Source organism: Eucyclogobius newberryi, unplaced genomic scaffold (genome assembly GCF_026437365.1).
Source record: "Eucyclogobius newberryi isolate DKJ021-1_F unplaced genomic scaffold, fEucNew1.0.hap1 SCAF_29, whole genome shotgun sequence".
Taxonomy (NCBI): Eukaryota; Metazoa; Chordata; class Actinopteri; order Gobiiformes; family Gobiidae; genus Eucyclogobius; species Eucyclogobius newberryi.
In genome coordinates this window covers 45901-315861 of record NW_027315934.1, presented here as the reverse complement: position 1 = coordinate 315861, position 269961 = coordinate 45901, and the positions used below count along the sequence as shown (strand labels likewise).

The 269961-nt window shown below is 49.0% G+C and overlaps 104 non-coding genes across 104 annotated transcripts; 61 read left to right on the top strand and 43 right to left on the bottom strand.

Annotated features, from left to right (window-relative positions):
• Positions 1–2207: 2207 nt before the first annotated feature.
• Positions 2208–2298, top strand: trnar-ucu (transfer RNA arginine (anticodon UCU)). The gene is given in 2 exon segments: positions 2208–2244; positions 2263–2298. It is a non-coding gene; the product is annotated as a tRNA-Arg (tRNA).
• Positions 2299–2717: 419 nt separating this feature from the next.
• Positions 2718–2791, top strand: trnan-guu (transfer RNA asparagine (anticodon GUU)). The gene has a single exon. It is a non-coding gene; the product is annotated as a tRNA-Asn (tRNA).
• A 40320-nt stretch (positions 2792–43111) lies between these two features.
• On the top strand, positions 43112–43185 carry trnat-agu (transfer RNA threonine (anticodon AGU)). The gene has a single exon. It is a non-coding gene; the product is annotated as a tRNA-Thr (tRNA).
• Positions 43186–44423: 1238 nt separating this feature from the next.
• trnar-ucu (transfer RNA arginine (anticodon UCU)) lies at positions 44424–44514 on the top strand. The gene is given in 2 exon segments: positions 44424–44460; positions 44479–44514. It is a non-coding gene; the product is annotated as a tRNA-Arg (tRNA).
• A 578-nt stretch (positions 44515–45092) lies between these two features.
• trnat-agu (transfer RNA threonine (anticodon AGU)) lies at positions 45093–45166 on the top strand. The gene has a single exon. It is a non-coding gene; the product is annotated as a tRNA-Thr (tRNA).
• A 1238-nt stretch (positions 45167–46404) lies between these two features.
• Positions 46405–46495, top strand: trnar-ucu (transfer RNA arginine (anticodon UCU)). The gene is given in 2 exon segments: positions 46405–46441; positions 46460–46495. It is a non-coding gene; the product is annotated as a tRNA-Arg (tRNA).
• A 418-nt stretch (positions 46496–46913) lies between these two features.
• trnan-guu (transfer RNA asparagine (anticodon GUU)) lies at positions 46914–46987 on the top strand. Its single transcript has one exon. It is a non-coding gene; the product is annotated as a tRNA-Asn (tRNA).
• An 86-nt stretch (positions 46988–47073) lies between these two features.
• On the top strand, positions 47074–47147 carry trnat-agu (transfer RNA threonine (anticodon AGU)). Its single transcript has one exon. It is a non-coding gene; the product is annotated as a tRNA-Thr (tRNA).
• Positions 47148–48385: 1238 nt separating this feature from the next.
• On the top strand, positions 48386–48476 carry trnar-ucu (transfer RNA arginine (anticodon UCU)). Its single transcript is given in 2 exon segments — positions 48386–48422; positions 48441–48476. It is a non-coding gene; the product is annotated as a tRNA-Arg (tRNA).
• Positions 48477–49054: 578 nt separating this feature from the next.
• Positions 49055–49128, top strand: trnat-agu (transfer RNA threonine (anticodon AGU)). Its single transcript has one exon. It is a non-coding gene; the product is annotated as a tRNA-Thr (tRNA).
• Positions 49129–50374: 1246 nt separating this feature from the next.
• Positions 50375–50465, top strand: trnar-ucu (transfer RNA arginine (anticodon UCU)). Its single transcript is given in 2 exon segments — positions 50375–50411; positions 50430–50465. It is a non-coding gene; the product is annotated as a tRNA-Arg (tRNA).
• Positions 50466–50883: 418 nt separating this feature from the next.
• trnan-guu (transfer RNA asparagine (anticodon GUU)) lies at positions 50884–50957 on the top strand. Its single transcript has one exon. It is a non-coding gene; the product is annotated as a tRNA-Asn (tRNA).
• An 86-nt stretch (positions 50958–51043) lies between these two features.
• Positions 51044–51117, top strand: trnat-agu (transfer RNA threonine (anticodon AGU)). Its single transcript has one exon. It is a non-coding gene; the product is annotated as a tRNA-Thr (tRNA).
• A 1250-nt stretch (positions 51118–52367) lies between these two features.
• Positions 52368–52458, top strand: trnar-ucu (transfer RNA arginine (anticodon UCU)). Its single transcript is given in 2 exon segments — positions 52368–52404; positions 52423–52458. It is a non-coding gene; the product is annotated as a tRNA-Arg (tRNA).
• Positions 52459–52876: 418 nt separating this feature from the next.
• trnan-guu (transfer RNA asparagine (anticodon GUU)) lies at positions 52877–52950 on the top strand. The gene has a single exon. It is a non-coding gene; the product is annotated as a tRNA-Asn (tRNA).
• An 86-nt stretch (positions 52951–53036) lies between these two features.
• trnat-agu (transfer RNA threonine (anticodon AGU)) lies at positions 53037–53110 on the top strand. The gene has a single exon. It is a non-coding gene; the product is annotated as a tRNA-Thr (tRNA).
• Positions 53111–54364: 1254 nt separating this feature from the next.
• On the top strand, positions 54365–54455 carry trnar-ucu (transfer RNA arginine (anticodon UCU)). Its single transcript is given in 2 exon segments — positions 54365–54401; positions 54420–54455. It is a non-coding gene; the product is annotated as a tRNA-Arg (tRNA).
• A 417-nt stretch (positions 54456–54872) lies between these two features.
• trnan-guu (transfer RNA asparagine (anticodon GUU)) lies at positions 54873–54946 on the top strand. The gene has a single exon. It is a non-coding gene; the product is annotated as a tRNA-Asn (tRNA).
• An 86-nt stretch (positions 54947–55032) lies between these two features.
• On the top strand, positions 55033–55106 carry trnat-agu (transfer RNA threonine (anticodon AGU)). Its single transcript has one exon. It is a non-coding gene; the product is annotated as a tRNA-Thr (tRNA).
• A 1237-nt stretch (positions 55107–56343) lies between these two features.
• Positions 56344–56434, top strand: trnar-ucu (transfer RNA arginine (anticodon UCU)). The gene is given in 2 exon segments: positions 56344–56380; positions 56399–56434. It is a non-coding gene; the product is annotated as a tRNA-Arg (tRNA).
• Positions 56435–56851: 417 nt separating this feature from the next.
• trnan-guu (transfer RNA asparagine (anticodon GUU)) lies at positions 56852–56925 on the top strand. Its single transcript has one exon. It is a non-coding gene; the product is annotated as a tRNA-Asn (tRNA).
• Positions 56926–57011: 86 nt separating this feature from the next.
• Positions 57012–57085, top strand: trnat-agu (transfer RNA threonine (anticodon AGU)). The gene has a single exon. It is a non-coding gene; the product is annotated as a tRNA-Thr (tRNA).
• Positions 57086–58323: 1238 nt separating this feature from the next.
• trnar-ucu (transfer RNA arginine (anticodon UCU)) lies at positions 58324–58414 on the top strand. The gene is given in 2 exon segments: positions 58324–58360; positions 58379–58414. It is a non-coding gene; the product is annotated as a tRNA-Arg (tRNA).
• A 417-nt stretch (positions 58415–58831) lies between these two features.
• On the top strand, positions 58832–58905 carry trnan-guu (transfer RNA asparagine (anticodon GUU)). The gene has a single exon. It is a non-coding gene; the product is annotated as a tRNA-Asn (tRNA).
• Positions 58906–58991: 86 nt separating this feature from the next.
• trnat-agu (transfer RNA threonine (anticodon AGU)) lies at positions 58992–59065 on the top strand. The gene has a single exon. It is a non-coding gene; the product is annotated as a tRNA-Thr (tRNA).
• Positions 59066–60303: 1238 nt separating this feature from the next.
• On the top strand, positions 60304–60394 carry trnar-ucu (transfer RNA arginine (anticodon UCU)). Its single transcript is given in 2 exon segments — positions 60304–60340; positions 60359–60394. It is a non-coding gene; the product is annotated as a tRNA-Arg (tRNA).
• Positions 60395–60811: 417 nt separating this feature from the next.
• trnan-guu (transfer RNA asparagine (anticodon GUU)) lies at positions 60812–60885 on the top strand. Its single transcript has one exon. It is a non-coding gene; the product is annotated as a tRNA-Asn (tRNA).
• Positions 60886–60971: 86 nt separating this feature from the next.
• trnat-agu (transfer RNA threonine (anticodon AGU)) lies at positions 60972–61045 on the top strand. Its single transcript has one exon. It is a non-coding gene; the product is annotated as a tRNA-Thr (tRNA).
• Positions 61046–62282: 1237 nt separating this feature from the next.
• Positions 62283–62373, top strand: trnar-ucu (transfer RNA arginine (anticodon UCU)). Its single transcript is given in 2 exon segments — positions 62283–62319; positions 62338–62373. It is a non-coding gene; the product is annotated as a tRNA-Arg (tRNA).
• Positions 62374–62789: 416 nt separating this feature from the next.
• Positions 62790–62863, top strand: trnan-guu (transfer RNA asparagine (anticodon GUU)). Its single transcript has one exon. It is a non-coding gene; the product is annotated as a tRNA-Asn (tRNA).
• An 86-nt stretch (positions 62864–62949) lies between these two features.
• On the top strand, positions 62950–63023 carry trnat-agu (transfer RNA threonine (anticodon AGU)). The gene has a single exon. It is a non-coding gene; the product is annotated as a tRNA-Thr (tRNA).
• A 1254-nt stretch (positions 63024–64277) lies between these two features.
• On the top strand, positions 64278–64368 carry trnar-ucu (transfer RNA arginine (anticodon UCU)). Its single transcript is given in 2 exon segments — positions 64278–64314; positions 64333–64368. It is a non-coding gene; the product is annotated as a tRNA-Arg (tRNA).
• Positions 64369–64785: 417 nt separating this feature from the next.
• On the top strand, positions 64786–64859 carry trnan-guu (transfer RNA asparagine (anticodon GUU)). Its single transcript has one exon. It is a non-coding gene; the product is annotated as a tRNA-Asn (tRNA).
• Positions 64860–64945: 86 nt separating this feature from the next.
• Positions 64946–65019, top strand: trnat-agu (transfer RNA threonine (anticodon AGU)). The gene has a single exon. It is a non-coding gene; the product is annotated as a tRNA-Thr (tRNA).
• Positions 65020–66256: 1237 nt separating this feature from the next.
• trnar-ucu (transfer RNA arginine (anticodon UCU)) lies at positions 66257–66347 on the top strand. The gene is given in 2 exon segments: positions 66257–66293; positions 66312–66347. It is a non-coding gene; the product is annotated as a tRNA-Arg (tRNA).
• Positions 66348–66763: 416 nt separating this feature from the next.
• On the top strand, positions 66764–66837 carry trnan-guu (transfer RNA asparagine (anticodon GUU)). The gene has a single exon. It is a non-coding gene; the product is annotated as a tRNA-Asn (tRNA).
• An 86-nt stretch (positions 66838–66923) lies between these two features.
• On the top strand, positions 66924–66997 carry trnat-agu (transfer RNA threonine (anticodon AGU)). The gene has a single exon. It is a non-coding gene; the product is annotated as a tRNA-Thr (tRNA).
• A 1258-nt stretch (positions 66998–68255) lies between these two features.
• Positions 68256–68346, top strand: trnar-ucu (transfer RNA arginine (anticodon UCU)). Its single transcript is given in 2 exon segments — positions 68256–68292; positions 68311–68346. It is a non-coding gene; the product is annotated as a tRNA-Arg (tRNA).
• Positions 68347–68765: 419 nt separating this feature from the next.
• On the top strand, positions 68766–68839 carry trnan-guu (transfer RNA asparagine (anticodon GUU)). Its single transcript has one exon. It is a non-coding gene; the product is annotated as a tRNA-Asn (tRNA).
• Positions 68840–68924: 85 nt separating this feature from the next.
• On the top strand, positions 68925–68998 carry trnat-agu (transfer RNA threonine (anticodon AGU)). The gene has a single exon. It is a non-coding gene; the product is annotated as a tRNA-Thr (tRNA).
• A 1246-nt stretch (positions 68999–70244) lies between these two features.
• Positions 70245–70335, top strand: trnar-ucu (transfer RNA arginine (anticodon UCU)). The gene is given in 2 exon segments: positions 70245–70281; positions 70300–70335. It is a non-coding gene; the product is annotated as a tRNA-Arg (tRNA).
• Positions 70336–70753: 418 nt separating this feature from the next.
• On the top strand, positions 70754–70827 carry trnan-guu (transfer RNA asparagine (anticodon GUU)). Its single transcript has one exon. It is a non-coding gene; the product is annotated as a tRNA-Asn (tRNA).
• Positions 70828–70912: 85 nt separating this feature from the next.
• Positions 70913–70986, top strand: trnat-agu (transfer RNA threonine (anticodon AGU)). The gene has a single exon. It is a non-coding gene; the product is annotated as a tRNA-Thr (tRNA).
• A 7291-nt stretch (positions 70987–78277) lies between these two features.
• On the top strand, positions 78278–78350 carry trnav-uac (transfer RNA valine (anticodon UAC)). The gene has a single exon. It is a non-coding gene; the product is annotated as a tRNA-Val (tRNA).
• Positions 78351–81563: 3213 nt separating this feature from the next.
• trnaf-gaa (transfer RNA phenylalanine (anticodon GAA)) lies at positions 81564–81636 on the bottom strand. The gene has a single exon. It is a non-coding gene; the product is annotated as a tRNA-Phe (tRNA).
• Positions 81637–83775: 2139 nt separating this feature from the next.
• trnaf-gaa (transfer RNA phenylalanine (anticodon GAA)) lies at positions 83776–83848 on the bottom strand. Its single transcript has one exon. It is a non-coding gene; the product is annotated as a tRNA-Phe (tRNA).
• A 2140-nt stretch (positions 83849–85988) lies between these two features.
• On the bottom strand, positions 85989–86061 carry trnaf-gaa (transfer RNA phenylalanine (anticodon GAA)). Its single transcript has one exon. It is a non-coding gene; the product is annotated as a tRNA-Phe (tRNA).
• A 2146-nt stretch (positions 86062–88207) lies between these two features.
• On the bottom strand, positions 88208–88280 carry trnaf-gaa (transfer RNA phenylalanine (anticodon GAA)). Its single transcript has one exon. It is a non-coding gene; the product is annotated as a tRNA-Phe (tRNA).
• Positions 88281–89482: 1202 nt separating this feature from the next.
• On the bottom strand, positions 89483–89554 carry trnaq-cug (transfer RNA glutamine (anticodon CUG)). The gene has a single exon. It is a non-coding gene; the product is annotated as a tRNA-Gln (tRNA).
• A 2502-nt stretch (positions 89555–92056) lies between these two features.
• On the bottom strand, positions 92057–92130 carry trnan-guu (transfer RNA asparagine (anticodon GUU)). Its single transcript has one exon. It is a non-coding gene; the product is annotated as a tRNA-Asn (tRNA).
• A 1616-nt stretch (positions 92131–93746) lies between these two features.
• Positions 93747–93818, bottom strand: trnaq-cug (transfer RNA glutamine (anticodon CUG)). The gene has a single exon. It is a non-coding gene; the product is annotated as a tRNA-Gln (tRNA).
• Positions 93819–98017: 4199 nt separating this feature from the next.
• Positions 98018–98089, bottom strand: trnaq-cug (transfer RNA glutamine (anticodon CUG)). The gene has a single exon. It is a non-coding gene; the product is annotated as a tRNA-Gln (tRNA).
• A 385-nt stretch (positions 98090–98474) lies between these two features.
• On the bottom strand, positions 98475–98548 carry trnan-guu (transfer RNA asparagine (anticodon GUU)). Its single transcript has one exon. It is a non-coding gene; the product is annotated as a tRNA-Asn (tRNA).
• Positions 98549–100170: 1622 nt separating this feature from the next.
• On the bottom strand, positions 100171–100242 carry trnaq-cug (transfer RNA glutamine (anticodon CUG)). Its single transcript has one exon. It is a non-coding gene; the product is annotated as a tRNA-Gln (tRNA).
• A 2075-nt stretch (positions 100243–102317) lies between these two features.
• On the bottom strand, positions 102318–102389 carry trnaq-cug (transfer RNA glutamine (anticodon CUG)). The gene has a single exon. It is a non-coding gene; the product is annotated as a tRNA-Gln (tRNA).
• A 2076-nt stretch (positions 102390–104465) lies between these two features.
• trnaq-cug (transfer RNA glutamine (anticodon CUG)) lies at positions 104466–104537 on the bottom strand. The gene has a single exon. It is a non-coding gene; the product is annotated as a tRNA-Gln (tRNA).
• A 383-nt stretch (positions 104538–104920) lies between these two features.
• Positions 104921–104994, bottom strand: trnak-cuu (transfer RNA lysine (anticodon CUU)). The gene has a single exon. It is a non-coding gene; the product is annotated as a tRNA-Lys (tRNA).
• Positions 104995–106611: 1617 nt separating this feature from the next.
• Positions 106612–106683, bottom strand: trnaq-cug (transfer RNA glutamine (anticodon CUG)). Its single transcript has one exon. It is a non-coding gene; the product is annotated as a tRNA-Gln (tRNA).
• Positions 106684–107068: 385 nt separating this feature from the next.
• trnay-gua (transfer RNA tyrosine (anticodon GUA)) lies at positions 107069–107142 on the bottom strand. Its single transcript has one exon. It is a non-coding gene; the product is annotated as a tRNA-Tyr (tRNA).
• A 3769-nt stretch (positions 107143–110911) lies between these two features.
• trnaq-cug (transfer RNA glutamine (anticodon CUG)) lies at positions 110912–110983 on the bottom strand. The gene has a single exon. It is a non-coding gene; the product is annotated as a tRNA-Gln (tRNA).
• A 2956-nt stretch (positions 110984–113939) lies between these two features.
• Positions 113940–114012, bottom strand: trnaf-gaa (transfer RNA phenylalanine (anticodon GAA)). The gene has a single exon. It is a non-coding gene; the product is annotated as a tRNA-Phe (tRNA).
• Positions 114013–118560: 4548 nt separating this feature from the next.
• On the top strand, positions 118561–118632 carry trnaa-agc (transfer RNA alanine (anticodon AGC)). Its single transcript has one exon. It is a non-coding gene; the product is annotated as a tRNA-Ala (tRNA).
• A 399-nt stretch (positions 118633–119031) lies between these two features.
• Positions 119032–119113, top strand: trnas-uga (transfer RNA serine (anticodon UGA)). Its single transcript has one exon. It is a non-coding gene; the product is annotated as a tRNA-Ser (tRNA).
• A 400-nt stretch (positions 119114–119513) lies between these two features.
• trnam-cau (transfer RNA methionine (anticodon CAU)) lies at positions 119514–119585 on the top strand. Its single transcript has one exon. It is a non-coding gene; the product is annotated as a tRNA-Met (tRNA).
• A 1576-nt stretch (positions 119586–121161) lies between these two features.
• On the top strand, positions 121162–121233 carry trnae-cuc (transfer RNA glutamic acid (anticodon CUC)). The gene has a single exon. It is a non-coding gene; the product is annotated as a tRNA-Glu (tRNA).
• A 741-nt stretch (positions 121234–121974) lies between these two features.
• On the top strand, positions 121975–122044 carry trnaa-agc (transfer RNA alanine (anticodon AGC)). Its single transcript has one exon. It is a non-coding gene; the product is annotated as a tRNA-Ala (tRNA).
• A 392-nt stretch (positions 122045–122436) lies between these two features.
• trnas-uga (transfer RNA serine (anticodon UGA)) lies at positions 122437–122518 on the top strand. Its single transcript has one exon. It is a non-coding gene; the product is annotated as a tRNA-Ser (tRNA).
• A 400-nt stretch (positions 122519–122918) lies between these two features.
• Positions 122919–122990, top strand: trnak-cuu (transfer RNA lysine (anticodon CUU)). Its single transcript has one exon. It is a non-coding gene; the product is annotated as a tRNA-Lys (tRNA).
• Positions 122991–125278: 2288 nt separating this feature from the next.
• Positions 125279–125350, top strand: trnaa-agc (transfer RNA alanine (anticodon AGC)). Its single transcript has one exon. It is a non-coding gene; the product is annotated as a tRNA-Ala (tRNA).
• A 399-nt stretch (positions 125351–125749) lies between these two features.
• On the top strand, positions 125750–125831 carry trnas-uga (transfer RNA serine (anticodon UGA)). Its single transcript has one exon. It is a non-coding gene; the product is annotated as a tRNA-Ser (tRNA).
• Positions 125832–126228: 397 nt separating this feature from the next.
• On the top strand, positions 126229–126300 carry trnam-cau (transfer RNA methionine (anticodon CAU)). The gene has a single exon. It is a non-coding gene; the product is annotated as a tRNA-Met (tRNA).
• A 1678-nt stretch (positions 126301–127978) lies between these two features.
• On the top strand, positions 127979–128050 carry trnae-cuc (transfer RNA glutamic acid (anticodon CUC)). Its single transcript has one exon. It is a non-coding gene; the product is annotated as a tRNA-Glu (tRNA).
• A 14786-nt stretch (positions 128051–142836) lies between these two features.
• trnar-ucg (transfer RNA arginine (anticodon UCG)) lies at positions 142837–142927 on the bottom strand. Its single transcript is given in 2 exon segments — positions 142837–142872; positions 142891–142927. It is a non-coding gene; the product is annotated as a tRNA-Arg (tRNA).
• A 1237-nt stretch (positions 142928–144164) lies between these two features.
• trnat-agu (transfer RNA threonine (anticodon AGU)) lies at positions 144165–144238 on the bottom strand. The gene has a single exon. It is a non-coding gene; the product is annotated as a tRNA-Thr (tRNA).
• Positions 144239–146144: 1906 nt separating this feature from the next.
• Positions 146145–146218, bottom strand: trnat-agu (transfer RNA threonine (anticodon AGU)). Its single transcript has one exon. It is a non-coding gene; the product is annotated as a tRNA-Thr (tRNA).
• Positions 146219–146794: 576 nt separating this feature from the next.
• On the bottom strand, positions 146795–146885 carry trnar-ucu (transfer RNA arginine (anticodon UCU)). The gene is given in 2 exon segments: positions 146795–146830; positions 146849–146885. It is a non-coding gene; the product is annotated as a tRNA-Arg (tRNA).
• A 1478-nt stretch (positions 146886–148363) lies between these two features.
• trnal-caa (transfer RNA leucine (anticodon CAA)) lies at positions 148364–148473 on the bottom strand. Its single transcript has 2 exons — positions 148436–148473; positions 148364–148402 (listed from the first exon to the last, which is right to left on the bottom strand). It is a non-coding gene; the product is annotated as a tRNA-Leu (tRNA).
• Positions 148474–163499: 15026 nt separating this feature from the next.
• Positions 163500–163609, bottom strand: trnal-uaa (transfer RNA leucine (anticodon UAA)). The gene is made up of 2 exons: positions 163572–163609; positions 163500–163545 (listed from the first exon to the last, which is right to left on the bottom strand). It is a non-coding gene; the product is annotated as a tRNA-Leu (tRNA).
• Positions 163610–165731: 2122 nt separating this feature from the next.
• trnal-caa (transfer RNA leucine (anticodon CAA)) lies at positions 165732–165814 on the top strand. The gene has a single exon. It is a non-coding gene; the product is annotated as a tRNA-Leu (tRNA).
• Positions 165815–167813: 1999 nt separating this feature from the next.
• On the bottom strand, positions 167814–167885 carry trnaq-cug (transfer RNA glutamine (anticodon CUG)). Its single transcript has one exon. It is a non-coding gene; the product is annotated as a tRNA-Gln (tRNA).
• Positions 167886–168270: 385 nt separating this feature from the next.
• trnan-guu (transfer RNA asparagine (anticodon GUU)) lies at positions 168271–168344 on the bottom strand. Its single transcript has one exon. It is a non-coding gene; the product is annotated as a tRNA-Asn (tRNA).
• A 2591-nt stretch (positions 168345–170935) lies between these two features.
• trnaf-gaa (transfer RNA phenylalanine (anticodon GAA)) lies at positions 170936–171008 on the bottom strand. The gene has a single exon. It is a non-coding gene; the product is annotated as a tRNA-Phe (tRNA).
• A 2428-nt stretch (positions 171009–173436) lies between these two features.
• trnae-cuc (transfer RNA glutamic acid (anticodon CUC)) lies at positions 173437–173508 on the top strand. The gene has a single exon. It is a non-coding gene; the product is annotated as a tRNA-Glu (tRNA).
• A 3117-nt stretch (positions 173509–176625) lies between these two features.
• Positions 176626–176698, bottom strand: trnak-cuu (transfer RNA lysine (anticodon CUU)). The gene has a single exon. It is a non-coding gene; the product is annotated as a tRNA-Lys (tRNA).
• A 331-nt stretch (positions 176699–177029) lies between these two features.
• Positions 177030–177147, bottom strand: trnal-caa (transfer RNA leucine (anticodon CAA)). Its single transcript has 2 exons — positions 177110–177147; positions 177030–177083 (listed from the first exon to the last, which is right to left on the bottom strand). It is a non-coding gene; the product is annotated as a tRNA-Leu (tRNA).
• A 2980-nt stretch (positions 177148–180127) lies between these two features.
• trnal-caa (transfer RNA leucine (anticodon CAA)) lies at positions 180128–180210 on the top strand. Its single transcript has one exon. It is a non-coding gene; the product is annotated as a tRNA-Leu (tRNA).
• A 6264-nt stretch (positions 180211–186474) lies between these two features.
• Positions 186475–186546, top strand: trnae-cuc (transfer RNA glutamic acid (anticodon CUC)). The gene has a single exon. It is a non-coding gene; the product is annotated as a tRNA-Glu (tRNA).
• A 740-nt stretch (positions 186547–187286) lies between these two features.
• trnaa-agc (transfer RNA alanine (anticodon AGC)) lies at positions 187287–187358 on the top strand. The gene has a single exon. It is a non-coding gene; the product is annotated as a tRNA-Ala (tRNA).
• Positions 187359–192851: 5493 nt separating this feature from the next.
• Positions 192852–192925, bottom strand: trnat-agu (transfer RNA threonine (anticodon AGU)). Its single transcript has one exon. It is a non-coding gene; the product is annotated as a tRNA-Thr (tRNA).
• A 9699-nt stretch (positions 192926–202624) lies between these two features.
• Positions 202625–202715, top strand: trnar-ucu (transfer RNA arginine (anticodon UCU)). Its single transcript is given in 2 exon segments — positions 202625–202661; positions 202680–202715. It is a non-coding gene; the product is annotated as a tRNA-Arg (tRNA).
• A 28802-nt stretch (positions 202716–231517) lies between these two features.
• On the bottom strand, positions 231518–231589 carry trnaq-cug (transfer RNA glutamine (anticodon CUG)). The gene has a single exon. It is a non-coding gene; the product is annotated as a tRNA-Gln (tRNA).
• Positions 231590–232851: 1262 nt separating this feature from the next.
• Positions 232852–232924, bottom strand: trnac-gca (transfer RNA cysteine (anticodon GCA)). Its single transcript has one exon. It is a non-coding gene; the product is annotated as a tRNA-Cys (tRNA).
• Positions 232925–235068: 2144 nt separating this feature from the next.
• Positions 235069–235141, bottom strand: trnac-gca (transfer RNA cysteine (anticodon GCA)). Its single transcript has one exon. It is a non-coding gene; the product is annotated as a tRNA-Cys (tRNA).
• A 2531-nt stretch (positions 235142–237672) lies between these two features.
• On the bottom strand, positions 237673–237745 carry trnac-gca (transfer RNA cysteine (anticodon GCA)). Its single transcript has one exon. It is a non-coding gene; the product is annotated as a tRNA-Cys (tRNA).
• A 2531-nt stretch (positions 237746–240276) lies between these two features.
• Positions 240277–240349, bottom strand: trnaf-gaa (transfer RNA phenylalanine (anticodon GAA)). The gene has a single exon. It is a non-coding gene; the product is annotated as a tRNA-Phe (tRNA).
• Positions 240350–242494: 2145 nt separating this feature from the next.
• On the bottom strand, positions 242495–242567 carry trnaf-gaa (transfer RNA phenylalanine (anticodon GAA)). Its single transcript has one exon. It is a non-coding gene; the product is annotated as a tRNA-Phe (tRNA).
• Positions 242568–244591: 2024 nt separating this feature from the next.
• Positions 244592–244664, bottom strand: trnaf-gaa (transfer RNA phenylalanine (anticodon GAA)). The gene has a single exon. It is a non-coding gene; the product is annotated as a tRNA-Phe (tRNA).
• A 2023-nt stretch (positions 244665–246687) lies between these two features.
• On the bottom strand, positions 246688–246760 carry trnaf-gaa (transfer RNA phenylalanine (anticodon GAA)). The gene has a single exon. It is a non-coding gene; the product is annotated as a tRNA-Phe (tRNA).
• A 2145-nt stretch (positions 246761–248905) lies between these two features.
• On the bottom strand, positions 248906–248978 carry trnaf-gaa (transfer RNA phenylalanine (anticodon GAA)). The gene has a single exon. It is a non-coding gene; the product is annotated as a tRNA-Phe (tRNA).
• A 2024-nt stretch (positions 248979–251002) lies between these two features.
• On the bottom strand, positions 251003–251075 carry trnaf-gaa (transfer RNA phenylalanine (anticodon GAA)). Its single transcript has one exon. It is a non-coding gene; the product is annotated as a tRNA-Phe (tRNA).
• A 2024-nt stretch (positions 251076–253099) lies between these two features.
• trnaf-gaa (transfer RNA phenylalanine (anticodon GAA)) lies at positions 253100–253172 on the bottom strand. The gene has a single exon. It is a non-coding gene; the product is annotated as a tRNA-Phe (tRNA).
• A 2022-nt stretch (positions 253173–255194) lies between these two features.
• trnaf-gaa (transfer RNA phenylalanine (anticodon GAA)) lies at positions 255195–255267 on the bottom strand. Its single transcript has one exon. It is a non-coding gene; the product is annotated as a tRNA-Phe (tRNA).
• A 2145-nt stretch (positions 255268–257412) lies between these two features.
• Positions 257413–257485, bottom strand: trnaf-gaa (transfer RNA phenylalanine (anticodon GAA)). Its single transcript has one exon. It is a non-coding gene; the product is annotated as a tRNA-Phe (tRNA).
• Positions 257486–259629: 2144 nt separating this feature from the next.
• On the bottom strand, positions 259630–259702 carry trnaf-gaa (transfer RNA phenylalanine (anticodon GAA)). The gene has a single exon. It is a non-coding gene; the product is annotated as a tRNA-Phe (tRNA).
• Between the last annotated feature and the right edge of the window lie 10259 nt (positions 259703–269961).

Sequence of the window (269961 nt, the reverse complement as noted above, 5' to 3'; positions counted from 1 at the left end):
TTCAGTGTGCGGTTCTTTTGTGGCGTGATTTGGGTAGAACTCAGCTGTTCCTCCTCCCTTAGCTTCTCACTTTCCCTCTTTTTGATATAGATTAGCACAGACACGTTTGATTATCAAAGGCAAAACCCTGGTTTAACATTATCTGCATGAAATCTGTTGTTAAATCTGATATAACATCACCTGTGATTTACCTGTGCGCATTTCTGCTCCGGTGCCCTTTTTGATTGCCCATTTGATAAATAAACTACACGAAAGAGTTATTGACTATTGTTTGTTTGATTAGACTATGCGTAAGTCCCTGAATCGTGAAACCCACCAGAGTCGCTAATGGTGAGAGAACATATTAGTTTTTTACAATGGAAAATCTGCTCGCTTTACCATCTGATGAAAGACACTGCTGAACGAGGTTCAATTGCCAAGTGTGCTTGAAAAAGTAAGCAAATACATTGGCATTATGTCAAATAACATTATCTTGCGATTTTTCCTCAATATCCAGATTAACTGCAGTATATTGAGTGCGCAATAAATTGGCGAGAGTCGATTGATTGAAAGACTTCCAGTTTTTTTATAGCTACATTGGTACAGGGGATTTAGCTCAAAGGTAGAAAGATTGATGCCCTCCCTCTCCATTAAACACAGTTGATTGGACAGGGGCTGAACTTTCGAATGTTGCTGGCTCGCTTTAAAAAAAAAGATATTGCGGCTTGTCGAGTCGCAAATATTTTATTTAGCGGGCTGTTTGTCTCTGTGGCGCAATTGGCCAGCGCGCTCGGCTGTTAACCAGGAGGTTGGTGGTTCGAGCCCACCCAGGGACCATTGGAAGAGGTATAGCAGGCAAAATCTACGAGGTAATATTGGTCACTGAATATCTAGCTGAAACAGGTTAGAGTAGCATTTAAGAGGCGCTTAGATGGTCAAAGTGCCTGTCTAGTAAACAGGAGATCCTGGGTTCAAATCTCAGCAGTGCCTTCATGATAGCCTTTCAAGCAAATCATTTGTTTACATGTACAGAAAAACGTATCACCCGAAAGAGCTCTTTTACATTTTTTAATTAGAGATTGAAAAGTATCCCTGAATAAACAGAGTAAATGCACTCTTTTCACTCCTTGTTTCTCAGTTTGATGGTAAGGATTGATTGATTGATGTAGACCGTTTTTGGATGACTGTTTTGCTTTTGTGAAAAAGGGGAATCAGACAAAAGTTGCAAAGGCATTCAAAGGCTGTGAGTTCGAGACCCACCAGAGTCACTGTTGTAACCCCTGTTATCTACATTGGTAAATAGGAAAGCCTGCTTGTGTTATTAACTGATGAAAGGAACTGCTAAACTTGGTTCAATTACCACAGAATCCCAGTGTGCTATAGGCTGGCCACTGCTTGGTAGGAGTTTCCCGTACGTGAGTGACTGTTCCTTCCTTCCTTCACGTCCCGCTCAACCTCGTCTTCTTCTAAAGAGTTTGGCGCTGTCCTCAGAAGCTTTGGTCTTACTCAGCACCTGAGTGGTCCCACCAAGGGCAAAGGGCACACTCTGGACCTGCTAATGACAAAGCGGGTTAATATTTCAAATTACAGTGTGGTAAATGTTACTTTGATGGTTTCTGTATTTCTCCAGGTGCAATGAGTTTGCAGTCTTCTTTGCAAGACTCAGTTCAGAACATTAAAAATACCATTATTTGCAGATAACAAGCACGCAGCCAGCTAGACAACTGGAGTTAACCCATTTTGCATTTGTGGCTGACAAAACTTTCCAAGAGATCACCACAAGTCTGAGTTCCACTACATGCTGCCTTTATGCATTGCCTACTAGATTTTTAAAGTCTATGGTGAGCAGTCTGTTGGCTCCAATCAATCAAAAAGTCAACATGTTGCTTGGATCTGGAATTTTCCCAAGATCCTTAAAACTGCAGTCATTAAACCTCTCTTAAAGAAGAGCAGTCTTGATACCACAGTGCTAAATAATTACCGGCCCATCTCAAACCTACTACTACTCAGTTGTCCATTCAAGCATGCAAATTATTTACAACGACAGAAAATGCGCTGCTGTTACAAATTGGAATAAGATGGAAAAGTATCCCTGCACACACAGATTAACTGCACTCTTTTCACTTTTTGATTCTCAGTTTGTTGGCAAGGAATGACTGATGTGGGCCCATTTTGGATGAAAACCGTGTTTTGTGTTTGTGGAAATGAGCATCATGGAAGGATGTATGGGCTCTGTGGCGCAATGGATAGTGCATTGGACTTCTAGACATAATTTGCAAGGGCATTCAAAGGTTGTGGGTTCGAGTCCCACCAGAGTCGCTAATGGTGAGAGAACATACTAGTTTTTTTACAATGGAAAATCTGCTCGCTTTACTATCTGATGAAAGGCACTGCTGAACGAGGTTCAATTGCCAAGTGTGCTTGAAAAAGTAGGCAAATACATCGGCATTATGTCAAATAACATTATCTTGCAATTTTTCCTCAATATCCAGATTAACTGCAGTATATTGAGTGCGCAATAAATTGGCGAGAGTCGATTGATTGAAAGACTTCCAGTTTTTTTAATAGCTACATTGGTACAGGGGATTTAGCTCAAAGGTAGAAAGACTGATGCACTTGCTCTCCATTAAACACAGTTGATTGGACAGGGGCTGAACTTTCGAATGTTGCTGGCTCGCTTTAAAAAAAAAGATATTGCGGCTTGTCGAGTCACAAATATTTTATTGAGCGGGCTGTTTGTCTCTGTGGCGCAATTGGCCAGCGCGCTCGGCTGTTAACCGGGAGGTTGGTGGTTCGAGCCCACCCAGGGACGATTGGAAGAGGTATAGCAGGCAAAATCTATGAGGTAATATTGGTCACTGAATATCTAGCTGAAACAGGTTAGAGTAGCTTGTAAGAGGAGCTGTGGCTTAGATGGTCAAAGTGCCTTCATGATAGCCTTTCAAGCAAATCAGTTGTTTACATGTACAGAAAAACTTATCACCCGAAAGAGCTCTTTTACATTTTTTAATTAGAGATTGAAAAGTATCCCTGAATAAACAGAGTAAATGCACTCTTTTCACTCCTTGTTTCTCAGTTTGATGGTAAGGATTGATTGATTGATGTAGACCGTTTTTGGATGACTGTTTTGCTTTTGTGAAAAAGGGGAATCAGACAAAAGTTGCAAAGGCATTCAAAGGCTGTGAGTTCGAGACCCACCAGAGTCACTGTTGTAACCCCTGTTATCTACATTGGTAAATAGGAAAGCCTGCTTGTGTTATTAACTGATGAAAGGAACTGCTAAACTTGGTTCAATTACCACAGAATCCCAGTGTGCTATAGGCTGGCCACTGCTTGGTAGGAGTTTCCCGTACGTGAGTGACTGTTCCTTCCTTCCTTCACGTCCCGCTCAACCTCGTCTTCTTCTAAAGAGTTTGGCGCTGTCCTCAGAAGCTTTGGTCTTACTCAGCACCTGAGTGGCCCCACCAAGGGCAAAGGGCACACTCTGGACCTGCTAATGACAAAGCGGGTTAATATTTCAAATTACAGTGTGGTAAATGTTACTTTGATGGTTTCTGTATTTCTCCAGGTGCAATGAGTTTGCAGTCTTCTTTGCAAGACTCAGTTCAGAACATTAAAAATACCATTATTTGAAGATAACAAGCACGCAGCCAGCTAGACAACTGGAGTTAACCCATTTTGCATTTGTGGCTGACAAAACTTTCCAAGAGATCACCACAAGTCTGAGTTCCACTACATGCTGCCTTTATGCATTGCCTACTAAATTTTTAAAGTCTATGGTGAGCAGTCTGTTGGCTCCAATCAATCAAAAAGTCAACATGTTGCTTGGATCTGGAATTTTCCCAAGATCCTTAAAACTGCAGTCATTAAGCCTGTCTTAAAGAAGAGCAGTCTTGATGCCACAGTGCTAAATAATTACCGGCCCATCTCAAACCTACTACTACTCAGTTGTCCATTCAAGTGTGCAAATTATTTACAACGACAGAAAATGCGCTGCTGTTATGAATTGGAATAAGATGGAAAAGTATCCCTGCACACACAGATTAACTGCAGTCTTTTCACTTTTTGATTCTCAGTTTGTTGGCAAGGAATGACTGATGTGGACCCATTTTGGATGAAAACCGTGTTTTGCGTTTGTGGAAATGAGCATCATCGAAGGATGTATGGGCTCTGTGGCGCAATGGATAGTGCATTGGACTTCTAGGCATAATTTGCAAGGGCATTCAAAGGTTGTGAGTTTGAGTCCCACCAGAGTCGCTAATGGTGAGAGAACATACTAGTTTTTTTACAATGGAAAATCTGCTCGCTTTACTATCTGATGAAAGGCACTGCTGAACGAGGTTCAATTGCCAAGTGTGCTTGAAAAAGTAAGCAAATACATTGGCATTATGTCAAATAACATTATCTTGTAATTTTTCCTCAATATCCAGATTAACTGCAGTATATTGAGTGCGCAATAAATTGGCGAGAGTCGATTGATTGAAAGACTTCCAGTTTTTTTAATAGCTACATTGGTACAGGGGATTTAGCTCAAAGGTAGAAAGAATGATGCCCTCGCTCTCCATTAAACACAGTTGATTGGACAGGGGCTGATTTTTCGAATGTTGCTGGCTCGCTTTAAAAAAAAAGATATTGCGGCTTGTCGAGTCGCAAATATTTTATTGAGCGGGCTGTTTGTCTCTGTGGCGCAATTGGCCAGCGCGCTCGGCTGATAACCCTTTAGGCGCCAGAGATTATGGATGAAATAAATGTATAAATAAAAAACTTCCTGAGATACAGAGAACTGAAGCCGGGGCACAGCTCTGGGTCGGCAGTGCCCCTGGAGGCCCGTAGAAGCTCCACACTCCAGTTGATTCTTGGATAAAAGTGCACCCAGCCGGTCTCGAACTCGCGTGAGGCGGAGCAGGGTTCACCCACCCCGCACACGGCCAGACTTTGCCCGGCCAGGGAGCACCTTCTGCGGGTCGGAGGCTCCGGGTCGGAGCCCCTGGAGCCTGGAGCCCTCACTGGGCCCCGAACTCGGCTGCCGCAGGCAGTGCAGTGCCTCATGGATAAAGGTGCACCCAGCCGGTCTCGAACTCGCGTGAGGCGGAGCAGGGTTCACCCACCCCGCACACGGCCAGACTTTGCCCGGCCAGGGAGCACCTTCTGCGGGTCGGAGGCTCCGGGTCGGAGCCCCTGGAGCCTGGAGCCCTCACTGGGCCCCGAACTCGGCTGCCGAAGGCAGTGCAGTGCCTCATGGATAAAGGTGCACCCAGCCGGTCTCGAACTCGCGTGAGGTGGAGCAGGGTTCACCCACCCCGCACACGGCCAGACTTTGCCCGGCCAGGGAGCACCTTCTGCGGGTCGGAGGCTCCGGGTCGGAGCCCCTGGAGCCTGGAGCCCTCACTGGGCCCCGAACTCGGCTGCCGGAGGCAATGCAGTGCCTCATGGATAAAGGTGCACCCAGCCGGTCTCGAACTCGCGTGAGGCGGAGCAGGGTTCACCCACCCCGCACACGGCCAGACTTTGCCCGGCCAGGGAGCACCTTCTGCGGGTCGGAGGCTCCGGGTCGGAGCCCCTGGAGCCTGGAGCCCTCACTGGGCCCTGAACTCGGCTGCCGGAGGCAGTGCAGTGCCTCATGGATAAAGGTGCACCCAGCCGGTCTCGAACTCGCGTGAGGCGGAGCAGGGTTCACCCACCCCGCACACGGCCAGACTTTGCCCGGCCAGGGAGCACCTTCTGCGGGTCGGAGGCTCCGGGTCGGAGCCCCTGGAGCCTGGAGCCCTTACTGGGCCCCAAACTCGGCTGCCGGAGGCAGTGCAGTGCCTCATGGATAAAGGTGCACCCAGCCGGTCTCGAACTCGCGTGAGGCGGAGCAGGGTTCACCCACCCCGCACACGGCCAGACTTTGCCCGGGGAAGGGCCACTCTGGCTGGGCATGGCCTCCACTGAGCACCCCCTGGAGCCCCCGGAGCACCTCCAGAGCCACCCCCCACTCTCCCCAGATTCTGCCCGGGGAAGGGCCACTCTGGCTGGGCATGGCCTCCACTGAGCACCCCCTGGAGCCCCCGGAGCACCTCCAGAGCCACCCCCCACTCTCCCCAGATTCTGCCCGGGGAAGGGCCACTCTGGCTGGGCATGGCCTCCACTGAGCACCCCCTGGAGCCCCCGGAGCACCTCCAGAGCCACCCCCCACTCTCCCCAGACTCTGCCCGGGGAAGGGCCACTCTGGCTGGGCATGGCCTCCGCCGAGCACCCCCTGGAACCCCTGGAGCCCCTCCAGAGCCACCCCCCACTCCTCCAGACTCACCCCGGGGAAGGGCCACTCTGGCTGGGCATGGCCCCCACTGAGCACCCCCTGGAACCCCTGGAGCCCCCGGAGCACCTCCAGAGCCACCCCCCACTCTCCCCAGATTCTGCCCGGGGAATGGCCACTCTGGCTGGGCATGGCCTCCGCCGAGCACCCCCTGGAACCCCTGGAGCCCCTCCAGAGCCACCCCGCATTCCCCCAAACTCAGTCTGGGGACGGGCCACTCTGGCTGGGCATGGCCTCCGCCGAGCACCCCCTGGAACCCCTGGACCCCCTCCAGAGCCACCCCGCATTCCCCCAAACTCAGTCTGGGGACGGGCCACTCGGGCTGGGCATGGCCTCCGCCGAGCACCCCCTGGAACCCCTGGAGCCCCTCCAGAGCCACCCCGCATTCCCCCAAACTCAGTCTGGGGACGGGCCACTCTGGCTGGGCATGGCCTCCACTGAACACCCCCTGGAACCCCTGGAGCCCCCGGAGCACCTCCAGAGCCACCCCCCACTCTCCCCAGATTCTGCCCGGGGAAGGGCCACTCTGGCTGGGCATGGCCTCCGCCGAGCACCCCCTGGAACCCCTGGAGCCCCTCCAGAGCCACCCCGCATTCCCCCAAACTCAGTCTGGGGACGGGCTACTCGGGCTGGGCATGGCCTCCGCCGAGCACCCCCTGGAACCCCTGGAGCCCCTCCAGAGCCACCCCGCATTCCCCCAAACTCAGTCTGGGGACGGGCCACTCTGGCTGGGCATGGCCCCCACTGAGCACCCCCTGGAACCCCTGGAGCCCCCGGAGCACCTCCAGAGCCACCCCCCACTCTCCCCAGATTCTGCCCGGGGAAGGGCCACTCTGGCTGGGCATGGCCTACGCCGAGCACCCCCTGGAACCCCTGGAGCCCCTCCAGAGCCACCCCGCATTCCCCCAAACTCAGTCTGGGGACGGGCCACTCTGGCTGGGCATGGCCTCCGCCGAGCACCCCCTGGAACCCCTGGAGCCCCTCCAGAGCCACCCCGCATTCCCCCAAACTCAGTCTGGGGACGGGCCACTCGGGCTGGGCATGGCCTCCGCCGAGCACCCCCTGGAACCCCTGGAGCCCCTCCAGAGCCACCCCGCATTCCCCCAAACTCAGTCTGGGGACGGGCCACTCTGGCTGGGCATGGCCTCCACTGAACACCCCCTGGAACCCCTGGAGCCCCCGGAGCACCTCCAGAGCCACCCCCCATTCTCCCCAGATTCTGCCCGGGGAAGGGCCACTCTGGCTGGGCATGGCCTCCGCCGAGCACCCCCTGGTACCCCTGGAGCCCCTCCAGAGCCACCCCGCATTCCCCCAAACTCAGTCTGGGGACGGGCCACTCTGGCTGGGCATGGCCCCCACTGAGCACCCCCTGGAACCCCTGGAGCCCCCGGAGCACCTCCAGAGCCACCCCCCACTCTCCCCAGATTCTGCCCGGGGAAGGGCCACTCTGGCTGGGCATGGCCTCCGCCGAGCACCCCCTGGAACCCCTGGAGCCCCTCCAGAGCCACCCCGCATTCCCCCAAACTCAGTCTGGGGACGGGCCACTCGGGCTGGGCATGGCCTCCGCCGAGCACCCCCTGGAACCCCTGGAGCCCCTCCAGAGCCACCCCGCATTCCCCCAAACTCAGTCTGGGGACGGGCCACTCTGGCTGGGCATGGCCCCCACTGAGCACCCCTGGAACCCCTGGAGCCCCCGGAGCACCTCCAGAGCCACCCCCCACTCTCCCCAGATTCTGCCCGGGGAAGGGCCACTCTGGCTGGGCATGGCCTCCGCCGAGCACCCCCTGGAACCCCTGGAGCCCCTCCAGAGCCACCCCGCATTCCCCCAAACTCAGTCTGGGGACGGGCCACTCTGGCTGGGCATGGCCTCCGCCGAGCACCCCCTGGAACCCCTGGAGCCCCTCCAGAGCCATCCCGCATTCCCCCAAACTCAGTCTGGGGACGGGCCACTCGGGCTGGGCATGGCCTCCGCCGAGCACCCCCTGGAACCCCTGGAGCCCCTCCAGAGCCACCCCGCATTCCCCCAAACTCAGTCTGTGGACGGGCCACTCTGGCTGGGCATGGCCTCCACTGAACACCCCCTGGAACCCCTGGAGCCCCCGGAGCACCTCCAGAGCCACCCCCCACTCTCCCCAGATTCTGCCCGGGGAAGGGCCACTCTGGCTGGGCATGGCCTCCGCCGAGCACCCCCTGGAACCCCTGGAGCCCCTCCAGAGCCACCCCGCATTCCCCCAAACTCAGTCTGGGGACGGGCCACTCTGGCTGGGCATGGCCCCCACTGAGCACCCCCTGGAACCCCTGGAGCCCCCGGAGCACCTCCAGAGCCACCCCCCACTCTCCCCAGATTCTGCCCGGGGAAGGGCCACTCTGGCTGGGCATGGCCTCCGCCGAGCACCCCCTTGAACCCCTGGAGCCCCTCCAGAGCCACCCCGCATTCCCCCAAACTCAGTCTGGGGACGGGCCACTCTGGCTGGGCATGGCCTCCGCCGAGCACCCCCTGGAACCCCTGGAGCCCTTCCAGAGCCACCCCGCATTCCCCCAAACTCAGTCTGGGGACGGGCCACTCGGGCTGGGCATGGCCTCCGCCGAGCACCCCCTGGAACCCCTGGAGCCCCTCCAGAGCCACCCCGCATTCCCCCAAACTCAGTCTGGGGACGGGCCACTCTGGCTGGGCATGGCCTCCACTGAACACCCCCTGGAACCCCTGGAGCCCCCGGAGCACCTCCAGAGCCACCCCCCACTCTCCCCAGATTCTGCCCGGGGAAGGGCCACTCTGGCTGGGCATGGCCTCCGCCGAGCACCCCCTGGAACCCCTGGAGCCCCTCCAGAGCCACCCCGCATTCCCCCAAACTCAGTCTGGGGACGGGCCACTCTGGCTGGGCATGGCCCCCACTGAGCACCCCCTGGAACCCCTGGAGCCCCCGGAGCACCTCCAGAGCCACCCCCCACTCTCCCCAGATTCTGCCCGGGGAAGGGCCACTCTGGCTGGGCATGGCCTCCGCCGAGCACCCCCTGGAACCCCTGGAGCCCCTCCAGAGCCACCCCGCATTCCCCCAAACTCAGTCTGGGGACGGGCCACTCTGGCTGGGCATGGCCCCCACTGAGCACCCCCTGGAACCCCTGGAGCCCCCGGAGAACCTCCAGAGCCACCCCCCACTCTCCCCAGATTCTGCCCGGGGAAGGGCCACTCTGGCTGGGCATGGCCTCCGCCGAGCACCCCCTGGAACCCCTGGAGCCCCTCCAGAGCCACCCCGCATTCCCCCAAACTCAGTCTGGGGACGGGCCACTCGGGCTGGGCATGGCCTCCGCCGAGCACCCCCTGGAACCCCTGGAGCCCCTCCAGAGCCACCCCGCATTCCCCCAAACTCAGTCTGGGGACGGGCCACTCTTCCCCGGGTTGCAGGCTCTGGGACTCCGGGGATGACCACCGGGGACCAGGCCCTCCCTTCGAACCCGGGGACCCACACTTAAGCACCCCCACACGGGCTACACACCCTTGGTTCAGCCCCCTGGAGGTCCGTGCCCTTGGTACTATACCATGGAAGTCCGTGCCCTTGGTACTCTGACTGGAGTACCAAGGGAACGGCCCAGCACTCACCACAGAGGCTCGCGCCGGCCCCGGCCCACCTTTCGTCCCCGGGTACCCACACTTAAGCACCCCCACACGAGCTACACACCCTTGGTGCAGCCCCCTGGAAGTACGTGCCCTTGGTACTCTGAGCCACTTTAAAAGATAAAAAGCACCAGGACCCCAAGGCCCTGGCTCCCCTGTCCCCTACACCACACTTGGAGGCAGGGCCCTTGCCCTCCACTGGCTGCCCCCGCGCCCAATGTACTCCATAACCGAAGAAGAGAGGGGGGACCCGGAGGCCGGCCTACTAGGGTAACAGGTTTAATTTAGAGCCGGGGCTCTGGACCACAAATGCCTACAACCCCGCAGTGCGCAGGAGCCTTCGAAGCTGGATGAAACCAGAACGGGGCCCTACGATGGCGGTGACCAGCCACAGTTGATAGCAAAGTGAGCCCTGGACAGGCGCTGCATTTGACAAACTCAGAGACAAGGAAGGGACCGGAGTCGGACCAAATATATCATCTGGCGCTGTGTCCAGCGTGAGGGTGAGCCAGCGCAAATCAGGACCACAAATGCCTACAACCCCGCAGTGCGCAGGAGCCTTCGAAGCTGGATGAAACCAGAACGGGGCCCTACGATGGCGGTGACCAGCCACAGTTGATAGCAAAGTGAGCCCTGGACAGGCGCTGCATTTGACAAACTCAGAGACGAGGAAGGGACCGGAGTCGGACCAAAAGTATGCGCCGGCCCTGCCCCCCGCCCCGCGCAGAGCCATCGGACACGTTGAGGCTGAAGGGGACTGGCGCAGAGCCCTTGGGCCCAGGGGCAAAGCGCAGCCATCATCCTTCAAGCCGCGCCTCCTGCTGCGCGGGGGTGAGTGACAATGGGCCCGGATTGTGGTTCCGTCGGACGCGTTGAGGCTGAAGGAGACTGGCGCAGAGCCCCTGTAACAGGGGCTAAGCGCAGCCATCATCCTCCAAGCCGCGCGTCCTTCAGTGCGGGGGTGAGTGACAGTGGGCCTGGACTGTTGTTCCACCGGACGCGTTGAGGCTGAAGGGGACTGGTGCAGAGCCCCTGTGCCAGGGGCTAAGCGCAGCCATCATCCTCCAAGCCGCGCGTCCTTCTGTGCAGGGGTGAGTGACAGTGGACCCGGACTGTGTTCCCACCGGACGCGTTGAGGCTGAAGGGGACTGGCTCAGAGCCCCTGGCACAGGGGCTAAGCACAGCCATCATCCTTCAAGCCGCGCGTCCTTCAGTGCGGGGGTGAGTGACAGAGGGCCTGGACTGTTGTTCCACCGGACGCGTTGAGGCTGAAGGGGACTGGTGCAGAGCCCCTGTGCCAGGGGCTAAGCGCAGCCATCATCCTCCAAGCCGCGCGTCCTTCTGCGCAGGGGTGAGTGACAATGGACCCGGACTGTGTTCCCACCGGACGCGTTGAGGCTGAAGGGGACTGGCTCAGAGCCCCTGGCACAGGGGCTAAGCACAGCCATCATCCTTCAAGCCGCGCGTCCTTCAGTGCGGGGGTGAGTGACGGTCCCATCTCCGGAGACAAGGGGCCAGGCGCGGCGGAAGCCAGTCAGACTGACGCCCCGCGCCTGGTGGGACCTCTGTCTCGGCCTCGCTTCCAACGTGTCCGGCATGAGGTTAGCCGGAGCAAACCACAGCCGCAAAATGTAAACAAACCCGCAGTGCGCAGGAGCCTTCGAAGCTGGATAAAACCAGAACGGGGCCCTACTATGGCGGGTCATGTGTGCCCGTCGACCAAGCTCCTTGTCTGGTATACATAGAACCATGATTTGTACTATTTTCATGGTACACGCGAGTTCGAGACCGGCTGGGTGCACTTTTATCCATGAGGCACTGCACTGCCTCCGGCAGCCGAGTTCGGGGCCCGGTGAGGGCTCCAGGCTCCAGGGGCTCCGACCCGGAGCCTCCGACCCGTAGAAGGTGCTCCCTGGCCGGGCAAAGTCTGGCCGTGTGCGGGGTGGATGGCCCTGGGTCTGGGCGAAGCTAAGATCACGGAGCGGGTCACCTCCGCGTACAGCCCGTGGTCAGCGTGACACTGTGCTCTGCCCCGAGCAATCAGAGCAAACAGCAAGCTTCTGGAAGTGCCCGCGAGTCTGGTAAAATCAAGCCGAAAATAGACCCTCTCATGCCGGGTCTGAGCGGCGCTTAGAGCGCGGAGGAGCGCGGAGCGTGGGGCTCCATTCAGAGGCTCCGTGATCCGCCTTACAACCAGCTCTCACCTCCGCGTACAGCCCGTGGTCAGCGTGACACTGTGCTCTGCCCCGAGCAATCAGAGCAAACAGCAAGCTTCTGGAAGTGCCCGGGAGTCTGGTAAAATCAAGCCGAAAATAGACCCTCTCATGCCCGGTCTGAGCGGCGCTTAGAGCGCGGAGGAGCGCGGAGCGTGGGGCTCCATTCAGAGGCTCCGTGATCCGCCTTACAACCAGCTCTCACCTCCACGTACAGCCCGTGGTCAGCGTGACACTGTGCTCTGCCCCGAGCAATCAGAGCAAACAGCAAGCTTCTGGAAGTGCCCGCGAGTCTGGTAAAATCAAGCCGAAAATAGACCCTCTCATGCCCGGTCTGAGCGGCGCTTAGAGCGCGGAGGAGCGCGGAGCGCGGGGCTCCATTCAGAGGCTCTGTGATCCGACGCTCACCTCCGCACCTCCGAACCATGACTTGAGATTACGGCTGTGAAGGAGCCTTGGAAGCTGGATAAAACCAGAACGGGGCCCATCGATCGCGGTTCTCGTGTGCCCGTCAAACGAGCTCCTTGCCCGGTAGCCGCACAACCAGGAAATGTACCTGTTTCGATTGCGAAAACGTCATTCTCAAAAACCGCCCGCCCGTCCCTCCCAGCATTACCATTTTGCACATCCCGCGTGAGAGCAGCGTAGGAATTTCTCGGGAGCAGCGTGATTTAGCCCTGGACTCTTGAGCTGAACGCTTATTTCCACGAGCCCAAAAAACGACTAAGTCCAACGGTATATAGTGTACTATTGCCGAAAAACGACAGAGTCTTTAGGTATAGTGTACTATTTCGGTTTTTACTCTAAGTCCCTCAGGGGCATATGGTGCTATGCTATGATGGTCAGATCACCTCCAGGCCCCAGGGGAGTGCTTTTCTGGGGGTAAACAGTGCACTGATGATGGGGGATTATTTCATTTTGCTCATTTTGGTGTTTTTTCACATTTTAACCCATTTTCACCCCTTTTGCTCACAACTTCATACTACGGCCCGGAAAAACGACAGAGTCGCTCGGGTATAGTGTACTATTGCCGAAAAATGACAGAGTCTTTTCAGGTATAGTGTACTATTTCGGTTTTTACTCTAAGTCCCTCAGGGGCATATGGTGCTATACTATGATGGTCAGATCACCTCCAGGCCCCAGGGGAGTGCTTTTCTGGGGGCAAACAGTGCACTGATGATGGGGGATTATTTCATTTTGCTCATTTTGGTGTTTTTTCACATTTTAACCCATTTTCACCCCTTTTGCTCACAACTTCATACTACGGCCCGGAAAAACGACAGAGTCGCTCGGGTATAGTGTACTATTGCCGAAAAATGACAGAGTCTTTTCAGGTATAGTGTACTATTTCGGTTTTTACTCTAAGTCCCTCAGGGGCATATGGTGCTATACTATGATGGTCAGATCACCTCCAGGCCCCAGGGGAGTGCTTTTCTGGGGGCAAACAGTGCACTGATGATGGGGGATTATTTCATTTTGCTCATTTTGGTGTTTCTTTCACATTTTAACCCATTTTCACCCCTTTTGCTCACATCTTCAAACTCGGGCCCTGATTACAAGTTCTGACCAAATGATGACAAACACTGTATTTATTATGTATTTTTTTCATTTTTTTATTTTTCCAACTTATACATCCATCATTGGTGCCAGGCAGGTTGTGGAGAAAGCAGTGAAGAAAGGAGAGAGCCATCACAGAAAAGATGTCCATCCAGGGTCAAGGTACCCTGCACTTTTACATATCCAAATGACAGCATTTAAAGTTTTTTAGCGTATGGTATCTCTCGTTGCATGGAACCGCACAGAGGCCAACGCCACACTGACGGCACCTGTACTTTGTTTGCCGCCTGCCTTTGGTACGAGAGCGGTCAGAGCACACGGCGCAGTCTGGACGTCCCTCTGCTTGACAAAGCCAATGACGCTCTGTGAGTCTCTGTGGCATTTCACCCTCCGGTCTTGAGCGCCTCTCTTGTTTTTTGGAGTGATCAGCCAGTAATGCATCAATAATGTTCTGAATGTAAACCTTTAAAGGTTTGTGTGGGCCTGGAGTGGATTTGGTGTATATGATGTGTGAGTTGACAATACTTATGCTTATAATGGCATTGAATATGCGATGATACCATTTCCGGGACCTGTGTGGAAAGAGGTATGTCTTCATCCTCTGGTCAGCAGTGTCCACTCCACCCATGTTGGCGTTGTACTGGTCGACACATACAGGTCTTTTGATGTCACGGAAGCCAGTGTCATCTGTCTTGGATCGGATCCTCCTCTGAACACAATCATTTCCATGGACTGTGGACAACATGGTGAGACGTTTAGTATCGTGCCAAGCACAAGCCAGGAGTTTTCCCTTTCTGCAAAAAACTGGGTCATCTCCTTTTTTCAGCTGTAAGACACTTTTACCAAGGCATTTTGGCATCCCCAACCTGGTAATCCTTACCGTCCCACACAGTCCAGTTTCCAAATCTGCTAATTCATTTGCAATTACAGGCGAGGTATAGTAACTGTCCATGTAAATCTCGTGTCCTTTGCCCGTAAAGGGAGAAACCAACTCACGGACAACTGCGTGTGTTGCACTGATGTTGCTTGCATTATTTTTGTACTGTCCAGTGTGCATTGACCAGCGCAAAACATACCCTGAACAGCTTTCACTCAGGGCATACACTCTATAGCCATATTTGTCAGGTTTATTCGGAGAGTAACATTTTAGTGAAGATCTCCCCTTGAAAGCTCTTGTCATTTCATCTAAAGAAAGCTCCTTGATTGGACTGTAAACTGCTGCAAATTTGGGAATAATCAAATCTATTATTGGGCGGACTTTGAACAGTTTATCGTGCCCGGGCTCGCCTGTTCTCACATAATCATTATTGTTGACAAAATGAAAGAACGAAAGAATGATTTCAAATCTGTTTCTTGACATTACATTTCCAAATCCAGGCGTTTGTGTAAGCCAAAATGTTCCCCAGTAATCCTCGATTTCAGGTTTCTCAACAAGGCCCATGGAGAGATGCAAAGCGAAGAAAGCTTTGATTTCGGTGACTGATACATGATACCACTCAAGAAATCTTGAATGTGGCTTCAGAATCATAGGTGCCATACACTGATGTGCATATCTATTTGTCTCATCAGTAATGAAAGTCCAAAACTGATCGGTCAGAAAGAGTGACAGAATATCAAATGGATTAGCATCCGTCAGATCCATCTCTCCTGTGTAGCCAACTGGGTCTTCAAAAGGTTTGATCCATGCCTCAAATACCTCGACCTCTCTCAGCATGTCCCAGCTCTCATCCACCGGGCAAGTTTTACTGCAGCCACTGGTTCCACTGGTTCCTCGCCTCCGTCTGTCCTTTGCACCTGTCCGTTGTTTCGAAGTCCCTTCATCTCCACTTGGAAATCCATCGTCACTCTCGGGGAGATAATTTCCTTCAGAGTCAGAATCTGCTGTAAATTGCATGCCACGTGTACTTCCTCCGGCCATTTTTTTCCTTACCGGATCTGCCCTAGATCATACCTGGCTAATAAGAGGAAGTTGCACCGAACCGACCAATGACTGAAGTGATTCATTTTCTACTATTATTTCATAAATTTCCTTGTACGGTAAAGTCGCATTTCTGCGACTTTGGCGCTTAAAGGGTTAGAATACAGAGTTTTTGGTTTCAATACCTTATCATCTGCTGCCATCTTCTGTATTTTTTGTAAATAAAGGTGGACAAAAATAAATAAATATTTGACAAACGCCAAGCCTAGCCCCAAGCCCCAAGGACTGATAACCCTTTAGGCGCCAGAGATTATGGATGAAATAAATGTATAAATAAAAAACTTCCTGAGATACAGAGAACTGAAGCCGGGGCACAGCTCTGGGTCGGCAGTGCCCCTGGAGGCCCGTAGAAGCTCCACACTCCAGTTGATTCTTGGATAAAAGTGCACCCAGCCGGTCTCGAACTCGCGTGAGGCGGAGCAGGGTTCACCCACCCCGCACACGGCCAGACTTTGCCCGGCCAGGGAGCACCTTCTGCGGGTCGGAGGCTCCGGGTCGGAGCCCCTGGAGCCTGGAGCCCTCACTGGGCCCCGAACTCGGCTACCGGAGGCAGTGCAGTGCCTCATGGATAAAGGTGCACCCAGCCGGTCTCGAACTCGCGTGAGGCGGAGCAGGGTTCACCCACCCCGCACACGGCCAGACTTTGCCCGGCCAGGGAGCACCTTCTGCGGGTCGGAGGCTCCGGGTCGGAGCCCCTGGAGCCTGGAGCCCTCACTGGGCCCCGAACTCGGCTGCCGGAGGCAGTGCAGTGCCTCATGGATAAAGGTGCACCCAGCCGGTCTCGAACTCGCGTGAGGCGGAGCAGGGTTCACCCACCCCGCACACGGCCAGACTTTGCCCGGCCAGGGAGCACCTTCTGCGGGTCGGAGGCTCCGGGTCGGAGCCCCTGGAGCCTGGAGCCCTTACTGGGCCCCGAACTCGGCTGCCGGAGGCAGTGCAGTGCCTCATGGATAAAGGTGCACCCAGCCGGTCTCGAACTCGCGTGAGGCGGAGCAGGGTTCACCCACCCCGCACACGGCCAGACTTTGCCCGGGGAAGGGCCACTCTGGCTGGGCATGGCCTCCACTGAGCACCCCCTGGAGCCCCCGGAGCACCTCCAGAGCCACCCCCCACTCTCCCCAGATTCTGCCCGGGGAAGGGCCACTCTGGCTGGGCATGGCCTCCACTGAGCACCCCCTGGAGCCCCCGGAGCACCTCCAGAGCCACCCCCCACTCTCCCCAGATTCTGCCCGGGGAAGGGCCACTCTGGCTGGGCATGGCCTCCACTGAGCACCCCCTGGAGCCCCCGGAGCACCTCCAGAGCCACCCCCCACTCTCCCCAGATTCTGCCCGGGGAAGGGCCACTCTGGCTGGGCATGGCCTCCACTGAGCACCCCCTGGAGCCCCCGGAGCACCTCCAGAGCCACCCCCCACTCTCCCCAGACTCTGCCCGGGGAAGGGCCACTCTGGCTGGGCATGGCCTCCGCCGAGCACCCCCTGGAACCCCTGGAGCCCCTCCAGAGCCACCCCCCACTCCTCCAGACTCACCCCGGGGAAGGGCCACTCTGGCTGGGCATGGCCCCCACTGAGCACCCCCTGGAACCCCTGGAGCCCCCGGAGCACCTCCAGAGCCACCCCCCACTCTCCCCAGATTCTGCCCGGGGAAGGGACACTCTGGCTGGGCATGGCCTCCGCCGAGCACCCCCTGGAACCCCTGGAGCCCCTCCAGAGCCACCCCCCACTCCTCCAGACTCACCCCGAGGAAGGGCCACTCTGGCTGGGCATGGCCCCCACTGAGCACCCCCTGGAACCCCTGGAGCCCCCGGAGCACCTCCAGAGCCACCCCCCACTCTCCCCAGATTCTGCCCGGGGAAGGGCGACTCTGGCTGGGCATGGCCTCCGCCGAGCACCCCCTGGAACCCCTGGAGCCCCTCCAGAGCCACCCCCCACTCTCCCCAGATTCTGCCCGGGGAAGGGCCACTCTGGCTGGGCATGGCCTCCGCCGAGCACCCCCTGGAACCCCTGGAGCCCCTCCAGAGCCATCCCGCATTCCCCCAAACTCAGTCTGGGGACGGGCCACTCGGGCTGGGCATGGCCTCCGCCGAGCACCCCCTGGAACCCCTGGAGCCCCTCCAGAGCCACCCCGCATTCCCCCAAACTCAGTCTGGGGACGGGCCACTCTGGCTGGGCATGGCCTCCACTGAACACCCCCTGGAACCCCTGGAGCCCCCGGAGCACCTCCAGAGCCACCCCCCACTCTCCCCAGATTCTGCCCGGGGAAGGGCCATTCTGGCTGGGCATGGCCTCCGCCGAGCACCCCCTGGAACCCCTGGAGCCCCTCCAGAGCCACCCCGCATTCCCCCAAACTCAGTCTGGGGACGGGCCACTCTGGCTGGGCATGGCCCCCACTGAGCACCCCCTGGAACCCCTGGAGCCCCCGGAGCACCTCCAGAGCCACCCCCCACTCTCCCCAGATTCTGCCCGGGGAAGGGCCACTCTGGCTGGGCATGGCCTCCGCCGAGCACCCCCTGGAACCCCTGGAGCCCCTCCAGAGCCACCCCGCATTCCCCCAAACTCAGTCTGGGGACGGGCCACTCTGGCTGGGCATGGCCTCCGCCGAGCACCCCCTGGAACCCCTGGAGCCCCTCCAGAGCCACCCCGCATTCCCCCAAACTCAGTCTGGGGACGGGCCACTCGGGCTGGGCATGGCCTCCGCCGAGCACCCCCTGGAACCCCTGGAGCCCCTCCAGAGCCACCCCGCATTCCCCCAAACTCAGTCTGGGGACGGGCCACTCTGGCTGGGCATGGCCTCCACTGAACACCCCCTGGAACCCCTGGAGCCCCCGGAGCACCTCCAGAGCCACCCCCCACTCTCCCCAGATTCTGCCCGGGGAAGGGCCACTCTGGCTGGGCATGGCCTCCGCCGAGCACCCCCTGGAACCCCTGGAGCCCCTCCAGAGCCACCCCGCATTCCCCCAAACTCAGTCTGGGGACGGGCCACTCTGGCTGGGCATGGCCCCCACTGAGCACCCCCTGGAACCCCTGGAGCCCCCGGAGCACCTCCAGAGCCACCCCCCACTCTCCCCAGATTCTGCCCGGGGAAGGGCCACTCTGGCTGGGCATGGCCTCCGCCGAGCACCCCCTTGAACCCCTGGAGCCCCTCCAGAGCCACCCTGCATTCCCCCAAACTCAGTCTGGGGACGGGCCACTCTGGCTGGGCATGGCCTCCGCCGAGCACCCCCTGGAACCCCTGGAGCCCCTCCAGAGCCACCCCGCATTCCCCCAAACTCAGTCTGGGGACGGGCCACTCGGGCTGGGCATGGCCTCCGCCGAGCACCCCCTGGAACCCCTGGAGCCCCTCCAGAGCCACCCCGCATTCCCCCAAACTCAGTCTGGGGACGGGCCACTCTGGCTGGGCATGGCCTCCACTGAACACCCCCTGGAACCCCTGGAGCCCCCGGAGCACCTCCAGAGCCACCCCCCACTCTCCCCAGATTCTGCCCGGGGAAGGGCCACTCTGGCTGGGCATGGCCTCCGCCGAGCACCCCCTGGAACCCCTGGAGCCCCTCCAGAGCCACCCCGCATTCCCCCAAACTCAGTCTGGGGACGGGCCACTCTGGCTGGGCATGGCCCCCACTGAGCACCCCCTGGAACCCCTGGAGCCCCCGGAGCACCTCCAGAGCCACCCCCCACTCTCCCCAGACTCTGCCCGGGGAAGGGCCACTCTGGCTGGGCATGGCCTCCGCTGAGCACCCCCTGGAACCCCTGGAGCCCCTCCAGAGCCACCCCCCACTCCTCCAGACTCACCCCGGGGAAGGGCCACTCTGGCTGGGCATGGCCCCCACTGAGCACCCCCTGGAACCCCTGGAGCCCCCGGAGCACCTCCAGAGCCACCCCCCACTCTCCCCAGATTCTGCCCGGGGAAGGGCCACTCTGGCTGGGCATGGCCTCCGCCGAGCACCCCCTGGAACCCCTGGAGCCCCTCCAGAGCCACCCCCCACTCCTCCAGACTCACCCCGGGGAAGGGCCACTCTGGCTGGGCATGGCCCCCACTGAGCACCCCCTGGAACCCCTGGAGCCCCCGGAGCACCTCCAGAGCCACCCCGCACTCTCCCCAGATTCTGCCCGGGGAAGGGCCACTCTGGCTGGTCATGGCCTCCGCCGAGCACCCCCTGGAACCCCTGGAGCCCCTCCAGAGCCACCCCCCACTCTCCCCAGATTCTGCCCGGGGAAGGGCCACTCTGGCTGGGCATGGCCTCCGCCGAGCACCCCCTGGAACCCCTGGAGCCCCTCCAGAGCCATCCCGCATTCCCCCAAACTCAGTCTGGGGACGGGCCACTCGGGCTGGGCATGGCCTCCGCCGAGCACCCCCTGGAACCCCTGGAGCCCCTCCAGAGCCACCCCGCATTCCCCCAAACTCAGTCTGGGGACGGGCCACTCTGGCTGGGCATGGCCCCCACTGAGCACCCCCTGGAACCCCTGGAGCCCCCGGAGCACCTCCAGAGCCACCCCCCACTCTCCCCAGATTCTGCCCGGGGAAGGGCCACTCTGGCTGGGCATGGCCTCCGCCGAGCACCCCCTGGAACCCCTGGAGCCCCTCCAGAGCCACCCCGCATTCCCCCAAACTCAGTCTGGGGACGGGCCACTCTGGCTGGGCATGGCCTCCGCCGAGCACCCCCTGGAACCCCTGGAGCCCCTCCAGAGCCACCCCGCATTCCCCCAAACTCAGTCTGGGGACGGGCCACTCGGGCTGGGCATGGCCTCCGCCGAGCACCCCCTGGAACCCCTGGAGCCCCTCCAGAGCCACCCCGCATTCCCCCAAACTCAGTCTGGGGACGGGCCACTCTGGCTGGGCATGGCCCCCACTGAGCACCCCCTGGAACCCCTGGAGCCCCCGGAGCACCTCCAGAGCCACCCCCCACTCTCCCCAGATTCTGCCCGGGGAAGGGCCACTCTGGCTGGGCATGGCCTCCGCCGAGCACCCCCTGGAACCCCTGGAGCCCCTCCAGAGCCACCCCGCATTCCCCCAAACTCAGTCTGGGGACGGGCCACTCTGGCTGGGCATGGCCTCCGCCGAGCACCCCCTGGAACCCCTGGAGCCCCTCCAGAGCCACCCCGCATTCCCCCAAACTCAGTCTGGGGACGGGCCACTCGGGCTGGGCATGGCCTCCGCCGAGCACCCCCTGGAACCCCTGGAGCCCCTCCAGAGCCACCCCGCATTCCCCCAAACTCAGTCTGGGGACGGGCCACTCTGGCTGGGCATGGCCTCCACTGAACACCCCCTGGAACCCCTGGAGCCCCCGGAGCACCTCCAGAGCCACCCCCCACTCTCCCCAGATTCTGCCCGGGGAAGGGCCACTCTGGCTGGGCATGGCCTCCGCCGAGCACCCCCTGGAACCCCTGGAGCCCCTCCAGAGCCACCCCGCATTCCCCCAAACTCAGTCTGGGGACGGGCCACTCTGGCTGGGCATGGCCCCCACTGAGCACCCCCTGGAACCCCTGGAGCCCCCGGAGCACCTCCAGAGCCACCCCCCACTCTCCCCAGATTCTGCCCGGGGAAGGGCCACTCTGGCTGGGCATGGCCTCCGCCGAGCACCCCCTGGAACCCCTGGAGCCCCTCCAGAGCCACCCCGCATTCCCCCAAACTCAGTCTGGGGACGGGCCACTCTGGCTGGGCATGGCCTCCGCCGAGCACCCCCTGGAACCCCTGGAGCCCCTCCAGAGCCACCCCGCATTCCCCCAAACTCAGTCTGGGGACGGGCCACTCGGGCTGGGCATGGCCTCCGCCGAGCACCCCCTGGAACCCCTGGAGCCCCTCCAGAGCCACCCCGCATTCCCCCAAACTCAGTCTGGGGACGGGCCACTCTGGCTGGGCATGGCCTCCACTGAACACCCCCTGGAACCCCTGGAGCCCCCGGAGCACCTCCAGAGCCACCCCCCACTCTCCCCAGATTCTGCCCGGGGAAGGGCCACTCTGGCTGGGCATGGCCTCCGCCGAGCACCCCCTGGAACCCCTGGAGCCCCTCCAGAGCCACCCCGCATTCCCCCAAACTCAGTCTGGGGACGGGCCACTCTGGCTGGGCATGGCCCCCACTGAGCACCCCCTGGAACCCCTGGAGCCCCCGGAGCACCTCCAGAGCCACCCCCCACTCTCCCCAGATTCTGCCCGGGGAAGGGCCACTCTGGCTGGGCATGGCCTCCGCCGAGCACCCCCTGGAACCCCTGGAGCCCCTCCAGAGCCACCCCGCATTCCCCCAAACTCAGTCTGGGGACGGGCCACTCGGGCTGGGCATGGCCTCCGCCGAGCACCCCCTGGAACCCCTGGAGCCCCTCCAGAGCCACCCCGCATTCCCCCAAACTCAGTCTGGGGACCGGCCACTCTGGCTGGGCATGGCTTCCACTGAACACCCCCTGGAACCCCTGGAGCCCCCGGAGCACCTCCAGAGCCACCCCCCACTCTCCCCAGATTCTGCCCGGGGAAGGGCCACTCTGGCTGGGCATGGCCTCCGCCGAGCACCCCCTGGAACCCCTGGAGCCCCTCCAGAGCCACCCCGCATTCCCCCAAACTCAGTCTGGGGACGGGCCACTCTGGCTGGGAATGGCCCCCACTGAGCACCCCTGGAACCCCTGGAGCCCCCGGAGCACCTCCAGAGCCACCCCCCACTCTCCCCAGATTCTGCCCGGGGAAGGGCCACTCTGGCTGGGCATGGCCTCCGCCGAGCACCCCCTGGAACCCCTGGAGCCCCTCCAGAGCCACCCCGCATTCCCCCAAACTCAGTCTGGGGACGGGCCACTCTGGCTGGGCATGGCCTCCGCCGAGCACCCCCTGGAACCCCTGGAGCCCCTCCAGAGCCACCCCGCATTCCCCCAAACTCAGTCTGGGGACGGGCCACTCGGGCTGGGCATGGCCTCCGCCGAGCACCCCCTGGAACCCCTGGAGCCCCTCCAGAGCCACCCCGCATTCCCCCAAACTCAGTCTGGGGACGGGCCACTCTGGCTGGGCATGGCCTCCACTGAACACCCCCTGGAACCCCTGGAGCCCCCGGAGCACCTCCAGAGCCACCCCCCACTCTCCCCAGATTCTGCCCGGGGAAGGGCCACTCTGGCTGGGCATGGCCTCCGCCGAGCACCCCCTTGAACCCCTGGAGCCCCTCCAGAGCCACCCCGCATTCCCCCAAACTCAGTCTGGGGACGGGCCACTCTGGCTGGGCATGGCCTCCGCCGAGCACCCCCTGGAACCCCTGGAGCCCCTCCAGAGCCACCCCGCATTCCCCCAAACTCAGTCTGGGGACGGGCCACTCGGGCTGGGCATGGCCTCCGCCGAGCACCCCCTGGAACCCCTGGAGCCCCTCCAGAGCCACCCCGCATTCCCCCAAACTCAGTCTGGGGACGGGCCACTCTGGCTGGGCATGGCCTCCACTGAACACCCCCTGGAACCCCTGGAGCCCCCGGAGCACCTCCAGAGCCACCCCCCACTCTCCCCAGATTCTGCCCGGGGAAGGGCCACTCTGGCTGGGCATGGCCTCCGCCGAGCACCCCCTGGAACCCCTGGAGCCCCTCCAGAGCCACCCCGCATTCCCCCAAACTCAGTCTGGGGACGGGCCACTCTGGCTAGGCATGGCCCCCACTGAGCACCCCCTGGAACCCCTGGAGCCCCCGGAGCACCTCCAGAGCCACCCCCCACTTTCCCCAGATTCTGCCCGGGGAAGGGCCACTCTGGCTGGGCATGGCCTCCGCCGAGCACCCCCTGGAACCCCTGGAGCCCCTCCAGAGCCACCCCGCATTCCCCCAAACTCAGTCTGGGGACGGGCCACTCTGGCTGGGCATGGCCCCCACTGAGCACCCCCTGGAACCCCTGGAGCCCCCGGAGCACCTCCAGAGCCACCCCCACTCTCCCCAGATTCTGCCCGGGGAAGGGCCACTCTGGCTGGGCATGGCCTCCGCCGAGCACCCCCTGGAACCCCTGGAGCCCCTCCAGAGCCACCCCGCATTCCCCCAAACTCAGTCTGGGGACGGGCCACTCGGGCTGGGCATGGCCTCCGCCGAGCACCCCCTGGAACCCCTGGAGCCCCTCCAGAGCCACCCCGCATTCCCCCAAACTCAGTCTGGGGACGGGCCACTCTTCCCCGGGTTGCAGGCTCTGGGACTCCGGGGATGACCACCGGGGACCAGGCCCTCCCTTCGAACCCGGGGACCCACACTTAAGCACCCCCACACGGGCTACACACCCTTGGTTCAGCCCCCTGGAGGTCCGTGCCCTTGGTAATATACCATGGAAGTCCGTGCCCTTGGTACTCTGACTGGAGTACCAAGGGAACGGCCCAGCACTCACCACAGAGGCTCGCGCCGGCCCCGGCCCACCTTTCGTCCCCGGGTACCCACACTTAAGCACCCCCACACGAGCTACACACCCTTGGTGCAGCCCCCTGGAAGTCCGTGCCCTTGGTACTCTGAGCCACTTTAAAAGATAAAAAGCACCAGGACCCCAAGGCCCTGGCTCCCCTGTCCCCTACACCACACTTGGAGGCAGGGCCCTTGCCCTCCACTGGCTGCCCCCGCGCCCAATGTACTCCATAACCGAAGAAGAGAGGGGGGACCCGGAGGCCGGCCTACTAGGGTAACAGGTTTAATTTAGAGCCGGGGCTCTGGACCACAAATGCCTACAACCCCGCAGTGCGCAGGAGCCTTCGAAGCTGGATGAAACCAGAACGGGGCCCTACGATGGCGGTGACCAGCCACAGTTGATAGCAAAGTGAGCCCTGGACAGGCGCTGCATTTGACAAACTCAGAGACAAGGAAGGGACCGGAGTCGGACCAAATATATCATCTGGCGCTGTGTCCAGCGTGAGGGTGAGCCAGCGCAAATCAGGACCACAAATGCCTACAACCCCGCAGTGCGCAGGAGCCTTCGAAGCTGGATGAAACCAGAACGGGGCCCTACGATGGCGGTGACCAGCCACAGTTGATAGCAAAGTGAGCCCTGGACAGGCGCTGCATTTGACAAACTCAGAGACGAGGAAGGGACCGGAGTCGGACCAAAAGTATGCGCCGGCCCTGCCCCCCGCCCCGCGCAGAGCCATCGGACACGTTGAGGCTGAAGGGGACTGGCGCAGAGCCCTTGGGCCCAGGGGCAAAGCGCAGCCATCATCCTTCAAGCCGCGCCTCCTGCTGCGCGGGGGTGAGTGACAATGGGCCCGGATTGTGGTTCCGTCGGACGCGTTGAGGCTGAAGGAGACTGGCGCAGAGCCCCTGTAACAGGGGCTAAGCGCAGCCATCATCCTCCAAGCCGCGCGTCCTTCAGTGCGGGGGTGAGTGACAGTGGGCCTGGACTGTTGTTCCACCGGACGCGTTGAGGCTGAAGGGGACTGGTGCAGAGCCCCTGTGCCAGGGGCTAAGCGCAGCCATCATCCTCCAAGCCGCGCGTCCTTCTGCGCAGGGGTGAGTGACAGTGGACCCGGACTGTGTTCCCACCGGACGCGTTGAGGCTGAAGGGGACTGGCTCAGAGCCCCTGGCACAGGGGCTAAGCACAGCCATCATCCTTCAAGCCGCGCGTCCTTCAGTGCGGGGGTGAGTGACAGAGGGCCTGGACTGTTGTTCCACCGGACGCGTTGAGGCTGAAGGGGACTGGTGCAGAGCCCCTGTGCCAGGGGCTAAGCGCAGCCATCATCCTCCAAGCCGCGCGTCCTTCTGCGCAGGGGTGAGTGACAATGGACCCGGACTGTGTTCCCACCGGACGCGTTGAGGCTGAAGGGGACTGGCTCAGAGCCCCTGGCACAGGGGCTAAGCACAGCCATCATCCTTCAAGCCGCGCGTCCTTCAGTGCGGGGGTGAGTGACGGTCCCATCTCCGGAGACAAGGGGCCAGGCGCGGGGGAAGCCAGTCAGACTGACGCCCCGCGCCTGGTGGGACCTCTGTCTCGGCCTCGCTTCCAACGTGTCCGGCGTGAGGTTAGCCGGAGCAAACCACAGCCGCAAAATGTAAACAAACCCGCAGTGCGCAGGAGCCTTCGAAGCTGGATAAAACCAGAACGGGGCCCTACTATGGCGGGTCATGTGTGCCCGTCGACCAAGCTCCTTGTCTGGTATACATAGAACCATGATTTGTACTATTTTCATGGTACACGCGAGTTCGAGACCGGCTGGGTGCACTTTTATCCATGAGGCACTGCACTGCCTCCGGCAGCCGAGTTCGGGGCCCGGTGAGGGCTCCAGGCTCCAGGGGCTCCGACCCGGAGCCTCCGACCCGCAGAAGGTGCTCCCTGGCCGGGCAAAGTCTGGCCGTGTGCGGGGTGGATGGCCCTGGGTCTGGGCGAAGCTAAGATCACGGAGCGGGTCACCTCCGCGTACAGCCCGTGGTCAGCGTGACACTGTGCTCTGCCCCGAGCAATCAGAGCAAACAGCAAGCTTCTGGAAGTGCCCGCGAGTCTGGTAAAATCAAGCCGAAAATAGACCCTCTCATGCCGGGTCTGAGCGGCGCTTAGAGCGCGGAGGAGCGCGGAGCGTGGGGCTCCATTCAGAGGCTCCGTGATCCGCCTTACAACCAGCTCTCACCTCCACGTACAGCCCGTGGTCAGCGTGACACTGTGCTCTGCCCCGAGCAATCAGAGCAAACAGCAAGCTTCTGGAAGTGCCCGGGAGTCTGGTAAAATCAAGCCGAAAATAGACCCTCTCATGCCCGGTCTGAGCGGCGCTTAGAGCGCGGAGGAGCGCGGAGCGTGGGGCTCCATTCAGAGGCTCCGTGATCCGCCTTACAACCAGCTCTCACCTCCACGTACAGCCCGTGGTCAGCGTGACACTGTGCTGTGCCCCGAGCAATCAGAGCAAACAGCAAGCTTCTGGAAGTGCCCGGGAGTCTGGTAAAATCAAGCCGAAAATAGACCCTCTCATGCCCGGTCTGAGCGGCGCTTAGAGCGCGGAGGAGCGCGGAGGGCGGGGCTCCATTCAGAGGCTCCGTGATCCGCCTTACAACCAGCTCTCACCTCCACGTACAGCCCGTGGTCAGCGTGACACTGTGCTCTGCCCCGAGCAATCAGAGCAAACAGGAAGCTTCTGGAAGTGCCCGGGAGTCTGGTAAAATCAAGCCGAAAATAGACCCTCTCATGCCCGGTCTGAGCGGCGCTTAGAGCGCGGAGGAGCGCGGAGGGCGGGGCTCCATTCAGAGGCTCCGTGATCCGCCTTACAACCAGCTCTCACCTCCACGTACAGCCCGTGGTCAGCGTGACACTGTGCTCTGCCCCGAGCAATCAGAGCAAACAGCAAGCTTCTGGAAGTGCCCGGGAGTCTGGTAAAATCAAGCCGAAAATAGACCCTCTCATGCCGGGTCTGAGCGGCGCTTAGAGCGCGGAGGAGCGCGGAGGAGCGCGGAGCGTGGGGCTCCATTCAGAGGCTCCGTGATCCGCCTTACAACCAGCTCTCACCTCCACGTACAGCCCGTGGTCAGCGTGACACTGTGCTCTGCCCCGAGCAATCAGAGCAAACAGCAAGCTTCTGGAAGTGCCCGGGAGTCTGGTAAAATCAAGCCGAAAATAGACCCTCTCATGCCGGGTCTGAGCGGCGCTTAGAGCGCGGAGGAGCGCGGAGGGCGGGGCTCCATTCAGAGGCTCCGTGATCCGACGCTCACCTCCGCACCTCCGAACCATGACTTGAGATTACGGCTGTGAAGGAGCCTTGGAAGCTGGATAAAACCAGAACGGGGCCCATCGATCGCGGTTCTCGTGTGTCCGTCAAACGAGCTCCTCCCCCGGTAGCCGCACAACCAGGAAATGTACCTGTTTCGATTGCGAAAAACGTCATTCTCAAAAACCGCCCGCCCGTCCCTCCCAGCATTACCATTTTGCACATCCCGCGTGAGAGCAGCGTAGGAATTTCTCGGGAGCAGCGTGATTTAGCCCGGGACTCTTGAGCTGAACGCTTATTTCCACGAGCCCAAAAAACGACTAAGTCCAACGGTATATAGTGTACTATTGCCGAAAAACGACAGAGTCTTTAGGTATAGTGTACTATTTCGGTTTTTACTCTAAGTCCCTCAGGGGCATATGGTGCTATACTATGATGGTCAGATCACCTCCAGGCCCCAGGGGAGTGCTTTTCTGGGGGTAAACAGTGCACTGATGATGGGGGATTATTTCATTTTGCTCATTTTGGTGTTTTTTCACATTTTAACCCATTTTCACCCCTTTTGCTCACAACTTCATACTACGGCCCGGAAAAACGACAGAGTCGCTCGGGTATAGTGTACTATTGCCGAAAAATGACAGAGTCTTTTCAGGTATAGTGTACTATTTCGGTTTTTACTCTAAGTCCCTCAGGGGCATATGGTGCTATACTATGATGGTCAGATCACCTCCAGGCCCCAGGGGAGTGCTTTTCTGGGGGCAAACAGTGCACTGATGATGGGGGATTATTTCATTTTGCTCATTTTGGTGTTTTTTCACATTTTAACCCATTTTCACCCCTTTTGCTCACAACTTCATACTACGGCCCGGAAAAACGACAGAGTCCCTCGGGTATAGTGTACTATTGCAGAAAAACGACAGAGTCTTTTCAGGCATAGTGTACTATTTCGGTTTTTACTCTAAGTCCCTCAGGGGCATATGGTGCTATACTCTGATGGTCAGATCACCTCCAGGCCCCAGGGGAGTGCTTTTCTGGGGGCAAACAGTGCACTGATGATGGGGGATTATTTCATTTTGCTCATTTTGGTGTTTTTTCACATTTTAACCCATTTTCACCCCTTTTGCTCACAACTTCATACTACGGCCCGGAAAAACGACAGAGTCGCTCGGGTATAGTGTACTATTGCCGAAAAATGACAGAGTCTTTCAGGTATAGTGTACTATTTCGGTTTTTACTCTAAGTCCCTCAGGGGCATATGGTGCTATACTATGATGGTCAGATCACCTCCAGGCCCCAGGGGAGTGCTTTTCTGGGGGCAAACAGTGCACTGATGATGGGGGATTATTTCATTTTGCTCATTTTGGTGTTTTTTCACATTTTAACCCATTTTCACCCCTTTTGCTCACAACTTCATACTACGGCTTGGAAAAACGACAGAGTCGCTCGGGTATAGTGTACTATTGCCGAAAAATGACAGAGTCTTTTCAGGTATAGTGTACTATTTCGGTTTTTACTCTAAGTCCCTCAGGGGCATATGGTGCTATACTATGATGGTCAGATCACCTCCAGGCCCCAGGGGAGTGCTTTTCTGGGGGCAAACAGTGCACTGATGATGGGGGATTATTTCATTTTGCTCATTTTGGTGTTTTTTCACATTTTAACCCATTTTCACCCCTTTTGCTCACAACTTCATACTACGGCCCGGAAAAACGACAGAGTCGCTCGTGTATAGTGTACTATTGCCGAAAAATGACAGAGTCTTTTCAGGTATAGTGTACTATTTCGGTTTTTACTCTAAGTCCCTCAGGGGCATATGGTGCTATACTATGATGGTCAGATCACCTCCAGGCCCCAGGGGAGTGCTTTTCTGGGGGCAAACAGTGCACTGATGATGGGGGATTATTTCATTTTGCTCATTTTGGTGTTTTTTCACATTTTAACCCATTTTCACCCCTTTTGCTCACAACTTCATACTACGGCCCGGAAAAACGACAGAGTCGCTCGGGTATAGTGTACTATTGCCGAAAAATGACAGAGTCCCTCGGGTATAGTGTACTATTGCCGAAAAACGACAGAGTCCCTCGGGTATAGTGTACTATTGCCGAAAAACGACAGAGTCCCTCGGGTATAGTGTACTATTGGCTGGAAGCTCGGTTTTTTTTCTAAGTCCAGCAGGGGTATATGGTACTATATTCTGGTGGTCAGATCACCTCCAGGCCACAGGGGAGTGCTTTTCTGGGGGCAAACAGTGCACTGATGATGGGGGATTATTTCATTTTGCTCATTTTGGTGTTTCTTTCACATTTTAACCCATTTTCACCCCTTTTGCTCACATCTTCAAACTCGGGCCCTGATTACAAGTTCTGACCAAATGATGACAAACACGGTATTTATTATGTATTTTTTTTCATTTTTTTTATTTTTCCAACTTATACATCCATCATTGGTGCCAGGCAGGTTGTGGAGAAAGCAGTGAAGAAAGGAGAGAGCCATCACAGAAAAGATGTCCATCCAGGGTCAAGGTACCCTGCACTTTTACATATCCAAATGACAGCATTTAAAGTTTTTTAGCGTATGGTATCTCTCGTTGCATGGAACCGCACAGAGGCCAACGCCACACTGACGGCACCTGTACTTTGTTTGCCGCCTGCCTTTGGTACGAGAGCGGTCAGAGCACACGGCGCAGTCTGGACGTCCCTCTGCTTGACAAAGCCAATGACGCTCTGTGAGTCTCTGTGGCATTTCACCCTCCGGTCTTGAGCGCCTCTCTTGTTTTTTGGAGTGATCAGCCAGTAATGCATCAATAATGTTCTGAATGTAAACCTTTAAAGGTTTGTGTGGGCCTGGAGTGGATTTGGTGTATATGATGTGTGAGTTGACAATACTTATGCTTATAATGGCATTGAATATGCGATGATACCATTTCCGGGACCTGTGTGGAAAGAGGTATGTCTTCATCCTCTGGTCAGCAGTGTCCACTCCACCCATGTTGGCGTTGTACTGGTCGACACATACAGGTCTTTTGATGTCACGGAAGCCAGTGTCATCTGTCTTGGATCGGATCCTCCTCTGAACACAATCATTTCCATGGACTGTGGACAACATGGTGAGACGTTTAGTATCGTGCCAAGCACAAGCCAGGAGTTTTCCCTTTCTGCAAAAAACTGGGTCATCTCCTTTTTTCAGCTGTAAGACACTTTTACCAAGGCATTTTGGCATCCCCAACCTGGTAATCCTTACCGTCCCACACAGTCCAGTTTCCAAATCTGCTAATTCATTTGCAATTACAGGCGAGGTATAGTAACTGTCCATGTAAATCTCGTGTCCTTTGCCCGTAAAGGGAGAAACCAACTCACGGACAACTGCGTGTGTTGCACTGATGTTGCTTGCATTATTTTTGTACTGTCCAGTGTGCATTGACCAGCGCAAAACATACCCTGAACAGCTTTCACTCAGGGCATACACTCTATAGCCATATTTGTCAGGTTTATTCGGAGAGTAACATTTTAGTGAAGATCTCCCCTTGAAAGCTCTTGTCATTTCATCTAAAGAAAGCTCCTTGATTGGACTGTAAACTGCTGCAAATTTGGGAATAATCAAATCTATTATTGGGCGGACTTTGAACAGTTTATCGTGCCCGGGCTCGCCTGTTCTCACATAATCATTATTGTTGACAAAATGAAAGAACGAAAGAATGATTTCAAATCTGTTTCTTGACATTACATTTCCAAATCCAGGCGTTTGTGTAAGCCAAAATGTTCCCCAGTAATCCTCGATTTCAGGTTTCTCAACAAGGCCCATGGAGAGATGCAAAGCGAAGAAAGCTTTCATTTCGGTGACTGATACATCATACCACTCAAGAAATCTTGAATGTGGCTTCAGAATCATAGGTGCCATACACTGATGTGCATATCTATTTGTCTCATCAGTAATGAAAGTCCAAAACTGATCGGTCAGAAAGAGTGACAGAATATCAAATGGATTAGCATCCGTCAGATCCATCTCTCCTGTGTAGCCAACTGGGTCTTCAAAAGGTTTGATCCATGCCTCAAATACCTCGACCTCTCTCAGCATGTCCCAGCTCTCATCCACCGGGCAAGTTTTACTGCAGCCACTGGTTCCACTGGTTCCTCGCCTCCGTCTGTCCTTTGCACCTGTCCGTTGTTTCGAAGTCCCTTCATCTCCACTTGGAAATCCATCGTCACTCTCGGGGAGATAATTTCCTTCAGAGTCAGAATCTGCTGTAAATTGCATGCCACGTGTACTTCCTCCAGCCATTTTTTTCCTTACCGGATCTGCCCTGGATCATACCTGGCTAATAAAGGGAAGTTGCACCGAACCGACCAATGACTGAAGTGATTCATTTTCTACTATTATTTCATTAATTTCCTTGTACGGTAAAGTTGCATTTCTGCGACTTTGGCGCTTAAAGGGTTAGAATACAGAGTTTTTGGTTTCAATACCTTATCATCTGCTGCCATCTTCTGTATTTTTTGTAAATAAAGGTGGACAAAAATAAATAAATATTTGACAAACGCCAAGCCTAGCCCCAAGCCCCAAGGACTGATAACCCTTTAGGCGCCAGAGATTATGGATGAAATAAATGTATAAATAAAAAACTTCCTGAGATACAGAGAACTGAAGCCGGGGCACAGCTCTGGGTCGGCAGTGCCCCTGGAGGCCCGTAGAAGCTCCACACTCCAGTTGATTCTTGGATAAAAGTGCACCCAGCCGGTCTCGAACTCGCGTGAGGCGGAGCAGGGTTCACCCACCCCGCACACGGCCAGACTTTGCCCGGCCAGGGAGCACCTTCTGCGGGTCGGAGGCTCCGGGTCGGAGCCCCTGGAGCCTGGAGCCCTCACTGGGCCCCGAACTCGGCTGCCGGAGGCAGTGCAGTGCCTCATGGATAAAGGTGCACCCAGCCGGTCTCGAACTCGCGTGAGGCGGAGCAGGGTTCACCCACCCCGCACACGGCCAGACTTTGCCCGGCCAGGGAGCACCTTCTGCGGGTCGGAGGCTCCGGGTCGGAGCCCCTGGAGCCTGGAGCCCTCACTGGGCCCCGAACTCGGCTGCCGGAGGCAGTGCAGTGCCTCATGGATAAAGGTGCACCCAGCCGGTCTCGAACTCGCGTGAGGCGGAGCAGGGTTCACCCACCCCGCACACGGCCAGACTTTGCCCGGCCAGGGAGCACCTTCTGCGGGTCGGAGGCTCCGGGTCGGAGCCCCTGGAGCCTGGAGCCCTTACTGGGCCCCGAACTCGGCTGCCGGAGGCAGTGCAGTGCCTCATGGATAAAGGTGCACCCAGCCGGTCTCGAACTCGCGTGAGGCGGAGCAGGGTTCACCCACCCCGCACACGGCCAGACTTTGCCCGGGGAAGGGCCACTCTGGCTGGGCATGGCCTCCACTGAGCACCCCCTGGAGCCCCCGGAGCACCTCCAGAGCCACCCCCCACTCTCCCCAGATTCTGCCCGGGGAAGGGCCACTCTGGCTGGGCATGGCCTCCACTGAGCACCCCCTGGAGCCCCCGGAGCACCTCCAGAGCCACCCCCCACTCTCCCCAGATTCTGCCCGGGGAAGGGCCACTCTGGCTGGGCATGGCCTCCACTGAGCACCCCCTGGAGCCCCCGGAGCACCTCCAGAGCCACCCCCCACTCTCCCCAGATTCTGCCCGGGGAAGGGCCACTCTGGCTGGGCATGGCCTCCACTGAGCACCCCCTGGAGCCCCCGGAGCACCTCCAGAGCCACCCCCCACTCTCCCCAGACTCTGCCCGGGGAAGGGCCACTCTGGCTGGGCATGGCCTCCGCCGAGCACCCTCTGGAACCCCTGGAGCCCCTCCAGAGCCACCCCCCACTCCTCCAGACTCACCCCGGGGAAGGGCCACTCTGGCTGGGCATGGCCCCCACTGAGCACCCCCTGGAACCCCTGGAGCCCCCGGAGCACCTCCAGAGCCACCCCCCACTCTCCCCAGATTCTGCCCGGGGAAGGGCCACTCTGGCTGGGCATGGCCTCCGCCGAGCACCCCCTGGAACCCCTGGAGCCCCTCCAGAGCCACCCCCCACTCCTCCAGACTCACCCCGGGGAAGGGCCACTCTGGCTGGGCATGGCCCCCACTGAGCACCCCCTGGAACCCCTGGAGCCCCCGGAGACCCTCCAGAGCCACCCCCCACTCTCCCCAGATTCTGCCCGGGGAAGGGCCACTCTGGCTGGGCATGGCCTCCGCCGAGCACCCCCTGGAACCCCTGGAGCCCCTCCAGAGCCACCCCCCACTCTCCCCAGATTCTGCCCGGGGAAGGGCCACTCTGGCTGGGCATGGCCTCCGCCGAGCACCCCCTGGAACCCCTGGAGCCCCTCCAGAGCCATCCCGCATTCCCCCAAACTCAGTCTGGGGACGGGCCACTCGGGCTGGGCATGGCCTCCGCCGAGCACCCCCTGGAACCCCTGGAGCCCCTCCAGAGCCACCCCGCATTCCCCCAAACTCAGTCTGGGGACGGGCCACTCTGGCTAGGCATGGCCTCCACTGAACACCCCCTGGAACCCCTGGAGCCCCCGGAGCACCTCCAGAGCCACCCCCCACTCTCCCCAGATTCTGCCCGGGGAAGGGCCATTCTGGCTGGGCATGGCCTCCGCCGAGCACCCCCTGGAACCCCTGGAGCCCCTCCAGAGCCACCCCGCATTCCCCCAAACTCAGTCTGGGGACGGGCCACTCTGGCTGGGCATGGCCCCCACTGAGCACCCCCTGGAACCCCTGGAGCCCCCGGAGCACCTCCAGAGCCACCCCCCACTCTCCCCAGATTCTGCCCGGGGAAGGGCCACTCTGGCTGGGCATGGCCTCCGCCGAGCACCCCCTGGATACCCTGGAGCCCCTGCAGAGCCACCCCGCATTCCCCCAAACTCAGTCTGGGGACGGGCCACTCGGGCTGGGCATGGCCTCCGCCGAGCACCCCCTGGAACCCCTGGAGCCCCTCCAGAGCCACCCCGCATTCCCCCAAACTCAGTCTGGGGACGGGCCACTCGGGCTGGGCATGGCCTCCGCCGAGCACCCCCTGGAACCCCTGGAGCCCCTCCAGAGCCACCCCGCATTCCCCCAAACTCAGTCTGGGGACGGGCCACTCTGGCTGGGCATGGCCTCCACTGAACACCCCCTGGAACCCCTGGAGCCCCCGGAGCACCTCCAGAGCCACCCCCCACTCTCCCCAGATTCTGCCCGGGGAAGGGCCACTCTGGCTGGGCATGGCCTCCGCCGAGCACCCCCTGGAACCCCTGGAGCCCCTCCAGAGCCACCCCGCATTCCCCCAAACTCAGTCTGGGGACGGGCCACTCTGGCTGGGCATGGCCCCCACTGAGCACCCCCTGGAACCCCTGGAGCCCCCGGAGCACCTCCAGAGCCACCCCCCACTCTCCCCAGATTCTGCCCGGGGAAGGGCCACTCTGGCTGGGCATGGCCACCGCCGAGCACCCCCTGGAACCCCTGGAGCCCCTCCAGAGCCACCCCGCATTCCCCCAAACTCAGTCTGGGGACGGGCCACTCTGGCTGGGCATGGCCTCCGCCGAGCACCCCCTGGAACCCCTGGAGCCCCTCCAGAGCCACCCCGCATTCCCCCAAACTCAGTCTGGGGACGGGCCACTCGGGCTGGGCATGGCCTCCGCCGAGCACCCCCTGGAACCCCTGGAGCCCCTCCAGAGCCACCCCGCATTCCCCCAAACTCAGTCTGGGGACGGGCCACTCTGGCTGGGCATGGCCTCCACTGAACACCCCCTGGAACCCCTGGAGCCCCCGGAGCACCTCCAGAGCCACCCCCCACTCTCCCCAGATTCTGCCCGGGGAAGGGCCACTCTGGCTGGGCATGGCCTCCGCCGAGCACCCCCTGGAACCCCTGGAGCCCCTCCAGAGCCACCCCGCATTCCCCCAAACTCAGTCTGGGGACGGGCCACTCTGGCTGGGCATGGCCCCCACTGAGCACCCCCTGGAACCCCTGGAGCCCCCGGAGCACCTCCAGAGCAACCCCCCACTCTCCCCAGATTCTGCCCGGGGAAGGGCCACTCTGGCTGGGCATGGCCTCCGCCGAGCACCCCCTGGAACCCCTGGAGCCCCTCCAGAGCCACCCCGCATTCCCCCAAACTCAGTCTGGGGACGGGCCACTCTGGCTGGGCATGGCCTCCGCCGAGCACCCCCTGGAACCCCTGGAGCCCCTCCAGAGCCACCCCGCATTCCCCCAAACTCAGTCTGGGGACGGGCCACTCGGGCTGGGCATGGCCTCCGCCGAGCACCCCCTGGAACCCCTGGAGCCCCTCCAGAGGCACCCCGCATTCCCCCAAACTCAGTCTGGGGACGGGCCACTCTGGCTGGGCATGGCCTCCACTGAACACCCCCTGGAACCCCTGGAGCCCCCGGAGCACCTCCAGAGCCACCCCCCACTCTCCCCAGATTCTGCCCGGGGAAGGGCCACTCTGGCTGGGCATGGCCTCCGCCGAGCACCCCCTGGAACCCCTGGAGCCCCTCCAGAGCCACCCCGCATTCCCCCAAACTCAGTCTGGGGACGGGCCACTCTGGCTGGGCATGGCCCCCACTGAGCACCCCCTGGAACCCCTGGAGCCCCCGGAGCACCTCCAGAGCCACCCCCCACTCTCCCCAGATTCTGCTCGGGGAAGGGCCACTCTGGCTGGGCATGGCCTCCGCCGAGCACCCCCTGGAACCCCTGGAGCCCCTCCAGAGCCACCCCGCATTCCCCCAAACTCAGTCTGGGGACGGGCCACTCTGGCTGGGCATGGCCTCCGCCGAGCACCCCCTGGAACCCCTGGAGCCCCCGGAGCACCTCCAGAGCCACCCCCCACTCTCCCCAGATTCTGCCCGGGGAAGGGCCACTCTGGCTGGGCATGGCCTCCGCCGAGCACCCCCTGGAACCCCTAGAGCCCCTCCAGAGCCACCCCGCATTCCCCCAAACTCAGTCTGGGGACGGGCCACTCGGGCTGGGCATGGCCTCCGCCGAGCACCCCCTGGAACCCCTGGAGCCCCTCCAGAGCCACCCCGCATTCCCCCAAACTCAGTCTGGGGACGGGCCACTCTTCCCCGGGTTGCAGGCTCTGGGACTCCGGGGATGACCACCGGGGACCAGGCCCTCCCTTCGAACCCGGGGACCCACACTTAAGCACCCCCACACGGGCTACACACCCTTGGTTCAGCCCCCTGGAGGTCCGTGCCCTTGGTACTATACCATGGAAGTCCGTGCCCTTGGTACTCTGACTGGAGTACCAATGGAACGGCCCAGCACTCACCACAGAGGCTCACGCCGGCCCCGGCCCACCTTTCGTCCCCGGGTACCCACACTTAAGCACCCCCACACGAGCTACACACCCTTGGTGCAGCCCCCTGGAAGTCCGTGCCCTTGGTACTCTGAGCCACTTTAAAAGATAAAAAGCACCAGGACCCCAAGGCCCTGGCTCCCCTGTACCCTACACCACACTTGGAGGCAGGGCCCTTGCCCTCCACTGGCTGCCCCCGCGCCCAATGTACTCCATAACCGAAGAAGAGAGGGGGGACCCGGAGGCCGGCCTTCTAGGGTAACAGGTTTAATTTAGAGCCGGGGCTCCGGACCACAAATGCCTACAACCCCGCAGTGCGCAGGAGCCTTCGAAGCTGGATGAAACCAGAACGGGGCCCTACGATGGCGGTGACCAGCCACAGTTGATAGCAAAGTGAGCCCTGGACAGGCGCTGCATTTGACAAACTCAGAGACGAGGAAGGGACCGGAGTCGGACCAAATATATCATCTGGCGCTGTGTCCAGCGTGAGGGTGAGCCAGCGCAAATCAGGACCACAAATGCCTACAACCCCGCAGTGCGCAGGAGCCTTCGAAGCTGGATGAAACCAGAACGGGGCCCTACGATGGCGGTGACCAGCCACAGTTGATAGCAAAGTGAGCCCTGGACAGGCGCTGCATTTGACAAACTCAGAGACGAGGAAGGGACCGGAGTCGGACCAAATATATCATCTGGCGCTGTGTCCAGCGTGAGGGTGAGCCAGCGCAAATCAGGACCACAAATGCCTACAACCCCGCAGTGCGCAGGAGCCTTCGAAGCTGGATGAAACCAGAACGGGGCCCTACGATGGCGGTGACCAGCCACAGTTGATAGCAAAGTGAGCCCTGGACAGGCGCTGCATTTGACAAACTCAGAGACGAGGAAGGGACCGGAGTCGGACCAAATATATCATCTGGCGCTGTGTCCAGCGTGAGGGTGAGCCAGCGCAAATCAGGACCACAAATGCCTACAACCCCGCAGTGCGCAGGAGCCTTCGAAGCTGGATGAAACCAGAACGGGGCCCTACGATGGCGGTGACCAGCCACAGTTGATAGCAAAGTGAGCCCTGGACAGGCGCTGCATTTGACAAACTCAGAAACGAGGAAGGGACCGGAGTCGGACCAAATATATCATCTGGCGCTGTGTCCAGCGTGAGGGTGAGCCAGCGCAAATCAGGACCACAAATGCCTACAACCCCGCAGTGCGCAGGAGCCTTCGAAGCTGGATGAAACCAGAACGGGGCCCTACGATGGCGGTGACCAGCCACAGTTGATAGCAAAGTGAGCCCTGGACAGGCGCTGCATTTGACAAACTCAGAGACGAGGAAGGGACCGGAGTCGGACCAAAAGTATGCGCCGGCCCTGCCCCCCGCCCCGCGCAGAGCCATCGGACACGTTGAGGCTGAAGGGGACTGGCGCAGAGCCCTTGGGCCCAGGGGCAAAGCGCAGCCATCATCCTTCAAGCCGCGCCTCCTGCTGTGCGGGGGTGAGTGACAATGGGCCCGGATTGTGGTTCCGTCGGACGCGTTGAGGCTGAAGGAGACTGGCGCAGAGCCCCTGTAACAGGGGCTAAGCGCAGCCATCATCCTCCAAGCCGCGCGTCCTTCAGTGCGGGGGTGAGTGACAGTGGGCCTGGACTGTTGTTCCACCAGACGCGTTGAGGCTGAAGGGGACTGGTGCAGAGCCCCTGTGCCAGGGGCTAAGCGCAGCCATCATCCTCCAAGCCGCGCGTCCTTCTGCGCAGGGGTGAGTGACAGAGGGCCTGGACTGTTGTTCCACCGGACGCGTTGAGGCTGAAGGGGACTGGTGCAGAGCCCCTGTGCCAGGGGCTAAGCGCAGCCATCATCCTCCAAGCCGCGCGTCCTTCTGCGCAGGGGTGAGTGACAATGGACCCGGACTGTGTTCCCACCGGACGCGTTGAGGCTGAAGGGGACTGGCTCAGAGCCCCTGGCACAGGGGCTAAGCACAGCCATCATCCTTCAAGCCGCGCGTCCTTCAGTGCGGGGGTGAGTGACGGTCCCATCTCCGGAGACAAGGGGCCAGGCGCGGGGGAAGCCAGTCAGACTGACGCCCCGCGCCTGGTGGGACCTCTGTCTCGGCCTCGCTTCCAACGTGTCCGGCGTGAGGTTAGCCGGAGCAAACCACAGCCGCAAAATGTAAACAAACCCGCAGTGCGCAGGAGCCTTCGAAGCTGGATAAAACCAGAACGGGGCCCTACTATGGCGGGTCATGTGTGCCCGTCGACCAAGCTCCTTGTCTGGTATACATAGAACCATGATTTGTACCATTTTCATGGTTGATTCATGCTCACGCGAGTTCGAGACCGGCTGGGTGCACTTTTATCCATGAGGCACTGCACTGCCTCCGGCAGCCGAGTTCGGGGCCCGGTGAGGGCTCCAGGCTCCAGGGGCTCCGACCCGGAGCCTCCGACCCGCAGAAGGTGCTCCCTGGCCGGGCAAAGTCTGGCCGTGTGCGGGGTGGATGGCCCTGGGTCTGGGCGAAGCTAAGATCACGGAGCGGGTCACCTCCGCGTACAGCCCGTGGTCAGCGTGACACTGTGCTCTGCCCCGAGCAATCAGAGCAAACAGCAAGCTTCTGGAAGTGCCCGCGAGTCTGGTAAAATCAAGCCGAAAATAGACCCTCTCATGCCGGGTCTGAGCGGCGCTTAGAGCGCGGAGGAGCGCGGAGCGTGGGGCTCCATTCAGAGGCTCCGTGATCCGCCTTACAACCAGCTCTCACCTCCACGTATAGCCCGTGGTCAGCGTGACACCGTGCTCTGCCCCGAGCAATCAGAGCAAACAGCAAGCTTCTGGAAGTGCCCGGGAGTCTGGTAAAATCAAGCCGAAAATAGACCCTCTCATGCCCGGTCTGAGCGGCGCTTAGAGCGCGGAGGAGCGCGGAGCGTGGGGCTCCATTCAGAGGCTCCGTGATCCGCCTTACAACCAGCTCTCACCTCCATGTACAGCCCGTGGTCAGCGTGACACTGTGCTCTGCCCCGAGCAATCAGAGCAAACAGCAAGCTTGTGGAAGTGCCCGGGAGTCTGGTAAAATCAAGCCGAAAATAGACCCTCTCATGCCCGGTCTGAGCGGCGCTTAGAGCGCGGAGGAGCGCGGAGGGCGGGGCTCCATTCAGAGGCTCCGTGATCCGACGCTCACCTCCGCACCTCCGAACCATGACTTGAGATTACGGCTGTGAAGGAGCCTTGGAAGCTGGATAAAACCAGAACGGGGCCCATCGATCGCGGTTCTCGTGTGTCCGTCAAACGAGCTCCTCCGCCAGTAGCCGCACAACCAGGAAATGTACCTGTTTCGATTGCGAAAAACGTCATTCTCAAAAACCGCCCGCCCGTCCCTCCCAGCATTACTATTTTGCACATCCCGCGTGAGAGCAGCGTAGGAATTTCTCGGGAGCAGCGTGATTTAGCCCGGGACTCTTGAGCTGAACGCTTATTTCCACGAGCCCAAAAAACGACTAAGTCCAACGGTATATAGTGTACTATTGCCGAAAAACGACAGAGTCTTTAGGTATAGTGTACTATTTCGGTTTTTACTCTAAGTCCCTCAGGGGCATATGGTGCTATACTATGATGGTCAGATCACCTCCAGGCCCCAGGGGAGTGCTTTTCTGGGGGCAAACAGTGCACTGATGATGGGGGATTATTTCATTTTGCTCATTTTGGTGTTTTTTCACATTTTAACCCATTTTCACCCCTTTTGCTCACAACTTCATACTACGGCCCGGAAAAACGACAGAGTCGCTCGGGTATAGTGTACTATTGCCGAAAAATGACAGAGTCTTTTCAGGTATAGTGTACTATTTCGGTTTTTACTCTAAGTCCCTCAGGGGCATATGGTGCTATACTATGATGGTCAGATCACCTCCAGGCCCCAGGGGAGTGCTTTTCTGGGGGCAAACAGTGCACTGATGATGGGGGATTATTTCATTTTGCTCATTTTGGTGTTTTTTTCACATTTTAACCCATTTTCACCCCTTTTGCTCACAACGTCATACTACGGCCCGGAAAAACGACAGAGTCGCTCGGGTATAGTGTACTATTGCCGAAAAATGACAGAGTCCCTCGGGTATAGTGTACTATTGCCGAAAAACGACAGAGTCCCTCGGGTATAGTGTACTATTGCCGAAAAACGACAGAGTCCCTCGGGTATAGTGTACTATTGCCGAAAAACGACAGAGTCCCTCGGGTATAGTGTACTATTGGCTGGAAGCTCGGTTTTTTTCTAAGTCCAGCAGGGGTATATGGTACTATATTCTGGTGGTCAGATCACCTCCAGGCCCCAGGGGAGTGCTTTTCTGGGGGCAAACAGTGCACTGATGATGGGGGATTATTTCATTTTGCTCATTTTGGTGTTTTTTCACATTTTAACCCATTTTCACCCCTTTTGCTCACATCTTCAAACTCGGGCCCTGATTACAAGTTCTGACCAAATGATGACAAACACGGTATTTATTATGTATTTTTTTCATTTTTTTTATTTTTCCAACTTATACATCCATCATTGGTGCCAGGCAGGTTGTGGAGAAAGCAGTGAAGAAAGGAGAGAGCCATCACAGAAAAGATGTCCATCCAGGGTCAAGGTACCCTGCACTTTTACATATCCAAATGACAGCATTTAAAGTTTTTTAGCGTATGGTATCTCTCGTTGCATGGAACCGCACAGAGGCCAACGCCACACTGACGGCACCTGTACTTTGTTTGCCGCCTGCCTTTGGTACGAGAGCGGTCAGAGCACACGGCGCAGTCTGGACGTCCCTCTGCTTGACAAAGCCAATGACGCTCTGTGAGTCTCTGTGGCATTTCACCCTCCGGTCTTGAGCGCCTCTCTTGTTTTTTGGAGTGATCAGCCAGTAATGCATCAATAATGTTCTGAATGTAAACCTTTAAAGGTTTGTGTGGGCCTGGAGTGGATTTGGTGTATATGATGTGTGAGTTGACAATACTTATGCTTATAATGGCATTGAATATGCGATGATACCATTTCCGGGACCTGTGTGGAAAGAGGTATGTCTTCATCCTCTGGTCAGCAGTGTCCACTCCACCCATGTAGGCGTTGTACTGGTCGACACATACAGGTCTTTTGATGTCACGGAAGCCAGTGTCATCTGTCTTGGACCGGATCCTCCTCTGAACACAATCATTTCCATGGACTGTGGACAACATGGTGAGACGTTTAGTATCGTGCCAAGCACAAGCCAGGAGTTTTCCCTTTCTGCAAAAAACTGGGTCATCTCCTTTTTTCAGCTGTAAGACACTTTTACCAAGGCATTTTGGCATCCCCAACCTGGTAATCCTTACCGTCCCACACAGTCCAGTTTCCAAATCTGCTAATTCATTTGCAATTACAGGCGAGGTATAGTAACTGTCCATGTAAATCTCGTGTCCTTTGCCCGTAAAGGGAGAAACCAACTCACGGACAAGTGCGTGTGTTGCACTGATGTTGCTTGCATTATTTTTGTACTGTCCAGTGTGCATTGACCAGCGCAAAACATACCCTGAACAGCTTTCACTCAGGGCATACACTCTATAGCCATATTTGTCAGGTTTATTCGGAGAGTAACATTTTAGTGAAGATCTCCCCTTGAAAGCTATTGTCATTTCATCTAAAGAAAGCTCCTTGATTGGACTGTAAACTGCTGCAAATTTGGGAATAATCAAATCTATTATTGGGCGCACTTTGAACAGTTTATCGTGCCCGGGAAAGAACGAAAGAATGATTTCAAATCTGTTTCTTGACATTACATTTCCAAATCCAGGCGTTTGTGTAAGCCAAAATGTTCCCCAGTAATCCTCGATTTCAGGTTTCTCAACAAGGCCCATGGAGAGATGCAAAGCAAAGAAAGCTTTCATTTCGGTGACTGATACATCATACCACTCAAGAAATCTTGAATGTGGCTTCAGAATCATAGGTGCCATACACTGATGTGCATATCTATTTGTCTCATCAGTAATGAAAGTCCAAAACTGATCGGTCAGAAAGAGTGACAGAATATCAAATGGATTAGCATCCGTCAGATCCATCTCTCCTGTGTAGCCAACTGGGTCTTCAAAAGGTTTGATCCATGCCTCAAATACCTCGACCTCTCTCAGCATGTCCCAGCTCTCATCCACCTGGCAAGTTTTACTGCAGCCACTGGTTCCACTGGTTCCACGCCTCCGTCTGTCCTTTGCACCTGTCCGTTGTTTCGAAGTCCCTTCATCTCCACTTGGAAATCCATCGTCACTCTCGGGGAGATAATTTCCTTCAGAGTCAGAATCTGCTGTAAATTGCATGCCACGTGTACTTCCTCCAGCCATTTTTTTCCTTACCGGATCTGCCCTAGATCATACCTGGCTAATAAGAGGAAGTTGCACCGAACCGACCAATGACTGAAGTGATTCATTTTCTACTATTATTTCATAAATTTCCTTGTACGGTAAAGTCGCATTTCTGCGACTTTGGCGCTTAAAGGGTTAACCGGGAGGTTGGTGGTTCGAGCCCACCCAGGGACGATTGGAAGAGGTATAGCAGGCAAAATCTATGAGGTAACATTGGTCACTGAATATCTAGCTGAAACAGGTTAGAGGCGCTGTGGCTTAGATGGTCAAAGTGCCTGTCTAGTAAACAGGAGATCCTGGGATCAAATCCCAGCAGTGCCTTCATGATAGCCTTTCAAGCAAATCAGTTGTTTACATGTACAGAAAAACTTATCACCCGAAAGAGCTCTTTTACATTTTTTAATTAGAGATTGAAAAGTATCCCTGAATAAACAGAGTAAATGCACTCTTTTCACTCCTTGTTTCTCAGTTTGATGGTAAGGATTGATTGATTGATGTAGACCGTTTTTGGATGACTGTTTTGCTTTTGTGAAAAAGGGGAATCAGACAAAAGTTGCAAAGGCATTCAAAGGCTGTGAGTTCGAGACCCACCAGAGTCACTGTTGTAACCCCTGTTATCTACATTGGTAAATAGGAAAGCCTGCTTGTGTTATTAACTGATGAAAGGAACTGCTAAATTTGGTTCAATTACCACAGAATCCCAGTGTGCTATAGGCTGGCCACTGCTTGGTAGGAGTTTCCCGTACGTGAGTGACTGTTCCTTCCTTCCTTCACGTCCCGCTCAACCTCGTCTTCTTCTAAAGAGTTTGGCGCTGTCCTCAGAAGCTTTGGTCTTACTCAGCACCTGAGTGGCCCCACCAAGGGCAAAGGGCACACTCTGGACCTGCTAATGACAAAGCGGGTTAATATTTCAAATTACAGTGTGGTAAATGTTACTTTGATGGTTTCTGTATTTCTCCAGGTGCAATGAGTTTGCAGTCTTCTTTGCAAGACTCAGTTCAGAACATTAAAAATACCATTATTTGCAGATAACAAGCACGCAGCCAGCTAGACAACTGGAGTTAACCCATTTTGCATTTGTGGCTGACAAAACTTTCCAAGAGATCACCACAAGTCTGAGTTCCACTACATGCTGCCTTTATGCATTGCCTACTAGATTTTTAAAGTCTATGGTGAGCAGTCTGTTGGCTCCAATCAATCAAAAAGTCAACATGTTGCTTGGATCTGGAATTTTCCCAAGATCCTTAAAACTGCAGTCATTAAGCCTGTCTTAAAGAAGAGCAGTCTTGATGCCACAGTGCTAAATAATTACCGGCCCATCTCAAACCTACTACTACTCAGTTGTCCATTCAAGCATGCAAATCATTTACAACGACAGAAAATGCGCTGCTGTTACAAATTGGAATAAGATGGAAAAGTATCCCTGCACACACAGATTAACTGCACTCTTTTCACTTTTTGATTCTCAGTTTGTTGGCAAGGAATGACTGATGTGGACCCATTTTGGATGAAAACCGTGTTTTGTGTTTGTGGAAATGAGCATCATGGAAGGATGTATGGGCTCTGTGGCGCAATGGATAGCGCATTGGACTTCTAGGCATAATTTGCAAGGGCGTTCAAAGGTTGTGGGTTCGAGTCCCACCAGAGTCGCTAATGGTGAGAGAACATACTAGTTTTTTTACAATGGAAAATCTGCTCGCTTTACTATCTGATGAAAGGCACTGCTGAACGAGGTTCAATTGCCAAGTGTGCTTGAAAAAGTAAGCAAATACATCGGCATTATGTCAAATAACATTATCTTGCAATTTTTCCTCAATATCCAGATTAACTGCAGGATATTGAGTGCGCAATAAATTGGCGAGAGTCGATTGATTGAAAGACTTCCAGTTTTTTATAGCTACATTGGTACAGGGGATTTAGCTCAAAGGTAGAAAGATTGATGCCCTCGCTCTCCATTAAACACAGTTGATTGGACAGGGGCTGAACTTTCGAATGTTGCTGGCTCGCTTTAAAAAAAAAAGATATTGCGGCTTGTCGACTCGCAAATATTTTATTGAGTGGGCTGTTTGTCTCTGTGGCGCAATTGGCCAGCGCGCTCGGCTGTTAACCGGGAGGTTGGTGGTTCGGGCCCACCCAGGGACGATTGGAAGAGGTACAGCAGGCAAAATCTATGAGGTAATATTGGTCACTGAATATCTAGCTGAAACAGGTTGGAGTAGCATTTGAGAGGCGCTGTGGCTTAGATGGTCAAAGTGCCTGTCTAGTAAACAGGAGATCCTGGGTTCAAATCCCAGCAGTGCCTTCATGATAGCCTTTCAAGCAAATCAGTTGTTTACATGTACAGAAAAACTTATCACCCGAAAGAGCTCTTTTACATTTTTTAATTAGAGATTGAAAAGTATCCCTGAATAAACAGAGTAAATGCACTCTTTTCACTCCTTGTTTCTCAGTTTGATGGTAAGGATTGATTGATTGATGTAGACCGTTTTTGGATGACTGTTTTGCTTTTGTGAAAAAGGGGAATCAGACAAAAGTTGCAAAGGCATTCAAAGGCTGTGAGTTCGAGACCCACCAGAGTCACTGTTGTAACCCCTGTTATCTACATTGGTAAATAGGAAAGCCTGCTTGTGTTATTAACTGATGAAAGGAACTGCTAAATTTGGTTCAATTACCACAGAATCCCAGTGTGCTATAGGCTGGCCACTGCTTGGTAGGAGTTTCCCGTACGTGAGTGACTGTTCCTTCCTTCCTTCACGTCCCGCTCAACCTCGTCTTCTTCTAAAGAGTTTGGCGCTGTCCTCAGAAGCTTTGGTCTTACTCAGCACCTGAGTGGCCCCACCAAGGGCAAAGGGCACACTCTGGACCTGCTAATGACAAAGCGGGTTAATATTTCAAATTACAGTGTGGTAAATGTTACTTTGATGGTTTCTGTATTTCTCCAGGTGCAATGAGTTTGCAGTCTTCTTTGCAAGACTCAGTTCAGAACATTAAAAATACCATTATTTGCAGATAACAAGCACGCAGCCAGCTAGACAACTGGAGTTAACCCATTTTGCATTTGTGGCTGACAAAACTTTCCAAGAGATCACCACAAGTCTGAGTTCCACTACATGCTGCCTTTATGCATTGCCTACTAGATTTTTAAAGTCTATGGTGAGCAGTCTGTTGGCTCCAATCAATCAAAAAGTCAACATGTTGCTTGGATCTGGAATTTTCCCAAGATCCTTAAAACTGCAGTCATTAAGCCTGTCTTAAAGAAGAGCAGTCTTGATGCCACAGTGCTAAATAATTACCGGCCCATCTCAAACCTACTACTACTCAGTTGTCCATTCAAGCATGCAAATCATTTACAACGACAGAAAATGCGCTGCTGTTACAAATTGGAATAAGATGGAAAAGTATCCCTGCACACACAGATTAACTGCACTCTTTTCACTTTTTGATTCTCAGTTTGTTGGCAAGGAATGACTGATGTGGACCCATTTTGGATGAAAACCGTGTTTTGTGTTTGTGGAAATGAGCATCATGGAAGGATGTATGGGCTCTGTGGCGCAATGGATAGTGCATTGGACTTCTAGGCGTAATTTGCAAGGGCATTCAAAGGTTGTGGGTTCGAGTCCCACCAGAGTCGCTAATGGTGAGAGAACATACTAGTTTTTTTACAATGGAAAATCTGCTCGCTTTACTATCTGATGAAAGGCACTGCTCAACGAGGTTCAATTGCCAAGTGTGCTTGAAAAAGTAAGCAAATACATCGGCATTATGTCAAATAACATTATCTTGCAATTTTTCCTCAATATCCAGATTAACTGCAGGATATTGAGTGCGCAATAAATTGGCGAGAGTCGATTGATTGAAAGACTTCCAGTTTTTTATAGCTACATTGGTACAGGGGATTTAGCTCAAAGGTAGAAAGATTGATGCCCTCGCTCTCCATTAAACACAGTTGATTGGACAGGGGCTGAACTTTCGAATGTTGCTGGCTCGCTTTAAAAAAAAAAGATATTGCGGCTTGTCGACTCGCAAATATTTTATTGAGTGGGCTGTTTGTCTCTGTGGCGCAATTGGCCAGCGCGCTCGGCTGTTAACCGGGAGGTTGGTGGTTCGAGCCCACCCAGGGACGATTGGAAGAGGTACAGCAGGCAAAATCTATGAGGTAATATTGGTCACTGAATATCTAGCTGAAACAGGTTGGAGTAGCATTTGAGAGGCGCTGTGGCTTAGATGGTCAAAGTGCCTGTCTAGTAAACAGGAGATCCTGGGTTCAAATCCCAGCAGTGTCTTCACGATAGCCTTTCAAGCAAATCAGTTGTTTACATGTACAGAAAAACCTATCACCCGAAAGAGCTCTTTTACATTTTTTAATTAGAGATTGAAAAGTATCCCTGAATAAACAGAGTAAATGCACTCTTTTCACTCCTTGTTTCTCAGTTTGATGGTAAGGATTGATTGATTGATGTAGACCGTTTTTGGATGACTGTTTTGCTTTTGTGAAAAAGGGGAATCAGACAAAAGTTGCAAAGGCATTCAAAGGCTGTGAGTTCGAGACCCACCAGAGTCACTGTTGTAACCCCTGTTATCTACATTGGTAAATAGGAAAGCCTGCTTGTGTTATTAACTGATGAAAGGAACTGCTAAATTTGGTTCAATTACCACAGAATCCCAGTGTGCTATAGGCTGACCACTGCTTGGTAGGAGTTTCCCGTACGTGAGTGACTGTTCCTTCCTTCCTTCACGTCCCGCTCAACCTCGTCTTCTTCTAAAGAGTTTGGCGCTGTCCTCAGAAGCTTTGGTCTTACTCAGCACCTGAGTGGCCCCACCAAGGGCAAAGGGCACACTCTGGACCTGCTAATGACAAAGCGGGGTAATATTTCAAATTACAGTGTGGTAAATGTTACTTTGATGGTTTCTGTATTTCTCCAGGTGCAATGAGTTTGCAGTCTTCTTTGCAAGACTCAGTTCAGAACATTAAAAATACCATTATTTGCAGATAACAAGCACGCAGCCAGCTAGACAACTGGAGTTAACCCATTTTGCATTTGTGGCTGACAAAACTTTCCAAGAGATCACCACAAGTCTGAGTTCCACTACATGCTGCCTTTATGCATTGCCTACTAGATTTTTAAAGTCTATGGTGAGCAGTCTGTTGGCTCCAATCAATCAAAAAGTCAACATGTTGCTTGGATCTGGAATTTTCCCAAGATCCTTAAAACTGCAGTCATTAAGCCTGTCTTAAAGAAGAGCAGTCTTGATGCCACAGTGCTAAATAATTACCGGCCCATCTCAAACCTACTACTACTCAGTTGTCCATTCAAGCATGCAAATCATTTACAACGACAGAAAATGCGCTGCTGTTACAAATTGGAATAAGATGGAAAAGTATCCCTGCACACACAGATTAACTGCACTCTTTTCACTTTTTGATTCTCAGTTTGTTGGCAAGGAATGACTGATGTGGACCCATTTTGGATGAAAACCGTGTTTTGCGTTTGTGGAAATGAGCATCATGGAAGGATGTATGGGCTCTGTGGCGCAATGGATAGTGCATTGGACTTCTAGGCGTAATTTGCAAGGGCATTCAAAGGTTGTGGGTTCGAGTCCCACCAGAGTCGCTAATGGTGAGAGAACATACTAGTTTTTTTACAATGGAAAATCTGCTCGCTTTACTATCTGATGAAAGGCACTGCTGAACGAGGTTCAATTGCCAAGTGTGCTTGAAAAAGTAAGCAAATACATCGGCATTATGTCAAATAACATTATCTTGCAATTTTTCCTCAATATCCAGATTAACTGCAGGATATTGAGTGCGCAATAAATTGGCGAGAGTCGATTGATTGAAAGACTTCCAGTTTTTTTATAGCTACATTGGTACAGGGGATTTAGCTCAAAGGTAGAAAGATTGATGCCCTCGCTCTCCATTAAACACAGTTGATTGGACAGGGGCTGAACTTTCGAATGTTGCTGGCTCTCTTTAAAAAAAAAGATATTGCGGCTTGTCGACTCGCAAATATTTTATTGAGCGGGCTGTTTGTCTCTGTGGCGCAATTGGCCAGCGCGCTCGGCTGTTAACCGGGAGGTTGATGGTTCGAGCCCACCCAGGGACGATTGGAAGAGGTATAGCAGGCAAAATCTATGAGGTAATATTGGTCACTGAATATGTAGCTGAAACAGGTTGGAGCAGCTTTTGAGAGGCGCTGTGGCTTAGATGGTCAAAGTGCCTGTCTAGTAAACAGGAGATCCTGGGTTCAAATCCCAGCAGTGCCTTCACGATAGCCTTTCAAGCAAATCAGTTGTTTACATGTACAGAAAAACTTATCACCCGAAAGAGCTCTTTTACATTTTTTAATTAGAGATTGAAAAGTATCCCTGAATAAACAGAGTAAATGCACTCTTTTCACTCCTTGTTTCTCAGTTTGATGGTAAGGATTGATTGATTGATTGATGTAGACCGTTTTTGGATGACTGTTTTGCTTTTGTGAAAAAGGGGAATCAGACAAAAGTTGCAAAGGCATTCAAAGGCTGTGAGTTCGAGACCCACCAGAGTCACTGTTGTAACCCCTGTTATCTACATTGGTAAATAGGAAAGCCTGCTTGTGTTATTAACTGATGAAAGGAACTGCTAAATTTGGTTCAATTACCACAGAATCCCAGTGTGCTATAGGCTGGCCACTGCTTGGTAGGAGTTTCCCGTACGTGAGTGACTGTTCCTTCCTTCCTTCACGTCCCGCTCAACCTCGTCTTCTTCTAAAGAGTTTGGCGCTGTCCTCAGAAGCTTTGGTCTTACTCAGCACCTGAGTGGCCCCACCAAGGGCAAAGGGCACACTCTGGACCTGCTAATGACAAAGCGGGTTAATATTTCAAATTACAGTGTGGTAAATGTTACTTTGTCTGATGGTTTCTGTATTTCTCCAGGTGCAATGAGTTTGCAGTCTTCTTTGCAAGACTCAGTTCAGAACATTAAAAATACCATTATTTGCAGATAACAAGCACGCAGCCAGCTAGACAACTGGAGTTAACCCATTTTGCATTTGTGGCTGACAAAACTTTCCAAGAGATCACCACAAGTCTGAGTTCCACTACATGCTGCCTTTATGCATTGCCTACTAGATTTTTAAAGTATATGGTGAGCAGTCTGTTGGCTCCAATCAATCAAAAAGTCAACATGTTGCTTGGATCTGGAATTTTCCCAAGATCCTTAAAACTGCAGTCATTAAGCCTGTCTTAAAGAAGAGCAGTCTTGATGCCACAGTGCTAAATAATTACCGACCCATCTCAAACCTACTACTAATCAGTTGTCCATTCAAGCATGCAAATCATTTACAACGACAGAAAATGTGCTGCTGTTACAAATTGGAATAAGATGGAAAAGTATCCCTGCACACACAGATTAACTGCACTCTTTTCACTTTTTGATTCTCAGTTTGTTGGCAAGGAATGACTGATGTGGACCCATTTTGGATGAAAACCGTGTTTTGCGTTTGTGGAAATGAGCATCATGGAAGGATGTATGGGCTCTGTGCCGCAATGGATAGCGCATTGGACTTCTAGGCATAATTTGCAAGGGCATTCAAAGGTTGTGGGTTCGAGTCCCACCAGAGTCGCTAATGGTGAGAGAACATACTAGTTTTTTTACAATGGAAAATCTGCCCGCTTTACTATCTGATGAAAGGCACTGCTGAACGAGGTTCAATTGCCAAGTGTGCTTGAAAAAGTAAGCAAATACATTGGCATTATGTCAAATAACATTATCTTGCAATTTTTCCTCAATATCCAGATTAACTGCAGGATATTGAGTGCGCAATAAATTGGCGAGAGTCGATTGATTGAAAGACTTCCAGTTTTTTTATAGCTACATTGGTACAGGGGATTTAGCTCAAAGGTAGAAAGATTGATGCCCTCGCTCTCCATTAAACACAGTTGATTGGACAGGGGCTGAACTTTCGAATGTTGCTGGCTCTCTTTAAAAAAAAAGATATTGCGGCTTGTCGACTCGCAAATATTTTATTGAGCGGGCTGTTTGTCTCTGTGGCGCAATTGGCCAGCGCGCTCGGCTGTTAACCGGGAGGTTGGTGGTTCGAGCCCACCCAGGGACGATTGGAAGAGGTATAGCAGGCAAAATCTATGAGGTAATATTGGTCACTGAATATGTAGCTGAAACAGGTTGGAGCAGCTTTTAAGAGGCGCTGTGGCTCAGATGGTCAAAGTGCCTGTCTAGTAAACAGGAGATCCTGGGTTCAAATCCCAGCAGTGCCTTCATGATAGCGTTTCAAGCAAATCAGTTGTTTACATGTACAGAAAAACTTATCACCCGAAAGAGCTCTTTTACATTTTTTAATTAGAGATTGAAAAGTATCCCTGAATAAACAGAGTAAATGCACTCTTTTCACTCCTTGTTTCTCAGTTTGATGGTAAGGATTGATTGATTGATTGATTGATTGATGTAGACCGTTTTTGGATGACTGTTTTGCTTTTGTGAAAAAGGGGAATCAGACAAAAGTTGCAAAGGCATTCAAAGGCTGTGAGTTCGAGACCCACCAGAGTCACTGTTGTAACCCCTGTTATCTACATTGGTAAATAGGAAAGCCTGCTTGTGTTATTAACTGATGAAAGGAACTGCTAAATTTGGTTCAATTACCACAGAATCCCAGTGTGCTATAGGCTGGCCACTGCTTGGTAGGAGTTTCCCGTACGTGAGTGACTGTTCCTTCCTTCCTTCACGTCCCGCTCAACCTCGTCTTCTTCTAAAGAGTTTGGCGCTGTCCTCAGAAGCTTTGGTCTTACTCAGCACCTGAGTGGCCCCACCAAGGGCAAAGGGCACACTCTGGACCTGCTAATGACAAAGCGGGTTAATATTTCAAATTACAGTGTGGTAAATGTTACTTTGATGGTTTCTGTATTTCTCCAGGTGCAATGAGTTTGCAGTCTTCTTTGCAAGACTCAGTTCAGAACATTAAAAATACCATTATTTGCAGATAACAAGCACGCAGCCAGCTAGACAACTGGAGTTAACCCATTTTGCATTTGTGGCTGACAAAACTTTCCAAGAGATCACCACAAGTCTGAGTTCCACTACATGCTGCCTTTATGCATTGCCTACTAGATTTTTAAAGTCTATGGTGAGCAGTCTGTTGGCTCCAATCAATCAAAAAGTCAACATGTTGCTTGGATCTGGAATTTTCCCAAGATCCTTAAAACTGCAGTCATTAAGCCTGTCTTAAAGAAGAGCAGTCTTGATGCCACAGTGCTAAATAATTACCGGCCCATCTCAAACCTACTACTACTCAGTTGTCCATTCAAGCATGCAAATCATTTACAACGACAGAAAATGCGCTGCTGTTACAAATTGGAATAAGATGGAAAAGTATCCCTGCACACACAGATTAACTGCACTCTTTTCACTTTTTGATTCTCAGTTTGTTGGCAAGGAATGACTGATGTGGACCCATTTTGGATGAAAACCGTGTTTTGCGTTTGTGGAAATGAGCATCATGGAAGGATGTATGGGCTCTGTGCCGCAATGGATAGCGCATTGGACTTCTAGGCATAATTTGCAAGGGCATTCAAAGGTTGTGGGTTCGAGTCCCACCAGAGTCGCTAATGGTGAGAGAACATACTAGTTTTTTTACAATGGAAAATCTGCCCGCTTTACTATCTGATGAAAGGCACTGCTGAACGAGGTTCAATTGCCAAGTGTGCTTGAAAAAGTAAGCAAATACATTGGCATTATGTCAAATAACATTATCTTGCAATTTTTCCTCAATATCCAGATTAACTGCAGGATATTGAGTGCGCAATAAATTGGCGAGAGTCGATTGATTGAAAGACTTCCAGTTTTTTTATAGCTACATTGGTACAGGGGATTTAGCTCAAAGGTAGAAAGATTGATGCCCTCGCTCTCCATTAAACACAGTTGATTGGACAGGGGCTGAACTTTCGAATGTTGCTGGCTCTCTTTAAAAAAAAAGATATTGCGGCTTGTCGACTCGCAAATATTTTATTGAGCGGGCTGTTTGTCTCTGTGGCGCAATTGGCCAGCGCGCTCGGCTGTTAACCGGGAGGTTGGTGGTTCGAGCCCACCCAGGGACGATTGGAAGAGGTATAGCAGGCAAAATCTATGAGGTAATATTGGTCACTGAATATGTAGCTGAAACAGTTTGGAGCAGCTTTTAAGAGGCGCTGTGGCTCAGATGGTCAAAGTGCCTGTCTAGTAAACAGGAGATCCTGGGTTCAAATCCCAGCAGTGCCTTCATGATAGCGTTTCAAGCAAATCAGTTGTTTACATGTACAGAAAAACTTATCACCCGAAAGAGCTCTTTTACATTTTTTAATTAGAGATTGAAAAGTATCCCTGAATAAACAGAGTAAATGCACTCTTTTCACTCCTTGTTTCTCAGTTTGATGGTAAGGATTGATTGATTGATTGATTGATTGATGTAGACCGTTTTTGGATGACTGTTTTGCTTTTGTGAAAAAGGGGAATCAGACAAAAGTTGCAAAGGCATTCAAAGGCTGTGAGTTCGAGACCCACCAGAGTCACTGTTGTAACCCCTGTTATCTACATTGGTAAATAGGAAAGCCTGCTTGTGTTATTAACTGATGAAAGGAACTGCTAAATTTGGTTCAATTACCACAGAATCCCAGTGTGCTATAGGCTGGCCACTGCTTGGTAGGAGTTTCCCGTACGTGAGTGACTGTTCCTTCCTTCCTTCACGTCCCGCTCAACCTCGTCTTCTTCTAAAGAGTTTGGCGCTGTCCTCAGAAGCTTTGGTCTTACTCAGCACCTGAGTGGCCCCACCAAGGGCAAAGGGCACACTCTGGACCTGCTAATGACAAAGCGGGTTAATATTTCAAATTACAGTGTGGTAAATGTTACTTTGTCTGATGGTTTCTGTATTTCTCCAGGTGCAATGAGTTTGCAGTCTTCTTTGCAAGACTCAGTTCAGAACATTAAAAATACCATTATTTGCAGATAACAAGCACGCAGCCAGCTAGACAACTGGAGTTAACCCATTTTGCATTTGTGGCTGACAAAACTTTCCAAGAGATCACCACAAGTCTGAGTTCCACTACATGCTGCCTTTATGCATTGCCTACTAGATTTTTAAAGTCTATGGTGAGCAGTCTGTTGGCTCCAATCAATCAAAAAGTCAACATGTTGCTTGGATCTGGAATTTTCCCAAGATCCTTAAAACTGCAGTCATTAAGCCTGTCTTAAAGAAGAGCAGTCTTGATGCCACAGTGCTAAATAATTACCGGCCCATCTCAAACCTACTACTACTCAGTTGTCCATTCAAGCATGCAAATCATTTACAACGACAGAAAATGCGCTGCTGTTACAAATTGGAATAAGATGGAAAAGTATCCCTGCACACACAGATTAACTGCACTCTTTTCACTTTTTGATTCTCAGTTTGTTGGCAAGGAATGACTGATGTGGACCCATTTTGGATGAAAACCGTGTTTTGCGTTTGTGGAAATGAGCATCATGGAAGGATGTATGGGCTCTGTGGCGCAATGGATAGCGCATTGGACTTCTAGGCATAATTTGTAAGGGCATTCAAAGGTTGTGGGTTCGAGTCCCACCAGAGTCGCTAATGGTGAGAGAACATACTAGTTTTTTTACAATGGAAAATCTGCTCGCTTTACTATCTGATGAAAGGCACTGCTGAACGAGGTTCAATTGCCAAGTGTGCTTGAAAAAGTAAGCAAATACATCGGCATTATGTCAAATAACATTATCTTGCTTTTTTTCCTCAATATCCAGATTAACTGCAGGATATTGAGTGCGCAATAAATTGGCGAGAGTCGATTGATTGAAAGACTTCCAGTTTTTTATAGCTACATTGGTACAGGGGATTTAGCTCAAAGGTAGAAAGATTGATGCCCTCGCTCTCCATTAAACACAGTTGATTGGACAGGGGCTGAACTTTCGAATGTTGCTGGTTCGCTTTAAAAAAAAAGATATTGCGGCTTGTCGAGTCGCAAATATTTTATTGAGAGGGCTGTTTGTCTCTGTGGCGCAATTGGCCAGCGCGCTCGGCTGTTAACCGGGAGGTTGGTGGTTCGAGCCCACCCAGGGACGATTGGAAGACGTATAGCAGGCAAAATCTATGAGGTGATATTGGTCACTGAATATCTAGCTGAAACAGGTTAGAGTAGCATTTAAGAGGCGCTGTGGCTTAGATGGTCAAAGTGCCTGTCTAGTAAACAGGAGATCCTGGGTTCAAATCCCAGCAGTGCCTTCATGATAGCCTTTCAAGCAAATCAGTTGTTTACAAGTACAGAAAAACTTATCACCCGAAAGAGCTCTTTTACATTTTTTAATTAGAGATTGAAAAGTATCCCTGAATAAACAGAGTGAATGCACTCTTTTCACTCCTTGTTTCTCAGTTTGATGGTAAGGATTGATTGATTGATGTAGACCGTTTTTGGATGACTGTTTTGCTTTGTGAAAAAGGGGAATCAGACAAAAGTTGCAAAGGCATTCAAAGGCTGTGAGTTCGAGACCCACCAGAGTCACTGTTGTAACCCCTGTTATCTACATTGGTAAATAGGAAAGCCTGCTTGTGTTATTAACTGATGAAAGGAACTGCTAAACTTGGTTCAATTACCACAGAATCCCAGTGTGCTATAGGCTGGCCACTGCTTGGTAGGAGTTTCCCGTACGTGAGTGACTGTTCCTTCCTTCCTTCACGTCCCGCTCAACCTCGTCTTCTTCTAAAGAGTTTGGCGCTGTCCTCAGAAGCTTTGGTCTTACTCAGCACCTGAGTGGCCCCACCAAGGGGAAAGGGCACACTCTGGACCTGCTAATGACAAAGCGGGTTAATATTTCAAATTACAGTGTGGTAAATGTTACTTTGATGGTTTCTGTATTTCTCCAGGTGCAATGAGTTTGCAGTCTTCTTTGCAAGACTCAGTTCAGAACATTAAAAATACCATTATTTGCAGATAACAAGCACGCAGCCAGCTAGACAACTGGAGTTAACCCATTTTGCATTTGTGGCTGACAAAACTTTCCAAGAGATCACCACAAGTCTGAGTTCCACTACATGCTGCCTTTATGCATTGCCTACTAGATTTTTAAAGTCTATGGTGAGCAGTCTGTTGGCTCCAATCAATCAAAAAGTCAACATGTTGCTTGGATCTGGAATTTTCCCAAGATCCTTAAAACTGCAGTCATTAAGCCTGTCTTAAAGAAGAGCAGTCTTGATGCCACAGTGCTAAATAATTACCGACCCATCTCAAACCTACTACTACTCAGTTGTCCATTCAAGCATGCAAATCATTTACAACGACAGAAAATGCGCTGCTGTTACAAATTGGAATAAGATGGAAAAGTATCCCTGCACACACAGATTAACTGCACTCTTTTCACTTTTTGATTCTCAGTTTGTTGGCAAGGAATGACTGATGTGGACCCATTTTGGATGAAAACCGTGTTTTGCGTTTGTGGAAATGAGCATCATGGAAGGATGTATGGGCTCTGTGGCGCAATGGATAGCGCATTGGACTTCTAGGCATAATTTGCAAGGGCATTCAAAGGTTGTGGGTTCGAGTCCCACCAGAGTCGCTAATGGTGAGAGAACATACTAGTTTTTTTACAATGGAAAATCTGCCCGCTTTACTATCTGATGAAAGGCACTGCTGAACGAGGTTCAATTGCCAAGTGTGCTTGAAAAAGTAAGCAAATACATCGGCATTATGTCAAATAACATTATCTTGCAATTTTTCCTCAATATCCAGATTAACTGCAGGATATTGAGTGCGCAATAAATTGGCGAGAGTCGATTGATTGAAAGACTTCCAGTTTTTTTATAGCTACATTGGTACAGGGGATTTAGCTCAAAGGTAGAAGATTGATGCCCTCGCTCTCCATTAAACACAGTTGATTGGACAGGGGCTGAACTTTCGAATGTTGCTGGCTCTCTTTAAAAAAAAAGATATTGCGGCTTGTCGACTCGCAAATATTTTATTGAGCGGGCTGTTTGTCTCTGTGGCGCAATTGGCCAGCGCGCTCGGCTGTTAACCGGGAGGTTGGTGGTTCGAGCCCACCCAGGGACGATTGGAAGAGGTATAGCAGGCATAATCTATGAGGTAATATTGGTCACTGAATATGTAGCTGAAACAGGTTGGAGCAGCTTTTAAGAGGCGCTGTGGCTTAGATGGTCAAAGTGCCTGTCTAGTAAACAGCAGATCCTGGGTTCAAATCCCAGCAGTGCCTTCATGATAGCCTTTCAAGCAAATCAGTTGTTTACATGTACAGAAAAACTTATCACCCGAAAGAGCTCTTTTACATTTTTTAATTAGAGATTGAAAAGTATCCCTGAATAAACAGAGTAAATGCACTCTTTTCACTCCTTGTTTCTCAGTTTGATGGTAAGGATTGATTGATTGATGTAGACCGTTTTTGGATGACTGTTTTGCTTTTGTGAAAAAGGGGAATCAGACAAAAGTTGCAAAGGCATTCAAAGGCTGTGAGTTCGAGACCCACCAGAGTCACTGTTTTAACCCCTGTTATCTACATTGGTAAATAGGAAAGCCTGCTTGTGTTATTAACTGATGAAAGGAACTGCTAAATTTGGTTCAATTACCACAGAATCCCAGTGTGCTATAGGCTGGCCACTGCTTGGTAGGAGTTTCCCGTACGTGAGTGACTGTTCCTTCCTTCCTTCACGTCCCGCTCAACCTCGTCTTCTTCTAAAGAGTTTGGCGCTGTCCTCAGAAGCTTTGGTCTTACTCAGCACCTGAGTGGCCCCACCAAGGGCAAAGGGCACACTCTGGACCTGCTAATGACAAAGCGGGTTAATATTTCAAATTACAGTGTGGTAAATGTTACTTTGATGGTTTCTGTATTTCTCCAGGTGCAATGAGTTTGCAGTCTTCTTTGCAAGACTCAGTTCAGAACATTAAAAATACCATTATTTGCAGATAACAAGCACGCAGCCAGCTAGACAACTGGAGTTAACCCATTTTGCATTTGTGGCTGACAAAACTTTCCAAGAGATCACCACAAGTCTGAGTTCCACTACATGCTGCCTTTATGCATTGCCTACTAGATTTTTAAAGTCTATGGTGAGCAGTCTGTTGGCTCCAATCAATCAAAAAGTCAACATGTTGCTTGGATCTGGAATTTTCCCAAGATCCTTAAAACTGCAGTCATTAAGCCTGTCTTAAAGAAGAGCAGTCTTGATGCCACAGTGCTAAATAATTACCGGCCCATCTCAAACCTACTACTACTCAGTTGTCCATTCAAGCATGCAAATCATTTACAACGACAGAAAATGCGCTGCTGTTACAAATTGGAATAAGATGGAAAAGTATCCCTGCACACACAGATTAACTGCACTCTTTTCACTTTTTGATTCTCAGTTTGTTGGCAAGGAATGACTGATGTGGACCCATTTTGGATGAAAACCGTGTTTTGCGTTTGTGGAAATGAGCATCATGGAAGGATGTATGGGCTCTGTGGCGCAATGGATAGCGCATTGGACTTCTAGGCATAATTTGTAAGGGCATTCAAAGGTTGTGGGTTCGAGTCCCACCAGAGTCGCTAATGGTGAGAGAACATACTAGTTTTTTTACAATGGAAAATCTGCTCGCTTTACTATCTGATGAAAGGCACTGCTGAACGAGGTTCAATTGCCAAGTGTGCTTGAAAAAGTAAGCAAATACATCGGCATTATGTCAAATAACATTATCTTGCATTTTTTCCTCAATATCCAGATTAACTGCAGGATATTGAGTGCGCAATAAATTGGCGAGAGTCGATTGATTGAAAGACTTCCAGTTTTTTATAGCTACATTGGTACAGGGCATTTAGCTCAAAGGTAGAAAGATTGATGCCCTCGCTCTCCATTAAACACAGTTGATTGGACAGGGGCTGAACTTTCGAATGTTGCTGGTTCGCTTTAAAAAAAAAGATATTGCGGCTTGTCGAGTCGCAAATATTTTATTGAGTGGGCTGTTTGTCTCTGTGGCGCAATTGGCCAGCGCGCTCGGCTGTTAACCGGGAGGTTGGTGGTTCGAGCCCACCCAGGGACGATTGGAAGAGGTATAGCAGGCATAATCTATGAGGTAATATTGGTCACTGAATATGTAGCTGAAACAGGTTGGAGCAGCTTTTAAGAGGCGCTGTGGCTTAGATGGTCAAAGTGCCTGTCTAGTAAACAGCAGATCCTGGGTTCAAATCCCAGCAGTGCCTTCATGATAGCCTTTCAAGCAAATCAGTTGTTTACATGTACAGAAAAACTTATCACCCGAAAGAGCTCTTTTACATTTTTTAATTAGAGATTGAAAAGTATCCCTGAATAAACAGAGTAAATGCACTCTTTTCACTCCTTGTTTCTCAGTTTGATGGTAAGGATTGATTGATTGATGTAGACCGTTTTTGGATGACTGTTTTGCTTTTGTGAAAAAGGGGAATCAGACAAAAGTTGCAAAGGCATTCAAAGGCTGTGAGTTCGAGACCCACCAGAGTCACTGTTTTAACCCCTGTTATCTACATTGGTAAATAGGAAAGCCTGCTTGTGTTATTAACTGATGAAAGGAACTGCTAAATTTGGTTCAATTACCACAGAATCCCAGTGTGCTATAGGCTGGCCACTGCTTGGTAGGAGTTTCCCGTACGTGAGTGACTGTTCCTTCCTTCCTTCACGTCCCGCTCAACCTCGTCTTCTTCTAAAGAGTTTGGCGCTGTCCTCAGAAGCTTTGGTCTTACTCAGCACCTGAGTGGCCCCACCAAGGGCAAAGGGCACACTCTGGACCTGCTAATGACAAAGCGGGTTAATATTTCAAATTACAGTGTGGTAAATGTTACTTTGATGGTTTCTGTATTTCTCCAGGTGCAATGAGTTTGCAGTCTTCTTTGCAAGACTCAGTTCAGAACATTAAAAATACCATTATTTGCAGATAACAAGCACGCAGCCAGCTAGACAACTGGAGTTAACCCATTTTGCATTTGTGGCTGACAAAACTTTCCAAGAGATCACCACAAGTCTGAGTTCCACTACATGCTGCCTTTATGCATTGCCTACTAGATTTTTAAAGTCTATGGTGAGCAGTCTGTTGGCTCCAATCAATCAAAAAGTCAACATGTTGCTTGGATCTGGAATTTTCCCAAGATCCTTAAAACTGCAGTCATTAAGCCTGTCTTAAAGAAGAGCAGTCTTGATGCCACAGTGCTAAATAATTACCGGCCCATCTCAAACCTACTACTACTCAGTTGTCCATTCAAGCATGCAAATCATTTACAACGACAGAAAATGCGCTGCTGTTACAAATTGGAATAAGATGGAAAAGTATCCCTGCACACACAGATTAACTGCACTCTTTTCACTTTTTGATTCTCAGTTTGTTGGCAAGGAATGACTGATGTGGACCCATTTTGGATGAAAACCGTGTTTTGCGTTTGTGGAAATGAGCATCATGGAAGGATGTATGGGCTCTGTGGCGCAATGGATAGCGCATTGGACTTCTAGGCATAATTTGTAAGGGCATTCAAAGGTTGTGGGTTCGAGTCCCACCAGAGTCGCTAATGGTGAGAGAACATACTAGTTTTTTTACAATGGAAAATCTGCTCGCTTTACTATCTGATGAAAGGCACTGCTGAACGAGGTTCAATTGCCAAGTGTGCTTGAAAAAGTAAGCAAATACATCGGCATTATGTCAAATAACATTATCTTGCATTTTTTCCTCAATATCCAGATTAACTGCAGGATATTGAGTGCGCAATAAATTGGCGAGAGTCGATTGATTGAAAGACTTCCAGTTTTTTATAGCTACATTGGTACAGGGCATTTAGCTCAAAGGTAGAAAGATTGATGCCCTCGCTCTCCATTAAACACAGTTGATTGGACAGGGGCTGAACTTTCGAATGTTGCTGGTTCGCTTTAAAAAAAAAGATATTGCGGCTTGTCGAGTCGCAAATATTTTATTGAGTGGGCTGTTTGTCTCTGTGGCGCAATTGGCCAGCGCGCTCGGCTGTTAACCGGGAGGTTGGTGGTTCGAGCCCACCCAGGGACGATTGGAAGACGTATAGCAGGCAAAATCTATGAGGTGATATTGGTCACTGAATATCTAGCTGAAACAGGTTAGAGTAGCATTTAAGAGGCGCTGTGGCTTAGATGGTCAAAGTGCCTGTCTAGTAAACAGGAGATCCTGGGTTCAAATCCCAGCAGTGCCTTCATGATAGCCTTTCAAGCAAATCAGTTGTTTACATGTACAGAAAAACTTATCACCCGAAAGAGCTCTTTTACATTTTTTAATTAGAGATTGAAAAGTATCCCTGAATAAACAGAGTGAATGCACTCTTTTCACTCCTTGTTTCTCAGTTTGATGGTAAGGATTGATTGATTGATGTAGACCGTTTTTGGATGACTGTTTTGCTTTGTGAAAAAGGGGAATCAGACAAAAGTTGCAAAGGCATTCAAAGGCTGTGAGTTCGAGACCCACCAGAGTCACTGTTGTAACCCCTGTTATCTACATTGGTAAATAGGAAAGCCTGCTTGTGTTATTAACTGATGAAAGGAACTGCTAAACTTGGTTCAATTACCACAGAATCCCAGTGTGCTATAGGCTGGCCACTGCTTGGTAGGAGTTTCCCGTACGTGAGTGACTGTTCCTTCCTTCCTTCACGTCCCGCTCAACCTCGTCTTCTTCTAAAGAGTTTGGCGCTGTCCTCAGAAGCTTTGGTCTTACTCAGCACCTGAGTGGCCCCACCAAGGGGAAAGGGCACACTCTGGACCTGCTAATGACAAAGCGGGTTAATATTTCAAATTACAGTGTGGTAAATGTTACTTTGATGGTTTCTGTATTTCTCCAGGTGCAATGAGTTTGCAGTCTTCTTTGCAAGACTCAGTTCAGAACATTAAAAATACCATTATTTGCAGATAACAAGCACGCAGCCAGCTAGACAACTGGAGTTAACCCATTTTGCATTTGTGGCTGACAAAACTTTCCAAGAGATCACCACAAGTCTGAGTTCCACTACATGCTGCCTTTATGCATTGCCTACTAGATTTTTAAAGTCTATGGTGAGCAGTCTGTTGGCTCCAATCAATCAAAAAGTCAACATGTTGCTTGGATCTGGAATTTTCCCAAGATCCTTAAAACTGCAGTCATTAAGCCTGTCTTAAAGAAGAGCAGTCTTGATGCCACAGTGCTAAATAATTACCGACCCATCTCAAACCTACTACTACTCAGTTGTCCATTCAAGCATGCAAATCATTTACAACGACAGAAAATGCGCTGCTGTTACAAATTGGAATAAGATGGAAAAGTATCCCTGCACACACAGATTAACTGCACTCTTTTCACTTTTTGATTCTCAGTTTGTTGGCAAGGAATGACTGATGTGGACCCATTTTGGATGAAAACCGTGTTTTGCGTTTGTGGAAATGAGCATCATGGAAGGATGTATGGGCTCTGTGGCGCAATGGATAGCGCATTGGACTTCTAGGCATAATTTGTAAGGGCATTCAAAGGTTGTGGGTTCGAGTCCCACCAGAGTCGCTAATGGTGAGAGAACATACTAGTTTTTTTACAATGGAAAATCTGCCCGCTTTACTATCTGATGAAAGGCACTGCTGAACGAGGTTCAATTGCCAAGTGTGCTTGAAAAAGTAAGCAAATACATCGGCATTATTTCAAATAACATTATCTTGCAATTTTTCCTCAATATCCAGATTAACTGCAGGATATTGAGTGCGCAATAAATTGGCGAGAGTCGATTGATTGAAAGACTTCCAGTTTTTTATAGCTACATTGGTACAGGGGATTTAGCTCAAAGGTAGAAGATTGATGCCCTCGCTCTCCATTAAACACAGTTGATTGGACAGGGGCTGAACTTTCGAATGTTGCTGGCTCTCTTTAAAAAAAAAGATATTGCGGCTTGTCGACTCGCAAATATTTTATTGAGCGGGCTGTTTGTCTCTGTGGCGCAATTGGCCAGCGCGCTCGGCTGTTAACCGGGAGGTTGGTGGTTCGAGCCCACCCAGGGACGATTGGAAGAGGTATAGCAGGCAAAATCTATGAGTTAATATTGGTCACTGAATATGTAGCTGAAACAGGTTGGAGCAGCTTTTAAGAGGCGCTGTGGCTTAGATGATCAAAGTGCCTGTCTAGTAAACAGGAGATCCTGGGTTCAAATCCCAGCAGTGCCTTCATGATAGCCTTTCAAGCAAATCAGTTGTTTACATGTACAGAAAAACTTATCACCCGAAAGAGCTCTTTTACATTTTTTAATTAGAGATTGAAAAGTATCCCTGAATAAACAGAGTAAATGCACTCTTTTCACTCCTTGTTTCTCAGTTTGATGGTAAGGATTGATTGATTGATTGATTGATTGATTGATGTAGACCGTTTTTGGATGACTGTTTTGCTTTTGTGAAAAAGGGGAATCAGACAAAAGTTGCAAAGGCATTCAAAGGCTGTGAGTTCGAGACCCACCAGAGTCACTGTTTTAACCCCTGTTATCTACATTGGTAAATAGGAAAGCCTGCTTGTGTTATTAACTGATGAAAGGAACTGCTAAATTTGGTTCAATTACCACAGAATCCCAGTGTGCTATAGGCTGGCCACTGCTTGGTAGGAGTTTCCCGTACGTGAGTGACTGTTCCTTCCTTCCTTCACGTCCCGCTCAACCTCGTCTTCTTCTAAAGAGTTTGGCGCTGTCCTCAGAAGCTTTGGTCTTACTCAGCACCTGAGTGGCCCCACCAAGGGCAAAGGGCACACTCTGGACCTGCTAATGACAAAGCGGGTTAATATTTCAAATTACAGTGTGGTAAATGTTACTTTGATGGTTTCTGTATTTCTCCAGGTGCAATGAGTTTGCAGTCTTCTTTGCAAGACTCAGTTCAGAACATTAAAAATACCATTATTTGCAGATAACAAGCACGCAGCCAGCTAGACAACTGGAGTTAACCCATTTTGCATTTGTGGCTGACAAAACTTTCCAAGAGATCACCACAAGTCTGAGTTCCACTACATGCTGCCTTTATGCATTGCCTACTAGATTTTTAAAGTCTATGGTGAGCAGTCTGTTGGCTCCAATCAATCAAAAAGTCAACATGTTGCTTGGATCTGGAATTTTCCCAAGATCCTTAAAACTGCAGTCATTAAGCCTGTCTTAAAGAAGAGCAGTCTTGATGCCACAGTGCTAAATAATTACCGGCCCATCTCAAACCTACTACTACTCAGTTGTCCATTCAAGCATGCAAATCATTTACAACGACAGAAAATGCGCTGCTGTTACAAATTGGAATAAGATGGAAAAGTATCCCTGCACACACAGATTAACTGCACTCTTTTCACTTTTTGATTCTCAGTTTGTTGGCAAGGAATGACTGATGTGGACCCATTTTGGATGAAAACCGTGTTTTGCGTTTGTGGAAATGAGCATCATGGAAGGATGTATGGGCTCTGTGGCGCAATGGATAGCGCATTGGACTTCTAGGCATAATTTGTAAGGGCATTCAAAGGTTGTGGGTTCGAGTCCCACCAGAGTCGCTAATGGTGAGAGAACATACTAGTTTTTTTACAATGGAAAATCTGCTCGCTTTACTATCTGATGAAAGGCACTGCTGAACGAGGTTCAATTGCCAAGTGTGCTTGAAAAAGTAAGCAAATACATCGGCATTATGTCAAATAACATTATCTTGCATTTTTTCCTCAATATCCAGATTAACTGCAGGATATTGAGTGCGCAATAAATTGGCGAGAGTCGATTGATTGAAAGACTTCCAGTTTTTTATAGCTACATTGGTACAGGGCATTTAGCTCAAAGGTAGAAAGATTGATGCCCTCGCTCTCCATTAAACACAGTTGATTGGACAGGGGCTGAACTTTCGAATGTTGCTGGTTCGCTTTAAAAAAAAAGATATTGCGGCTTGTCGAGTCGCAAATATTTTATTGAGCGGGCTGTTTGTCTCTGTGGCGCAATTGGCCAGCGCGCTCGGCTGTTAACCGGGAGGTTGGTGGTTCGAGCCCACCCAGGGACGATTGGAAGACGTATAGCAGGCAAAATCTATGAGGTGATATTGGTCACTGAATATCTAGCTGAAACAGGTTAGAGTAGCATTTAAGAGGCGCTGTGGCTTAGATGGTCAAAGTGCCTGTCTAGTAAACAGGAGATCCTGGGTTCAAATCCCAGCAGTGCCTTCATGATAGCCTTTCAAGCAAATCAGTTGTTTACATGTACAGAAAAACTTATCACCCGAAAGAGCTCTTTTACATTTTTTAATTAGAGATTGAAAAGTATCCCTGAATAAACAGAGTGAATGCACTCTTTTCACTCCTTGTTTCTCAGTTTGATGGTAAGGATTGATTGATTGATGTAGACCGTTTTTGGATGACTGTTTTGCTTTGTGAAAAAGGGGAATCAGACAAAAGTTGCAAAGGCATTCAAAGGCTGTGAGTTCGAGACCCACCAGAGTCACTGTTGTAACCCCTGTTATCTACATTGGTAAATAGGAAAGCCTGCTTGTGTTATTAACTGATGAAAGGAACTGCTAAACTTGGTTCAATTACCACAGAATCCCAGTGTGCTATAGGCTGGCCACTGCTTGGTAGGAGTTTCCCGTACGTGAGTGACTGTTCCTTCCTTCCTTCACGTCCCGCTCAACCTCGTCTTCTTCTAAAGAGTTTGGCGCTGTCCTCAGAAGCTTTGGTCTTACTCAGCACCTGAGTGGCCCCACCAAGGGGAAAGGGCACACTCTGGACCTGCTAATGACAAAGCGGGTTAATATTTCAAATTACAGTGTGGTAAATGTTACTTTGATGGTTTCTGTATTTCTCCAGGTGCAATGAGTTTGCAGTCTTCTTTGCAAGACTCAGTTCAGAACATTAAAAATACCATTATTTGCAGATAACAAGCACGCAGCCAGCTAGACAACTGGAGTTAACCCATTTTGCATTTGTGGCTGACAAAACTTTCCAAGAGATCACCACAAGTCTGAGTTCCACTACATGCTGCCTTTATGCATTGCCTACTAGATTTTTAAAGTCTATGGTGAGCAGTCTGTTGGCTCCAATCAATCAAAAAGTCAACATGTTGCTTGGATCTGGAATTTTCCCAAGATCCTTAAAACTGCAGTCATTAAGCCTGTCTTAAAGAAGAGCAGTCTTGATGCCACAGTGCTAAATAATTACCGACCCATCTCAAACCTACTACTACTCAGTTGTCCATTCAAGCATGCAAATCATTTACAACGACAGAAAATGCGCTGCTGTTACAAATTGGAATAAGATGGAAAAGTATCCCTGCACACACAGATTAACTGCACTCTTTTCACTTTTTGATTCTCAGTTTGTTGGCAAGGAATGACTGATGTGGACCCATTTTGGATGAAAACCGTGTTTTGCGTTTGTGGAAATGAGCATCATGGAAGGATGTATGGGCTCTGTGGCGCAATGGATAGCGCATTGGACTTCTAGGCATAATTTGCAAGGGCATTCAAAGGTTGTGGGTTCGAGTCCCACCAGAGTCGCTAATGGTGAGAGAACATACTAGTTTTTTTACAATGGAAAATCTGCCCGCTTTACTATCTGATGAAAGGCACTGCTGAACGAGGTTCAATTGCCAAGTGTGCTTGAAAAAGTAAGCAAATACATCGGCATTATTTCAAATAACATTATCTTGCAATTTTTCCTCAATATCCAGATTAACTGCAGGATATTGAGTGCGCAATAAATTGGCGAGAGTCGATTGATTGAAAGACTTCCAGTTTTTTATAGCTACATTGGTACAGGGGATTTAGCTCAAAGGTAGAAGATTGATGCCCTCGCTCTCCATTAAACACAGTTGATTGGACAGGGGCTGAACTTTTGAATGTTGCTGGCTCTCTTTAAAAAAAAAGATATTGCGGCTTGTCGACTCGCAAATATTTTATTGAGCGGGCTGTTTGTCTCTGTGGCGCAATTGGCCAGCGCGCTCGGCTGTTAACCGGGAGGTTGGTGGTTCGAGCCCACCCAGGGACGATTGGAAGAGGTATAGCAGGCAAAATCTATGAGTTAATATTGGTCACTGAATATGTAGCTGAAACAGGTTGGAGCAGCTTTTAAGAGGCGCTGTGGCTTAGATGGTCAAAGTGCCTGTCTAGTAAACAGGAGATCCTGGGTTCAAATCCCAGCAGTGCCTTCATGATAGCCTTTCAAGCAAATCAGTTGTTTACATGTACAGAAAAACTTATCACCCGAAAGAGCTCTTTTACATTTTTTAATTAGAGATTGAAAAGTATCCCTGAATAAACAGAGTAAATGCACTCTTTTCACTCCTTGTTTCTCAGTTTGATGGTAAGGATTGATTGATTGATTGATTGATTGATTGATTGATGTAGACCGTTTTTGGATGACTGTTTTGCTTTTGTGAAAAAGGGGAATCAGACAAAAGTTGCAAAGGCATTCAAAGGCTGTGAGTTCGAGACCCACCAGAGTCACTGTTGTAACCCCTGTTATCTACATTGGTAAATAGGAAAGCCTGCTTGTGTTATTAACTGATGAAAGGAACTGCTAAATTTGGTTCAATTACCACAGAATCCCAGTGTGCTATAGGCTGGCCACTGCTTGGTAGGAGTTTCCCGTACGTGAGTGACTGTTCCTTCCTTCCTTCACGTCCCGCTCAACCTCGTCTTCTTCTAAAGAGTTTGGCGCTGTCCTCAGAAGCTTTGGTCTTACTCAGCACCTGAGTGGCCCCACCAAGGGCAAAGGGCACACTCTGGACCTGCTAATGACAAAGCGGGTTAATATTTCAAATTACAGTGTGGTAAATGTTACTTTGATAGTTTCTGTATTTCTCCAGGTGCAATGAGTTTGCAGTCTTCTTTGCAAGACTCAGTTCAGAACATTAAAAATACCATTATTTGCAGATAACAAGCACGCAGCCAGCTAGACAACTGGAGTTAACCCATTTTGCATTTGTGGCTGACAAAACTTTCCAAGAGATCACCACAAGTCTGAGTTCCACTACATGCTGCCTTTATGCATTGCCTACTAGATTTTTAAAGTCTATGGTGAGCAGTCTGTTGGCTCCAATCAATCAAAAAGTCAACATGTTGCTTGGATCTGGAATTTTCCCAAGATCCTTAAAACTGCAGTCATTAAGCCTGTCTTAAAGAAGAGCAGTCTTGATGCCACAGTGCTAAATAATTACCGGCCCATCTCAAACCTACTACTACTCAGTTGTCCATTCAAGCATGCAAATCATTTACAACGACAGAAAATGCGCTGCTGTTACAAATTGGAATAAGATGGAAAAGTATCCCTGCACACACAGATTAACTGCACTCTTTTCACTTTTTGATTCTCAGTTTGTTGGCAAGGAATGACTGATGTGGACCCATTTTGGATGAAAACCGTGTTTTGCGTTTGTGGAAATGAGCATCATGGAAGGATGTATGGGCTCTGTGGCGCAATGGATAGCGCATTGGACTTCTAGGCATAATTTGCAAGGGCATTCAAAGGTTGTGGGTTCGAGTCCCACCAGAGTCGCTAATGGTGAGAGAACATACTAGTTTTTTTACAATGGAAAATCTGCCCGCTTTACTATCTGATGAAAGGCACTGCTGAACGAGGTTCAATTGCCAAGTGTGCTTGAAAAAGTAAGCAAATACATCGGCATTATGTCAAATAACATTATCTTGCAATTTTTCCTCAATATCCAGATTAACTGCAGGATATTGAGTGCGCAATAAATTGGCGAGAGTCGATTGATTGAAAGACTTCCAGTTTTTTTTATAGCTACATTGGTACAGGGGATTTAGCTCAAAGGTAGAAAGATTGATGCCCTCGCTCTCCATTAAACACAGTTGATTGGACAGGGGCTGAACTTTCGAATGTTGCTGGCTCTCTTTAAAAAAAAAGATATTGCGGCTTGTCGACTCGCAAATATTTTATTGAGCGGGCTGTTTGTCTCTGTGGCGCAATTGGCCAGCGCGCTCGGCTGTTAACCGGGAGGTTGGTGGTTCGAGCCCACCCAGGGACGATTGGAAGAGGTATGGCAGGCAAAATCTAAAGGTAATATTGGTCACTGAATATGTAGCTGAAACAGGTTGGAGCAGCTTTTAAGAGGCGCTGTGGCTTAGATGGTCAAAGTGCCTGTCTAGTAAACAGGAGATCCTGGGTTCAAATCCCAGCAGTGCCTTCATGATAGCCTTTCAAGCAAATCAGTTGTTTACATGTACAGAAAAACTTATCACCCGAAAGAGCTCTTTTACATTTTTTAATTAGAGATTGAAAAGTATCCCTGAATAAACAGAGTAAATGCACTCTTTTCACTCCTTGTTTCTCAGTTTGATGGTAAGGATTGATTGATTGATTGATTGATGTAGACCGTTTTTGGATGACTGTTTTGCTTTTGTGAAAAAGGGGAATCAGACAAAAGTTGCAAAGGCATTCAAAGGCTGTGAGTTCGAGACCCACCAGAGTCACTGTTGTAACCCCTGTTATCTACATTGGTAAATAGGAAAGCCTGCTTGTGTTATTAACTGATGAAAGGAACTGCTAAATTTGGTTCAATTACCACAGAATCCCAGTGTGCTATAGGCTGGCCACTGCTTGGTAGGAGTTTCCCGTACGTGAGTGACTGTTCCTTCCTTCCTTCACGTCCCGCTCAACCTCGTCTTCTTCTAAAGAGTTTGGCGCTGTCCTCAGAAGCTTTGGTCTTACTCAGCACCTGAGTGGCCCCACCAAGGGCAAAGGGCACACTCTGGACCTGCTAATGACAAAGCGGGTTAATATTTCAAATTACAGTGTGGTAAATGTTACTTTGATGGTTTCTGTATTTCTCCAGGTGCAATGAGTTTGCAGTCTTCTTTGCAAGACTCAGTTCAGAACATTAAAAATACCATTATTTGCAGATAACAAGCACGCAGCCAGCTAGACAACTGGAGTTAACCCATTTTGCATTTGTGGCTGACAAAACTTTCCAAGAGATCACCACAAGTCTGAGTTCCACTACATGCTGCCTTTATGCATTGCCTACTAGATTTTTAAAGTCTATGGTGAGCAGTCTGTTGGCTCCAATCAATCAAAAAGTCAACATGTTGCTTGGATCTGGAATTTTCCCAAGATCCTTAAAACTGCAGTCATTAAGCCTGTCTTAAAGAAGAGCAGTCTTGATGCCACAGTGCTAAATAATTACCGGCCCATCTCAAACCTACTACTACTCAGTTGTCCATTCAAGCATGCAAATCATTTACAACGACAGAAAATGCGCTGCTGTTACAAATTGGAATAAGATGGAAAAGTATCCCTGCACACACAGATTAACTGCACTCTTTTCACTTTTTGATTCTCAGTTTGTTGGCAAGGAATGACTGATGTGGACCCATTTTGGATGAAAACCGTGTTTTGCGTTTGTGGAAATGAGCATCATGGAAGGATGTATGGGCTCTGTGGCGCAATGGATAGCGCATTGGACTTCTAGGCATAATTTGCAAGGGCATTCAAAGGTTGTGGGTTCGATTCCCACCAGAGTCGCTAATGGTGAGAGAACATACTAGTTTTTTTACAATGGAAAATCTGCCCGCTTTACTATCTGATGAAAGGCACTGCTGAACGAGGTTCAATTGCCAAGTGTGCTTGAAAAAGTAAGCAAATACATCGGCATTATGTCAAATAACATTATCTTGCAATTTTTCCTCAATATCCAGATTAACTGCAGGATATTGAGTGCGCAATAAATTGGCGAGAGTCGATTGATTGAAAGACTTCCAGTTTTTTTATAGCTACATTGGTACAGGGGATTTAGCTCAAAGGTAGAAAGATTGATGCCCTCGCTCTCCATTAAACACAGTTGATTGGACAGGGGCTGAACTTTCGAATGTTGCTGGCTCTCTTTAAAAAAAAAGATATTGCGGCTTGTCGACTCGCAAATATTTTATTGAGCGGGCTGTTTGTCTCTGTGGCGCAATTGGCCAGCGCGCTCGGCTGTTAACCGGGAGGTTGGTGGTTCGAGCCCACCCAGGGACGATTGGAAGAGGTATAGCAGGCAAAATCTAAAGGTAATATTGGTCACTGAATATGTAGCTGAAACAGGTTGGAGCAGCTTTTAAGAGGCGCTGTGGCTTAGATGGTCAAAGTGCCTGTCTAGTAAACAGGAGATCCTGGGTTCAAATCCCAGCAGTGCCTTCATGATAGCCTTTCAAGCAAATCAGTTGTTTACATGTACAGAAAAACTTATCACCCGAAAGAGCTCTTTTACATTTTTTAATTAGAGATTGAAAAGTATCCCTGAATAAACAGAGTAAATGCACTCTTTTCACTCCTTGTTTCTCAGTTTGATGGTAAGGATTGATTGATTGATTGATTGATGTAGACCGTTTTTGGATGACTGTTTTGCTTTTGTGAAAAAGGGGAATCAGACAAAAGTTGCAAAGGCATTCAAAGGCTGTGAGTTCGAGACCCACCAGAGTCACTGTTGTAACCCCTGTTATCTACATTGGTAAATAGGAAAGCCTGCTTGTGTTATTAACTGATGAAAGGAACTGCTAAATTTGGTTCAATTACCACAGAATCCCAGTGTGCTATAGGCTGGCCACTGCTTGGTAGGAGTTTCCCGTACGTGAGTGACTGTTCCTTCCTTCCTTCACGTCCCGCTCAACCTCGTCTTCTTCTAAAGAGTTTGGCGCTGTCCTCAGAAGCTTTGGTCTTACTCAGCACCTGAGTGGCCCCACCAAGGGCAAAGGGCACACTCTGGACCTGCTAATGACAAAGCGGGTTAATATTTCAAATTACAGTGTGGTAAATGTTACTTTGATGGTTTCTGTATTTCTCCAGGTGCAATGAGTTTGCAGTCTTCTTTGCAAGACTCAGTTCAGAACATTAAAAATACCATTATTTGCAGATAACAAGCACGCAGCCAGCTAGACAACTGGAGTTAACCCATTTTGCATTTGTGGCTGACAAAACTTTCCAAGAGATCACCACAAGTCTGAGTTCCACTACATGCTGCCTTTATGCATTGCCTACTAGATTTTTAAAGTCTATGGTGAGCAGTCTGTTGGCTCCAATCAATCAAAAAGTCAACATGTTGCTTGGATCTGGAATTTTCCCAAGATCCTTAAAACTGCAGTCATTAAGCCTGTCTTAAAGAAGAGCAGTCTTGATGCCACAGTGCTAAATAATTACCGGCCCATCTCAAACCTACTACTACTCAGTTGTCCATTCAAGCATGCAAATTATTTACAACGACAGAAAATGCGCTGCTGTTACAAATTGGAATAAGATGGAAAAGTATCCCTACACACACAGATTAACTGCACTCTTTTCACTTTTTGATTCTCAGTTTGTTGGCAAGGAATGACTGATGTGGACCCATTTTGGATGAAAACCGTGTTTTGCGTTTGTGGAAATGAGCATCATGGAAGGATGTATGGGCTCTGTGGCGCAATGGATAGCGCATTGGACTTCAAGGCATAATTTGCAAGGCTCACCCTCACGCTGGACACAGCGCCAGATGATATATTTGGTCGGACTCCGGTCCCTTCCTCGTCTCTGAGTTTGTCAGCCGGCGCGAACCCCTGTGGTGAGTGCTGGGCCGTTCCCTTGGTACTCCAGTCAGAGTACCAAGGGCACGGACTTCCAAGGTATAGTACCAAGGGCACGGACCTCCAGGGGGCTGAACCAAGGGTGTGTAGCCCGTGTTGGGGTGCTTAAGTGTGGGTCCCCGGGTTCGAAGGGAGAGCCTGGTCCCCGGTGGTCATCCCCGGAGTCCCAGAGCCCGCGACCCGGAGAAGAGTGGCCCGTCCCCAGACTGAGTTTGGGGGAATGCGGGGTGCTCTGGAGGTGCTCCATGGGTTCCAGGGGGTATTCAGCGGAGGCCATGCCCGGCCGGAGTGGCCCTTCCCCGGGGTGAGTCTGGAGGAGTGGGGGGTGGCTCTGGAGGTGCTCCGGGGGCTCCAGGGGTTCCAGGGGGTGCTGCGGAGGCCACGCCCAGCCAGAGTTGCCCTTCCCCGGGGTGAGTCTGGAGGAGTGGGGGGTGGCTCTGGAGGTGCTCCGGGGGCTCCAGGGGTTCCAGGGGGTGCTCAGTGGAGGCCATACCCAGCCAGAGTGGCCCTTCCCTGGGGTGAGTCTGGAGGAGTGGGGGGTGGCTCTGGAGGTGCTCCGGGGGCTCCAGGGGTTCCAGGGGGTGCTCAGTGGAGGCCATGCCCAGCCAGAGTGGCCCTTCCCCGGGGTGAGTCTGGAGGAGTGGGGGGGTGGCTCTGGAGGTGCTCCGGGGGCTCCAGGGGTTCAAGGGGGTGCTCAGTGGAGGTCATGAGTAGTCTGTTGGCTCCAATCAATCAAAAAGTCAACATGTTGCTTGGATCTGGAATTTTCCCAAGAGCCTTAAAACTGCAGTCATTAAGCCTCTCTTAAAGAAGAGCAGTCTTGATGCCACAGTGCTAAATAATTACCGGCCCATCTCAAACCTACTACTACTCAGTTGTCCATTCAAGCATGCAAATTATTTACAACGACAGAAAATGCGCTGCTGTTACAAATTGGAATAAGATGGAAAAGTATCCCTGCACACACAGATTAACTGCACTCTTTTCACTTTTTGATTCTCAGTTTGTTGGCAAGGAATGACTGATGTGGATCCATTTTGGATGAAAACCGTGTTTTGTGTTTGTGGAAATGAGCATCATGGAAGGATGTATGGGCGCTGTGGCGCAATGGATAGCGCATTGGACTTCTAGGTATAATTTGCAAGGGCATTCAAAGGTTGTGGGTTCGCGTCCCACCAGAGTCGCTAATGGTGAGAGAACACATTTTTTTTTTACAATGGAAAATCTGCTCGCTTTACTATCTGATGAAAGGCACTGCTGAACGAGGTTCAATTGCCAAGTGTGCTTGAAAAAGTAAGCAAATACATCGGCATTATGTCAAATAACATTATTTTGCAATTTTTCCTCAATATCCAGATTAACTGCAGTATATTGAGTGCACAATAAATTGGCGAGAGTCGATTGATTGAAAGACTTCCAGTTTTTTTATAGCTACATTGGTACAGGGGATTTAGCTCAAAGGTAGAAAGATTGATGCCCTCGCTCTCCATTAAACGCAGTTGATTGGACAGGGGCTGAACTTTCGAATGTTGCTGGCTCGCTTTAAAAAAAACATATTGCGGCTTGTCAAGGTGCAAATATTTTATTAAGCGGGCTGTTTGTCTCTGTGGCGCAATTGGCCAGTGCGCTCGGCTGTTAACCGGGAGGTTGGTGGTTCGAGCCCACCCAGGGACGATTGGAAGAGCTATTGCACACGCAAAATCTATGAAGTAACATTGGTCACTGAATATCTAGCTGAAACAGGTTAAAGTAGCATTTAAGAGGCGCTGTGGCTTAGATGGTCAAAGTGCCTGTCTAGTAAACAGGAAATCCTGGGTTTAAATCCCAGCAGTGCTTTCATAATAGCCTTTCAAGCAAATCAGTTGTTTACATGTACAGAAAAACTTATCACCCGAAAGAGCTCTTTTACAATTTGCAATTAGAGATTGAAAAGTATCCCTGAATAAGTACCCTGAAGAGTAAATGCACTCTTTTCACTCCTTGTTTCTCAGTTTTTTGGTAAGGAATGATTGATGTAGACCGTTTTCGGATGACTGTTTTGCTTTTGTGAAAAAGGGGAATCAGGCAAAAGTTGCAAAGGCATTCAAAGGCTGTGAGTTCGAGACCCACCAGAGTCACAGAATCAGAGACCCCCCCCACGGCCCATGGACAAGGGTGGGTGGGGGTGTATCACAGACCCCCCATCGACGAGGGACCCCCCGTAGATGGAGGCTTTGTATCGCTGACCCCCCCCGTGGACGGAGGAGGGGTCTCGCTTTACTCTCTCTCTCTCTCTTTTTCTCTCTACTTCTTCATCATAAGGACACAATTGTTATATTTATTATTATTATTTTTTTCATCATTATTTAAAATAAAATAAAAATTGACACCATAGCAAGGCAAGGGCGGCAACAGCAGCGATCGTAAGGTCGACAGATACTTAGGTCCGAGCGCAGTGCGGGCAGTAGCTGAGGGCGCACTTGCCACACACGTGTACGAGGCACCCTCGGCACACGTTCGTCGTTTTAGTGTCCTTGCTCCTGGGGCATATTCGGCACCTCTTCTTCTTCGCGGGTACAGCCGCACGCGGGTTCTCTTCTTCCTCTCCCCCCCCTCTCTCCCCTCTCCTCTCCCCTCTCCCCTCTCTTCTTCCCTCTTCCGAGATGTCCCCGATGACGCCGGGGCGCGGGTCCTCCTCCCCCCTCCCGCGACGAGCGCGCTCCCCAGCTGCTCCATGAACAGCCTGCGTCTGTGGCGTTTGCCGACCATCCACGTCGGGTTCAGCTCCCGCCACAGGACGAAAGCGTTGTACGCGGACACGTCGATCATGTTGTGGAACAGGACGAGGGGCCAGCGGCAGGTTTTCCTCCTGCAGCTGTAGGTACCCGTCACCTTGTCCAGGTTGTCCACGCCTCCCTTGGTGCGATTGTAATGCAACACGGCCGCCGGTTTGCTCGGAGGATCGCCGTCTCCGTAGTTGGCGCGGCACCGTGGTGAGGATCAGCACGTTCTTGCTCTTCTTCGCCAGGTAGGACCGAGGGGACTCCGTTTGTCGCCGTAGCCGTGGAAGAGGTCCCCGGCGCGGTCTCGCCCAACGTGAACGCGAAGACGGAGGACGCGACCGCCCTGCGCTTCGTGTCGACCAGTTCCCGCGGGATCTCGCTCCTGTTGGCGCGCAGCGTCCCCAGCAGGGTGAGGCCGTCCCTCTCGAAGAATAGCCTTCGGGCGAGCTCGTACGAGGTGAAGAAGTTGTCGCACGTGACGTTGCGGCCCCCCCCGACCCCCAGTCCCAGTGCCTCGGAGAGATCGAGCATGACCCGCGTGGCCAGGCTCTTCTCCGGAGGCGCGCGCTTATCGGATTTCCCGGTGTAAACCTGCATCTTCCAGGCGTAACTGGACAGCGAGTCGCACGCGACCCACAGCTTGATTCCGTACTTCGCAGGCTTTGAGGGAAGGGGCAGCGACCTGTCGAAGAAGAAAGAAGAAAGAAGAAGAAAGAAGAAGAAGGGAAAAAAAAATAAAAAATAATGAAGGAAAAACAAGAACACAAGATCAACAAATATTATTTAATTTGAATTTAATTTGTTATTAATTATGTATTTAATTATTCAATGATTTATTTAGTTTATCATTTCCATAAACAGTGCACCTGTGCCATCACGTATGTGTCTCCTCTGAACAACTGCAGGACCAACCGGTGGTTTGGGAGAAACAGACAGGTCAAAGAAGACACAGAAATGATCAGACAGAGCAACATTGATCACATTATCATTTGAAATATTTACCCCCTTTGTAAATATGAGATCTAGAGTGTGTCCTTTGCTGTGGGTGGGGCCTCTCACATGCTGAGTAAGACTGAAGGTTTCAAGGACAGCATCAAGCTCTTTAGCGTTTCTGTCACAAATATTATCAACATGCACATTGAAATCACCTGTAATGACCGAACCATCAAAGTCTGTGCATACGACTGAAAGCATCTCAGTAAAATCATCAATAAAACTTTGGCAGTGCTGGGGAGGCTTGTATAAAACAATGAAGAGAATGGATGGAGACCGTTTTAGCTCCATTTTAAAGGATACATACTCAAATGATGAAAACACCCTAAAAGACAACCTGCGGGTAATTATTTCATCTCTAAAGACAGCACAGACTCCACCCCCTTTTTGTTTTCTCGTGTTTCAGATTCAAACTTAAAGTTGGGTGGAGCAGATTCTATCAGAACTACATTTCCTGTGTTTTTGTCAAGCCATGTTTCAGTTAAAAACATAAAATCAAGATTATAAGAAGAAATAAAATTATTAATTAAGAGAGATTTGTTACATAAGGATCTGACATTTAGCACAGCAAGTTTCAGACTAGTTTCAGTGGGACTGGGCTTTATCTTTTCACAGGGAATATGAATCACATTTCTCAGATTGGGCCTGACTCGCATTTTGTTTTTCCATCTGTGTGATGATGTGACTACAGAAATAGCACTAGGGGGGGCTCTTTTTACATAGGGCCCTGGGTTGGTTTGCTTTTTAATGTGACAATAAGTCCCGGCAACGCTGAGACCCAGTGCATCCTAGCTATGGGAGATACCAGGTGAAAGGCGAGGTTGGATGGGTGGTGGGGCTTTTGTAGCCAAGGAGAGTTTGGGACCAGGTGAGAGGCGAGGGGGATGGGAGGTGGGGCTTTTGTTGGTGTAGTCGGCTTGTGCAGGGAAGAGTTGATAAGTTTTGACATAGCCCTTGCTATATTGGGCGTGAGTGGAGCCATCTTAATGCCTGATTTGATCAGACTTTCAAAATGGCTGGGAAGGCCCATGGGTGAGAGTGGAGATGAGAAGGAGAATGATGAATCTTTAGTGGGAGTAGATGTTGCAGGGGGAACCCAGGGCTGGTGTGAAGGCAGGGGCGTTGACAGGGATGTTGTTGGGCTTGTCACAGATGGGTCCAAGGCCTTTGAAAATTGTTCCTTTTCTGGAGGCGGTGGAGGTGAATGTGGAGCAGCTGGAGCTGAATCCTTTGCTGCTGGTGGTGGAGCAGCTGCTGATGAATCCTTTGGTGGAGGCTGAGGTTGTGGTGCTTTTGATGTTGAAACATTGGCTCGGTCTCTGGCTGATGGAGCAGGAATTCTTCTCTCATTCCTCTCTTCTCTAACTATCTGCTCAGGACCCTGTCCAGGCCCAGTCCAATGCCTCAGAGCGTGGAGCAGGTTCTCTGTCAGCACCCTCACTCCATCTCTGCATAGGTGGGGGCCATTTCTCTTAAACAGGTCCTCTCGTTTCCAGAAAAGATAGAAGTTCTCAATGTAGTGTAGTCCTCTCGGGGCACACTCTTTGGACAGCCATGTGTTCAGCTGAAGAAGCCGGCTAAACTTGTTTATCCTCCTGTCGATGTTTGGAATAGGCCCACTTATGAATGTTTTGATTTCCATTTCATCAAGCACGTCGAATAACTTCAAGAAGTCTTTTTTCAAAACTTCAGTCTGTTCCCGCCGCATGTCCACTGCACCCACGTGCACAATCAGCTGTTTAGCTCCTCCATGCTTAGCCATAATATTTGGAAGGAGTGACGTTATCTCAGAAACAGTGGCGCTTGGAAAAGAATGTGTGTTTATCTTTTCATGCGTCACGTGACTTATCGCGCCGTCTCCAACCAAAACAATCTGCGTGACCTTGGCTCCTGGCACAGATCCTCCTCGCTGTATTTTGGCCACGTCATCTTTCCTTTTTTCATTTGATTCCATCTCTGAAAGTGGTAAAAATCTGTTTGTGAGCTGTATTTTAGGTGACTTCACGTTATCTTTGTATCGTTTAGGCTTTGCTCCAAGTTTGTTCCAAGAAACAGCCAATTTACTCAACAGGGCAAATCAAAGAGAGCAGCCATGTAGGATGCAGGCACATGCTCTGTGGTTTTATTGTGTAGAGGTCATCACATCTGCTTTACACGCAGAAGGTCCTGGGTTCGATCCCCAGTGAAACCAGCTGTGTGTTTCGTGCAAACTCTCATTGACTTTGAGCATGCTGTTGGTGCTTTAAAGCTCCATGACTTTACTGTGCCCCTCTTGCTTACTGAAATAAAAGCTTCATCTGTTGAGCTCATATTGTGTTCAATAGCTACAGCGTACCTATCTTTCATTCAGTCCTCTAATTCTTTCAACAAGGTTTAAAGAGGTGCTCAAAGTTCAATTAGCCGCGGTGTGTGACCTAGCGAAGTCGATGTCAGACACTGTAATATTTTCTGGTCCCCTGCCCAATTGGATCAATGCTGAATTGTACAGCCGTCTCTCAGCATTCAACAACTGGTTATCCAGATGGTGCCCTCAAAACAACGTTGTCTTTATTGATAACTGCAGTGCGTTTTGGGGAAAGCCTGGGCTCATACGCAGGGATGGCATCCATCCGACTTCGGAGGGTACATCCCTATTAGTTCGGAATTTGACCGATACTCTTAGTCGTGTTAAGTGACCATCTAGGGATGAGCCCCGGGCGCAGAGCAGCAGTTTAAGACGCTCCTCTGTCGCTGAACTCTCGCCTGTTCTGTTACATGTGAAGTGTTCAGATTCAAGACAGATAGAGACTGTGTGTGTCCCTCGTGTTCCTCGTACAAATAATGCCAAAAAGTCACATCTCAGAAAAAATATTTCAGGCGTCAGACCAAATAACTTAAGGAAAATAACAATCACAAATGACACAAATATACAAATGAATAAACACGTAAAATATGGACTGCTAAACATTCGAGCAATTTCCTCCAAATCGCTCTTAGTTAATGAATTAATTAGTGACTATAACATAGATCTTCTAGCTCTAACTGAAACGTGGCTTCAACAAGACGACTACGTCAGACTAAATGAGTCCACCCCACCCACCCATGTTAACTTTCAGACTGCCAGGAGCACAGGCCGAGGTGGTGGTGTGGCAGTGATCTCACACTCAAGCCTACTCATGAGCCCTAAAACTAACAATGCATTTCACTCATTTGAAAGCCTTATGCTGTCGATCACATGTCCAAATATGAGAAACCAAAAAGGAGTTTTGTTCATAGTTATCTACCGACCTCCTGGTCCCTACTCAGAGTTTTTAACAGAGTTTTCTGACTTTATATCAAACTTAGTGTTAGCCTGGGATAAAATAGTTATAGCTGGAGACTTTAATATCCACGTGAACATGAGTGATGACGCTCTCAGTAATGCCTTCAGCGCCTTGTTAGACAGCATTGGTTTCACTCAGAATGTAAATAAACCGACTCACACTCACAAGAATACTCTGGATCTTGTCCTAACGTATGGAACAGAGATTAGTGACCTCATTGTCCTCCCTCAAAACCCTATATTGTCAGATCATTTCCTAATTACCTTTCAGTTTATTCTTAAAGATCATCCAGTCCCACAAAATAAAGTTATAATGAAAAGGACAATATCTGAAAAATCTATCTCAAAATTCAAAGAAATAATAGAGCCAATATTCAGTGACATGTCATGTGATCCTGCTGAGAATAGTTTTAGTCCCAGTTTAAGTGATCAATTTGTCGACTTGACCATGAATTCTCTGAAGTCTGCTCTTGACGTTGTCGCGCCGTTAAAACAGAAGGTCATTAGGCCAAAGCGCCTCCCCATGGTACAACCAAGAACTGCGTTCACATAAACAAAGAGTTAGAAAGTTAGAGGGATTATTTCGTCGCTCTCACACCGAAGAATCCCTAAAAGCATGGAAAAGTTGCCTGCTGTCCTATAAGCAGGCTCTGCGTAAGGCCCAAACCAGATATTATTCAAATCTAATAGAAGTCAACAAAAGTAACACTAAATTCCTTTTCAGCACTGTAGCTAGGCTAACAAACTGGTCAGACAAAACCAGGTTCACTTCTCGTTCCTATTGGTTTAGAATATACTTAGCAGAACGTTGTCCAGATTACCAATGCATTGAGATCATTTAGAAATGATTCCCCTCGCAAGTTCTGATTGATTGGCTTCAACGAAGATTACTGTCAGAGGATTATAGTGGTCATTTCTTTGTTTCATTTCTTGCTTATAATAAGTCCTATAAAAGTCCTGTCTCTCCAAGTCAAAGGATTCCTTCAACACGTCAATGCTTTTCATTTGAGTTTCTTTTGCAATGCGGTGAAACGTTTACGCCTTTTGTAATCCAGGCGTTGAATCATAAGCTTGGTCATGAGAAAACCAGCTCCAGATTTTAACAGCTTTGTTTAGTTTGTATGCTTTGGTTAGCTCCTTTCAGGCCGTAAGCACAGATTTTACCCAAAGATTTTTCATGTTTCTGCACTTTTTCAAAAGAGTAACGCTGCTCTCGGGGCACTCAAGGTTCCACTGAGATTTGAACTCGGATCGCTGGATTCAAAGTGTGCTAACCATTACACCATGGAACCGCAGACTGCTCCTTGGAAGGATAACGGTGATCCAAAGCTACAAGTCTTTACATCAATCATCCCTTGCCCAAAAAATTAGAAACAAGGAGTGCAAACAGTGCAAACAATCTTGATGTGCAGCAATACTTTTCCCTCTCTTAATGCAAAGTGTAGCAGCAGTAAACTTGAGGGAGAAAGGTATGGGTTTGAGGGCTCTTCTTGTGGGCTTTACTGTCCTTGTAAATATTTTTCATAGACAAAAGAGTAGGCATTTCCTTTTTACTAAACAGGCCCTTTGACCAAGGAAGCCCCAGCGCCGTAATGATTTCCTGGTTTCCTTACATAATTACATACAGTGGTTACTTCTGGGATCGAATTTCTTGCTTGCTCTGGCAAGGTGAGCAGTCGTCCCTGGGTGGGCTCGAACCACCAAACTTTCGCCTACCAGCAGAACGCGCTAGCCGATTGCGCCACAGAGGCGAGAATCTTGACATACCCATAAAAGGGTTACCTTTTGAAAATAAGTATGACATTTGATCATTGGGCTATATCAAAGAGAGCAGCATTGAAGTAGGCAAACTTCTGCTTCATGGTTTCATTGTGTGGTGGTCATCACATCTGCCCTACACGCAGAAGGTCTTGGGTACAACATTCAGCAAAACCAAACATGTTACCAAACATGTTCATGCTAACAATGTTCCAACGAAAGCATGCTGTTTATGTTTTATAGATCCTTTCCAGGCCATTTATGTCCTGATCTCGCAAAATATCCAAAAGAACCAGCGTTCCTATTCATTGTGTTTTTGAGCAAAGACTAACATTCAGGTACACCTGCCGAAACCCGGGATTGAACCAGGGACCTTTAGATCTTCAGTCTAACGCTCTCCCAACTGAGCTATTTCGGCTACTTTATTGACAAATTAGGCAAGGGAGCGAAACGTGTGGCATAACGTAGCGAGAAAATGAACTAGTTCTGTGTGTCCTTTTTTCTTTTCTTTCGATTAAACATAAAACAATACAGGACACGACCAGGGAGCAAAAATCTAAATAAAAAGAACATAAATGGCACTAAACATAAAATAAAAACAAAATCACATTTAAATGAAAATAGGGGTCCTACTTGGTCCAAAGTCGATCAAATTAGTGCTTATCCAAATTAAGCCTGAATGTCACTGTTTTCCATTCATCCAATGTCTAATGTCTGTTACTATGTCAGTCAAGTATTTGATCGTTGGCGTGGTTGGTGTCGAGCATTTCTTTGTGATGGCCTTTTTCTCTACAGCCAAAAATATGTTCCAAGGGTATCCATTTATTGTGTCCATGGCAGGAGTGTTGAGGCCCAAGTACATAGTTTTAAATTTGAGTGGGATGGCAAAGTCAAAAACAGTCTGCAGTGCCCTGTGAATTTCAGTCCATTATTTTTGAGCAACAGCACAGCCCCAAAACACCTGATAGTGGTTTGCCTGCTGGGTTCTCCAGCAGTTAGCATTTCCTTGTGAATAATGGGCACTTTGACATGGTGTGGTGAAAAAAACATATTTTTCCCCTTCAGGCATGTGATTTTGTGGTCTTCCTCAGGGCTGTTCCTACATTTCCACACTCTTGGTCAGACAAAACCAGGTTCACTTCTCGTTCCTATTGGTTTAGAATATACTTAGCAGAACGTTGTCCAGATTACCAATGCATTGAGATCATTTAGAAATGATTCCCCTCGCAAGTTCTGATTGATTGGCTTCAACGAAGATTACTGTCAGAGGATTATAGTGGTCATTTCTTTGTTTCATTTCTTGCTTATAATAAGTCCTATAAAAGTCCTGTCTCTCCAAGTCAAAGGATTCCTTCAACACGTCAATGCTTTTCATTTGAGTTTCTTTTGCAATGCGGTGAAACGTTTACGCCTTTTGTAATCCAGGCGTTGAATCATAAGCTTGGTCATGAGAAAACCAGCTCCAGATTTTAACAGCTTTGTTTAGTTTGTATGCTTTGGTTAGCTCCTTTCAGGGCGTAAGCACAGATTTTACCCAAAGATTCTTCATGTTTCTGCACTTTTTCAAAAGAGTAACGCTACTCTCGGGGCACTCAAGGTTCCACTGAGATTTGAACTTGGATCGCTGGATTCAAAGTGTGCTAACCATTACACCATGGAACCGCAGACTGCTGCTTGGAAGGATAACGGTGATCCAAAGCTACAAGTCTTTACATCAATCATCCCTTGCCCAAAAAATGAGAAACAAGGAGTGCAAACAGTGCAAACAATCTTGATGTGCAGCAATACTTTTCCCTCTCTTAATGCAAAGTGTAGCAGCAGTAAACTTGAGGGAGAAAAGGTATGGGTTTGAGGGCTCTTCTTGTGGGCTTTACTGTCCTTGTAAATATTTTTCATAGACAAAAGAGTAGGCATTTCCTTTTTACTAAACAGGCCCTTTGACCAAGGAAGCCCCAGCGCCGTAATGATTTCCTTACATAATTACATACAGTGGTTACTTCTGGGATTGAATTTCTTGCTTGCTCTGGCAAGGTGAGCAGTCGTCCCTGGGTGGGCTCGAACCACCAAACTTTCGCCTACCAGCAGAACGCGCTAGCCGATTGCGCCACAGAGGCGAGAATCTTGACATACCCATAAAAGGGTTACCCCTCTAATTGCAATTAGAAATGAAGAAAAACTCTGGATTCAGAGCGCTAACCGCTATACCGTTGAACCACACCTTTCTACAGGATGTCCTGTTTTGAAAATAAGTATGACATTTGATCATTGGGCTATATCAAAGAGAGCAGCGTTGAAGTAGACAAACTTCTGCTTCATGGTTTCATTGTGTGGTGGTCATCACATCTGCCCTACACGCAGAAGGTCTTGGGTACAACATTCAGCAAAACCAAACATGTTACCAAACATGTTCATGCTAACAATGTTCCAACGAAAGCATGCTGTTTATGTTTTATAGATCCTTTCCAGGCCATTTATGTCCTGATCTCGCAAAATATCCAAAAGACCCAGCATTCCTATTCATTGTATTTTTGAGCAAAGACTAACATTCAGGTACACCTGCCGAAACCTGGGATTGAACCAGGGACCTTTAGATCTTCAGTCTAACGCTCTCCCAACTGAGCTATTTCGGCTACTTTATTGACAAATTAGGCAAGGGAGCGAAACGTGTGGCATAACGTAGCGAGAAAATGAACTAGTTCTGTGTGTCCTTTTTTCTTTTCTTTCGATTAAACATAAAACAATACAGGACACGACCAGGGAGCAAAAATCTAAATAAAAAGAACATAAATGGCACTAAACATAAAATAAAAACAAAATCACATTTAAATGAAAATAGGGGTCCTACTTGGTCCAAAGTCGATCAAATTAGTGCTTATCAAAATTAAGCCTGAATGTTACTGTTTTCCATTCATCCAATGTCTAATGTCTGTTACTATGTCAGTCAAGTATTTGATCGTTGGCGTGGTTGGTGTCGAGCATTTCTTTGTGATGGCCTTTTTCTCTACAGCCAAAAATATGTTCCAAGGGTATCCATTTATTGTGTCCATGGCAGGAGTGTTGAGGCCCAAGTACATAGTTTTAAATTTGAGTGGGATGGCAAAGTCAAAAACAGTCTGCAGTGCCCTGTGAATTTCAGTCCATTATTTTTGAGCAACAGCACAGCCCCAAAACACCTGATAGTGGTTTGCCTGCTGGGTTCTCCAGCAGTTAGCATTTCCTTGTGAATAATGGGCACTTTGACATGGTGTGGTGAAAAAAACATATTTTTCCCCTTCAGGCAAGTGATTTTGTGGTCTTCCTCAGGGCTGTTCCTACATTTCCACACTCTTGGTCAGACAAAACCAGGTTCACTTCTCGTTCCTATTGGTTTAGAATATACTTAGCAGAACGTTGTCCAGATTACCAATGCATTGAGATCATTTAGAAATGATTCCCCTCGCAAGTTCTGATTGATTGGCTTCAACGAAGATTACTGTCAGAGGATTATAGTGGTCATTTCTTTGTTTCATTTCTTGCTTATAATAAGTCCTATAAAAGTCCTGTCTCTCCAAGTCAAAGGATTCCTTCAACACGTCAATGCTTTTCATTTGAGTTTCTTTTGCAATGCGGTGAAACGTTTACGCCTTTTGTAATCCAGGCGTTGAATCATAAGCTTGGTCATGAGAAAACCAGCTCCAGATTTTAACAGCTTTGTTTAGTTTGTATGCTTTGGTTAGCTCCTTTCAGGGCGTAAGCACAGATTTTACCCAAAGATTCTTCATGTTTCTGCACTTTTTCAAAAGAGTAACGCTGCTCTCGGGGCACTCAAGGTTCCACTGAGATTTGAACTCGGATCGCTGGATTCAAAGTGTGCTAACCATTACACCATGGAACCGCAGACTGCTCCTTGGAAGGATAACGGTGATCCAAAGCTACAAGTCTTTACATCAATAATCCCTTGCCCAAAAAATGAGAAACAAGGAGTGCAAACAGTGCAAACAATCTTGATGTGCAGCAATACTTTTCCCTCTCTTAATGCAAAGTGTAGCAGCAGTAAACTTGAGGGAGAAAGGTATGAGGGCTCTTCTTGTGGGCTTTACTGTCCTTGTAAATATTTTTCATAGACAAAAGAGTAGGCATTTCCTTTTTACTAAACAGGCCCTTTGACCAAGGAAGCCCCAGCGCCGTAATGATTTCCTGGTTTCCTTACATAATTACATACAGTGGTTACTTCTGGGATTGTATCTCTTGCTTGCTCTGGCAAGGTGAGCAGTCAACCCTGGGTGGGCTCGAACCACCAACCTTTCGCCTATCAGCAGAACACGCTAGCCGATTGCGCCACAGAGGCGAGAATCTTGACATACCCATAAAAGGGTTACCCCTCTAATTGCAATTAGAAATGAAGAAAAACTCTGGATTCAGAGCGCTAACCGCTATACCGTTGAACCACACCTTTCTACAGGATGTCCTGTTTTGAAAATAAGTATGGCATTTGATCATTGGGCTATATCAAAGAGCGCAGCATTGAAGTAGGCAAACTTCTGCTTCTTGGTTTCATTATGTGGTGGTCATCACATCTGCCCTACACGCAGAAGGTCTTGGGTACAACATTCAGCAAAACCAAACATGTTACCAAACATGTTCAGGCTAACAATGTTCCAACGAAAGCATGCTGTTTATGTTTCATAGATCCTTTCCAGGCCATTTATGTCCTGATCTCGCAAAATACCCAATAGACCCAGCATTCCTATTCATTGTATTTTTGAGCAAAGACTAGCGTTCAGGTACACCTGCCGAAACCCGGGATTGAACCAGGCACCTTTAGATCTTCAGTCTAACGCTCTCCCAACTGAGCTATTTCGGCTACTTTATCTACATATTAGGCAAGGGAGGGAAACGTGTGGCATAACGTAGCGAGAAAATGAACTAGTTCTGTGTGTCCTTTTTTCTTTTCTTTCGATTAAACATAAAACAATACAGGACACGACCAGAGAGCAAAAATCGAAATAAAAAGAACATAAATAGCACTAAACATAAAATAAATACAAAATCACATTTAAATGAAAATAGGGGTCCTACTTGGTCCAAAGTCGATCAAATTAGTGCTTATCCAAATTAAGCCTGAATGTCACTGTTTTCCATTCATCCAATGTCTAATGTCTGTTACTATGTCAGTCAAGTCTTTGATCGTTGGCGTGGTTGGCGTCGAGCATTTCTTTGTGATGGCCTTTTTCTCTACAGCCAAAAGTATGTTCCAAGGGTATCCATTTATTTTGTCCATGGCAGGAGTGTTGAGGCCCAAGTACATAGTTTTAAATTTGAGTGGGATGGCAAAGTCAAAAACAGTCTGCAGTGCCCTGTGAATTTCAGTCCATTATTTTTGAGCAACAGCACTGCCCCAAAACACCTGATAGTGGTTTCCCTGCTGGGTTCTCCAGCAGTTAGCATTTCCTTGTGAATAATGGGCACTTTGACATGGTTTGGTGAAAAAAACATATTTTTCCCCTTCAGGCATGTGATTTTGTGGTCTTCCTCAGGGCTGTTCCTACATTTCCACACTCTTGGTCAGACAAAACCAGGTTCACTTCTCGTTCCCATTGGTTTAGAATATACTTAGCAGAACGTTGTCCAGATTACCAATGCATTGAGATCATTTAGAAATGATTCCCCTCGCAAGTTCTGATTGATTGGCTTCAACGAAGATTACTGTCAGAGGATTATAGTGGTCATTTCTTTGTTTCATTTCTTGCTTATAATAAGTCCTATAAAAGTCCTGTCTCTCCAAGTCAAAGGATTCCTTCAACACATCAATGCTTTTCATTTGAGTTTCTTTTGCAATGCGGTGAAACGTTTACGCCTTTTGTAATCCAGGCGTTGAATCATAAGCTTGGTCATAAGAAAACCAGCTCCAGATTTTAACAGCTTTGTTTAGTTTGTATGCTTTGGTTAGCTCCTTTCAGGGGGTAAGCACAGATTTTACCCAAAGATTCTTCTTGTTTCTGCACTTTTTCAAAAGAGTAACGCTACTCTCGGGGTACTCAAGGTTCCACTGAGATTTGAACTCGGATCGCTGGATTCAAAGTGTGCTAACCATTACACCATGGAACCGCAGACTGCTCCTTGGAAGGATAACGGTGATCCAAAGCTACAAGTCTTTACATCAATCATCCCTTGCCCAAAAAATGAGAAACAAGGAGTGCAAACAGTGCAAACAATCTTGATGTGCAGCAATACTTTTCCCTCTCTTAATGCAAAGTGTAGCAGCAGTAAACTTGAGGGAGAAAGGTATGGGTTTGAGGGCTCTTCTTGTGGGCTTTACTGTCCTTGTAAATATTTTTCATAGACAAAAGAGTAGGAATTTCCTGTTAACTAAACAGGCCCTTTGACCAAGGAAGCCCCAGCGCCGTAATGATTTCCTGGTTTCCTTACATAATTACATACAGTGATTACTTCTGGGATTGTATCTCTTGCTTGTTCTGGCAAGGTGAGCAGTCGTCCCTGGGTGGGCTCAAACCACCAACCTTCCGCCTATCAGCAGAACGCGCTAGCCGATTGCGCCACAGAGGCGAGCATCTTAACATACCCATGAAAGGGTTACCCCTCTAATTGCAATTAGAAATGAAGAAAAACTCTGGATTCAGAGCGCTAACCGCTATACCGTTGAACCACACCTTTCTACAGGATGTCCTGTTTTGAAAATAAGTATGACATTTGATCATTGGGCTATATCAAAGAGAGCAGCATTGAAGTAGGCAAACTTCTGCTTCATGGTTTCATTGTGTGGTGGTCATCACATCTGCCCTACACGCAGAAGGTCTTGGGTACAACATTCAGCAAAACCAAACATGTTACCAAACATGTTCATGCTAACAATGTTCCAACGAAAGCATGCTGTTTATGTTTTATAGATCCTTTCCAGGCCATTTATGTCCTGATCTCGCAAAATATCCAAAAGACCCAGCATTCCTATTCATTGTATTTTTGAGCAAAGACTAACATTCAGGTACACCTGCCGAAACCCGGGATTGAACCAGGGACCTTTAAATCTTCAGTCTAACGCTCTCCCAACGGAGCTATTTCGGCTACTTTATTGACAAATTAGGCAAGGGAGGGAAACGTGTGGCATAACGTAGCGAGAAAATGAACTAGTTCTGTGTGTCCTTTTTTCTTTTCTTTCGATTAAACATAAAACAATACAGGACACGACCAGGGAGCAAAAATCGTAATTAAAAGAACTTAATAGTTACATAAAACATAACATAACATAAAATAAAAACAAAATCACATTTAAATGAAAATAGGGGGCCTACTTGGTCCAAGTCGATCAAATTAGTGCTTATCCAAGTTAAGCCTGAATGTCACTGTTTTCCATTCATCCAATGTCTAATGTCTGTTACTTTGTCAGTCAAGTCTTTGATCGTTGGCGTGGTTGGTGTCGAGCATTTCTTTGTGATGGCCTTTTTCTCTACAGCCAAAAGTATGTTCCAAGGGTATCCATTTATTGTGTCCATGGCAGGAGTGTTGAGGCCCAAGTACATAGTTTTAAATTTGAGTGGGATGGAAAAGTCAAAAACAGTCTGCAGTGCCCTGTGAATTTCAGTCCATTATTTTTGAGCAACAGCACAGCCCCAACACACCTGATAGTGGTTTGCCTGCTGGGTTCTCCAGCAGTTAGCATTTCCTTGTGAATAATGGGCACTTTGACATGGTGTGGTGAAAAAAACATATTTTTCCCCTTCAGGCATGTGATTTTGTGGTCTTCCTCAGGGCTGTTCCTACATTTCCACACTCTTGGTCAGACAAAACCAGGTTAACTTCTCGTTCCCATTGGTTTAGAATATACTTAACAGAACGTTGTTCAGATTACCAATGCATTGAGATCATTTAGAAATGATTCCCCTCGCAAGTTCTGATTGATTGGTTTCAACAAAGATTACTGTCAGAGGATTATAGTGGTCATTTCTTTGTTTCATTTCTTGCTTATAATAAGTCCTATAAAAGTCCTGTCTCTCCAAGTCAAGTCTCTCCAAGTCAAAGGATTCCTTCAACACATCAATGCTTTTCATTTGATTTTCTTTTGCAATGCGGTGAAACGTTTACGCCTTTTGTAATCCAGGCGTTGAATCATAAGCTTGGTCATAAGAAAACCAGCTCCAGATTTTAACAGCTTTGTTTAGTTTGCATGCTTTGGTTAGCTCCTTTCAGGGGGTAAGCACAGATTTTACCCAAAGTTTCTTCATGTTTCTGCACTTTGTCAAAAGAGTAGCGCTGCTCTCGGTGACTCAAGGTTCCACCGAGATTTAAACTCGGATCGCTGGATTCAGAGTCCAGAGTGATAACCATTACACCATGGAACCGCAGACTCCTCCTTGGAAGGATAACGGTGATCCAAAGCTACAAGTCTTAACGTCAATCATCCCTTGCCAAAAAAATGAGAAACAAGGATTGAAAACAGTGCAAATAATCTTGATGTGCAGCAATACTTTTCCCTCTCTTAATGCAAAGTGTAGCAGCAGTAAACTTGAGGGAGAAAGGTATGGGTTTGAGGGCTCTTCTTGTGGGCTTTTCTGTCCTTGTAAATATTTTTCATAGACAAAAGAGTAGGCATTTCCTGTTTACTAAACAGGCCCTTTGACCAAGGAAGCCGCAGCGCCATAACGTTTTCCTGGTTTCCTTACATAATTACATACAGTGGTTACTTCTGGCATTGTATTTCTTGCTTGCTCTGGCAAGGTGAGCAGTCGTCCCTGGGTGGGCTCGAATCACCAACCTTTCGGTTAACAGCCGAACGCGCTAGCCGATTGCGCCACAGAGACGAGAATCTGGGCATATCCATAAAATACTTGTGCATCTAATTGCAATAAGAAATGAAGAAAAACTCTGGATTCAGAGCGCTAACGGCTATACCGTTGAACCACACCTTTCTACAGGATGTCCTGTTTTGAAAATAAGTATGACATTTGATCATTGGGCTATATCAAAGAGAGCAGCATTGAAGTAGGCAAACTTCTGCTTCATGGTTTCATTGTGTGGTGGTCATCACATCTGCCCTACATGCAGAAGGTCTTGGGTACAACATTCAGCGAAACCAAACATGTTACCAAACATGTTCATGCTAACAATGTTCCAACGAAAGCATGCTGTTTATGTTTTATAGATCCTTTCCAGGCCATTTATGTCCTGATCTCGCAAAATATCCAATAGACCCAGCATTCCTATTCATTGTATTTTTGAGCAAAGGCTAACATTCAGGTACACATGCTGAAACCCGGGATTGAACCAGGAATAACGTAGCGAGAAAATGAACTAGTTCTGTGTGTCCTTTTTTCTTTTCTTTTGATTAAACATAAAACAATACAGGACACGACCAGGGAGCAAAAATCGTAATTAAAAGAACTTAATAGTTACATAAAACATAACATAAAATAAAAACAAAATCACATTAAAATGAAAATAAGGGTCCTACTTGGTCCAAGTCAATCAAATTAGTGCTTATCCAAGTTAAGCCTGAATGTCACTGTTTTCCATTCATCCAATGTCTAATGTCTGTTACTATGTCAGTCAAGTCTTTGATCTTTGGCGTGGTTGGTGTCGAGCATTTCTTTGTGATGGCCTTTTTCTCTACAGCCAAAAGTATGTTCCAAGGGTATCCATTTATTGTGTCCATGGCAGGAGTGTTGAGGCCCAAGTACATAGTTTTAAATTTGAGTGGGATGGCAAAGTCAAAAACAGTGTGCAGTGCCCTGTGAATTTCAGTCCATTATTTTTGAGCAACAGCACAGCCCCAAAACACCTGATAGTGGTTTGCCTGCTGGGTTCTCCAGCAGTTAGCATTTCCTTGTGAATAATGGGCACTTTGACATGGTGTGGTGAAAAAAAACATATTTTTCCGCTTCAGGCATGTGATTATGTGGTCTTCCTCAGGGCTGTTCCTACATTTCCACACTCTTGGTCAGACAAAACCAGGTTAACTTCTCGTTCCCATTGGTTTAGAATATACTTAGCAGAACGTTGTCCAGATTACCAATGCACTGAGATCATTTAGAAATGATTCCCCTCGCAAGTTCTGATTGATTGGTTTCAACAAAGATTACTGTCAGAGGATTATAGTGGTCGTTTCTTTGTTTCATTTCTTGCTTATAATAAGTCCTATAAAAGTCCTGTCTCTCCAAGTCAAAGGATTCCTTCAACACATCAATGCTTTTCATTTGATTTTCTTTTGCAATGCGGTGAAACGTTTACGCCTTTTGTAATCCAGGCGTTGAATCATAAGCTTGGTCATAAGAAAACCAGCTCCAGATTTTAACAGCTTTGTTTAGTTTGTATGCTTTGGTTGGCTCCTTTCAGGGGGTAAGCACAGATTTTACCCAAAGATTCTTCTTGTTTCTGCACTTTTTCAAAAGAGTAGCACTGCTCTCGGGGTACTCAAGGTTCCACCGAGATATGAACTCAGATCGCTGTATTCAGAGTCCAGAGTGCTAACCATTACACCATGGAACCGCAGACTCCTCCTTGGAGTCTTTACGTCAATCATCCCTTGCCAAAAAAATGAGAAACAAGGAGTGAAAACAGTGCAAATAATCTTGATGTGCAGCAATACTTATCCCTCTCTTAATGCAAAGTGTAGCAGCAGTAAACTTGAGGGAGAAAGGTATGGGTTTGAGGGCTCTTCTTGTGGGCTTTTCTGTCCTTGTAAATATTTTTCATAGACAAAAGAGTAGGCATTTCCTGTTTACTAAACAGGCCCTTTGACCAAGGAAGCCGCAGCGCCATAACGATTTCCTGGTTTCCTTACATAATTACATACAGTGGTTACTTCTGGGATTGTATTTCTTGCTTGCTCTGGCAAGGTGAGCAGTTGTCCCTGGGTGGGCTCGAACCACCATCCTTTCGGTTAACAGCCGAACGCGCTAGCCGATTGCGCCACAGAGACGAGAATCTAGGCATATCCATAAAAGACTTGTGCCTCTAATTGCAGTAAGAAATGAAGAAAAACTCTGGATTCAGAGCGCTAACCGCTATACCGTTGAACCACACCTTTCTACAGGATGTCCTGTTTTGAAAATAAGTATGACATTTGATCATTGGGCTATATCAAAGAGAGCAGCATTGAAGTAGGCAAACTTCTGCTTCATGGTTTCATTGTGTGGTGGTCATCACATCTGCCCTACACGCAGAAGGTCTTGGGTACAACATTCAGCGAAACCAAACATGTTCCCAAACATGTTCATGCTAACAATGTTCCAACGAAAGCTTGCTGTTTATGTTTTATAGATCCTTTCCAGGCCATTTATGTCCTGATCTCGCAAAATATCCAATAGACCCAGCATTCCTATTCATTGTATTTTTGAGCAAAGACTAGCATTCAGGTACACATGCCGAAACCCGGGATTGAACCAGGAATAACGTAGCAAGAAAATGAACTAGTTCTGTGTGTCCTTTTTTCTTTTCTTTTGATTAAACATAAAACAATACAGGACACGACCAGGGAGCAAAAATCGTAATTAAAAGAACTTAATAGTTACATAAAACATAACATAACATAAAATAAAAACAAAATCACATTTAAATGAAAATAGGGGGCCTACTTGGTCCAAGTCAATCAAATTAGTGCTTATCCAAGTTAAGCCTGAATGTCACTGTTTTCCATTCATCCAATGTCTAATGTCTGTTACTATGTCAGTCAAGTCTTTGATCGTTGGCGTGGTTGGTGTCGAGCATTTCTTTGTGATGGCCTTTTTCTCTACAGCCAAAAGTATGTTCCAAGGGTATCCATTTATTGTGTCCATGGCAGGAGTGTTGAGGCCCAAGTACATAGTTTTAAATTTGAGTGGGATGGAAAAGTCAAAAACAGTCTGCAGTGCCCTTTGAATTTCAGTCCATTATTTTTGAGCAACAGCACAGCCCCAAAACACCTGATAGTGGTTTGCCTGCTGGGTTCTCCAGCAGTTAGCATTTCCTTGTGAATAATGGGCACTTTGACATGGTGTGGTGAAAAAAACATATTTTTCCCCTTCAGGCATGTGATTTTGTGGTCTTCCTCAGGGCTGTTCCTACATTTCCACACTCTTGGTCAGACAAAACCAGGTTAACTTCTCGTTCCCATTGGTTTAGAATATACTTAACAGAACGTTGTTCAGATTACCAATGCATTGAGATCATTTAGAAATGATTCCCCTCGCAAGTTCTGATTGATTGGTTTCAACAAAGATTACTGTCAGAGGATTATAGTGGTCATTTCTTTGTTTCATTTCTTGCTTATAATAAGTCCTATAAAAGTCCTGTCTCTCCAAGTCAAAGGATTCCTTCAACACATCAATGCTTTTCATTTGATTTTCTTTTGCAATGCGGTGAAACGTTTACGCCTTTTGTAATCCAGGCGTTGAATCATAAGCTTGGTCATAAGAAAACCAGCTCCAGATTTTAACAGCTTTGTTTAGTTTGTATGCTTTGGTTGGCTCCTTTCAGGGGGTAAGCACAGATTTTACCCAAAGATTCTTCTTGTTTCTGCACTTTTTCAAAAGAGTAGCGCTGCTCTCGGGGCACTCAAGGTTCCACCGAGATTTAAACTCGGATCGCTGGATTCAGAGTCCAGAGTGTTAACCATTACACCATGGAACCGCAGACTCCTCCTTGGAGTCTTTACGTCAATCATCCCTTGCCAAAAAAATGAGAAACAAGGAGTTAAAACAGTGCAAATAATCTTGATGTGCAGCAATACTTTTCCCTCTCTTAATGCAAAGTGTAGCAGCAGTAAACTTGAGGGAGAAAGTATGGGTTTGAGGGCTCTTCTTGTGGGCTTTTCTGTCCTTGTAAATATTTTTCATAGACAAAAAGTAGGCATTTCCTGTTTAATAAACAGGCCCTTTGACCAAGGAAGCCGCAGCGCCATAACGATTTCCTGGTTTCCTTACATGATTACATACAGTGGTTACTTCTGGGATCGAATTTCTTGCTTGCTCTGGCAAGGTGAGCAGTCGTCCCTGGATGGGCTCGAACCACCAACCTTTCGGTGAACAACCGAACGCGCTAGCCGATTGCGCCACAGAGACGAGAATCTAGGCATATCCATAAAAGACTTGTGCATCTAATTGCAATAAGAAATGAAGAAAAACTCTGGATTCAGAGCGCTAACGGCTATACCGTTGAACCACACCTTTCTACAGGATGTCCTGTTTTGAAAATAAGTATGACATTTGATCATTGGGCTATATCAAAGAGAGCAGCATTGAAGTAGGCAAACTTCTGCTTCATGGTTTCATTGTGTGGTGGTCATCACATCTGCCCTACACGCAGAAGGTCTTGGGTACAACATTCAGCGAAACCAAACATGTTACCAAACATGTTCATGCTAACAATGTTCCAACGAAAGCATGCTGTTTATGTTTTATAGATCCTTTCCAGGCCATTTATGTCCTGATCTCGCAAAATATCCAATAGACCCAGCATTCCTATTCATTGTATTTTTGAGCAAAGACTAACATTCAGGTACGCATGCCGAAACCCGGGATTGAACCAGGAATAACGTAGCAAGAAAATGAACTTGTTCTGTGTGTCCTTTTTTCTTTTCTTTTGATTAAACATAAAACAATACAGGACACGACCAGGGAGCAAAAATTGTAATTAAAAGAACTTAATAGTTACATAAAACATAACATAACATAAAATAAAAACAAAATCACCTTTAAATGAAAATAGGGGTCCTACTTGGTCCAAAGTCGATCAAATTAGTGCTTATCCAAATTAAGCCTGAATGTCACTGTTTTCCATTCATCCAATGTCTAATGTCTGTTACTATGTCAGTCAAGTCTTTGATCGTTGGCGTGGTTGGTGTCGAGCATTTCTTTGTGATGGCCTTTTTCTCTACAGCCAAAAGTATGTTCCAAGGGTATCCATTTATTGTGTCCATGGCAGGAGTGTTGAGGCCCAAGTACATAGTTTTAAATTTGAGTGGGATGGCAAAGTCAAAAACAGTGAGCAATGCCCTGTGAATTTCAGTCCATTATTTTTGAGCAACAGCACAGCCCCAAAACACCTGATAGTGGTTTGCCTGCTGGGTTCTCCAGCAGTTAGCATTTCCTTGTGAATAATGGGCACTTTGACATGGTGTGGTGAAAAAAAACATATTTTTCCGCTTCAGGCATGTGATTATGTGGTCTTCCTCAGGGCTGTTCCTACATTTCCACACTCTTGGTCAGACAAAACCAGGTTAACTTCTCGTTCCCATTGGTTTAGAATATACTTAGCAGAACGTTGTCCAGATTACCAATGCATTGAGATCATTTAGAAATGATTCCCCTCGCAAGTTCTGATTGATTGGTTTCAACAAAGATTACTGTCAGAGGATTATAGTGGTCGTTTCTTTGTTTCATTTCTTGCTTATAATAAGTCCTATAAAAGTCCTGTCTCTCCAAGTCAAAGGATTCCTTCAACACATCAATGCTTTTCATTTGATTTTCTTTTGCAATGCGGTGAAACGTTTACGCCTTTTGTAATCCAGGCGTTGAATCATAAGCTTGGTCATAAGAAAACCAGCTCCAGATTTTAACAGCTTTGTTTAGTTTGTATGCTTTGGTTGGCTCCTTTCAGGGGGTAAGCACAGATTTTACCCAAAGATTCTTCTTGTTTCTGCACTTTTTCAAAAGAGTAGCGCTGCTCTCGGGGTACTCAAGGTTCCACCGAGATTTGAAATAGGATCGCTGGATTCAGAGTCCAGAGTGCTAACCATTACACCATGGAACCGCAGACTCCTCCTTGGAAGGATAACGGTCATCCAAAGCTACAAGTCTTACATCAATCGTCCCTTGCCAAAAAAATGAGAAACAAGGAGTGAAAACAGTGCAAATAATCTTGAAGTGCAGCAATACTTTTCCCTCTCTTAATGCAAAGTGTAGCAGCAGTAAACTTGAGGGAGAAAGGTATGGGTTTGAGGGCTCTTCTTGTGGGCTTTTCTGTCCTTGTAAATATTTTTCATAGACAAAAAGTAGGCATTTCCTGTTTAATAAACAGGCCCTTTGACCAAGGAAGCTGCAGCGCCATAACGATTTCCTGGTTTCCTTACATAATTACATACAGTGGTTACTTCTGGGATTGTATTTCTTGCTTGCTCTGACAAGGTGAGCAGTCGTCCCTGGATGGGCTCGAACCACCAACCTTTCGGTTAACAGCCGAACGCGCTAGCCGATTGCGCCACAGAGACGAGAATCTAGGCATATCCATAAAAGACTTGTGCATCTAATTGCAATAAGAAATGAAGAAAAACTCTGGATTCAGAGCGCTAACGGCTATACCGTTGAACCACACCTTTCTACAGGATGTCCTGTTTTGAAAATAAGTATGACATTTGATCATTGGGATATATCAAAGAGAGCAGCATTGAAGTAGGCAAACTTCTGCTTCATGGTTTCATTGTGTGGTGGTCATCACATCTGCCCTACACGCAGAAGGTCTTTGGTACAACATTCAGCGAAACCAAACATGTTACCAAACATGTTCATGCTAACAATGTTCCAACGAAAGCTTGCTGTTTATGTTTTATAGATCCTTTCCAGGCCATTTATGTCCTGATCTCGCAAAATATCCAATAGACCCAGCATTCCTATTCATTGTATTTTTGAGCAAAGACTAACATTCAGGTACACCTGCCGAAACCCAGGATTGAACCAGGAATAACGTAGCGAGAAAATGAACTAGTTCTGTGTGTCCTTTTTTCTTTTCTTTTGATTAAACATAAAACAATACAGGACACGACCAGGGAGCAAAAATCGTAATTAAAATAACTTAATAGTTACATAAAACATAACATAACATAAAATAAAATAAAAACAAAATCACATTTAAATGAAAATAAGGGTCCTACTTGGTCCAAGTCAATCAAATTAGTGCTTATCCAAATTAAGCCTGAATGTTACTGTTTTCCATTCATCCAATGTCTAATGTCTGTTACTACGTCAGTCAAGTCTTTGATCTTTGGCGTGGTTGGTGTCGAGCATTTCTTTGTGATGGCCTTTTTCTCTACAGCCAAAAGTATGTTCCAAGGGTATCCATTTATTGTGTCCATGGCAGGAGTGTTGAGGCCCAAGTACATAGTTTTAAATTTGAGTGGGATGGAAAAGTCAAAAACAGTCTGCAGTGCCCTGTGAATTTCAGTCCATTATTTTTGAGCAACAGCACAGCCCCAAAACACCTGATAGTGGTTTGCCTGCTGGGTTCTCCAGCAGTTAGCATTTCCTTGTGAATAATGGGCACTTTGACATGGTGTGGTGAAAAAAACATATTTTTCCCCTTCAGGCATGTGATTTTGTGGTCTTCCTCAGGGCTGTTCCTACATTTCCACACTCTTGGTCAGACAAATCCAGGTTAACTTCTCGTTCCCATTGGTTTAGAATATACTTAGCAGAACGTTGTCCAGATTACCAATGCATTGAGATCATTTAGAAATGATTCCCCTCGCAAGTTCTGATTGATTGGTTTCAACAAAGATTACTGTCAGAGGATTATAGTGGTCATTTCTTTGTTTCATTTCTTGCTTATAATAAGTCCTATAAAAGTCCTGTCTCTCCAAGTCAAAGGATTCCTTCAACACATCAATGCTTTTCATTTGATTTTCTTTTGCAATGCGGTGAAACGTTTACGCCTTTTGTAATCCAGGCGTTGAATCATAAGCTTGGTCATAAGAAAACCAGCTCCAGATTTTAACAGCTTTGTTTAGTTTGTATGCTTTGGTTGGCTCCTTTCAGGGGGTAAGCACAGAATTTACCCAAAGATTCTTCTTGTTTCTGCACTTTTTCAAAAGAGTAGCGCTTCTCTCGGGGCACTCAAGGTTCCACCGAGATTTGAACTCGGATCGCTGGATTCAGAGTCCAGAGTGCTAACCATTACACCATGGAACCGCAGACTCCTCCTTGGAATGATAACGGTCATCCAAAGCTACAAGTCTTTACGTCAATCATCCCTTGCCAAAAAAATGAGAAACAAGGAGTGAAAACAGTGCAAATAATCTTGATGTGCAGCAATACTTTTCCCTCTCTTAATGCAAAGTGTAGCAGCAGTAAACTTGAGGGAGAAAGGTATGGGTTTGAGGGCTCTTCTTGTGGGCTTTTCTGTCCTTGTAAATATTTTTCATAGACAAAAGAGTAGGCATTTCCTGTTTACTAAACAGGCCCTTTGACCAAGGAAGCCGCAGCGCCATAACGATCTCCTGGTTTCCTTACATAATTACATACAGTGGTTACTTCTGGGATTGTATTTCTTGCTTGCTCTGGCAAGGTGAGCAATCGTCCCTGGGTGGGCTCGAACCACCATCCTTTCGGTTAACAGCCGAACGCGCTAGCCGATTGCGCCACAGAGACGAGAATCTAGGCATATCCATAAAAGACTTGTGGCTCTAATTGCAATAAGAAATGAAGAAAAACTCTGGATTCAGAGCGCTAACCGCTATACCGTTGAACCACACCTTTCTACAGGATGTCCTGTTTTGAAAATAAGTATGACATTTGATCATTGGGTTATATCAAAGAGAGCAGCATTGAAGTAGGCAAACTTCTGCTTCATGGTTTCATTGTGTGGTGGTCATCACATCTGCCCTACACGCAGAAGGTCTTGGGTACAACATTCAGCGAAACCAAACATGTTCCCAAACATGTTCATGCTAACAATGTTCCAACGAAAGCATGCTGTTTATGTTTTATAGATCCTTTCCAGGCCATTTATGTCCTGATCTCGCAAAATATCCAATAGACCCAGCATTCCTATTCATTGTATTTTTGAGCAAAGACTAACATTCAGGTACACATGCCGAAACCCGGGATTGAACCAGGAATAACGTAGCGAGAAAATGAACTAGTTCTGTGTGTCCTTTTTTCTTTTCTTTTGATTAAACATAAAACAATACAGGACACGACCAGGGAGCAAAAATCGTAATTAAAAGAACTTAATAGTTACATAAAACATAACATAACATAAAATAAAATAAAAACAAAATCACATTTAAATGAAAATAGGGGGCCTACTTGGTCCAAGTCAATCAAATTAGTGCTTATCCAAGTTAAGCCTGAATGTCACTGTTTTCCATTCATCCAATGTCTAATGTCTGTTACTATGTCAGTCAAGTCTTTGATCGTTGGCGTGGTTGGTGTCGAGCATTTCTTTGTGATGGCCTTTTTCTCTACAGCCAAAAGTATGTTCCAAGGGTATCCATTTATTGTGTCCATGGCAGGAGTGTTGAGGCCCAAGTACATAGTTTTAAATTTGAGTGGGATGGAAAAGTCAAAAACAGTCTGCAGTGCCCTGTGAATTACAGTCCATTATTTTTGAGCAACAGCACAGCCCCAAAACACCTGATAGTGGTTTGCCTGCTGGGTTCTCCAGCAGTTAGCATTTCCTTGTGAATAATGGGCACTTTGACATGGTGTGGTGAAAAAAAACATATTTTTCCGCTTCAGGCATGTGATTATGTGGTCTTCCTCAGGGCTGTTCCTACATTTCCACACTCTTGGTCAGACAAAACCAGGTTAACTTCTCGTTCCCATTGGTTTAGAATATACTTAGCAGAACGTTGTCCAGATTACCAATGCATTGAGATCATTTAGAAATGATTCCCCTCGCAAGTTCTGATTGATTGGTTTCAACAAAGATTACTGTCAGAGGATTATAGTGGTCGTTTCTTTGTTTCATTTCTTGCTTATAATAAGTCCTATAAAAGTCCTGTCTCTCCAAGTCAAAGGATTCCTTCAACACATCAATGCTTTTCATTTGATTTTCTTTTGCAATGCGGTGAAACGTTTACGCCTTTTGTAATCCAGGCGTTGAATCATAAGCTTGGTCATAAGAAAACCAGCTCCAGATTTTAACAGCTTTGTTTAGTTTGTATGCTTTGGTTGGCTCCTTTCAGGGGGTAAGCACAGATTTTACCCAAAGATTCTTCTTGTTTCTGCACTTTTTCAAAAGAGTAGCGCTGCTCTCGGGGTACTCAAGGTTCCATCGAGATTTGAACTCGGATCGCTGGATTCAGAGTCCAGAGTGCTAACCATTACACCATGGAATCGCAGACTCCTCCTTGGAAGGATAACGGTCATCCAAATCTACAAGTCTTACATCAATCGTCCCTTGCCAAAAAAATGAGAAACAAGGAGTGAAAACAGTGCAAATAATCTTGAAGTGCAGCAATACTTTTCCCTCTCTTAATGCAAAGTGTAGCAGCCGTAAACTTGAGGGAGAAAGGTATGGGTTTGAGGGCTCTTCTTGTGGGCTTTTCTGTCCTTGTAAATATTTTTCATAGACAAAAAGTAGGCATTTCCTTTTTAATAAACAGGCCCTTTGACCAAGGAAGCCGCAGCGCCATAACGATTTCCTGGTTTCCTTACATAATTACATTCAGTGGTTACTTCTGGGATTGTATTTCTTGCTTGCTCTGGCAAGGTGAGCAGTCGTCCCTGGATGGGCTCGAACCACCAACCTTTCGGTTAACAACCGAACGCGCTAGCCGATTGCGCCACAGAGACGAGAATCTAGGCATATCCATAAAAGACTTGTGCATCTAATTGCAATAAGAAATGAAGAAAAACTCTGGATTCAGAGCGCTAACGGCTATACCGTTGAACCACACCTTTCTACAGGATGTCCTGTTTTGAAAATAAGTATGACATTTGATCATTGGGCTATATCAAAGAGAGCAGCATTGAAGTAGGCAAACTTCTGCTTCATGGTTTCATTGTGTGGTGGTCATCACATCTGCCCTACACGCAGAAGGTCTTGGGTACAACATTCAGCGAAACCAAACATGTTACCAAACATGTTCATGCTAACAATGTTCCAACGAAAGCATGCTGTTTATGTTTTATAGATCCTTTCCAGGCCATTTATGTCCTGATCTCGCAAAATATCCAATAGACCCAGCATTCCTATTCATTGTATTTTTGAGCAAAGACTAACATTCAGGTACGCATGCCGAAACCCGGGATTGAACCAGGAATAACGTAGCAAGAAAATGAACTTGTTCTGTGTGTCCTTTTTTCTTTTCTTTTGATTAAACATAAAACAATACAGGACACGACCAGGGAGCAAAAATTGTAATTAAAAGAACTTAATAGTTACATAAAACATAACATAACATAAAATAAAAACAAAATCACCTTTAAATGAAAATAGGGGTCCTACTTGGTCCAAAGTCGATCAAATTAGTGCTTATCCAAATTAAGCCTGAATGTCACTGTTTTCCATTCATCCAATGTCTAATGTCTGTTACTATGTCAGTCAAGTCTTTGATCTTTGGTGTGGTTGGTGTCGAGCATTTCTTTGTGATGGTCTTTTTCTCTACAGCCAAAAGTATGTTCCAAGGGTATCCATTTATTGTGTCCATGGCAGGAGTGTTGAGGCCCAAGTACATAGTTTTAAATTTGAGTGGGATGGCAAAGTCAAAAACAGTGTGCAATGCCCTGTGAATTTCAGTCCATTATTTTTGAGCAACAGCACAGCCCCAAAACACCTGATAGTGGTTTGCCTGCTGGGTTCTCCAGCAGTTAGCATTTCCTTGTGAATAATGGGCACTTTGACATGGTGTGGTGAAAAAAAACATATTTTTCCGCTTCAGGCATGTGATTATGTGGTCTTCCTCAGGGCTGTTCCTACATTTCCACACTCTTGGTCAGACAAAACCAGGTTAACTTCTCGTTCCCATTGGTTTAGAATATACTTAGCAGAACGTTGTCCAGATTACCAATGCATTGAGATCATTTAGAAATGATTCCCCTCGCAAGTTCTGATTGATTGGTTTCAACAAAGATTACTGTCAGAGGATTATAGTGGTCGTTTCTTTGTTTCATTTCTTGCTTATAATAAGTCCTATAAAAGTCCTGTCTCTCCAAGTCAAAGGATTCCTTCAACACATCAATGCTTTTCATTTGATTTTCTTTTGCAATGCGGTGAAACGTTTACGCCTTTTGTAATCCAGGCGTTGAATCATAAGCTTGGTCATAAGAAAACCAGCTCCAGATTTTAACAGCTTTGTTTAGTTTGTATGCTTTGGTTGGCTCCTTTCAGGGGGTAATCACAGATTTTACCCAAAGATTCTTCTTGTTTCTGCACTTTTTCAAAAGAGTAGCGCTGCTCTCGGGGCACTCAAGGTTCCACCGAGATTTGAACTCGGATTGCTGGATTCAGAGTCCAGAGTGCTAACCATTACACCATGGAACCGCAAAATCCTCCTTGGAAGGATAACGGTCATCCAAAGCTACAAGTCTTTACGTCAATCATCCCTTGCCAAAAAAATGAGAAACAAGGAGTGAAAACAGTGCAAATAATCTTGATGTGCAGCAATACTTTTCCCTCTCTTAATGCAAAGTGTAGCAGCAGTAAACTTGAGGGAGAAAGGTATGGGTTTGAGGGCTCTTCTTGTGGGCTTTTCTGTCCTTGTAAATATTTTTCATAGACAAAAAGTAGGCATTTCCTGTTTAATAAACAGGCCCTTTGACCAAGGAAGCCGCAGCGCCATAACGATTTCCTGGTTTCCTTACATAATTACATACAGTGGTTACTTCTGGGATTGTATTTCTTGCTTGCTCTGGCAAGGTGAGCAGTCGTCCCTGGATGGGCTCGAACCACCAACCTTTCGGTTAACAGCCGAACGCGCTAGCCGATTGCGCCACAGAGACGAGAATCTAGGCATATCCATAAAAGACTTGTGCATCTAATTGCAATAAGAAATGAAGAAAAACTCTGGATTCAGAGCGCTAACGGCTATACCGTTGAACCACACCTTTCTACAGGATGTCCTGTTTTGAAAATAAGTATGACATTTGATCATTGGGATATATCAAAGAGAGCAGCATTGAAGTAGGCAAACTTCTGCTTCATGGTTTCATTGTGTGGTGGTCATCACATCTGCCCTACACGCAGAAGGTCTTGGGTACAACATTCAGCGAAACCAAACATGTTACCAAACATGTTCATGCTAACAATGTTCCAACGAAAGCATGCTGTTTATGTTTTATAGATCCTTTCCAGGCCATTTATGTCCTGATCTCGCAAAATATCCAATAGACCCAGCATTCCTATTCATTGTATTTTTGAGCAAAGACTAACATTCAGGTACACCTGCCGAAACCCAGGATTGAACCAGGAATAACGTAGCGAGAAAATGAACTAGTTCTGTGTGTCCTTTTTTCTTTTCTTTTGATTAAACATAAAACAATACAGGACACGACCAGGGAGCAAAAATTGTAATTAAAAGAACTTAATAGTTACATAAAACATAACATAACATAAAATAAAAACAAAATCACCTTTAAATGAAAATAGGGGTCCTACTTGGTCCAAAGTCGATCAAATTAGTGCTTATCCAAATTAAGCCTGAATGTCACTGTTTTCCATTCATCCAATGTCTAATGTCTGTTACTATGTCAGTCAAGTCTTTGATCTTTGGCGTGGTTGGTGTCGAGCATTTCTTTGTGATGGTCTTTTTCTCTACAGCCAAAAGTATGTTCCAAGGGTATCCATTTATTGTGTCCATGGCAGGAGTGTTGAGGCCCAAGTACATAGTTTTAAATTTGAGTGGGATGGCAAAGTCAAAAACAGTGTGCAATGCCCTGTGAATTTCAGTCCATTATTTTTGAGCAACAGCACAGCCCCAAAACACCTGATAGTGGTTTGCCTGCTGGGTTCTCCAGCAGTTAGCATTTCCTTGTGAATAATGGGCACTTTGACATGGTGTGGTGAAAAAAAACATATTTTTCCGCTTCAGGCATGTGATTATGTGGTCTTCCTCAGGGCTGTTCCTACATTTCCACACTCTTGGTCAGACAAAACCAGGTTAACTTCTCGTTCCCATTGGTTTAGAATATACTTAGCAGAACGTTGTCCAGATTACCAATGCATTGAGATCATTTAGAAATGATTCCCCTCGCAAGTTCTGATTGATTGGTTTCAACAAAGATTACTGTCAGAGGATTATAGTGGTCGTTTCTTTGTTTCATTTCTTGCTTATAATAAGTCCTATAAAAGTCCTGTCTCTCCAAGTCAAAGGATTCCTTCAACACATCAATGCTTTTCATTTGATTTTCTTTTGCAATGCGGTGAAACGTTTACGCCTTTTGTAATCCAGGCGTTGAATCATAAGCTTGGTCATAAGAAAACCAGCTCCAGATTTTAACAGCTTTGTTTAGTTTGTATGCTTTGGTTGGCTCCTTTCAGGGGGTAATCACAGATTTTACCCAAAGATTCTTCTTGTTTCTGCACTTTTTCAAAAGAGTAGCGCTGCTCTCGGGGCACTCAAGGTTCCACCGAGATTTGAACTCGGATTGCTGGATTCAGAGTCCAGAGTGCTAACCATTACACCATGGAACCGCAAAATCCTCCTTGGAAGGATAACGGTCATCCAAAGCTACAAGTCTTACATCAATCGTCCCTTGCCAAAAAAATGAGAAACAAGGAGTGAAAACAGTGCAAATAATCTTGAAGTGCAGCAATACTTTTCCCTCTCTTAATGCAAAGTGTAGCAGCAGTAAACTTGAGGGAGAAAGGTATGGGTTTGAGGGCTCTTCTTGTGGGCTTTTCTGTCCTTGTAAATATTTTTCATAGACCAAAAGTAGGCATTTCCTGTTTAATAAACAGGCCCTTTGACCAAGGAAGCCGCAGCGCCATAACGATTTCCTGGTTTCCTTACATAATTACATACAGTGGTTACTTCTGGGATTGTATTTCTTGCTTGCTCTGGCAAGGTGAGCAGTCGTCCCTGGATGGGCTCGAACCACCAACCTTTCGGTTAAGAGCCGAACGCGCTAGCCGATTGCGCCACAGAGACGAGAATCTAGGCATATCCATAAAAGACTTGTGCATCTAATTGCAATAAGAAATGAAGAAAAACTCTGGATTCAGAGCGCTAACGGCTATACCGTTGAACCACACCTTTCTACAGGATGTCCTGTTTTGAAAATAAGTATGACATTTGATCATTGGGCTATATCAAAGAGAGCAGCATTGAAGTAGGCAAACTTCTGCTTCATGGTTTCATTGTGTGGTGGTCATCACATCTGCCCTACACGCAGAAGGTCTTGGGTACAACATTCAGCAAACCAAACATGTTACCAAACATGTTCATGCTAACAATGTTCCAACGAAAGCATGCTGTTTATGTTTTATAGATCCTTTCCAGGCCATTTATGTCCTGATCTCGCAAAATATCCAATAGACCCAGCATTCCTATTCATTGTATTTTTGAGCAAAGACTAACATTCAGGTACGCATGCCGAAACCCGGGATTGAACCAGGAATAACGTAGCAAGAAAATGAACTTGTTCTGTGTGTCCTTTTTTCTTTTCTTTTGATTAAACATAAAACAATACAGGACACGACCAGGGAGCAAACATTGTAATTAAAAGAACTTAATAGTTACATAAAACATAACATAACATAAAATAAAAACAAAATCACCTTTAAATGAAAATAGGGGTCCTACTTGGTCCAAAGTCGATCAAATTAGTGCTTATCCAAATTAAGCCTGAATGTCACTGTTTTCCATTCATCCAATGTCTAATGTCTGTTACTATGTCAGTCAAGTCTTTGATCTTTGGCGTGGTTGGTGTCGAGCATTTCTTTGTGATGGCCTTTTTCTCTACAGCCAAAAGTATGTTCCAAGGGTATCCATTTATTGTGTCCATGGCAGGAGTGTTGAGGCCCAAGTACATAGTTTTAAATTTGAGTGGGATGGCAAAGTCAAAAACAGTGTGCAATGCCCTGTGAATTTCAGTCCATTATTTTTGAGCAACAGCACAGCCCCAAAACACCTGATAGTGGTTTGCCTGCTGGGTTCTCCAGCAGTTAGCATTTCCTTGTGAATAATGGGCACTTTGACATGGTGTGGTGAAAAAAAACATATTTTTCCGCTTCAGGCATGTGATTATGTGGTCTTCCTCAGGGCTGTTCCTACATTTCCACACTCTTGGTCAGACAAAACCAGGTTAACTTCTCGTTCCCATTGGTTTAGAATATACTTAGCAGAACGTTGTCCAGATTACCAATGCATTGAGATCATTTAGAAATGATTCCCCTCGCAAGTTCTGATTGATTGGTTTCAACAAAGATTACTGTCAGAGGATTATAGTGGTCGTTTCTTTGTTTCATTTCTTGCTTATAATAAGTCCTATAAAAGTCCTGTCTCTCCAAGTCAAAGGATTCCTTCAACACATCAATGCTTTTCATTTGATTTTCTTTTGCAATGCGGTGAAACGTTTACGCCTTTTGTAATCCAGGCGTTGAATCATAAGCTTGGTCATAAGAAAACCAGCTCCAGATTTTAACAGCTTTGTTTAGTTTGTATGCTTTGGTTGGCTCCTTTCAGGGGGTAAGCACAGATTTTACCCAAAGATTCTTCTTGTTTCTGCACTTTTTCAAAAGAGTAGCGCTGCTCTCGGGGCACTCAAGGTTCCACCGAGATTTGAACTCGGATCGCTGGATTCAGAGTCCAGAGTGCTAACCATTACACCATGGAACCGCAGACTCCTCCTTGGAATGATAACGGTCATCCAAAGCTACAAGTCTTTACGTCAATCATCCCTTGCCAAAAAAATGAGAAACAAGGAGTGAAAACAGTGCAAATAATCTTGATGTGCAGCAATACTTTTCCCTCTCTTAATGCAAAGTGTAGCAGCAGTAAACTTGAGGGAGAAAGGTATGGGTTTGAGGGCTCTTCTTGTGGGCTTTTCTGTCCTTGTAAATATTTTTCATAGACAAAAGAGTAGGCATTTCCTGTTTACTAAACAGGCCCTTTGACCAAGGAAGCCGCAGCGCCATAACGATTTCCTGGTTTCCTTACATAATTACATACAGTGGTTACTTCTGGGATTGTATTTCTTGCTTGCTCTGGCAAGGTGAGCAGTCGTCCCTGGGTGGGCTCGAACCACCAACCTTTCGGTTTACAGCCGAACGCGCTAGCCGATTGCGCCACAGAGACGAGAATCTAGGGCATATCCATAAAAGACTTGTGGCTCTAATTGCAATAAGAAATGAAGAAAAACTCTGGATTCAGAGCGCTAACCGCTATACCGTTGAACCACACCTTTCTACAGGATGTCCTGTTTTGAAAATAAGTATGACATTTGATCATTGGGATATATCAAAGAGAGCAGCATTGAAGTAGGCAAACTTCTGCTTCATGGTTTCATTGTGTGGTGGTCATCACATCTGCCCTACACGCAGAAGGTCTTTGGTACAACATTCAGCGAAACCAAACATGTTACCAAACATGTTCATGCTAACAATGTTCCAACGAAAGCTTGCTGTTTATGTTTTATAGATCCTTTCCAGGCCATTTATGTCCTGATCTCGCAAAATATCCAATAGACCCAGCATTCCTATTCATTGTATTTTTGAGCAAAGACTAACATTCAGGTACACCTGCCGAAACCCAGGATTGAACCAGGAATAACGTAGCGAGAAAATGAACTAGTTCTGTGTGTCCTTTTTTCTTTTCTTTTGATTAAACATAAAACAATACAGGACACGACCAGGGAGCAAAAATCGTAATTAAAAGAACTTAATAGTTACATAAAACATAACATAACATAAAATAAAATAAAAACAAAATCACATTTAAATGAAAATAAGGGTCCTACTTGGTCCAAGTCAATCAAATTAGTGCTTATCCAAATTAAGCCTGAATGTCACTGTTTTCCATTCATCCAATGTCTAATGTCTGTTACTATGTCAGTCAAGTCTTTGATCTTTGGCGTGGTTGGTGTCGAGCATTTCTTTGTGATGGCCTTTTTCTCTACAGCCAAAAGTATGTTCCAAGGGTATCCATTTATTGTGTCCATGGCAGGAGTGTTGAGGCCCAAGTACATAGTTTTAAATTTGAGTGGGATGGCAAAGTCAAAAACAGTGTGCAGTGCCCTGTGAATTTCAGTCCATTATTTTTGAGCAACAGCACAGCCCCAAAACACCTGATAGTGGTTTGCCTGCTGGGTTCTCCAGCAGTTAGCATTTCCTTGTGAATAATGGGCACTTTGACATGGTGTGGTGAAAAAAACATATTTTTCCCCTTCAGGCATGTGATTTTGTGGTCTTCCTCAGGGCTGTTCCTACATTTCCACACTCTTGGTCAGACAAAACCAGGTTAACTTCTCGTTCCCATTGGTTTAGAATATACTTAGCAGAACGTTGTCCAGATTACCAATGCATTGAGATAATTTAGAAATTATTCCCCTCGCAAGTTCTGATTGATTGGTTTCAACAAAGATTACTGTCAGAGGATTATAGTGGTCGTTTCTTTGTTTCATTTCTTGCTTATAATAAGTCCTATAAAAGTCCTGTCTCTCCAAGTCAAAGGATTCCTTCAACACATCAATGCTTTTCATTTGATTTTCTTTTGCAATGCGGTGAAACGTTTACGCCTTTTGTAATCCAGGCGTTGAATCATAAGCTTGGTCATAAGAAAACCAGCTCCAGATTTTAACAGCTTTGTTTAGTTTGTATGCTTTGGTTGGCTCCTTTCAGGGGGTAAGCACAGATTTTACCCAAAGATTCTTCTTGTTTCTGCACTTTTTCAAAAGAGTAGCGCTGCTCTCGGGGTACTCAAGGTTCCACCGAGATTTGAAATAGGATCGCTGGATTCAGAGTCCAGAGTGCTAACCATTACACCATGGAACCGCAGACTCCTCCTTGGAAGGATAACGGTCATCCAAAGCTACAAGTCTTACATCAATCGTCCCTTGCCAAAAAAATGAGAAACAAGGAGTGAAAACAGTGCAAATAATCTTGAGGTGCAGCAATACTTTTCCCTCTCTTAATGCAAAGTGTAGCAGCAGTAAACTTGAGGGAGAAAGGTATGGGTTTGAGGGCTCTTCTTGTGGGCTTTTCTGTCCTTGTAAATATTTTTCATAGACAAAAAGTAGGCATTTCCTGTTTAATAAACAGGCCCTTTGACCAAGGAAGCCGCAGCGCCATAACGATTTCCTGGTTTCCTTACATAATTACATACAGTGGTTACTTCTGGGATTGTATTTCTTGCTTGCTCTGGCAAGGTGAGCAGTCGTCCCTGGATGGGCTCGAACCACCAACCTTTCGGTTAACAACCGAACGCGCTAGCCGATTGCGCCACAGAGACGAGAATCTAGGCATATCCATAAAAGACTTGTGCATCTAATTGCAATAAGAAATGAAGAAAAACTCCGGATTCAGAGCGCTAACGGCTATACCGTTGAACCACACCTTTCTACAGGATGTCCTGTTTTGAAAATAAGTATGACATTTGATCATTGGGCTATATCAAAGAGAGCAGCATTGAAGTAGGCAAACTTCTGCTTCATGGTTTCATTGTGTGGTGGTCATCACATCTGCCCTACACGCAGAAGGTCTTGGGTACAACATTCAGCGAAACCAAACATGTTACCAAACATGTTCATGCTAACAATGTTCCAACGAAAGCATGCTGTTTATGTTTTATAGATCCTTTCCAGGCCATTTATGTCCTGATCTCGCAAAATATCCAATAGACCCAGCATTCCTATTCATTGTATTTTTGAGCAAAGACTAACATTCAGGTACGCATGCCGAAACCCGGGATTGAACCAGGAATAACGTAGCAAGAAAATGAACTAGTTCTGTGTGTCCTTTTTTCTTTTCTTTTGATTAAACATAAAACAATACAGGACACGACCAGGGAGCAAAAATTGTAATTAAAAGAACTTAATAGTTACATAAAACATAACATAACATAAAATAAAAACAAAATCACCTTTAAATGAAAATAGGGGTCCTACTTGGTCCAAAGTCGATCAAATTAGTGCTTATCCAAATTAAGCCTGAATGTCACTGTTTTCCATTCATCCAATGTCTAATGTCTGTTACTATGTCAGTCAAGTCTTTGATCTTTGGCGTGGTTGGTGTCGAGCATTTCTTTGTGATGGCCTTTTTCTCTACAGCCAAAAGTATGTTCCAAGGGTATCCATTTATTGTGTCCATGGCAGGAGTGTTGAGGCCCAAGTACATAGTTTTAAATTTGAGTGGGATGGCAAAGTCAAAAACAGTGTGCAATGCCCTGTGAATTTCAGTCCATTATTTTTGAGCAACAGCACAGCCCCAAAACACCTGATAGTGGTTTGCCTGCTGGGTTCTCCAGCAGTTAGCATTTCCTTGTGAATAATGGGCACTTTGACATGGTGTGGTGAAAAAAAACATATTTTTCCGCTTCAGGCATGTGATTATGTGGTCTTCCTCAGGGCTGTTCCTATATTTCCACACTCTTGGTCAGACAAAACCAGGTTAACTTCTCGTTCCCATTGGTTTAGAATATACTTAGCAGAACGTTGTCCAGATTACCAATGCATTGAGATCATTTAGAAATGATTCCCCTCGCAAGTTCTGATTGATTGGTTTCAACAAAGATTACTGTCAGAGGATTATAGTGGTCGTTTCTTTGTTTCATTTCTTGCTTATAATAAGTCCCATAAAAGTCCTGTCTCTCCAAGTCAAAGGATTCCTTCAACACATCAATGCTTTTCATTTGATTTTCTTTTGCAATGCGGTGAAACGTTTACGCCTTTTGTAATCCAGGCGTTGAATCATAAGCTTGGTCATAAGAAAACCAGCTCCAGATTTTAACAGCTTTGTTTAGTTTGTATGCTTTGGTTGGCTCCTTTCAGGGGGTAAGCACAGATTTTACCCAAAGATTCTTCTTGTTTCTGCACTTTTTCAAAAGAGTAGCACTGCTCTCGGGGTACTCAAGGTTCCACCGAGATATGAACTCAGATCGCTGGATTCAGAGTCCAGAGTGCTAACCATTACACCATGGAACCGCAGACTCCTCCTTGGAAGGATAACGGTCATCCAAAGCTACAAGTCTTACATCAATCATCCCTTGCCAAAAAAATGAGAAACAAGGAGTGAAAACAGTGCAAATAATCTTGATGTGCAGCAATACTTTTCCCTCTCTTAATGCAAAGTGTAGCAGCAGTAAACTTGAGGGAGAAAGGTATGGGTTTGAGGGCTCTTCTTGTGGGCTTTTCTGTCCTTGTACATATTTTTCATAGACAAAAAGTAGGCATTTCCTGTTTAATAAACAGGCCCTTTGACCAAGGAAGCCGCAGCGCCATGACGATTTCCTGGTTTCCTTACATAATTACATACAGTGGTTACTTCTGGGATTGTATTTCTTGCTTGCTCTGGCAAGGTTAGCAGTCGTCCCTGGATGGGCTCGAACCACCAACCTTTCGGTTAACAGCCGAACGCGCTAGCCGATTGCGCCACAGAGACGAGAATCTAGGCATATCCATAAAAGACTTGTGCATCTAATTGCAATAAGAAATGAAGAAAAACTCTGGATTCAGAGCGCTAACCGCTATACCGTTGAACCACACCTTTCTACAGGATGTCCTGTTTTGAAAATAAGTATGACATTTGATCATTGGGCTATATCAAAGAGAGCAGCATTGAAGTAGGCAAACTTCTGCTTCATGGTTTCATTGTGTGGTGGTCATCACATCTGCCCTACACGCAGAAGGTCTTGGGTACAACATTCAGCGAAACCAAACATGTTACCAAACATGTTCATGCTAACAATGTTCCAACGAAAGCATGCTGTTTATGTTTTATAGATCCTTTCCAGGCCATTTATGTCCTGATCTCGCAAAATATCCAATAGACCCAGCATTCCTATTCATTGTATTTTTGAGCAAACACTAACATTCAGGTACACATGCCGAAACCCGGGATTGAACCAGGAATAACGTAGCGAGAAAATGAACTAGTTCTGTGTGTCCTTCTTTCTTTTCTTTTGATTAAACATAAAACAATACAGGACACGACCAGGGAGCAAAAATCGTAATTAAAATAACTTAATAGTTACATAAAACATAACATAACATAAAATAAAATAAAAACAAAATCACATTTAAATGAAAATAGGGGTCCTACTTGGTCCAAAGTCGATCAAATTAGTGCTTATCCAAATTAAGCCTGAATGTCACTGTTTTCCATTCATCCAATGTCTAATGTCTGTTACTATGTCAGTCAAGTCTTTGATCGTTGGCGTGGTTGGTGTCGAGCATTTCTTTGTGATGGCCTTTTTCTCTACAGCCAAAAGTGTGTTCCAAGGGTATCCATTTTTGTGTCCATGGCAGGAGTGTTGAGGCCCAAGTACATAGTTTTAAATTTGAGTTGGATGGCAAAGTCAAAAACAGTCTGCAGTGCCCTGTGAATTTCAGTCCATTATTTTTGAGCAACAGCACAGCCCCAAAACACCTGATAGTGGTTTGCCTGCTGGGTTCTCCAGCAGTTAGCATTTCCTTGTGAATAATGGGCACTTTGACATGGTGTGGTGAAAAAAACATATTTTTCCCCTTCAGGCATGTGATTTTGTGGTCTTCCTCAGGGCTGTTCCTACATTTCCACACTCTTGGTCAGACAAAACCAGGTTCACTTCTCGTTCCCATTCGTTTAGAATATACTTAGCAGAACGTTGTCCAGATTACCAATGCATTGAGATCATTTAGAAATGATTCCCCTCGCAAGTTCTGATTGATTGGCTTCAACAAAGATTACTGTCAGAGGATTATAGTGGTCATTTCTTTGTTTCATTTCTTGCTTATAATAAGTCCTATAAAAGTCCTGTCTCTCCAAGTCAAAGGATTCCTTCAACACATCAATGCTTTTCATTTGATTTTCTTTTGCAATGCGGTGAAACGTTTACGCCTTTTGTAATCCAGGCGTTGAATCATAAGCTTGGTCATAAGAAAACCAGCTCCAGATTTTAACAGCTTTGTTTAGTTTGTATGCTTTGGTTGGCTCCTTTCAGGGGGTAAGCACAGATTTTACCCAAAGATTCTTCATGTTTCTGCACTTTTTCAAAAGAGTAACGCTACTCTCGGGGCACTCAAGGTTCCACTGAGATTTGAACTCGGATCGCTGGATTCAAAGTGTGCTAACCATTACACCATGGAACCGCAGACTGCTCCTTGGAAGGATAACGGTGATCCAAAGCTACAAGTCTTTACATCAATCATCCCTTGCCCAAAAAATGAGAAACAAGGAGTGCAAACAGTGCAAACAATCTTGATGTGCAGCAATACTTTTCCCTCTCTTAATGCAAAGTGTAGCAGCAGTAAACTTGAGGGAGAAAGGTATGGGTTTGAGGGCTCTTCTTGTGGGCTTTACTGTCCTTGTAAATATTTTTCATAGACAAAAGAGTAGGCATTTCCTGTTAACTAAACAGGCCCTTTGACCAAGGAAGCCCCAGCGCCGTAATGATTTCCTGGTTTCCTTACATAATTACATACAGTGGTTACTTCTGGGATTGTATTTCTTGCTTGCTCTGGCAAGGTGAGCAGTCGTCCCTGGGTAACACCTCTAATTGCAATTAGAAATGAAGAAAAACTCTGGATTCAGAGCGCTAGCTGCTATACCGTTGAACCACACCTTTCTACAGGATGTCCTGTTTTGAAAATACGTATGACATTTGATCATTGGGCTATATCAAAGAGAGCAGCATTGAAGTAGGCAAACTTCTGCTTCATGGTTTCATTGTGTGGTGGTCATCACATCTGCCCTACACGCAGAAGGTCTTGGGTACAACATTCAGCAAAACCAAACATGTTACCAAACATGTTCATGCTAACAATGTTCCAACGAAAGCATGCTGTTTATGTTTTATAGATCCTTTCCAGGCCATTTATGTCCTGATCTCGCAAAATATTAAATAGACCCAGCATTCCTATTTATTGTATTTTTGAGCAAAGACTAACATTCAGGTATACCTGCCGAAACCCGGGATTGAACCAGGGACCTTTAGATATTCAATCTAACGCTCTCCCAACTGAGCTATTTCGGCTACTTTATCGAATAAATTAGGCAAGGGAGGGAAACGTGTGGCATAACGTAGCGAGAAAATGAACTATTTCTGTGTGTCCTTTTTTCTTTTCTTTCGATTAAACACTCTACACTCTTGGTCAGACAAAACCAGGTTCACTTCTCGTTCCCATTGGTTTATCTTCTTTACCATGAAATCAACTCTTACCTTCTCAAAGCCTTCCCATATGGTCTAGCGGTTAGGATTCCTGGCACTCATCCAGGGGCCAGCCGTGGATAGTGGGCATAGAGCGCCAGCCAATCAGAATGAGCCTGTGTGCCATGTGCCACTGTGATGAAGGCCAACCAATCAGAATGCAGAGATTCGTGTTCGTTCACAAATTCATCTCAAGAAACCAGAGTTCAATTCCTGCTGTGCCCAGAAGAAGAGGAAAGTTTCAAAGGATCAAAACATTAAATGTATAAAGTTTATGAGTTGGTGTGTCAGTTTGCACTTGTTAAAAGGTCAGATCATGAGAAGGACTCACATGCAGCTGCTGGTACTGATTTGAAATTTTAATAAAATCACAAATTGATCACAAATAGTGATTTCTGCTTCACCTTAAGAGATTTACCCACGTCACACCTTCTGCATAAATAAACTTGGAGTGGGTCAGAAAACTCCAGGTGTTTAGTCCGCAGGGGTCAGAGGTCACACTATCACATCTCTAACACTGCAGCACTGAACTGTACTATTGTGTTCAGTTTATGTTCTGCAGAGAAATAAAACAATGACTCATATTGTTAATGATATGATATCTCAATCATTTAAAGAATATTGTTGTATTGTTATATTGGAAAGAAAACACAAAAAAACATGTACTTTTAAGAATATTTATTGACAGGGAAAATACCAGAAATATTAAGTTTAATTTATTTACACTTCAGACAGCATTCATTACTTGACAGTAGTATTTACATTAAATATACAGATATATACAGTCCAGGGAAGTATGTGTGGATGTGAGGACTGTGCGGGGCCTGCTTCAGCACCAGTTTGCAGAACCTGCACGTTCTCCCTGGGGCAGAACCTGCACGTTCTCCCTGGGGCAGGTGACTCCTCTCTCTTCCTCTTCTGTTGCTTCCTTTCCTCCTCTCTCTGTCTTGTGGCCTCCAGCTCCCTCTGGAAGAACTCTGTGTCCACAATGTCCTTAAAGGTGGTGTTTCTTCAGGGCTGCTGCTCAGGGCGTCCTGAGAAAGAGACGGTGATGGTCAGAGCTGTAGGAGACGAGGTGATGGTCGTGGTGACGACAGTTGTCGTGGTGACGACAGGCAGAGTTGTGGTGCTGCCAGAGTGTCTGTGTTTGCTCCAGCTTTTTCGGGCTGATGTTGAGTGAAGATGATGCATTTAATAATTTGATGTGATGATGATGATGTAATGACAAATATGTAGTTTTGTGGTCGGGTGTAGCGCGCTGTTGGCTGATTGGCTCAGGGGCAGTGGAGGGGGAGGCGGCCTGTTGTGACGACTGCGGCTGAAGCTTCACTGGAGGAGGAACTACAGAACAAAACAGATGAATGTTTTAGTGATAAGCAACACGTGTGCACATGAAATACAACACATGACACACATTTAGAACCACTGCACTGGCTGTGAAACTACAGTCAGCATGAAGCATTCATCTGTTCACTCTGTGATGGTTTGACTGAGACAGACACAGACACACATGGAGCATGAAGCATTCATCTGTTCACTCTGTGATGGTTTGACTGAGACAGACACAGACACACATGGAGCATGAAGCATTCATCTGTTCACTCTGTGATGGTTTGACTGAGACAGACACAGACACACATGGAGCATGAAGCATTCATCTGTTCACTCTGTGATGGTTTGACTGAGACAGACACAGACACACATGGAGCATGAAGCATTCATCTGTTCACTCTGTGATGGTTTGACTGAGACAGACACAGACACACATGGAGCATGAAGCATTCATCTGTTCACTCTGTGATGGTTTGACTGAGACAGACACAGACACACATGGAGCTCACTCACTTTGGGTTGTCTCTTCTCCAGGAGCATCAGATGCAGAATGTGTGGGACGAGCTGCATCTGAAACAACCAAAACACCACAATATAGGTTTATGTTTGTTTAGATTATTCTATTAAAATGTCAGACCTGGAGCTGAAGTACTTCCAGACTCGGGCAGAACAAACCTCAGCTCCTGTGGAAGTGGCACTGGAGGCTTAAGGGGCAGCACATCTGCAGCAGCTGAAGAGAGGAAAGAAATATATGATACGTTTGATCAACTTTGATCTTACAGTGAATAAGCAACAAGTAAAAGCTCTTACATCCTGTGGTTCCTCCAGAACAGTTGCTGTAAGAGAAGAAGAAGAATAATGAGTCATATTTAGCTGTTAGTAACAACGCACACTTACATTTGACCTGTTGTTTATATCATAAGTAAGTTTATATTGCTGTTTTATTTAGCAATGTTAGTGTGAATGAGCAGAAGAAGCTCTCACTCATTCATATTGAACACCAGATAATATGACTTACTCTCATCACAGGTGCATGAATTCAGAGCAGGACCTGAACAGGGTCAGGAACAACTGAACTCATGCACAGGACAGAACGTGTCCCAAAGTGTCTTTCATGGCAGGACATCTGTGTGTGAACTTCTGTAAACCTGAGGATGATGGAGCTCAGCAGCGACTGGTGCAGACACGGCTGGAATAAAAGACAAACCTTTTTAACACATGATAAATCCAAAATGGAGCTTAAGCGTTACAGACACATTACACACATCCACGTGTTGTTTGGACGGAGATGCTGAGCATTGTCCTCTCCAGCGCGTCCTCTTCAGCCACTACTAAAGGAAAAGACATGAAATGAAACAGAAGTGACTGCTCCTCTACACGGTGTGACTCTGTGTGACTCCACACAAACCAAGAACACATGATTTATGTAGTTATACTCACCCAAGGGCTCACGAGGAGAGGTGGTGGGGACACGAGTGGGTGGAAAAGAGGACAGGGCAGAGGAGGACAGGAGAGAGGAGGACAGGACAGAGGAGGACAGGGCAGAGGAGGACGGGGCAGAGGACAGGACAGAGGAGGATGGGGCAGAGGAGGACAGGAGGAATTGTTGAGTCATTCATATGGATTTTGGCTCTTGTTTACAGTCTGTTGCTAGGTAACAGTTGTGGAATGTCCTCCACATTAACATGAAGTGAAGGCATTTCCCCCATTGTGGGAAAAAGTCTCTCTTACTTGTGATGAATTGTTGAAGCTACAACTACTTTTATGCACAATAAGAGACAACACAACACACAGATCACGTAATATTGCACCTTATATAAAACTGCACAACTGCAAACCTTTAAATGTAATAAACTTTAACTTCACAGGGCTGAATATCACACAAAACTGACAGAAAAGTCGCGTTTAGTTGTTCAACAGAGACATGGAAGTAGCAGTGACTTTATGTGACTAAAAACACAGTTTCAAAAGTGCAAAACACAAGACGAACTTTACCTGAAAACGTCTTCAAATGCCCGTTATAAATGCCACAAAATACGAGTGTTCTGGGGCAGTAAAATGTCCATAAGAAGGTGAAAACAGGAGCAGATCTAGTGCTAAACTTGTCCAGGTCGCACTGAATGAATGACGTCACTCTGCATTCAAACATGGCGCGCTCTCGCCACAGCGCCGCCGCTGGCCAAAAGTATATTACATCCGTAGTGGTTTAACACTACCATAGGAAATGAATGGGATTCTGTTTAGGGCTGTTTAGCTAAAGAATCCAGGTGGCCCGGGTTCAACTCCCGGTATGGGAATATCTAGTCTGTCCTGCTGGAACACTTGTAGCTGCATTATGTACAAGACTCGCTGTGGTTACGAGTACATTCAAGCTGGACGGAGGTGAAGAGAGGCATAGCAACATGGTATCGATTTGGGCGCAGCATGCGAAAATTCGTAATCAACCTTTAGCTTTTCTATGCATCTATAGACTAGCAGGTTGGTTGGTGTTTCTTTTTGGAGCATTTCTCTTAGACAAAGTGGGTCAGCGGTAGAGCGCATACTTTGCTTCATTTGGGATCAGTCATGTTTTCCAGCAATTCTTGACTGGACAAGCATATCTTGATTTTTTTTTATTGGTCTCACGCTTTCACTGTAATTTTCCAAAGATGCAGTATTGTGGTGGCCAGGTGGTCAAGCTGATGGGCAAGAAATCCATTGGCATTGCTTCATATTTCTTAGAACCCTGCTGGAAACATACCTTTCTCTTCCCCCTGACCAGCAAAGGATGCCACCTGCTTAACAGTGCTTGATTTGTAAATATATAGGTACAGGAACACTTGTGGACTGGGTGATCAGGCCAAAAAAGTTACTGTAACACACAAAAAGTGACGCACATGTAAGTAAAGTAACAATGGGACAAACCTTTGTGTCACAACCAGTCAAATTGGAATTTAAAAAAAAAATCAAGAATTGAATTGTCTATCTGGTCACTGTTTCTGTTCTTTCTATTCTATCTGTTCTGTTTTTGTCCATTCTATCATTTAAGGCATTGTTACGGAAGGGGATGTAGCTCAGTGGTAGAGCGCATGCTTAGCATGTATGAGGTCCTGGGTTCAATTCCCAGCATCTCCAGGCGACACTGTAGTCTTTGCTAATTGCCAGATTACACTGCAGTGAATTTTAGAGACCTTCACTGAAATATTTCAAATCAGCACATGTGGTGATTCAGTGCAAGCTCCCAGTCCCGCATTACCTTTGAACCTTGCAGCACTTATAAAATTCAAACAATATTATTTCATCCATCCACACTACCTGCAGGAAGGTGAGACAAAGTGGCCCATTCAGGCAGCCTGGGCGACATTCCCAACTTCCAGTATAGGTATGTCTCTCCAAACCTGAGCTTAGAATGCTTAGTAAAACATGCTGTCTCCATGAATTCATGGAGAGTTAAATCTGGTAATGTAATTGCGCTAGTTTCAGAAAATAATGTGGGTAATTTTCACTTTCTTAAACACAGTTTAAAGGTGTCTTGTTGTTGTGGCCGAGAGGTTAAGGCGATGGACTTGAAATCCATTGGGGTTTCCCCGCGCAGGTTAGATTCCTGTCAGCAACGTGTGTTTAGCAGCACAGATTTTGAGATTTCGTTCTATTCTATAAACCAGCATGTTTGGTGATGTTTAATTTCGGAGCCATTCTTTCAGAACGAGGGCATGTATGAAATCCTTGTTTCAATCCCCTGCATCTCCATTCAATATTCTGTTGATGGCACAAAGTGAAAAGTGTTGACTCCAGGTCTTGCTTGGAAAATAATCATGACAGGCAAGAGATGGTTATGTAGCTCAGTGTTAGAGCGAAGTCTTTCGTAGCAAGATCCCAGTTCCACATTCCTTTAAAATTAGATTTCATATTTTGAAGCAATTTGAGTCTATTAGACGTATACAGCCCCATGGGCATTACGCACTGGCCTCTTGAACCAGGGATTGTGGGTTTGAGTCCCATGATCATAGCCATTCAGCAGAGTGGCGCAGCGGAAGCGTGCTGGGCCCATAACCCAGAGGTCGATGGATCGAAACCATCCTCTGCTAGATTTTTTTTACTTGCATTATTGCCATTGTCAATCCAAATTAACCAAGCTAGTCAGTAATGTGTTGGATGATGGAAGCCGATCTTCAGCGCAAGCTCCCAGTTCCACATTTGCTTTGAATCTAGCAGCACATTTCTTTTTTCCATCCTATATTGTTATTTCTTTTTTGGGGAAAAGGATAGCCGAGTAGTGAAAGAAGATGTAGGTCAAAAAAGACCCATGAATAGACATTTTGAAGCAATTTGAGTCTATTATGGGTACATAACCCCATAAGCAATATGCACAGGATACTAGCCTCCAAAATCCGGGATTGTGGATTTCAGGTCCATGGTCTAATAGGCTGAGCCACAAGGAAAATACTAATCACTAGACTTGTTGCACGTGGAATGGGCTTATATCTATTACATACAGAACTGTTCCTTAACTCTCAAGCATCAATGAGGCCTTCTTTATACGTCATAAGGCGCTGGTACAGCTAGCAGCCCGGTGTAAACGCTCTCTCTTTTTTCTCACACTTATTGTGCTTTATCTCCTATATTTTGTAAATATAGTTAGTATATTTTTTCTATTTTACTGTAGGATAGGGACACGCGCTGGAATCGTTTTTAATTCAACTGTTTTTGACTTTATTCGGCTGGATTGAGTGTTTTCGTCGTGTCGTGGCGATGTGTCTTGGCTCTGAGTCCCCCGGCTCCGGCCCCGCCCCCCGGCCGGCGCCGTACCGCGTTTACACAAAGGAGGAACTAATGAAACTGCGGAGAACAGTCGTCTTACCTGGAGATCGTCACGTTATCCCGGCGGACATCCTAAGGAAAACGCAACGAAGCAGACGGGCTGGACGTAAACTCCGAGAGAAGAGAGGGACAAACAGGAAGTCGGTTCCCGCCGTAGTCATGGGTAACGTGAGGTCCCTTCAAAATAAAATGACGAAAATAGCGAGCCTCATGCGGTCCCAGAGGATTTATAGGGACAGCAGTGTCTTGATTTTCACAGAGACCTGGTTAACAGCAGAAATGCCAGACTCTATTGTAGGTTTGGACAATTTTCATCTGCTGCGGGCGGACAGAACGAGAGAATGCGGGAAGAAAAGATATATTATCTGCCCCGGGAGTTCTCACATGTGATTTTGATCGCAGTCTATGTGGCCCCGTCTGCCAATGCTCAATATGCTTGTGAAGCACTGCTCTCCTGCACTTGTAGGCTGCAAACACAGCACCCACAGGCTCTCTCCCTCGTCTCTGGTGACTTTAACCACGCTTCTCCCTCTTCTGTTCTACCATCATACAACCAGTATGTTACCTGCCCCACCAGAAACAATAGAACATTGGACTTGTTTTTTGCCAACACCAAGGAGGCTTATTCCTCTTTCCCCCTCCCCCCCTGGGCAGCTCGGACCACAACCTTGTACATCTGGGGCCTGTGTATGAACCCATCGTGCCCATGTGGGACAATAAAGGAATATCTTATCTGATCTGATCTGATCTGATCTGATCTGATCTGATCTGATCTGATCTGATCTGATCTTATCTTATCTTATCTTATTTACCGTTAAATCAACTCTTACCTTCTTAAATCCTTCCCATATGGTCTAGCGGTTAGGATTCCTGGCTCTCATCCAGGTGGCCCGGGTTCAACTCCCGGTATGGGAATATCTAGTCTGTCCTGCTGGAACACTTGTAGCTGCATTATGTACAAGACTCGCTGTGGTTACGAGTACATTCAAGCTGGACGGAGGTGAAGAGAGGCATAGAAACATGGTTTGGGCGCAGCATGCGAAAATTTGTAATCAACCTTTAGCTTTTCTATGCATCTATAGACTAGCAGGTTGGTTGGTGTTTCTTTTTGGAGCATTTCTCTTAGACAAAGTGGGTCAGCGGTAGAGCGCATACTTTGCTTCATTTGGGATCAGTCATGTTTTCCAGCAATTCTTGACTGGACAAGCATATCTTGATTTTTTTTTATTGGTCTCACGCTTTCACTGTAATTTTCCAAAGATGCAGTATTGTGGTGGCCAGGTGGTCAAGCTGATGGGCAAGAAATCCATTGGCATTGCTTCATATTTCTTAGAACCCTGCTGGAAACATACCTTTCTCTTCCCCCTGACCAGCAAAGGATGCCACCTGCTTAACAGTGCTTGATTTGTAAATATATAGGTACAGGAACACTTGTGGACTGGGTGATCAGGCCAAAAAAGTTACTGTAACACACAAAAAGTGACGCACATGTAAGTAAAGTAACAATGGGACAAACCTTTGTGTCACAACCAGTCAAATTGGAATTTAAAAAAAAATCAAGAATTGAATTGTCTATCTGGTCACTGTTTCTGTTGTTTCTATTCTATCTGTTCTGTTTTTGTCCATTCTATCATTTAAGGCATTGTTACGGAAGGGGATGTAGCTCAGTGGTAGAGCGCATGCTTAGCATGTATGAGGTCCTGGGTTCAATTCCCAGCAGGTGACACTGTAGTCTTTGCTAATTGCCAGATTACACTGCATTGAATTTTAGAGACCTTCACTGAAATATTTCAAATCAGCACATGTGGTGATTCAGTGCAAGCTCCCAGTCCCGCATTACCTTTGAACCTTGCAGCACTTATAAAATTCAAACAATATTATTTCATCCATCCACACTACCTGCAGGAAGGTGAGACAAAGTGGCCCATTCAGGCAGCCTGGGCGACATTCCCAACTTCCAGTATAGGTATGTCTCGCCAAACCTGAGCTTAGAATGCTTAGTAAAACATGCTGTCTCCATGAATTCATGGAGAGTTAAATCTGGTAATGTAATTGCGCTAGTTTCAGAAAATAATGTGGGTAATTTCAACTTTCTTAAACACAGTTTAAAGGTGTCTTGTTGTTGTGGCCGAGAGGTTAAGGCGATGGACTTGAAATCCATTGGGGTTTCCCCGCGCAGGTTCGATTCCTGTCAGCAACGTGTGTTTAGCAGCACAGATTTTGAGATTTCGTTCTATTCTATAAACCAGCATGTTTGGTGATGTTTAATTTCGGAGCCATTCTTTCAGAACGAGGGCATGTATGAAATCCTTGTTTCAATCCCCTGCATCTCCATTCAATATTCTGTTGATGGCACAAAGTGAAAAGTGTTGACTCCAGGTCTTGCTTGGAAAATAATCATGACAGGCAAGAGATGGTTATGTAGCTCAGTGTTAGAGCACAGTCTTTCGTAGCAAGATCCCAGTTCCACATTCCTTTAAAATTAGATTTCATATTTTGAAGCAATTTGAGTCTATTAGACGTATACAGCCCCATGGGCATTACGCACTGGCCTCTTGAACCAGGGATTGTGGGTTTGAGTCCCATGATCATAGCCATTCAGCAGAGTGGCGCAGCGGAAGCGTGCTGGGCCCTTAACCCAGAGGACGATGGATCGAAACCATCCTCTGCTAGATTTTTTTTACTTGCATTATTGCGATTGTCAATCCAAATGAACCAAGCTAGTCAGTAATGTGTTGGATGATGGAAGCCGATCTTCAGCGCAAGCTCCCAGTTCCACATTTGCTTTGAATCTAGCAGCACATTTCTTTTTTCCATCCTACATTGTTATTTCTTTTTTGGGGAAAAGGATAGCTGAGTAGTGAAAGAAGATGTAGGTAAAAAAAGACCCATGATTAGACATTTTGAAGCAATTTGAGTCTATTATGGGTACATAACCCCATAAGCAATATGCACAGGATACTAGCCTCCAAAATCCGGGATTGTGGATTTCAGGTCCATGGTCTAATAGGCTGAGCCACAAGGAAAATACTAATCACTAGACTTGTTGCACGTGGAATGGGCTTATATCTATGACATACAGAACTGTTCCTTAACTCTCAAGCATCAATGAGGCCTTCTTTATACGTCATAAGGCGCTGGTACAGCTAGCAGCCCGGTGTAAACGCTCTCTCTTTTTTCTCACACTTATTGTGCTTTATCTCCTATATTTTGTAAATATAGTTAGTATATTTTTTCTATTTTACTGTAGGATAGGGACACGCGCTGGAATCGTTTTTAATTCAACTGTTTTTGACTTTATTCGGCTGGATTGAGTGTTTTCGTCGTGTCGTGGCGATGTGTCTTGGCTCTGAGTCCCCCGGCTCCGGCCCCGCCCCCCGGCCGGCGCCGTACCGCGTTTACACAAAGGAGGAACTAATGAAACTGCGGAGAACAGTCGTCTTACCTGGAGATCGTCACGTTATCCCGGCGGACATCCTAAGGAAAACGCAACGAAGCAGACGGGCTGGACGTAAACTCCGAGAGAAGAGAGGGACAAACAGGAAGTCGGTTCCCGCCGTAGTCATGGGTAACGTGAGGTCCCTTCAAAATAAAATGACGGAAATAGCGAGCCTCATGCGGTCCCAGAGGATTTATAGGGACAGCAGTGTCTTGATTTTCACAGAGACCTGGTTAACAGCAGAAATGCCAGACTCTATTGTAGGTTTGGACAATTTTCATCTGCTGCGGGCGGACAGAACGAGAGAATGCGGGAAGAAAAGATATATTATCTGCCCCGGGAGTTCTCACATGTGATTTTGATCGCAGTCTATGTGGCCCCGTCTGCCAATGCTCAATATGCTTGTGAAGCACTGCTCTCCTGCACTTGTAGGCTGCAAACACAGCACCCACAGGCTCTCTCCCTCGTCTCTGGTGACTTTAACCACGCTTCTCCCTCTTCTGTTCTACCATCATACACCCAGTATGTTACCTGCCCCACCAGAAACAATAGAACATTGGACTTGTTTTTTGCCAACACCAAGGAGGCTTATTCCTCTTTCCCCCTCCCTCCCCTGGGCAGCTCGGACCACAACCTTGTACATCTGGGGCCTGTGTATGAACCCATCGTGCCCATGTGGGACAATAAAGGAATATCTTATCTGATCTGATCTGATCTGATCTGATCTGATCTGATCTTATCTTATCTTATCTTATTTACCATTAAATCAACTCTTACCTTCTTAAATCCTTCCCTGGAACACTTGTAGCTGCATTATGTACAAGACTCGCTGTGGTTACGAGTACATTCAAGCTGGACGGAGGTGAAGAGAGGCATAGAAACATGGTATCGATTTGGGCGCAGCATGCGAAAATTTGTAATCAACCTTTAGCTTTTCTATGCATCTATAGACTAGCAGGTTGGTTGGTGTTTCTTTTTGGAGCATTTCTCTTAGACAAAGTGGGTCAGCGGTAGAGCGCATACTTTGCTTCATTTGGGATCAGTCATGTTTTCCAGCAATTCTTGACTGGACAAGCATATCTTGATTTTTTTTTATTGGTCTCACGCTTTCACTGTAATTTTCCAAAGATGCAGTATTGTGGTGGCCAGGTGGTCAAGCTGATGGGCAAGAAATCCATTGGCATTGCTTCATATTTCTTAGAACCCTGCTGGAAACATACCTTTCTCTTCCCCCTGACCAGCAAAGGATGCCACCTGCTTAACAGTGCTTGATTTGTAAATATATAGGTACAGGAACACTTGTGGACTGGGTGATCAGGCCAAAAAAGTTACTGTAACACACAAAAAGTGACGCACATGTAAGTAAAGTAACAATGGGACAAACCTTTGTGTCACAACCAGTCAAATTGGAATTTAAAAAAAAATCAAGAATTGAATTGTCTATCTGGTCACTGTTTCTGTTGTTTCTATTCTATCTGTTCTGTTTTTGTCCATTCTATCATTTAAGGCATTGTTACGGAAGGGGATGTAGCTCAGTGGTAGAGCGCATGCTTAGCATGTATGAGGTCCTGGGTTCAATTCCCAGCATCTCCAGGTGACACTGTAGTCTTTGCTAATTGCCAGATTACACTGCAGTGAATTTTAGAGACCTTCACTGAAATATTTCAAATCAGCACATGTGGTGATTCAGTGCAAGCTCCCAGTCCCGCATTACCTTTGAACCTTGCAGCACTTATAAAATTCAAACAATATTATTTCGTCCATCCACACTACCTGCAGGAAGGTGAGACAAAGTGGCCCATTCAGGCAGCCTGGGCGACATTCCCAACTTCCAGTATAGGTATGTCTCGCCAAACCTGAGCTTAGAATGCTTAGTAAAACATGCTGTCTCCATGAATTCATGGAGAGTTAAATCTGGTAATGTAATTGCGCTAGTTTCAGAAAATAATGTGGATAATTTCCACTTTCTTAAACACAGTTAAGAGGTGTATTGTTGTTGTGGCCGAGAGGTTAAGGCGATGGACTTGAAATCCATTGGGGTTTCCCCGCGCAGGTTCGATTCCTGTCAGCAACGTGTGTTTAGCAGCACAGATTTTGAGATTGCGTTCTATTCTATAAACCAGCATGTTTGGTGATGTTTAATTTCGGAGCCATTCTTTCAGAACGAGGGCATGTATGAAATCCTTGTTTCAATCCCCTGCATCTCCATTCAATATTCTGTTGATGGCACAAAGTGAAAAGTGTTGACTCCAGGTCTTGCTTGGAAAATAATCATGACAGGCAAGAGATGGTTATGTAGCTCAGTGTTAGCACAGTCTTTCGTAGCAAGATCCCAGTTCCACATTCCTTTAAAATTAGATTTCATATTTTGAAGCAATTTGAGTCTATTAGACGTATACAGCCCCATGGGCATTACGCACTGGCCTCTTGAACCGGGATTGTGGGTTTGAGTCCCATGATCATAGCCATTCAGCAGAGTGGCGCAGCGGTAGCGTGCTGGGCCCATAACCCAGAGGTCGATGGATCGAAACCATCCTCTGCTAGATTTTTTTTACTTGCATTATTGCGATTGTCAATCCAAATGAACCAAGCTAGTCAGTAATGTGTTGGATGATGGAAGCCGATCTTCAGCGCAAGCTCCCAGTTCCACATTTGCTTTGAATCTAGCAGCACATTTCTTTTTTCCATCCTATATTGTTATTTCTTTTTTGGGGAAAAGGATAGCTGAGTAGTGAAAGAAGATGTAGGTCAAAAAAGACCCATGAATAGACATTTTGAAGCAATTTGAGTCTATTATGGGTATATAACCCCATAAGCAATATGCACAGGATACTAGCCTCCAAAATCCGGGATTATGGATTTCAGGTCCATGGTCTAATAGGCTGAGCCACAAGGAAAATACTAATCACTAGACTTGTTGCACGTGGAATGGGCTTATATCTATTACATACAGAACTGTTCCTTAACTCTCAAGCATCAATGAGGCCTTCTTTATACGTCATAAGGCGCTGGTACAGCTAGCAGCCCGGTGTAAACGCTCTCTCTTTTTTCTCACACTTATTGTGCTTTATCTCCTATATTTTGTAAATATAGTTAGTAATTTTTTTTCTATTTTACTGTAGGATAGGGACACGCGCTGGAATCGTTTTTAATTCAACTGTTTTTGACTTTATTCGGCTGGATTGAGTGTTTTCGTCGTGTCGTGGCGATGTGTCTTGGCTCTGAGTCCCCCGGCTCCGGCCCCGCCCCCCGGCCGGCGCCGTACCGCGCTTACACAAAGGACGAACTAATGAAACTGCGGAGAACAGTCGTCTTACCCGGAGATCGTCACGTTATCCCGGCGGACATCCTAAGGAAAACGCAACGAAGCAGACGGGCTGGACGTAAACTCCGAGAGAAGAGAGGGACAAACAGGAAGTCGGTTCCCGCCGTAGTCATGGGTAACGTGAGGTCCCTTCAAAATAAAATGACGGAAATAGCGAGCCTCATGCGGTCCCAGAGGATTTATAGGGACAGCAGTGTCTTGATTTTCACAGAGACCTGGTTAACAGCAGAAATGCCAGACTCTATTGTAGGTTTGGACAATTTTCATCTGCTGCGGGCGGACAGAACGAGAGAATGCGGGAAGAAAAGATATATTATCTGCCCCGGGAGTTCTCACATGTGATTTCGATCGCAGTCTATGTGGCCCCGTCTGCCAATACTGAATATGCTTGTGAAGCACTGCTCTCCTGCACTTGTAGGCCGCAAACACAGCACCCACAGGCTCTCTCCCTCGTCTCTGGTGACTTTAACCACGCTTCTCCCTCTTCTGTTCTACCAACATACACCCAGTATGTTACCTGCCCCACCAGAAACAATAGAACATTGGACTTGTTTTTTGCCAACACCAAGGAGGCTTATTCCTCTTTCCCCCTCCCTCCCCTGGGCAGCTCGGACCACAACCTTGTACATCTGGGGCCTGTGTATGAACCCATCGTGCCCATGTGGGACAATAAAGGAATATCTTATCTTATCTGATCTGATCTGATCTGATCTGATCTGATCTGATCTGATCTGATCTGATCTGATCTGATCTGATCTGATCTGATCTTATCTTATCTTATCTTATCTTATCTTATCTTATCTTATCTTATCTTATCTTATCTTATCTTATCTTATCTTATCTTATCTTATCTTATCTTATTTACCATTAAATCAACTCTTACCTTCTTAAATCCTTCCCATATGGTCTAGCGGTTAGGATTCCTGGCTCTCAGCCAGGTGGCCCGGGTTCAACTTCCGGTATGGGAATATCTAGTCTGTCCTGCTGGAACACTTGTAGCTGCATTATGTACAAGACTCGCTGTGGTTACGAGTACATTCAAGCTGGACGGAGGTGAAGAGAGGCATAGCAACATGGTATCGATTTGGGCGCAGCATGTGAAAATTTGTAATCAACCTTTAGCTTTTCTATGCATCTATAGACTAGCAGGTTGGTTGGTGTTTCTTTTTGGAGCATTTCTCTTAGACAAAGTGGGTCAGCGGTAGAGCGCATACTTTGCTTCATTTGGGATCAGTCATGTTTTCCAGCAATTCTTGACTGGACAAGCATATCTTGATTTTTTTTTATTGGTCTCACGCTTTCACTGTAATTTTCCAAAGATGCAGTATTGTGGTGGCCAGGTGGTCAAGCTGATGGGCAAGAAATCCATTGGCATTGCTTCATATTTCTTAGAACCCTGCTGGAAACATACCTTTCTCTTCCCCCTGACCAGCAAAGGATGCCACCTGCTTAACCCTTTAGGCGCCAGAGATTATGGATGAAATAAATGTATAAATAAAAAACTTCCTGAGATACAGAGAACTGAAGCCGGGGCACAGCTCTGGGTCGGCAGTGCCCCTGGAGGCCCGTAGAAGCTCCACACTCCAGTTGATTCTTGGATAAAAGGGCACCCAGCCGGTCTCGAACTCGCGTGAGGCGGAGCAGGGATCATCCACCCCGCACACGGCCAGACTTTGCCCAGCCAGGGAGCACCTTCTGCGGGTCGGAGGCTCCGGGTCGGAGCCCCTGGAGCCTGGAGCCCTCACCGGGCCCCGAACTCGGCTGCCGGAGGCAGTGCAGTGCCTCATGGATAAAAGGGCACCCAGCCGGTCTCGAACTCGCGTGAGGTGGAGCAGGGATCATCCACCCCGCACACGGCCAGACTTTGCCCGGCCAGGGAGCACCTTCTGCGGGTCGGAGGCTCCGGGTCGGAGCCCCTGGAGCCTGGAGCCCTCACCGGGCCCCGAACTCGGCTGCCGGAGGCAGTGCAGTGCCTCATGGATAAAAGGGCACCCAGCCGGTCTCGAACTCGCGTGAGGCGGAGCAGGGATCATCCACCCCGCACACGGCCAGACTTTGCCCGGCCAGGGAGCACCTTCTGCGGGTTGGAGGCTCCGGGTCGGAGCCCCTGGAGCCTGGAGCCCTCACCGGGCCCCGAACTCGGCTGCCGGAGGCAGTGCAGTGCCTCATGGATAAAAGGGCACCCAGCCGGTCTCGAACTCGCGTGAGGCGGAGCAGGGATCATCCACCCCGCACACGGCCAGACTTTGCCCGGGGAAGGGCCACTCTGGCTGGGCATGGCCCCCACTGAGCACCCCCTGGAACCCCTGGAGCCCCCGGAGCACCTCCAGAGCCACCCCCCACTCCTCCAGACTCTGCCCGGGGAAGGGCCACTCAGGCTGGGCATGGCCTCCACTGAGCACCCCCTGGAGCCCCCAGAGCACCTCCAGAGCCACCCCCCACTCTCCCCAGACTATGCCCGGGGAAGGGCCACTCTGGCTGGGCATGGCCTCCGCCGAGCACCCCCTGGAACCCCTCCAGAGCCACCCCCCACTCCTCCAGACTTTGCCCGGGGAAGGGCCACTCTGGCTGGGCATGGCCCCCACTGAGCACCCCCTGGAACCCCTAGAGCCCCCGGAGCACCTCCAGAGCCACCCCCCACTCCTCCAGACTCTGCCCGGGGAAGGGCCACTCTGGCTGGGCATGGCCTCCACTGAGCACCCCCTGGAGCCCCCGGAGCACCTCCAGAGCCACCCCCCACTCCTCCAGACTCACCCCGGGGAAGGGCCACTCTGGCTGGGCATGGCCCCCACTGAGCACCCCCTGGAACCCCTGGAGCCCCCGGAGCACCTCCAGAGCCACCCCCCACTCTCCCCAGATTCTGCCCGGGGAAGGGCCACTCTGGCTGGGCATGGCCTCCACTGAGCACCCCCTGGAGCCCCCGGAGCACCTCCAGAGCCACCCCCCACTCCTCCAGACTCTGCCCGGGGAAGGGCCACTCTGGCTGGGCATGGCCTCCGCTGAGCACCCCCTGGAACCCCTGGAGCCCCCGGAGCACCTCAAGAGCCACCCCCCACTCCTCCAGACTCTGCCCGGGGAAGGGCCACTCTGGCTGGGCATGGCCTCCGCCGAGCACCCCCTGGAACCCCTGGAGCACCTCCAGAGCCACCCCCCACTCTCCCCAGACTATGCCCGGGGAAGGGCCACTCTGGCTGGGCATGGCCTCCGCCGAGCACCCCCTGGAACCCCTCCAGAGCCACCCCCCACTCCTCCAGACTTTGCCCGGGGAAGGGCCACTCTGGCTGGGCATGGCCCCCACTGAGCACCCCCTGGAACCCCTGGAGCCCCCGGAGCACCTCCAGAGCCACCCCCCACTCCTCCAGACTCTGCCCGGGGAAGGGACACTCTGGCTGGGCATGGCCTCCACTGAGCACCCCCTGGAGCCCCCGGAGCACCTCCAGAGCCACCCCCCACTCCTCCAGACTCACCCCGGGGAAGGGCCACTCTGGCTGGGCATGGCCCCCACTGAGCACCCCCTGGAACCCCTGGAGCCCCCGGAGCACCTCCAGAGCCACCCCCCACTCCTCCAGACTCTGCCCGGGGAAGGGCCACTCTGGCTGGGCATGGCCTCCGCTGAGCACCCCCTGGAACCCCTGGAGCCCCCGGAGCACCTCCAGAGCCACCCCCCACTCCTCCAGACTCTGCCCGGGGAAGGGCCACTCTGGCTGGGCATGGCCTCCGCTGAGCACCCCCTGGAACCCCTGGAGCCCCCGGAGCACCTCCAGAGCCACCCCCCACTCCTCCAGACTCTGCCCGGGGAAGGGCCACTCTGGCTGGGCATGGCCTCCACTGAGCACCCCCTTGAGCCCCCGGAGCACCTCCAGAGCCACCCCCCACTCCTACAGACTCTGCCCGGGGAAGGGACACTCTGGCTGGGCATGGCCTCCACTGAGCACCCCCTGGAGCCCCCGGAGCACCTCCAGAGCCACCCCCCACTCTCCCCAGACTATGCCCGGGGAAGGGCCACTCTGGCTGGGCATGGCCTCCGCCGAGCACCCCCTGGAACCCCTCCAGAGCCACCCCCCACTCCTCCAGACTTTGCCCGGGGAAGGGCCACTCTGGCTGGGCATGGCCCCCACTGAGCACCCCCTGGAACCCCTGGAGCCCCCGGAGCACCTCCAGAGCCACCCCCCACTCCTCCAGACTCACCCCGGGGAAGGGCCACTCTGGCTGGGCATGGCCCCCACTGAGCACCCCCTGGAACCCCTGGAGCCCCCGGAGCACCTCCAGAGCCACCCCCCAGTCTCCCCAGATTCTGCCCGGGGAAGGGCCACTCTGGCTGGGCATGGCCTCCACTGAGCACCCCCTGGAGCCCCCGGAGCACCTCCAGAGCCACCCCCCACTCCTCCAGACTCTGCCCGGGGAAGGGCCACTCTGGCTGGGCATGGCCTCCACTGAGCACCCCCTGGAGCCCCCGGAGCACCTCCAGAGCCACCCCCCACTCCTCCAGACTCTGCCCGGGGAAGGGCCACTCTGGCTGGGCATGGCCTCCGCTGAGCACCCCCTGGAACCCCTGGAGCCCCCGGAGCACCTCCAGAGCCACCCCCCACTCCTCCAGACTCTGCCCGGGGAAGGGACACTCTGGCTGGGTATGGCCTCCGCTGAGCACCCCATGGAACCCCTGGAGCCCCCGGAGCACCTCCAGAGCCACCCCCCACTCTTCCAGACTCTCCCCGGGGAAGGGACACTCTGGCTGGGCATGGCCTCCACTGAGCACCCCCTGGAGCCCCCGGAGCACCTCCAGAGCCACCCCCCACTCTCCCCAGACTATGCCCGGGGAAGGGCCACTCTGGCTGGGCATGGCCTCCGCCGAGCACCCCCTGGAACCCCTCCAGAGCCACCCCCCACTCCTCCAGACTTTGCCCGGGGAAGGGGCACTCTGGCTGGGCATGGCCCCCACTGAGCACCCCCTGGAACCCCTGGAGCCCCCGGAGCACCTCCAGAGCCACCCCCCACTCCTCCAGACTCTGCCCGGGGAAGGGACACTCTGGCTGGGCATGGCCTCCACTGAGCACCCCCTGGAGCCCCCGGGGCACCTCCAGAGCCACCCCCCACTCCTCCAGACTCACCCCGGGGAAGGGCCACTCTGGCTGGGCATGGCCTCCGCCGAGCACCCCCTGGAACCCCTCCAGAGCCACCCCCCACTCCTCCAGACTTTGCCCGGGGAAGGGGCACTCTGGCTGGGCATGGCCCCCACTGAGCACCCCCTGGAACCCCTGGAGCCCCCGGAGCACCTCCAGAGCCACCCCCCACTCCTCCAGACTCTGCCCGGGGAAGGGACACTCTGGCTGGGCATGGCCTCCACTGAGCACCCCCTGGAGCCCCCGGGGCACCTCCAGAGCCACCCCCCACTCCTCCAGACTCACCCCGGGGAAGGGCCACTCTGGCTGGGCATGGCCCCCACTGAGCACCCCCTGGAACCCCTGGAGCCCCCGGAGCACCTCCAGAGCCACCCCCCACTCCTCCAGACTCTGCCCAGGGAAGGGCCACTCTGGCTGGGCATGGCCTCCACTGAGCACCCCCTGGAGCCCCCGGAGCACCTCCAGAGCCACCCCCCACTCCTCCAGACTCACCCCGGGGAAGGGCCACTCTGGCTGGGCATGGCCTCCACTGAGCACCCCCTGGAGCCCCCGGAGCACCTCCAGAGCCACCCCCCACTCTCCCCAGATTCTGCCCGGGGAAGGGCCACTCTGGCTGGGCATGACCTCCACTTAGCACCCCCTTGAGCCCCCGGAGCACCTTCAGAGCCACCCCCCACTCCTCCAGACTCTGCCCGGGGAAGGGCCACTCTGGCTGGGCATGGCCTCCGCTGAGCACCCCCTGGAACCCCTGGAGCCCCCGGAGCACCTCCAGAGCCACCCCCCACTCCTCCAGACTCTGCCCGGGGAAGGGACACTCTGGCTGGGCATGGCCTCCGCTGAGCACCCCCTGGAGCCCCCTGAGCACCTCCAGAGCCACCCCCCACTCCTCCAGACTCTGCCCGGGGAAGGGCCACTCTGGCTGGGCATGGCCTCCATTGAGCACCCCCTGGAGCCCCCGGAGCACCTCCAGAGCCACCCCCCACTCCTCCAGACTCACCCCGGGGAAGGGCCACTCTGGCTGGGCATGGCCTCCACTGAGCACCCCCTTGAGCCCCCGGAGCACCTCCAGAGCCACCCCCCACTCCTCCAGACTCTGCCCGGGGAAGGGCCACTCTGGCTGGGCATGGCCTCCGCTGAGCACCCCCTGGAACCCCTGGAGCCCCCGGAGCACCTCCAGAGCCACCCCCCACTCCTCCAGACTCTGCCCGGGGAAGGGACACTCTGGCTGGGCATGGCCTCCGCTGAGCACCCCCTGGAACCCCTGGAGCCCCCGGAGCACCTCCAGAGCCACCCCCCACTCCTCCAGACTCTGCCCGGGGAAGGGACACTCTGGCTGGGCATGGCCTCCACTGAGCACCCCCTGGAGCCCCCGGAGCACCTCCAGAGCCACCCCCCACTCTCCCCAGACTATGCCCGGGGAAGGGCCACTCTGGCTGGGCATGGCCTCCGCCGAGCACCCCCTGGAACCCCTCCAGAGCCACCCCCCACTCCTCCAGACTTTGCCCGGGGAAGGGCCACTCTGGCTGGGCATGGCCCCCACTGAGCACCCCCTGGAACCCCTGGAGCCCCCGGAGCACCTCCAGAGCCACCCCCCACTCCTCCAGACTCTGCCCGGGGAAGGGCCACTCTGGCTGGGCATGGCCTCCACTGAGCACCCCCTGGAGCCCCCGGAGCACCTCCAGAGCCACCCCCCACTCCTCCAGACTCACCCCGGGGAAGGGCCACTCTGGCTGGGCATGGCCCCCACTGAGCACCCCCTGGAACCCCTGGAGCCCCCGGAGCACCTCCAGAGCCACCCCCCACTCTCCCCAGATTCTGCCCGGGGAAGGGCCACTCTGGCTGGGCATGGCCTCCACTGAGCACCCCCTGGAGCCCCCGGAGCACCTCCAGAGCCACCCCCCACTCCTCCAGACTCTGCCCGGGGAAGGGCCACTCTGGCTGGGCATGGCCTCCGCTGAGCACCCCCTGGAACCCCTGGAGCCCCCGGAGCACCTCCAGAGCCACCCCCCACTCCTCCAGACTCTGCCCGGGGAAGGGCCACTCTGGCTGGGCATGGCCTCCGCCGAGCACCCCCTGGAACCCCTGGAGCCCCTCCAGAGCCACCCCCCACTCCTCCAGACTCACCCCGGGGAAGGGCCACTCTGGCTGTGCATGGCCCCCACTGAGCACCCCCTGGAACCCCTGGAGCACCTCCAGAGCCACCCCCCACTCTCCCCAGACTATGCTCGGGGAAGGGCCACTCTGGCTGGGCATGGCCTCCGCCGAGCACCCCCCTGGAACCCCTGGAGCCCCTCCAGAGCCACCCCCCACTCCTCCAGACTCACCCCGGGGAAGGGCAACTCTGGCTGGGCATGGCCCCCACTGAGCACCCCCTGGAACCCCTGGAGCCCCCGGAACACCTCCAGAGCCACCCCCCACTCTCCCCAGATTCTGCCCGGGGAAGGGCCACTCTGGCTGGGCATGGCCTCCGCCGAGCACCCCCTGGAACCCCTGGAGCCCCTCCAGAGCCACCCCGCATTCCCCCAAACTCAGTATGGGGACGGGCCACTCTTCCCCGGGTTGCAGGCTCTGGGACTCCGGGGATGACCACCGGGGACCAGGCCCTCCCTTCGAACCCGGGGACCCACACTTAAGCACCCCCACACGGGCTACACACCCTTGTTTCAGCCCCCTGGAGGTCCGTGCCCTTGGTACTATACCATGGAAGTCCGTGCCCTTGGTACTCCGACTGGAGTACTCCGACTGGAGTACCAAGGGAACGGCCCAGCACTCACCACAGAGGCTCGCGCCGGCCCCGGCCCACCTTTCGTCCCCGGGTACCCACACTTAAGCACCCCAACACGAGCTACACACCCTTGGTGCAGCCCCCTGGAAGTCCGTGCCCTTGGTACTCTGAGCCACTTTAAAAGATAAAAAGCACCAGGACCCCAAGGCCCTGGCTCCCCTGTCCCCTACACCACACTTGGAGGCAGGGCCCTTGCCCTCCACTGGCTGCCCCCGCGCCCAATGTACTCCATAACCGAAGAAGAGAGGGGGACCCGGAGGCCGGCCTACTAGGGTAACAGGTTTAATTTAGAGCCGGGGCTCTGGACCACAAATGCCAACAACCCCGCAGTGCGCAGGAGCCTTCGAAGCTGGATGAAACCAGAACGGGGCCCTACGATGGCGGTGACCAGCCAGTTGATAGCAAAGTGAGCCCTGGACAGGAGCTGCATTTGACAAACTCAGAGACGAGGAAGGGACCGGAGTCGGACCAAATATATCATCTGGCGCTGTGTCCAGCGTGAGGGTGAGCCAGCGCAAATCAGGACCACAAATGCCAACAACCCCGCAGTGCGCAGGAGCCTTCGAAGCTGGATGAAACCAGAACGGGGCCCTACGATGGCGGTGACCAGCCAGTTGATAGCAAAGTGAGCCCTGGACAGGCGCTGCATTTGACAAACTCAGAGACGAGGAAGGGACCGGAGTCGGACCAAATATATCATCTGGCGCTGTGTCCAGCGTAAGGGTGAGCCAGCGCAAATCAGGACCACAAATGCCAACAACCCCGCAGTGCGCAGGAGCCTTCGAAGCTGGATGAAACCAGAACGGGGCCCTACGATGGCGGTGACCAGCCAGTTGATAGCAAAGTGAGCCCTGGACAGGCGCTGCATTTGACAAACTCAGAGACGAGGAAGGGACCGGAGTCGGACCAAATATATCATCTGGCGCTGTGTCCAGCGTAAGGGTGAGCCAGCGCAAATCAGGACCACAAATGCCAACAACCCCGCAGTGCGCAGGAGCCTTCGAAGCTGGATGAAACCAGAACGGGGCCCTACGATGGCGGTGACCAGCCAGTTGATAGCAAAGTGAGCCCTGGACAGGCGCTGCATTTGACAAACTCAGAGACGAGGAAGGGACCGGAGTCGGACCAAATATATCATCTGGCGCTGTGTCCAGCGTAAGGGTGAGCCAGCGCAAATCAGGACCACAAATGCCAACAACCCCGCAGTGCGCAGGAGCCTTCGAAGCTGGATGAAACCAGAACGGGGCCCTACGATGGCGGTGACCAGCCAGTTGATAGCAAAGTGAGCCCTGGACAGGCGCTGCATTTGAAAAACTCAGAGACGAGGAAGGGACCGGAGTCGGACCAAATATATCATCTGGCGCTGTGTCCAGCGTAAGGGTGAGCCAGCGCAAATCAGGACCACAAATGCCAACAACCCCGCAGTGCGCAGGAGCCTTCGAAGCTGGATGAAACCAGAACGGGGCCCTACGATGGCGGTGACCAGCCAGTTGATAGCAAAGTGAGCCCTGGACAGGCGCTGCATTTGACAAACTCAGAGACGAGGAAGGGACCGGAGTCGGACCAAATATATCATCTGGCGCTGTGTCCAGCGTAAGGGTGAGCCAGCGCAAATCAGGACCACAAATGCCAACAACCCCGCAGTGCGCAGGAGCCTTCGAAGCTGGATGAAACCAGAACGGGGCCCTACGATGGCGGTGACCAGCCAGTTGATAGCAAAGTGAGCCCTGGACAGGCGCTGCATTTGACAAACTCAGAGACGAGGAAGGGACCGGAGTCGGACCAAAAATATGCGCCGGCCCTGCCCCCCGCCCCGCGCAGAGCCATCGGACACGTTGAGGCTGAAGGGGACTGGCGCAGAGCCCTTGGGCCCAGGGGCTAAGCGCAGCCATCATCCTTCAAGCCGCGCCTCCTGCTGCGCGGGGGTGAGTGACAATGGGCTCGGACTGTGGTTCCGTCGGACGCGTTGAGGCTGAAGGAGACTGGCGCAGAGCCCCTGTAACAGGGGCTAAGCGCAGCCATCATCCTCCAAGCCGCGCGTCCTTCAGTGCGGGGGTGAGTGACAGTGGGCCTGGACTGTTGTTCCACCGGACGCGTTGAGGCTGAAGGGGACTGGTGCAGAGCCCCTGTGCCAGGGGCTAAGCGCAGCCATCATCCTCCAAGCCGCGCGTCCTTCTGCGCAGGGGTGAGTGACAGTGGACCCGGACTGTGTTCCCACCGGACGCGTTGAGGCTGAAGGGGACTGGCTCAGAGCCCCTGGCACAGGGGCTAAGCACAGCCATCATCCTTCAAGCCGCGCGTCCTTCAGTGCGGGGGTGAGTGACAGAGGGCCTGGACTGTGTTCCCACCGGACGCGTTGAGGCTGAAGGGGACTGGCTCAGAGCCCCTGGCACAGGGGCTAAGCGCAGCCATCATCCTTCAAGCCGCGCGTCCTTCAGTGCGGGGGTGAGTGACGGTCCCATCTCCGGAGACAAGGGGCCAGGCGCGGGGGAAGCCAGTCAGACTGAAGCCCCGCGCCTGGTGGGACCTCTGTCTCGGCCTCGCTTCCAACGTGTCCGGCGTGAGGTTAGCCGGAGCAAACCACAGCCGCAAAATGTAAACAAACCCGCAGTGCGCAGGAGCCTTCGAAGCTGGATAAAACCAGAACGGGGCCCTACGATGGCGGGTCTTGAGTGCCAATAGACCAAGCTCTTTGTCTGGTATACATAGAACCATGATTTGTACCATTTTCATGGTTGATTCATGGATGATCCCTGCTCCGCCTCACGCGAGTTGGACGGCTGGGTGCCTTTTATCCATGAGGCACTGCACTGCCTCCGGCAGCCGAGTTCGGGGCCCGGTGAGGGCTCCAGGCTCCAGGGGCTCCGACCCGGAGCCTCCGACCCGCAGAAGGTGCTCCCTGGCCGGGCAAAGTCTGGCCGTGTGCAGGGTGGATGGCCCTGGGTCTGGGCGGCGCTAAGATCACGGAGCGGGTCACCTCCGCGTACAGCCCGTGGTCAGCGTGACACCGTGCTCTGCCCCGAGCAATCAGAGCAAACAGGAAGCTTCTGGAAGTGCCCGGGAGTCTGGTAAAATCAAGCCGAAAAAAGACCCTCTCATGCCGGGTCTGAGCGGCGCTTAGAGCCCGGAGGAGCGCGGAGCGCGGGGCTCCATTCAGAGCCTCCGTGATCCGCCTTACAACCAGCTCTCACCTCCGCGTACAGCCCGTGGTCAGCGTGACACCGTGCTCTGCCCCGAGCAATCAGAGCAAACAGGAAGCTTCTGGAAGTGCCCGGGAGTCTGGTAAAATCAAGCCGAAAATAGACCCTCTCATGCCGGGTCTGAGCGGCGCTTAGAGCCCGGAGGAGCGCGGGGCTCCATTCAGAGCCTCCGTGATCCGCCTTACAACCAGCTCTCACCTCCGCGTACAGCCCGTGGTCAGCGTGACACCGTGCTCTGCCCCGAGCAATCAGAGCAAACAGGAAGCTTCTGGAAGTGCCCGGGAGTCTGGTAAAATCAAGCCGAAAATAGACCCTCTCATGCCGGGTCTGAGCGGCGCTTAGAGCCCGGAGGAGCGCGGAGCGCGGGGCTCCATTCAGAGCCTCCGTGATCCGACGCTCACCTCCGCACCTCCGAACCATGACTTGACATTACGGCTGTGAAGGAGCCTTGGAAGCTGGATAAAACCAGAACGGGGCCCATCGATCGCGGTTCTCGTGTGCCCGTCAAACGAGCTCCTTGCCCGGTAGCCGCACAACCAGGAAATGTACCTGTTTCGATTGCGAAAAACGTCATTCTCAAAAACCGCCCGCCCCTCCCTCCCAGCATTACCATTTTGCACATTCCGCGTGAGAGCAGCGTAAGAATTTCTCGGGAGCAGCGTGATTTAGCCCGGGAATCTTGAGCTGAACGCTTATTCCCACGAGCCCAAAAAACGACTAAGTCCAACGGTATATAGTGTACTATTGCCGAAAAACGACAGAGTCTTTAGGTATAGTGTACTATTTCGGTTTTTACTCTAAGTCCCTCAGGGGCATATGGTGCTATACTCTGATGGTCAGATCACCTCCAGGCCCCAGGGGAGTGCTTTTCTGGGGGCAAACAGTGCACTGATGATGGGGGATTATTTCATTTTGCTCATTTTGGTGTTTTTTCACATTTTAACCCATTTTCACCCCTTTTGCTCACAACTTCATACTACGGCCCGAAAAAACGACAGAGTCGCTCGGGTATAGTGTACTATTGCCGAAAAATGACAGAGTCTTTTCAGGTATAGTGTACTATTTCGGTTTTTACTCTAAGTCCCTCAGGGGCATATGGTGCTATACTATGATGGTCAGATCACCTCCAGGCCCCAGGGGAGTGCTTTTCTGGGGGCAAACAGTGCACTGATGATGGGGGATTATTTCATTTTGCTCATTTTGGTGTTTTTTCACATTTTAACCCATTTTCACCCCTTTTGCTCACAACTTCATACTACGGCCCGGAAAAACGACAGAGTCGCTCGGGTATAGTGTACTATTGCCGAAAAATGACAGAGTCTTTTCAGGTATAGTGTACTATTTCGGTTTTTACTCTAAGTCCCTCAGGGGCATATGGTGCTATACTATGATGGTCAGATCACCTCCAGGCCCCAGGGGAGTGCTTTTCTGGGGGCAAACAGTGCACTGATGATGGGGGATTATTTCATTTTGCTCATTTTGGTGTTTTTTCACATTTTAACCCATTTTCACCCCTTTTGCTCACAACTTCATACTACGGCCCGGAAAAACGACAGAGTCGCTCGGGTATAGTGTACTATTGCCGAAAAACGACAGAGTCCCTCGGGTATAGTGTACTATTGCCGAAAAACGACAGAGTCCCTCGGGTATAGTGTACTATTGCCGAAAAACGACAGAGTCCCTCGGGTATAGTGTACTATTGCCGAAAAACGACAGAGTCCCTCGGGTATAGTGTACTATTGCCGAAAAACGACAGAGTCCCTCGGGTATAGTGTACTATTGGCTGGAAGCTCGGTTTTTTTTCTAAGTCCAGCAGGGGTATATGGTACTATATTCTGGTGGTCAGATCACCTCCAGGCCCCAGGGGAGTGCTTTTCTGGGGGCAAACTGTGCACTGATGATGGGGGATTATTTCATTTTGCTCATTTTGGTGTTTATTCACATTTTAACCCATTTTCACCCCTTTTTCTCACATCTTCAAACTCGGGCCCTGATTACAAGTTCTGACCAAATGATGACAAACACGGTTTTTATTATGTATTTTTTTCATTTTTTTTATTTTTCCAACTTATACATCCATCATTGGTGCCAGGCAGGTTGTGGAGAAAGCAGTGAAGAAAGGAGAGAGCCATCACAGAAAAGATGTCCATCCAGGGTCAAGGTACCCTGCACTTTTACATATCCAAATGACAGCATTTAAAGTTTTTTAGCGTATGGTATCTCTCGTTGCATGGAACCGCACAGAGGCCAACGCCACACTGACGGCACCTGTACTTTGTTTGCCGCCTGCCTTTGGTACGAGAGCGGTCAGAGCACACGGCGCAGTCTGGACGTCCCTCTGCTTGACAAAGCCAATGACGCTCTGTGAGTCTCTGTGGCATTTCACTTTCCGGTCTTGAGCGCCTTTCTTGTTTTTTGGAGTGATCAGCCAGTAATGCATCAATAATGTTCTGAATGTAAACCTTTAAAGGTTTGTGTGGGCCTGGAGTGGATTTGGTGTATATGATGTGTGAGTTGACAATACTTATGCTTATAATGGCATTGAATATGCGATGATACCATTTCCGGGACCTGTGTGGAAAGAGGTATGTCTTCATCCTCTGGTCAGCAGTGTCCACTCCACCCATGTAGGCGTTGTACTGGTCGACACATACAGGTCTTTTGATGTCACGGAAGCCAGTGTCATCTGTCTTGGATCGGATCCTCCTCTGAACACAATCATTTCCATGGACTGTGGACAACATGGTGAGACGTTTAGTATCGTGCCAAGCACAAGCCAGGAGTTTTCCCTTTCTGCAAAAAACTGGGTCATCTCCTTTTTTCAGCTGTAAGACACTTTTACCAAGGCATTTTGGCATCCCCAACCTGGTAATCCTTACCGTCCCACACAGTCCAGTTTCCAAATCTGCTAATTCATTTGCAATTACAGGCGAGGTATAGTAACTGTCCATGTAAATCTCGTGTCCTTTGCCCGTAAAGGGAGAAACCAACTCACGGACAACTGCGTGTGTTGCACTGATGTTGCTTGCATTATTTTTGTACTGTCCAGTGTGCATTGACCAGCGCAAAACATACCCTGAACAGCTTTCACTCAGGGCATACACTCTATAGCCATATTTGTCAGGTTTATTCGGAGAGTAACATTTTAGTGAAGATCTCCCCTTGAAAGCTATTGTCATTTCATCTAAAGAAAGCTCCTTGATTGGACTGTAAACTGCTGCAAATTTGGGAATAATCAAATCTATTATTGGGCGGACTTTGAACAGTTTATCGTGCCCGGGCTCGCCTGTTCTCACATAATCATTATTGTTGACAAAATGAAAGAACGAAAGAATGATTTCAAATCTGTTTCTTGACATTACATTTCCAAATCCAGGCGTTTGTGTAAGCCAAAATGTTCCCCAGTAATCCTCGATTTCAGGTTTCTCAACAAGGCCCATGGAGAGATGCAAAGCGAAGAAAGCTTTCATTTCGGTGACTGATACATCATACCACTCAAGAAATCTTGAATGTGGCTTCAGAATCATAGGTGCCATACACTGATGTGCATATCTATTTGTTTCATCAGTAATGAAAGTCCAAAACTGATCGGTCAGAAAGAGTGACAGAATATCAAATGGATTAGCATCCGTCAGATCCATCTCTCCTGTGTAGCCAACTGGGTCTTCAAAAGGTTTGATCCATGCCTCAAATACCTCGACCTCTCTCAGCATGTCCCAGCTCTCATCCACCGGGCAAGTTTTACTGCAGCCACTGGTTCCACTGGTTCCTCGCCTCCGTCTGTCCTTTGCACCTGTCCGTTGTTTCGAAGTCCCTTCATCTCCACTTGGAAATCCATCGTCACTCTCGGGGAGATAATACCCTTCAGAGTCAGAATCTGCTGTAAATTGCATGCCACGTGTACTTCCTCCAGCCATTTTTTTCCTTACCGGATCTGCCCTGGATCATACCTGGCTAATAAAGGGAAGTTGCACCGAACCGACCAATGACTGAAGTGATTCATTTTCTACTATTATTTCATTAATTTCCTTGTACGGTAAAGTTGCATTTCTGCGACTTTGGCGCTTAAAGGGTTAGAAGCTACTCCAACCTGTTTCAGCTAGATATTCAGTGTCCAATATTACCTCATAGATTTTGCCTGCTATACCTCTTCCAATCGTCCCTGGGTGGGCTCGAACGACCAACCTCCCGGTTAACAGCCGAGCGCGCTGGCCAATTGCGCCACAGAGACAAACAGCCCGCTCAATAAAATATTTGCGAGTCGACAAGCCGCAATATCTTTTTTTTTAAAGAGAGCCAGCAACATTCGAAAGTTCAGCCCCTGTCCAATCAACTGTGTTTAATGGAGAGCGAGGGCATCAATCTTTCTACCTTTGAGCTAAATCCCCTGTACCAATGTAGCTATAAAAAAACTGGAAGTCTTTCAATCAATCGACTCTCGCCAATTTATTGCGCACTCAATATCCTGCAGTTAATCTGGATATTGAGGAAAAATTGCAAGATAATGTTATTTGACATAATGCCGATGTATTTGCTTACTTTTTCAAGCACACTTGGCAATTGAACCTCGTTCAGCAGTGCCTTTCATCAAATAGTAAAGCGAGCAGATTTTCCATTGTAAAAAAAGTAGTATGTTCTCTCACCATTAGCGACTCTGGTGGGACTCGAACCCACAACCTTTGAATGCCCTTACAAATTATGCCTCGAAGTCCAATGCGCTATCCATTGCGCCACAGAGCCCATACATCCTTCCATGATGCTCATTTCCACAAACGCAAAACACGGTTTTCATCCAAAATGGGTCCACATCAGTCATTCCTTGCCAACAAACTGAGAATCAAAAAGTGAAAAGAGTGCAGTTAATCTGTGTGTGCAGGGATACTTTTCCATCTTATTCCAATTTGTAACAGCAGCGCATATTCTGTCGTTGTAAATGATTTGCATGCTTGAATGGACAACTGAGTAGTAGTAGGTTTGAGATGGGCCGGTAATTATTTAGCACTGTGGCATCAAGACTGCTCTTCTTTAAGACAGGCTTAATGACTGCAGTTTTAAGGATCTTGGGAAAATTCCAGATCCAAGCAACATGTTGACTTTTTGATTGATTGGAGCCAACAGACTGCTCACCATAGACTTTAAAAATCTAGTAGGCAATGCATAAAGGCAGCATGTAGTGGAACTCAGACTTGTGGTGATCTCTTGGAAAGTTTTGTCAGCCACAAATGCAAAATGGGTTAACTCCAGTTGTCTAGCTGGCTGCGTGCTTGTTATCTGCAAATAATGGTATTTTTAATGTTCTGAACTGAGTCTTGCAAAGAAGACTGCAAACTCATTGCACCTGGAGAAATACAGAAACCATCAAAGTAACATTTACCACACTGTAATTTGAAATATTAACCCGCTTTGTCATTAGCAGGTCCAGAGTGTGCCCTTTGCCCTTGGTGGGGCCACTCAGGTGCTGAGTAAGACCAAAGCTTCTGAGGACAGCGCCAAACTCTTTAGAAGAAGACGAGGTTGAGCGGGACGTGAAGGAAGGAGGGAACAGTCACTCACGTACGGGAAACTCCTACCAAGCAGTGGCCAGCCTATAGCACACTGGGATTCTGTGGTATTTGAACCAAATTTAGCAGTTCCTTTCATCAGTTAATAACACAAGCAGGCTTTCCTATTTACCAATGTAGATAACAGGGGTTACAACAGTGACTCTGGTGGGTCTCGAACTCACAGCCTTTGAATGCCTTTGCAACTTTTGTCTGATTCCCCTTTTTCACAAAAGCAAAACAGTCATCCAAAAACGGTCTACATCAATCAATCAATCCTTACCATCAAACTGAGAAACAAGGAGTGAAAAGAGTGCATTTACTCTGTTTATTCAGGGATACTTTTCAATCTCTAATTAAAAAATGTAAAAGAGCTCTTTCAGTGATAAGTTTTTCTGTACATGTAAACAACTGATTTGCTTGAAAGGCTGTCATGAAGGCACTGCTGGGATTTGAACCCAGGATCTCCTGTTTACTAGACAGGCACTTTGACCATCTAAGCCACAGCGCCTCTTAAAAGCTACTCCAACCTGTTTCAGATAGATATTCAGTGACCAATATTACCTCATAGATTTTGCCTGCTATACCTCTTCCAATCGTCCCTGGGTGGGCTCGAACCACCAACCTCCTGGTTAACAGCCGAGCGCGCTGGCCAATTGCGCCACAGAGACAAACAGCCCGCTCAATAAAATATTTGCGAGTCGACAAGCCGCAATATCTTTTTTTTTAAAGAGAGCCAGCAACATTCGAAAGTTCAGCCCCTGTCCAATCAACTGTGTTTAATGGAGAGCGAGGGCATCAATTTTTCTACCTTTGAGCTAAATCCCCTGTACCAATGTAGCTATAAAAAAACTGGAAGTCTTTCAATCAATCGACTCTCGCCAATTTATTGCGCACTCAATATACTGCAGTTAATCTGGATATTGAGGAAAAATTGCAAGATAATGTTATTTGACATAATGCCGATGTATTTGCTTACTTTCTCAAGCACACTTGGCAATTGAACCTCGTTCAGCAGTGCCTTTCATCAGATAGTAAAGCGAGCAGATTTTCCATTGTAAAAAAACTAGTATGTTCTCTCACCATTAGCGACTCTGGTGGGACTCGAACACACAACCTTTGAATGCCCTTGCAAATTATGCCTAGAAGTCCAATGCACTATCCATTGCGCCACAGAGCCCATACATCCTTCCATGATGCTCATTTCCACAAACGCAAAACACGGTTTTCATCCAAAATGGGTCCACATCAGTCATTCCTTGCCAACAAACTGAGAATCAAAAAGTGAAAAGAGTGCAGTTAATCTGTGTGTGCAGGGATACTTTTCCATCTTATTCCAATTTGTAACAGCAGCGCATTTTCTGTCGTTGTAAATAATTTGCATGCTTGAATGGACAACTGAGTAGTAGTAGGTTTGAGATGGGCCGGTAATTATTTAGCACTGTGGCATCAAGACTGCTCTTCTTTAAGACAGGCTTAATGACTGCAGTTTTAAGGATCTTGGGAAAATTCCAGATCCAAGCAACATGTTGACTTTTTGATTGATTGGAGCCAACAGACTGCTCACCATAGACTTTAAAAATCTAGTAGGCAATGCATAAAGGCAGCATGTAGTGGAACTCAGACTTGTGGTGATCTCTTGGAAAGTTTTGTCAGCCACAAATGCAAAATGGGTTAACTCCAGTTGTCTAGCTGGCTGCGTGCTTGTTATCTGCAAATAATGGTATTTTTAATGTTCTGAACTGAGTCTTGCAAAGAAGACTGCAAACTCATTGCACCTGGAGAAATACAGAAACCATCAAAGTAACATTTACCACACTGTAATTTGAAATATTAACCCGCTTTGTCATTAGCAGGTCCAGAGTGTGCCCTTTGCCCTTGGTGGGGCCACTCAGGTGCTGAGTAAGACCAAAGCTTCTGAGGACAGCGCCAAACTCTTTAGAAGAAGACGAGGTTGAGCGGGACGTGAAGGAAGGAAGGAACAGTCACTCACGTACGGGAAACTCCTACCAAGCAGTGGCCAGCCTATAGCACACTGGGATTCTGTGGTAATTGAACCAAATTTAGCAGTTCCTTTCATCAGTTAATAACACAAGCAGGCTTTCCTATTTACCAATGTAGATAACAGGGGTTACAGCAGTGACTCTGGTGGGTCTCGAACTCACAGCCTTTGAATGCCTTTGCAACTTTTGTCTGATTCCCCTTTTTCACAAAAGCAAAACAGTCATCCAAAAACGGTCTACATCAATCAATCAATCCTTACCATCAAACTGAGAAACAAGGAGTGAAAAGAGTGCATTTACTCTGTTTATTCAGGGATACTTTTCAATCTCTAATTAAAAAATGTAAAAGAGCTCTTTCAGTGATAAGTTTTTCTGTACATGTAAACAACTGATTTGCTTGAAAGGCTATCATGAAGGCACTGTTGGGATTTGAACCCAGGATCTCCTGTTTACTAGACAGGCACTTTGACCATCTAAGTCACAGCGCCTCTTAAAAGCTACTCCAACCTGTTTCAGCTAGATATTCAGTGACCAATATTACCTCATAGATTTTGCCTGCTATACCTCTTCCAATCGTCCCTGGGTGGGCTCGAACCACCAACCTCCCGGTTAACAGCTGAGCGCGCTGGCCAATTGCGCCACAGAGACAAACAGCCCGCTCAATAAAATATTTGCGAGTCGACAAGCCGCAATATCTTTTTTTTTAAAGAGAGCCAGCAACATTCGAAAGTTCAGCCTGTCCAATCAACTGTGTTTAATGGAGAGCGAGGGCATCAATCTTTCTACCTTTGAGCTAAATCCCCTGTACCAATGTAGCTATAAAAAAACTGGAAGTCTTTCAATCAATCGACTCTCGCCAATTTATTGCGCACTCAATATACTGCAGTTAATCTGGATATTGAGGAAAAATTGCAAGATAATGTTATTTGACATAATGCCGGTGTATTTGCTTACTTTTTCAAGCAGACTTGGCAATTGAACCTCGTTCAGCAGTGCCTTTCATCAGATAGTAAAGCGAGCAGATTTTCCATTGTAAAAAAACTAGTATGTTCTCTCACCATAAGCGACTCTGGTGGGGCTCGAACCCACAACCTTTGAATGCGCTTGCAAATTATGCCTAGAAGACCAATGCGCTATCCATTGCGCCACAGAGCCCATACATCCTTCCATGATGCTCATTTCCACAAACGCAAAACACGGTTTTCATCCAAAATGGGTCCACATCAGTCATTCCTTGCCAACAAACTGAGAATCAAAAAGTGAAAAGAGTGCAGTTAATCTGTGTGTGCAGGGATACTTTTCCATCTTATTCCAATTTGTAACAGCAGCGCATTTTCTGTCGTTGTAAATAATTTGCATGCTTGAATGGACAACTGAGTAGTAGTAGGTTTGAGATGGGCCGGTAATTATTTAGCACTGTGGCATCAAGACTGCTCTTCTTTAAGACAGGCTTAATGACTGCAGTTTTAAGGATCTTGGGAAAATTCCAGATCCAAGCAACATGTTGACTTTTTGATTGATTGGAGCCAACAGACTGCTCACCATAGACTTTAAAAATCTAGTAGGCAATGCATAAAGGCAGCATGTAGTGGAACTCAGACTTGTGGTGATCTCTTGGAAAGTTTTGTCAGCCACAAATGCAAAATGGGTTAACTCCAGTTGTCTAGCTGGCTGCGTGCTTGTTATCTGCAAATAATGGTATTTTTAATGTTCTGAACTGAGTCTTGCAAAGAAGACTGCAAACTCATTGCACCTGGAGAAATACAGAAACCATCAAAGTAACATTTACCGCACTGTAATTTGAAATATTAACCCGCTTTGTCATTAGCAGGTCCAGAGTGTGCCCTTTGCCCTTGGTGGGGCCACTCAGGTGCTGAGTAAGACCAAAGCTTCTGAGGACAGCGCCAAACTCTTTAGAAGAAGACGAGGTTGAGCGGGACGTGAAGGAAGGAAGGAACAGTCACTCACGTACGGGAAACTCCTACCAAGCAGTGGCCAGCCTATAGCACACTGGGATTCTGTGGTAATTGAACCAAATTTAGCAGTTCCTTTCATCAGTTAATAACACAAGCAGGCTTTCCTATTTACCAATGTAGATAACAGGGGTTACAGCAGTGACTCTGGTGGGTCTCGAACTCACAGCCTTTGAATGCCTTTGCAACTTTTGTCTGATTCCCCTTTTTCACAAAAGCAAAACAGTCATCCAAAAACGGTCTACATCAATCAATCAATCCTTACCATCAAACTGAGAAACAAGGAGTGAAAAGAGTGCATTTACTCTGTTTATTCAGGGATACTTTTCAATCTCTAATTAAAAAATGTAAAAGAGCTCTTTCAGAAAACCCAGAATTTTTCAGTTCTAAGTCTGGTAAATTAATCACTTTAATTTCTCAGTGAGTGGTCACAATTACAGTATAAGACATATGATACAGTTCACTTTGAATGTACTCAATGGTTTGACAGTACAGCATCTACGTAGTAGATTGGCCATCACATCACAATTCATCATCGGAAGTAACACTTCATTTGAAATCTTAAGCCAATACGACAAGTTTTCAGTCCATTGTCACACATATGTGCTTGTAATTTAGGATGTAAAAATGGCTTCCTTTCCAAAGGAAATATTTTTTTTTTGTCAGGAGTGGGATTTGAACCCACGCCGCCATTCAGAGAACAGAATCCCCTGTGGCGAGGAAGGAGTTTACCTTGAGTCTGGCGCCTTAGACCGCTCGGCCATCCTGACAATTTATTTGTGTGAACTGTGAGTATACAGAATCAGATCCGTTATTACAGTAGCACAAATGACCGTACCTATACTTTGGTAAAAAAACACATCAAACTGCTGTCTCTTTTTAAAGGAGTTTGATGTGGTTGTTGTCACATCAAACTACTGCGTCCTTTAAAAGTCCACATCAAGCTAATGCTTCTTTTTAAAGTCTATTGCAATTGAGATGTCAGTCGAGAGCCGTAACAGCAGTAGTGCATCCAAGAAAGCTGTGTAGTGAATGGATATAGAACCTTTAGTGAAGCAGGAGCCAACAGGCTATTCACATCCTTGTGTAGGGTCTCAAACTACAGGTATTCAGTTTACGATTAAGGAAGATTTCTTAGCAGAAACGAGACAAGACGGGGCACCAGGGTAAAACCCAAAAAGCTAAGATACGGTCCTTAATCGCGCTCGTTAAAAGGTCTGAAGGGTGTTTCACGATTCAGGGACTTACGCATAGTCTAATCAAACAAACAATAGTCAATAACTCTTTCGTGTAGTTTATTTATCAAAAGGGCAATCAAAAAGGGCACCGGAGCAGAAATGCGCACAGGTAAATCACAGGTGATGTTATATCAGATTTAACAGCAGATTTCATGCAGATAATGTTAAACCAGGGTTTTGCCTTTGATAATCAAACGTGTCTATAATAATCTATATCAAAAAGAGGGAAAGTGAGAAGCTAAGGGAGGAGGAACAGCTGAGTTCTACCCAAATCACGCCACAAAAGAACCGCACACTGAATTCGGCTTACGATTTTGTAGAACTCGGTCCGGCTGGTCCTTGTCCGCGGACGAGATCCGTGGCGAGGCAGCGGCGTGGAGCGGTGTGGCGGGCGAAGGCAGTGGCGTGCCGCGATATCCGTGACGCGGGGCGGCAGCGGTGGCGCGAGACGGCGCGTAGAGCGGTGTGGCAGGCGAAGGCAGTGGCGTGCCGAGATGTCCGTGACGCGGGGCGGCAGCGGTGGCGCGAGGTGGCGCGTGGCGATGTCCGGGAGTTCCTTTGCGGTAGAACGCTTTAGCGGCGTGTTAGCTCCTCACGCGGCCTTTACTCAGATGAGAACGTAGCGCTGATCCACGTAAACGGCGTAGATTACTTCAAAAATAGGAGAAGCGAAGTAGAAAAGAAAGTCTCTGTCCGGTTTAGCGCTTAAGCTTAGTTCCAGGTGTTTCCAGGTGTTTTCAGAGTTCAGGGGGGCGATGAGGCTGGCCTAGTCTTGTCGACCCACGTGGCGGACGCTTTGTTGAGACAAAGGAAAAGTAAACAGGCTCGTCCGTGGAGACGGCTTCAAAGAGATAGACAAAGGCTTGAACAAAAAAAAAAGAAGAAGAGAGCAAGAAGAGAAGAGAGGAGAAGAGAGCGTTCCAAGCTCGGAGCGTCTTTTTGTCACCTAGCGCCGCAGGGCACGCTGGGAGCGTAGATACATTTTACATCTTCTTTCACCTGTGATGGGCACTCGAGTTAAAGCATTGGGAATATAAAACTCTTAATCTCAGGGTCGTGGGTTCGAGCCCCACGTTGGGCGGAGTTGATTTTAAGCTTTATGGACTGCTTGCCTTTACAACCCGTGAAATCTTGGTCATAAATTTTCTTCTGTTGGAACCGAAAGAAGAATTATTAAACCCTCTGTAACAATGAGATTTCAACTATTTCACTCAATTCTCATCACCTGTTAAAGTCATCTCTTTATATGGACTGTACATAATTGGAAAGACTTCATCTAGTGTAAGGTTGCCAAAGCATTTACTTTGTACTGATTTTTGGAACGTTATCTTTGAGATAAGGGAGCTCAATGTCAGCATCGCTGAAATGTCCAAGGTGTCAGGGTCAAGGTAAACTCCTACCTAAGCGTAAGCAAATTTGGTCTACAAGTGGAGGAATGGGTTCTAATCCCACTCCTGACAATCGGTTTGTCCTATATTTGAACTCATTGCAAGTGTAGGGGAATGGAGATGGACATTCCACGGCCAGATAACAGAAAATCTCTCTTTGAACATTGGGGGGTTTTCTTTCTCCCTCTCTCCCTCACCGCAGGGAGCCGCTGTGACTTTGGCGATAACAGACCTTCTCCCCCACAGTCTTACAGGAGGACGCCCCGATGAAAACTATGTTTTATGTGATTATGCCATGAATGTTTGTCCGAATCAACTCCGTACACCGCATGTTTCACCTTGTGTTACGTATTTTTCCACTGTTTAAGGTTTTATATTCCCAATGCTTTAACTCGAGTGCCCATCACAGGTGAAAGAAGATGTAAAATGTATCTACCTCAAGAAATAATGTGCACAAACTGCCAAAAGTGTTTAAAGTGTCGTCGCAGTAGCGCCCGCCCCTTTCGCTCCCAGCGTGCCCTGCGGCGCTAGGTGACAAAAAGACGCTCCGAGCTTGGAACGCTCTCTTCTCCTCTCTTCTCTTCTTGCTCTCTTCTTCTTTTTTTTTTTGTTCAAGCCTTTGTCTATCTCTTTGAAGCCGTCTCCACGGACGAGCCTGTTTACTTTTCCTTTGTCTCAACAAAGCGTCCGCCACGTGGGTCGACAAGACTAGGCCAGCCTCATTGCCCCCCTGAACTCTGAAAACACCTGGAAACACCTGGAACTAAGCTTAAGCGCTAAACCGGACAGAGACTTTCTTTTCTACTTCGCTTCTCCTATTTTTGAAGTAATCTACGCCGTTTACGTGGATCAGCGCTACGTTCTCATCTGAGTAAAGGCCGCGTGAGGAGCTAACACGCCGCTAAAGCGTTCTACCGCAAAGGAACTCCCGGACATCGCCACGCGCCACCTCGCGCCACCGCTGCCGCCCCGCGTCACGGACATCTCGGCACGCCACTGCCTTCGCCCGCCACACCGCTCTACGCGCCGTCTCGCGCCACCGCTGCCGCCCCGCGTCACGGACATCGCGGCACGCCACTGCCTTCGCCCGCCACACCGCTCCACGCCCCTGCCTCGCCACGGATCTCGTCCGCGGACAAGGACCAGCCGGACTGAGTTCTACAAAATCGTAAGCCGAGTTCAGTGTGCGGTTCTTTTGTGGCGTGATTTGGGTAGAACTCAGCTGTTCCTCCTCCCTTAGCTTCTCACTTTCCCTCTTTTTGATATAGATTAGCACAGACACGTTTGATTATCAAAGGCAAAACCCTGGTTTAACATTATCTGCATGAAATCTGTTGTTAAATCTGATATAACATCACCTGTGATTTACCTGTGCGCATTTCTGCTCCGGTGCCCTTTTTGATTGCCCATTTGATAAATAAACTACACGAAAGAGTTATTGACTATTGTTTGTTTGATTAGACTATGCGTAAGTCCCTGAATCGTGAAACCCACCAGAGTCGCTAATGGTGAGAGAACATATTAGTTTTTTACAATGGAAAATCTGCTCGCTTTACCATCTGATGAAAGACACTGCTGAACGAGGTTCAATTGCCAAGTGTGCTTGAAAAAGTAAGCAAATACATCGGCATTATGTCAAATAACATTATCTTGCGATTTTTCCTCAATATCCAGATTAACTGCAGTATATTGAGTGCGCAATAAATTGGCGAGAGTCGATTGATTGAAAGACTTCCAGTTTTTTTATAGCTACATTGGTACAGGGGATTTAGCTCAAAGGTAGAAAGATTGATGCCCTCCCTCTCCATTAAACACAGTTGATTGGACAGGGGCTGAACTTTCGAATGTTGCTGGCTCGCTTTAAAAAAAAAGATATTGCGGCTTGTCGAGTCGCAAATATTTTATTTAGCGGGCTGTTTGTCTCTGTGGCGCAATTGGCCAGCGCGCTCGGCTGATAACCCTTTAGGCGCCAGAGATTATGGATGAAATAAATGTATAAATAAAAAACTTCCTGAGATACAGAGAACTGAAGCCGGGGCACAGCTCTGGGTCGGCAGTGCCCCTGGAGGCCCGTAGAAGCTCCACACTCCAGTTGATTCTTGGATAAAAGTGCACCCAGCCGGTCTCGAACTCGCGTGAGGCGGAGCAGGGTTCACCCACCCCGCACACGGCCAGACTTTGCCCGGCCAGGGAGCACCTTCTGCGGGTCGGAGGCTCCGGGTCAGAGCCCCTGGAGCCTGGAGCCCTCACTGGGCCCCGAACTCGGCTGCCGGAGGCAGTGCAGTGCCTCATGGATAAAGGTGCACCCAGCCGGTCTCGAACTCGCGTGAGGCGGAGCAGGGTTCACCCACCCCGCACACGGCCAGACTTTGCCCGGCCAGGGAGCACCTTCTGCGGGTCGGAGGCTCCGGGTCGGAGCCCCTGGAGCCTGGAGCCCTCACTGGGCCCCGAACTCGCCTGCCGGAGGCAGTGCAGTGCCTCATGGATAAAGGTGCACCCAGCCGGTCTCGAACTCGCGTGAGGTGGAGCAGGGTTCACCCACCCCGCACACGGCCAGACTTTGCCCGGCCAGGGAGCACCTTCTGCGGGTCGGAGGCTCCGGGTCGGAGCCCCTGGAGCCTGGAGCCCTCACTGGGCCCCGAACTCGGCTGCCGGAGGCAGTGCAGTGCCTCATGGATAAAGGTGCACCCAGCCGGTCTCGAACTCGCGTGAGGCGGAGCAGGGTTCACCCACCCCGCACACGGCCAGACTTTGCCCGGCCAGGGAGCACCTTCTGCGGGTCGGAGGCTCCGGGTCGGAGCCCCTGGAGCCTGGAGCCCTCACTGGGCCCCGAACTCGGCTGCCGGAGGCAGTGCAGTGCCTCATGGATAAAGCTGCACCCAGCCGGTCTCGAACTCGCGTGAGGCGGAGCAGGGTTCACCCACCCCGCACACGGCCAGACTTTGCCCGGCCAGGGAGCACCTTCTGCGGGTCGGAGGCTCCGGGTCGGAGCCCCTGGAGCCTGGAGCCCTTACTGGGCCCCAAACTCGGCTGCCGGAGGCAGTGCAGTGCCTCATGGATAAAGGTGCACCCAGCCGGTCTCGAACTCGCGTGAGGCGGAGCAGGGTTCACCCACCCCGCACACGGCCAGACTTTGCCCGGGGAAGGGCCACTCTGGCTGGGCATGGCCTCCACTGAGCACCCCCTGGAGCCCCCGGAGCACCTCCAGAGCCACCCCCCACTCTCCCCAGATTCTGCCCGGGGAAGGGCCACTCTGGCTGGGCATGGCCTCCACTGAGCACCCCCTGGAGCCCCCGGAGCACCTCCAGAGCCACCCCCCACTCTCCCCAGATTCTGCCCGGGGAAGGGCCACTCTGGCTGGGCATGGCCTCCACTGAGCACCCCCTGGAGCCCCCGGAGCACCTCCAGAGCCACCCCCCACTCTCCCCAGACTCTGCCCGGGGAAGGGCCACTCTGGCTGGGCATGGCCTCCGCCGAGCACCCCCTGGAACCCCTGGAGCCCCTCCAGAGCCACCCCCCACTCCTCCAGACTCACCCCGGGGAAGGGCCACTCTGGCTGGGCATGGCCCCCACTGAGCACCCCCTGGAACCCCTGGAGCCCCCGGAGAACCTCCAGAGCCACCCCCCACTCTCCCCAGATTCTGCCCGGGGAATGGCCACTCTGGCTGGGCATGGCCTCCGCCGAGCACCCCCTGGAACCCCTGGAGCCCCTCCAGAGCCACCCCGCATTCCCCCAAACTCAGTCTGGGGACGGGCCACTCTGGCTGGGCATGGCCTCCGCCGAGCACCCCCTGGAACCCCTGGACCCCCTCCAGAGCCACCCCGCATTCCCCCAAACTCAGTCTGGGGACGGGCCACTCGGGCTGGGCATGGCCTCCGCCGAGCACCCCCTGGAACCCCTGGAGCCCCTCCAGAGCCACCCCGCATTCCCCCAAACTCAGTCTGGGGACGGGCCACTCTGGCTGGGCATGGCCTCCACTGAACACCCCCTGGAACCCCTGGAGCCCCCGGAGCACCTCCAGAGCCACCCCCCACTCTCCCCAGATTCTGCCCGGGGAAGGGCCACTCTGGCTGGGCATGGCCTCCGCCGAGCACCCCCTGGAACCCCTGGAGCCCCTCCAGAGCCACCCCGCATTCCCCCAAACTCAGTCTGGGGACGGGCCACTCTGGCTGGGCATGGCCCCCACTGAGCACCCCCTGGAACCCCTGGAGCCCCCGGAGCACCTCCAGAGCCACCCCCCACTCTCCCCAGATTCTGCCCGGGGAAGGGCCACTCTGGCTGGGCATGGCCTACGCCGAGCACCCCCTGGAACCCCTGGAGCCCCTCCAGAGCCACCCCGCATTCCCCCAAACTCAGTCTGGGGACGGGCCACTCTGGCTGGGCATGGCCTCCGCCGAGCACCCCCTGGAACCCCTGGAGCCCCTCCAGAGCCACCCCGCATTCCCCCAAACTCAGTCTGGGGACGGGCCACTCGTGCTGGGCATGGCCCCCACTGAGCACCCCTGGAACCCCTGGAGCCCCCGGAGCACCTCCAGAGCCACCCCCCACTCTCCCCAGATTCTGCCCGGGGAAGGGCCACTCTGGCTGGGCATGGCCTCCGCCGAGCACCCCCTGGAACCCCTGGAGCCCCTCCAGAGCCACCCCGCATTCCCCCAAACTCAGTCTGGGGACCGGCCACTCTGGCTGGGCATGGCCTCGGCCGAGCACCCCCTGGAACCCCTGGAGCCCCTCCAGAGCCACCCCGCATTCCCCCAAACTCAGTCTGGGGACGGGCCACTCGGGCTGGGCATGGCCTCCGCCGAGCACCCCCTGGAACCCCTGGAGCCCCTCCAGAGCCACCCCGCATTCCCCCAAACTCAGTCTTGGGACGGGCCACTCTGGCTGGGCATGGCCTCCACTGAACACCCCCTGGAACCCCTGGAGCCCCCGGAGCACCTCCAGAGCCACCCCCCACTCTCCCCAGATTCTGCCCGGGGAAGGGCCACTCTGGCTGGGCATGGCCTCCGCCGAGCACCCCCTGGAACCCCTGGAGCCCCTCCAGAGCCACCCCGCATTCCCCCAAACTCAGTCTGGGGACGGGCCACTCTGGCTGGGCATGGCCCCCACTGAGCACCCCCTGGAACCCCTGGAGCCCCCGGAGCACCTCCAGAGCCACCCCCCACTCTCCCCAGATTCTGCCCGGGGAAGGGCCACTCTGGCTGGGCATGGCCTCCGCCGAGCACCCCCTTGAACCCCTGGAGCCCCTCCAGAGCCACCCCGCATTCCCCCAAACTCAGTCTGGGGACGGGCCACTCTGGCTGGGCATGGCCTCCGCCGAGCACCCCCTGGAACCCCTGGAGCCCCTCCAGAGCCACCCCGCATTCCCCCAAACTCAGTCTGGGGACGGGCCACTCGGGCTGGGCATGGCCTCCGCCGAGCACCCCCTGGAACCCCTGGAGCCCCTCCAGAGCCACCCCGCATTCCCCCAAACTCAGTCTGGGGACGGGCCACTCTGGCTGGGCATGGCCTCCACTGAACACCCCCTGGAACCCCTGGAGCCCCCGGAGCACCTCCAGAGCCACCCCCCACTCTCCCCAGATTCTGCCCGGGGAAGGGCCACTCTGGCTGGGCATGGCCTCCGCCGAGCACCCCCTGGAACCCCTGGAGCCCCTCCAGAGCCACCCCGCATTCCCCCAAACTCAGTCTGGGGACGGGCCACTCTGGCTGGGCATGGCCCCCACTGAGCACCCCCTGGAACCCCTGGAGCCCCCGGAGCACCTCCAGAGCCACCCCCCACTCTCCCCAGATTCTGCCCGGGGAAGGGCCACTCTGGCTGGGCATGGCCTCCGCCGAGCACCCCCTGGAACCCCTGGAGCCCCTCCAGAGCCACCCCGCATTCCCCCAAACTCAGTCTGGGGACGGGCCACTCTGGCTGGGCATGGCCCCCACTGAGCACCCCCTGGAACCCCTGGAGCCCCCGGAGAACCTCCAGAGCCACCCCCCACTCTCCCCAGATTCTGCCCGGGGAAGGGCCACTCTGGCTGGGCATGGCCTCCGCCGAGCACCCCCTGGAACCCCTGGAGCCCCTCCAGAGCCACCCCGCATTCCCCCAAACTCAGTCTGGGGACGGGCCACTCGGGCTGGGCATGGCCTCCGCCGAGCACCCCCTGGAACCCCTGGAGCCCCTCCAGAGCCACCCCGCATTCCCCCAAACTCAGTCTGGGGACGGGCCACTCTTCCCTGGGTTGCAGGCTCTGGGACTCCGGGGATGACCACCGGGGACCAGGCCCTCCCTTCGAACCCGGGGACCCACACTTAAGCACCCCCACACGGGCTACACACCCTTGGTTCAGCCCCCTGGAGGTCCGTGCCCTTGGTACTATACCATGGAAGTCCGTGCCCTTGGTACTCTGACTGGAGTACCAAGGGAACGGCCCAGCACTCACCACAGAGGCTCGCGCCGGCCCCGGCCCACCTTTCGTCCCCGGGTACCCACACTTAAGCACCCCCACACGAGCTACACACCCTTGGTGCAGCCCCCTGGAAGTCCGTGCCCTTGGTACTCTGAGCCACTTTAAAAGATAAAAAGCACCAGGACCCCAAGGCCCTGGCTCCCCTGTCCCCTACACCACACTTGGAGGCAGGGCCCTTGCCCTCCACTGGCTGCCCCCGCGCCCAATGTACTCCATAACCGAAGAAGAGAGGGGGGACCCGGAGGCCGGCCTACTAGGGTAACAGGTTTAATTTAGAGCCGGGGCTCTGGACCACAAATGCCTACAACCCCGCAGTGCGCAGGAGCCTTCGAAGCTGGATGAAACCAGAACGGGGCCCTACGATGGCGGTGACCAGCCACAGTTGATAGCAAAGTGAGCCCTGGACAGGCGCTGCATTTGACAAACTCAGAGACAAGGAAGGGACCGGAGTCGGACCAAATATATCATCTGGCGCTGTGTCCAGCGTGAGGGTGAGCCAGCGCAAATCAGGACCACAAATGCCTACAACCCCGCAGTGCGCAGGAGCCTTCGAAGCTGGATGAAACCAGAACGGGGCCCTACGATGGCGGTGACCAGCCACAGTTGATAGCAAAGTGAGCCCTGGACAGGCGCTGCATTTGACAAACTCAGAGACGAGGAAGGGACCGGAGTCGGACCAAAAGTATGCGCCGGCCCTGCCCCCCGCCCCGCGCAGAGCCATCGGACACGTTGAGGCTGAAGGGGACTGGCGCAGAGCCCTTGGGCCCAGGGGCAAAGCGCAGCCATCATCCTTCAAGCCGCGCCTCCTGCTGCGCGGGGGTGAGTGACAATGGGCCCGGATTGTGGTTCCGTCGGACGCGTTGAGGCTGAAGGGGACTGGCTCAGAGCCCCTGGCACAGGGGCTAAGCACAGCCATCATCCTCCAAGCCGCGCGTCCTTCAGTGCGGGGGTGAGTGACAGTGGGCCTGGACTGTTGTTCCACCGGACGCGTTGAGGCTGAAGGGGACTGGTGCAGAGCCCCTGTGCCAGGGGCTAAGCGCAGCCATCATCCTCCAAGCCGCGCGTCCTTCTGCGCAGGGGTGAGTGACAGTGGACCCGGACTGTGTTCCCACCGGACGCGTTGAGGCTGAAGGGGACTGGCTCAGAGCCCCTGGCACAGGGGCTAAGCACAGCCATCATCCTTCAAGCCGCGCGTCCTTCAGTGCGGGGGTGAGTGACAGAGGGCCTGGACTGTTGTTCCACCGGACGCGTTGAGGCTGAAGGGGACTGGTGCAGAGGCCCTGTGCCAGGGGCTAAGCGCAGCCATCATCCTCCAAGCCGCGCGTCCTTCTGCGCAGGGGTGAGTGACAATGGACCCGGACTGTGTTCCCACCGGACGCGTTGAGGCTGAAGGGGACTGGCTCAGAGCCCCTGGCACAGGGGCTAAGCACAGCCATCATCCTTCAAGCCGCGCGTCCTTCAGTGCGGGGGTGAGTGACGGTCCCATCTCCGGAGACAAGGGGCCAGGCGCGGGGGAAGCCAGTCAGACTGACGCCCCGCGCCTGGTGGGACCTCTGTCTCGGCCTCGCTTCCAACGTGTCCGGCGTGAGGTTAGCCGGAGCAAACCACAGCCGCAAAATGTAAACAAACCCGCAGTGCGCAGGAGCCTTCGAAGCTGGATAAAACCAGAACGGGGCCCTACTATGGCGGGTCATGTGTGCCCGTCGACCAAGCTCCTTGTCTGGTATACATAGAACCATGATTTGTACTATTTTCATGGTACACGCGAGTTCGAGACCGGCTGGGTGCACTTTTATCCATGAGGCACTGCACTGCCTCCGGCAGCCGAGTTCGGGGCCCGGTGAGGGCTCCAGGCTCCAGGGGCTCCGACCCGGAGCCTCCGATCTGCAGAAGGTGCTCCCTGGCCGGGCAAAGTCTGGCCGTGTGCGGGGTGGATGGCCCTGGGTCTGGGCGAAGCTAAGATCACGGAGCGGGTCACCTCCGCGTACAGCCCGTGGTCAGCGTGACACTGTGCTCTGCCCCGAGCAATCAGAGCAAACAGCAAGCTTCTGGAAGTGCCCGGGAGTCTGGTAAAATCAAGCCGAAAATAGACCCTCTCATGCCGGGTCTGAGCGGCGCTTAGAGCGCGGAGGAGCGCGGAGCGTGGGGCTCCATTCAGAGGCTCCGTGATCCGCCTTACAACCAGCTCTCACCTCCACGTACAGCCCGTGGTCAGCGTGACACTGTGCTCTGCCCCGAGCAATCAGAGCAAACAGCAAGCTTCTGGAAGTGCCCGGGAGTCTGGTAAAATCAAGCCGAAAATAGACCCTCTCATGCCCGGTCTGAGCGGCGCTTAGAGCGCGGAGGAGCGCGGAGCGTGGGGCTCCATTCAGAGGCTCCGTGATCCGCCTTACAACCAGCTCTCACCTCCACGTACAGCCCGTGGTCAGCGTGACACTGTGCTCTGCCCCGAGCAATCAGAGCAAACAGGAAGCTTCTGGAAGTGCCCGGGAGTCTGGTAAAATCAAGCCGAAAATAGACCCTCTCATGCCCGGTCTGAGCGGCGCTTAGAGCGCGGAGGAGCGCGGAGCGTGGGGCTCCATTCAGAGGCTCCGTGATCCGCCTTACAACCAGCTCTCACCTCCACGTACAGCCCGTGGTCAGCGTGACACTGTGCTCTGCCCCGAGCAATCAGAGCAAACAGCAAGCTTCTGGAAGTGCCCACGAGTCTGGTAAAATCAAGCCGAAAATAGACCCTCTCATGCCGGGTCTGAGCGGCGCTTAGAGCGCGGAGGAGCGCGGAGCGTGGGGCTCCATTCAGAGGCTCCGTGATCCGCCTTACAACCAGCTCTCACCTCCACGTACAGCCCGTGGTCAGCGTGACACTGTGCTCTGCCCCGAGCAATCAGAGCAAACAGCAAGCTTCTGGAAGTGCCCGGGAGTCTGGTAAAATCAAGCCGAAAATAGACCCTCTCATGCCGGGTCTGAGCGGCGCTTAGAGCGCGGAGGAGCGCGGAGGGCGGGGCTCCATTCAGAGGCTCCGTGATCCGACGCTCACCTCCGCACCTCCGAACCATGACTTGAGATTACGGCTGTGAAGGAGCCTTGGAAGCTGGATAAAACCAGAACGGGGCCCATCGATCGCGGTTCTCGTGTGTCCGTCAAACGAGCTCCTCCCCCGGTAGCCGCACAACCAGGAAATGTACCTGTTTCGATTGCGAAAAACGTCATTCTCAAAAACCGCCCGCCCGTCCCTCCCAGCATTACCATTTTGCACATCCCGCGTGAGAGCAGCGTAGGAATTTCTCGGGAGCAGCGTGATTTAGCCCGGGACTCTTGAGCTGAACGCTTATTTCCACGAGCCCAAAAAACGACTAAGTCCAACGGTATATAGTGTACTATTGCCGAAAAACGACAGAGTCTTTAGGTATAGTGTACTATTTCGGTTTTTACTCTAAGTCCCTCAGGGGCATATGGTGCTATACTATGATGGTCAGATCACCTCCAGGCCCCAGGGGAGTGCTTTTCTGGGGGTAAACAGTGCACTGATGATGGGGGATTATTTCATTTTGCTCATTTTGGTGTTTTTTCACATTTTAACCCATTTTCACCCCTTTTGCTCACAACTTCATACTACGGCCCGGAAAAACGACAGAGTCGCTCGGGTATAGTGTACTATTGCCGAAAAATGACAGAGTCTTTTCAGGTATAGTGTACTATTTCGGTTTTTACTCTAAGTCCCTCAGGGGCATATGGTGCTATACTATGATGGTCAGATCACCTCCAGGCCCCAGGGGAGTGCTTTTCTGGGGGCAAACAGTGCACTGATGATGGGGGATTATTTCATTTTGCTCATTTTGGTGTTTTTTCACATTTTAACCCATTTTCACCCCTTTTGCTCACAACTTCATACTACGGCCCGGAAAAACGACAGAGTCGCTCGGGTATAGTGTACTATTGCCGAAAAATGACAGAGTCTTTTCAGGTATAGTGTACTATTTCGGTTTTTACTCTAAGTCCCTCAGGGGCATATGGTGCTATACTATGATGGTCAGATCACCTCCAGGCCCCAGGGGAGTGCTTTTCTGGGGGCAAACAGTGCACTGATGATGGGGGATTATTTCATTTTGCTCATTTTGGTGTTTTTTCACATTTTAACCCATTTTCACCCCTTTTGCTCACAACTTCATACTACGGCCCGGAAAAACGACAGAGTCGCTCGGGTATAGTGTACTATTGCCGAAAAATGACAGAGTCCCTCGGGTATAGTGTACTATTGCCGAAAAACGACAGAGTCCCTCGGGTATAGTGTACTATTGCCGAAAAACGACAGAGTCCCTCGGGTATAGTGTACTATTGGCTGGAAGCTCGGTTTTTTTTCTAAGTCCAGCAGGGGTATATGGTACTATATTCTGGTGGTCAGATCACCTCCAGGCCCCAGGGGAGTGCTTTTCTGGGGGCAAACAGTGCACTGATGATGGGGGATTATTTCATTTTGCTCATTTTGGTGTTTCTTTCACATTTTAACCCATTTTCACCCCTTTTGCTCACATCTTCAAACTCGGGCCCTGATTACAAGTTCTGACCAAATGATGACAAACACGGTATTTATTATGTATTTTTTTCATTTTTTTTATTTTTCCAACTTATACATCCATCATTGGTGCCAGGCAGGTTGTGGAGAAAGCAGTGAAGAAAGGAGAGAGCCATCACAGAAAAGATGTCCATCCAGGGTCAAGGTACCCTGCACTTTTACATATCCAAATGACAGCATTTAAAGTTTTTTAGCGTATGGTATCTCTCGTTGCATGGAACCGCACAGAGGCCAACGCCACACTGACGGCACCTGTACTTTGTTTGCCGCCTGCCTTTGGTACGAGAGCGGTCAGAGCACACGGCGCAGTCTGGACGTCCCTCTGCTTGACAAAGCCAATGACGCTCTGTGAGTCTCTGTGGCATTTCACCCTCCGGTCTTGAGCGCCTCTCTTGTTTTTTGGAGTGATCAGCCAGTAATGCATCAATAATGTTCTGAATGTAAACCTTTAAAGGTTTGTGTGGGCCTGGAGTGGATTTGGTGTATATGATGTGTGAGTTGACAATACTTATGCTTATAATGGCATTGAATATGCGATGATACCATTTCCGGGACCTGTGTGGAAAGAGGTATGTCTTCATCCTCTGGTCAGCAGTGTCCACTCCACCCATGTAGGCGTTGTACTGGTCGACACATACAGGTCTTTTGATGTCACGGAAGCCAGTGTCATCTGTCTTGGATCGGATCCTCCTCTGAACACAATCATTTCCATGGACTGTGGACAACATGGTGAGACGTTTAGTATCGTGCCAAGCACAAGCCAGGAGTTTTCCCTTTCTGCAAAAAACTGGGTCATCTCCTTTTTTCAGCTGTAAGACACTTTTACCAAGGCATTTTGGCATCCCCAACCTGGTAATCCTTACCGTCCCACACAGTCCAGTTTCCAAATCTGCTAATTCATTTGCAATTACAGGCGAGGTATAGTAACTGTCCATGTAAATCTCGTGTCCTTTGCCCGTAAAGGGAGAAACCAACTCACGGACAACTGCGTGTGTTGCTTGCATTATTTTTGTACTGTCCAGTGTGCATTGACCAGCGCAAAACATACCCTGAACAGCTTTCACTCAGGGCATACACTCTATAGCCATATTTGTCAGGTTTATTCGGAGAGTAACATTTTACTGAAGATCTCCCCTTGAAAGCTATTGTCATTTCATCTAAAGAAAGCTCCTTGATTGGACTGTAAACTGCTGCAAATTTGGGAATAATCAAATCTATTATTGGGCGGACTTTGAACAGTTTATCGTGCCCGGGCTCGCCTGTTCTCACATAATCATTATTGTTGACAAAATGAAAGAACGAAAGAATGATTTCAAATCTGTTTCTTGACATTACATTTCCAAATCCAGGCGTTTGTGTAAGCCAAAATGTTCCCCAGTAATCCTCAATTTCAGGTTTCTCAACAAGGCCCATGGAGAGATGCAAAGCGAAGAAAGCTTTCATTTCGGTGACTGATACATCATACCACTCAAGAAATCTTGAATGTGGCTTCAGAATCATAGGTGCCATACACTGATGTGCATATCTATTTGTCTCATCAGTAATGAAAGTCCAAAACTGATCGGTCAGAAAGAGTGACAGAATATCAAATGGATTAGCATCCATCAGATCCATCTCTCCTGTGTAGCCAACTGGGTCTTCAAAAGGTTTGATCCATGCCTCAAATACCTCGACCTCTCTCAGCATGTCCCAGCTCTCATCCACCGGGCAAGTTTTACTGCAGCCACTGGTTCCACTGGTTCCTCGCCTCCGTCTGTCCTTTGCACCTGTCCGTTGTTTCGAAGTCCCTTCATCTCCACTTGGAAATCCATCGTCACTCTCGGGGAGATAATACCCTTCAGAGTCAGAATCTGCTGTAAATTGCATGCCACGTGTACTTCCTCCAGCCATTTTTTTCCTTACCGGATCTGCCCTGGATCATACCTGGCTAATAAAGGGAAGTTGCACCGAACCGACCAATGACTGAAGTGATTCATTTTCTACTATTATTTCATTAATTTCCTTGTACGGTAAAGTTGCATTTCTGCAACTTTGGCGCTTAAAGGGTTAAGCCAATACGACAAGTTTTCAGTCCATTGTCACGCATATGTGCTTGTAATTTAGGGTGTAAAAATGGCTTCCTTTCCAAAGGAAATAATTTTTTTTGTCAGGAGTGGGATTTGAACCCACGCCTCCATTCAGAGACCAGAATCCCCTGTGGCGAGGAAGGGGTTTACCTTAAGGCTGGCACCTTAGACCACTCGGCCATCCTGACACTTTATTTGTGTGAACTGTGAGTATACAGGCTCGGATTCGTTATTACAGTAGCACAAATGACCGTACCTATACTTTGGTAAAAAAACACATCAAACTGCTGTCTCTTTTTAAAGGAGTTTGATGTGGTTGTTGTCACATCAAACTACTGCGTCCTTTAAAAGTCCACATCAAGCTAATGCTTCTTTTTAAAGTCTATTGCAATTGAGATGTCAGTCGAGAGCCGTAACAGCAGTAGTGCATCCAAGAAAGCTGTGTAGTGAATGGATATAGAACCTTTAGTGAAGCAGGAGCCAACAGGCTATTCACATCCTTGTGTAGGGTCTCAAACTACAGGTATTCAGTTTACGATTAAGGAAGATTTCTTAGCAGAAACGAGACAAGACGGGGCACCAGGGTAAAACCCAAAAAGCTAAGATACGGTCCTTAATCGCGCTCGTTAAAAGGTCTGAAGGGTGTTTCACGATTCAGGGACTTACGCATAGTCTAATCAAACAAACAATAGTCAATAACTCTTTCGTGTAGTTTATTTATCAAAAGGGCAATCAAAAAGGGCACCGGAGCAGAAATGCGCACAGGTAAATCACAGGTGATGTTATATCAGATTTAACAGCAGATTTCATGCAGATAATGTTAAACCAGGGTTTTGCCTTTGATAATCAAACGTGTCTATAATAATCTATATCAAAAAGAGGGAAAGTGAGAAGCTAAGGGAGGAGGAACAGCTGAGTTCTACCCAAATCACGCCACAAAAGAACCGCACACTGAAGTCGGCTTAAGATTTTGTAGAACTCGGTCCGGCTGGTCCTTGTCCGCGGACGAGATCCGTGGCGAGGCAGCGGCGTGGAGCGGTGTGGCGGGCGAAGGCAGTGGCGTGCCGTGATGTCCGTGACGCGGGGCGGCAGCGGTGGCGCGAGGCGGCGCGTGGCGATGTCCATCTCCATTCCCCTACACTGCACTCTTTTCACTTTTTGATTCTCAGTTTGTTGGCAAGGAATGACTGATGTGGACCCATTTTGGATGAAAACCGTGTTTTGCGTTTGTGGAAATGAGCATCATGGAAGGATGTATGGGTACTGTGGCGCAATGAGTCGCTAATGGTGAGAGAACATATTTGTTTTTTACACTGGAAAGTCTGCTCGCTTTACTATCTGATGAAAGGCACTGCTGAACAAGGTTCAATTGCCAAGTGTGCTTGAAAAAGTAAGCAAATACATCGGCATTATGTCAAATAACATTATCTTGCAATTTTTCCTCAATATCCAGATTAACTGCAGTATATTGAGTGTGCAATAAATTGGCGAGAGTCGATTGATTGAAAAACTTCCAGTTTTTTTATAGCTAAATTGGTACAGGGGATTTAGCTTAAAGGTAGAAAGATTGATGCCCTCGCTCTCCATTAAACACAGTTGATTGGACAGGGGCTGAACTTTCGAATGTTGCTGGCTCACTTTAAAAAAAAAAAAGATATTGCGGATTGTAGAGTCGCAATTATTATACTATGTGGGCTGTATGACTCTGTGGCGCAATTGGGTAGCGCGCCCGGCTGTTAACCGGGAGGTTGGTAGTTCGAGCCCACCCAGGGACGATAGGAAGAGCAATTGCAGGCAAAGTCTACGAGGCAAAATTGGTCAATGAATATCGACTAACAAGTTCGAGTAGCATTTTTGAAACGCAGGGTAAACTCCCAATGGATATGGAGTCCGTCGCCTTAACCGCTCGGCCACAACGATACGCTGATACACCGCCCCCTGTAAGTATTATCATTAGTAAGCCATGCCACCTCCCCGGCTTGACCTGCAGGTGTCGAAATTGCGCACGCGCCCGTTTTACTCTCTCTCTCTTTCTCTCTCTCTCTCTCTCTCTCTCTCTCTCTCTCTCTCTCTCTCTCTTCTCTCTACTTCTTCATCATAAGGACATAATTGTTTAATTTTTTTTTCATCCTTATTATTTAAAATAAAATAAAAATTGACACAATAGCATTTAAAAAAATATCTATATATTATTTTTCTCTTTTCGGCGTTGTCGCATTCTTTATTAAAAATAGCGTGGCGGCGGCGGCGACCGACCGACCGACCGATCGACACCCCATTTACAAGCGAGCAATGCCATTATAGGCTTTCACCAGGATGGCCGAGCGGTTAAGGCTTCGGACTCAAGATCCGACGGGCGGTGGCCCTCGTGGGTTCGGATCCCATTCCTGGTATTAGCTTCTTGGACAAATATAAAAAAAAAAAAAAACACAACACAGGAAATTTTTGGCGGCGGCAAGGCAACGGCGGCAACGGCAGCGATCGTAAGGTCGACAGATACTTAGGTCCGAGCGCAGCGCGGGCAGTAGCTGGGGGCGCACTCGCCACACACGTGCACGAGGCACCCTCGGTACACGTTCGTCGTTTTAGTGTCCTTGCTCCTGGGGCATATTCGGCACCACTTCCTCTTCGCGGGTACAGCAGCGGGTTCTCTTCCTCCTCCTCCCCCCCCCCTCTCTCTCCTCCCCCTCCCCCTCCCTTCTTCCTCCCTCCCGCGTATACGAGGCGCGACGAGCGCGCTCCCCAGCTGCTCCATGAACAGCCTGCGTCTGTGGCGTTTGCCGACCATCAGGTTCAGCTCCCGCCACAGGACGAAAGCATTGTACGCGGACACGTCGATCATGTTGTGGAACAGGATGAGGGCCGCCGCGATTGCCGTCTCCGTAGGTGGCGCCGCACCGTGGTGAGGATCTGCAAGTTCTTGCTCTTCTTCGCCAGGTAGGAGACCAAGGCGACCGAGGGGACTCCGTTCGTTGCCGTAGCCGTTGGAAGAGGTCCCCGGCGCGGTCTCGCCCAACGTGAACACGAGACGGAAGACGCGATCGCCCTGCGCTTCGTGTCGACCAGTTCCCGCGGGAACTCGCTCCTGTTGGCGCGCAGCGTCCCCAGCAGGGTGAGGCCGTCCCTCTCGAAGAATAGCCTGCGGGCGAGCTCGTACGAGGTGAAGAAGTTGTCGCACGTGACGTTGCGGCCCCCCCCGGCCCCCCTTCCCAGTCCCAGTCCCTCGGTGAGATCGAGCACGACCCGCGTGGCCAGGTTCTTCTCCGGAGGCGCGCGCTTATCGGATTTCCCGGTGTAGACCTGCATCTTCCAGGCGTAACTGGACAGCGAGTCGCACGCGACCCACAGCTTGATTCCGTACTTCGCCGGCTTTGAGGGAAGGGGCAGCGACCTGTCAAAGAAGAAAGAAGAACGAAGAAAGAAGAAGGGAAAAAAAAATAAAAAAAATAATGAAGGAAAAACAAGAACACAAGAACAACAAATATTATTTAATTTGAATTTACTTTTCATGATTTATTGATTTATTGATTTATTGATTATATTATTATTAATTTATTAATTTATTAATTTATTAATTTATTAATTTATTAATTTATTAATTTATTAATTTATTGATTTATTAATTTATTGATTTATTGATTATTATTATTTTCTCTTTTTTTTCTCCATATTTTTAAATAAAAGAAATCACCTCTAAACGAAACCAGCCTCTCGTCTACGGTGACCTCGGATCCCGGATTGTACATGAGCGGCAGTCGCTTGCACCACAAGTCCCACAGCTCCCTGATGGGCGCCAACTTGTCTACTCCTCCTTCTCCTCCTCCTCGCCTCGCCTCTCAAGCGGCGGCTTGGAGGTCCACGCGATTTCCCCGCGTTTAGAGAGCATAAGGTGTTCGTCGTCGTCGCCGCCGCCGCCGCCGCCGCCGCCGCCGCCGCCGCCTTCTTCTTCTTCTTCTTCTTCTTCTTCTTCTTCTTCTTCTTCTTCTTCTTCTTCTTCTTCTTCTTCTTCTTCTTCTTCCCCTCGCAAGTTCTGATTGATTGGCTTCAACGAAGATTACTGTCAGAGGATTATAGTGGTCATTTCTTTGTTTCATTTCTTGCTTATAATAAGTCCTATAAAAGTCCTGTCTCTCCAAGTCAAAGGATTCCTTCAAAACGTCAATGCTTTTCATTTGAGTTTCTTTTGCAATGCGGTGAAACGTTTACGCCTTTTGTAATCCAGGCGTTGAATCATAAGCTTGGTCATAAGAAAACCAGCTCCAGATTTTAACAGCTTTGTTTAGTTTGTATGCTTTGGTTGGCTCCTTTCAGGGGGTAAGCACAGATTTTACCCAAAGATTCTTCATGTTTCTGCACTTTTTCAAAAGAGTAACGCTACTTTCGGGGCACTCAAGGTTCCACTGAGATTTGAACTTGGATCGCTGGATTCAGAGTCCAGAGTGCTAACCATTACACCATGGAACCGCAGACTCCTCCTTGGAAGGATAACGGTCATCCAAAGCTACAAGTCTTTACGTCAATCATCCCTTGCCAAAAAAATGAGAAACAAGGAGTGAAAACAGTGCAAATAATCTTGATGTGCAGCAATACTTTTCCCTCTCTTAATGCAAAGTGTAGCAGCAGTAAACTTGAGGGAGAAAGGTATGGGTTTGAGGGCTCTTCTTGTGGGCTTTTCTGTCCTTGTAAATATTTTTCATAGACAAAAGAGTAGGCATTTCCTGTTTAATAAACAGGCCCTTTTACCAAGGAAGCCGCAGCGCCATAACGATTTCCTGGTTTCCTTACATAATTACATACAGTGGTTACTTCTGGGATTGTATTTCTTGCTTGCTCTGGCAAGGTGAGCAGTCGTCCCTGGGTGGGCTCGAACCACCAACCTTTCGGTTAACAGCCGAATGCGCTAGCCGATTGCGCCACAGAGACAAGAATCTAGGCATATCCATAAAAGACTTGTGCCTGTAATTGCAATAAGAAATGAAGAAAAACTCTGGATTCAGAGCGCTAACGGCTATACCGTTGAACCACACCTTTCTACAGGATGTCCTGTTTTGAAAATAAGTATGACATTTGATCATTGGGCTATATCAAAGAGAGCAGCATTGAAGTAGGCAAACTTCTGCTTCATGGTTTCATTGTGTGGTGGTCATCACATCTGCCCTACACTCAGAAGGTCTTGGGTACAACATTCAGCAAAACCAAATATGTTACCAAACATGTTCATGCTAACAATGTTCCAACGAAAGCTTGCTGTTTATGTTTTATAGATCCTTTCCATGCCATTTATGTCCTGATCTCGCAAAATATCCAATAGACCCAGCATTCCTATTCATTGTATTTTTGAGCAAAGACTAACATTCAGGTACACATGCCGAAACCCGGGATTGAACCAGGAATAACGTAGCGAGAAAATGAACTAGTTCTGTGTGTCCTTTTTTCTTTTCTTTTGATTAAACATAAAACAATACAGGACACGACCAGGGAGCAAAAATCGTAATTAAAAGAACTTAATAGTTACATAAAACATAACATAACATAAAATAAAAACAAAATCACATTTAAATGAAAATAAGGGTCCTACTTGGTCCAAGTCAATCAAATTAGTGCTTATCCAAATTAAGCCTGAATGTCACTGTTTTCCATTCATCCAATGTCTAATGTCTGTTACTATGTCAGTCAAGTCTTTGATCGTTGGCGTGGTTGGTGTCGAGCATTTCTTTGTGATGGCCTTTTTCTCTACAGCCAAAAGTATGTTCCAAGGGTATCCATTTATTGTGTCCATGGCAGGAGTGTTGAGGCCCAAGTACATAGTTTTAAATTTGAGTGGGATGGAAAAGTCAAAAACAGTCTGCAGTGCCCTGTGAATTTCAGTCCATTATTTTTGAGCAACAGCACAGCCCCAAAACACCTGATAGTGGTTTGCCTGCTGGGTTCTCCAGCAGTTAGCATTTCCTTGTGAATAATGGGCACTTTGACATGGTGTGGTGAAAAAAACATATTTTTCCCCTTCAGGCATGTGATTTTGTGGTCTTCCTCAGGGCTGTTCCTACATTTCCACACTCTTGGTCAGACAAAACCAGGTTAACTTCTCGTTCCCATTGGTTTAGAATATACTTAGCAGAACGTTGTCCAGATTACCAATGCATTGAGATCATTTAGAAATGATTCCCCTCGCAAGTTCTGATTGATTGGTTTCAACAAAGATTACTGTCAGAGGATTATAGTGGTCATTTCTTTGTTTCATTTCTTGCTTATAATAAGTCCTATAAAAGTCCTGTCTCTCCAAGTCAAAGGATTCCTTCAACACATCAATGCTTTTCATTTGATTTTCTTTTGCAATGCGGTGAAACGTTTACGCCTTTTGTAATCCAGGCGTTGAATCATAAGCTTGGTCATAAGAAAACCAGCTCCAGATTTTAACAGCTTTGTTTAGTTTGTATGCTTTGGTTAGCTCCTTTCAGGGGGTAAGCACAGATTTTACCCAAAGATTCTTCTTGTTTCTGCACTTTTTCAAAAGAGTAGCGCTGCTCTCTGGGCACTCAAGGTTCCACTGAGATTTAAACTCGAATCACTGGATTCAGAGTCCAGAGTGCTAACCATTACACCATGGAACCGCAGACTCCTACTTGGAAGGATAACGGTCATCCAAAGCTACAAGTCTTTACGTCAATCATCCCTTGCCAAAAAAATGAGAAACAAGGAGTGCAAACAGTGCAAATAATCTTGATGTGCAGCAATACTTTTCCCTCTCTTAATGCAAAGTGTAGCAGCAGTAAACTTGAGGGACAAAGGTATGGGTTTGAGGGCTCTTCTTGTGGGCTTTTCTGTCCTTGTAAATATTTTTCATAGACAAAAGAGTAGGCATTTCCTGTTTAATAAACAGGCCCTTTTACCAAGGAAGCCGCAGCGCCATAACGATTTCCTGGTTTCCTTACATAATTACATACAGTGGTTACTTTTGGGATTGTATTTCTTGCTTGCTCTGGCAAGGTGAGCAGTCATCCCTGGGTGGGCTCAAACCGCCAACCTTTCGGTTAACAGCCGAAACGCGCTAGCCGATTGCGCCACAGAGGCGAGAATCTTGACACACCCCTAAAAGGGTAACGCCTCTAATTGCAATTAGAAATGAAGAAAAACTCTGGATTCAGAGCGCTAACCGCTATACCGTTGAACCACACCTTTCTACAGGATATCCTGTTTTGAAAATAAGTATGACATTTGATCATTGGGCTATATCAAAGAGAGCAGCATTGAAGTAGGCAAACTTCTGCTTCATGGTTTCATTGTGTGGTGGTCATCACATCTGCCCTACACGCAGAAGGTCTTGGGTACAACATTCAGCAAAACCAAACATGTTACCAAACATGTTCATGCTAACAATGTTCCAACGAAAGCATGCTGTTTATGTTTTATAGATCCTTTCCAGGCCATTTATGTCCTGATCTCGCAAAATATCCAATAGACCCAGCATTCCTATTCATTGTATTTTTGAGAAAAGACTAACATTCAGGTACACCTGCCGAAACCCGGGATTGAACCAGGGACCTTTAAATCTTCAGTCTAACGCTCTCCCAACTGAGCTATTTCGGCTACTTTTTCAACAAATTAGGCAAGGGAGCGAAACGTGTGGCATAACGTAGCGAGAAAATGAACTAGTTCTGTGTGTCCTTTTTTCTTTTCTTTCGATGAAACATAAAACAATACAGGACACGACCAGGGAGCAAAATTCGAAATAAAAAGAACATAAATAGCACTAAACATAAAATAAAAACAAAATCACATTTAAATGAAAATAGGGGTCCTACTTGGTCCAAAGTCGATCAAATTAGTGCTTATCCAAATTAAGCCTGAATGTCACTGTTTTCCATTCATCCAATGTCTAATGTCTGTTACTATGTCAGTCAAGTCTTTGATCGTTGGCGTGGTTGGTGTCGAGCATTTCTTTGTGATGGCCTTTTTCTCTACAGCCAAAAGTATGTTCCAAGGGTATCCATTTATTGTGTCCATGGCAGGAGTGTTGAGGCCCAAGTACATAGTTTTAAATTTGAGTGGGATGGCAAAGTCAAAAACAGTCTGCAGTGCCCTGTGAATTTCAGTCCATTATTTTTGAGCAACAGCACAGCCCCAAAACACCTGATAGTGGTTTGCCTGCTGGGTTCTCCAGCAGTTAGCATTTCCTTGTGAATAATGGGCACTTTGACATGGTGTGGCGAAAAAAACATATTTTTCCCCTTCAGGCATGTGATTTTGTGGTCTTCCTCAGGGCTGTTCCTACATTTCCACACTCTTGGTCAGACAAAACCAGGTTCACTTCTCGTTCCCATTGGTTTAGAATATACTTAGCAGAACGTTGTCCAGATTACCAATGCATTGAGATCATTTAGAAATGATTCCCCTCGCAAGTTCTGATTGATTGGCTTCAACGAAGATTACTGTCAGAGGATTATAATGGTCATTTCTTTGTTTCATTTCTTGCTTATAATAAGTCCTATAAAAGTCCTGTCTCTCTCTGTGGGGAAAAGGATAGCTGAGTAGTGAAAGAAGATGTAGGTCAAAAAAGACCTATGAATAGACATTTTGAAGCAATTTGAGTCTATTATGGGTACATAACCCCATAAGCAATATGCACAGGATACTAGCCTCCAAAATCCAGGATTGTGGATTTCAGGTCCATGGTCTAATAGGCTGAGGCACAAGGAAAATACTAATCACTAGACTTGTTGCACGTGGAATGGGCTTATATCTATTACATACAGAACTGTTCCTTAACTCTCAAGCATCAACGAGGCCTTCTTTATACGTCATAAGGCGCTGGTACAGCTAGCAGCCCGGTGTAAACGCTCTCTCTTTTTTCTCACACTTATTGTGCTTTATCTCCTATATTTTGTAAATATAGTTAGTATATTTTTTCTATTTTACTGTAGGATAGGGACACGCGCTGGAATCGTTTTTAATTCAACTGTTTTTGACTTTATTCGGCTGGATTGAGTGTTTTCGTCGTGTCGTGGCGATGTGTCTTGGCTCTGAGTCCCCTGGCTCCGGCCCCGCCCCCCGGCCGGCGCCGTACCGCGTTTACACAAAGGAGGAACTAATGAAACTGCGGAGAACAGTCGTCTTACCCGGAGATCGTCACGTTATCCCGGCGGACATCCTAAGGAAAACGCAACGAAGCAGACGGGCTGGACGTAAACTCCGAGAGAAGAGAGGGACAAACAGGAAGTCGGTTCCCGCCGTAGTCATGGGTAACGTGAGGTCCCTTCAAAATAAAATGACGGAAATAGCGAGCCTCATGCGGTCCCAGAGGATTTATAGGGACAGCAGTGTCTTGATTTTCACAGAGACCTGGTTAACAGCAGAAATGCCAGACTCTATTGTAGGTTTGGACAATTTTCATCTGCTGCGGGCGGACAGAACGAGAGAATGCGGGAAGAAAAGATATATTATCTGCCCCGGGAGTTCTCACATGTGATTTTGATCGCAGTCTATGTGGCCCCGTTTGCCAATGCTCAATATGCTTGTGAAGCACTGCTCTCCTGCACGTGTAGGCTGCAAGCACAGCACCCACAGGCTCTCTTCCTCGTCTCTGGTGACTTTAACCACGCTTCTCCCTCTTCTGTTCTACCAACATACACCCAGTATGTTACCTGCCCCACCAGAAACAATAGAACATTGGACTTGTTTTTTGCCAACACCAAGGAGGCTTATTCCTTTTTCCCCCTCCCCCCCCTGGGCAGCTCGGACCACAACCTTGTACATCTGGGGCCTGTGTATGAACCCATCGTGCCCATGTGGGACAATAAAGGAATATCTTATCTTATCTTATCTTATCTTATCTTATCTTATCTTATCTTATCTTATCTTATCTTATCTTATCTTATCTTATCTTATCTTATCTGATCTGATCTGATCTGATCTGATCTGATCTGATCTGATCTGATCTGATCTGATCTGATCTGATCTGATCTGATCTGATCTGATCTTATTTACCATTAAATCAACTCTTACCTTCTCAAATCCTTCCCATATGGTCTAGCGGTTAGGATTCCTGGCTCTCATCCAGGTGGCCCGAGTTCAACTCCCGGTATGGAAATATCTAGTCTGTCCTGCTGGAACACTTGTAGCTGGATTATGTACAAAACTCGCTGTGGTTACGAGTACATTCAAGCTGGATGGAGGTGAAGTGAGGCATAGCAACATGGTATCGATTTAGGCGCAGCATGTGAAAATTTGTAATCAACCTTTAGCTTTTCTATGCATCTATAGACTAGCAGGTTGGTTGGTGTTTCTTTTTGGAGCATTTCTCTTAGACAAAGTGGGTCAGCGGTAGAGCGCATACTTTGCTTCATTTGGGATCAGTCATGTTTTCCAGCAATTCTTGACTGGACAAGCATATCTTGATTTTTTTTTATTGGTCTCACGCTTTCACTGTAATTTTCCAAAGATGCAGTATTGTGGTGGCCAGGTGGTCAAGCTGATGGGCAAGAAATCCATTGGCATTGCTTCATATTTCTTAGAACCCTGCTGGAAACATACCTTTCTCTTCCCCCTGACCAGCAAAGGATGCCACCTGCTTAACAGTGCTTGATTTGTAAATATATAGGTACAGGAACACTTGTGGACTGGGTGATCAGGCCAAAAAAGTTACTGTAACACACAAAAAGTGACGCACATGTAAGTAAAGTAACAATGGGACAAACCTTTGTGTCCTAACCAGTCAAATTGGAATTTAAAAAAAAAATCAAGAATTGAATTGTCTATCTGGTCACTGTTTCTGTTGTTTCTATTCTATCTGTTCTGTTTTTGTCCATTCTATCATTTAAGGCATTGTTACGGAAGGAGAGTTAAATCTGGTAATGTAATTGCGCTAGTTTCAGAAAATAATGTGGATAATTTCCACTTTCTTAAACACAGTTTAAATGTGTATTGTTGTTGTGGCCGAGAGGTTAAGGCGATGGACTTGAAATCCATTACTTGCATTATTGCGATTGTCAATCCAAATGAACCAAGCTAGTCAGTAATGTGTTGGATGATGGAAGCCGATCTTCAGCGCAAGCTCCCAGTTCCACATTTGCTGCCCCACCAGAAACAATAGAACATTGGATTTGTTTTTTGCCAACACCAAGGATGCTTATTCCTCTTTCCCCCTCCCTCCCCTGGGCAGCTCGGACCACAACCTTGTACATCTGGGGCCTGTGTATGAACCCATCGTGCCCATGTGGGACAATAAAGGAATATCTTATCTTATCTTATCTTATCTTATCTTATCTTATCTTATCTTATCTTATCTTATCCGCTCGGCCATCCTGACACTTTATTTGTGTGAACTGTGAGTATACAGAATCAGATCCGTTATTACAGTAGCACAAATGACCGTACCTATACTTTGGTAAAAAAACACATCAAACTGCTGTCTCTTTTTAAAGGAGTTTGATGTGGTTGTTGTCACATCAAACTACTGCGTCCTTTAAAAGTCCACATCAAGCTAATGCTTCTTTTTAAAGTCTATTGCAATTGAGATGTCAGTCGAGAGCAGTAACAGCAGTAGTGCATCCAAGAAAGCTGTGTAGTGAATGGATATAGAACCTTTAGTGAAGCAGGAGCCAACAGGCTATTCACATCCTTGTGTAGGGTCTCAAACTACAGGTATTCAGTTTACGATTAAGGAAGATTTCTTAGCAGAAACGAGACAAGACGGGGCACCAGGGTAAAACCCAAAAAGCTAAGATACGGTCCTTAATCGCGCTCGTTAAAAGGTCTGAAGGGTGTTTCACGATTCAGGGACTTACGCATAGTCTAATCAAACAAACAATAGTCAATAACTCTTTCGTGTAGTTTATTTATCAAAAGGGCAATCAAAAAGGGCGCCGGAGCAAAATGCGCACAGGTAAATCACAGGTGATGTTATATCAGATTTAACAGCAGATTTCATGCAGATAATGTTAAACCAGGGTTTTGCCTTTGATAATCAAACGTGTCTATGCTAATCTATATCAAAAAGAGGGAAAGTGAGAAGCTAAGGGAGGAGGAACAGCTGAGTTCTACCCAAATCACGCCACAAAAGAACCGCACACTGAAGTCGGCTTACGATTTTGTAGAACTCTGTCCGGCTGGTCCTTGTCCGCGGACGAGATCCGTGGCGAGGCAGCGGCGTGGAGCGGTGTGGCGGGCGAAGGCTGTGGCGTGCCGCGATGTCCGTGACGCGGGGCGGCAGCGGTGGCGCGAGGCGGCGCGTGGAGCGGTGTGGCGGGCGAAGGCAGTGGCGTGCCGCGATGTCCGTGATGCGGGGCGGCAGCGGTGGCGCGAGGTGGCGCGTGGCGATGTCCGGGAGTTCCTTAGCGGTAGAACGCTTTAGCTGCGTGTTAGCTCCTCACGCGGCCTTTACTCAGATGAGAACGTAGCGCTGATCCACGTAAACGGCATAGATTACTTCAAAAATAGTAGAAGCGAAGTAGAAAAGAAAGTCTCTGTCCGGTTTAGCGCTTAAGCTTAGTTCCAGGTGTTTCCAGGTGTTTTCAGAGTTCAGGGGGGCGATGAGGCTGGCCTAGTCTTGTCGACCCACGTGGCGGACGCTTTGTTGAGACAAAGGAAAAGTAAACAGGCTCGTCCGTGGAGACGGCTTCAAAGAGATAGACAAAGGCTTGAACAAAAAAAAAGGAAGAAGAGAGCAAGAAGAGAAGAGAGGAGAAGAGAGCGTTCCAAGCTCGGAGCGTCTTTTTGTCACCTAGCGCCGCAGGGCACGCTGGGAGCGAAAGGGGCGGGCGCTACTGCGACGACACGTTAAACACTTTTGGCAGTTTGTGCACATTATTCCTTGAGGTAGATACATTTTACATCTTCTTTCACCTGTGATGGGCACTCAAGTTAAAGCATTGGGAATATAAAACCTTAAACAGTGGAAAAATACGTAACACAAGGTGAAACATGAGGTGTATGGAGTTGATTCGGACAAACATTCATGGCATAATCACATAAAACATAGTTTTCATCGGGGCGTCCTCCTGTAAGACTGTGGGGGAGAAGGTCTGTTATCGCCAAAGTCACAGCGGCTCCCTGCGGTGAGGGAGAGAGGGAGAAAGAAAACCACCCAATGTTCAAAGAGAGATTTTCTGTTATCTGGCCGTGGAATGTCCATCTCCATTCCCCAAATTTATGACCAAGATTTCACGGGTTGTAATGGCAAGCAGTCCATAAAGCTTAAAATCAGCTCCGCCAAACGTGGGGCTCGAACCCACGACCCTGAGATTAAGAGTCTCATGCTCTACCGACTGAGCTAGCCAGGCTGGCTGTCCAAAACGCAAAAAAAGGTCAGAATGAAAACCCAGAATTTTTCAGTAGTAAGTCTGGTAAATTAATCTGTCACTTTAATTTCTCAGTGAGTGGTCACAATTACAGTATAAGACATATGATACAGTTCACTCTGAATGTACTCAATGCTTTGACAGTACAGCATCTACGTAGTAGATTGGCCATCACATCACAATTCATCATTGGAAGTAACACTTCATTTGAAATCTTAAGCCAATACGACAATTTTTTATCCATTGTCACACATATGTGCTTGTAAATTAGGGTGTAAAAATGGCTTCCTTTCCAAAGGAAATATTTTTTTTTTGTCAGGAGTGCAGGAGTGGGATTTGAACCCACGCCTCCATTCAGAGACCAGAATCCCCTGTGGCGAGGAAGGAGTTTACCTTGAGTCTGGCGCCTTAGACCGCTCGGCCATCCTGACACTTTATTTATGTGAACTGTGAGTATACAGAATCAGATCCGTTATTACAGTAGCACAAATGACCGTACCTATACTTTGGTAAAAAAACACATCAAACTGCTGTCTCTTTTTAAAGGAGTTTGATGTGGTTGTTGTCACATCAAACTACTGCGTCCTTTAAAAGTCCACATCAAGCTAATGCTTCTTTTTAAAGTCTATTGCAATTGAGATGTCAGTCGAGAGCCGTAACAGCAGTAGTGCATCCAAGAAAGCTGTGTAGTGAATGGATATAGAACCTTTAGTGAAGCAGGAGCCAACAGGCTATTCACATCCTTGTGTAGGGTCTCAAACTACAGGTATTCAGTTTACGATTAAGGAAGATTTCTTAGCAGAAACGAGACAAGACGGGGCACCAGGGTAAATCCCAAAAAGCTAAGATACGGTCCTTAATCGCGCTCGTTAAAAGGTCTGAAGGGTGTTTCACGATTCAGGGACTTACGCATAGTCTAATCAAACAAACAATAGTCAATAACTCTTTCGTGTAGTTTATTTATCAAAAGGGCAATCAAAAAGGGCACCGGAGCAGAAATGCGCACAGGTAAATCACAGGTGATGTTATATCAGATTTAACAGCAGATTTCATGCAGATAATGTTAAACCAGGGTTTTGCCTTTGATAATCAAACGTGTCTATGCTAATCTATATCAAAAAGAGGGAAAGTGAGAAGCTAAGGGAGGAGGAACAGCTGAGTTCTACCCAAATCACGCCACAAAAGAACCGCACACTGAAGTCGGCTTACGATTTTGTAGAACTCTGTCCGGCTGGTCCTTGTCCGCGGACGAGATCCGTGGCGAGGCAGCGGCAGCGGTGGCGCGAGGCAGCCCGTGGAGCGGTGTGGCGGGCGAAGGCAGTGGCATGCCGCGATGTTCGTGACGCGGGGCGGCAGCGGTGGCGCGAGGTGGCGCGTGGCGATGTCCGGGAGTTCCTTAGCGGTAGAACGCTTTAGCTGCGTGTTAGCTCCTCACGCGGCCTTTACTCAGATGAGAACGTAGCGCTGATCCACGTAAACAGCGTAGATTACTTCAAAAATAGTAGAAGCGAAGTAGAAAAGAAAGTCTCTGTCCGGTTTAGCGCTTAAGCTTAGTTCCAGGTGTTTCCAGGTGTTTTCAGAGTTCAGGGGGGCGATGAGGCTGGCCTAGTCTTGTCGACCCACGTGGCGGACGCTTTGTTGAGACAAAGGAAAAGTAAACAGGCTCGTCCGTGGAGACGGCTTCAAAGAGATAGACAAAGGCTTGAACAAAAAAAAAGGAAGAAGAGAGCAAGAAGAGAAGAGAGGAGAAGAGAGCGTTCCAAGCTCGGAGCGTCTTTTTGTCACCTAGCGCCGCAGGGCACGCTGGGAGCGAAAGGGGCGGGCGCTACTGCGACGACACGTTAAACACTTTTGGCAGTTTGTGCACATTATTCCTTGAGGTAGATACATTTTACATCTTCTTTCACCTGTGATGGGCACTCGAGTTAAAGCATTGGGAATATAAAACCTTAAATAGTGGAAAAATACGTAACACAAGGTGAAACATGAGGTGTACGGAGTTGATTCGGACAAACATTCATGGCATAATCACATAAAACATAGTTTTCATCGGGGCGTCCTCCTGTAAGACTGTGGGGGAGAAGGTCTGTTATCGCCAAAGTCACAGCGGCTCCCTGCGGTGAGGGAGAGAGGGAGAAAGAAAACCCCCCAATGTTCAAAGAGAGATTTTCTGTTATCTGGCCGTGGAATGTCCATCTCCATTCCCCTACACTGCACTCTTTTCACTTTTTGATTCTCAGTTTGTTGGCAAGGAATGACTGATGTGGACCCATTTTGGATGAAAACTGTGTTTTGCGTTTGTGGAAATGAGCATCATGGAAGGATGTATGGGCTCTGTGGCGCAATGAGTCGCTAATGGTGAGAGAACATATTTGTTTTTTACAATGGAAAGTCTGCTCGCTTTACTATCTGATGAAAGGCACTGCTGAACGAGGTTCAATTGCCAAGTGTGCTTGAAAAAGTAAGCAAATACATCGGCATTATGTCAAATAACATTATCTTGCAATTTTTCCTCAATATCCAGATTAACTGCAGTATATTGAGTGCGCAATAAATTGGCGAGAGTCGATTGATTGAAAAACTTCCAGTTTTTTTATAGCTACATTGGTACAGGGGATTTAGCTTAAAGGTAGAAAGATTGATGCCCTCGCTCTCCATTAAACACAGTTGATTGGACAGGGGCTGAACTTTCGAATGTTGCTGGCTCGCTTTAAAAAAAAAAAAGATATTGCGGCTTGTAAATTCGCAATTATTATACGATGTGGGCTGTATGACTCTGTGGCGCAATTGGGCAGCGCACTCGGCTGTTAACTGGGAGGTTGGTGGTTCGAGCCCACCCAGGGACGATTGGAAGAGCAATTGCAGGCAAAGTCTACGAGGTAAAATTGGTCAATGAATATCGACTAACAGGTTTGAGTAGCATTTTTGAAACGCATGGTAAACTCCCAATGGATATGGAGTCCGTCGCCTTAACCGCTCGGCCACAACGATACGCTGATACACCGCCCCCTGTAAGTATTATCATTAGTAAGCCATGCCACCTCCCCGGCTTGACCTGCAGGTGTCGGAATTGCGCACGCGCCAGTTTTACTCTCTCTCTCTTTCTCTCTCTCTTTCTCTCTCTCTCTTTCTCTCTCTCTCTCTCTCTCTTTCTCTCTCTCTCTTTCTCTTTCTCTCTCTTTCTCTCTACTTCTTCATCATAAGGACATAATTGTTTAATTTTTTTTTCATCCTTATTATTTAAAATAAAATAAAAATTGACACAATAGCATTTAAAAAAATATCTATATATTATTTTTCTCTTTTCGGCGTTGTCGCATTCTTTATTCAAAATAGTAGCGTGGCGGCGGCGGCGACCGACCGACCGACCGACACCCCTTTTACAAGCGAGCAACGCCATTATAGGCTTTCACCAGGATGGCCGAGCGGTTAAGGCTTCGGACTCAAGATCCGACGGGCGGTGGCCCTCGTGGGTTCGGATCCCATTCCTGGTATTAGCTTCTTGGACAAATATAAAAAATAAAAAAAAACACAACACAGGAAATTTTTGGCGGCGGCAAGGCAACGGCGGCAACGGCAGCGATCGTAAGGTCGACAGATACTTAGGTCCGAGCGCAGCGCGGGCAGTAGCTGGGGGCGCACTCGCCACACACGTGTACGAGGCACCCTCGGTACACGTTCGTCGTTTTAGTGTCCTTGCTCCTGGGGCATATTCGGCACCACTTCCTCTTCGCGGGTACAGCAGCGGGTTCTCTTCCTCCTCCTCCTCCCCCCCTCTCTCCCCTCTCTTCTCCCCGACGACGCCAGGTCATCAGGTCCTCCTCCCCCTCCCCCTCCCTTCCTCCTCCCTCCCGCGTATACGAGGCGCGACGAGCGCGCTCCCCAGCTGCTCCATGAACAGCCTGCGTCTGTGGCGTTTGCCGACCATCCACATCAGGTTCAGCTCCCGCCACAGGACGAAAGCATTGTACGCGGACACGTCGATCATGTTGTGGAACAGGACAAGGGCCCAGCGGCAGGTTTTCCTCCTGCAGCTGTAGGTACCTGTCACCTTGTCCAGGTTGTCCACGCCTCCCTTGGTGCGATTGTAATGCAGCACGGCCGCCGGTTTGCTCGGAGGAGGAGGCTCGCCGCCGCCGCGATTGCCGTCTCCGTAGGTGGCGCCGCACCGTGGTGAGGATCTGCAAGTTCTTGCTCTTCTTCGCCAGGTAGGAGACCAAGGCGACCGAGGGGACTCCGTTTGTTGCCGTAGCCGTTGGAAGAGGTCCCCGGCGCGGTCTCACGAGACGGAAGACGCGATCGCCCTGCGCTTCGTGTCGACCAGTTCCCGCGGGAACTAGCTCCTGTTGGCGCACAGCGTCCCCAGCAGGGTGAGGCCGTCCCTCTCGAAGAATAGCCTGCGGGCGAGCTCGTACGAGGTGAAGAAGTTGTCGCACGTGACGTTGCCCTTTGACCAAGGAAGCCCCAGCGCCGTAATGATTTCCTGGTTTCCTTACATAATTACTTGTGGGATTGTATTTCTTGCTTGCTCTGGCAAGGTGAGCAGTCGTCCCTGGGTGGGCTCGAACCACCAACCTTTTGCCTATCAGCAGATCGCCCTAGCCGATTGCGCCACAGAGGCGAGAATCTTGACATATCCATAAAAGGGTAACCCCTCTAATTGCAATTAGAAATGAAGAAAAACTCTGGATTCAGAGCGCTAACCGCTATACCGTTGAACCACACCTTTCTACAGGATGTCCTGTTTTGAAAATAAGTATGACATTTGATCATTGGGCTATATCAAAGAGAGCAGCATTGAAGTAGGCAAACTTCTGCTTCATGGTTTCATTGTGTGGTGGTCATCACATCTGCCCTACACGCAGAAGGTCTTGGGTACAACATTCAGCAAAACCAAACATGTTACCAAACATGTTCATGCTAACAATGTTCCAACGAAAGCTTGCTGTTTATGTTTTATAGATCCTTTCCAGGCCATTCATGTCCTGATCTCGCAAAATTTCCAATAGACCCAGCGTTCCTATTCATTGTATTTTTGAGCAAAGACTAACATTCAGGTACGCCTGCCGAAACCCGAGATTGAACCAGTCATGAAACATCTCCAACTGGACCCAGATGACCTCATGGTTTCATATGATGTTGTGTCCCTGTTCACCTGCATCCCGACCTCTGATGCAGTAGCAGCGGTGAGGACCAGACTGCAGGAAGACACCACCCTACAGGAAAGGACCAAACTGACACCTGAACACATATGTAAACTGTTGGACATCTGTCTGAACACCACTTACTTTCAATTCCGGGGACAATTTTACAGACAGATTCATGGCTGTGCCATGGGCTCGCCCGTCTCTCCCATAGTGGCCAACCTGTTCATGGAGCACTTTGAGAAGAAGGCACTGTCCTCATTCTCAGGCATAGCCCCAAAACTGTGGCTCCGCTATGTCGATGATACTTTTGTAACAATCAAGAAACAAGAGCTGGAAACCTTCTCTGATCACATCAATGCTGTGGACCCACATATCAGGTTTACAAGAGAAGACGCTAAGGAGAATCGCTTGGCCTTTCTTGATTGTGCCACGATCAGAGGAGAGGACGGGAAACTCCAAATAGAAGTATATAGGAAACCTACACACACGGACCAGTATCTGCTCTTTGGTTCCAACCACCCACTACAGCACAAGCTGGGTGTGATCAGAACCTTACAACACAGAGTTCAAGGTGTGCCCACCAGCTCAGAGGGCAAGAAGAAAGAGGAAAAACATGTCCGTAATGCCCTCTCAGCCTGTGGTTACCCCGCTTGGGCTCTCAACAGAGTGAAGAGAACCAAGAAGCAGGACAAAAGGGAAACTGAACAGAGAAGGAAGGGTGTCTCTATCCCTTATGTGTCTGGCCTGTCGGAAAAACTGCAGAGAATTTTTAGACAACACGAAGTCCCTGTTTATTTTAAACCAGGCAACACTTTAAGACAAAAACTGGTTCACCCAAAGGACAAATTGCCGACTCAAAAACAGAGCAATGTAGTTTATTCGATCCAATGCAGTGAAGAAAGCTGTAAAGAACGTTACATAGGTGAGACGAAACAGCCTCTACACAAGTTGCTTTAGTAAGGCTTTATCAGCACAGAAGAAATACTAGTTCAGGTCCACAGAGTGCCGTGCATCTCCATCTTGAAGCCTCTAATCACTCGTTTGAAGACGGTGAGGTGAAGGTTTTAAGCAGGGAGAAAAGATGGTTTGAAAGAGGAGTCAAGGAAGCTATTTTTGTTAAAAAAGAAAGACCTTCTTTAGACAGAAATGGAGGGCTTAGGTTTAATCTTCCTGTTATCTATAATGGGTTACTGAACCCCTGGAAAGGTAAAGGACCAGGGAATTCAAATGCTAATCAGGTACTCAGGGTGGTTGAGCCAGGGTCTCACTAAGACAAAGAGGTTTTAACAGCCCATTAAGATTCTGAATAGGCTAGCTCGGTAGATACAAGGGGGGAGTTTCTGTTGAAACCAACAACTCTTTCTACTTCAGGAAGGCTCCTCCCAATGGGCGGGTCTTACCACAGAACAGTATTAATATCGGAGTTCTCGACCTAAATTCTGTTATTGACAATGACTCTTGGATGAGAGTCGAAACGTCTACTTTTTCAAACTGAGTCCAGATGACTACAACTGAAGCTTTTTCTACTATGGAACACGCCTGGACGAATGAGGGATTACACCGACGTACAGTACACTGTTAAAACAAATAAGAAAGAATCGTGTTTAGCTTGTGCGGCTGCAAGACCCCAGCTTATAGCTGCCCCTTTCCCTCTGGACTCACAGCGTGACAGTTGTGTGCATTCTCTGTTTTCTAATTCTTCGGACAATTTCAAGGACTGTACTCATTTACATTTAAGATACCCCGTTACAACATCCAAAGACGTACCTGTGATATTCTCTACTGCTGAACATGGCTTTAACTGTTTCTATTTCAACGCTACTCTTAGCAGGACTAGGCTTGGTCATTTTCCTCCAACGTATTGCAACACATCAACTGACATTTCTGCTTTCCCCTCATTTCATCATGTTTTTTTAAGACAGACCTTACCCAGAGCTGACTTATGGTGGCTCTGTGGTGACCTAAAACTCCGAGCTATCCTTCCACCACGTTGGACAGGTGAATGTGCTCTAGTAGTGATGATTTTACCATTCACTATTGTCCCCGTTACTACAGAATATTTCAAGTACAACCTACCTAGGCATCCTCACTCTAGAGTGTTTAGACGCTCCCTCGCCAGCCCCCTGGGATCATTTGACCCAGGTGTTTATATAAATTCTGTGGGAGCCCCGGTTGGCGTTCCATATGGGTTTCAGGCACAGAATGAAGTAGCGGCTGGGTTTAAGTCTATTTTATTTAGTTGGGCAACATCTAATATTAATGTTCAATGGATAAATTACATTTATTATAATCAGCAAAGATTCTTGAACTTTACAATAGACGCATTAGAGGGAATTACAGAACAATTGGCTCCGACCTCACTTATGGCTTGGCAGAATCGCGTTGCTCTTGACATGCTCTTAGCTGAGAAATCTGGTATTTGCTCGATGTTTGGTACTGATTGCTGCACATTTATTCCTAACAATACTTCCCCTGATGGCAGGGTTACTAAAGCACTAGCTAGTCTCAAATCTCTCTCAGCTGAACTTGCTAAAAACTCAGGTACTGCTGATAACTCATGGTCTGCCTGGTTATACAGCATATTTGGTCCTTGGACTGGCACTGTTGCTTCTATTTTCTCCACTATCCTTATTATTATTAGTGTGTTGATTATGATTGGATGCTGTGTTGTACCCTGTCTTAGATCACTTATTGAACGCTTGATTGCAACTGCTCTTACTAACCGACCAGCACATGTTCTAGCCCTGATGACAGAGGCTGACTATTACTCTGTCAATCAAGAATCTGACTCTGATAATGACGAGACTGACATTTCTTGAAGCCAACACTTGAAAATCTGGTCTGGTCTACAACCACCATGCTCCTTGTCTTACACCATTTTGTGTCCATGATGGGTTATGTTTAATACATGTTTTCTTTTATTGAGTTGCAATATTATACAATGATTTAATATGATTTTTAAACAATTAGTATGTTTTTGGGGGGTTTACGTTCTATTATTTTGTGAGGTTGCGTCTGGCGCCTCTTTAAGTGTGATCACATGTGGATGTGATCAAAAGGGGGAATTGTGGATATTGATCAAATTATTGTCATGTCTGTGTCCTGTTTATCATGAGTCACGACGATCTTACGGCATATGGGTCACGATGAACTTTCTGTGTATTTTCTGATTATCTGTGGACTAGTCTAAACAATCTAAAAGCGGACGTCATATCAACGTCAGGCCATTTTATCAGACCCAAGCAACAGCTATATAAAACACAGCTAATTCTTGTGACGGGTCGAATCTCAGCTGCAAGACGAAAAACACGCTACTGTTTTGCCTGTTTTTCCATGTTTTCATCAAATAAAGAACTTGAGAACGATCCTCGCCTCCCGCAGTCTGTATAGACTAAACTTCGACAGACGTAAACTCAGAGAGAAGAGAGGGACAAACAGGAAGTCGGTTCCCGCCGTAGTCATGGGTAACGTGAGGTCCCTTCAAAATAAAATGACGGAAATAGCGAGCCTCATGCGGTCCCAGAGGATTTACAGTTTGTGAGAGCACGGGATTGTGTGTCTGACACTCGGACCTGCAGTGTGGGGGCGCCCCAGGGAACTGTCCTCGCGCCCTTTCTCTTCACCCTTTACACTGCAGACTTCAGACATGACACGGACAGCTGTGTCCTGCAGAAGTTCTCTGATGACTCTGCCATCATCGGACTCATCACGGACGAAGATGACGCGGAGTACAGAGGACTGGCGCAGGACTTTGTGGACTGGTGTCAGCGGAACCACCTCATCAACGCGGGGAAGACCAAGGAGATGGTGGTGGATTTCCGCAGACGCCACCCCACTGCCCCCTTACCAGTGAACATCCAGGGACGGGACATTGAGAGAATGGACTCATACAGCATCACAGAGAGGGAGAGGAAGAGGCTGGACAAAGTCATCGAGAAGTCCAGCTCCGTCCTGGGCTGTGCTCTGGACTCGGTGCAGGAGGTGGGGGACATGAGGGTCCTGGCTAGATTCACATCTATGCTGGACCATGAGTGTCATCCCCTGCAGGACACTATGTCCGCTCTGGAGAGCAGCTTCAGTGAGAGACTAATCCACCCTCGCTGTGTGAGGGAAAGGTTTCGTAGGTCTTTCCTTCCTGCTGCTGTCAGACTTTATAACAAACACTGTTAGTCCTGAACACTCGCAATGCTGACCTAACCTAATACTGATGTGCAATTCCGTCATATGTGCAATTGCTGTTGGAATCCATGTGCAATTCATGTGCAATTACTGTGAAATTCATGTGCAATCTATGTGCCGTCATGACACATATTCATGTGCAATTACTGTTGTGATCACATGCAATGGTATTTATGTATTTATGTATTTATTTGTCTATGGGATTTTTTATTTATAGGAGATCTTCTACTGAAAGTGTTTTTCAGACTTCCTATAAGTGATCTGTCCTTCTGTATCTTCCTGTGTTGCACCAATGGAATTTCCCCATGTTGGACAATAAAGGAATATCTTATCTTATCTTATCTTATCTTATCTTATCTTATCTTATCTTATCTTATCTTATCTCATCTTATCTTCTTTACCATTAAATTAGCTCTTACCTTCTCAAATCCTTCCCATATGGTCTAGCGGTTAGGATTCCTGGCTCTCATCCAGGTGGCCTGGGTTCAACTCCCGGTATGGGAATATCTGGTTTGTCCTTCTGGAATACTTGTAGCCATATTATGTACAAGACTCGCTGTGGTTACGAGTACATTCAAGCTGGATGGAGGTGAAGAGAGACATAGAAACCTGGCATCAATTTGGGCGCAGCATGCGAAAGTTTGTAATCAACCTTTAGCTTTTCTATGTATCTATAGACTAGCAGGTTGGTTGGTGTTTCTTTTTGGAGCATTTCTAGACAAAGTGGGTCAGCGGTAGAGCGCATACTTTGCTTCATTTGGGATCAGTCATGTTTTCCAACAATTCTTGACTGGACAAGCATATCTTGATTTTTTTATTGGTCTCAAGCTTTCACTGTAATTTTCCAAAGATGCAGTATTGTGGTGGCCAGGTGGTCAAGCTGATGGGCAAGAAATCCATTGGCATTGCTTCATATTTCTTAGAACCCTGCTGGAAACATACCTTCCTCTTCCCCCTGACCAGCAAAGGATGCCAACTGCTTAACAGTGCTTGATTTGTAAATATATAGGTACAGGAACACTTGTGGACTGGGTGATCAGGCCAAAAAAGTTACTGTAACACACAAAAAGTGACGCACATGTAAGTAAAGTAACAATGGGACAAATCTTTGTGTCACAACCAGTCAAATTGGAATAAAAAAAAAAATGAAGAATTGAATTGTCTTTCTGGTCACTGTTTCTGTTGTTTCTATTCTATCTGTTCTGTTTTTGTCCATTCTATCATTTTAAGGGTTTGATAAGGAAGGGGATGTAGCTCAGTGGTAGAGCGCATGCTTAGCATGTACGAGGTCCTGGGTTCAATCACCAACATCTCCAGGCGACTCTGTAGTCTTTGCTAATGACCAGATTACACTGCAGTGAATTTTAGAGACCTTCACTTAAATATTTCAAATCAGCACATGTGGTGATTCAGTGCAAGCTCCCAGTCCCGCATTACCTTTGAACCTTGCAGCACTTATAAAAACTCAAACAATATTATTTCATCCATCCACACTACCTGCAGGAAGGTGAGACAAAGTGGCCCATTCAGGTGGCCTGGGTTCAACTCCTGGCATGGGAATATCGTGGTCAGCCTTTTGGAAGACTTGAATCCACAGTATGAATAAGACACGCTGTGGGTTGTTAAGAGAGACATTGAAAAATCCCATCCATTTAGGATGCAGCGTGCAATATGCAGTAATCAACCTTTAGCTGTTCCATGCAACGTAGCAGCGGTTGTACTTGAAAGCATCCCTGCGCGGGGGTGAGTGACAGTGGACCCGGACTGTGTTTCCACCTGACGCGTTGAGGCTGAAGGGGACTGGCTCAGAGCCCCTGGCACAGGGGCTAAGCGCAGCCATCATCCTTCAAGCCGCGCGTCTTTCTGTGCGGGGGTGAGTGACAGTGGGCCTGGACTGTTGTTCCACCAGACGCGTTGAGGCTGAAGGGGACTGGTGCAGAGCCCCTGTGCCAGGGGCTAAGCGCAGCCATCATCCTCCAAGCCGCGCGTCCTTCTGCGCAGGGGTGAGTGACAGTGGACCCGGACTGTGTTTCCACCGGACGCGTTGAGGCTGAAGGGGACTGGCTCAGAGCCCCTGGCACAGGGGCTAAGCGCAGCCATCATCCTTCAAGCCGCGCGTCCTTCTGTGCGGGGGTGAGTGACAGTGGGCCTTGACTGTTGTTCCACCAGACGCGTTGAGGCTGAAGGGGACTGGTGCAGAGCCCCTGTGCCAGGGGCTAAGCGCAGCCATCATCCTCCAAGCCGCGCGTCCTACTGCACGGGGGTGAGTGACGGTCCCATCTCCGGTGACAAGGGGCCAGGCGCGGGGGAAGCCAGTCAGACTGACGCCCCGCGCCTGGTGGGACATCCGTGGGAGAAAACCTGGGTCAGACGGGGCGTCTCGGCCTCGCTTCCAAAGTGTCCGGCGTGAGGTTAGCCGGAGCAAACCACAGCCGCAAAATGTAAACAAACCCGCAGTGCGCAGGAGCCTTTGAAGCTGGATAAAACCAGAACGGGGCCCTACGATGGCGGGTCTTGAGTGCCAATAGACCAAGCTCCTTGTCCGGTATACATAGAACCATTATTTGTACCATTTTCAATCGCAAAAAACCAGACCCTGGCCGGGTCTGGGCCGCTCTGAGCCATGGAGCCGGGCTCCAGCAGAAGATCCAGACCCAGGACCCAGGCTGGAGCTAAGTGTCAGCCCGCACTCCGCTACTCTGATTGCCGTGGGAGGCGCATATGAAGCCGGGGGGAAACTGCGCGGCCCTGGCCGGGTCTGGGCACCTCCAAAACCACGGAGCCGGACAACCAGAGGATCCGTGATCCGTGTCACAACCAGCGCTCATCTCCCCGTACAGCCCGTTGGTCTGAGCATTTGATACTATGAATGTCAGCTCAAATGATTATGTCGCTGTAAAGCCGGGACCGTGACACTGTGTTGTGCCCCGAGCAATCGGAGCAACCAGGAAGCTTCTGGAGGTGCCCCGGAGTCTGGTAAAATGAAGCCGAGAATAGCGCCTCTCTTGCCGGGTCAGGGCGGCGCTAAAATCACGGAGCGGGGCTCCACCAGTGGATCCGTGATCCCTGTCACAACCAGCGCTCATCTCCGCGTACAGCCCGTGGTCAGCCGCTACGCTGATCTGGATTGTCTGGTCTGAGCATTTGATACTATGAATGTCAGCTCAAATGATTATGTCGCTGTAAAGCCGGGACTGTGACACTGTGTTCAGCCCCGAGCAATCGGAGCAACCAGGAAGCTTCTGGAAGTGCCCCGGAGTCTGGTAAAATGAAGCCGAGAATAGCACCTCTCTTGCCGGGTCTGGGCGGCGCTAAAATCACGGAGCGGGGCTCCACCAGTTGATCCGGAGTTGAACCGAACTATGACGCCTAAATAACTTGACATTACGGTTGTGAAGGAGCCTTGGAAGCTGGATAAAACCAGAACGGGGCCCATCGATCGCGGTTCTCGTGTGCCCGTCAAACGAGCTCCTTGTCCGGTAGCCGCACAACCAGGAAATGTACCTGTTTCGATTCCGAAAAACGTCATTCTCAAAAACCGCCCGCCCCTCCCTCCCAGCATTACCATTTTGCACATTCCGCCTGAGAGCAGCGTCAAGAATTTCGCGGGAGCAGCGTGATTCAGCCCGGGAATCTTCCCCCGAACGCTTATTCGCACGAGCCAAAAAACGACAGAGTCCCTCGGGTATAGTGTACTATTGATTTGAAACTCGTTTTTTTTTCTAAGTCCAGCAGGGGTATATGGTACTATACTCTGATGGTCAGTTCACCTCCAGGCCCCAGGGGAGTGCTTTTCTGGGGGCAAACAGTGCACTGATGATGGGGGATTATTTCATTTTGCTCATTTTGGTGTTTTTTCACATTTTAACCCATTTTCACCTCTTTTGCTCACAACTTCAAACTCGGGCCCTAATTACAAGTTCTGACCACATGATGACAAACACGGTATTTATTATGTATTTTTTTCATTTTTTTATTTTTCCAACTTATACATCCATCATTGGTGCCAGGCAGGTTGTGGAGAAAGCAGTAAAGAAAGGAGAGAACCATCCCAGAAAAGATGTCCATCCAGGGTCAAGGTACCCTGCACTTTTACATATCCAAATGACAGCATTTAAAGTTTTTTAGCGTATGGTATCTCTCGTTGCATGGAACCGCACAGAGGCCAACGCCACACTGACGGCACCTGTACTTTGTTTGCCGCCTGCCTTTGGTACGAGAGCAGTCAGAGCACACGGCGCAGTCTGGACGTCCCTCTGCTTGAAAAAGCCAATGACGCTCTGTGAGTCTCTGTGGCATTTCACCCTCCGGTCTTGAGCGCCTCTCTTGTTTTTTGGAGTGATCAGCCAGTAATGCATCAATAATGTTCTGAATGTAAACCTTTAAAGGTTTGTGTGGGCCTGGAGTGGATTTGGTGTAAATGATGTATGCGATGATACCATTTCCGGGACCTTTGTGGAAAGAGGTATGTCTTCATCCTCTGGTCAGCAGTGTCCACTCCACCCATGTAGGCGTTGTACTGGTCGACACATACAGGTCTTTTGATGTCACGGAAGCCAGTGTCATCTGTCTTGGACCGGATCCTCCTCTGAACACAATCATTTCCATGGACTGTGGACAACATGGTGAGACGTTTAGTATCGTGCCAAGCACAAGCCAGGAGTTTTCCCTTTCTGCAAAAAACTGGGTCATCTCCTTTTTTCAGCTGTAAGACACTTTTACCAAGGCATTTTGGCATCCCCAACCTGGTAATCCTTACCGCCACACAGTCCAGTTTCCAAATCTGCTAATTAATTTGTAATTACAGGCGAGGTATAGTAACTGTCCATGTAAATCTCGTGTCCTTTGCCCGTAAAGGGAGAAACCAACTCACGGACAACTGCGTGTGTTGCACTGATGTTGCTTGCATTATTTTTTTACTGTCCAGTGTGCATTGACCAGCGCAAAACATACCCTGAACAGCTTTCACTCAGGGCATACACTCTATAGCCATATTTGTCAGGTTTATTCGGAGAGTAACATTTTAGTGAAAATCTCCCCTTGAAAGCAATTGTCATTTCATCTAAAGAAAGCTCCTTGATTGGACTGTAAACTGCTGCAAATTTGGGAATAATCAAATCTATTATTGGGTGGACTTTAAACAGTTTATCGTGCCCGGGCTCACCTGTTCTCACATAATCATTATTGTTGACAAAATGAAAGAACGAAAGAATGATTTCAAATCTGTTTCTTGACATTACATTTCCAAATCCAGGCGTTTGTGTAAGCCAAAATGTTCCCCAGTAATCCTCGATTTCAGGTTTCTCAACAAGGCCCATGGAGAGATGCAAAGCGAAGAAAGCTTTCATTTCGGTGACTGATACATCATACCACTCAAGAAATCTTGAATGTGGCTTCAGAATCATAGGTGCCATACACTGATGTGCATATCTATTTGTCTCATCAGTAATGAAAGTCCAAAACTGATCGGTCAGAAAGAGTGCCAGAATATCAAATGGATTAGCATCCGTCAGATCCATCTCTCCTGTTTAGCCAACTGGGTCTTCAAAAGGTTTGATCCATGCCTCAAATACCTCGACCTCTCTCAGCATGTCCCAGCTCTCATCCACCAGGCAAGTTTTACTGCAGCCACTGGTTCCACTGGTTCCTCGCCTCCATCTGTCCTTTGCACCTGTCCGTTGTTTCGAAGTCCCTTCATCTCCACTTGGAAATCCATCGTCACTCTCGGGGAGATAAATTCCTTCAGAGTCAGAATCTGCTGTAAATTGCATGCCACGTGTACTTCCTCCAGCCATTTTTTTCCTTACCGGATCTACCCTAGATCATACCTGGCTAATAAGAGGAAGTTGCACCGAACCGACCAATGACTGAAGTGATTCATTTTCTACTATTATTTCATAAATTTCCTTGTACGGTAAAGTCGCATTTCTGCGAATTTGGCGCTTAAAGGGTTAATTTGGATTGACAATCGCAATAATGCAAGTAAAAACATTCTAGCAGAGGATGGTTTCGATTCATCGACCTCTGGGTTATGGGCCCAGCACGCTTCCGCTGCGCCACTCTGCTGAATGGCTATGATCATTGGACTCAAACCCTTGTTATCTGCAAATAATGGTATTTTTAATGTTCTGAACTGAGTCTTGCAAAGAAGACTGCAAACTCATTGCACCTGGAGAAATACAGAAACCATCAGACAAAGTAACATTTACCACACTGTAATTTGAAATATTAACCCGCTTTGTCATTAGCAGGTCCAGAGTGTGCCCTTTGCCCTTGGTTGGGCCACTCAGGTGCTGAGTAAGGCCAAAGCTTCTGAGGACAGCGCCAAGCTCTTTAGAAGAAGACGAGGTTGAGCGGGGCGTGAAGGAAGGAAGGAACAGTCACTCACGTACGGGAAACTCCTACCAAGCAGTGGCCAGCCTATAGCACACTGGGATTCTGTGGTAATTGAACCAAGTTTAGCAGTTCCTTTCATCAGTTAATAACACAAGCAGGCTTTCCTATTTACCAATGTAGATAACAGGGGTTACAACAGGGACTCTGGTGGGTCTCGAACTCACAGCCTTTGAATGCCTTTGCAACTTTTGTCTTATTCCCCTTTTTCACAAAAGCAAAACAGTCATCCGAAAACGGTCTACATCAATCAATCCTTACCATCAAACTGAGAAACAAGGAGTGAAAAGAGTGCATTTACTCTGTTTATTCAGGGATACTTTTCAATCTCTAATTGCAAAATGTAAAAGAGCTCTTTAGGGTAATACGTTTTTCTGTACTTGTAAACAACTGATTTGCTTGAAAGGCTATCATGAAGGCACTGCTGGGATTTGAACCCAGGATCTCCTGTTTACTGGACAGGCACTTTGACCATCTAAGCCACAGCGCCTCTTAAATGCAACTTCGACCTGTTTCAGCTAGATATTCAGTGACCAATGTTACCTTGTAGATTTCGCCTGCGATAGCTCTTCCAATCGTCCCTGGGTGGGCTCGAACCACCAACCTCCCGGTTAACCCTTTAGGCGCCAGAGATTATGGATGAAATAAATGTATAAATAAAAAACTTCCTGAGATAAAGAGAACTGAAGCCGGGGCACAGCTCTGGGTCGGCAGTGCCCCTGGAGGCCCGTAGAAGCTCCACACTCCAGTTGATTCTTGGATAAAAGTGCACCCAGCCGGTCTCGAACTCGCGTGAGGCGGAGCAGGGATCACCCACCCCGCACACGGCCAGACTTTGCCCGGCCAGGGAGCACCTTCTGCGGGTCGGAGGCTCCGGGTCGGAGCCCCTGGAGCCTGGAGCCCTCACCGGGCCCCGAATTCGGCTGCCGGAGGCAGTGCAGTGCCTCATGGATAAAGGTGCACCCAGCCGGTCTCGAACTCGCGTGAGGCGGAGCAGGGATCATCCACCCCGCACACGGCCAGACTTTGCCCGGCCAGGGAGCACCTTCTGCGGGTCGGAGGCTCCGGGTCGGAGGCTCCGGGTCGGAGCCCCTGGAGCCTGGAGCCCTCACCGGGCCCCGAACTCGGCTGCCGGAGGCAGTGCAGTGCCTCATGGATAAAGGTGCACCCAGCCGGTCTCGAACTCGCGTGAGGCGGAGCAGGGATCATCCACCCCGCACACGGCCAGACTTTGCCCGGCCAGGGAGCACCTTCTGCGGGTCGGAGGCTCCGGGTCGGAGCCCCTGGAGCCTGGAGCCCTCACCGGGCCCCGAACTCGGCTGCCGGAGGCAGTGCAGTGTCTCATGGATAAAAGTGCACCCAGCCGGTCTCGAACTCGCGTGAGGCGGAGCAGGGATCATCCACCCCGCACACGGCCAGACTTTGCCCGGGGAAGGGCCACTCTGGCTGGGCATGGCCTCCACTGAGCACCCCCTGGAGCCCCCGGAGCACCTCCAGAGCCACCCCCCACTCTCCCCAGACTCTGCCCGGGGAAGGGCCACTCTGGCTGGGCATGGCCTCCGCCGAGCACCCCCTGGAACCCCTGGAGCCCCTCCAGAGCCACCCCCCACTCCTCCAGACTCACCCCGGGGAAGGGCAACTCTGGCTGGGCATGGCCCCCACTGAGCACCCCCTGGGACCCCTGGAGCCCCCGGAGCACCTCCAGAGCCACCCCCCACTCTCCCCAGATTCTGCCCGGGGAAGGGCCACTCTGGCTGGGCATGGCCTCCACTGAGCACCCCCTGGAGCCCCCGGACCACCTCCAGAGCCACCCCCCACTCTCCCCAGACTCTGCCCGGGGAAGGGCCACTCTGGCTGGGCATGGCCTCCGCCGAGCACCCCCTGGAACCCCTGGATTCCCTCCAGAGCCACCCCCCAACCCTCCAGACTCACCCCGGGGAAGGGCCACTCTGGCTGGGCATGGCCCCCACTGAGCACCCCCTGGAACCCCTGGAGCCCCCGGAGCACCTCCAGAGCCACCCCCCACTCTCCCCAGATTCTGCCCGGGGAAGGGCCACTCTGGCTGGGCATGGCCTCCACTGAGCACCCCCTGGAGCCCCCGGAGCACCTCCAGAGCCACCCCCCACTCTCCCCAGACTCTGCCCGGGGAAGGGCCACTCTGGCTGGGCATGGCCTCCGCCGAGCACCCCCTGGAACCCCTGGAGCCCCTCCAGAGCCACCCCCCACTCCTCCAGACTCACCCCGGGGAAGGGCCACTCTGGCTGGGCATGGCCCCCACTGAGCACCCCCTGGAACCCCTGGAGCCCCCGGAGCACCTCCAGAGCCACCCCCACTCTCCCCAGATTCTGCCCGGGGAAGGGCCACTCTGGCTGGGCATGGCCTCCACTGAGCACCCCCTGGAGCCCCCGGAGCACCTCCAGAGCCACCCCCCACTCTCCCCAGACTCTGCCCGGGGAAGGGCCACTCTGGCTGGGCATGGCCTCCGCCGAGCACCCCCTGGAACCCCTGGAGCCCCTCCAGAGCCACCCCCCACTCCTCCAGACTCACCCCGGGGAAGGGCCACTCTGGCTGGGCATGGCCCCCACTGAGCACCCCCTGGAACCCCTGGAGCCCCCGGAGCACCTCCAGAGCCACCCCCCACTCTCCCCAGATTCTGCCCGGGGAAGGGCCACTCTGGCTGGGCATGGCTTCCGCCGAGCACCCCCTGGAACCCCTGGAGCCCCTCCAGAGCCACCCCGCATTCCCCCAAACTCAGTCTGGGGACGGGCCACTCTGGCTGGGCATGGCCTCCACTGAACACCCCCTGGAACCCACGGAGCACCTCCAGAGCCACCCCGCATTCCCCCAAACTCAGTCTGGGGACGGGCCACTCTTCCCCGGGTTGCAGGCTCTGGGACTCCGGGGATGACCACCGGGGACCAGGCTCTCCCTTCGAACCCGGGGACCCACACTTAAGCACCCCCACACGGGCTACACACCCTTGGTTCAGCCCCCTGGAGGTCCGTGCCCTTGGTACTATACCATGGAAGTCCGTGCCCTTGGTACTCTGACTGGAGTACCAAGGGAACGGCCCAGCACTCACCACAGAGGCTCGCGCCGGCCCCGGCCCACCTTTCGTCCCCGGGTACCCACACTTAAGCACCCCCACACAAGCTACACACCCTTGGTGCAGCCCCCTGGAAGTCCGTGCCCTTGGTACTCTGAGCCACTTTAAAAGATAAAAAGAACCAGGGCCCCAAGGCCCTGGCTCCCCTGTCCCCTACACCACACTTGGAGGCAGGGCCCTTGCCCTCCACTGGCTGCCCCCGCGCCCAATGTACTCCATAACCGAAGAAGAGAGGGGGACCCGGAGGCCGGCCTACTAGGGTAACAGGTTTAATTTAGAGCCGGGGCTCTGGACCACAAATGCCTACAACCCCGCAGTGCGCAGGAGCCTTCGAAGCTGGATGAAACCAGAACGGGGCCCTACGATGGCGGTGACCAGCCAGTTGATAGCAAAGTGAGCCCTGGACAGGCGCTGCATTTGACAAACTCAGAGACGAGGAAGGGACCGGAGTCGGACCAAATATATCATCTGGCGCTGTGTCCAGCGTGAGGGTGAGCCAGCGCAAATCAGGACCACAAATGGTTACAACCCCGCAGTGCGCAGGAGCCTTCGAAGCTGGATGAAACCAGAACGGGGCCCTACGATGGCGGTGACCAGCCAGTTGATAGCAAAGTGAGCCCTGGACAGGCGCTGCATTTGACAAACTCAGAGACGAGGAAGGGACCGGAGTCGGACCAAATATATCATCTGGCGCTGTGTCCAGCGTGAGGGTGAGCCAGCGCAAATCAGGACCACAAATGCCAACAACCCCGCAGTGCGCAGGAGCCTTCGAAGCTGGATGAAACCAGAACGGGGCCCTACGATGGCGGTGACCAGCCAGTTGATAGCAAAGTGAGCCCTGGACAGGCGCTGCATTTGACAAACTCAGAGACGAGGAAGGGACCGGAGTCGGACCAAAAATATGCGCCGGCCCTGCCCCCCGCCCCGCGCAGAGCCATCGGACACGTTGAGGCTGAAGGGGACTGGCGCAGAGCCCTTGGGCCCAGGGGCTAAGCGCAGCCATCATCCTTCAAGCCGCGCCTCCTGCTGCGCGGGGGTGAGTGACAATGGGCTCGGACTGTGGTTCCGTCGGACGCGTTGAGGCTGAAGGAGACTGGCTCAGAGCCCCTGGCACAGGGGCTAAGCACAGCCATCATCCTTCAAGCCGCGCGTCCTTCTCCGCAGGGGTGAGTGACAATGGACCCGGACTGTGGTTCCGTCGGACGCGTTGAGGCTGAAGGAGACTGGCGCAGAGCCCCTGTAACAGGGGCTAAGCGCAGCCATCATCCTCCAAGCCGCGCGTCCTTCAGTGCGGGGGTGAGTGACAGTGGGCCTGGACTGTTGTTCCACCGGACGCGTTGAGGCTGAAGGGGACTGGTGCAGAGCCCCTGTGCCAGGGGCTAAGCGCAGCCATCATCCTCCAAGCCGCGCGTCCTTCTGCGCAGGGGTGAGTGACAGTGGACCCGGACTGTGTTCCCACCGGACGCGTTGAGGCTGAAGGGGACTGGCTCAGAGCCCCTGGCACAGGGGCTAAGCACAGCCATCATCCTTCAAGCCGCGCGTCCTTCAGTGCGGGGGTGAGTGACAGAGGGCCTGGACTGTTGTTCCACCGGACGCGTTGAGGCTGAAGGGGACTGGTGCAGAGCCCCTGTGCCAGGGGCTAAGCGCAGCCATCATCCTCCAAGCCGCGCGTCCTTCTGCGCAGGGGTGAGTGACAATGGACCCGGACTGTGTTTCCACGGGACGCGTTGAGGCTGAAGGGGACTGGCTCAGAGCCCCTGGCACAGGGGCTAAGTGCAGCCATCATCCTTCAAGCCGCGCGTCCTTCAGTGCGGGGGTGAGTGACGGTCCCATCTCCGGAAAAAAGGGGCCAGGCGCGGGGGAAGCCAGTCAGACTGACGCCCCGCGCCTGGTGGGACCTCTGTCTCGGCCTCGCTTCCAACGTGTCCGGCGTGAGGTTAGCCGGAGCAAACCACAGCCGCAAAATGTAAACAAACCCGCAGTGTGCAGGAGCCTTCGAAGCTGGATAAAACCAGAACGGGGCCCTACGATGGCGGGTCTTGAGTGCCAATAGACCAAGCTCCTTGTCTGGTATACATAGAACCATGATTTGTACCATTTTCATGGTTGATTCATGGATGATCCCTGCTCCGCCTCACGCGAGTTCGAGACCGGCTGGGTGCCCTTTTATCCATGAGGCACTGCACTGCCTCCGGCAGCCGAGTTCGGGGCCCGGTGAGGGCTCCAGGCTCCAGGGGCTCCGACCCGGAGCCTCCGACCCGCAGAAGGTGCTCCCTGGCCGGGCAAAGTCTGGCCGTGTGCGGGGTGGATGGCCCTGGGTCTGGGCGGCGCTAAGATCACGGAGCGGGTCACCTCCGCGTACAGCCCGTGGTCAGCGTGACATCGTGCTCTGCCCCGAGCAATCAGAGCAAACAGGAAGCTTCTGGAAGTGCCCGGGAGTCTGGTAAAATCAAGCCGAAAATAGACCCTCTCATGCCGGGTCTGAGCGGCGCTTAGAGCGCGGAGGAGGGCGGGAGCGCGGTGCTCCATTCAGAGGCTCCGTGATTCGCCTTACAACCAGCGGTCACCTCCGCGTACAGCCCGTGGTCAGCGTGACACCGTGCTCTGCCCCGAGCAATCAGAGCAAACAGGAAGCTTCTGGAAGTGCCCGGGAGTCTGGTAAAATCAAGCCGAAAATAGACCCTCTCATGCCGGGTCTGAGCGGCGCTTAGAGCGCGGAGGAGCGCGGTGCTCCATTCAGAGGCTCCGTGATTCGCCTTACAACCAGCGGTCACCTCCGCGTACAGCCCGTGGTCAGCGTGACACCGTGCTCTGCCCCGAGCAATCAGAGCAAACAGGAAGCTTCTGGAAGTGCCCGGGAGTCTGGTAAAATCAAGCCGAAAATAGACCCTCTCATGCCGGGTCTGAGCGGTGCTTAGAGCGCGGAGGAGCGCGGAGCGCGGGGCTCCATTCAGTGGCTCCGTGATCCGCCTTACAACCAGCTCTCACCTCCGCGTACAGCCCGTTCTCAGCGTGACACTGTGCTCTGCCCCGAGCAATCAGAGCAAACAGCAAGCTTCTGGAAGTGCCCGGGAGTCTGGTAAAATCAAGCCGAAAATAGACCCTCTCATGCCGGGTCTGAGCGGCGCTTAGAGCGCGGAGGAGCGCGGAGCGCGGGGCTCCATTCAGAGGCTCCGTGATCCGCCTTACAACCAGCTCTCACCTCCGCGTACAGCCCGTTCTCAGCGTGACACTGTGTTCTCCCCCGAGCAATCAGAGCAAACAGCAAGCTTCTGGAAGTGCCCGGGAGTCTGGTAAAATCAAGCCGAAAATAGACCCTCTCATGCCGGGTCTGAGCGGCGCTTAGAGCGCGGAGGAGCGCGGAGCGCGGGGCTCCATTCAGAGGCTCCGTGATCCGACGCTCACCTCCGCACCTCCGAACCATGACTTGACATTACGGCTGTGAAGGAGCCTTGGAAGCTGGATAAAACCAGAACGGGGCCCATCGGTCGCGGTTCTCGTGTGCCCGTCAAACGAGCTCCTTGCCCGGTAGCCGCACAACCAGGAAATGTACCTGTTTCGATTGCGAAAAACGTCATTCTCAAAAACCGCCCGCCCGTCCCTCCCAGCATTACCATTTTGCATATTCCGCGTGAGAGCAGCGTAAGAATTTCTCGGGAGCAGCGTGATTTAGCCCGGGATTCTTGAGCTGAACGCTTATTCCCACGAGCCCAAAAAACGACTAAGTCCAACGGTATATAGTGTACTATTGCCGAAAAACGACAGAGTCTTTTCAGGTATTGTGTACTATTGCCGAAAAACGACAGAGTCCCTCGGGTATAGTGTACTATTGGCTGGAAGCTCGGTTTTTTTTCTTAGTCCAGCAGGGGTATATGGTACTATATTCTGGTGGTCAGATCACCTCCAGGCCCCAGGGGAGTGCTTTTCTGGGGGCAAACAGTGCACTGATGATGGGGGATTATTTCATTTTGCTCATTTTGGTGTTTTTCACATTTTAACCCATTTTCACCCCTTTTGCTCACATCTTCAAACTCGGGCCCTGATTACAAGTTCTGACCAAATGATGACAAACACGGTATTTATTATGTATTTTTTTCATTTTTTTATTTTTCCAACTTATACATCCATCATTGGTGCCAGGCAGGTTGTGGAGAAAGCAGTGAAGAAAGGAGAGAGCCATCACAGAAAAGATGTCCATCCAGGGTCAAGGTACCCTGCACTTTTACATATCCAAATGACAGCATTTAAAGTTTTTTAGCGTATCTCTCGTTGCATGGAACCGCACAGAGGCCAACGCCGAGGAGCTTGGCGTTGCTGGCATGTTTGATTATGTATCACTGGTTGGCATCCCCAACCTGGTAATCCTTACCGTCCCACACAGTCCAGTTTCCAAATCTGCTAATTCATTTGCAATTACAGGCGAGGTATAGTAACTGTCCATGTAAATCTCGTGTCCTTTGCCCGTAAAGGGAGAAACCAACTCACGGACAACTGCGTGTGTTGCACTGATGTTGCTTGCATTATTTTTGTACTGTCCAGTGTGCATTGACCAGCGCAAAACATACCCTGAACAGCTTTCACTCAGGGCATACACTCTATAGCCATATTTGTCAGGTTTATTCGGAGAGTAACATTTTAGTGAAGATCTCCCCTTGAAAGCTATTGTCATTTCATCTAAAGAAAGCTCCTTGATTGGACTGTAAACTGCTGCAAATTTGGGAATAATCAAATCTATTATTGGGCGGACTTTGAACAGTTTATCGTGCCCGGGCTCGCCTGTTCTCACATAATCATTATTGTTGACAAAATGAAAGAATGATTTCAAATCTGTTTCTTGACATTACATTTCCAAATCCAGGCGTTTGTGTAGGCCAAAATGTTCCCCAGTAATCCTCGATTTCAGGTTTCTCAACAAGGCCCATGGAGAGATGCAAAGCGAAAAAAGCTTTCATTTCGGTGACTGATACATCATACCACTCAAGAAATCTTGAATGTGGCTTCAGAATCATAGGTGCCATACACTGATGTGCATATCTATTTGTCTCATCAGTAATGAAAGTCCAAAACTGATCGGTCAGAAAGAATGACAGAATATCAAATGGATTAGCATCCGTCAGATCCATCTCTCCTGTGTAGCCAACTGGGTCGTCAAAAGGTTTGATCCATGCCTCAAATACCTCGACCTCTCTCAGCATGTCCCAGCTCTCATCCACCGGGCAAGTTTTACTGCAGCCACTGGTTCCACTGGTTCCTCGCCTCCGTCTGTCCTTTGCACCTGTCCGTTGTTTCGAAGTCCCTTCATCTCCACTTGGAAATCCATCGTCACTCTCTGGGAGATAATACCCTTCAGAGTCAGAATCTGCTGTAAATTGCATGCCACGTGTACTTCCTCCAGCCATTTTTTTCCTTACCGAATCTGCCCTGGATCATACCTGGCTAATAAAGGGAAGTTGCACGGAACCGACCAATGACTGAAGTGATTCATTTTCTACTATTATTTCATTAATTTCCTTGTACGGTAAAGTTGCATTTCTGCGACTTTGGCGCTTAAAGGGTTAGAAAAAAAGATATTGCGGCTTGTCGAGTCGCAAATATTTAATTGAGCGGGCTGTTTGTCTCTGTGGCGCAATTGGCCAGCGCGCTCTGCTGTTAACCGGGAGGTTGGTGGTTCGAGCCCACCCAGGGAACATTGAAAGAGCTATCGCAGGCAAAATCTATGAGGTAACATTGGTCACTGAATATCTAGCTGAAACAGGTTAAAGTAGCATTTAAGAGGCGCTGTGGCTTAGATGGTCCAAGTGCCTGTCTAGTAAACAGGGTTCAAATCCCAGCAGTGCCTTGATGATAGCCGTTCAAGCAAATCAGTTGTTTATATGTAAAGACAAAATTATCACCCGAAAGGGCTCTTACATTTTGCAATTAGAGATTGAAAAGTATCCCTGAATAAACAGAGTAAATGCACTCTTTTCACTCCTTGTTTCTCAGTTTGATGGTAAGGATTGATTGATTGATTGATGTAGACCGTTTTCGGATGACTGTTTTGCTTTTGTGAAAAAGGGTAATCAGACAAAAGTTGCAAAGGCATTCAAAGGCTGTGAGTTCGAGACCCACCAGAGTCACTGTTGTAACCCCTGTTATCTACATTGGTAAATAGGAAAGCCTGCTTGTGTTATTAACTGATGAAAGGAACTGCTAAACTTGGTTCAATTACCACAGAATCCCAGTGTGCTATAGGCTGGCCACTGCTTGGTAGGAGTTTCCCGTACGTGAGTGACTGTTCCTTCCTTCCTTCACGCCCCGCTTAACCTCGTCTTCTTCTAAAGAGTTTGGCACTGTCCTCAGAAGCTTTGGTCTTACTCAGCACCTGAGTGGCCCCACCAAGGGCAAAGGGCACACTCTGGACCTGCTAATGACAAAGCGGGTTAATATTTCAAATTCCAGTCTGGTAAATGTTACTTTGTCTGATGGTTTCTGTATTTCTCCAGGTGCAATGAGTTTGCAGTCTTCTTTCCAAGACTCAGTTCAGAACATTAAAAATACCATTATTTGCAGATAACAAGCACGCAGCCAGCTAGACAACTGGAGTTAACCCATTTTGCATTTGTGGCTGACAAAAGTGTCCAAGAGATCACCACAAGTCTGAGTTCCACTACATGCTGTCTTTATGCATTGCCGACTAGATTTTTAAAGTCTATGGTGAGCAGTCTGTTGGCTCCAATCAATCAAAAAGTCAACATGTTGCTTGGATCTGGAATTTTCCCAAGATCCTTAAAACTGCAGTCATTAAGCCTCTCTTAAAGAAGAGCAGTCTTGATGCCACAGTGCTAAATAATTACCGGCCCATCTCAAACCTACTACTACTCAGTTGTCCATTCAAGCATGCAAATTATTTACAACGACAGAAAATGCGCTGCTGTTACAAATTGGAATAAGATGGAAAAGTATCCCTGCACACACAGATTAACTGCACTCTTTTCACTTTTTGATTCTCAGTTTGTTGGCAAGGAATGACTGATGTGGACTCATTTTGGATGAAAAACGTGTTTTGCGTTTGTGGAAATGAGCACCATGGAAGGATGCATGGACTCTGTGGCGCAATGGATAGCGCTTTGGACTTCTAAGCATAAATTGCAAGGGCATTCAAAGGTTGTGGGCTCGAGTCCCACCAGAGTCGCTAATGGTGAGAGAACATATTAGTTTTTTACAATGGAAAATCTGCTCGCTTTACTATCTGATGAAAGGCACTGCTGAACGAGGTTCAATTGCCAAGTGTGCTTGAAAAAGTAAGCAAATACATCGGCATTATGTCAAATAACATTATCTTGCAATTTTTCCTCAATATCCAGATTAACTGCAGTATATTGAGTGCGCAATAAATTGGCGAGAGTCGATTGATTGAAAGACTTCCAGTTTTTTATAGCTACATTGGTACAGGGGATTTAGCTCAAAGGTAGAAAGATTGATGCCCTCGCTCTCCATTAAACACAGTTGATTGGACAGGGGCTGAACTTTCGAATGTTGCTGGCTCGCTTTAAAAAAAAAGATATTGCGGCTTGTCGAGTCGCCAATATTTAATGGAGCGGGCTGTTTGGCTCTGTGGCGCAATTGGCCAGCGCGCTCTGCTGTTAACCGGGAGGTTGGTGGTTCGAGCCCACCCAGGGACGATTGGAAGAGGTATAGCAGGCAAAATCTATGAGGTAACATTGGTCACTGAATTTCTACCTGAAACAGGAGATCCTGGGTTCAAATCCTAACAGTGCCTTCATGATAGCCTTTCAAGCAAATCAGTTGTTTACATGTACAGAAAAACTTATCACCCGAAAGAGCTCTTTTACATTTTGCAATTAGAGATTGAAAAGTATCCCTGAATAAACAGAGTAAATGCACTCTTTTCACTCCTTGTTTCTCAGTTTGATGGTAAGGATTGATTGATTGATTGATTGATTAATGTAGACCGTTTTCGGATGACTGTTTTGCTTTTGTGAAAAAGGGGAATCAGACAAAAGTTGCAAAGGCATTCAAAGGCTGTGAGTTCGAGACCCACCAGAGTTACTGTTGTAACCCCTGTTATCTACATTGGTAAATAGGAAAGCCTGCTTGTGTTATTAACTGATGAAAGGAACTGGTAAACTTGGTTCAATTACCACAGAATCCCAGTGTGCTATAGGCTGGCCACTGCTTGGTAGGAGTTTCCCGTACATTAGTGACTGTTCCTTCCTTCCTTCACGCCCCGCTCAACCTCGTCTTCTTCTAAAGAGCTTGGCGCTGTCCTCAGAAGCTTTGGTCTTACTCAGCACCTGAGTGGCCCCACCAAGGGCAAAGGGCACACTCTGGACCTGCTAATGACAAAGCGGGTTAATATTTCAAATTACAGTGTGGTAAATGTTACTTTGTCTGATGGTTTCTGTATTTCTCCAGGTGCAATGAGTTTGCAGTCTTCTTTGCAAGACTCAGTTCAGAACATTAAAAATACCATTATTTGCAGATAACAAGCACGCAGCCAGCTAGACAACTGGAGTTAACCCATTTTGCATTTGTGGCTGACAAAAGTGTCCAAGAGATCACCACAAGTCTGAGTTCCACTACATCAAATCAAATCAAATAAATTTATTTTTGTAAGGCCCAAAATCACAACAACAGTTGCCTCTGAGGACCACAGGGAGAAATGAATCAACAATGTCTGTGGTGGCGATGAAGTCAGACAATGTCTGTGGTGGCGAGGGAGTCAGACAATGTCTGTGGTGGCGAGGGACGATGTCCCAGGGTCCTCTGTCCTTAGACTCTCCTTCTCGGCCAGGAAAAACTACAAAAAAAACCTCTTTGGAAAAAAAGCGTAGAAACTTGGAGGAGTTCCAGTGAAGGAAAGATCCGACTCTCACAGACGGACAGACGGACACGAGGGAGACAGGAGCTGGACCCACTCTTCAGGCAGATGAGGGACCGACTGAGGCAAACTGGACCCACTCTTCAGGCAGATGAGGGACCGACTGAGGCGAACTGGACCCACTCTTCAGGCAGATGAGGGACCGACTGAGGCGAACTGGACCCACTCTTCAGGCAGATGAGGGACCGACTGAGGCGAACTGGACCCACTCTTCAGGCAGCTGAGGGACCGACTGAGGCGAACTGGACCCACTCTTCAGGCAGATGAGGGACCGTCGGAGGCGAGCTGGACCCACTCGTCAGGCAGATGAGGGACCGTCGGGGGCGAGCTGGACCCACCCCTCAGGCAGATGAGGGACCGTCCACACAGGGCAGGGACCACTTCACCAGGGGAGGGGCATCTGGGTCCACAGGTCCTCAGGAGTGAGAGAAAGAAAAATAAGGCGGTTAACAGTTTGCAAGTGGAATCAAAAAATAAATATTGTTTGATAGCATAAGTAGTCAGAAGAAGAAGAGGATAGTGCTCAAGCTGTCATACTTCCCCCAGCATAGTTACTCCTAGGGCAGCGTAGCTAAAGCTGTGGGTTTATGTTTCTGTTCCTAACTAGTCTGACCATAAGCGATTTCGAAGAGGAACGTTTTAAGCCTGGACTTAAATGAAGAGACTGTGTCAGCATATTTAACATGGGTCGGGAGCTGATTCCATAACACAGGAGCTTGGTAGCTAAACGCGCTACCTCCTACAGTACTTTTAGAGACTCTTGGCACCACCAGAAGGCCGGCATTCTGAGAGCGAAGAGCTCTGTTTGGATGATATGGTTCTATAGCATCTTTGAGGTAGGATGGGGCCACGTCATTTATGGCTTTGTAGGTCAAGAGTAGAATTTTGAATTTAATTCTAAACTCGACAGGGAGCCAGTGAAGAGACTTCAGCACTGGCGTAATGTGCTCTCTTCTTTTTGTTCCTGTTAGTAATCTTGCTGCTGCATTTTGAACCAGTTGAAAGCTTTTTATGGAGCTTTTAGGACACGCTGCAAGCAGGGAGTTACAGTAGTCTAATCTAGTCGTTACAAATGCATGGATAAGTTTTTCGGCATCACTTTTAGGCAGGATTCTTCTGATTTTGGCGATGTTGCGCAAATGGAAATAGGCTGTTTTACAAGCTTGATTTATATGAGCTTTAAATGAGAGCTCCTGGTCAAATAAGACTCCAAGGTTTCTTACAGTAGAACTGGAGGCTACACTGACATTGTCCAGTGTGACTATCTGCTCAGATAGAGCATCTTGTAGATGCTTAGGGCCAAGCACAATGACCTCGGTTTTTTCAGGGTTAAGAAGCAGGTAGTTTAGTGTCATCCAGGTTTTTATCTCCTTCACACAAGTACTAAGTCTGTCTACTTGATCGCTCTGATCAGGTTTCATTGATAAATACAGCTGAGTGTCGTCTGCATAGCAGTGGAAGTTAATGTCATGCTTTCTGATAATGTTGCCTAATGGCAGCATATAAAGAGTAAACAGAATTGGACCGAGTACCGAACCCTGTGGCACACCGTAAATTACTTTAGAGCAAGGTGAGGAGCTCTGGTTTACATTAACAAATTGGAACCTATCAGATAGATAGGATTTAAACCAGCATTTAAACCAGCTGAGGGCTGTTCCTCCAACACCTACATCACATTCTAACCTCTGCAGTAGAATGTTGTGGTCAATGGTGTCAAACGCTGCGCTGAGGTCCAACAGAACCAGGACTGAGACCAGTCCATCGTCAGCGGCTAATAACAAATCATTTGTGACTTTAACTAGTGCAGTTTCAGTGCTGTGGTGGGCTCTGAACCCTGACTGGAAAACTTCAAATAAGTTATTGTCCTGCAGGTGGCGACAAAGCTGTTTTACTACGACTTTTTCAAGGATTTTAGAGACGAAGGGAAGATTTGAAATAGGTCTGTAGTTTACCAATAGGTCGGGATCTAGATTAGGCTTTTTCAGAAGAGGTTTAATGACTGCATGTTTGAAGGACTGTGGAACATAGCCACTTTCGAGTGAAGTATTTATTATATTAATAATAGGGTCTATAATTAGGGGGAGAATGTCTTTGAGGAGTCTGCTTGGAATGGGGTCTAGGACACAAGTTGAGCTTTTAGAGGACATAATGGCTGAAGTTATCTCTGCTTGATCAACAGCTGTGAACCTTTCTAAGTTTACAGCTGGATTTATATGGGACGTTAGATTTACATTTTGGGCTAGTTCAGGGCTAATAGCGGGGGTAATTTCATCTAATTTGTCTCTGATTGTTTTTATTTTATTGTTAAAAAATAGGAGGAAATCATCAGAGCTAAGTGTAGCTGGGAGTGAGGGCTCTACTGCACTGTGACAGTTTGTTAGCCTAGCTACAGTGCTGAAAAGGAATTTAGTGTTACTTTTGTTGACTTCTATTAGATTTGAATAATATCTGGTTTGGGCCTTACGCAGAGCCTGCTTATAGGACAGCAGGCAACTTTTCCATGCTTTTAGGGATTCTTCGGTGCGAGAGCGACGAAATAATCCCTCTAACTTTCTAACTCTTTGTTTATGTGAACGCAGTTCTTGGTTGTACCATGGGGAGGCGCGCTTTGGCCTAATGACCTTCTGTTTTAACGGCGCGACAACGTCAAGAGCAGACTTCAGAGAATTCATGGTCAAGTCGACAAATTGATCACTTAAACTGGGACTAAAGCTGTTCTCAGCAGGATCACATGACATGTCACTGAATATTGGCTCTATTATTTATTTGAATTTTGAGATAGATTTTTCAGATATTGTCCTTTTCATTGTAACTTTATTTTGTGGGACTGGATGATCTTTAAGAATAAACTGAAAGGTAATAAGGAAATGGTCTGACAATATAGGGTTTTGAGGGAGGACAATGAGGTCACTAATCTCTGTTCCATACGTTAGGATAAGATCCAGAGTGTTCTTGTGGGTGTGAGTCGGTTTATTTACATTCTGAGTGAAACCAATGCTGTCTAACAAGGCGCTGAAGGCATTACTGAGAGCGTCATCACTCATGTTCACGTGGATATTAAAGTCTCCAGCTATAACTATTTTATCCCAGGCTAACACTAAGTTTGATATAAAGTCAGAAAACTCTGTTAAAAACTCTGAGTAGGGACCAGGAGGTCGGTAGATAACTATGAACAAAACTCCTTTTAGGTTTTTCATATTTGGACATGTGATCGACAGCATAAGGCTTTCAAATGAGTGAAATGCATTGTTAGTTTTAGGGCTCATGAGTAGGCTTGAGTGGGAGATCACTGCCACGCCACCACCTCGGCCTGTGCTCCTGGCAGTCTGAAAGTTAACATGGGTGGGTGGGGTGGACTCATTTAGTCTGACGTAGTCGTCTTGTTGAAGCCACGTTTCAGTTAGAGCTAGAAGATCTATATTATAGTCACTAATTAATTCATTAACTAAGAGCGATTTGGAGGAAATTGCTCTAATGTTGTATATTTGTGTCATTTGTGATTGTTATTTTCCTTAAGTTATTTGGTCTGACGCCTGAAATATTTTTTCTGAGATGTGACTTTTTGGCATTATTTGTACGAGGAACACGAGGAACACACACAGTCTCTATCTGTCTTGAATCTGAACACTTCACATGTAACAGAACGGGCGAGAGTTCAGCGACAGAGGAGCGTCTTGAACTGCTGCTCTGCACCTGCACCTGGGGCTCATCCCTAGACAGTAACTTATAGGAAGTTTAAAAAACACTCTTAATAGAAGAACTCTTATAAACAGATGCCAGGGCCAGGTATACGAACTGCAACGGGTTCATGGCTTTGAATATATGAGATATGAGATAATAGATATGATATGTACACCACCAGAGTCCAATTACATCAGAGATCACATCCTCATCCTCTTCTTCGTCTGTGCACTCTTCTGTGCTGTGACTCTCGGCTCTTGGCATCAAAGCTGTAAACAAATAACAGGACATTTAAGAAATGGCTAACTATTTCACATAAAACACTCATTAACTATTTTTTTTTTTTTTAACACAATGTGAGAGTTTCAATATAAATACCTGAAGTGCTGATAACTCTTGATCTTTGGAAGCCGTCTGAAGAAGGGACTCAGATGCTTCTGCCAGTCCAAGTTCTTGACAAACACTTTGCCATCCGCCGTTCCAACAAGCTGTGGGATATTGAGGTGAGACTCAGGAGAGCTGTTTTCCGCTACCTGATGACAAGGGCGACAATGTAAAAAAATGAGAACAGAAGAAACATATCTTAAGCAGAGAGCAGCACTGAAGTTTTGCCAGGCTAATGTTTACACATTAAAGTAGTCAAATAATAAAAACTAACCTCAGCGATGTCTTCCAAAGTGTCAACCCTGGTCTTCATGTATGCTCGCTTGATAAGTCCAAAGCCGCAATCAGGGGAGAATTTGGTGTGGCCAGCAATGAGGAAGTGGATGTCCATTGTGTAGTGAAGCTTGGCCCCGTCTGCAGAGGGTAGTAGACAGAGAGAGAAAAGGAGATTAGATTAATACATATGACATTTGATTAAGACGTATATGTCTCTATAATTGCTATTCTGCATTTGCACTATCATTAGTACCTGCTGTGCAAAGTCAAAGCTGTAATGCATCCTGATGTCTTTGCTTGCTGGCGGTGAGGGTCCGAAAGACAGCACATTAGATTCTGTTGTAGAGATCTGTGCGTGGCCTGCAGCTTCTGATGTGTGGGAGAAGCTGTTTCCACAGTGATCTGAAGCTTGATGTACAAACTGCAGGCTCACCTGAAAAACAGATGTTGCTTATGGTTAATTATACTCTAATCATTAAAACACGAAAATCACCAAAATAATGTTTTACACTTACCACGCTCCTTAGCAGACTTCACGTAGAGACAGGTCATGTCAGTCAGGGTGTCTTTGCCAATTCTGAAAAGGGGGATAAAAGGATTAGGGTTAACAGTAATATGGGAATAACACGCTTCACAGATAACAGTTCACATTGTGACGTTAACGGTGTATTTAAGATGCAAAACGCGGAGATATTGGGACATCTGCCCTCGGCTAGCGATGCTAGCTAGCTCACTTGAGATAACACTGCTCGTAAAAGCAAAACACTTGCAGAACAGCACACCAGAAACATAAACTTGACTTTAAAACCGGCGCACATTAAAGTGATTAAAAGCGGGTGTTTTAGTCGCAAAGCTTCACTGGTTCAGCCGTCCTGTTGTCTCTTCCAACACAGTGCACAGAGAGACACACAGGAAGCTGATAATGGCCAGGCAAGCGCGTGATTGGTTCGAGTGACGCAGTGCGTGCGTGACGTGCAACTTACGTAAGCCACGTGACCAGAAGTGGTATCGGGAGTTGTAGTTTTTTTCTCTTCCCTCGTCGAAAAATAACCAGATAATATAGCAAAGTTTAGCTTACAACTTAGCTCCGAAAAGCTGCGTTTAGCTCCAGGCTGTGGCGCCAACAGCCGGTTTAGCACCATAAAACAGCACAAAGCACGACCCACACAACCCACGGGCCAACCCGCGCCGAAAAATAACCCGATAACATAGCAAAGTTTAGCTTACAACTTAGCTCCGAATAGCTGCGTTTAGCTCCGGGCTGTGGGGGTAACAACCGGTTTAGCACGATAAAACAGACACAAAGCACGACCCACACAACCCACGGGCTAACCCACGCCGAAAAATAACCCGATAACATGGTGATAACAGCAAGTAGTCACATTAAGCCCGTATTGCAGAGTGCACTGAAGCAACATGTTAGCTTAGCATTAGCTCCACCGGAGCAGACAAGTAAGATTCTAAAGTGATCACGAGACTGCCTTAAAACACAGCGTTAAAGCAATAATTTAGTAGTAAAGTAACAGTGTACCTGAGTAAACAGTTCCGTTGCAATGTAGTCCAGGAAATGTAAGCTCTGAAGACTGTGCTCTGCAGACGGTCTGGAGTAATGAGAGAAAAACACGGAAAGCACGCAGATCACGCAGCTGTAGCCATGCGGATCACAGCTGATTGGTGGAAAATGTAAACAACACGTTGGCTAGAAAAAGGTGACACCCCCCAGGAGAGCAGGAAAAAGACCCGAAAACTCCACATTTTTAACAGCTTAATGTATACGTTTAAGACAACCAATAGTGTTATCTGAAGCACACAGGGCTTATTCATAACTTCAACTAGCACATTCTGCAAAAAAACGAAAATCAAAAATTTGGGGGGAAAAAAGTAAAATGCTGTTTTTCTCAGTTTCACCGAGGCCGACATGGTCCGACAATTGCTGTGGCGAGTCACGTATATAAAAAAGGGGGGGGTATTTACAGACAGGGGGGGACAACACGTACAATACACATTAATATACAGATAAAATGAACAAGACAGAAGAAGCAGAGAGAAAAAGATGGGGATGTAACAGGGGGTAGAAGAGTAGGCAATGGGGTAGAGGAGGCTAGGGGTAGGGGAGGTCATAAGCTTGGGTGAAGAGGTATGTTTTTAGGCGGGATTTGAATGTTGTGAGTGAGGGAGAGTGGCGGACAGGTTGGGGGAGGGAGTTCCAGAGTCGGGGTGCTGTTCGGGAGAATGCTCTGTCGCCAAATGTTTTGAGTCGGGATGTTGGTGCAGTCAGGGTGAGAGAGGAGGAGGATCGGAGAGCTCGGGAGGGGCGGTGGGGGATGAGGAGGTCAGACAGGTAGGGGGGGGCAAGGTGGTGAAGAGCTTTGAAGGTGAGGAGGAGTATTTTAAAGTTTATGCGCTGCTTGATTGGGAGCCAATGGAGAGAGCGGAGAACGGGAGTGATGTGATCACGGGACCGGGTGTCGGTGAGGAGGCGGGCAGCGGAGTTTTGGACCATTTGGAGTCTATGGAGGGAATGGGAGGAGATGCCAGTGAGGAGGGAGTTGCAGTAGTCAAGGCGGGAGGAGATGAAGACATGGATGAGGGATTCAGCAGCGGGGAGGGTGAGGCAGTGTCGGATTTTGGCGATGCGGCGGAGGTGGAAGTATGAGGTCTTGACGATGTGGCTGACATGGGGAGTGAAGGAGAGGGTGGGGTCCATGATGACACCGAGATTGCGTACCAGGGTAGAGGGGGCGATGGTCGAGGTGTCGATGCTGAGTGAAAAGGGACCAGTTTTATTGAGAGTGGATTTGGTGCCAATGAGGAGGAGCTCTGTTTTGTCACTGTTCAGTTTGAGGAAGTTGAGAGTGAGCCATGATTTTATTGTAGAGATGCAGGTTTCGATGTGGCTGAGGGGAGGGGTTTGGGTGGATTTGGTGGTGCGGTATATCTGGGTGTCGTCAGCGTAGCAGTGAAAGTCCAGGTTGAGTTGGCGGAGGATGTGACCAAGGGGGAAGATGTAGCAGATGAAGAGGAGGGGGCCGAGGACTGAGCCCTGGGGGACCCCCTGCGTTACTGGGGAGAGGGTGGATGAGTGACCGGAGAGGGAAATGAACTCTTGCCTGTTGGTGAGGTAGGATGTAAGCCAGTCAAGTGCAGAGCCCTCAACACCCAGTTGGCGCAGCCTTTGTAGGAGGATGGAATGGTTTATAGTGTCAAAGGCTGCGCTGAGGTCTAGTAGTAACAGGATGTTGAGGGCCCCGGAGTCTGCAGAGGTGAGGAGATCGTTGAGTACTTTGACCAGGGCTGTTTCAGTGCTGTGAAGTGGGCGGAAGCCAGATTGGAGGGGTTCATAGAGGTTGTTTGACTGGAGGTGGGTGTGAAGTTGGGCGGCGACGATGCGTTCCAGCGTTTTTGAGAGGAACGGCAGGTTGGAGATGGGGCGGTAGTTGGAGAGGTTGGCGGAGTCTAGGGTGGGTTTTTTGAGGATGGGGGTGATGGAGGCCAGTTTGTAGATGGAAGGAACATGGCCAAGGGATAAAGACTGGTTGAAGAGGGTGGTGAGATGGGGGATGAGAGCAGGGAGGCAAGCCTTGGTTAGAGTCGTTGGGAGGGGGTCGAGAGAGCAGGTGGTGGTTTTGGAAGCGGTGATGAGGTCTATGATATGAGAGGAGTTAACAGAGGGGAAGGTGGTGAGGGGAGGGAAGGGTGGGTGGTCAGGGAGAGGGGGGGGGGGCAGGGGGGGGGGGGGGTGATGGAGTTAATGGAGACGGCAGTCATGGAGCTGTTGATTTTGGAAATTTTGTCATTGAAGGCAAGGAGGAAAGAGTTGCAGAGGTCAGGGGAGGAGGGTGGAGTGATGTCCGGTGGCTGGAGCAGCTTGTTGACGGTGGAGAACAGGGTGCGAGGGCTCCGGTGGGAGCTGTTGATGAGGGTGGAGAGGTGGAGAACAGGGTGCAGGGGCTCCGGTGGGAGCTGTTGATGAGGGTGGAGAGGTGGGCAGATTTGGCGGCTTGGAGAGCGTCACGGTAGGAGGAGATGTGTAATTTGAAAGCTTCGGCGTGGACGGTGAGGCGGGTTCTTTTGAGGAGTCGTTCGAGTTGGCGGCCAGTCTGCTTCATGGTGCGGAGTTCAGAGGTGTACCAGGGGGCGGGGTTGATGTATGAGACGGAGGAGGTTTTCCAGGGGGCTAGGGAGTCAAGGGAGTCGGAGAGGGTGGTGTTGAGCATGACAGCATAGTCGTCGGGGGAAGAGGGGGGGGAGTCAGGGGGGAAAGCAGAGGATATGAGCTGGGAGAGCGTGAGGGGGTTGACTGACTTGATATTGCGGTAGGTGATGGTGCGTTTTTTGGGGTTGTGGGGCGAGGGTAGGGGGGCGGAGAAAAGGATGCAGAGATGATCAGAGAGAGGGAAAGGGAGGGGGTGGGGCTTAGATATGGGTAGGAGAGAGGAACAGACTAAGTCCAGAGTGTGGCCTTTGGTATGGGTGGGGAAGTCAATGTGTTGGGTGAGATGGAAGCAGTCCAGGAGAGAGAGGAAGTCGGATGTCAGTGGGGCGTTGGGGCAGTCAATGTGGATGTTGAAGTCACCAGTGAGTAGGAGGCGGGCAGAGAGAGAGGATGCGATGGTGAGGAGTTCAGACAATTCAGTGAGGAAAGAGGGGTGGGGCTTTGGGGGACAATAGATCAGGATAGCGGTGATAGAGTTGGGGAGGGAGAAGGCGAGGTATTCAAATGATGAGATGGATGGAAGGTTGAGGTTCAGTTCAGTGATGGATGTAGATTTTTTATGAATAACAGCAAGACCTCCCCCACGCCCGGAGAGGCGGGGTTTGGCAGTGTAAGTGTAGTTGGAGGGAGTGGCTTGGTTGAGAGCATAGAAGTCCAGGGGCTGTTGCCATGTTTCACAGAGGAGAAGCAGATCAATGTTATTGTCCAGCAGCAGTTCAGATATAACAGGTGATTTGTTGGAGAGGGAGCGGCAGTTCAGCAGTGCAAGGGAGATGGATGGGGGCGCGGAGATGGATGGGGAAGCGGAGATGGATGGGGGCGCAGGGGTGGGGGGGCGGAGGTTGCTGAGGTTGGCAGTGCGGCAGGTGGGGGTGACGGGGGGGCGAAAACTAGTCCAGAGTGAGGGGATAGGTGAGCCGTCGTTGGAGTGTTGGTTATGGGAGAGACCAGAGCCCCGGTGGATGTAGCGGGGCCGGCGAAGGATCCCAGCTGAGCTAGCTGCAGAGGCAGCAGCAGCTGGGAGACGGTGGTTATGGTTGAGGAGGTGAAGGTCAGCAGCGGTGTAGGTGAGTAGGCGAGAAGTTGGTGGAGCGGTGGCCTGGAGGCACGGGAGTGATAGTCCGAGGAGGAGATGGAACGTAGCAGCAGATGAGAGTAATCCAGTTAGTATGTTGGCGGTGGCTAGAAGCTGGTTAACTAGAAGCTGGTGGGCAGAGAGTTGTGAAAAAGCAGCAGTGGACCGGGTGTTGAAGCTGGTGGAGTGAGTGGCGTTGGTTGCCCCAGACCTTGTCTGCACGGCAGGGAGGCCCCGCGATACCATGACGGACCTCAGCAGGTGTTAAGCCAGCTGTTAGCTGGCGGCTAGGGCAGTAGATAGTCCAGGAGTGAGGGAGGAGATGAGTGATGGACGGTGCAGTAATGTCCGATGAAGTTAAGGAAGAGGGATGTAGACAGAACACAACACAGAGACGCGGGAACAAAACAAAACAATGGAAACGACTAACAAAACAAAGACGTTAGGACAGAAGCGGCAGTCCACATACCAGACGCCGGCGTTGCTCTAGCCCAATCAAGACGCATTTGAGTCCAGTTTTGTGACCAGATCGCCCCGTCTGTGGAGCGGGGAAAGCAGAGAAACGGGGCTGTACCTTGGTTGTATGGGGCTGCTTTTCTCCGGGTAGAGCCGGTGCCCCGCTCTCCGTGTCTGCTCCTGTGGCGGGCTGGGGCCACACCTTCGCCCAGGTACAGACCTCCGGGGCGGCGGGTGCGGGAGCGCGGAGCCGGTGTTCGGGCTTGGAAACGCCGGTGCAGCGGAGGAGAAGCGGAGCCGCGTGCGGCTCGTGGCGGTGCTTGCCGCTCGTGGTGGAGCCGGTGATTGGACGTGGAAACGCCGGTGCAGCGGAGGAGAAGCGGTGCCGCGTGCGGCTCGTGGCGGTGCGTGCCGCACATATGTCACACATATGTGCTTGTAATTTAGGGTGTACAAATGGCTTCCTTTCCAAAGGAAATATTTTTTTTTTGTCAGGAGTGGGATTTGAACCCACGCCTCCATTCAGAGACCAGAATCCCCTGTGGCGAGGAAGGAGTTTACCTTGAGTCTGGCGGTAGAACGCTTTAGCGGCGTGTTAGCTCCTCACGCGGCCTTTACTCAGATGAGAACGTAGCGCTGATCCACGTAAACGGCGTAGATTACTTCAAAAATAGGAGAAGCGAAGTAGAAAAGAAAGTCTCTGTCCGGTTTTAGCGCTTAAGCTTAGTTCCAGGTGTTTTCAGAGTTCAGGGGGGGCAATGAGGCTGGCCTAGCTGAGTTCTACCCAAATCACGCCACAAAAGAACCGCACACTGAAGTCGGCTTACGATTTTGTAGAACTCGGTCCGGCTGGTCCTTGTCCGCGGACGAGATCCGTGGCGAGGCAGCGGCGTGGAGCGGTGTGGCGGGCGAAGGCAGTGGCGTGCCGCGATGTCCGTGACGCGGGGCGGCAGCGGTGGCGCGAGGCGGCGCGTGGCGATGTCCGGGAGTTCCTTAGCGGTAGAACGCTTTAGCGGCATGTTAGCTCCTCACGCGGCCTTTACTCAGATGAGAACGTAGCGCTGATCCACGTAAACGGCGTAGATTACTTCAAAAAAAGGAGAAGCGAAGTAGAAAAGAAATAGGCCATAGGCTGTAACTCAGAATGTGGCTAGAAAATGAATTTCGCTCCACCACATCAAGACTACTTTTCAAAAGTGGTTTTCCAATCTCAAAGATGTACTTGAGCTGGGGGAAAAAGTTCTCCGCATGATTTCTGCCAGTATTTGAGAAAATAGGTGTTGAAGTTGCCAGTTTACCCAAATATGTGACAAATTGGGCTGTACACCCATCTTCATACCTTCTTATTTTTTTCATTCTTTGATTGATTACTTCAGAAATTCAGATTCTCAGAGACATAACTACTTTCTTGAAGGATGTAAAGTGGTGAGACTCTGGGTGCTTTAGTTTATGTGAAAATGTAAGTTAAAAAAACAGTTTTAACAATTTTGCATGTTATCGTTACGCACTTAAACTCTTACTCCACATTTAGTATTCAACTGAATGCTTCAACAATTACAAATTCTCTAGTCTTGATTAATACTACACTATAAAAACATAATCTAAAAGTAGTATTTTAACCCTTTCAACACCAGTTGCCCATTTGAAGAAAGAAAACATAGGCTATTGGTAAAGGTTTTATTCTATAGAACGGATATAATTTTATGTAATGTATTTACAATATGAACAATATGAATAATTACAATCATAAAAGCAGTATTTACATCGTGATGAACAGGCTAATTAACATGTGTATCTTTCGATCTAGTATAAGGCAAACTTTCTGCAGAATAAGATATACATACAAACAGAGGAATGATATAAGTATGATTGATGTCAAAATGTGTAAGTACAACTGGTTTGATTTTTACCTTTTGAGGACAAATATATATCTTGGCAAATTGACAGTAAACAAAGATCAACCTCCTCGGATACATTTACCATGTTAGACAATGTCAATTTATCACTAGCACCTACACACCAAGCTAGTAAGTTATAAAGTTCAATTGGCACAATCTTTCTGGCAGAGGAAACATTTAGATCCTCTGATGTAGGAGGCCAATTTACATCCATACTAGGGGCACTCTTGACCGCTTGTTTCAGTGATACTAGGGGCACTCTTGACCGCTTGTTTCATCCATACTAGGGGCACTTTTGACCGCTTGTTTCATCCATACTAGGGGCACTTTTGACCGCTTGTTTCATCCATACTAGGGGCACTTTTGACCGCTTGTTTCAGTAATACACCTGCACTGTAAACTGTCCTTGAGAGCTCTCGCAGTGCTGCATCTTTACCACTTTCTGGCACCATTTCTCCATCACTACATGACATCTCAGAAACTGACATATCAGTTTCAGTTGAAAAATCCTGGTGGAGAAGTCCTGTCGTCTCTGTGGAAACCATTTCACTCAGGTTTCTTCTTGGTGGTTTGTGAAAATTCAGCTGTGGGAAGTCTCGCTGTAATCTCTTCTTCAGAAGATCGGATCTGTAAAAATTAGACAAGGAATAGAAATTCATAAGTATTGATAGATTACTATTTTATTTGTGTTTTAGTTTTAGAATTATTATTTTATTTGTGTTTTAGTATCCTATGTTTGTTGTTTATTTTGGGTTGTGTTTTAACAGGGTAACCACTTTTCTCACTGGGTTTTCCCTGTATAAATAAACAAAATGAATGGAAATATGTAGACTCTTGTAGCTAACTGGATTGGTCTGATCTTGAATGAAATTTCATGAATAAACATAGCTGTGATGTTTATCCGATCTTCTATTGTTTTCTTTCATAAACAATAAGAATAATTTAATTACCGGTAACTTCCATGACCAGGGTGTTTTTTTGATGAATTTCTGGAACAGGGACAAGAGCTTCTTCATTCTGAGGATTTCCTGATTTTCAATCAGTCGTGTCCGGATGACTGTGTCACAGAATGCTGTATATGCATCACCATACTCCCAGACTTTAGGTCACCTGTATAAAGCAAGGAAATGCAGTGATTGGTCAGTGATTGAAATATACTAGCTCACTACAAACAGAAATTTGCTTTGATTCAAACGTCTTTAAAATTATCGTGTAGTCATTACAATAATTTTCAATTAAATTATGAATTTATCTAAATATATGGAAATATATATATTTTATTTGATTACCAAAATGTTACCTTTCATCACTTGTCTTCTTTGTCAGAAAGCTTGTGAATTCTTTGTAACACCTCTTGTGATAGAGGTGCCTTCAATGGCAACACAATCTTTACCTCTGGTACACATCAGGATGGATTCATCTGCTCTTGATTCAGCTGCTTTGACCAAACTTCCTAGTAAAGGATAAGTAAAAGAATTTCAATCAAGGGTGAGCACAATCAGTAAACAATCGCAAAAGTTGTATTGCCTTTTTATTCAACTCACATCATCATACAGTCTTACGTACATTACATCTACACCTACATGTAATAAACTAGGCACATATTCCTATAGTGATCTGTTCTTTTCTTCTGTATCTACCTCTGGATCTTCCTGCGTTGCATCAATGAAATTTCCCCATGTGGGACAATAAAGGATTATCTTATCTTATCTTATCTATGTATATTTTGGCCAACTTATTTCACTGTGATTAGTCCTATTTACCACGAGCAAGAGAAAACACACATGCAAGAATCAATATATAATCTACTCACCAGCAGTTAAAGTTTCAGCTTGGACCAATTTATCTTTCTTTGTCTTGTGAGCCTCTTTGATACAGCGATCAACCTTCTGCAAATGATGCAAACTGCAGGAAGTACATCGCTTGACTTTTTAGATGATTTTGTCTTTACATCTGTGGTAGATCTCAGTGGTTTGGGAGAAGGTGGCAGAGTTGATGTGAAACGTCTATAGCATGTAGGGTGAAACGTCTATAGCATGTAGGGTGAAACGTCTATAGCATGTAGGGTGAAACGTCTATAGCATGTAGGGTGAAACGTCTATAGCATGTAGGGTGAAACGTCTATAGCATGTAGGGTGAAAGCCTGGCTTGTTACTTTCCAGAAAATTTGAAAGATTTCCGTCCGAAGAAGCCACAGAAGACGTAGGATAGTTTTGTTTGGCGAAGTCATCATTGTGTACACAAACAGCTGCCGCTAACGCGCGGTCTATTCCATCGATTTCTATCCACTTCTGAGCACAAGTCATCAGTCAGTGGCTGTGTTTGTTCTTTTTCTACCGCTGAAATGTGTGTGATGCACGTGTTATCCATATTTTCATAGTGTTTTCTATCGGCTCGAGTGACAACATGCCGGTACACGTGAGCAGCCATCTTTTATGTTGTTGTTGTAACTCTCACCTGATTGGCTGATTCAGAGGCGGAATGATTCAGGCGTAGGGATATTGCGCTATCAGGCTGAGAATATAGTTCCGCATTTAAGTTATCGCCGTAAAAAAACTGGCGCGATCCGAGTGGAGAACTTTTGGTCATGAGCTAATGGTACAATGATAATTTTATATTTGAAGTATTTTTTTAGTCTTGTGACAGGTGTAGCGAACTTGAACGATACAGGCTACAGCCTATGGCCTAAAAGTCTCTGTCCGGTTTAGCGCTTAAGCTTAGTTCCAGGTGTTTCCAGGTGTTTTCAGAGTTCAGGAGGGCGATGAGGCTGGCCAAGTCTTGTCGACCCACGTGGCGGACGCTTTGTTGAGACAAAGGAAAAGAAAACAGGCTCGTCCGTGGAGACGGCTTCAAAGAGATAGACAAAGGCTTGAACAAAAAAAAAAGAAGAAGAGAGCAAGAAGAGAAGAGAGGAGAAGAGAGCGTTCCAAGCTCGGAGCGTCTTTTTGTCACCTAGCGCAGCAGGGCACGCTGGGAGCGAAAGGGGCGGGCGCTACTGCGACGACACGTTAAACACTTTTGGCAGTTTGTGCACATTATTTCTTGAGGTAGATACATTTTACATCTTCTTTCACCTGTGATGGGCACTCGAGTTAAAGCATTGGGAATATAAAACCTTAAACAGTGGGAAAATACGTAACACAAGGTGAAACATGCGGTGTACGGAGTTGATTCGGACAAACATTCATGGCATAATCACATAAAACATAGTTTTCATCGGGGCGTCCTCCTGTAAGACTGTGGGGGAGAAGGTCTGTTATCGCCAAAGTCACAGCGGCTCCCTGCGGTGAGGGAGAGAGGGAGAAAGAAAACCCCCCAATGTTCAAAGAGAGATTTTCCGTTATCTGGCCGTGGAATGTCCATCTCCATTCCCCTACACTTGCAATGAGTTCAAATATAGGACAAACCTATTGTCAGGAGTGGGATTAGAACCCATTCCTCCACTTGGTGACCAAATTTGCTTACGCTTAGGTAGGAGTTTACCTTGACCCTGACACCTTGGACATTTCAGCGATGCTGACATTGAGCTCCCTTATCTCGAAGATAACGTTACAAAAATCAGTACAAAGTAAATGCTTTGGCAACCTTACACTAGATGAAGTCTTTCCAATTATGTACAGTCCATATAAAGAGAGGACTTTAACAGGTGATGAGAATTGAGTGAAATAGTTGAAATCTCATTGTTACAGAGGGTTTAATTATTCTTCTTTCGGTTCCAACAGAAGAAAATTTATGACCAAGATTTCACGGGTTGTAATGGCAAGCAGTCCATAAAGCTTAAAATCAACTCCCCCCAATGTGGGCCTCGAACCCACGACCCTGAGATTAAGAGTCTCATGCTCTACCGACTGAGCTTGCCAGGCTGGCTGTCCAAAAGTCAAGAAAAGGTCATCATGAAAACCCAGAATTTTTCAGTTCTAAGTCTGGTAAATTAATCTGTCACTTTAATTTCTCAGTGAGTGGTCACAATTACAGTATAAGACATATGATACAGTTCACTCTGAATGTACTCAATGCTTTGACAGTACAGCATCTACGTAGTAGATTGGCCATCACATCACAATTCATCATTGGAAGTAACACTTCATTTGAAATCTTAACCCTTTAGGCGCCAGAGATTATGGATGAAATAAATGTATAAATAAAAAACTTCCTGAGATACAGAGAACTGAAGACGGGGCACAGCTCTGGGTCGGCAGTGCCCCTGGAGGCCCGTAGAAGCTCCACACTCCAGTTGATTCTTGGATAAAAGGGCACCCAGCCGGTCTCGAACTCGCGTGAGGCGGAGCAGGGATCATCCACCCCGCACACGGCCAGACTTTGCCCGGCCAGGGAGCACCTTCTGCGGGTCGGAGGCTCCGGGTCGGAGCCCCTGGAGCCTGGAGCCCTCACCGGGCCCCGAACTCGGCTGCCGGAGGCAGTGCAGTGCCTCATGGATAAAAGGGCACTCAGCCGGTCTCGAACTCGCGTGAGGCGGAGCAGGGATCATCCACCCCGCACACGGCCAGACTTTGCCCGGCCAGGGAGCACCTTCTGCGGATCGGAGGGTCCGGGTCGGAGCCCCTGGAGCCTGGAGCCCTCACCGGGCCCCGAACTCGGCTGCCGGAGGCAGTGCAGTGCCTCATGGATAAAAGGGCACCCAGCCGGTCTCGAACTCGCGTGAGGCGGAGCAGGGATCATCCACCCCGCACAAGGCCAGACTTTGCCCGGCCAGGGAGCACCTTCTGCGGGTTGGAGGCTCCGGGTCGGAGCCCCTGGAGCCTGGAGCCCTCACCGGGCCCCGAACTCGGCTGCCGGAGGCAGTGCAGTGCCTCATGGATAAAAGGGCACCCAGCCGGTCTCGAACTCGCGTGAGGCGGAGCAGGGATCATCCACCCCGCACACGGCCAGACTTTGCCCGGCCAGGGAGCACCTTCTGCGGGTCGGAGGCTCCGGGTCGGAGCCCCTGGAGCCTGGAGCCCTCACCGGGCCCCGAACTCGGCTGCCGGAGGCAGTGCAGTGCCTCATGGATAAAAGGGCACCCAGCCGGTCTCGAACTCGCGTGAGGCGGAGCAGGGATCATCCACCCCGCACACGGCCAGACTTTGCCCGGCCAGGGAGCACCTTCTGCGGGTCGGAGGCTCCGGGTCGGAGCCCCTGGAGCCTGGAGCCCTCACCGGGCCCTGAACTCGGCTGCCGGAGGCAGTGCAGTGCCTCATGGATAAAAGGGCACCCAGCCGGTCTCGAACTCACGTGAGGCGGAGCAGGGATCATCCACCCTGCACACGGCCAGACTTTGCCCGGCCAGGGAGCACCTTCTGCGGGTCCGAGGCTCCGGGTCGGAGCCCCTGGAGCCTGGAGCCCTCACCGGTCCCCGAACTCGGCTACCGGAGGCAGTGCAGTGCCTCATGGATAAAAGGGCACCCAGCCGGTCTCGAACTCGCGTGAGGCGGAGCAGGGATCATCCACCCCGCACACGGCCAGACTTTGCCCGGCCAGGGAGTACCTTCTGCGGGTCGGAGGCTCCGGGTCGGAGCCCCTGGAGCCTGGAGCCCTCACCGGGCCCCGAACTCGGCTGCCGGAGGCAGTGCAGTGCCTCATGGATAAAAGGGCACCCAGCCGGTCTCGAACTCGCGTGAGGCGGAGCAGGGATCATCCACCCCGCACACGGCCAGACTTTGCCCGGCCAGGGAGCACCTTCTGCGGGTCGGAGGCTCCGGGTCGGAGCCCCTGGAGCCTGGAGCCCTCACCGGGCCCCGAACTCGGCTGCCGGAGGCAGTGCAGTGCCTCATGGATAAAAGGGCACCCAGCCGGTCTCGAACTCGCGTGAGGCGGAGCAGGGATCATCCACCCCGCACACGGCCAGACTTTGCCCGGGGAAGGGCCACTCTGGCTGGGCATGGCCCCCACTGAGCACCCCCTGGAACCCCTGGAGCCCCCGGAGCACCTCCAGAGCCACCCCCCACTCTCCCCAGATTCTGCCCGGGGAAGGGCCACTCTGGCTGGGCATGGCCTCCGCCGAGCACCCCCTGGAACCCCTGGAGCCCCTCCAGAGCCACCCCCCACTCCTCCAGACTCACCCCGGGGAAGGGCCACTCTGGCTGGGCATGGCCTCCGCTGAGCACCCCCTGGAACCCCTGGAGCCCTTCCAGAGCCACCCCCCACTCCTCCAGACTCACCCCGGGGAAGGGCCACTCTGGCTGGGCATGGCCCCCACTGAGCACCCCCTGGAACCCCTGGAGCCCCCGGAGCACCTCCAGAGCCACCCCCCACTCTCCCCAGATTCTGCCCGGGGAAGGGCCACTCTGGCTGGGCATGGCCTCGACTGAGCACCCCCTGGAGCCCCCGGAGCACCTCCAGAGCCACCCCCCACTCTACCCAGACTCTGCCCGGGGAAGGGCCACTCTGGCTGGGCATGGCCTCCGCCGAGCACCCCCTGGAACCCCTGGAGCCCCTCCAGAGCCACCCCCCACTCCTCCAGACTCACCCCGGGGAAGGGCCACTCTGGCTGGTCATGGCCCCCACTGAGCACCCCCTGGAACCCCTGGAACCCCTGGAGCTCCTCCAGAGCCACCCCGCATTCCCCCAAACTCAGTCTGGGGACGGGCCACTCTGGCTGGGCATGGCCTCCACTGAACACCCCCTGGAACCCCTGGAGCCCCCGGAGCACCTCCAGAGCCACCCCCCACTCTCCCCAGATTCTGCCCGGGGAAGGGCCACTCTGGCTGGGCATGGCCTCCGCCGAGCACCCCCAGGAGCCCCCGGAGCACCTCCAGAGCCACCCCCCACTCTCCCCAGACTCTGCCCGGGGAAGGGCCACTCTGGCTGGGCATGGCCTCCGCTGAGCACCCCCTGGAACCCCTGGAACCCCCGGAGCCCCTCCAGAGCCACCCCCCACTCTCCCCAGACTCACCCCGGGGAAGGGACACTCTGGCTGGGCATGGCCTCCACTGAGCACCCCCTGGAGCCCCCGGAGCACCTCCAGAGCCACCCCCCACTCTCCCCAGACTCACCACGGGGAAGGGCCACTCTGGCTGGGCATGGCCTCCGCTGAGCACCCCCTGGAACCCCTGGAGCCCCCGGAGCACCTCCAGAGCCACCCCCCACTCCTCCAGACTCTGCCCGGGGAAGGGACACTCTGGCTGGGCATGGCCTCCACTGAGCACCCCCTGGAGCCCCCGGAGCACCTCCAGAGCCACCCCCCACTCTCCCCAGACTCTGCCCGGGGAAGGGCCACTCTGGCTGGGTATGGCCTCCGCCGAGCACCCCCTGGAACCCCTGGAGCCCCTCCAGATCCACCCCCCACTCCTCCAGACTCACCCCGGGGAAGGGCCACTCTGGCTGGGCATGGCCCCCACTGAGCACCCCCTGGAACCCCTGGAGCCCCCGGAGCACCTCCAGAGCCACCCCCCACTCTCCCCAGATTCTGCCCGGGGAAGGGCTTCTCTGGCTGGGCATGGCCTCCACTGAGCACCCCCTGGAGCCCCCGGAGCACCTCCAGAGCCACCCCCCCTCTCCCCAGACTCTGCCCGGGGAAGGGCCACTCTGGCTGGGCATGGCCTCCGCCGAGCACCCCCTGGAACCCCTGGAGCCCCTCCAGAGCCACCCCCCACTCCTCCAGACTCACCCCGGGGAAGGGCCACTCTGGCTGGGCATGGCCTCCACTGAGCACCCCCTGGAGCCCCCGGAGCACCTCCAGAGCCACCCCCCACTCTCCCCAGACTCACCCCGGGGAAGGGCCACTCTGGCTGGGCATGGCCCCCACTGAGCACCCCCTGGAACCCCTGGAGCCCCCGGAGCACCTCCAGAGCCACCCCCCACTCTCCCCAGACTCTGCCCGGGGAAGGGCCACTCTGGCCGGGCATGGCCTCCGCTGAGCACCCCCTGGAACCCCTGGAACCCCCGGAGCCCCTCCAGAGCCACCCCCCACTCTCCCCAGACTCACCCCGGGGAAGGACCACTCTGGCTGGGCATGGCCCCCACTGAGCACCCCCTGGAACCCCTGGAGCCCCCAGAGCACCTCCAGAGCCACCCCCCCACTCTCCCCAGATTCTGCCCGGGGAAGGGCCACTCTGGCTGGGCATGGCCTCCGCCGAGCACCCCCTGGAACCCCTGGAGCCCCTCCAGAGCCACCCCGCATTCCCCCAAACTCAGTCTGGGGACGGGCCACTCTGGCTGGGCATGGCCTCCACTGAACACCCCCTGGAACCCCTGGAGCCCCCAGAGCACCTCCAGAGCCACCTCCCACTCTCCCCAGATTCTGCCCGGGGAAGGGCCACTCTGGCTGGACATGGCCTCCGCCGAGCACCCCCTGGAGCCCCCGGAGCACCTCCAGAGCCACCCCCCACTCTCCCCAGACTCTGCCCGGGGAAGGGCCACTCTGGCCGGGCATGGCCTCCGCTGAGCACCCCCTGGAACCCCTGGAACCCCCGGAGCCCCTCCAGAGCCACCCACCACTCTCCCCAGACTCACCCCGGGGAAGGGACACTCTGGCTGGGCATGGCCTCCACTGAGCACCCTCTGGAGCCCCCGGAGCACCTCCAGAGCCACCCCCCACTCTCCCCAGACTCACCCCGGGGAAGGGCCACTCTGGCTGGGCATGGCCTCCGCTGAGCACCCCCTGGAACCCCTGGAGCCCCCGGAGCACCTCCAGAGCCACCCCCCACTCCTACAGACTCTGCCCGGGGAAGGGACACTCTGGCTGGGCATGGCCTCCACTGAGCACCCCCTGGAGCCCCCGGAGCACCTCCAGAGCCACCCCCCACTCTCCCCAGACTCTGCCCGGGGAAGGGCCACTCTGGCTGGGCATGGCCTCCGCCGAGCACCACCTGGAACCCCTGGAGCCCCCGGAGCACCTCCAGAGCCACCCCCCACTCCTCCAGATTCTGCCCGGGGAAGGGCCACTCTTGCTGGGCATGGCCTCAACTGAGCACCCCCTGGAGCCCTCGGAGCACCTCCAGAGCCACCCCCCAATCTCCCCAGACTCTGCCCGGGGAAGGGCCACTCTGGCTGGGCATGGCCTCCGCTGAGCACCCCCTGGAACCCCTGGAGCCCCTCCAGAGCCACCCCCCACTCCTCCAGACTCACCCCGGGGAAGGGCCACTCTGGCTGGGCATGGCCCCCACTGAGCACCCCCTGGAACCCCTGGAGCCCCCGGAGCACCTCCAGAGCCACCCCCCACTCTCCCCAGATTCTGCCCGGGGAAGGGCCACTCTGGCTGGGCATGGCCTCCACTGAGCACCCCCTGGAGCCCCCGGAGCACCTCCAGAGCCACCCCCCACTCTCCCCAGACTCTGCCCGGGGAAGGGCCACTCTGGCCGGGCATGGCCTCCGCTGAGCACCCCCTGGAACCCCTGGAACCCCCGGAGCCCCTCCAGAGCCACCCCCCACTCTCCCCAGACTCACCCCGGGGAAGGGCCACTCTGGCTGGGCATGGCCCCCACTGAGCACCCCCTGGAACCCCTGGAGCCCCCGGAGCACCTCCAGAGCCACCCCCCCACTCTCCCCAGATTCTGCCCGGGGAAGGGCCACTCTGGCTGGGCATGGCCTCCGCCGAGCACCCCCTGGAACCCCTGGAGCCCCTCCAGAGCCACCCCGCATTCCCCCAAACTCAGTCTGGGGACGGGCCACTCTGGCCGGGCATGGCCTCCGCTGAGCACCCCCTGGAACCCCTGGAACCCCCGGAGCCCCTCCAGAGCCACCCCCCACTCTCCCCAGACTCACCCCGGGGAAGGGCCACTCTGGCTGGGCATGGCCTCCGCTGAGCACCCCCTGGAACCCCTGGAGCCCCCGGAGCACCTCCAGAGCCACCCCCCACTCCTCCAGACTCTGCCCGGGGAAGGGACACTCTGGCTGGGCATGGCCTCCACTGAGCACCCCCTGGAGCCCCCGGAGCACCTCCAGAGCCACCCCCCACTCTCCCCAGACTCTGCCCGGGTAAGGGCCACTCTGGCTGGGAATGGCCTCCGCCGAGCACCCCCTGGAACCCCTGGAGCCCCTCCAGAGCCACCCCCCACTCCTCCAGACTCACCCCGGGGAAGGGCCACTCTGGCTGGGCATGGCCCCCACTGAGCACCCCCTGGAACCCCTGGAGCCCCCGGAGCACCTCCAGAGCCACCCCCCACTCTCCCCAGATTCTGCCCGGGGAAGGGCCACTCTGGCTGGGCATGGCCTCCACTGAGCACCCCCTGGAGCCCCCGGAGCACCTCCAGAGCCACCCCCAACTCTCCCCAGACTCTGCCCGGGGAAGGGCCACTCTGGCTGGGCATGGCCTCCGCCGAGCACCCCCTGGAACCCCTGGAGCCCCTCCAGAGCCACCCCCCACTCCTCCAGACTCACCCCGGGGAAGGGCCACTCTGGCTGGGCATGGCCCCCACTGAGCACCCCCTGGAACCCCTGGAGCCCCCGGAGCACCTCCAGAGCCACCCCCCACTCTCCCCAGATTCTGCCCGGGGAAGGGCCACTCTGGCTGGGCATGGCCTCCACTGAGCACGCCCTGGAGCCCCCGGAGCACCTCCAGAGCCACCCCCCCACTCTCCCCAGATTCTGCCCGGGGAAGGGCCACTCTGGCTGGGCATGGCCTCCGCCGAGCACCCCCTGGAACCCCTGGAGCCCCTCCAGAGCCACCCCGCATTCCCCCAAACTCAGTCTGGGGACGGGCCACTCTGGCTGGGCATTGCCTCCACTGAACACCCCCTGGAACCCCTGGAGCCCCCGGAGCACCTCCAGAGCCACCCCCCACTCTCCCCAGATTCTGCCCGGGGAAGGGCCACTCTGGCTGGGCATGGCCTCCGCCGAGCACCCCCTGGAACCCCTGGAGCCCCTCCAGAGCCACCCCACATTCCCCCAAACTCAGTCTGGGGACGGGCCACTCTGGCTGGGCATGGCCTCCACTGAACACCCCCTGGAACCCACGGAGCACCTCCAGAGCCACCCCGCATTCCCCCAAACTCAGTCTGGGGACGGGCCACTCTTCCCCGGGTTGCAGGCTCTGGGACTCCGGGGATGACCACCGGGGACCAGGCCCTCCCTTCGAACCCGGGGACCCACACTTAAGCACCCCCACACGGGCTACACACCCTTGGTTCAGCCCCCTGGAGGTCCGTGCCCTTGGTACTATACCATGGAAGTCCGTGCCCTTGGTACTCTGACTGGAGTACCAAGGGAACGGCCCAGCACTCACCACAGAGGCTCGCGCCGGCCCACCTTTCGTCCCCGGGTACCCACACTTAAGCACCCCCACACGAGCTACACACCCTTGGTGCAGCCCCCTGGAAGTCCGTGCCCTTGGTACTCTGAGCCACTTTAAAAGATAAAAAGCACCAGGACCCCAAGGCCCTGGCTCCCCTGTCCCCTACATCACACTTGGAGGCAGATTCCTTGCCCTCCACTGGCTGCCCCCGCGCCCAATGTACTCCATAACCGAAGAAGAGAGGGGGACCCGGAGGCCGGCCTACTAGGGTAACAGGTTTAATTTAGAGCCGGGGCTCTGGACCACCAATGCCAACAACCCCGCAGTGCGCAGGAGCCTTCGAAGCTGGATGAAACCAGAACGGGGCCCTACGATGGCGGTGACCAGCCAGTTGATAGCAAAGTGAGCCCTGGACAGGCGCTGCATTTGACAAACTCAGAGACGAGGAAGGGACCGGAGTCGGACCAAATATATCATCTGGCGCTGTGTCCAGCGTGAGGGTGAGCCAGCGCAAATCAGGACCACAAATGCCAACAACCCCGCAGTGCGCAGGAGCCTTCGAAGCTGGATGAAACCAGAACGGGGCCCTACGATGGCGGTGACCAGCCAGTTGATAGCAAAGTGAGCCCTGGACAGGCGCTGCATTTGACAAACTCAGAGACGAGGAAGGGACCGGAGTCGGACCAAATATATCATCTGGCGCTGTGTCCAGCGTGAGGGTGAGCCAGCGCAAATCAGGACCACAAATGCCAACAACCCCGCAGTGCGCAGGAGCCTTCGAAGCTGGATGAAACCAGAACGGGGCCCTACGATGGCGGTGACCAGCCAGTTGATAGCAAAGTGAGCCCTGGACAGGCGCTGCATTTGACAAACTCAGAGACGAGGAAGGGACCGGAGTCGGACCAAAAATATGCGCCGGCCCTGCCCCCCGCCCCGCGCAGAGCCATCGGACACGTTGAGGCTGAAGGGGACTGGCGCAGAGCCCTTGGGCCCAGGGGCTAAGCGCAGCCATCATCCTTCAAGCCGCGCCTCCTGCTGCGCGGGGGTGAGTGACAGAGGGCCTGGACTGTTGTTCCACCGGACGCGTTGAGGCTGAAGGGGACTGGTGCAGAGCCCCTGTGCCAGGGGCTAAGCGCAGCCATCATCCTCCAAGCCGCGCGTCCTTCTGCGCAGGGGTGAGTGACAATGGACCCGGACTGTGTTCCCACCGGACGCGTTGAGGCTGAAGGGGACTGGCTCAGAGCCCCTGGCACAGGGGCTAAGCGCAGCCATCATCCTTCAAGCCGCGCGTCCTTCAGTGCGGGGGTGAGTGACGGTCCCATCTCCGGAGACGAGGGGCCAGGCGCGGGGGAAGCCAGTCAGACTGACGCCCCGCGCCTGGTGGGACCTCTGTCTCGGCCTCGCTTCCAACGTGTCCGGCGTGAGGTTAGCCGGAGCAAACCACAGCCGCAAAATGTAAACAAACCCGCAGTGCGCAGGAGCCTTCGAAGCTGGATAAAACCAGAACGGGGCCCTACGATGGCGGGTCTTGAGTGCCAATAGACCAAGCTCCTTGTCTGGTATACATAGAACCATGATTTGTACCATTTTCATGGTTGATTCATGGATCCCTGCTCCGCCTCACGCGAGTTCGAGACCGGCTGGGTGCACTTTTATCCATGAGGCACTGCACTGCCTCCGGCAGCCGAGTTCGGGGCCCGGTGAGGGCTCCAGGCTCCAGGGGCTCCGACCCGGAGCCTCCGACCCGCAGAAGGTGCTCCCTGGCCGGGCAAAGTCTGGCCGTGTGCGGGGTGGATGGCCCTGGGTCTGGGCGGCGCTAAGATCACGGAGCGGGTCACCTCCGCGTACAGCCCGTGGTCAGCGTGACACTGTGCTCTGCCCCGAGCAATCAGAGCAAACAGCAAGCTTCTGGAAGTGCCCGGGAGTCTGGTAAAATCAAGCCGAAAATAGACCCTCTCATGCCGGGTCTGAGCGGCGCTTAGAGCCCGGAGGAGCGCAGAGCGCGGGGCTCCATTCAGAGGCTCCGTGATCCGCCTTACAACCAGCTCTCACCTCCGCGTACAGCCCGTGGTCAGCGTGACACTGTGCTCTGCCCCGAGCAATCAGAGCAAACAGCAAGCTTCTGGAAGTGCCCGGGAGTCTGGTAAAATCAAGCCGAAAATAGACCCTCTCATGCCGATAACGATTTCCTGGTTTCCTTACATAATTACACACAGTGGTTACTTCTGGGATTGTATTTCTTGCTTGCTCTGGCAAGGTGAGCAGTCGTCCCTGGGTGGGCTCGAACAGCCGAAGGCGCTAGCCGATTGCGCCACAGAGACGAGAATATAGGCGTATCCATAAAAGACTTGTGCCTCTAATTGCAATAAGAAATGAAGAAAAACTCTGGATTCAGAGCGCTAACCGCTATACCGTTGAACCACACCTTTCTACAGGATGTCCTGTTTTGAAAATAAGTATGACATTTGATCATTGGGCTATATCAAAGAGAGCAGCATTGAAGTAGGCAAACTTCTGCTTCATGGTTTCATTGTGTGGTGGTCATCACATCTGCCCTACACGCAGAAGGTCTTGGGTACAACATTCAGCGAAACCAAACATGTTACCAAACATGTTCATGCTAACAATGTTCCAACGAAAGCATGCTGTTTATGTTTTATAGATCCTTTCCAGGCCATTTATGTCCTGATCTCGCAAAATATCCAATAGACCCAGCATTCCTATTCATTGTATTTTTGAGCAAAGACTAACATTCAGGTACACATGCTGAAACCCGGGATTGAACCAGGAATAACGTAGCGAGAAAATGAACTAGTTCTGTGTGTCCTTTTTTCTTTTCTTTTGATTAAACATAAAACAATACAGGACACGACCAGGGAGAAAAAATCGTAATTAAAAGAACTTAATAGTTACATAAAACATAACATAAAATAAAATAAAACAAAATCACATTTAAATGAAAATAAGAGTCCTACTTGGTCCAAGTCAATCAAATTAGTGCTTATCCAAGTTAAGCCTGAATGTCACTGTTTTCCATTCATCTAATGTCTAATGTCTGTTACTATGTCAGTCAAGTCTTTGATCGTTGGCGTGGTTGGTGTCGAGCATTTCTTTGTGATGGCCTTTTTCTCTACAGCCAAAAGTATGTTCCAAGGGTATCCATTTATTGTGTCCATGGCAGGAGTGTTGAGGCCCAAGTACATAGTTTTAAATTTGAGTGGGATGGCAAAGTCAAAAACAGTCTGCAGTGCCCTGTGAATTTCAGTCCATTATTTTTGAGCAACAGCACAGCCCCAAAACACCTGATAGTGGTTTGCCTGCTGGGTTCTCCAGCAGTTAGCATTTCCTTGTGAATAATGGGCACTTTGACATGGTGTGGTGAAAAAAACATATTTTTCCCCTTCAGGCATGTGATTTTGTGGTCTTCCTCAGGGCTGTTCCTACATTTCCACACTCTTGGTCAGACAAAACCAGGTTCACTTCTCGTTCCCATTGGTTTAGAATATACTTAGCAGAACGTTGTCCAGATCACCAATGCATTGAGATCATTTAGAAATGATTCCCCTCGCAAGTTCTGATTGATTGGTTTCAACAAAGATTACTGTCAGAGGATTATAGTGGTCATTTCTTTGTTTCATTTCTTGCTTATAATAAGTCCTATAAAAGTCCTGTCTCTCCAAGTCAAAGGATTCCTTCAACACATCAATGCTTTTCATTTGATTTTCTTTTGCAATGCGGTGAAACGTTTACGCCTTTTGTAATCCAGGCGTTGAATCATAAGCTTGGTCATAAGAAAACCAGCTCCAGATTTTAACAGCTTTGTTTAGTTTGTATGCTTTGGTTGGCTCCTTTCAGAGGGTAAGCACAGATTTTACCCAAAGATTCTTCTTGTTTCTGCACTTTTTCAAAAGAGTAGCGCTGCTCTTAGGGCACTCAAGGTTCCCCCGAGATTTGAACTCGGATCGCTGGATTCAGAGTCCAGAGTGCTAACCATTACACCATGGAACCGCAGACTCCTCATTGGAGTCTTTACATCAATCATCCCTTGCCTAAAAAATGAGAAACAAGGAGTGCAAACAGTGCAAACAATCTTGATGTGCAGCAATACTTTTCCCTCTCTTAATGCAAAGTGTAGCAGCAGTAAACTTGAGGGAGAAAGGTATGGGTTTGAGGGCTCTTCTTGTGGGCTTTACTGTCCTTGTAAATCTTTTTCATAGACAAAAAGTAGGCATTTCCTGTTAACTAAACAGGCCCTTTGACCAAGGAAGCCCCAGCGCCGTAATGATTTCCTGGTTTCCTTAGATAATTACATTCAGTGGTTACTTGTGGGATTGTATTTCTTGCTTGCTCTGGCAAGGTGAGCAGTCGTCCCTGGGTGGGCTCGAACAACCAACTTTTCGCCTACCAGCAGAACGCGCTAGCCGATTGCGCCACAGAGGCGAGAATCTTGACATACCCGTAACAGGGTTACCCCTCTAATTGCAATTAGAAATGAAGAAAAACTCTGGATTCAGAGCGCTAACCGCTATACCGTTGTCTTTACATCAATCATCCCTTGCCCAAAAAATGAGAAACAAGGAGTGCAAACAGTGCAAACAATCTTGATGTGCAGCAATACTTTTCCCTCTCTTAATGCAAAGTGTAGCAGCAGTAAACTTGAGGGAGAAAGGTATGGGTTTGAGGGCTCTTCTTGTGGGCTTTACTGTCCTTGTAAATCTTTTTCATAGACAATAGAGTAGGCATTTCCTTTTTACTAAACAGGCCCTAAACGAACCACCAACCTTTCGCCTACCAGCAGAACGCGCTAGCCGATTGCGCCACAGAGGCGAGAATCTTGACATACCCATAAAAGGGTTACCCCTCTAATTGCAATTAGAAATGAAGAAAAACTCTGGATTCAGAGCGCTAACCGCTATACCGTTGAACCACACCTTTCTACAGGATGTCCTGTTTTGAAAATAAGTATGACATTTGATCATTGGGCTATATCAAAGAGAGCAGCATTGAAGTAGGCAAACTTCTGCTTCATGGTTTCATTGTGTGGTGGTCATCACATCTGCCCTACACGCAGAAGGTCTTGGGTACAACATTCAGCGAAACCAAACATGTTCCCAAACATGTTCATGCTAACAATGTTCCAAAGAAAGCATGCTGTTTATGTTTTATAGATCCTTTCCAGGCCATTTATGTCCTGATCTCGCAAAATATCCAATAGACCCTGCATTCCTATTCATTGTATTTTTGAGCAAAGACTAACATTCAGGTACACCTGCCGAAACCCGGGATTGAACCAGGGACCTTTAGATCTGCAGTCTAACGCTCTCCCAACTGAGCTATTTTGGCTACTTTTTCACCGAATTAGGCAAGGGATCAAAACGTGTGGCATAACGTAGCGAGAAAATGAACTAGTTCTGTGTGTCCTTTTTTCTTTTCTTTCGATGAAACATAAAACAATACAGGACACGACCAGGGAGCAAAAATCGAAATAAAAAGAACATAAATAGCACTAAACATAAAATAAAAACAAAATCACATTTAAATGAAAATAGGGGTCCTACTTGGTCCAAAGTCGATCAAATTAGTGCTTATCCAAATTAAGCCTGAATGTCACTGTTTTCCATTCATCCAATGTCTAATGTCTGTTACTATGTCAGTCAAGTCTTTGATCGTTGGCGTGGTTGGTGTCGAGCATTTCTTTGTGATGGCCTTTTTCTCTACAGCCAAAAGTATGTTCCAAGGGTATCCATTTATTGTGTCCATGGCAGGAGTGTTGAGGCCCAAGTACATAGTTTTAAATTTGAGTGGGATGGCAAAGTCAAAAACAGTCTGCAGTGCCCTGTGAATTTCAGTCCATTATTTTTGAGCAACAGCACAGCCCCAAAACACCTGATAGTGGTTTGCCTGCTGGGTTCTCCAGCAGTTAGCATTTCCTTGTGAATAATGGGCACTTTGACATGGTGTGGTGAAAAAAACATATTTTTCCCCTTCAGGCATGTGATTTTGTGGTCTTCCTCAGGGCTGTTCCTACATTTCCACACTCTTGGTCAGACAAAACCAGGTTCACTTCTTGTTCCCATTGGTTTAGAATATACTTAGCAGAACGTTGTCCAGATTACCAATGCATTGAGATCATTTAGAAATGATTCCCCTCGCAAGTTCTGATTGATTGGCTTCAACGAAGATTACTGTCAGAGGATTATAGTGGTCATTTCTTTGTTTCATTTCTTGCTTATAATAAGTCCTATAAAAGTCCTGTCTCTCCAAGTCAAAGGATTCCTTCAACACATCAATGCTTTTCATTTGATTTTCTTTTGCAATGGGGTGAAACGTTTACGCCTTTTGTAATCCAGGCGTTGAATCATAAGCTTGGTCATAAGAAAACCAGCTCCAGATTTTAACAGCTTTGTTTAGTTTGTATGCTTTGGTTAGCTCCTTTCAGGGGGTAAGCACAGATTTTACCCAAAGATTCTTCATGTTTCTGCACTTTTTCAAAAGAGTAACGCTACTCTCGGGGCACTCAAGGTTCCACTGAGATTTGAACTCGGATCGCTGGATTCAAAGTGTGCTAACCATTACACCATGGAACCGCAGACTGCTCCTTGGAAGGATAACGGTGATCCAAAGCTACAAGTCTTACATCAATCATCCCTTGCCCAAAAAATGAGAAACAAGGAGTGCAAACAGTGCAAACAATCTTGATGTGCAGCAATACTTTTCCCTCTCTTAATGCAAAGTGTAGCAGCAGTAAACTTGAGGGAGAAAGGTATGGGTTTGAGGGCTCTTCTTGTGGGCTTTACTGTCCTTGTAAATCTTTTTCATAGACAAAAAGTAGGCATTTCCTGTTAACTAAACAGGCCCTTTGACCAAGGAAGCCCCAGCGCCGTAATGATTTCCTGGTTTCCTTAGATAATTACATTCAGTGGTTACTTGTGGGATTGTATTTCTTGCTTGCTCTGGCAAGGTGAGCAGTCGTCCCTGGGTGGGCTCAAACCACCAACTTTTCACCTACCAGCAGAACCCGCTAGCCGATTGCGCCACAGAGGCGAGAATCTTGACATACCCGTAAAAGGGTTACCCCTCTAATTGCAATTAGAAATGAATAAAAACTCTGGATTCAGAGCTCTAACCGCTATACCGTTGAACCACACCTTTCTACAGGATGTCCTGTTTTGAAAATAAGTATGACATTTGATCATTGGGCTATATCAAAGAGAGCAGCATTGAAGTAGGCAAACTTCTGCTTCATGGTTTCATTGTGTGGTGGTCATCACATCTGCCCTACACGCAGAAGGTCTTGGGTACAACATTCAGCAAAACCAAACATGTTACCAAACATGTTCATGCTAACAATGTTCCAACGAAAGCATGCTGTTTATGTTTTATAGATCCTTTCCAGGCCATTTATGTCCTGATCTCGCAAAATATCCAATAGACCCAGCATTCCTATTCATTGTATTTTTGAGCAAAGACTAACATTCAGGTACACCTGCCGAAACCCGGGATTGAACCAGGGACCTTTAGATCTGCAGTCTAACGCTCTCCCAACTGTGCTATTTTGGCTACTTTTTCACCGAATTAGGCAAGGGATCAAAACGTGTGGCATAACGTAGCGAGAAAATGAACTAGTTCTGTGTGTCCTTTTTTCTTTTCTTTCGATTAAACATAAAACAATACAGGACACGACCAGGGAGCAAAAATCGAAATAAAAAGAACATAAATAGCACTAAACATAAAATAAAAACAAAATCACATTTAAATGAAAATAGGGGTCCTACTTGGTCCAAAGTCGATCAAATTAGTGCTTATCCAAATTAAGCCTGAATGTCACTGTTTTCCATTCATCCAATGTCTAATGTCTGTTACTATGTCAGTCAAGTCTTTGATCGTTGGCGTGGTTGGTGTCGAGCATTTCTTTGTGATGGCCTTTTTCTCTACAGCCAAAAGTATGTTCCAAGGGTATCCATTTATTGTGTCCATGGCAGGAGTGTTGAGGCCCAAGTACATAGTTTTAAATTTGAGTGGGATGGCAAAGTCAAAAACAGTCTGCAGTGCCCTGTGAATTTCAGTCCATTATTTTTGAGCAACAGCACAGCCCCAAAACACCTGATAGTGGTTTGCCTGCTGGGTTCTCCAGCAGTTAGCATTTCCTTGTGAATAATGGGCACTTTGACATGGTGTGGTGAAAAAAACATATTTTTCCCCTTCAGGCATGTGATTTTGTGGTCTTCCTCAGGGCTGTTCCTACATTTCCACACTCTTGGTCAGACAAAACCAGGTTCACTTCTCGTTCCCATTGGTTTAGAATATACTTAGCAGAACGTTGTCCAGATTACCAATGCATTGAGATCATTTAGAAATGATTCCCCTCGCAAGTTCTGATTGATTGGCTTCAACGAAGATTACTGTCAGAGGATTATAGTGGTCATTTCTTTGTTTCATTTCTTGCTTATAATAAGTCCTATAAAAGTCCTGTCTCTCCAAGTCAAAGGATTCCTTCAACACATCAATGCTTTTCATTTGATTTTCTTTTGCAATGCGGTGAAACGTTTACGCCTTTTGTAATCCAGGCGTTGAATCATAAGCTTGGTCATAAGAAAACCAGCTCCAGATTTTAACAGCTTTGTTTAGTTTGTATGCTTTGGTTAGCTCCTTTCAGGGGGTAAGCACAGATTTTACCCAAAGATTCTTCATGTTTCTGCACTTTTTCAAAAGAGTAACGCTACTCTCGGGGCACTCAACGTTCCACTGAGATTTGAACTCGGATCGCTGGATTCAAAGTGTGCTAACCATTACACCATGGAACCGCAGACTGCTCCTTGGAAGGATAACGGTGATCCAAAGCTACAAGTCTTACATCAATCATCCCTTGCCCAAAAAATGAGAAACAAGGAGTGCAAACAGTGCAAACAATCTTGATGTGCAGCAATACTTTTCCCTCTCTTAATGCAAAGTGTAGCAGCAGTAAACTTGAGGGAGAAAGGTATGGGTTTGAGGGCTCTTCTTGTGGGCTTTACTGTCCTTGTAAATCTTTTTCATAGACAAAAAGTAGGCATTTCCTGTTAACTAAACAGGCCCTTTGACCAAGGAAGCCCCAGCACCGTAATGATTTCCTGGTTTCCTTACATAATTACATTCAGTGGTTACTTGTGGGATTGTATTTCTTGCTTGCTCTGGCAAGGTGAGCAGTCGTCCCTGGGTGGGCTTGAACCACCAACTTTTCGCCTACCAGCAGAACGCGCTAGCCGATTGCGCCACAGAGGCGAGAATCTTGACATACCCGTAACAGGGTTACCCCTCTAATTGCAATTAGAAATGAAGAAAAACTCTGGATTCAGAGCGCTAACCGCTATACCGTTGTCTTTACATCAATCATCCCTTGCCCAAAAAATGAGAAACAAGGAGTGCAAACAGTGCAAACAATCTTGATGTGCAGCAATACTTTTCCCTCTCTTAATGCAAAGTGTAGCAGCAGTAAACTTGAGGGAGAAAGGTATGGGTTTGAGGGCTCTTCTTGTGGGCTTTACTGTCCTTGTAAATCTTTTTCATAGACAATAGAGTAGGCATTTCCTTTTTACTAAACAGGCCCTAAACGAACCACCAACCTTTCGCCTACCAGCAGAACACGCTAGCCGATTGCGCCACAGAGGCGAGAATCTTGACATACCCGTAAAAGGGTTACCCCTCTAATTGCAATTAGAAATGAATAAAAACTCTGGATTCAGAGCTCTAACCGCTATACCGTTGAACCACACCTTTCTACAGGATGTCCTGTTTTGAAAATAAGTATGACATTTGATCATTGGGCTATATCAAAGAGAGCAGCATTGAAGTAGGCAAACTTCTGCTTCATGGTTTCATTGTGTGGTGGTCATCACATCTGCCCTACACGCAGAAGGTCTTGGGTACAACATTCAGCAAAACCAAACATGTTACCAAACATGTTCATGCTAACAATGTTCCAACGAAAGCATGCTGTTTATGTTTTATAGATCCTTTCCAGGCCATTTATGTCCTGATCTCGCAAAATATCCAATAGACCCAGCATTCCTATTCATTGTATTTTTGAGCAAAGACTAACATTCAGGTACACCTGCCGAAACCCGGGATTGAACCAGGGACCTTTAGATCTGCAGTCTAACGCTCTCCCAACTGTGCTATTTTGGCTACTTTTTCACCGAATTAGGCAAGGGATCAAAACGTGTGGCATAACGTAGCGAGAAAATGAACTAGTTCTGTGTGTCCTTTTTTCTTTTCTTTCGATTAAACATAAAACAATACAGGACACGACCAGGGAGCAAAAATCGAAATAAAAAGAACATAAATAGCACTAAACATAAAATAAAAACAAAATCACATTTAAATGAAAATAGGGGTCCTACTTGGTCCAAAGTCGATCAAATTAGTGCTTATCCAAATTAAGCCTGAATGTCACTGTTTTCCATTCATCCAATGTCTAATGTCTGTTACTATGTCAGTCAAGTCTTTGATCGTTGGCGTGGTTGGTGTCGAGCATTTCTTTGTGATGGCCTTTTTCTCTACAGCCAAAAGTATGTTCCAAGGGTATCCATTTATTGTGTCCATGGCAGGAGTGTTGAGGCCCAAGTACATAGTTTTAAATTTGAGTGGGATGGCAAAGTCAAAAACAGTCTGCAGTGCCCTGTGAATTTCAGTCCATTATTTTTGAGCAACAGCACAGCCTCAAAACACCTGATAGTGGTTTGCCTGCTGGGTTCTCCAGCAGTTAGCATTTCCTTGTGAATAATGGGCACTTTGACATGGTGTGGTGAAAAAAACATATTTTTCCCCTTCAGGCATGTGATTTTGTGGTCTTCCTCAGGGCTGTTCCTACATTTCCACACTCTTGGTCAGACAAAACCAGGTTCACTTCTCGTTCCCATTGGTTTAGAATATACTTAGCAGAACGTTGTCCAGATTACCAATGCATTGAGATCATTTAGAAATGATTCCCCTCGCAAGTTCTGATTGATTGGCTTCAACGAAGATTACTGTCAGAGGATTATAGTGGTCATTTCTTTGTTTCATTTCTTGCTTATAATAAGTCCTATAAAAGTCCTGTCTCTCCAAGTCAAAGGATTCCTTCAACACATCAATGCTTTTCATTTGATTTTCTTTTGCAATGCGGTGAAACGTTTACGCCTTTTGTAATCCAGGCGTTGAATCATAAGCTTGGTCATAAGAAAACCAGCTCCAGATTTTAACAGCTTTGTTTAGTTTGTATGCTTTGGTTAGCTCCTTTCAGGGGGTAAGCACAGATTTTACCCAAAGATTCTTCATGTTTCTGCACTTTTTCAAAAGAGTAACGCTACTCTCGGGGCACTCAACGTTCCACTGAGATTTGAACTCGGATCGCTGGATTCAAAGTGTGCTAACCATTACACCATGGAACCGCAGACTGCTCCTTGGAAGGATAACGGTGATCCAAAGCTACAAGTCTTACATCAATCATCCCTTGCCCAAAAAATGAGAAACAAGGAGTGCAAACAGTGCAAACAATCTTGATGTGCAGCAATACTTTTCCCTCTCTTAATGCAAAGTGTAGCAGCAGTAAACTTGAGGGAGAAAGGTATGGGTTTGAGGGCTCTTCTTGTGGGCTTTACTGTCCTTGTAAATCTTTTTCATAGACAAAAAGTAGGCATTTCCTGTTAACTAAACAGGCCCTTTGACCAAGGAAGCCCCAGCACCGTAATGATTTCCTGGTTTCCTTACATAATTACATTCAGTGGTTACTTGTGGGATTGTATTTCTTGCTTGCTCTGGCAAGGTGAGCAGTCGTCCCTGGGTGGGCTCGAACCACCAACTTTTCGCCTACCAGCAGAACGCGCTAGCCGATTGCGCCACAGAGGCGAGAATCTTGACATACCCGTAACAGGGTTACCCCTCTAATTGCAATTAGAAATGAAGAAAAACTCTGGATTCAGAGCGCTAACCGCTATACCGTTGTCTTTACATCAATCATCCCTTGCCCAAAAAATGAGAAACAAGGAGTGCAAACAGTGCAAACAATCTTGATGTGCAGCAATACTTTTCCCTCTCTTAATGCAAAGTGTAGCAGCAGTAAACTTGAGGGAGAAAGGTATGGGTTTGAGGGCTCTTCTTGTGGGCTTTACTGTCCTTGTAAATCTTTTTCATAGACAATAGAGTAGGCATTTCCTTTTTACTAAACAGGCCCTAAACGAACCACCAACCTTTCGCCTACCAGCAGAACACGCTAGCCGATTGCGCCACAGAGGCGAGAATCTTGACATACCCATAAAAGGGTTACCCCTCTAATTGCAATTACAAATGAAGAAAAACTCTGGATTCAGAGCGCTAACCGCTATACCGTTGAACCACACCTTTCTACAGGATGTCCTGTTTTGAAAATAAGTATGACATTTGATCATTGGGCTATATCAAAGAGAGCAGCATTGAAGTAGGCAAACTTCTGCTTCATGGTTTCATTGTGTGGTGGTCATCACATCTGCCCTACACGCAGAAGGTCTTGGGTACAACATTCAGCAAAACCAAACATGTTACCAAACATGTTCATGCTAACAATGTTCCAACGAAAGCATGCTGTTTATGTTTTATAGATCCTTTCCAGGCCATTTATGTCCTGATCTCGCAAAATATCAAATAGACCCAGCATTCCTATTCATTGTATTTTTGAGCAAAGACTAACAATCATGTACACCTGCCGAAACCCGGGATTGAACCAGGGACCTTTAGATCTTCAGTCTAACGCTCTCCCAACTGAGCTATTTCGGCTACTTTTTCAGCAAATTAGGCAAGGGAGCGAAACGTGTGGCATAACGTAGCGAGAAAATGAACTAGTTCTGTGTGTCCTTTTTTCTTTTCTTTTGATTAAACATAAAACAATACAGGACACGACCAGGGAGCAAAAATCGAAATAAAAAGAACATAAATAGCACTAAACATAAAATAAAAACAAAATCACATTTAAATGAAAATAGGGGTCCTACTTGGTCCAAAGTCGATCAAATTAGTGCTTATCCAAATTAAGCCTGAATGTCACTGTTTTCCATTCATCCAATGTCTAATGTCTGTTACTATGTCAGTCAAGTCTTTGATCGTTGGCGTGGTTGGTGTCGAGCATTTCTTTGTGATGGCCTTTTTCTCTACAGCCAAAAGTATGTTCCAAGGGTATCCATTTATTGTGTCCATGGCAGGAGTGTTGAGGCCCAAGTACATAGTTTTAAATTTGAGTGGGATGGCAAAGTCAAAAACAGTCTGCAGTGCCCTGTGAATTTCAGTCCATTATTTTTGAGCAACAGCACAGCCCCACAACACCTAATAGTGGTTTGCCTGCTGGGTTCTCCAGCAGTTAGCATTTCCTTGTGAATAATGGGCACTTTGACATGGTGTGGTGAAAAAAACATATTTTTCCCCTTCAGGCATGTGATTTTGTGGTCTTCCTCAGGGCTGTTCCTACATTTCCACACTCTTGGTCAGACAAAACCAGGTTCACTTCTCGTTCCCATTGGTTTAGAATATACTTAGCAGAACGTTGTCCAGATTACCAATGCATTGAGATCATTTAGAAATGATTCCCCTCGCAAGTTCTGATTGATTGGCTTCAACGAAGATTACTGTCAGAGGATTATAGTGGTCATTTCTTTGTTTCATTTCTTGCTTATAATAAGTCCCATAAAAGTCCTGTCTCTCCAAGTCAAAGGATTCCTTCAACACATCAATGCTTTTCATTTGATTTTCTTTTGCAATGCGGTGAAACGTTTACGCCTTTTGTAATCCAGGCGTTGAATCATAAGCTTGGTCATAAGAAAACCAGCTCCAGATTTTAACAGCTTTGTTTAGTTTGTATGCTTTGGTTAGCTCCTTTCAGGGGGTAAGCACAGATTTTACCCAAAGATTCTTCATGTTTCTGCACTTTTTCAAAAGAGTAACGCTACTCTCGGGGCACTCAAGGTTCCACTGAGATTTGAACTCGGATCGCTGGATTCAAAGTGTGCTAACCATTACACCATGGAACCGCAGACTGCTCCTTGGAAGGATAACAGTGATCCAAAGCTACAAGTCTTACATCAATCATCCCTTGCCCAAAAAATGAGAAACAAGGAGTGCAAACAGTGCAAATAATCTTGATGTGCAGCAATACTTTTCCCTCTCTTAATGCAAAGTGTAGCAGCAGTAAACTTGAGGGAGAAAGGTATGGGTTTGAGGGCTCTTCTTGTGGGCTTTACTGTCCTTGTAAATCTTTTTCATAGACAAAAGAGTAGGCATTTCCTGTTAACTAAACAGGCCCTTTGACCAAGGAAGCCCCAGCGCCGTAATGCTTTCCTGGTTTCCTTACATAATTACATTCAGTGGTTACTTGTGGGATTGTATTTCTTGCTTGCTCTGGCAAGGTGAGCAGTCGTCCCTGGGTGGGCTCGAACCACCAACTTTTCGCCTACCAGCAGAACGCGCTAGCCGATTGCGCCACAGAGGCGAGAATCTTGACATACTCGTAAAAGGGTTACCCCTCTAATTGCAATTAGAAATGAAGAAAAACTCTGGATTCAGAGCGCTAACCGCTATACCGTTGAACCACACCTTTCTACAGGATGTCCTGTTTTGAAAATAAGTATGACATTTGATCATTGGGCTATATCAAAGAGAGCAGCATTGAAGTAGGCAAACTTCTGCTTCATGGTTTCATTGTGTGGTGGTCATCACATCTGCCCTACACGCAGAAGGTCTTGGGTACAACATTCAGCAAAACCAAACATGTTACCAAACATGTTCATGCTAACAATGTTCCAACGAAAGCATGCTGTTTATGTTTTATAGATCCTTTCCAGGCCATTTATGTCCTGATCTCGCAAAATATCCAATAGACCCAGCATTCCTATTCATTGTATTTTTGAGCAAAGACTAACATTCAGGTACACCTGCCGAAACCCGGGATTGAACCAGGGACCTTTAGATCTTCAGTCTAACGCTCTCCCAACTGAGCTATTTCGGCTACTTTTTCACCAAATTAGGCAAGGGAGCGAAATTTGTGGCATAACGTAGCGAGAAAATGAACTAGTTCTGTGTGTCCTTTTTTCTTTTCTTTCGATTAAACATAAAACAATACAGGACACGACCAGGGAGCAAAAATCGAAATAAAAAGAACATAAATAGCACTAAACATAAAATAAAAACAAAATCACATTTAAATGAAAATAGGGGTCCTACTTGGTCCAAAGTCGATCAAATTAGTGCTTAACCAAATTAAGTCTGAATGTCACTGTTTTCCATTCATCCAATGTCTAATGTCTGTTACTATGTCAGTCAAGTCTTTGATCGTTGGCGTGGTTGGTGTCGAGCATTTCTTTGTGATGGCCTTTTTCTCTACAGCCAAAAGTATGTTCCAAGGGTATCCATTTATTGTGTCCATGGCAGGAGTGTTGAGGCCCAAGTACATAGTTTTAAATTTGAGTGGGATGGCAAAGTCAAAAACAGTCTGCAGTGCCCTGTGAATTTCAGTCCATTATTTTTGAGCAACAGCACAGCCCCAAAACACCTGATAGTGGTTTGCCTGCTGGGTTCTCCAGCAGTTAGCATTTCCTTGTGAATAATGGGCACTTTGACATGGTGTGGTGAAAAAAACATATTTTTCCCCTTCAGGCATGTGATTTTGTGGTCTTCCTCAGGGCTGTTCCTACATTTCCACACTCTTGGTCAGACTAAACCAGGTTCACTTCTCGTTCCCATTGGTTTAGAATATAATTAGCAGAACGTTGTCCAGATTACCAATGCATTGAGATCATTTAGAAATGATTCCCCTCGCAAGTTCTGATTGATTGGTTTCAACGAAGATTACTGTCAGAGGATTATAGTGGTCATTTCTTTGTTTCATTTCTTGCTCATAATAAGTCCTATAAAAGTCCTGTCTCTCCAAGTCAAAGGATTCCTTCAAAACGTCAATGCTTTTCATTTGATTTTCTTTTGCAATGCGGTGAAACGTTTACGCCTTTTGTAATCCAGGCGTTGAATCATAAGCTTGGTCATAAGAAAACCAGCTCCAGATTTTAACAGCTTTGTTTAGTTTGTATGCTTTGGTTGGCTCCTTTCAGGGGGTAAGCACAGATTTTACCCAAAGATTCTTCATGTTTCTGCACTTTTTCAAAAGAGTAACGCTACTCTCGGGGCACTCAAGGTTCCACTGAGATTTGAACTCGGATCGCTGGATTCAAAGTGTGCTAACCATTACACCATGGAACCGCAGACTGCTCCTTGGAAGGATAACGGTGATCCAAAGCTACAAGTCTTTACATCAATCATCCCTTGCCCAAAAAATGAGAAACAAGGCTGTGCAAACAGTGCAAACAATCTTGATGTGCAGCAATACTTTTCCCTCTCTTAATGCAAAGTGTAGCAGCAGTAAACTTGAGGGAGAAAGGTATGGGTTTGAGGGCTCTTCTTGTGGGCTTTACTGTCCTTGTAAATCTTTTTTCATAGACAATAGAGTAGGCATTTCCTTTTTACTAAACAGGCCCTAAACGAACCACCAACCTTTCGCCTACCAGCAGAACGCGCTAGCCGATTGCGCCACAGAGGCGAGAATCTTGACATACCTGTAAAAGGGTTACCCCTCTAATTGCAATTAGAAATGAAGAAAAACTCTGGATTCAGAGCGCTAACCGCTATACCGTTGAACCACACCTTTCTACAGGATGTCCTGTTTTGAAAATAAGTATGACATTTGATCATTGGGCTATATCAAAGAGAGCAGCATTGAAGTAGGCAAACTTCTGCTTCATGGTTTCATTGTGTGGTGGTCATCACATCTGCCCTACACGCAGAAGGTCTTGGGTACAACATTCAGCAAAACCAAACATGTTACCAAACATGTTCATGCTAACAATGTTCCAACGAAAGCATGCTGTTTATGTTTTATAGATCCTTTCCAGGCCATTTATGTCCTGATCTCGCAAAATATCCAATAGACCCAGCATTCCTATTCATTGTATTTTTGAGCAAAGACTAACAATCATGTACACCTGCCGAAACCCAGGATTGAACCAGGGACCTTTAGATCTTCAGTCTAACGCTCTCCCAACAGAGCTATTTCGGCTACTTTTTCAGCAAATTAGGCAAGGGAGGGAAACGTGTGGCATAACGTAGCGAGAAAATGAACTAGTTCTGTGTGTCCTTTTTTCTTTTCTTTTGATTAAACATAAAACAATACAGGACGCGACCAGGGAGCAAAAATCGAAATAAAAAGAACATAAATAGCACTAAACATAAAATAAAAACAAAATCACATTTAAATGAAAATAGGGGTCCTACTTGGTCCAAAGTCGATCAAATTAGTGCTTATCCAAATTAAGCCTGAATGTCACTGTTTTCCATTCATCCAATGTCTAATGTCTGTTACTATGTCAGTCAAGTCTTTGATCGTTGGCGTGGTTGGTGTCGAGCATTTCTTTGTGATGGCCTTTTTCTCTACAGCCAAAAGTATGTTCCAAGGGTATCCATTTATTGTGTCCATGGCAGGAGTGTTGAGGCCCAAGTACATAGTTTTAAATTTGAGTGGGATGGCAAAGTCAAAAACAGTCTGCAGTGCCCTGTGAATTTCAGTCCATTATTTTTGAGCAACAGCACAGCCCCAAAACACCTGATAGTGGTTTGCCTGCTGGGTTCTCCAGCAGTTAGCATTTCCTTGTGAATAATGGGCACTTTGACATGGTGTGGTGAAAAAAAACATATTTTTCCCCTTCAGGCATGTGATTTTGTGGTCTTCCTCAGGGCTGTTCCTACATTTCCACACTCTTGGTCAGACTAAACCAGGTTCACTTCTCGTTCCCATTGGTTTAGAATATAATTAGCAGAACGTCGTCCAGATTACCAATGCATTGAGATCATTTAGAAATGATTCCCCTCGCAAGTTCTGATTGATTGGTTTCAACGAAGATTACTGTCAGAGGATTATAGTGGTCATTTCTTTGTTTCATTTCTTGCTCATAATAAGTCCTATAAAAGTCCTGTCTCTCCAAGTCAAAGGATTCCTTCAAAACGTCAATGCTTTTCATTTGATTTTCTTTTGCAATGCGTTGAAACGTTTACGCCTTTTGTAATCCAGGCGTTGAATCATAAGCTTGGTCATAAGAAAACCAGCTCCAGATTTTAACAGCTTTGTTTAGTTTGTATGCTTTGGTTAGCTCCTTTCAGGGGGTAAGCACAGATTTTACCCAAAGATTCTTCATGTTTCTGCACTTTTTCAAAAGAGTAACACTACTCTCGGGGCACTCAAGGTTCCACTGAGATTTGAACTCGGATCGCTGGATTCAAAGTGTGCTAACCATTACACCATGGAACCGCAGACTGCTCCTTGGAAGGATAACGGTGATCCAAAGCTACAAGTCTTTACATCAATCATCCCTTGCCCAAAAAATGAGAAACAAGGAGTGCAAACAGTGCAAACAATCTTGATGTGCAGCAATACTTTTCCCTCTCTTAATGCAAAGTGTAGCAGCAGTAAACTTGAGGGAGAAAGGTATGGGTTTGAGGGCTCTTCTTGTGGGCTTTACTGTCCTTGTAAATCTTTTTCATAGACAATAGAGTAGGCATTTCCTTTTTACTAAACAGGCCCTAAACGAACCACCAACCTTTCGCCTACCAGCAGAACACGCTAGCCGATTGCGCCACAGAGGCGAGAATCTTGACATACCCATAAAAGGGTTACCCCTCTAATTGCAATTACAAATGAAGAAAAACTCTGGATTCAGAGCGCTAACCGCTATACCGTTGAACCACACCTTTCTACAGGATGTCCTGTTTTGAAAATAAGTATGACATTTGATCATTGGGCTATATCAAAGAGAGCAGCATTGAAGTAGGCAAACTTCTGCTTCATGGTTTCATTGTGTGGTGGTCATCACATCTGCCCTACACGCAGAAGGTCTTGGGTACAACATTCAGCAAAACCAAACATGTTACCAAACATGTTCATGCTAACAATGTTCCAACGAAAGCATGCTGTTTATGTTTTATAGATCCTTTCCAGGCCATTTATGTCCTGATCTCGCAAAATATCAAATAGACCCAGCATTCCTATTCATTGTATTTTTGAGCAAAGACTAACAATCATGTACACCTGCCGAAACCCGGGATTGAACCAGGGACCTTTAGATCTTCAGTCTAACGCTCTCCCAACTGAGCTATTTCGGCTACTTTTTCAGCAAATTAGGCAAGGGAGCGAAACGTGTGGCATAACGTAGCGAGAAAATGAACTAGTTCTGTGTGTCCTTTTTTCTTTTCTTTTGATTAAACATAAAACAATACAGGACACGACCAGGGAGCAAAAATCGAAATAAAAAGAACATAAATAGCACTAAACATAAAATAAAAACAAAATCACATTTAAATGAAAATAGGGGTCCTACTTGGTCCAAAGTCGATCAAATTAGTGCTTATCCAAATTAAGCCTGAATGTCACTGTTTTCCATTCATCCAATGTCTAATGTCTGTTACTATGTCAGTCAAGTCTTTGATCGTTGGCGTGGTTGGTGTCGAGCATTTCTTTGTGATGGCCTTTTTCTCTACAGCCAAAAGTATGTTCCAAGGGTATCCATTTATTGTGTCCATGGCAGGAGTGTTGAGGCCCAAGTACATAGTTTTAAATTTGAGTGGGATGGCAAAGTCAAAAACAGTCTGCAGTGCCCTGTGAATTTCAGTCCATTATTTTTGAGCAACAGCACAGCCCCACAACACCTAATAGTGGTTTGCCTGCTGGGTTCTCCAGCAGTTAGCATTTCCTTGTGAATAATGGGCACTTTGACATGGTGTGGTGAAAAAAACATATTTTTCCCCTTCAGGCATGTGATTTTGTGGTCTTCCTCAGGGCTGTTCCTACATTTCCACACTCTTGGTCAGACAAAACCAGGTTCACTTCTCGTTCCCATTGGTTTAGAATATACTTAGCAGAACGTTGTCCAGATTACCAATGCATTGAGATCATTTAGAAATGATTCCCCTCGCAAGTTCTGATTGATTGGCTTCAACGAAGATTACTGTCAGAGGATTATAGTGGTCATTTCTTTGTTTCATTTCTTGCTTATAATAAGTCCCATAAAAGTCCTGTCTCTCCAAGTCAAAGGATTCCTTCAACACATCAATGCTTTTCATTTGATTTTCTTTTGCAATGCGGTGAAACGTTTACGCCTTTTGTAATCCAGGCGTTGAATCATAAGCTTGGTCATAAGAAAACCAGCTCCAGATTTTAACAGCTTTGTTTAGTTTGTATGCTTTGGTTAGCTCCTTTCAGGGGGTAAGCACAGATTTTACCCAAAGATTCTTCATGTTTCTGCACTTTTTCAAAAGAGTAACGCTACTCTCGGGGCACTCAAGGTTCCACTGAGATTTGAACTCGGATCGCTGGATTCAAAGTGTGCTAACCATTACACCATGGAACCGCAGACTGCTCCTTGGAAGGATAACAGTGATCCAAAGCTACAAGTCTTACATCAATCATCCCTTGCCCAAAAAATGAGAAACAAGGAGTGCAAACAGTGCAAATAATCTTGATGTGCAGCAATACTTTTCCCTCTCTTAATGCAAAGTGTAGCAGCAGTAAACTTGAGGGAGAAAGGTATGGGTTTGAGGGCTCTTCTTGTGGGCTTTACTGTCCTTGTAAATCTTTTTCATAGACAAAAGAGTAGGCATTTCCTGTTAACTAAACAGGCCCTTTGACCAAGGAAGCCCCAGCGCCGTAATGCTTTCCTGGTTTCCTTACATAATTACATTCAGTGGTTACTTGTGGGATTGTATTTCTTGCTTGCTCTGGCAAGGTGAGCAGTCGTCCCTGGGTGGGCTCGAACCACCAACTTTTCGCCTACCAGCAGAACGCGCTAGCCGATTGCGCCACAGAGGCGAGAATCTTGACATACTCGTAAAAGGGTTACCCCTCTAATTGCAATTAGAAATGAAGAAAAACTCTGGATTCAGAGCGCTAACCGCTATACCGTTGAACCACACCTTTCTACAGGATGTCCTGTTTTGAAAATAAGTATGACATTTGATCATTGGGCTATATCAAAGAGAGCAGCATTGAAGTAGGCAAACTTCTGCTTCATGGTTTCATTGTGTGGTGGTCATCACATCTGCCCTACACGCAGAAGGTCTTGGGTACAACATTCAGCAAAACCAAACATGTTACCAAACATGTTCATGCTAACAATGTTCCAACGAAAGCATGCTGTTTATGTTTTATAGATCCTTTCCAGGCCATTTATGTCCTGATCTCGCAAAATATCCAATAGACCCAGCATTCCTATTCATTGTATTTTTGAGCAAAGACTAACATTCAGGTACACCTGCCGAAACCCGGGATTGAACCAGGGACCTTTAGATCTTCAGTCTAACGCTCTCCCAACTGAGCTATTTCGGCTACTTTTTCACCAAATTAGGCAAGGGAGCGAAATTTGTGGCATAACGTAGCGAGAAAATGAACTAGTTCTGTGTGTCCTTTTTTCTTTTCTTTCGATTAAACATAAAACAATACAGGACACGACCAGGGAGCAAAAATCGAAATAAAAAGAACATAAATAGCACTAAACATAAAATAAAAACAAAATCACATTTAAATGAAAATAGGGGTCCTACTTGGTCCAAAGTCGATCAAATTAGTGCTTAACCAAATTAAGTCTGAATGTCACTGTTTTCCATTCATCCAATGTCTAATGTCTGTTACTATGTCAGTCAAGTCTTTGATCGTTGGCGTGGTTGGTGTCGAGCATTTCTTTGTGATGGCCTTTTTCTCTACAGCCAAAAGTATGTTCCAAGGGTATCCATTTATTGTGTCCATGGCAGGAGTGTTGAGGCCCAAGTACATAGTTTTAAATTTGAGTGGGATGGCAAAGTCAAAAACAGTCTGCAGTGCCCTGTGAATTTCAGTCCATTATTTTTGAGCAACAGCACAGCCCCAAAACACCTGATAGTGGTTTGCCTGCTGGGTTCTCCAGCAGTTAGCATTTCCTTGTGAATAATGGGCACTTTGACATGGTGTGGTGAAAAAAACATATTTTTCCCCTTCAGGCATGTGATTTTGTGGTCTTCCTCAGGGCTGTTCCTACATTTCCACACTCTTGGTCAGACTAAACCAGGTTCACTTCTCGTTCCCATTGGTTTAGAATATAATTAGCAGAACGTTGTCCAGATTACCAATGCATTGAGATCATTTAGAAATGATTCCCCTCGCAAGTTCTGATTGATTGGTTTCAACGAAGATTACTGTCAGAGGATTATAGTGGTCATTTCTTTGTTTCATTTCTTGCTCATAATAAGTCCTATAAAAGTCCTGTCTCTCCAAGTCAAAGGATTCCTTCAAAACGTCAATGCTTTTCATTTGATTTTCTTTTGCAATGCGGTGAAACGTTTACGCCTTTTGTAATCCAGGCGTTGAATCATAAGCTTGGTCATAAGAAAACCAGCTCCAGATTTTAACAGCTTTGTTTAGTTTGTATGCTTTGGTTGGCTCCTTTCAGGGGGTAAGCACAGATTTTACCCAAAGATTCTTCATGTTTCTGCACTTTTTCAAAAGAGTAACGCTACTCTCGGGGCACTCAAGGTTCCACTGAGATTTGAACTCGGATCGCTGGATTCAAAGTGTGCTAACCATTACACCATGGAACCGCAGACTGCTCCTTGGAAGGATAACGGTGATCCAAAGCTACAAGTCTTTACATCAATCATCCCTTGCCCAAAAAATGAGAAACAAGGCTGTGCAAACAGTGCAAACAATCTTGATGTGCAGCAATACTTTTCCCTCTCTTAATGCAAAGTGTAGCAGCAGTAAACTTGAGGGAGAAAGGTATGGGTTTGAGGGCTCTTCTTGTGGGCTTTACTGTCCTTGTAAATCTTTTTTCATAGACAATAGAGTAGGCATTTCCTTTTTACTAAACAGGCCCTAAACGAACCACCAACCTTTCGCCTACCAGCAGAACGCGCTAGCCGATTGCGCCACAGAGGCGAGAATCTTGACATACCTGTAAAAGGGTTACCCCTCTAATTGCAATTAGAAATGAAGAAAAACTCTGGATTCAGAGCGCTAACCGCTATACCGTTGAACCACACCTTTCTACAGGATGTCCTGTTTTGAAAATAAGTATGACATTTGATCATTGGGCTATATCAAAGAGAGCAGCATTGAAGTAGGCAAACTTCTGCTTCATGGTTTCATTGTGTGGTGGTCATCACATCTGCCCTACACGCAGAAGGTCTTGGGTACAACATTCAGCAAAACCAAACATGTTACCAAACATGTTCATGCTAACAATGTTCCAACGAAAGCATGCTGTTTATGTTTTATAGATCCTTTCCAGGCCATTTATGTCCTGATCTCGCAAAATATCCAATAGACCCAGCATTCCTATTCATTGTATTTTTGAGCAAAGACTAACAATCATGTACACCTGCCGAAACCCAGGATTGAACCAGGGACCTTTAGATCTTCAGTCTAACGCTCTCCCAACAGAGCTATTTCGGCTACTTTTTCAGCAAATTAGGCAAGGGAGGGAAACGTGTGGCATAACGTAGCGAGAAAATGAACTAGTTCTGTGTGTCCTTTTTTCTTTTCTTTTGATTAAACATAAAACAATACAGGACGCGACCAGGGAGCAAAAATCGAAATAAAAAGAACATAAATAGCACTAAACATAAAATAAAAACAAAATCACATTTAAATGAAAATAGGGGTCCTACTTGGTCCAAAGTCGATCAAATTAGTGCTTATCCAAATTAAGCCTGAATGTCACTGTTTTCCATTCATCCAATGTCTAATGTCTGTTACTATGTCAGTCAAGTCTTTGATCGTTGGCGTGGTTGGTGTCGAGCATTTCTTTGTGATGGCCTTTTTCTCTACAGCCAAAAGTATGTTCCAAGGGTATCCATTTATTGTGTCCATGGCAGGAGTGTTGAGGCCCAAGTACATAGTTTTAAATTTGAGTGGGATGGCAAAGTCAAAAACAGTCTGCAGTGCCCTGTGAATTTCAGTCCATTATTTTTGAGCAACAGCACAGCCCCAAAACACCTGATAGTGGTTTGCCTGCTGGGTTCTCCAGCAGTTAGCATTTCCTTGTGAATAATGGGCACTTTGACATGGTGTGGTGAAAAAAAACATATTTTTCCCCTTCAGGCATGTGATTTTGTGGTCTTCCTCAGGGCTGTTCCTACATTTCCACACTCTTGGTCAGACTAAACCAGGTTCACTTCTCGTTCCCATTGGTTTAGAATATAATTAGCAGAACGTCGTCCAGATTACCAATGCATTGAGATCATTTAGAAATGATTCCCCTCGCAAGTTCTGATTGATTGGTTTCAACGAAGATTACTGTCAGAGGATTATAGTGGTCATTTCTTTGTTTCATTTCTTGCTCATAATAAGTCCTATAAAAGTCCTGTCTCTCCAAGTCAAAGGATTCCTTCAAAACGTCAATGCTTTTCATTTGATTTTCTTTTGCAATGCGTTGAAACGTTTACGCCTTTTGTAATCCAGGCGTTGAATCATAAGCTTGGTCATAAGAAAACCAGCTCCAGATTTTAACAGCTTTGTTTAGTTTGTATGCTTTGGTTAGCTCCTTTCAGGGGGTAAGCACAGATTTTACCCAAAGATTCTTCATGTTTCTGCACTTTTTCAAAAGAGTAACACTACTCTCGGGGCACTCAAGGTTCCACTGAGATTTGAACTCGGATCGCTGGATTCAAAGTGTGCTAACCATTACACCATGGAACCGCAGACTGCTCCTTGGAAGGATAACGGTGATCCAAAGCTACAAGTCTTTACATCAATCATCCCTTGCCCAAAAAATGAGAAACAAGGCTGTGCAAACAGTGCAAACAATCTTGATGTGCAGCAATACTTTTCCCTCTCTTAATGCAAAGTGTAGCAGCAGTAAACTTGAGGGAGAAAGGTATGGGTTTGAGGGCTCTTCTTGTGGGCTTTACTGTCCTTGTAAATCTTTTTCATAGACAATAGAGTAGGCATTTCCTTTTTACTAAACAGGCCCTAAACGAACCACCAACCTTTCGCCTACCAGCAGAACGCGCTAGCCGATTGCGCCACAGAGGCGAGAATCTTGACATACCCATAAAAGGGTTACCCCTCTAATTGCAATTAGAAATGAAGAAAAACTCTGGATTCAGAGCGCTAACCGCTATACCGTTGAACCACACCTTTCTACAGGATGTCCTGTTTTGAAAATAAGTATGACATTTGATCATTGGGCTATATCAAAGAGAGCAGCATTGAAGTAGGCAAACTTCTGCTTCATGGTTTCATTGTGTGGTGGTCATCACATCTGCCCTACACGCAGAAGGTCTTGGGTACAACATTCAGCAAAACCAAACATGTTACCAAACATGTTCATGCTAACAATGTTCCAACGAAAGCATGCTGTTTATGTTTTATAGATCCTTTCCAGGCCATTTATGTCCTGATCTCGCAAAATATCCAATAGACCCAGCATTCCTATTCATTGTATTTTTGAGCAAAGACTAACATTCAGGTACACCTGCCGAAACCCGGGATTTAACCAGGGACCTTTAGATCTTCAGTCTAACGCTCTCCCAACTGAGCTATTTCGGCTACTTTTTAGTGAATTAGGCAAGGGAGCGAAATTTGTGGCATAACGTAGCGAGAAAATGAACTAGTTCTGTGTGTCCTTTTTTCTTTTCTTTCGATTAAACATAAAACAATACAGGACACGACCAGGGAGCAAAAATCGAAATAAAAAGAACATAAATAGCACTAAACATAAAATAAAAACAAAATCACATTTAAATGAAAATAGGGGTCCTACTTGGTCCAAAGTCGATCAAATTAGTGCTTAACCAAATTAAGTCTGAATGTCACTGTTTTCCATTCATCCAATGTCTAATGTCTGTTACTATGTCAGTCAAGTCTTTGATCGTTGGCGTGGTTGGTGTCGAGCATTTCTTTGTGATGGCCTTTTTCTCTACAGCCAAAAGTATGTTCCAAGGGTATCCATTTATTGTGTCCATGGCAGGAGTGTTGAGGCCCAAGTACATAGTTTTAAATTTGAGTGGGATGGCAAAGTCAAAAACAGTCTGCAGTGCCCTGTGAATTTCAGTCCATTATTTTTGAGCAACAGCACAGCCCCAAAACACCTGATAGTGGTTTGCCTGCTGGGTTCTCCAGCAGTTAGCATTTCCTTGTGAATAATGGGCACTTTGACATGGTGTGGTGAAAAAAACATATTTTTCCCCTTCAGGCATGTGATTTTGTGGTCTTCCTCAGGGCTGTTCCTACATTTCCACACTCTTTGTCAGACTAAACCAGGTTCACTTCTCGTTCCCATTGGTTTAGAATATAATTAGCAGAACGTCGTCCAGATTACCAATGCATTGAGATCATTTAGAAATGATTCCCCTCGCAAGTTCTGATTGATTGGTTTCAACGAAGATTACTGTCAGAGGATTATAGTGGTCATTTCTTTGTTTCATTTCTTGCTCATAATAAGTCCTATAAAAGTCCTGTCTCTCCAAGTCAAAGGATTCCTTCAAAACGTCAATGCTTTTCATTTGATTTTCTTTTGCAATGCGGTGAAACGTTTACGCCTTTTGTAATCCAGGCGTTGAATCATAAGCTTGGTCATAAGAAAACCAGCTCCAGATTTTAACAGCTTTGTTTAGTTTGTATGCTTTGGTTAGCTCCTTTCAGGGGGTAAGCACAGATTTTACCCAAAGATTCTTCTTGTTTCTGCACTTTTTCAAAAGAGTAACGCTACTCTCGGGGCACTCAAGGTTCCACTGAGATTTGAACTCGGATCGCTGGATTCAAAGTGTGCTAACCATTACACCATGGAACCGCAGACTGCTCCTTGGAAGGATAACGGTGATCCAAAGCTACAAGTCTTTACATCAATCATCCCTTGCCCAAAAAATGAGAAACAAGGCTGTGCAAACAGTGCAAACAATCTTGATGTGCAGCAATACTTTTCCCTCTCTTAATGCAAAGTGTAGCAGCAGTAAACTTGAGGGAGAAAGGTATGGGTTTGAGGGCTCTTCTTGTGGGCTTTACTGTCCTTGTAAATCTTTTTCATGGACAATAGAGTAGGCATTTCCTTTTTACTAAACAGGCCCTAAACGAACCACCAACCTTTCGCCTACCAGCAGAACACGCTAGCCGATTGCGCCACAGAGGCGAGAATCTTGACACACCCATAAAAGGGTTACCCCTCTAATTGCAATTAGAAATGAAGAAAAACTCTGGATTCAGAGCGCTAACCGCTATACCGTTGAACCACACCTTTCTACAGGATGTCCTGTTTTGAAAATAAGTATGACATTTGATCATTGGGCTATATCAAAGAGAGCAGCATTGAAGTAGGCAAACTTCTGCTTCATGGTTTCATTGTGTGGTGGTCATCACATCTGCCCTACACGCAGAAGGTCTTGGGTACAACATTCAGCGAAACCAAACATGTTACCAAACATGTTCATGCTAACAATGTTCCAACGAAAGCATGCTGTTTATGTTTTATAGATCCTTTCCAGGCCATTTATGTCCTGATCTCGCAAAATATCCAATAGACCCAGCATTCCTATTCATTGTATTTTTGAGCAAAGACTAACAATCATGTACACCTGCCGAAACCTGGGATTGAACCAGGGACCTTTAGATCTTCAGTCTAACGCTCTCCCAACTGAGCTATTTCAGCTACTTTTTCAGCAAATTAGGCAAGGGAGCGAAACGTGTGGCATAACGTAGCGAGAAAATGAACTAGTTCCGTGTGTCCTTTTTTCTTTTATTTTGATTAAACATAAAACAATACAGGACGCGACCAGGGAGCAAAAATCGAAATAAAAAGAACATAAATAGCACTTAACATAAAATAAAAACAAAATCACATTTAAATGAAAATAGGGGTCCTACTTGGTCCAAAGTCGATCAAATTAGTGCTTATCCAAATTAAGCCTGAATGTCACTGTTTTCCATTCATCCAATGTCTAATGTCTGTTACTATGTCAGTCAAGTCTTTGATCGTTGGCGTGGTTGGTGTCGAGCATTTCTTTGTGATGGCCTTTTTCTCTACAGCCAAAAGTATGTTCCAAGGGTATCCATTTATTGTGTCCATGGCAGGAGTGTTGAGGCCCAAGTACATAGTTTTAAATTTGAGTGGGATGGCAAAGTCAAAAACAGTCTGCAGTGCCCTGTGAATTTCAGTCCATTATTTTTGAGCAACAGCACAGCCCCAAAACACCTGATAGTGGTTTGCCTGCTGGGTTCTCCAGCAGTTAGCATTTCCTTGTGAATAATGGGCACTTTGACATGGTGTGGTGAAAAAAACATATTTTTCCCCTTCAGGCATGTGATTTTGTGGTCTTCCTCAGGGCTGTTCCTACATTTCCACACTCTTGGTCAGACAAAACCAGGTTCACTTCTCGTTCCCATTGGTTTAGAATATACTTAGCAGAACGTCGTCCAGATTACCAATGCATTGAGATCATTTAGAAATGATTCCCCTCGCAAGTTCTGATTGATTGGTTTCAACAAAGATTACTGTCAGAGGATTATAGTGGTCATTTCTTTGTTTCATTTCTTGCTCATAATAAGTCCTATAAAAGTCCTGTCTCTCCAAGTCAAAGGATTCCTTCAAAACGTCAATGCTTTTCATTTGATTTTCTTTTGCAATGCGGTGAAACGTTTACGCCTTTTGTAATCCAGGCGTTGAATCATAAGCTTGGTCATAAGAAAACCAGCTCCAGATTTTAACAGCTTTGTTTAGTTTGTATGCTTTGGTTGGCTCCTTTCAGGGGGTAAGCACAGATTTTACCCAAAGATTCTTCATGTTTCTGCACTTTTTCAAAAGAGTAACGCTACTCTCGGGGCACTCAACGTTCCACTGAGATTTGAACTCGGATCGCTAGATTCAAAGTGTGCTAACCATTACACCATGGAACCGCAGACTGCTCCTTGGAAGGATAACGGTGATCCAAAGCTACAAGTCTTTACATCAATCATCCCTTGCCCAAAAAATGAGAAACAAGGCTGTGCAAACAGTGCAAACAATCTTGATGTGCAGCAATACTTTTCCCTCTCTTAATGCAAAGTGTAGCAGCAGTAAACTTGAGGGAGAAAGGTATGGGTTTGAGGGCTCTTCTTGTGGGCTTTACTGTCCTTGTAAATCTTTTTCATAGACAAAAAGTAGGCATTTCCTGTTAACTAAACAGGCCCTTTGACCAAGGAAGCCCCAGCGCCGTAATGATTTCCTGGTTTCCTTACATAATTACATACTGTGGTTACTTGTGGGATTGTATTTCTTGCTTGCTCTGGCAAGGTGAGCAGTCGTCCCTGGGTGGGCTTGAACCACCAACTTTTCGCCTACCAGCAGAACGCGCTAGCCGATTGTGCCACAGAGGCGAGAATCTTGACATACCCGTAAAAGGGTTACCCCTCTAATTGCAATTAGAAATGAAGAAAAACTCTGGATTCAGAGCGCTAACCGCTATACCGTTGAACCACACCTTTCTACAGGATGTCCTGTTTTGAAAATAAGTATGACATTTATCATTGGGCTATATCAAAGAGAGCAGCATTGAAGTAGGCAAACTTCTGCTTCATGGTTTCATTGTGTGGTGGTCATCACATCTGCCCTACACGCAGAAGGTCTTGGGTACAACATTCAGCAAAACCAAACATGTTACCAAACATGTTCATGCTAACAATGTTCCAACGAAAGCATGCTGTTTATGTTTTATAGATCCTTTCCAGGCCATTTATGTCCTGATCTCGCAAAATATCCAATAGACCCAGCATTCCTATTCATTGTATTTTTGAGCAAAGACTAACATTCAGGTACACCTGCCGAAACCCGGGATTGAACCAGGGACCTTTAGATCTTCAGTCTAACGCTCTCCCAACTGAGCTATTTCGGCTACTTTTTCAGCAAATTAGGCAAGGGATCGAAACGTGTGGCATAACGTAGTGAGAAAATGAACTAGTTCTGTGTGTCCTTTTTTCTTTTCTTTCGATGAAACATAAAACAATACAGGACACGACCAGGGAGCAAAAATCGAAATAAAAAGAACATAAATAGCACTAAACATAAAATAAAAACAAAATCACATTTAAATGAAAATAGGGGTCCTACTTGGTCCAAAGTCAATCAAATTAGTGCTTGTCCAAATTAAGCCTGAATGTCACTGTTTTCCATTCATCCAATGTCTAATGTCTGTTACTATGTCAGTCAAGTCTTTGATCGTTGGCGTGGTTGGTGTCGAGCATTTCTTTGTGATGGCCTTTTTCTCTACAGCCAAAAGTATGTTCCAAGGGTATCCATTTATTGTGTCCATGGCAGGAGTGTTGAGGCCCAAGTACATAGTTTTAAATTTGAGTGGGATGGCAAAGTCAAAAACAGTCTGCAGTGCCCTGTGAATTTCAGTCCATTATTTTTGAGCAACAGCACAGCCCCAAAACACCTGATAGTGGTTTCCCTGCTGGGTTCTCCAGCAGTTAGCATTTCCTTGTGAATAATGCACACTTTGACATGGTGTGGTGAAAAAAACATATTTTTCCCCTTCAGGCATGTGATTTTGTGGTCTTCCTCAGGGCTGTTCCTACATTTCCACACTCTTGGTCAGACAAAACCAGGTTCACTTCTCGTTCCCATTGGTTTAGAATATACTTAGCAGAACGTTGTCCAGATTACCAATGCATTGAGATCATTTAGAAATGATTCCCCTCGCAAGTTCTGATTGATTGGCTTCAACGAAGATTACTGTCAGAGGATTATAGTGGTCATTTCTTTGTTTCATTTCTTGCTTATAATAAGTCCTATTAAAGTCCTGTCTCTCCAAGTCAAAGGATTCCTTCAACACATCAATGCTTTTCATTTGAGTTTCTTTTGCAATGCGGTGAAACGTTTACGCCTTTTGTAATCCAGGCGTTGAATCATAAGCTTGGTCATAAGAAAACCAGCTCCAGATTTTAACAGCTTTGTTTAGTTTGTATGCTTTGGTTAGCTCCTTTCAGGGGGTAAGCACAGATTTTACCCAAAGATTCTTCATGTTTCTGCACTTTTTCAAAAGAGTAACGCTACTCTCGGGGCACTCAAGGTTCCACTGAGATTTGAACTCGGATCGCTGGATTCAAAGTGTGCTAACCATTACACCATGGAACCGCAGACTGCTCCTTGGAAGGATAACGGTGATCCAAAGCTACAAGTCTTTACATCAATCATCCCTTGCCCAAAAAATGAGAAACAAGGAGTGCAAACAGTGCAAAGAATCTTGATGTGCAGCAATACTTTTCCCTCTCTTAATGCAAAGTGTAGCAGCAGTGAACTTGAGGGAGAAAGGTATGGGTTTGAGGGCTCTTCTTGTGGGCTTTACTGTCCTTGTAAATCTTTTTCATAGACAAAAAGTAGGCATTTCCTGTTAACTAAACAGGCCCTTTGACCAAGGAAGCCCCAGCGCCGCAATGATTTCCTGGTTTCCTTACATAATTACATACTGTGGTACTTGTGGGATTGTATTTCTTGCTTGCTCTGGCAAGGTGAGCAGTCGTCCCTGAGTGGGCTCGAACCACCAACTTTTCGCCTACCAGCAGAACGCGCTAGCCGATTGCGCCACAGAGGCGAGAATCTTGACATACCCGTAAAAGGGTTACCCCTCTAATTGCAATTAGAAATGAAGAAAAACTCTGGATTCAGAGCGCTAACCGCTATACCGTTGAACCACACCTTTCTACAGGATGTCCTGTTTTGAAAATAAGTATGACATTTGATCATTGGGCTATATCAAAGAGAGCAGCATTGAAGTAGGCAAACTTCTGCTTCATGGTTTCATTGTGTGGTGGTCATCACATCTGCCCTACACGCAGAAGGTCTTGGGTACAACATTCAGCAAAACCAAACATGTTACCAAACATGTTCATGCTAACAATGTTCCAACGAAAGCATGCTGTTTATGTTTTATAGATCCTTTCCAGGCCATTTATGTCCTGATCTCGCAAAATATCCAATAGACCCAGCATTCCTATTCATTGTATTTTTGAGCAAAGACTAACATTCAGGTACACCTGCCGAAACCCGGGATTGAACCAGGGACCTTTAGATCTTCAGTCTAACGCTCTCCCTACTGAGCTATTTCGGCTGCTTTTTCAGCAAATTAGGCAAGGGAGCGAAACGTGTGGCATAACGTAGCGAGAAAATGAACTAGTTCTGTGTGTCCTTTTTTCTTTTCTTTCGATGAAACATAAAACAATACAGGACACGACCAGGGAGCAAAAATCGAAATAAAAAGAACATAAATAGCACTGAACATAAAATAAAAACAAAATCACATTTAAATGAAAATAGGGGTCCTACTTGGTCCAAAGTCGATCAAATTAGTGCTTATCCAAACTAACCCTTTAAGCGCCAAAGTCGCAGAAATGCAACTTTACCGTACAAGGGAATTAATGAAATAATAGTAGAAAATGAATCACTTCAGTCATTGGTCGGTTCGGTGCAACTTCCCTTTATTAGCCAGGTATGATCCAGGGCAGATCCGGTAAGGAAAAAAATGGCTGGAGGAAGTACACGTGGCATGCAATTTACAGCAGATTCTGACTCTGAAGGAAATTATCTCCCCGAGAGTGACTATGGATTTCCAAGTGGAGATGAAGGGACTTCGAAACAACGGACAGGTGCAAAGGACAGACGGAGGCGAGGAACCAGTGGAACCAGTGGCTGCAGTAAAACTTGCCCGGTGGATGAGAGCTGGGACATGCTGAGAGAGGTCGAGGTATTTGAGGCATGGATCAAACCTTTTGAAGACCCAGTTGGCTACACAGGAGAGATGGATCTGACGGATGCTAATCCATTTGATATTCTGTCACTCTTTCTGACCGATCAGTTTTGGACTTTCATTACTGATGAGACAAATAGATATGCACATCAGTGTATGGCACCTATGATTCTGAAGCCACATTCAAGATTTCTTGAGTGGTATGATGTATCAGTCACCGAAATGAAAGCTTTCTTCGCTTTGCATCTCTCCATGGGCCTTGTTGAGAAACCTGAAATCGAGGATTACTGGGGAACATTTTGGCTTACACAAACGCCTGGATTTGGAAATGTAATGTCAAGAAACAGATTTGAAATCATTCTTTCGTTCTTTCATTTTGTCAACAATAATGATTATGTGAGAACAGGCGAGCCCGGGCATGATAAACTGTTCAAAGTCCGCCCAATAATAGATTTGATTATTCCCAAATTTGCAGCAGTTTACAGTCCAATCAAGGAGCTTTCTTTAGATGAAATGACAATAGCTTTCAAGGGGAGATCTTCAGTAAAATGTTACTCTCCGAATAAACCTGACAAATATGGCTATAGAGTGTATGCCCTGAGTGAAAGCTGTTCAGGGTATGTTTTGCGCTGGTCAATGCACACTGGACAGTACAAAAATAATGCAAGCAACATCAGTGCAACACACGCAGTTGTCCGTGAGTTGGTTTCTCCCTTTACGGGCAAAGGACACGAGATTTACATGGACAGTTACTATACCTCGCCTGTAATTGCAAATGAATTAGCAGATTTGGAAACTGGACTGTGTGGGACGGTAAGGATTACCAGGTTGGGGATGCCAAAATGCCTTGGTAAAAGTGTCTTACAGCTGAAAAAAGGAGATGACCCAGTTTTTTGCAGAAAGGGAAAACTCCTGGCTTGTGCTTGGCACGATACTAAACGTCTCACCATGTTGTCCACAGTCCATGGAAATGATTGTGTTCAGAGGAGGATCCGATCCAAGACAGATGACACTGGCTTCCGTGACATCAAAAGACCTGTATGTGTCGACCAGTACAACGCCTACATGGGTGGAGTGGACACTGCTGACCAGAGGATGAAGACATACCTCTTTCCACACAGGTCCCGGAAATGGTATCATCGCATATTCAATGCCATTATAAGCATAAGTATTGTCAACTCACACATCATATACACCAAATCCACTCCAGGCCCACACAAACCTTTAAAGGTTTACATTCAGAACATTATGGATGCATTACTGGCTGATCACTCCAAAAAACAAGAAAGGCGCTCAAGACCGGAGGGTGAAATGCCACAGAGACTCACAGAGCGTCATTGGCTTTGTCAAGCAGAGGGACGTCCAGACTGCGCCGTGTGCTCTGACCGCTCTCGTACCAAAGGCAGGCGGCAAACAAAGTACAGGTGCCGTCAGTGTGGCGTTGGCCTCTGTGCGGTTCCATGCAAAGAGAGATACCATACGCTAAAAAACTTTAAATGCTGTCATTTGGATATGTAAAAGTGCAGGGTACCTTGACCCTGGATGGACATCTTTTCTGTGATGGCTCTCTCCTTTCTTCACTGCTTTCTCCACAACCTGCCTGGCACCAATGATGGATGTATAAGTTGGAAAAATAAAAAAAATGAAAAAAAAAATACATAATAAATACCGTGTTTGTCATCATTTGGTCAGAACTTGTAATCAGGGCCCGAGTTTGAAGATGTGAGCAAAATGGGTGAAAATGGGTTAAAATGTGAAAAAACACCAAAATGAGCAAAATGAAATAATCCCCCATCATCAGTGCACAGTTTGCCCCCAGAAAAGCACTCCCCTGGGGCCTGGAGGTGATCTGACCACCAGAATATAGTACCATATACCCCTGCTGGACTTAGAAAAAAAACCGAGCTTCCAGCCAATAGTACACTATACCCGAGGGACTCTGTCGTTTTTCGGCAATAGTACACTATACCCGAGGGACTCTGTCGTTTTTCGGCAATAGTACACTATACCCGAGGGACTCTGTCGTTTTTCGGCAATAGTACACTATACCCGAGGGACTCTGTCGTTTTTCGGCAATAGTACACTATACCCGAGGGACTCTGTCGTTTTTCGGCAATAGTACACTATACCCGAGGGACTCTGTCGTTTTTCGGCAATAGTACACTATACCCGAGGGACTCTGTCGTTTTTCCGGGCCGTAGTATGAAGTTGTGAGCAAAAGGGGTGAAAATGGGTTAAAATGTGAAAAAACACCAAAATGAGCAAAATGAAATAATCCCCCATCATCAGTGCACTGTTTGCCCCCAGAAAAGCACTCCCCTGGGGCCTGGAGGTGATCTGACCATCAGAGTATAGCACCATATGCCCCTGAGGGACTTAGAGTAAAAACCGAAATAGTACACTATGCCTGAAAAGACTCTGTCGTTTTTCGGCAATAGTACACTATACCCGAGGGACTCTGTCGTTTTTCCGGGCCGTAGTATGAAGTTGTGAGCAAAAGGGGTGAAAATGGGTTAAAATGTGAAAAAACACCAGAATGAGCAAAATGAAATAATCCCCCATCATCAGTGCACTGTTTGCCCCCAGAAAAGCACTCCCCTGGGGCCTGGAGGTGATCTGACCATCAGAGTATAGCACCATATGCCCCTGAGGGACTTAGAGTAAAAACCGAAATAGTACACTATACCCGAGGGACTCTGTCGTTTTTCGGCAATAGTACACTATACCCGAGGGACTCTGTCGTTTTTCCGGGCCGTAGTATGAAGTTGTGAGCAAAAGGGGTGAAAATGGGTTAAAATGTGAAAAAACACCAAAATGAGCAAAATGAAATAATCCCCCATCATCAGTGCACTGTTTGCCCCCAGAAAAGCACTCCCCTGGGGCCTGGAGGTGATCTGACCATCAGAGTATAGCACCATATGCCCCTGAGGGACTTAGAGTAAAAACCGAAATAGTACACTATGCCTGAAAAGACTCTGTCGTTTTTCGGCAATAGTACACTATACCCGAGGGACTCTGTCGTTTTTCCGGGCCGTAGTATGAAGTTGTGAGCAAAAGGGGTGAAAATGGGTTAAAATGTGAAAAAACACCAAAATGAGCAAAATGAAATAATCCCCCATCATCAGTGCACTGTTTGCCCCCAGAAAAGCACTCCCCTGGGGCCTGGAGGTGATCTGACCATCAGAGTATAGCACCATATGCCCCTGAGGGACTTAGAGTAAAAAACGAAATAGTACACTATGCCTGAAAAGACTCTGTCGTTTTTCGGCAATAGTACACTATACCCGAGGGACTCTGTCGTTTTTCCGGGCCGTAGTATGAAGTTGTGAGCAAAAGGGGTGAAAATGGGTTAAAATGTGAAAAAACACCAAAATGAGCAAAATGAAATAATCCCCCATCATCAGTGCACTGTTTGCCCCCAGAAAAGCACTCCCCTGGGGCCTGGAGGTGATCTGACCATCAGAGTATAGCACCATATGCCCCTGAGGGACTTAGAGTAAAAACCGAAATAGTACACTATGCCTGAAAAGACTCTGTCGTTTTTCGGCAATAGTACACTATACCCGAGGGACTCTGTCGTTTTTCCGGGCCGTAGTATGAAGTTGTGAGCAAAAGGGGTGAAAATGGGTTAAAATGTGAAAAAACACCAAAATGAGCAAAATGAAATAATCCCCCATCATCAGTGCACTGTTTGCCCCCAGAAAAGCACTCCCCTGGGGCCTGGAGGTGATCTGACCATCAGAGTATAGCACCATATGCCCCTGAGGGACTTAGAGTAAAAACCGAAATAGTACACTATGCCTGAAAAGACTCTCGTTTTTCGGCAATAGTACACTATACCCGAGGGACTCTGTCGTTTTTCCGGGCCGTAGTATGAAGTTGTGAGCAAAAGGGGTGAAAATGGGTTAAAATGTGAAAAAACACCAAAATGAGCAAAATGAAATAATCCCCCATCATCAGTGCACTGTTTGCCCCCAGAAAAGCACTCCCCTGGGGCCTGGAGGTGATCTGACCATCAGAGTATAGCACCATATGCCCCTGAGGGACTTAGAGTAAAAACCGAAATAGTACACTATGCCTGAAAAGACTCTGTCTTTTTTCGGCAATAGTACACTATACCCGAGCGACTCTGTCGTTTTTCGGCAATAGTACACTATATACCGTTGGACTTAGTCGTTTTTTGGGCTCGTGGGAATAAGCGTTCAGCTCAAGATTCCCGGGCTAAATCACGCTGCTCCCGAGAAATTCTTACGCTGCTCTCACGCGGAATGTGCAAAATGGTAATGCTGGGAGGGAGGGGCGGGCGGTTTTTGAGAATGACGTTTTTCGCAATCGAAACAGGTACATTTCCTGGTTGTGCGGCTACCGGGCAAGGAGCTCGTTTGACGGGCACACGAGAACCGCGATCGATGGGCCCCGTTCTGGTTTTATCCAGCTTCCAAGGCTCCTTCACAGCCGTAATGTCAAGTCATGGTTCGGAGGTGCGGAGGTGAGCGTCGGATCACGGAGCCTCTGAATATAGCCCCGCGCTCCGCGCTCCTCCGGGCTCAAAGCGCCGCTCAGACCCGGCATGAGAGGGTCTATTTTCGGCTTGATTTTACCAGACTCCCGGGCACTTCCAGAAGCTTCCTGTTTGCTCTGATTGCTCGGGGCAGAGCACGGTGTCACGCTGACCACGGGCTGTACGCGGAGGTGAGAGCTGGTTGTAAGGCGGATCACGGAGCCTCTGAATGTAGCCCCGCGCTCCGCGCTCCTTCGGGCTCTAAGCGCCGCTCAGACCCGGCATGAGAGGGTCTATTTTCGGCTTGATTTTACCAGACTCCCGGGCACTTCCAGAAGCTTCCTGTTTGCTCTGATTGCTCGGGGCAGAGCACGGTGTCACGCTGACCACGGGCTGTACGCGGAGGTGAGAGCTGGTTGTAAGGCGGATCACGGAGCCTCTGAATATAGCCCCGCGCTCCGCGCTCCTCCGGGCTCTAAGCGCCGCTCAGACCCGGCATGAGAGGGTCTATTTTCGGCTTGATTTTACCAGACTCCCGGGCACTTCCAGAAGCTTCCTGTTTGCTCTGATTGCTCGGGGCAGAGCACGGTGTCACGCTGACCACGGGCTGTACGCGGAGGTGAGAGCTGGTTGTAAGGCGGATCACGGAGCCTCTGAATGTAGCCCCGCGCTCCGCGCTCCTCCGGGCTCTAAGCGCCGCTCAGACCCGGCATGAGAGGGTCTATTTTCGGCTTGATTTTACCAGACTCCCGGGCACTTCCAGAAGCTTCCTGTTTGCTCTGATTGCTCGGGGCAGAGCACAGTGTCACGCTGACCACGGGCTGTACGCGGAGGTGACCCGCTCCGTGATCTTAGCGCCGCCCAGACCCAGGGCCATCCACCCCGCACACGGCCAGACTTTGCCCGGCCAGGGAGCACCTTCTGCGGGTCGGAGGCTCCGGGTCGGAGCCCCTGGAGCCTGGAGCCCTCACCGGGCCCCGAACTCGGCTGCCGGAGGCAGTGCAGTGCCTCATGGATAAAAGGCACCCAGCCGTCCAACTCGCGTGAGGCGGAGCAGGGATCATCCATGAATCAACCATGAAAATGGTACAAATCATGGTTCTATGTATACCAGACAAGGAGCTTGGTCTATTGGCACTCAAGACCCGCCATCGTAGGGCCCCGTTCTGGTTTTATCCAGCTTCGAAGGCTCCTGCGCACTGCGGGTTTGTTTACATTTTGCGGCTGTGGTTTGCTCCGGCTAACCTCACGCCGGACACGTTGGAAGCGAGGCCGAGACAGAGGTCCCACCAGGCGCGGGGCTTCAGTCTGACTGGCTTCCCCCGCGCCTGGCCCCTTGTCTCCGGAGATGGGACCGTCACTCACCCCCGCACTGAAGGACGCGCGGCTTGAAGGATGATGGCTGCGCTTAGCCCCTGTGCCAGGGGCTCTGAGCCAGTCCCCTTCAGCCTCAACGCGTCCGGTGGGAACACTGTCCGGGTCCATTGTCACTCACCCCTGCGCAGAAGGACGCGCGGCTTGGAGGATGATGGCTGCGCTTGGCCCCTGGCACAGGGGCTCTGCACCAGTCCCCTTCAGCCTCAACGCGTCCGGTGGAACAACAGTCCAGGCCCTCTGTCACTCACCCCCGCACTGAAGGACGCGCGGCTTGAAGGATGATGGCTGTGCTTAGCCCCTGTGCCAGGGGCTCTGAGCCAGTCCCCTTCAGCCTCAACGCGTCCGGTGGGAACACAGTCCGGGTCCACTGTCACTCACCCCTGCGCAGAAGGACGCGCGGCTTGGAGGATGATGGCTGCGCTTAGCCCCTGGCACAGGGGCTCTGCACCAGTCCCCTTCAGCCTCAACGCGTCCGGTGGAACAACAGTCCAGGCCCACTGTCACTCACCCCCGCACTGAAGGACGCGCGGCTTGGAGGATGATGGCTGCGCTTAGCCCCTGTGCCAGGGGCTCTGAGCCAGTCCCCTTCAGCCTCAACGCGTCCGGTGGGAACACAGTCCGGGTCCACTGTCACTCACCCCTGCGCAGAAGGACGCGCGGCTTGGAGGATGATGGCTGCGCTTAGCCCCTGGCACAGGGGCTCTGCACCAGTCCCCTTCAGCCTCAAAGCGTCCGGTGGAACAACAGTCCAGGCCCACTGTCACTCACCCCCGCACTGAAGGACGCGCGGCTTGGAGGATGATGGCTGCGCTTAGCCCCTGTTACAGGGGCTCTGCGCCAGTCTCCTTCAGCCTCAACGCGTCCGACGATAACCACAGTCCGAGCCCATTGTCACTCACCCCCGCGCAGCAGGAGGCGCGGCTTGAAGGATGATGGCTGCGCTTAGCCCCTGGGCCCAAGGGCTCTGCGCCAGTCCCCTTCAGCCTCAACGTGTCCGATGGCTCTGCGCGGGGCGGGGGGCAGGGCCGGCGCATATTTTTGGTCCGACTCCGGTCCCTTCCTCGTCTCTGAGTTTGTCAAATGCAGCGCCTGTCCAGGGCTCACTTTGCTATCAACTGGCTGGTCAGCGCCATCGTAGGGCCCCGTTCTGGTTTCATCCAGCTTCGAAGGCTCCTGCGCACTGCGGGGTTGTTGGCATTTGTGGTCCTGATTTGCGCTGGCTCACCCTTACGCTGGACACAGCGCCAGATGATATATTTGGTCCGACTCCGGTCCCTTCCTCGTCTCTGAGTTTGTCAAATGCAGCGCCTGTCCAGGGCTCACTTTGCTATCAACTGGCTGGTCACCGCCATCGTAGGGCCCCGTTCTGGTTTCATCCAGCTTCGAAGGCTCCTGCGCACTGCGGGGTTGTTGGCATTTGTGGTCCTGATTTGCGCTGGCTCACCCTTACGCTGGACACAGCGCCAGATGATATATTTGGTCCGACTCCGGTCCCTTCCTCGTCTCTGAGTTTGTCAAATGCAGCGCCTGTCCAGGGCTCACTTTGCTATCAACTGGCTGGTCACCGCCATCGTAGGGCCCCGTTCTGGTTTCATCCAGCTTCGAAGGCTCCTGCGCACTGCGGGGTTGTTGGCATTTGTGGTCCTGATTTGCGCTGGCTCACCCTCACGCTGGACACAGCGCCAGATGATATATTTGGTCCGACTCCGGTCCCTTCCTCGTCTCTGAGTTTGTCAAATGCAGCTCCTGTCCAGGGCTCACTTTGCTATCAACTGGCTGGTCACCGCCATCGTAGGGCCCCGTTCTGGTTTCATCCAGCTTCGAAGGCTCCTGCGCACTGCGGGGTTGTTGGCATTTGTGGTCCAGAGCCCCGGCTCTAAATTAAACCTGTTACCCTAGTAGGCGGGCCTCCGGGTCCCCCTCTCTTCTTCGGTTATGGAGTACATTGGGCGCGGGGGCAGCCAGTGGAGGGCAAGGGCCCTGCCTCAAAGTGTGGTGTAGGGGACAGGGGAGCCAGGGCCTTGGGGTCCTGGTGCTTTTTATCTTTTAAAGTGGCTCAGAGTACCAAAGGCACGGACTTCCAGGGGGCTGCACCAAGGGTGTGTAGCTCGTGTTGGGGTGCTTAAGTGTGGGTCCCCGGGTTCGAAGGGAGGGCCTGGTCCCCGGTGGTCATCCCCGGAGTCCCAGAGCCTGCAACCCGGGGAAGAGTGGCCCGTCCCCAGACTGAGTTTGGGGGAATGCGGGGTGGCTCTGGAGGGGCTCCAGGGGTTCCAGGGGGTGCTCGGCGGAGGCCATGCCCAGCCAGAGTGGCCCTTCCCCGGGCAGAATCTGGGGAGAGTGGGGGGTGGCTCTGGAGGTGCTCCGGGGGCTCCAGGGGTTCCAGGGGGTGCTCAGTGGGGGCCATGCCCAGCCAGAGTGGCCCTTCCCCGGGCAGAATCTGGGGAGAGTGGGGGGTGGCTCTGGAGGTGCTCCGGGGGCTCCAGGGGGTGCTCAGTGGAGGCCATGCCCAGCCAGTGTGGCCCTTCCCCGGGCAGAGGTCTGGAGGAGTGGGGGGTGGCTCTGGAGGTGCTCCGGGGGCTCCAGGGGTTCCAGGGGGTGCTCAGTGGGGGCCATGCCCAGCCAGAGTGGCCCTTCCCTGGGCAAAGTCTGGTCGTGTGCGGGGTGGATGATCCCTGCTCCGCCTCACGCGAGTTCGAGACCGGCTGGGTGCCCTTTTATCCATGAGGCACTGCACTGCCTCCGGCAGCCGAGTTCGGGGCCCGGTGAGGGCTCCAGGCTCCAGGGGCTCCGACCCGGAGCCTCCGACCCGCAGAAGGTGCTCCCTGGCCGGGCAAAGTCTGGCCGTGTGCGGGGTGGATGATCCCTGCTCCGCCTCACGCGAGTTCGAGACCGGCTGGGTGCCCTTTTATCCATGAGGCACTGCACTGCCTCCGGCAGCCGAGTTCGGGGCCCGGTGAGGGCTCCAGGCTCCAGGGGCTCCGACCCGGAGCCTCCGACCCGCAGAAGGTGCTCCCTGGCCGGGCAAAGTCTGGCCGTGTGCGGGGTGGATGATCCCTGCTCCGCCTCACGCGAGTTCGAGACCGGCTGGGTGCCCTTTTATCCATGAGGCACTGCACTGCCTCCGGCAGCCGAGTTCGGGGCCCGGTGAGGGCTCCAGGCTCCAGGGGCTCCGACCCGGAGCCTCCGACCCGCAGAAGGTGCTCCCTGGCCGGGCAAAGTCTGGCCGTGTGCGGGGTGGATGATCCCTGCTCCGCCTCACGCGAGTTCGAGACCGGCTGGGTGCCCTTTTATCCATGAGGCACTGCACTGCCTCCGGCAGCCGAGTTCGGGGCCCGGTGAGGGCTCCAGGCTCCAGGGGCTCCGACCCGGAGCCTCCGACACGCAGAAGGTGCTCCCTGGCCGGGCAAAGTCTGGCCGTGTGCGGGGTGGATGATCCCTGCTCCGCCTCACTCGAGTTCGAGACCGGCTGGGTGCCCTTTTATCCATGAGGCACTGCACTGCCTCCGGCAGCCGAGTTCGGGGCCCGGTGAGGGCTCCAGGCTCCAGGGGCTCCGACCCGGAGCCTCCGACCCGCAGAAGGTGCTCCCTGGCCGGGCAAAGTCTGGCCGTGTGCGGGGTGGATGATCCCTGCTCCGCCTCACGCGAGTTCGAGACCGGCTGGGTGCCCTTTTATCCAAGAATCAACTGGAGTGTGGAGCTTCTACGGGCCTCCAGGGGCACTGCCGACCCAGAGCTGTGCCCCGGC